Genomic DNA, 288358 nt, shown 5'->3' with positions numbered 1-288358 from the left:
AGGCCAACTTGTCATCAGAGCTCTCATCAGAGCTAGGGGACCGCCGACTGGTGCCAGCGGGGTCCTCCCCTAGACTCTCTTCCGGCGCCCGTCCAGAAGGCCCGGGTTGATATTCTTCATCCGCCTCCCTCAGGATTCCATCACTGGGAGTTCCGCTGGATGTGGGGGAATGGTAATAACTGGGGGTAGGAGGAAGATAGGAGGGGCTGTCAGGGTGTTCCGACAGCTCACTTCGAGGCACTCTTATTGAGTCGTCTGAAAAAACAGTCGACCCATCCGAATGGTAGAAAACTCCATCGGAGCTACACTGCCTTGCTGTTCTTTTGATTCTGGCCATAGTGTCCTGCACAGACACGGAAACGGTCGGATTCGGAGAAGTTCGCAAAGCAGGGTCTTTGGCCAAGCATTCGGCACTGCTAGTTCTAGATTCAACCGTCCCTGGTGACCGGCTGATCACTATCCTACGCCGTGCCGCATGCAATTGGGGAGCCATCTTTTCGAAAACAAAGAAAAAATGAAGAGTAAAAAGAAAATACAGGCGTTACCTTTAGAAGAAGGGAGAAAGACGCCTGGTTGACTAAAGAACGGTCGGACTGTTGGCCGAGTGTCGGATGCTTGAAAAACGCTTAGGGAATTTTGAGATTCCTTAAGTCAAAAGGTCCAAGATTCTCCAGAGATTCGTCAAGGTGTGAATCCAAAGGGGGGGTCAAACCTTACTATTTATAGGGGGTAAAAACCCTAATTTTTCCCTCCAGTAATTTTTGAATCTGACCACTCAGATACTGACACCTGTCACAGGAGTCACGTGCAATGCACGTGTCCCCTGTGAGGGGCAAATGATTTGGGTATTTTTATACCCGGCCAGGTGGCCCAACCAGAAAGCGCCACGTGTCCTCCATATAGGTGCCATTTGGACCTATGGAATGATGACACGTGGAGGGTGGATTCTTCTCCGTCCAACGTGGACTGAAGGTCCAGCAGGGACCATTCAGTCGGCGACACGTGTCACCCAAAAGGTGCTTCAGAATCCTTTTGGGTACAGTGACACGTGTCACTCAGATATTGGCTCTGGGATTGCGTCCTTCTAAGGCCCAAATCCCAAGGCACCGCAAAACGGCGTGACCTAACTCCTAGGTCACCAGATCCTAGGAGGGCACACTTTTCCCTATAAATAGGGAACTTACGTCATTTATGACGACACACACATATACACCCAAAAACACAACGAAAAGACACACGAAAAAAGAGAGAACTTTGGACTCACAATACGAGACAATACGTCACTTACCACAGAGCTGTCGTTTTCAAAGATCACACAGCACTTTACCTGAGCTTGGAAACCAAGCAGATAACTTTACTTCCGCACGTTTTATCTCCGAACATTTACTGACTTAATCTTCGGAGGCGGACCACCGACCATCCGGCGGTCCGTTTGCTTTGCAGGTACAGGCATCCTCAGTTGAATCTAGTTTCAGTGTTGTAATTCTCCCGAGGGACAAAAACCCCCGAAACAGTAAGTATCTGTCTTTGTGCAAATAATCAAGTGCAGCAATCATGTCATAAGTGTAGGGAATTATAGGTACTACGCAGCGGAAATACATGAATCATATTCATACAGTACCTTATCCCAAGATCTAATGCATAACACATAAAGAACATATAATCGTACCTTTGAAGCGTGATTCCACGTGCGATCGAGCAAGAACAATGGGAGATAAAGAACCCCAAGCGTGATTCCTCTACTTAGTCCACGAGCATGGATTAAACCTCCACTAATGCTAGTTAGTTGTGACTGAACACTTCAATCAACCTTCAACGGAGATTTGAGCCACGAACACACCACAACACCACCCACATGCCACCACACGCACCACCCGGGGAGGAGGGCCGTACGGACAGGGAGAAGAGAGAGAGGGCCGAGTAGAGAGAGAGAGAGTTAGGGGTTTTAGGAAAACTGGTTGCTTGTGTGACAATTCACTGTATGTCAATTGTTCTGTCATGCAACCCTAGGCATGGTTTATATTTATAGATCATATCTAGAAATAAAACCATGTCAAGTGCAAAACCTAATACTCTTATGTGTGACCTTGTAGGATCCTTTCTATAAGGCTTTAGGCCATTAAGCTAGCCCAAAGATCAATTGTCATATCTAGCACCAAACATTGACGACCCTATAGAATGAACTTATTATCTCCATAATAGTGATCCTTGATATATCTAGTAATTGCACTTATCGAAGACACAACTCCTTCAATCTCCCACTTGTCTGAGACAAGTGCGCAATATTAAAATTCCTTAAGTCAATGTGTGTCGATTTGATAATATGATTGCATCTCATGTCGTGATCATATTAGTCTACAAATCTTTTCTCGAAATCTGAGTGAGAATTACAAAACAAATGGTTACTATATAATCTCCAGTTACGGCAGACGTTTGAGTGTACCACAGCCATAACATCCATTGAATGAAATCAATGTTCCACTCATGTCAAAGGAATCCACTAATATATCCGGAAGCTCTATACTTGAACTTCAAAGTAGGTCTATAGTTCGATCATGCATATCCATGTGATTGACCAAGCTTCACTGCGCTCCTATAGCCCATGAATTGAAATCATTTATGTCAAGTTTAATGATTCCGAACTAGGAACTTAAATAATATATGAATTTAGTTCACCTGTGGGGTTTCATTCACCAGGTCATCAACCTGATAAGCCCATCAATCCATAATTATTTTGGACATTTTATTTAATCTTGAAACCACGATTAAATAAGATTGAAACATTGTTTCAATTGATAAACATAATTCTGCAAAGGAATGTATTACACATGTAACTTGTTTTTCCTCCAAAAACAAATACAACTTCTAACTACATCATTTGCCTCAATCCAGTTTCATTAGCATGTTTCTCATGCTTTGGAAATGGAAGGGGTTTAGTAAGTAGAGTTCATGAGACATTCTCATAAACATGAATTTTGCAATTTCGAAATTTTATAATCATTTTCATCTCCATACACTAAGAATTTTCCATAGTCCTTTCACAAGGAACTTAGAAATTTCTAATTTGTATTCCAACATTACATTGGATTTCGACTGAAATCTATCATCACTTGTTCTTAAAACATGTGAATCAAATAGACGAGTATAGTCCATGACATGCATGATGCATCCTTTGCAAACTGCATAAGGATCATCACTCAAGACCTTAATTTCATCAAACTTTCTCAAAGTATTGAATCATTAAGCAATGTGCCATGTTACATGGGATTGAAACTCCATCCTTTCAATATAACGTTGAACTTTATACGAATCTTATCAATATAAGTTTCTTAACCAAGCTCAAACATCCATCAAAACCTATCTCTATAGATTTTGAATCCCAAATGTACTCATCATTCTTCTTCAAGATTTTCATACAAAATGCACTACCCACCACTTGACTCTTTAAGCAATGAATAATTTTCTCTTTATACTAGACCAAGAAGACTTCATAGCTCCCACTAAACATCTTGTACACACAAGACATTTTCTTCATTTTACGAGAACATCAAACGATTTGATTTACTCACAGAATTAAGAACATTAATCAACTCCATGATGCTAACTTCAATCCATTAAAGGATCTTTTATGCATCTTTCGGATTATTAGATTTTCAAAATCATTCTGATTGTATCATATACAAATCTTCTTTTATGAACAATTTCAAGAAGGCGTTTTGAAATCCATCTACCAAATCTTATAAGGTAGAAATCACTAAAATATCTTTAATAGATCTTTGCAACGTGACTAATGTAAAGGTTTCATCGTAATCATAGTCATACTATGAATTAGTTGAATCCTTTAATAAGTCTTTGCTTTAGTTAGAAAACATTTTTCATTCTTGTCTGCTTTGCTTATAATGGGTCTCACCCAATTAGGCAAATTATTCAAGTGTCATACACTTGCTTACAGATTTAGAATCTAGTTCAGATTTCCTGGTTTTTAAACCACTTAGAGTCATTACTTGTCAAATCATCTTTGTTACTTGCATAATCATCATGTTCCAAAACGAATGTCTTAGAACTCTTAATCAATATGAAATCATATTTCTTTGACTAAGTTTTACATATGCTAGTCATTGCTGTGGGTTTGATGCAACAATTGAAACTCATACAACAACTTTGTTTAGCTTTCAATGAGAAACGACAATTGAGGATGTGCACTTGGAATGTACTACCTTCGACACATGGTTATTATTCCCATTACACTTAATGAGACCATGCGCTGTCACTTGTAACATGAGGTGAATCATGCTCATATTGTTGCTTTGATTCGATTACTTCTCAAATTTCTTCAAGATTTTCGAAATCACTTTTCTTGAACTTTTTCAAGGCTCTCGAACTTTTCAAGATTCTTATACTCCCACTTGCCTTTTTGAGGAGGCACATTTAGCATAGGGTGGACCAACCATGGTTTGAGCCATGTTTGTTTGTTGCTTTTCTCGAACTCTTTCGAGATTTATACTACTCCCACTTGACCTTTTGGAACAATTTCCATAAGGGCACATACTTGAGCAACAAACATTTTGTGCTAAGTATGATTTGTGTAGTAGTACCCCGTGCTCTGTGTAGGAATTGATCGTGCATTAAACGATTTAATACAATATTTATTCCTTGCTTTGTAGAAAGACTTAATATGAACTTTTCTTATCCATATCACATATGAAGTCTTTGCTACAATTTGATTTGACATATATAGTTTGTTTAGTTTTGTAGCTTATCTTAAAAGTATATCCCCTAAATAATGGTTGGAAGATAGGTAATTTACATCCATTATCAAAATGTATCTCATATAGATTGATAGCTCATTTCATAAACACTTCACAAGGTTTTCATTCGAAGTTTGTCGTGAAACGATTTCACAACTCTTGGATGTTCATCGAGGTCTTGGCTTAAATTCTCATTATTACGATCAAATCGCAATACTTTGAATGTGTTTCCAAGTATATGTCTTGACTTAAATTTTCACAATTACAATCATATTGTAATGTAATAATTATCTTGTCAAGTTGATACTGAACTTCATACTGAACATTTTGAACTTTTAAAAATTTTCACTCTTATGATTCAACTAAGCATATGTGATCATATCACAAATGAAGTTTCATTGTCCATCTCTAGCCTTTGACCCTTTGGTTTTCTTACATCGATATGTATTCGACCTTGAGTTCTCATCATCATTTCTCTAAATGGTGACTTTGTCAATAATTTCAAATTAGAATGATATTTACATATATCAATGGATTCATAATCCAATGATATTGAAAGTCCATCCCTTTGGATCTTTCGCATGCAATGTTCATTTTTCATTCGAATTAATTGACGTTTTAGAGACAATTTATATATATAGAAATGGTTTAATAATTTCTATCATATAGAACCACTAGTAGAAAAAAAGCATTAGGCACCCCCCATATGGCACCGGTTCAGCCTAAACCGGTGCCAAAAACCGGTCTAGAATTGGGCGGCTTTTTACCAAAAGAGAAAAGGCACCGGTTCAGCCTGAACCGGTGCCAAAAATCAAAAGGGCACCGGTTTGAACCGGTGCCAATTGAACCGCTCCTTAATTTAAAGAAAACCGCTTAAACTTAAAAAAAAAAAAAAAAAAAAAAAAAAAAAAATCGGCCATATTAATACTAAACCCTATTATTCTCGCCGCTTCTCCCCTCCTCTTCTTTCCTACTCTTTCTCTCTCCTCTTCTCATCTCCTCCTTCGCCCTTTCTCCTCCTTCGCCCTTTCTCATCAGTCTTTCTCATCTCCTCCTTCGCCCTTTCTCTCCTCCTTCGCCCTCATTAGTCTTTCTCATCTCCTCCTTCGCCCTTTCTCATCTCCTCCTTCCCTTTCTTCATTCTCCCAAAGCTACCACCACGACGAGCACATGCAACACCTCCACGGAGAGCACCAAGAACACGTCTCCTCCTCCCTCAATTTCTGGGTTTTTGTTTTCTGATTTTGATTTTTGATTTTTGAATTTTGAATTTTGTTTTTCGATTTTGATTTTCGATTTTTTCTGGGTTTTTTCGATATCAATTTCAATTTTTTTTTCGTTTTTGTTTTATTTTAATTGATTTCTGGGTTTTTGATTTGTTCGTTTTTGTTTTTATTTTTATGATTTCTAGGTTTTTTTCTGGGTTTTTTTCATTTTTTTTTCTGGGATTTTGTTTTTATTTTTTCGATTTAGTTTTTTTATTTTGATTTTTGTTTTTCTTTTTTTTCGATTTCGATTTTTGTGTTTCAATTTTTACTTTCGTTGTCTTATTTTGATTTTGATTTTCGATTTTTTCTGGGTTTTTTCGATTTCAATTTTTTTTGTTTTTGTTTTTATTTTAATTGATTTCTGGGTTTTTTTATTGTTCGATTTTGTTTTTATTTTTATGATTTCTGGGTTTTTTTTTCATTTTTTCTGGGATTTTGTTTTTATTTTTTCGATTTTGTTTTGATTTTTTGATTTCTGGGTTTTTTTCGATTTTGTTTCTAATTTAATCGATTTTTATTCGATTTTTTTTTCTGGGTTTTTTTATTTTTTTCGCAGCTTGTTTTGATTTTTTGATTTCTGGGTTTTTTTTCGATTTTTTATGTTTTAATTGGCGCAGGTATACATAATCCAAGAATCAAGAATCAAGAATATGGAGATTTTTAGATTGTGATGTTGTAATTTTTTTTTTTTTTGATTTATATTGTATTTTTTTTATTTATTTATATGTTGTAATTTTTTTTGATTTATTAGTAATTTTTTTTATTGATCTATGTTGTAAAATTTTATTGATTATATATTAAACAGAATCGTTTATATTGATTGTGATGTTTGATTTATATTTTGTGTTTTTACTTAATTTAGTTTATTTATTTTTAAAGCAAAAAAAAAAAAAAAAAAAAAAAAATTTGATTTTTGGGGTTTTTGGCACCGGTTAACCGGTGCCAAAAACTTTGAAAAAAATTTTAGTGGCCCTTTTTGGCACCGGTTAACCGGTGCCTATTCCACCCTATGGCACCGGTTTTGAACCGGTGCCAAAAACTTGGTTTTTGGCACCCCTCACATAGGCAGCGGTTCAAACCGGTGCCTTAGACCGGGTTTGAACCGCTGCCAAATGCCTTTTTTCACCTAGTGAACTTTGAACCTATTTAGCAATCTCAAAACACATTATGACTCAATGAAGCATAGAATAACATTTATTCCATGTTTTTGAATCTTCTATGCGTAGTCATTACTAACATTGAATGGTGTTTTGATAATGGCAAGAATGAATAACATTTATTTAATTCTAGCCAATAACAAGGTAAGGTGAAATATAGGTTCTACTTGTAAAGTTGCAACTTTTGCTTCCAGACGCGTAGATTCTACTTGTGAAGTAGCAATGTTTGCTTCTAAACTTGTAGATTTATTTCTCCTTTAGCCATACTTCTTCATTTAGTTTAACCTCATTCTCAATAAGAGAGAACTAAACAAGACATCATATGTCCAAGAAGTAGCAATGTGCTAAATTAATTTCTATAATATACTTCTTAAATTGGAACATTTCCATTCTTTTACCTTCCAACTATATGAGGTAGTTTCTAATCAATTGGAATTGGTCCATTTAATTTGAAACATTTGCTGTTCATAACAACTTTTAGCATGTAAGCGGTTCTAGGTTTGAGAAGTAGCAACTTGTTTGCATTTCTTGGCCTATAACTTCTTAATGCAATCCTCATATATTCCTAAACCTTTACCATTTGAGCCACTTAGAACACTTCTCTTAGGTTCAAAATGATGCTTTTCTTAACTACTTTTAGCACATTTCATGATTTTGCTAAGTCTATTCAATCATCATTCATATTAGAGTTTAATCAACTATTTAACTCTTATATAAAGTGGATGAAGAATAGCGTCATTTGATCAACTTTTGATCATAGAGATTTCCAATCACTTTCTTATATTCAATCATATTGAAGATTAGAGATTTTATTGGACTTTTATACTTGTCTTTTAGAGGGTTTGTACCTCCCATCTCATTGTATCCCTTAAAACATTTTTCAAAATGAAGATGTGTTGGCATTTTACTCAAACATTTTGAATTAAACCAACCTTAGACATGTGACATGGATTTCTAAAACTTGCCTTTTAGAACCATTTTAGCAAAATTGGAATATAGGTTTATGGATTATCTTTTAAACTTTTGAGAACGTTTCTCAACTTTATTTTCAATCGAGGAGATTATATATAATAATAAAATTAGAACGACATGTTATATTTTATAAAATTAATATTTTATAAAACGTAGTGCCAAGCCACCGGTGCTCCTGCCGCAGCCAGGCGCGTAACCAGGCAGAAAAGCCCAGCCACTTGCGTATGTTGGCTGCAGCAGGTGGCAGTGGATTAGTTCCACAACGCTGCTGCAACTAGTCCGCCGCCTGCGCCTTCCTTGCTGCACCCTTTTCGACCACCTGGGCAGCCGCCGCGGCCACTTGACGGTGGTTCATCCACCCAGCCACGGCTGCCCCTTCCCAAAATTAATTTTTTTTTTTAGAGTTTAATTTAATTAAACAACTTTTGCTAAATTAAATTAAATTAGGTCTATTGAATTAAAACATAACATTTATGCCTAATTCAATTTTGAAATCAAATTCACAATTCAATTTCAAATCTAGGGTTCTTCACAAAATTAATTCAATTTTAATCTAACTCTTAAATTAAAATATTGATTATACAAAAAATCATATTTTATGTATCAAATCAATCTAATGAAAATTATGAAGCATAAATTATTCAAAAATCATCAAAATTAAGCACAAAAATCAAAATTTAGGGCTTTATTTCAATTAAAATTTTCGAAAAACTAGGGCTAAAATCAGATTTTGCTAGAACAATTGAGCAATTAAATCATATTTAATCATATCCCAAAAATTAAATCTCCATTTAGTATAAAGATTGAACCATAATTAATTATTCTCCCTCCTAATTGAATTAAAATTGTGGACTATCAAAGAATTATAGTCAATATGCGTAAATGCAATAGGCTAACTGATACCACTGTAGGGAATTATAGGTACTACGCAGCGGAAATACATGAATCATATTCATACAGTACCTTATCCCAAGATCTAATGCATAACACATAACGAACATATAATCGTACCTTTGAAGCGTGATTCCACGTGCGATCGAGCTAGAACAATGGGAGATAAAGAACCCCAAGCGTGATTCCTCTACTTAGTCCACGAGCATGGATTAAACCTCCACTAATGCTAGTTAGTTGTGACTGAACACTTCAATCAACCTTCAACGGAGATTTGAGCCACGAACACACCACAACACCACCCACATGCCACCACACGCGCCACCCGGGGAGGAGGGCCGTACGGACAGGCAAAAGAGAGAGAGGGCCGAGTAGAGAGAGAGAGAGTTAGGGGTTTTAGGAAAACTGGTTACTTGTGTGACAATTCACTGTATGTCAATTGTTCTGTCATGCAACCCTAGGCATGGTTTATATTTATAGATCATATCTAGAAATAAAACCATGTCAAGTCCAAAACCCATCAGACTCTTCTAACTATCCAAGCCCAATTATCAACATGGCATGTCATGAACTCATGAGGCCCAATAATGGGCCTCTAACTTGTTTAACCCAATACTCTTATGTGTGACCTTGTAGGATCCATTCTATAAGGCTTTGGGCCATTAAGCTAGCCCTAAGATCAATTGTCATATCTAGCACCAAACATTGACGACCCTATAGAATGAACTTATTATCTCCATAATACTGATCCTTGATATATCTAGTAATTGCACTTATCGAAGACACAACTCCTTCAATAAGCTCTTCTGAAATTTCAGTTCCGATCAGTTCTGAAATTTCAGTTCTGATCAGTTCCGATCATTTCTGAAATTTCAGTTCCGATCAATTCTGAAATTTCAGTTCCAATCAATTCTGAAATTTCAGTTCCGATCAATTCCGATCAATTCTGAAACTTCAGTTCCGATCAGTTCTAAAATTTCAGTTCTGATCAGTTCTGAAATTTCAGTTCCGATCAGTTCTGAAATTTCAGTTCTGATCACTTCTGAACACTTCTGAAATTTCAGTTCCGATCACTTTCGATCAGTTCTTAAATTTCAGTTCCGATCAGTTCTGAAATTTAAGTTCGGATCAGTTCTGATCACTGAAATTTCATTCCGATCTGTTCTGAAATTTTAGTTCTGATCAGTTCCGATCAGTTTTGTTCACTTCTATGCTATATATGCTGTAGGTTACAAGTCTATTCATGCATATCATTTTTTTTCAATTCAGGTTCTTGTTCTACCATATCTTATATATGTTTTTGTTTTTAATAGTTGGAAAACTTGCAAAAGAATGATGAAGGAAACAATTCAAGTGATGGTATTGGTATAGATGCCCTCGACAAGGCTTTAGGAAAAAGGGATCACCGCGGGCATGTAAAAGCACTAGAAAGGTGTGGGGCTGGAGTTAGTTACACACAAATATTTGGGAAGGGATACAAAAAGGGTAAATCATCCGGCCAAGGTGGATGCTCATTAGAAGAGTTAGAATCAATGAAAGCTACCCTAACTCAAGAATTTGAGGCAGGGCTAGGAGAAAAGGTTGAAGAGAAGCTTCAAGAGAGGGTTGAAGAGAGGATCGAAGAGAGGTTGGAACAACGGGTGGCAATGGAGGTGAAAGCTTATCTCGCCAATTTACTACCACAGATGACCGGTAACGTGGAGGCATTTCAAGGAATGCAAGTGATGACGAACATGGAGGCAACACAAAGCCCTCGTGTAATAGAGGTATATGTCTTTAACTAATACTAAAGATATGAATTTACATGGTTAACATGTATAATATTGATCGAGTTTTTTGTAATATGTAGGTAGCCACTAAATGTCGTCTAGCATTGAAAGATGAGTACAATCAAAATTTAGTGGTTGTGGCAGATGGAACGGTATATCCTGTTACCGGTGAAGTTACTCACAACCTGAAGATGTTACCTGATCATTACAAGGTTAGTGTGGACAACCCTTATCCCGACTGTGCCCTCCTCGATATACCGGTACCGTCTCCCGATGGTGTGACTAAGTTGGGAAAAGCCAAGTTTTCCTTTGTACTATGGCCTATAGACATGGTTTTTTTTTGAAGAAGAGGTATATTCTCCTACTATTAACATTAAATCCCATCATTTTTGTATACTTTATCTAGACTAATATTCACCTATTTGTAAAGGTTTCACCATCGCCCAAAAAGAAGCATAGATCTCGCCAAAGCAAAGAAGGGGACGATAGTTGTGGTGTGAAATCAAGGCAATCTACCATCAAACCCACAAAATTCCTACCACTTGAAGATAAAATTGTCGATACTTTTGGCGAGGGGTGTGAGTTGTTGTATTGGTTAATGAATTTTGATTATGCAAAGTATGATACAACATCGGTACTTTTAAAGGCCTCAATGTTTAATTTTGATAGCGACAAACAGATTTGGGTAACCGCTACCGATGTACGTGAATTTCTAAGAGGTTCGTGGGCTAATGTTTCATTGATTCATGTTTATATCATGTAGGTTACTTAATCTTCCTTTACTTTGGTTCTTATATTCACTATAGTAATATTTTTAATGCTATAATGCTGAATTTTTTGTTTTCTATGTCTTTATCATGTAGGTATTTAGTAGACAACTTCATCGACCTTTTCAACAGGACTGAGATCACATTCTTTTGTCCTCTACTCCTTTCTGAATCTTCAATTGAGAATGATTACCTTGAAACTTATACATATGTGAAGAATACATTTTTTCATGAAGTAAGAATGACGGGTAAACGTTGCAAATTCATCGTGGCTCCATATGTCGCAAGGTTCAAAATATGTTTTTTATATTGCCACTAAACTTAATCATATAAATGATATGTTTTTCACCAATTTTCTAATACTCTAACTTGTGTTTTCCTCTTAAATGATGTAGTGGTCATTGGGTTCTTGTGGTGGTCAATCTACAATTAGGTTTAGCTTATGAGTTTGACTCTATGAAGCTACCTAAAGAAAATCCACGAAAATTGAAAATTGCCGAGATTATGATGACGTGAGCCACAACCTTGAAATTATGCCCTAGTTTCTATATCATTTTTGTATGTGATGTTGTAGATTATTTTGTTCTAAGTGTTAGAATATATATTATTTTTGTAGGGCTTATAAAGTATATCGGGCGAATCTCACAGGGAGTGAATTGAAATCACAAAGGCAAAACTTGAAATTCATACATATGGAGGTAAATACAATACTCACCCCATATTGTTATACATTGTTCACTTTGAAAACAAAATTTTTAACTATTTGTTATATATAGTAGTGTGCTCAACAACAAGGAGGCGTTGAATGTGGGTACTACATTATGAGATACATGTATGAGATTGTTACTTCTCACTTGGAGTGCAAAGGTGTCTTAGAAGAGGTTAGTAGTTTTTTTTTTGCAAATTTTGAAGCCTTTTTAGCTCTATACGCTTCCAAGAGTAAGATAATGGTCAATTGTTATTGATTTCAATTCATAAAAACCAAAATATAAGGTAATTAAGGATGTTTAGTGTTATATTGTGTTAATTTGAACAAATACATGAAAGATGGGAATGGTAGAAGTCCCTTAGGCAATTTTGAAGCGTTTTTGGCTCTATACACTCCCAAGAGTGAGATAACGGTCAATTTTCATTAATTTCAATTCATAGAAACCAAAACATAAGGTAATTAAGGATGTTTAGTGTTATATTGTGTTAATTCACCAATACATGAAAGATGGGAAAGGTAGAAGTCCCTTAGGCAATTTTGAAGCCTTTTTGGCTCTATACGCTCCTAAAAGTAAGTAAATGGTCAATTTTCATAGATTTCAATTCATAGAAACCAAAATATAAGGTAATTACGGATATTATGTGTTATATTGTGTTAATTTGAATAAATACTTGAAAGATAGGAAAGGTAGAAGTCCCTTAGACAATTTCGAAGCGTTTTTGGCTCTATACGCTCCCAAGAGTGAGATAGTGGTCAATTTTCATTGATTTCAATTCATAAAAACCAAAATATAAGGTCATTAAGGATGTTATGTGTTTTATTGTGTTAATTTGAACAAATACTTGAAAGATGGGAGAGGTAGAAGTCCCTTAGGCAATTTTGAAGCGTTTTTGGCTCTATACGCTCCCAAGAGTGAGATAATGGTCAATTTTCATTGATTTCAATTCATAGAAACCAAAATATAAGGTAATTAAGGATGTTTAGTTTTATATTGTGTTAATTCACCAATACATGAAAGATGGGAAAGGTAGAAGTCCATTAGGCAATTTCGAAGCCTTTTTGGCTCTATACGCTCCTAAAAGTGAGTAAATGGTCAATTTTCATTGATTTCAATTCATAGAAAACAAAATAAAAGGTAATTAAGGATGTTTTGTGTTATATTGTGTTAATTTGAACAAATACTTGAAAGATGGGAAAGGTAGAAATCCCTTAGACAATTTTGAAGCGTTTTTGGCTCTATACGCTCCCACGAGTGAGATAGTGGTCAATTTTCATTGATTTCAATTCATAAAAACCAAAATATAAGGTAATTAAGGATGTTATGTGTTTTATTGTGTTAATTTGAACAAATACTTGAAAGATAGGAAAGGTAGAAGTCCTTTAGACAATTTTAAAACGTTTTTGGCTCTATACGCTCCCAAGAGTAAGATAATGGTCAATTTTCATTGATTTAAATTCATAAAAACCAAAATATAAAGTAATTAAGGATGTTTAGTATTATATTGTGTTAATTTGAACCAATACATTAAAGATGGTAAAGGTAGAAGTCCCTTTGGCAATTTTAAAGCCTTTTTGGCTCTGTACGCTCCTAGAAGTGAGTAAATGGTCCTTTTTCATTGATTTCAATTTATAGAAACCAAAATATAAGGTAATTTAGGATGTTTAGTATTATATTGTGTTAATTTGAACAAATACTTGAAACATGGGAAAGGTAGAAGTCCCTTAGGCAATTTTGAAGCGTTTTTGGCTCTATACGCTCCCATGAGTGAGATAGTGGTCAATTTTCATTGATTTCAATACATAGAAACCAAAAAATAAGGTAATTAAGGATGTTATGTGTTACATTGTGTTGATTTGAACCAATACTTGAAAGATTGGAAAAATAGAAGTCCTTTAGCACAATTTTGAAGCCTTTTTGGCTCTATACGCTCCCAAAAGTGAGTAAATGTTAACTTTTTATTAATTTCAACTCATAGAAATCAAAATATAAGTCAATTAAGGATGTTATGTGTTTTGTTTCTATTTTATGAGTTTTATTTCTATAATTTTGTTCATCACATTTATTCTAATGATTGTTTTTATTATGGATTGTTTTTATTTTGTAACCTCTTTCATATGTTTTTTTTTTCAATAGGATTTTTGTCCAAGGACCGCCCCGCATTATGTTGACAAGTTGAATGTGGTTCGAGAACAATGGGCGCAATACTTTAGAAGTAAATATTTATTGAATGCAAAACTATTAGCTTTGGTAGAACAACGTAATATTTTTAGTGTTGTTGTATATGTTGGATAAATTTATACAAGTTTTTATTTGTAATGTGTTACTACTTCAGTTTTTATATTACGTCGTATTAATTTTTATGAAAGGTTGTTCGGTATAATTGCTTATTTACAGGAACATGGATATTATAACAGGTTTTAATTAATATATATTAATTATATATATATACATGCTGTCGAAATTAAATAAAATAAAAATTTAATTTAATAATTATTTGTAACGGGCAGCAGAATTGTCAGTTACAAATAACCAGTTATTCGTAACGGGCATTTTGTTGCCCGTAACAAATAAGTGTTAAATTATATACAATAAAGCTCTATTCGTAACAGACATTTAAGATGTCAGTTACGAATAATCACTTATTCGTAACGGGCGTTTTAGGTGCCCGTTACGAATAAGGACTTATTTTAATACAAAAAAGGATTTATTCATAACTGACATTTCAGATGTCCGTTACGAATAACCCCTTATTCGTAACTAACATTTCAAATGTCCGTTACGAATGAGTTATTCGTAACGGACATTTGAAATGTCCGTTACGAATGAGTTATTCGTAACGGACATTTGAAATGTCCGTTACGAATAACTCATTATTCGTAACGGACAGTGCCCGTTACGAATAACAATAGCCATCCGTAACGGCCGCATACGTAACGGACGCTGCCCGTTACGGATGACCCCTTTTTGCCCGTTACGGATGAGGTTTTTTCCACTAGTGATTCTTCCAGATAAACTTCTTGACCTTAGTCGCTGATATCTTCTATACTTGTTCAGCCTATCAACTTTCTGAAATTGCCTATGCCAACTAGGAGGAATTTTCTCCCCCCTGTTGTTGATAGAAAGGCCCTACCATATCAATTCCCCATTGTGCAAATGGAACTGGATTAAGTATTCGCGTTAAATCATTTGGTGGTAGGGTTATTGCTAGGGTAAACTTTTGGAATTTCTCACACTTTTTCACATATTTAGAGGCATCACCATTCATTTTCGGCTAATAGTACCCCTTCTCATTGCTTCTCTAGATAGAGCCCGGGCACTGAGATGATTCCCACATTCCCCTTTTTTATTTCCTCAATGAGTCTTTTAGATTCATAGTCTGTTAAGAACCTTTGTAACGGCAATGAGAATCCCCTTTTGTATAACAGCCCCTGATACATGATAAACCACATACAATATTTTCTCAATTATTTGGATTCTTCCTTATCAACCGGTAATGCCCCCAATATGAGGTACGCCAATATTTTATCATACCAGTGGCTGCCGTTATCAACACAAAGAACCTGCTCTAAAGTCTCATTTATACTCCTCTGCTTCAAATTCTCTACCATGACCGTTTTTTCCAGATCGTTAAAGCTTGAGCTTGCTAACCTTGCCAGGGGATTAGCTTGCACATTTTGTGCTCTCGGAACCAACTAAACCATAAAATGTTGCAATTGTGACGTTAACTGGTTGATCTTTTCACTATATTTATCATTGTTGATTCTCGTGCCTCACTCTCCATTAAACTTGCTGGAGACTAACTTGAAATCTGTCTTCAGGACCAGGCGCTTAGCGTCCGCCGCTATTGATAACTGGATTCCACCCATCGCCGCCTAATACTCGGCTTCAATGTTGGTGGCCTTGAACTTGAATTTCAGGGCATACACAAAAGTTCCACCATTCGGGACTATTATCACCTTACCTACCCCACATCCAGTTGATATCGCCGAACCATCCACTGATACCTGCCACGTTCCCAACTCTTCCTCTTCATCGTTGTATGAAGTTTCCACAATAAAATCTGATAAAGCTTGTGCTTTAATTAATAACCTCGGTTTATAATGCAACTCATACTCCGACAATTCCACCGCCTATTTCAACAATCGACAAGATGTATCCATCTTTTGCAATGACTTTTCAAGTGGAGGATTGGTTAGTATCTTTATTGGATGAGCATCAAAATAGGGTCATAGCTTTCTTTCCGCAATCACTACAGCCAACGCCATTTTTTCTATCACTAGATATCGTCATTCAGCTGCATTTAAGACATGATTAATGAAATAAATCGGCATTTGCTACTTTTTTCTTTCTACCAGCAACACTGCAGCAACAGTATTTAGCGAAGCCGAGATGTATAATAGCAATTATTTGCCTCGTTCCGGCCTTACCACTGTCGGAAGGGACCTTAAGTGGTTTCTTACAACCTTTAAAGCATCAGCCTGGTCCGTTCCCTATTCAAATGTTTTATTCTGCTGTAAGACCATAAAAAAGGGAGTGCCTTATAAGCCGATTTGCTGATAAATCGAGTTAACCCTGCTATTCTGCCCATAAGCCTTTGTATTTCTTGGATGGTATTTTGTTGCTTCATCTCAAGGATTGCATTTACCTTATCAGGATTTGCATCAATACCTCGCTCATTCACCATAAATCCAAAGAACTTTCTAGAATGAACTCCAAATACACATTTTTCTAGGTTAAGCATTATCTGATATTGTCGTAAAATGGCAAAGGTTTCCTTTAGGTCAGCTATGTGATCCTCTTTCAACCTACTTTTCACAATCGTGTCATCCACATGCACCTTTACATTCCGCCCTTTCTGCTCTTCAAAGATCTTATTAACTAGCTTCCGATAAGTCTCTCATGCGTTCTTTAACCCAAATGGCATAGCCTTATGAAAATACACTCCAGCATCCGTTATAAATGTCGTTTTTGGCCTATCAAACTCATGAAGGCTGACTTAATGATACCCTGAAAATGCATTCAAGAAACTATGCATTGCATGGCCAAAAGTTGAATCCACCAACCTATTTATCCGAGGCAACGGATAACAGTCCTTAGGACAAGATTTTTTCAGATCTATAAAATCTACACACATTCTCCACTTTCTTGGCGGCTTTCTCACCGTTATTACATTAGCCAACAATTTTGGGTAGGTGCATAGCTCTATGAACCCTGCCGTTAAGAGCTTATTGACTTCTGCTTGTATTGCCTTAATCTTCTATGTTGAGAAATTACGTTTCTTTTGCCTTATTGGTCTGAACTTCCTATCAACATTCAGCTTATGCTCTATTACCTCGAAATGTTTCCCAAGCATCTCGTCCGCCGAGAAAAAAATACATCTGCATTCTCTTGCAACAAACTAATCAGGTGACATCTCATGTCAACATCCATGTCGGCCCCAACTTTCACTATCCGACTTAGATTACCTGGTTGAAGCTCAAATTGCACTGTTTCTCCTCCTGGTGACGGCCTTGGTGCTGTTTTTGGCCTTGTATCAAAGGTTCCCATTGAAAAATCTCGTACCGTTGGTTTTCTTTCCCTTTTGTGATTACTTGGTATTGTCCCTTTTTGTACTGGAATTTTCAAAGTTGTCACATAACAAGACTTCGCCATCACCTTCCCACCATGCACCCTTTCAATATTTCCCAAATTTGATACATAAGCAATGGTTAGATGGTAGGTTGTTACCACTGCCTGTATATAATGAATTATCGGCCTACCAAGAATTGCGTTTTACGACGACGGCTCATCTATCACCAAGAACTAACGCCGCTATGACATCCCTTACGGCTACACCATCTCCAAACCTAATCAGAAGTACTGTACTTCCCTCCGGCCTCACTATTGAACCATTAAACCCAATTACCGAATAAGACAACGATTTTGGATCCTGTCTTCCTATCATCATTTCATTAAATAATTGCATAAATAGGACATTAGCCGAGCTACCCCCATCCACCAAGACGCGCTTAATGTCGGCCCAATTAATTGTTGTTATCAGTACCAAGGGATCATCATGTGGGAAGACGATTCCCCTTGCATCCTCTTTTGTGAATACCACATCGGGTATTTCAGTCGGCCGAGGGTGACTATCAGCATCAAGAGGGCATTCACTATGTGTCGGTATTTTGATAGGTGTTTCCGTGCCCCACTTATCGTTCCTCCGTGAACTGGTCTACCATTTATAACGTCAATCTTTTTTCCAATCGACAAGGGTGGTTATCCACCATCCCCTTGCCGACTTATTTTCCTCTACTGCCTTTCTGGCATTCCCTCTATCTGCTGACGCTCCGGCTGCCAAAATGGTGGGGGCTAACTACCCCCTGCATGTGTTTGGTATTGAGCCAAATGACCTTTTTATCAGTTCTTTGATGTTATCTTTCAGTTGCGTGCACTCTTTAGTATAATGCCCGACATCTCGATGAAACATGCAATACTTCTTAGCTTCTCTTCCTTTTGCTCTCATATGTATGGGTCTCACCCATCCTCCTCTATTCTAATTAACAGAATATATTACAGCCTTAGGCGTATTCAATGGTGTATATAAACTGTATCGAATTGGCGCCTTAGCACTTTTAACCTCCTGCCAACTTCCTCCTCCCCTTACTGGGGCTGGATTCCTCGTCTTTCCTCCTCCTAAGGATCCTCTTTTTGACAAGGGTTGCGCCCTATCGACTGAACAAACTCGACTGCTTGTTTTCATTAACTTTCTACTCTTTATATAATCAAGGGCTTTGTTGAAAGTCGCTGTCAGTGTCGGCAAATTCATCCTGGTCAGATTTCGCTTGAACTCTAAGTCATTAAGACCATTCATTAATGCCATAACAGCTATCTCTTTTTCCAATTTTGGAATCGTATTTGCTTCATTATTAAACCTTCTGATATAGTCCCTTAGAGACTCATCTGCCTTCTACCCTATAGCCATTAACTCCCCTGAGGTTCTCAGCCGAACACTGTTGCTAATATACTGCCCCACAAACATCATTGTGAGCTTCTCAAAGCTATCTATTGTTCCATTTTCTAGATTATTAAACTAGTCTGATGCGGCCCCAGTTAGAGTGGTTGGGAAGACTTTGCACCAAACAACATCCTAGTTGATGTAGAAGATCATATGCCCCTCGTACAAAGTTATGAATCTTCTTGGATCCCCCCTTCCATCGGACCTACATGTCGGCATTTTGACTTTTTCCATGGGTTGATCCATGATACTCTACGCAAACGGTGATACCCTTAACTTTACCACTGTCCCTACCACTTAATGACCTACAATATGCGAACTTCCCTTTCGCTGAACTCTTGTACTAACGGCATGGCCAGAGGATTGGGCTTCCAACTCCGACGACTCTTCTTGCCGGCATCTTTGTAAGTTTACAGCCTGGTTGAACTGGTTACCAAGATTTATAATCGACACCCCTCTTCCAGCCTGGGTTGTTTCAGCCTCTTTTCTTTTCTTCCTCATTGCGCTCATCACCCTAGCTGCTATCTCCAAATCCTTCAGTGTGAACTCAGCCAAAGGGTCAGTAACTACCTCTACTTGTCCTTCTTGGGTTAACGGCATATTAAACTGATTACCCTCCAAGGTATGAGTTTCGTCCTCAATCACAATTTCTTAATCTGCTACCCCAGATCTAGCCATTAGCCCCTAGTTAACAACTTTACTAATTACTGGAGTATTTTGATGTTCAGTCATTTTTTTTATGCGAGGTCCTTAGGCGATAAAAGCAATTACTTAGCCCCCTCATTCTAAAGCCAAATTGTTCCTGTCAGGATCTGACAATCCAATTCCGAGATCCAAAGACCGAGCCTGAAACCCGTTAAGCTCCTATCGTCCAGATGAGAGCCTACACATAGAGTAGAGATTAGCTAACCCCGGGGTGGATCCAGGGATAACCACTCCGATGACATAGTCAAAAAGTGTTTAAGAAGATAAGAAGACAGAGAAACTAAGAGAGAAATAAAGAGAGAGAGAGTAATAAATGCTACCTTGATTATAGGATTAAGCTTGATTATTATAGCCCTTCCAGATGACAGGTGGCTTCGTGGCATGCAAACTAGCTTACACCAAGTATAAAATTGCTGCTGCCACGTGCCGATCGCTGACAAGTTGATATGCCTGCCTTTTTCATAACTGCCGATACACCTGATAGTTTCTGTGGATCCGTACCCGAATAGGATATCGGTCTTTCATATATTGTCGACGTATTTTCCATATCTCCCCATACAAAATCCATCTAAGTGTACCTTTAGAGTCACCTAAGAAAATCTCTTGGGATATGTTATTAGCTCTAGATGAATAGAAATAGACCCAACCTATATTAAAGAAATCTTTTCAATGCTGTCGCCTAAGACCGAGAAACAAATTCGAGGATTCATTGGCCACTTTTGGTTGTAGCTTCGGTTCCTCTCCCTTTGTTAGTTAGAGGTTCCGTAGTTGTTGTCTTTGTTTTGCCTTCGGGCTTTGGTTTTGTTGCTTCTTTGGCCCAAAGGGCATGTACTGAACTTTCATTTCTTGTAGTTGCTACTTTTACGGGTAGTAACTCTTTACTTTTGGTAATAAAAATCTTTATTTACCAAAAAAAAAAAAAAAACAAATTCGAGGATTCATTGGCCGGTTACAACACATAGGTAGGTTCATATCAATATTAACCATGATATGTGAACCTATATTCAAGAAACTAAAGAAGAACGTGCTAGTAATATAGGACGATTAGTGTCAAAAGTCCTTTGATAAAATCAAAGCCTATCTCGCTAATCCTCCCGTACTAGAACTTACGCTCCCGGGAATCCCTCTTAGGTTGTATTTAACAGTCACCATAGAGATAATGGGGGCTATGCTCGCAAAAGAAGTAGAAGGAAATGAAAACGCCATATACTACTTAAGCAAAAAGATGCTCGAGTATGAAGTACGCTACACACCACTTGATAAATTGTGTCTTGCATTAGTGTGGGCCACTACTAAGTTAAGGCACTACATGCTCATTCATAAATTCTATGTGGTATCTTGATTGGATCCACTAAAGTATCTCTTCGAGAAATCTACATGGGCGAATATAAAGATGGATAATCAACTTAGTCCAATTGATGTAAGGTTTATTCCTTAAAGGCTTTCAAAGGATTAATGGTCTTGGACTTCTTAATGGATTTTCCAATTGAAGATTCAACACCGATACATGAAAATGAGTTCCCAGATGAAGACCTAATGCTTACAAAATATGATACTTGGACGTTATACTTTGATGGAGAATCAAACAAAAAGGGTAGTGGTGTAGGAGTATAATTTGTATCATCTAAAGAGGAACATGGCCCAATCTCCATAAAGTTAGATTTTGACGTTACCAACAATGTTGCGGAATATGAAGGATGCATGGTAAGGGAAGCGTTCTTGAATAAAGTGAAAAAAATGAAAAAAAATGAAAATTGAGAAAAAGCAAAGCAAATTCAAAAGCTTTAGAAAAAATTGACAAAAAAATATTTTGATGTAAGTTTCTTTCTCCCTATTTTAAGCATTGAGGACAATGCTTTGTTCAAGCTTGGGGGGAAGCATTCTTACACTTTTTGTACATATGTTTGTGATTCTTAGCTTTGAATAAGCTCGGGGGTGTTGTGTTTTTGTTTGGTGTTTACTTGGTTTTGGTATTGAGATTTGGCCAATCTTTGCTTCATGATTTAGGTATACTACCAAATTTCAAATTTTTACCTACCCACACCCTTCTCGCCTTTACATTAAAACCCTTTTCAAGACCTTTTGACCTTTTTAGTTGAGTCACTAATCGGTGGAGGTAGATGTAGGTCAATTTTATAGAGTATCCTGCAATAGTTGAGATGTCGAGAAACCTCAAATCTCTTTTTTTCCCGGTTCCTTTGAGGAACCATAGATATGCTTGCTACCAGTACATTTGAAGCTAATTGGGAGAATGTGCTAAAAATGTTTTGAGATGAAAGTGAATTGAGTCTTGATAGTTCTCTATGCTTAGCATGTCCTATGTTTCAATCAATCTTAGATATCTTCAAACGTGCACTCCCTTACGTGTTTAGGAAGAATTGCACGCATTTATGCTTGTTCATTTGCAAAAGTCCACTCATGAACATTTGTTTTCTTTCCATTTTAATTTTGTTTTTTTCATGCTTTGCCTTGTTTGTTTGGTTTGTTAGAGTTATGAGTTAATCTCTTAGGAAACCTTTACGAGAGCATTACTCGTCCTCTAGAGCGATCTAGGGGTTTAAATGGCTTGTCATGTTTTTCTAAAATTGACCGTGATTCCTACAAAAGTGAGTTACCATTCATTCTCTTATTCTCTAGTTTTCTTGTTTCTTGTTTAGCTTAAATAATCTTATCATCTTTGCTTAAGTTTGGTTTAGTTTTGCTCGAGGACGAGCAAAAGTCTAGTTGGAGGGAATGTGATGAGTGTCATTTAGGACACTATTCGGGTAGGTTTTCTTCGATAATTTATGCTCGTTTTTAGTCTTTTATGTCGTGTTTTTACATAATAATTCTTGTTTTGCGTGTTTATGTGTAAGATTAGAGAAATGTGTGATTTTGATAGTTTTCTTATTATTTTATTAATTTTTCGACTATTTCTTTTGCTTCTTTGTTTCTTTGACTTGTTTTGTAGGTGTGTCGAGTTTCCCGTGGTTTAATTATCCAGAAGAAAGCTCGAACACATTCAAGGAAGTTGATGGCGCTAAGTTCAGGAATCAAAGCATGAAACTCAAGAAACCAAGCTAACTCTGCAAGTACGAGTACCAAGGTAGTAATGAATAGGTCTGGAATGTGCAAGTTCTTGAAGAGCAAAAGGTTTCCCTCCTCGCGGGCATCACCTTGAGTGCACCGATGATGTGGATGCTCGGGAGCGCAAGGATCAACGAGTGATCAAGGGAGGCCATCCTTGAGCACCACAGCAGAGGTGCGCACGCATAGACCCCTTTGTGCGTGCGCAAAGACCCTGCTATGCGCACACAGCTTGTCTGATGCGTGCGCACGGGGGTGTTCGCCTCCCTTCTCTCGATTTATTATAAATAAGCCTTAACTTTTCCTTATTTGGGGTGGACGATTATTCATTCAATTTTTTAGTTTTAGAATAGTCTTTCTCTCTTATAATTAGGATTAGGTTAGATTAGTAATTTCTTTCTCTAGTTTAAGAGTAGTTTTAGAGAGAAAAAGTGATGGATTTCAATGGTGGTTTGAGAGATTGAAGAATCAATGGTGACAATTGTATTGAAGATCTTCTTAATCAATCAATGAGAATTTCTAACTATATCTCATCTTATTGCTTTGTTTAATTTCATGTTTGTTTTGTTAGATTTTAATGTTTGATTCTTGATTAATGAATTTGTTCCTGCTATTTTGTTGATTCTTTATTTCTATAGTGATTGATGATTGATGAGGATTCTTGATTAGTTGGTTGGCTAGGAATTGGGTGAAACTTGTATGATTGATTTATTGTGATTAATTTGGGAATTGTGTTGATTGATTGTTGAGATTAAAGTTATCAGTGAAGGTTTGCATGTGTGTAATTTTATTAGGCGGTCTTGAGAATTATGCTAGATTGCATTGTAATTGCTAATGACACTACCAATTGATTTGTTAATTGCAATTATTGATTGGTTGGGATTGTGATTCTCTTAGTTTGTTAATCATAGTAAACCCTACCTTAATAATTAGGAGATAGCTCTTTGATTCCAATTTATAGCTCTTATCATTAGTCTTCACAACCTTTGATCGGCATGATCTTCCAAGTTGTTTCAATTGACAAGATTACTTGTTGATCCCCATTCCTAGTGTTTCATTTGTTTGGTTGTTAGTTTTGTTAGTTGTTTGTGTTACTGTAGACACCCAAATGTGTCTCCCCGAAACCAAAACTAGTGATGAATACCTTTCATGTCATTTGATTATCGAAGAAAGCGAAAGTGTGAAAAGTCTAGTGATGAGAATGTTTTTATTAAAATATCTCTTCTTTCTGTTTTTGAAAATATTTCTTTTCTTACCCTATTTATGAAAAACGTGCATTCCAGTTTATTTTTATCCGTGATTTGTGTCAATAACAGTGTAGTTGGATGGGGCTTGAAAAAAACTTTCCAACGATATATTAAAAGCCCAATTGCGATGAATAATGAGAAAGTTATGGCACAAATACTAAACTGAGCTCAAATCGAATTTTACGTACGATTCACTGATCATGTGTAAGGTCCAAAGGTTTAATCCTATTCCTAAACTTATTAGTATTTATTAGAAGCTTCTATGAATTTCTAAAAGATCTTAATTATCCTTTTTTAAAAGATAAAATCAAAGAGTTTGAAATTGAATAAAACTTTTCTTTTTTTAATCCTAATTCTATTCGGATTTAAAGATGTTCAAAGACAGCCAAATATTATTTTTGCGCCTCATAACCTTTATCCAAATTTTATTTGGTTGGATAGATCTTGAAATTATCTTTCCAATGATATATTATAATACTAATTCCGAGCTATAATGAAAAAGATATGAATATTATATGAAACTCTATCCAAAACTGACACCTTTCCACTATTTCGTCCATATTTTTTTTATCTACAAAATATTTTAATCTGATTCTAATTGGGTTGGAAAGTAGACTTCAAGATCTTTCAAACAAAATATTATACGCTTTATTAGGACTTTTATATCAAAGATATGATAAAAACAAAATCCGTTAAAACTGCATTGCACCGCCTGACGACAGATTCGTCAACTGGCGACAAGTTCGTCGCCTGGCGACAAGCTCTTTCGTTGGAGACATGACGGAGGGTGTTTTATTCCTTTTCAAATTCTGATTCGGTTTTATCAATTCCGAACTATTTTCTTATAAATAGGGTCCCTAGACCTCCGTTTTCAATCATCAACTCTCAACCAGAATTCTCTAATTCTTCTCTCTCTCTAAGTTAAAGCTTATTCTCTCTCTCCCTCTTTCTAGCCTAGCCTTTTACAAACACAATTACGCACTCATTAGCCCTAGAAACACCTAGCCAAGTTCAAAGTTGCTTTCGCCCTAGACGTGAAAGGTTTGGTATTTCTGAGGGTTTGGTCCCAAATCTGGGTTTTTCTATATAGTAACCCTGTTAATTTCGTATTTCTACGTTGTGTCCCAACATTATATCACTTTCTACACTGTAACCCCAATATACATTTTGTTTCCATACAGTAACCTTGTCGTTATCCCGCCGTCAAAAATTCTTTTAGTGGGGCCCACTCTCAATTTTTTAATATATTCTTAATCAATTTACGAGCTGGAAAATGTTTCGTTAAAGGTTGGGGCTATTTTGGCCATTAAGGGTCCAAATTGAACTCAGATTTCACAAAAAAATAATGTAAATGACTCGTTATAAGTATTAAAACGTGAACACGTAAATCGAGACATTACTTAATAATTAAAACGAGGCATTCAAGTTATTTTTTTGCCAAATCTGAGCTAAATTTGGATCCTTAAGATCCAAAATAGCCTCGAAAACCTTTAACAGAACATTTTCCAATGAGCAAATCGATAAAAAAATATTAAGAAATTAAGAGTGGGCCCTACTAACGGAATTTTTAACGAAGGGATAAAGACAAGGTTACCGTATGGAAACAAAATGTATATTGGGGTTACAGTGTGGAAAATGATATATGTCGGAGCACAACGTAGAAAAGTGAATTTAACAGGGTTATTATATAGAAAAACCCTTAGTTTAATTATTTAATTTAATTGAATTGTTTTATTATTTTCCTTGAAATTACTAACAAGTGTATTTTGTTATTAGAAAGAGATACTAGTCATTCAAGTAAATACTTTAATTATTTTACTGATATTATGATATAGAAATCATGCTAAAATTGTTATTTTGATTTCTATTATCATGTTAAGATGTGTTATTGCTTCCTAGTATCATGTTTAGGGTAATTTCTAAAATCAAATATGATTAAAAGAATGCTTATTTTCTTTACTAATATCATGTTAGTATCACGTTAGGGCTAAATATTTGATATTTAATGTTAAGTGACATAGTAGGGTTTGTTATTAATCTTGTTAGTATCATGCCTAAGATATTGTTAATATTATCATGTTTTGTTGTTTTTATAATTGTTATAATTATTATTATGATGATGATTATTGTTATGTCAAATTATATAATTTAACGTAATTTGTTTATTAGCGAATAGTTTCACGTAATTTGTTAATTTACGAATTCTTTCACATAATTTGTTTATTTACAAATTGTTTCACATAATTTGTTAATTTATGAATTGTTAACATAATTTGTTAATTTACGAATTATTTCATGTTATTTGTTAATTGACAAATAATTTATGATTATTTATTTTTATTGCTTGATCACACCTTTTATGCATGTTTAAAGGGAATTTGTACTTGTAATCACGCTTAATAAGGTAATTAATAATCTTATTTAGGTTAATTTGATTATAATTTAACTGATCGCCAATAATAGATTTATTTGTCCATTAATATTCAACCAATATAGATTAAACAGGTTTAGGGTTAACCTATTGATTGCATGTTCGTTAGAAAGCGCACATGAATACGAGAAGAATAAAGTAGAGGCCTATTTATAGGACGGATTTTTTCTCTTTTAGATTGGATTCTTACCCTCATATCCAAACAGCAGTCATGGTTCCAGACGCATTAGAGTTGACAATCTCATGCATCGTTAAGGGGTGTAACCTTCACCTTGTAAACGGTTTACAAGTTCCTAAAACTTCTTAGAGACTCTTTTGCTCTAGCTTATTCTTTCCCTTTGGATGCCACCGTACTTAAGTGTATGATCACAGTGGAGTTCAAGTTTGGGGTAATACTTGAAATATGCCCTACAGCTTTTTTGGCGACTCCACTAGGGAGGATTTCTATTTTTAATTCCTAAAATATATTTTGGCAATGATTTTGAATGAGTGGATGAGACTCGAAAAGTTCTAAGTATTTCATGTGCGTAATTTTGATTAACATTATTGGACTAAGCATAAAAAAAAGATTCACATTGGAAAGACCATCCATAATGAGTCAAAAACATAGGATTTTTACACGTAGGAAATTTGAGAAATATCTTTCGCAACTAGAATCGAAATAATACTGCGAAAACAGAAAAATTCTAAGAACACAGAAATCTGCTGAGGCATGTAGGAACCAGCGTCTAGAAAACAAAGTGTGTCGCCTGAAAAATGGCCTCGTTGCCTGGAAAAAAAAAATTCGTCTGGCGACGGAGTCATTTTTTGGCGACAGAATTTGTTGTTTAGTGCCAAGTTCTTCCAATACCGAGCCAAAATTCTTCCTTCTTGTTTCGACTTGTTCTAGCACTGCTTGCTCGATTCTACTTCATAATTGAGTTTTTCTCTATTTTCTGAAACCCATATGTGTTCTACATATGGAAATAACCCTCTGGGAATTCTTGCTCCATCTATCCAATCGAACGCTCCTGGCAACGAATGGTACATCCGAGATTTCACCAACCATGGAAGCGAGTTTAACTCGCGGGGTACCATCCACACGCGCCAACCCTTCCAAAGGTAAGGCTTCTGTGCGATGCATCCGGATCATAACCATGGACCCTCTTTAACTAACCCTTATCCTTGAACTTTAGAGAACTAGAGCCATGGTTAGGTTGCAAACTCATTGCATCATGTTGTGACTACTTCACTACTTGTGCATTATTTGTTTGTGCATACTTACATGTGACTAAACTAACCGTTTGGTTTTAATTGTGTTTATAAATATGCTTAAATAAATTAACCAATGACTAAAGAACTTTTCTGAATTAATTAATTAATTAATGGGAACCAATAAATATGCCTTAAATCGAGTCATAGTTCTTTTGAGTCAACCCGAATTTTTATTCTCGTATACTGCACAAGCGCCAACTTCTTTTGGTTGTATTTGGAGTTCTAAGAAGAGTTACGAGTTGTAAAACCTATTGATTTGTAGCCCTGGGTTTTATCTTTAGTTTAGCGTTGGTTTCATCCCAATTAGAGTCACAGATCAAAAGTCATGACTAAAATACCACAGCCTGTCTAATTTAATGCATATACATGAAGGCTTAACTTAGTCTTTGTTCGAGTCTAGTCACATAGTCTAGACACATGGTCATGACACAAGTCTTAAAATGTCACCTACACTCACTAGTAGTAGCACACACTTTAAACATGTCACCATGACCATGTCTTAGGATCATGCATGAGTCATTTTCCGTCATTCGAGTGGGGGAATTCAATCTATTCCCATTCTCTTCCATGTTGAATAGAGCTTGAGTCAAAATAAATAATAATAAAAAAAAGAAAACTTACTCCTAACTTCCTTTTCCTCAGCACTTAATCAAGGAGAGAAGAGCACTTAATCAAGACAACATTTTTTATAAAGCCTCAATTTTTTAAAAGAACAAAAAGGGTTGTAATAATGGCCGGCGAAAAAGAAATTTTCTTAAGTAGTACTAGTGAAAACTCGTCAAGTCTACAAGAGGACGTTCAGGAATTACGAAATACTGTTGTCACGCTTATCTGTGCAATAGAAGGACTAAGAGATTTGATAATGGTTATCGAACAACGTTCTCATTATCAACACTATAGAGGACATGATCACACTATCGAAGGACGTTTCATCCTCAAAGATCGCGTTGAAGACCTCATTGATTCAAGTCTCCTCCAAGCAACAAGAAGGGCAAGATTAGTAATAATAACAACAATGGCTGGAAAGGAAAGAAGAACGACTATCCTTCTTCTTCCACCTACTTTAGTAACAATGTTGGTACTTTCGACCTTAATGAAATCTTATCCATGGATAATCGAGGACTTAGAAAGCAACTAAGAAAGGATTTCACCCCTATTGGAATTAGCTACGATACTGTTTTTGATCAACTCTATGACAATGGGCTCATTACTCCCATTGGACCCATTCAAGATCCCCCACCTGGGAAGAGATTGCCTAGTTGGAACCCAAATGTGCACTGCAAGGACCATCAAGTTAGGGGTCATACTACTGAGAGCAGTTGGAAGCTAAAGGAAGCAATCCAATATTTGATCAACAACAACAGGCTTCTAATACCTCCAGTCAGCAAGAACACCAAGTGATGATAAGGCAAAGGACAAAGTTAGCTTTGACAACAAGATTTCATGACCTTTTTTTCTATTTCTTTTTCAGTCTTTTTTTCCCCAATAAGTCTAGCATAGGCACCTTTTCATTTTCCTTAGATTTACTTTGTTGTTTCTATCTTTTCCTTTAATAAAATGAGCATTTTATTCCTTGCATATGATCATTGCATTGCATAAAAAAAATATAAAATAAAAATAAAAAATAAAAAAAAATCATGTCGAACTAAGTACAAGGTATACTAGTGATTTGAGGCACCCCTTGTAGCCTATCATATCACCTGTACCCTTTCAAATATATCCTTTCTTTATAAACCAGTTTTAGCGTCATCTAACGATAGACCTTTCTTTCTTTAACCTACATCTACCTAACCTTGAGATGGGTAAGTGTGCGGCTCATGCAAGTTCCAAATATGAAATCTTGAGCGATTCAAAAGATTAAAATTGATAAAAATAAGCAAAAATAAAAGTTTAACAAAGGGCAAGTGTTCCAATGTCTTTGATATGAAAATATATTTGATAAGAACACGTCTCGGATTGCGTTTCTTATCGAGTGCTCGATACCGTGCCTTCGAAACATGAATGCCAAGTGAGTGGTAGATCGCATGATCGGGATTGCCCCCACTTATCAAACAAGGTTCAAAATAAATAAAAAAAAAGCAAAAGAACAAAAAAGAGAGAAAAAATAAAAAGAGAAAGAGCTCAAAAATGAGAAAACTGAAGCATAAAAATACAAGGATGCAAATGCAAGGTTGCACACCTTGGGGGCTTATCTAGGGTCTTGAGCCTTTATCCCCTTCTTCTTTAAACCTTTAGCCTAACTACATTATAACCTTTAAAAGACCTCATTGAGGTATAAACACACTTGTGTAAGGTTCGGCTAGAGCTACATTCGGCCTGATTCCTAACGAATACGTAGGCAACCTCATGTCGAGGTGCGGCGGTAATAAAAATGCATTCATATTTATGTCTATAATTGATCATATCTACGAATTTTTAATGCTCATCCCTTTTCATTTAGAGCTAGACTTTGGGGCTTTATCCTTTCATCATTAGCCTACCCAGCCTAAGAGTCACCACCATTTGACTCTTTTTAATATATTTTTCCACGCACTTTGCCCTTGCGGCCTAAATTTAGTGTCACTATCACACACATCACAAATACATGACCAAATATACTTCCCTTAGGAACCCTTTGTCATGAAATCTTAACACAATGCTGAAGCATGCCTTGTTATATCAACATCACTCATAATTGTATCATAAAGTGTGAAGTACTTAGCCTCCGTGCCTAAGTTACCTAAATACTTTCATTATCAAGTCAACTAGGATAGTCTAAGATGTTACAATCCTTGTACTGTGAGAGACAACATTAACGGATTAAGTTCATTCAACATGCACCTTCAAAAACGTCACTTCTTTCTTTTTTCGCGTCTTTCTTTTCGGGAGAAAGTCGGTACCCTCCACAAAAATGACGGAAATTTTTGTTTTTTTTCTGCATTTCAAGTCATGTACATATCGAGCTTCATGAGTCAACCCTATGCACACACGATTCAGATGAAGTGAGTCATCATTAAGTAAAGGTTATACCTTGAGTCATGTCAAGTCAATGAGTCAAGCAACACTAAGTCTGAGGTCAACCCTAAAGAAAGATAAGCAAAGTCATATAGTCCAAAATATAAATGCAGGTACATTTCAATGAGCGAGAACATTCCTGGATTTTTTTTTTCAAAAAGACGCAAATGAAAACCTGACTCTATCGCCAGACGACAAGGATGTCGCCTGGCGACAAAATTTGTCGCCTTGCGACAGAGCGAGAACGCGGCGACAAAGTCTTTCAGTAAGCGCTGGTGCAGCGACGAGATGCGTGGTCCCCTATTGGATTATGCGGACCTCATACAGTAATTTCGGGTTCCTTGGTACGCCATTTAGCATCTATAAGCAAATTGACAAGACTAGTAGTCGACTCGATTATAATCACAGTAAGTGATTGACCTGACGACGATTGTCTCACTTAGCTTAAGCGCCTAAGCATTGGCTCATAACAAGTATCAACGCCTCGGTTCAAAAGCAAGCACTTATACGACAATTTTTCCAAGATTGGATTGTCATCCCCAACAGACAATATTTCCAAATATGGATTGTCGCGCATCTTCTTCAACGACAATTTTTCTAAGATTGGATTGTCATCTCTGGCAAAGTTTCCAAGCGTGGATTGTCGTGCTCCTTCTCTATTTGGCAATTTTTTCTAAGTTCGGATTGTCATCTCTAGCAAGTTTTCCAAGATTGGATTGTCATACACCCAATTCCCAATGGTCAAAATTTCCCAAAGGATTGTCGTAGGTCTCTATTCATCATAAATTTTGGCAAAGGTTCCTCAACGTGGATTGTCATTCATTTCAGTAAGTGGTAAATTTTCCCGAAGTAGATTGTCGATCGACTCTTTTTTGCAAGTGTTCCAAGACGTGAATTGTCAATATTGGCAATATTTTCTTAAAAGGATTGTCTCATAGTGTTGGCAAATTTCCAAGGTTGATTGCTTTCAAGAGTTATATTCCAAGATGTGGATTGTCGATCGTAGCAAAGTTCTTATGACAGATTGTTACGAAGCATTGGCAACTTTTCCTAAAATTGGATTTTGGCAAATTTTTCGAGATATGGATTGTCGCTTCATCGTAGCAACATTTCCAAGGATGGATTGTTACGTAGCATTGATAAATATCACTAAATCTGATAGTCATACATCATACAAGAGTTGTGTTGGCTACTATTCCCAGAAAAAAGAGGATTGTGATCACCCAAAGCATCAATAGCAAAATTCAAGCAGAATTAAGGATCAAAAAGCGTTAATCTTCGGTAATTTTCTTTGGAATATTATCGCAACAACTGATGGTGGCTTCAAGTGGAGTAATCTTCGATCATATTCCCTGGCTTGTGGAAGATGGTCACAAGGCGGTAGAAGATCGTTAAAGCAATCTTAGATAATATTCTCTGGCTGATAAAAGACTATCACAACCAAAATTAGGGGCAGTTACAAGCGCAACAGTCTTCAGGCGGTATCCCCGCGTTTCTTAACTCTCTTATCTATTTTAACTAATGCTAATTTTCAGGTATCGGTGTTGCAAGAATGATTAAGAATCGCAGAACGTTTTGAATCATTCTCAGTTCCTATCGTAACTTTGACTTTTGTTTTCGAACCCTGCGTTTCTCCAAACTCAGTCAAAGTGGGGGCTTCTGTAGACACCTAAATGTTTTTCCCCAAAACCAAACCCAGTGATGAATACCTTTCATGTCATCTGATTATCGAACAAAGCAAAAGTATGAAAAGTCTAGTGATGCTGATGTTTTTATTAAAATATCTCTTCTTTCTGTTTTTAAAAATATTTCTTTTCTTACCCTATTTATAAAAAACGTGCATTCTAGTTTAGTTCGGACTATGATATGGGTCCAATAATAGTTTAGTCTGATGGGGCTTGAAAACACCTTTCTAACGATATATTATAAGCCCAATTTTGGTGAATAATGAGGAAGTTATGGCCAAAATACTAAACTGGGCTCAAACCAGATTTTACATGCGGCACAATGATCATGTGGAGGGTCCAAAGGTTTAATACTATTCCTAATCTAATTAGGATTTATTAGAAGATTCTATGAGTTTTTAAAAGATCTTGATTATTCTTTTTGAAAAGATAAAATCAAAGAGTTTGAAATTGAATAAAACTTTCCTTTTTTTTTAATCCTAATTCTATTCGAATTTAAAGCAGTTCAAAGACAGTTAGATATTATTTTTGTGCCTCATAAAATTTATTAAAATCTTATATGGTTGGATATATCTTGAAATTATCTTTCCAATGATATATTATAATATTAATTCCGAGATATAACGAAAAAGATTTGAATGGAATACGAAACTCTATTCAACAATGACACCCTTCCACTATTTCGACCATATCTTTTTATGTACAAATGTTTTTGATATGATTTTAATTGGGTTGGAAATTAGACTTTAAGAGCTTTCCAACGACATATTATATGACTTATTTGGACTTCTGGATCAAAGATATGAGTGAAACAAAATCCATAAAAACTGTCTTGCACCGCCTGACGACAGATTTGTTGCCTGGCGACCCAGGCGACAGGAGGGTATTTTATTCATTTTCAAAATCTGATTTGTTTTTATCAGTTCTAGACTATTTTCTTATAAATAGGGTTCCTAGACCTCCGTTTTCAATCATCAACTCTCAACCAGAATTTTCTAATTCTTCGATCTCTAAGCTAAAAATTATTCTCTCTCTCCCTCTTTCTAGCCTTGCCTTTTACAAACACACTTCCGCACTCATTAGCATTAGAAACACCTATCCAAGTTTGAAATTGCCTTCTCCCTAGACATGAAAGGTTTGGTATTTCTCAGGGTTTAGTTTCAAATCCCTATTTTAATTATTTAATTTTACTGTATTGTTTTATTATTTTCCTTAAAGTTACTAACGTGTTTATTTTGTTATTAGAAAGAGATACGAGACATCCAAGTAAGTAATTTAATTGTTTTATTGATACTATGATATAGATATCATGTTTAGATCGTTATTTTGATTCCTAGTATCATGTTAAGATGTTTTATTGCTTCCTAGTATCTTGTTCAGGGTAATTTCTAATATCAAGTATTATTAAAAGAATGCTTCCTATTTTCTTTCCTAATATCATGTTAGTATCATGTAAGGAATAAAACTATGATATTTAATATTAAGTGACATAATAGGGTTTGTTATTAATTTTGTTAGTATCATGGCTAGAATCTTGCTAATATTATTGTATTTTATTGCTAACATGTTTATTTTTATAATTGTTATAATTATTTTATGATAATGACTATTGTTGTGTCGAATTATATAATTTAACGTAATTTGTTAATTCTCAAATTATTTCACGTAATTTGTTAATTCACAAATTATTTCACGTAATTTGTTAATTTACAAATTATTTTTCATAATTTGTTAATTTACAAATTATTTATGTAATTTGTTAATTTACTAATTATTTCATGTTATTTGTTAATTTACATATAATTTACATATAATTTATGATTATTTATTGTTATTTCTTGATCACGCCCTTTATGCATGTTTAAATGGAATTTGTACTTGTAATCACGTTTAATAAGATAATTAATAATTTTGTTTAGGTTAATTGATTATAATTCAAGTGATCGCGAATAATATATTTATTCGTGCATTAATATTCAACCCACATAGATTAAACAGGTTTAGGGTTAACCTATTGATTGAATGTTAGTCTGAAAGCGCACATGAATTCGAGTAGAATAAAGTAGAGGCCTATTTATAGGGCGGGTTCTTTCTCTTTAAGATTGGATTCGTACCCTCATCTCCAAACACCAGTCATGGTTCCAGACTTATTGGACTTTAAGATCTCACGGATCGTTAAGGGGTGTAACCTTCACCCTGTGAACATTTTACAAGTTCATAAAATTTGTTGGCGAATCTTTTGCTCTAGCTTTCCCTTTGGACGTCACCATGCTTAAGTGTATGATCACAGTTGGGACTCAAGTTTGGGGTAATGATTGAAATATTCCCTACAGTTACCTTTTACCTTTGACTTTGACCTAGCTTAGACGCATAATTGAGAGTGTTTGAACATTACCGTTCCTTTGAGTTTGACCCATGACTTACCTCTATACTCGTACGTATATAGTTTTATTAAGTGTTTATAAATTTGTTTGGCTCTAGGAAAGATTAGTTAATGACCAACATTTACCCTAGGTTAGCGAGATATGAGGAACTTATTCTACTTGATGAAAAACAACTAGAAGCTCTACATCATACTCTATGTTACCAAACTTGTATGGTAGACACTTTAACAAGAAGGTCTAGACAAGACACATCAAAGTAGGAGACTTGATGTTAAAAGCATTAAGGGAAAATGTTCTAGACTTAAGAGGCAAATTTAGGCCTAATTAGTGTAGACCATGTAGTGTCAAAACTATCCTATGGGGAGGTTCTGCAAAACTAACTGATATGGATTGAAATTAATTCTCAAACATTACATATCTTGACCAACTTATGAAGTACTACCCATAATTACTTGACTAGGATACTCAAGAGAGCTACGTTTGGCCTGATTCCTTAGGAAATGATTCCTCAAGATGCAGCCATTTTAATCTTCACAAAAATCGATGCGTAACAACATAGGAGCCGGCGCGTAAGAATTAAGTCAAGCATTATGTGCTGTTGCTATCGCACAGCGGCAGGAAGCAGCACATCGCGACAATTACATCTTACGGCAACAAGTTCAAATTCGGAGCGCCAGAAGTTCTGCATCAATTTTGGCGAATTTTTTGGAAATTTTCGACTTCCGTACTCGAATAATTCTCGGAAAAATTCAAGATGTTTTCATTGCTTTAATAAAATTTTTAAGGTAAAAGTTAGTTTAATTTAAAAAAGCTTAAAATTACATTATTAAAATAAAGTAAAAATTATATTTTTGATGGAATTTTCAATAAAGCATAAAAATAAAATTGACTTAAAATTAAAACTTTCTAATAAATTGAAAGAAAAGCAATGCTCAAATCTGTCTTCGCTTTTCTAACCCTTTTCCAATTCTTGTCTGCTTCTTCTTCATCATCCATCAGTTTTGCTAGTAAGCATCATTTCGAAGATTTATACTCAATCTTGGTGTTGTTAGTTTCTCTAATAGCCATTACACCGTGCTTCTTTTCAACCCACACTCGTATTTCTGAAGAATCAGCTTTTCTTTTCTCTTTTCCTTTTGTAGCACTTTTCTTCTTAGGCATAACAGGAGTCTGGAATTCAACTCTTTCATCCCAAAAGCTCCTTAGGAGGAATTTTCTTTTCCCCTAGGCGGTCTTTCACATTGATCTTACTCAGCTTCCGAGCTTTATTCTTGTCCTTTTGAGATCTACCAAGTAGCCGATGCTTCACACCCCTAAACAAGAAATGTGGGACCGTTTGGGTAACAACTTCCCAGAAAGGTCTAGCACACCAATAACGGGAAATTTTTAAGGACGACAAATATCACCAGATGGAACAGTTTGAGCAAGACCATATTGTCTTCTTACCCTGGAAGAGTAATAAAAAGTAAACTTTCACAAGCTAGGAAGACGGCAAAAAGGTTGACTATTGACACCAACCATTTTCTCAATTTTCCACCAAGGAACGACCCACTTGATGGCATAGTCGCAAGTTTCAAAGATCCTACTCCATTCCCGGCGGCCCATCTTTATGGAAAAGCGTTTCTTCCGTCTTAAAAAGCAATTTGGTGTACATTTATCAACATGGTCGGGAGGGCTAATTAATTTAAGCCTCTCCATTATTAGCCACATCCGCAAATATTCAATACAAATAATTATTATTACTATACAAAGTTAAATATTATTTATTGTTGTAATTAAAAGTATTTATTTTCTACTTGTAATAATATTGGAGAACCTCGAAGAGATGCTTTTGGATTCTTTTTTAATTCATCTAAACCAAGCATGGTTTCTCCAACAATCAAAGGCGTTAGATTTCTACCTGATTTAATTTTCTCCATAACAGATGCTAAAATAGCTTGACCCTCATAAATATTACCACTAGTGAACAGATATTTGTTTAACATGCAAAAAAGCAAGGCTCTCCTCCTATAAACATGAAAAGACTCGGAGCGTGGTCTGTCAAAATAAAAACCTGCAAATTCCTTCAAATTAACTACATTCCCATGAACTATATCTTTCAAGTCCTTATCCTTAAGGTTAAGGAAACGCTAAAAATCTTTGTAATAATACTCGCTTACTTTAGGAATTACTGCAAGATTCTGGGAAGGGAAACCTAGAATGGCACCAAATTATTCAGGTAAAGGACAAATTTCATCATAACCAAGTCTAAAGCAATAAGTATCTAAATCCAATACTCCAAGGCTGTATGAATAAACTCTATGTTAAGATCTATCCCCTTTATACCATATATACCCCCAAGTTAAAAAGGTCAAGCTATTTTCTCTCCTTAGTGGTCATAGACCGGCACCAATCACGAGTGAAGTCGCTAAAACACTTAAACATGATAAAAGCTAGAATTATTTTTAATTTGTTTGACTATACATAATCGACAGATTTGGGGGCTATTTATGCACAAAATTGGCTCAAACCGAATCCGTATAGGATTCGAAAAATTATCACCAGTGCCATGCGACAGGATTCACACACTACGTAATGCTTGCCGCATCGCGACAGTTAGGTGAGTGTCATGCCAGCCTCGCGCACTATGCTAACCGATTTTTTTCGACTTTGACTCAGTTTTGTACTACGATTTTACGGTTTTTTAGTTGTTTACAAAGCCTCATCCACTCACATTCAACGTTATTGCAAATACTTGTGCCGTATTTTATTATCGAGATTAATTAAATTTAAGCTTATTTTGGTCAAACTCGACTTTTATTTTTCATGTTTTTTCTTTTTGGGGAAGGAAGTCGGATACCCTCCATTGATAATAAAAATGACGGAAATTTTTTGCGTAAACTTTTTTCATAATTTTCACAAACTCACGCTCACATAAAATGAAAAATAAAAAATGCAAAGCTAAAAATAAACATATTAATAATAGATATATATACAAATAGTCTAACACAAGTAATGAGTCAAATGAGCAAAGTCCTACAAAGTCAAAGTATATACAAGTACATCTATGACGGCGGAGGACGCAGATGAAGAGGAACAATGAAAGTATCAAAAAATTGTACAGTCCGTGGAGTATGCTCCTCGCCTACAACCTGATCATTAGGAGCCGGGATCGAGAGCGTAGGGTAAGCCCATCCAGACTCATCCTGCTGCTGGGCTCCCAAGTGCTGAGGCTTTTGTGGCTGCTGCGACAATGAGCCAACCTCATACGTCCCACCACCCGCTAAAGAACTGATATTGTGCCTCCTTGGCTAGTCGGCCTCCCTGATGTACCCTCTGACAAAGAGCTAGAACCCTCTAATCTAGCAGAATGATCTGACTCTGCTCGACCGCCCTGACTCCCAGTTGAGGTACGACGAGTCCTCGAGTAAAACCTCGATCTCTCCCTCCTAGCCTCAAGTCTCGTACAAGTGCCCGTTAGAGGAATAGGCTGAAATAGAAAAAGCATGCTAAGTCAAATACAAAAAGATAACTACAAACAAATATAAAAGGAGGTCAATAGAAATACCTCCATTACGTCTTCACCGCGACCACACATAGCTCGGTGGCTCAACCTCACGAGCTGGTAACGAAAGGTGTCCATGCCTCTCGTCATCCTCGTCAGCACCTCACGAGAAAACTGTCAAAGTCACAAAGTCAAAGGTAAACAAAGTATGTATGCAATTACGATGACAAATAAAGCGATTTACCGAAGTTTAGTGTCGAGGTATCAACTCCTTTATGAAGCGCCCTGGCTTAGGAGCCAGGGTAATCATCTCCTCAACAGGACCAAAAGTGCCCTGGTAGACGATGGGTAGCGCAAAGGCACGAACTCTCTAATCGAAGCCTGTCAAGTTAAATTTAAAAAATTAGAGTTGCTAGGGGGTATCAAATGATTTAATGAAAAATACAAAAGATACCTCTACTGGCTTTGGCAAGAAAGGTGGTGGGGCCAAACGTGGCAAAAGCCTATCCCCATCGCTACAGTTCGGATGAATATGACTATGATAATCTGTACCCGATGGCGTCCTAATCGCCCGAGCCCTCAGCCTCGTCTGATCGAACATATGTCGTGGAGGGCGAGAAGGAACAACAAGGGACTCTGAAAAGTGCTGAAGCGCAACTCTCTCACCCAGGTATACCAAAGCGTCGTATGTCCCCTAAAAATACAGACGATAGGCAATATACTGAACGGCCAATGCAGGAAAAATGAAATCATCCCACGGTCAAAACTAAACATCAGGCTCCTACACAACGAATGTCGATAAGCTTAAATCTTACTAAGGGTAATACAAACAAGAAGTTTTAAGAAAACATGCCGAGAGAATCAACTCTCGAACACGAGAAGTAGTAGTCTGGTTGCTATAACGACCTCCCCAACTGGAAGCAATGGGGAGCCCTCGAGGCGAAGGCCTCGTTAGTGAAAAAGATGGAAAATACTCGTAGAACAAGACCTATAAAAAAAGGAAGCATCAGTGAGTGCTAGCACAAAACCTAATACAAACTTTGTTTAAAATAAATAGAGTATACCTCTATGAGTCTCCAGAAACTAGAAAGTGTGACTTCCTCATCGAATCTTCGATGGCAACAAGAGAGTCGCAAACTAAGTAGGAAGTCATCATAGGCTAAGATGGCCCAGTCATATGATCTGACCATACGCAGGTCGCGAAGAGCAGGCAAATAGTAGAGTAGCACACGCCTACCCCTATCAGGGGAGAAGGTCCCCGACGAAAGAATCAGAACGAAGATGCACACCCGCTGATCCAGAGTAGTCACACCATCCTAAAAGGCCTCTGTTAGCATGGTCCGACGAATGCACCTAGCGCTGATCTGCGTCGGCCGAGCCTCGCTACGAGCTCGAGCAACAATGGGGCCAATCATTTCCTCCCTCTCCGAATAGGAAACAGTAACGTCGCTGCCAAATGGAACCGCAATTGGCTGGAACTCCAGTTGGGTGATGAGAGAGAGTTCTAGGGGAGTGATGGTCATCTCACCCCAAGGAAAGTGAAAGGTGTTGGTGGTGTCCCAAAAAAACTCCACCAAAGCTCAAACTAGAGAACGACTCGACACAAAAGAGTACATGGCCTAAGTAGCCTGATATAGAGGAGTCAGACCACAAGACTCCCATAACTCGCGCAACTCGTTGTTATCGCGAAAATGAATATCGTACAGCGAACCAATGGCCACGTTTCCTTAGCCGTGGCAACGAACCCGATCGCCGTTCATCCCGAGCGGCACCCGCTCTAAGATGTGAAACTTGAGCACAAATTAAAGAGTATGCTTATACCACATGGGGAATTTCCCTAGACTAGTGGAAGGTCCCTCGCCTACGTCAACAAGCTCGTCCTCCTGGTGAACCTCGCGAGAACGAGAACCGAAACAACGACTACGAGACATGAGAAATTATGCAAAACAACAATAAATAAAAGGTTATATAGTATATAAGGTTCTCCTAGTCACATGATACTATGTTTGAACAAAACAGAGTACGAAGTACTAAAATAGAGCATACAGTTGGTTCGAGCAGAAATAACAATTTAAAGCAACCAAACGATTTCTTACAGTACTACAACAAATATTATGACAAATTAAGCTTGAATAGCTAGCAAGAACATCAAGAACTAGCAACATTTTTGTCACGAATTGGAAGGCCCAACAATGGCAGAATATTCATTTCTTCGCCAAATCGAGTCAAACAAGTCTCAAAACATTCCCAAGATAATATACTGATGGGTGTCATAAATAACACCCATTTGATGAGAATTTAGGTTATTTTCACATTCTTTTCATGGATTTCATGCTTAATAAATGCTTAGTTTTATACATTTTGTCTTGGTTTTACCTTTCCTCTCTTATTTTATAGCATTTATGCATTTTGTTGGTTTTTCTACTCCTTTCTCCTTTATTTTCTCTATTTTCGTGGTTGTAGGTATTGTACGAGGTTCGGTTCTTGATTTTGGTGAATTACTAAGGTGGGAGATGCTTTTGGAGCAGGCTCATGGAAATTGGAAAGCTCAAGATGCAAGGAAGTGGATTCTCCAAGTTCTAGCTCTTGCGCTCTCAAGCCATGCTCTCATGAAGATGGGGTGTTGAAACCACAATCAAGGGCTTTTGAGACTGCCTCTCTTAGTGTTCATCATCATCATTTTGTGCGTTCATTCGAAGGCCTTAGCGAACGCCCGAAGTCGCGAGAAGATCCGAAGAAACCTAGAAGAGCGCGGGCGCGCAACCCCCTTGTGCGGGCGCGGAGGCCTGCTGCATGGTCGCGCACTATTGCTGCGCAGGCGCTTCTCTGCGGGTTCCGACTTCGTTCTTCTTCGTTTTGCACCTCTTATAAATACCCTTTTTAACCTAATTTTTGGTAGCAAGCTTCATTTTAGATTTAGATCATATTCTTAGCTTAATTGAGAGCTTCTCTCTCTAGTTCTACGGTTAGTTTAGGAGTAGATTTTAGAGAGAGAAAGTAAGGAATTTCAATGGTGATTGAGAGATTAAAGATTCAATGGTAACAATTGTGTTGAATATCTTCTTAATTATCAATGAGCATTCTTAATTCTATCTCATTTTATTGCTTTGTTTGATTTCATATTTGTTGGTTTGATTTTAATTTTTGATTGTTGGTTAAAGTAGTTAGAGTCTCATTTTATTGAGCATTCTTAATTCTATCTCATTTTTTATTGTTGATTTTAATTTTTGATTGTGGTTTCTAATATTAAGTGACATAATAGGGTTCTTAATTCTATCGACAATTCTATCTCATTTTATTGCTCTTAGTTAGAGTCTCTCATAGTTGGCGCTAGTTTGACCCCTAGAGGATATCTTGTTGACTCTTTTGATTGAGCTTGCCATTAGTCTTCACAACCATTGACTTACATGTATTTCCGAGTTGTTACAATTATCATGATTAATTACTGATCCCCGTTCCTAGTGTTTTATTTGTTTGATTCTTCTTTTTGTTAGTTGGGTAGTGTTTACCTTTAATCCTTAGACTTCGACCTAGCTTAGGCGCATAACTGAGAGCGCTTGAACATTACTGTTCCTTTGGGTTCTACCCTTGACTTTCCTCTATACTAGTATATAGGTTTTTTTAAATGTTTACAAATTTAGTTTGACTTAAGTGGGATTAGTTTCATTGACCTAGTAGCACCCTTCGTCAAAATGGCGCCGTTGCCGGGGAACGGTGTCTTTGTTTAAGTGTTTTTTATTGCTTGAGTCTAGGTCTTTGTATATACTTTTCTTTTATTTGATTTTTGTTTGTTTTGTGAAAAAAAAAAGGCATGTCTATCTTTTCCTCAATATAACAATAAGCCTGTTTGTAAATATTTATATAGACTAGTGGGATTTCATGACTATCATTGTTGTAGTCTTTGGGAGGCTTGTGAGATATGTTATTTTTGTTTGAATAAACAAACTATGAATGAAGTTGAATGCATGCATAATGGTAGATTTAAAGCATTATCAATTGACGATGGGGATTTTTATGTTTGGTTTTCTAGTGACGTTTATATTAGGGGTAATCATACTTCTAATTTTGATGTGCAATGTATTAATTTTCCTAATGCTACCATGATCCCATTAGTGAACCTAGAACAAATGCTTCCATTTGTAGTTCCTCTTTTGTTCATGATAATGAGGTGAATGCTCAAGTTGACAAATCTCATATGTTTGATTATGCCCTCACTCCTCAATGTGATGTATATGCTCATGATTTCAATGTAGATTCTTCCAATCTTGGTTGTACTTCTTCTTCTCTTGTTGACCCTCAATCTTCTACACCTTTTGAATCTCTTATTGCTACTTTGGAAATTCAAATTAGGCATATTGAGCTTAGTGATGATCTTAGGCCTAAAAAGGAGTCGATTCTTAATTCTTTGAGAAGTCAATTGGAGCATCATAAGAAGGGAAGAAAAAGAGGTAAAGAGCTAAAAAGCCAATTTTCATCCTTAATGCTTGATCGTGGAAAATCTCTATCCAATGTGTGTGTTGAGGGTGATGATGATAATTTTGAGAAACCAAGAGAGTGTGGGGATCCCATTGGTGAGGATATGAGTGATGGTGAAGGAGTTGAGAATGAAGAGAGATTTGAATTTGAAAATCCTAACCCTCTTTCCCATCTTGATGAGCCTGAAGTGTATGTTTGTGAGCCTTCAATCTATGAATAGATATACTCTTTTGAAGTAATGTCCCATTTGTTTTGTGAGATTCATATGAAGATTTATATATTCTTGGATGAGTTCATCGAGGAAGCTTATTGGGATTTAGATAAGTTTACGATGACTCTACCTCCACTCATACACGGTTTTGAGGACTTAGTTTTTGAGATAGTTGAAGGAAAGGTTGTTTATTGTGGTGCAAAGGAGGATGAGGTTGATTCCCTTGGAGTTTTTGAGCTTGAGGGAGATGTAGATTGTGAGAGATCTATATTTGACGACTCTATGATTGATTTTCATGTTCTCATTAGAGATGTGAGACCTTGATTTGAGGGAGTAGCTACCCCTTTGCCTATTTCTCATACCCTTTTTTCTCAAAGGTTTGACCACATCCCTTCTTTCCCTATTATTCTTCCTTTCAATCTCAAAGAGCCTATTGGGGACCCCCTTGTCTGTGATGATCATAATGTCCCTCATTCGTCTATTGTTGAGGAAAAGGGTGATGTTGCCACCCAAAAATATTTTAGTGAGGAGGATTTGCCTTTTTCTTTTCCTTTCCATTCTTTTATTCCCCCTTCTTCTTCTTATTTTCTTGTTTTTCCTTTTGATCCCTCTTCTTCTTTCTTTTTGCATCTCCCTTCTCACTTAAGTGCAACAATCTAGTTGCACGTCCTTTTCTCGTCATTTGCCTACATTTTCTCTTACAAAATGTGAAGTAGTGCATTTGACAAGCTCTTACGTGCATTGAATTATTATTTTCTAGAGCGGTCAAGCTTGGACCTTAAGCAAGCCTTTCTCGGGAAGTAACCCGTGTTTTATTACTTTCATTTTGTTTTCTTTTTAGATTATATTTTTTCTCATAAAAATGTTTGTGTGCCTTTTGCTAGGTACATGACTTGATATACTTTGGTGCTTCGATTTGGATCAAGAATCAAGGAAGTTTGACTCCTATTTTTGCTAGCATATTGAAGGCAAGGTTCAATTCTTGAGCAAATTAGCTTTTAAAGGTTTAATTGGGTCATTTGCGGGTAATTACACCCACCTAATATTCGGTAATATCCTTCCTTGCTAATTCTCAAGTGGATGATGACTTGTTGGATATATGTTGGTTTGATCTCCTTGTTTTCCCCTCCCATGGTTTCTATGATTTTTGTTTGAGTGTATTGTCTCATTCAAGCTTGGGGGAGAGTATTTTATCAAGATTGATGGGATGTTGATTCATATATGCTATGCACCTTTGTATATGCTTTTCCATGCATGTTCTACATTTTGAAATACTCCAAAAAGATTTTAGTTTCTATCAAGGCAAATTTGCAATGTATCTTTGTTTTCTTCTTGCTTTTGTCATAATACTTTTGGACTTGTATAGTTGAATGCTTTTATTCTTAAATGGTAACAGTGTGCCGGGTTTGAGAGTATGTTTGTTTGATTCTAGGATAGAGTATGCTAAGGAAGTCGTTTAGGACTTTTGGGACCTTGAAGCCAGACTCTATTGTTTTTGAAAATGCAATTGCTCCCTTTTGGTGAATTTGAAGATTTTGGTGAGTTTTTGCCACAACCTTGTGAGGTTTCATGATTTTTATGCCTTCTACCATTACTGGCATGAGCGGCATGGATCCTTGACAATAGCGAACCTAATCTTGAATCTTGACTCATAATTCTCAAACACGAGACAAAACCATCTAGGGAGGACAAAGTCATCTTTTCGGCGTGGTAATTTTTCTTTTTCTAGGTTTATTCTTCTTTATTTTAGTTCATTGGGTTTACATTTGCCTTCTTGCTTACCATTTGAATCTTTTCCCTTCTTTTCAAGCCACATCATTATAACTTTGAGCCTTTTGTTTCTTTTTGTCCCATTTTTTGTTTTTGTGAAGCAAATGATCATGTTTTTGGAGTTTGTGGTATATAAGGTTGGTTAATGGTTCTTTTTGTAAGCAAGCTTATGTTTTGTGTATTTTTTGTGAATAATGGCAAATGTATGATAGAAATAACCGTCCAAAGTTAAAAAAAGGCAAGGACATAATAAATGCAAAGTTGTAATAGTCGTCCAAAGTTAAAAGAAGCGAGGACAATTGCTTTGAATATATGCATATAAAAATTCAAAAATATTTGATGTGATTCTTTTCCCCTTTTCAAGCATTAAGGACAATGCTTCCTTTAAGCTTAGGGGAGAAGCGTTTACGCTTTTTGTATATATGTTTGTGGGTATAGCTTTGAATAAGCTTGGAAGTTTTAGTTTGTTTTTGTTTGGTGACTACTTGATTGTGATTCTAAGAAAGGGTCTGTTCTTTGCTTCACTATTAGGGATACCACCAATTTTTAAATTTTAGCCTACCCTCAACCTTTTGCCTTTACGTTACAACCATTGGGAAAGACCTTTCGACATAGAGGTTGAGTCACATATCGAGAGAGGGAATTATGTGTTAAAGCCTAAGGAAAGGGGATGCAAAGTCAAGATGTCGAGAAACCTAAAATCTATTTGTTTTTTTGGTTCCTTCGAGGAACTATAGAGACGCTCACTAAACGTAGATTTGAAGCTAATTAGGAGAATATGCAAAAATGTTTTGAGATGAAAGTGAATCGCGTTTCTTTAGTTCTCTATGCTTAGCATGTCCTATGGTTCAATCAACCTTAGATATCTTAAACGTTTACTCCTTTACTTGTTTAGAAAGATTTGCATTCATTTATGCTTGTACATTTGGAAAGTCCTTTCATGAACATTTGTTTGTTGTTCTTGTCTTTTGGTTTCTTTTTCATGCTTTGCCTTGTTTGTATTATTATGAGAGTTATAGGTTAATCTCTTACAAAACCTTTACGAGAGCATCACTCGTCCCCTAGGGCGATCTAGGGGTTTAAGAGGCTTGTCTTTAGTTGCTAAAATTGATCGTGATTCCTGCGAAAGTGAGTTAGTTTATATTCTTGTCTCTTCTCTTCTTTTTGTTTGTTTGAATAAGCTCATCATTTCTCCCTTGGTTTTGTTTTGCACGAGGACGAGCAAAAGGTAAGCTAAGGGGTATTTGATGGGTGTCATAAGTGGCACCCATTTGATGAGCATTTAGGTTGTTTACACCTTCTTTTCATGGCTTTTATGCTTAATAAATGCATATTTTTATGCATTTGGTCTTGGTTTTACCTTTCCCCTCTTATTTTATAGCTTTTATGCATTTTGTTGGTTTTTCTACTCTTTTCTCCTTTATTTGCTCTATTTTCGTGGTTGTAGGTATTGTACGAGGTTTGGTTCTTGATATTGGTGAATTACTGAGGTAGAAGAAGCTTTTAGAGCTAGCTCATGGCAATTGGAAAGCTCAAAATGCAAGGAAGTGGATCCTCCAAGTTCTAGCTCTTGCGCTCTCAAGCCGTGCTCTCATGAAGATGGGTGTTGAACCTACAATCATGTGCTTTTGAAACCGCCTCTCTTAGTGTTCATCATCATCATATTGTGCGTTCATTCGAAGACCTTAGCAAATGCACGAAGCCGCGAGAAGATCTGAAGAAACCCAAAAAAGCGCGGGCGCGCAACCCCCTTTGCGTAGGTGCGGAGGCCTTTTGCGCGGGCGCGCAAAATCGATGTTCGGGCGCTCCTTTGCGGGTTGCGGCTTCGCTCTTCTTCGTTTCGCGCCTCTTATAAATAATCTTTTGAACCCAATTTTTCATGGCTTTCATGCTTAATAAATGCATATTTTTATGCATTTGGTCTTGGTTTTACCTTTCCCCTCTTATTTTATAGCTTTTATGCATTTTGTTGGTTTTTCTACTCTTTTCTCCTTTATTTGCTCTATTTTCGTGGTTGTAGGTATTGTACGAGGTTTGGTTCTTGATATTGGTGAATTACTAAGGTAGAAGATGCTTTTAGAGCTAGCTCATGGCAATTGGAAAGCTCAAAATGCAAGGAAGTGGATCCTGCAAGTTCTAGCTCTTGCGCTCTCAAGTCGTGCTCTCATGAAGATGGGTGTTGAACCCACAATCATGTGCTTTTGAAACCGCCTCTCTTAGTGTTCATCATCATCATATTGTGCGTTCATTCGAAGACCTTAGCAATTGCACGAAGCCGCGAGAAGATCTGAAGAAACCCAAAAAAGCGAGGGCGCGCAACCCCCTTTGCGTAGGTGCGGAGGCCTTTTGCGCGGGCGCGCAAAATTGATGTTCGGGCGCTCCTTTGCGGGTTGCGGCTTCGCTCTTCTTCGTTTTGCGCCTCTTATAAATAATCTTTTGAACCCAATTTTTGGTAGCACGTTTCATTTTAGATTTAGATCATATTCTTAGCTTAATTGAGAGCTTCTCTCTCTCTAGTTCTAGGGTTAGTTTAGGAGTAGATTTTTGAGAGAGAAAGGGAGGAATTTTAATGATGATTGAGAGATTGAAGATTCAATGGTGACAATTATGTTGAAGATCTTCTCTATTACCAATGAGCATTCTTAACTCTATCTCATTTTATTGCTTTGTTTGATTTCATATTTATTGGTTTGATTTTGATTTTTGATTGTTGATTAGTGTAGTTGTTCTTCATATATTATTGATTCTAAATTTCTTTAGTTATTAGTTGATTAGATGATGATGTTAGAGTAGTTGTTTGCTAGGAATAGGGTGAAACTTGTATGATTGATTGATTGTGCTTAATTAGGGGATTCTGTTAATTAATTGGTGAGATTAAAGTGATTAATGGAAGTTTGCATGTGTGTAATTCGATTAGGCCTTGAGAATTATGCTAGATTGCATTGTAGTTTCTAATGATACGGACCATTAATTTAGGAATTTCAATTGTCGATTGAGCTTGATTAGTGACGCTCCTATTTAGAGTCTCTTGTAGTTGGAACTAGTTTGACCTCTAAGAGATAGCTTGTTGACTCTTTTAATTGAGCTTGCCAATAGTCTTTACAACCGTTGACTTGCATGTATTTCCGAGTTGTTACAATTGTCATGATCATTTGTTGATCCCCGTTCCTAGTGTTTTATTTGGTTGATTCTTCGTTTTGTTAGTTGGTTAGTGTTTACTTTTAATCCTTAGACTTCGACCTAGCTTAGGCGCATAATTGAGAGCGCTTGAACATTACTGTTCCTTTGGGTTCTACCCTAAACTTGCCTCTATACTAGTATATAGGTTAGTTAAGTGTTTATAAATTTAGTTTGATTGAGGGAGGATTAGTTTCAACGACCTAGTTCCACCCCTCGTCATATACAAGCATAAGCAAGCAAATTCGTAACATAAGATTTAACAAACGAAGCAATATCAGCATAATTGTGTTCGAATTTTTCGAAAACTCGCGAACAAAACACACAAAAACCAGCAAAAACAAAGGTTAGTTTGAGTAAAACTTACATGGATCAAGAAATTAGAGATGAAGAGCAAATTTCGTTGAGACACGAAGGAGAACGAAGGATTAAAAGTTTTTGCGAAAATTCGAGTAAAATGAAGCAAAATATAAAATGATGAAGGAGAAGAGGTTTTTTTTAGAAAACCTGACTCCAGCGCAAAACGACAGAAATCACGCGATGTGTGGTTCTTGTCGCATTGCGACCGCTCCTACGCCCGGCGACAGCAGGTTGCAGTGTGCGCAGGCTCAGCGACGCAGCCTGTGGCTTATGCGGACCTAGTTAAGCAGTTTAGGTTCCTTGGTACGCCATTTAACCCATATAAGCAAGTCAACATGATTAGTAGTCGGCTCGGATTACAATTGCAGTAAGTGATCGACCTGGCAATGGTCGTCTCACTTAGCTTAAGCTCCTAAGTACTGGCTCATCACAAGAACCAAGGTAATGGTTCACAAGCAATCATAAGCACCAAGGCACCGGCTTGTTTACAAAACGCGCTGAGGTACTGGCACAACAAGAAACTACAGCAACAGATCAACACAACTAGCATGCAAGCAAAGCTTCAGCTGGTAAGGGATCACAAGGCAAAGAGGTCTTCGACGAATTTCACTAGGATTAGAAAGTTGTCAGTTAAATCATCGAGTCAAGGCACAGACAAGATTTTGATGACAGCTACAAGTAGCAGTCTTCGATGACTTTCACTAGGATGAGGAAGATTGTCATACTAAGACTAAAGACAACTAAAAGCAGTGGTCTTCAACTATATTCTATAGGATGAGAAAATTGTCAAAGCTAAAGAGGGCTACCTTCAATGAAGTTCCCTAGGATGAGGAGAGTTGTCACAAACAATCAAGAATAGCTACAAGCAGCGATCATCGACGATTGCATTCAAGAGGCCCTGTGGAGGTTGTCACAAAAATGCAACAACAATATCGGTTACTCTAGAGAGTGTGCTCAACGCTGCAACATACATGTTACTTAAATCTCTTATATGTTTAACTACCACTAGTTTGCAGGTATCGGCGTTACAAAAATGATTTAGCATCGTAGAATGTTCTGAATCATTCTCCGTCCCTATCGCTACTTTGACTTTTGTTATCAAAAATTGTGTTTCTCCGAACTTAGTCAAAGTGTGGGCTTCTGTAAACACCCAAATGTGTCTCCCCAAAAACTAAACCTAAATGTGATGAATACTTTTCACGTTACTTGATTATCGAATGAAGTTAAAGTGTGAATAGTCTTGTGGTGCGGTCGTTTTAATAAAAATCTTTCTTCTCGTTTTCAAAAATCTACTCTATTTTTGAAAATATCCAATCAATTTGGTTTGGTCCATGATAAGGGTCCAATAATAGTGTATTTGGGTCAAGCTTGCAAAAAGCTTTCCAATAATATATTATAAGCCCAATTCCGATGAATAATGAGGAAGTTATGGACAAAATACTATAATTGGTCTAAAATGGTTTTATGACCCAATGATTTAGTAAAGGGCCCATTGATTATTATTCATAAAGTTATTAGAGTTGATTCTGATTTTCTAAAATAGTCTAGAAGGTTATTTTGAGTTCTAATAGAGTTAGGATTGATAATTATCTTTTTAGAAAAATAATGAATTTAATTTAAAATAAAACAAGTGTGTTATTATGATAAATATGATTTAAAATTAATAAACACGGAGTTCATTGGTTTAATTATATTAGAAAAGGATTTCGTACAAAAGCGCTTTTTATCTTTTTGCCAGCGCCAAACGGCAAGTCTGTCGCCAGACGACAAAGCCTATTGCCATGTGTGATTCATGTCGTTTTGCGCTAGGTCTTGTCGTTGGCGACAGGAGCCAGTTTTATTCTGATTCAAACTCTAATTTTTTTCTACCGTTTTTGGAATATTTTCTCTATAAATACGTTCGTATTTCCCCATTCACATTAATCAACAATCATAAATAATTCTCAAGTAATAGCTTATTCTTCTCCCTCTTTCTAAACTTTCCCTTTTACAAAATTCCGCATTCACAAGTTCTAGACACACCTAGCAAAGTTCGAAGTTGCTTTCTCCCTAGACGTGAAAGGTTGATAATTTCTGAGCGTTTGGTCCCAAATCTCTATTTCAATTATTTTAATTGTTTGATTCATTATTTTTCTTGAAGTTACTAACGCGTGTATTTTGTTATTAAAAAGAGATACGAGGCATCAAAGTAAGTTATTAGTTTACTTCCTATTCTTTTGAAAGCATGTTTATATTTTTTTAATTTCTATACTATCATGTTAGGATGCTTTTATTGCTTTCTAGTATCATATTTAGGTTCCTTCCTATTCTTTCTAATATCATATTAGTATCATTCTAGGGATGAATTTTTGATCTAGTATTTAGTGACATGCAAGGATTTGTTATTAATCTTGTTAGTAGCATGCCTAGGATCTTGCTAATATTATTATGCTTTGATGAGAATGTTATTTTGTTGATGATTATTTATTGTTGCTTGATATGTTATTATTTTTACTGCTTGATCGCACTTTTATGTAGGTTTAAAAGGAATTTGTACTTGTAATCACGCTTAATAAGATAATTAATAATCTTGTTTAGGCTAATACGATTATAATTCAACTGATCACCAATATTAGATTTGTTTGTGCACTTAACCCCGTCAACACAAGGAATAAGAGCTTACGATAACACTCGTCGTCAAGCTCTTGGCAAGATTACTATGAATATAACGGCGGGAGCAATAGAACACACTACTACATTCCAAGTAGTAGATATTAAGGCTTCATTCAATTTATTGTTGGGACGCTTTTGGCTTCATGACCTGAAGGTCGTCCTTCATCCCTTCACCAACAGGTAAAGGCCATAGTTAAAGTAATTCCCATTACGATCGATGCTTCACCCATGTGGATTAAATCCATAGAAAATCCAATAATTAATGTGGAGCACGATCAAGATGATGAAGATTTGTGGGGCTTTAATAAAGAGGTTTCCTTAATCGAGGAAGATGAAAGGATGAAAGGACCCCTCTCTTCCAAGACCCCCACTCCAATATGATAGTGAACGCTATTCTGAAGAAACAGTGACATTTTCCTAGGATGACTCTAGGAAAGAAGAAAGGAATAGAAAAATCGCTGGAATTGGCCTCCCCAAATTAGAACTTTTAGACTTTGTTTCGTACCGACTCGGGAAGATCTCAAGCGATCCCAGGAAAAGTCAAAAGCACGTAGGAATGCTAGCATTTAAAATAAAGCAATCCCAATGGATCGATAGCCTCTTACCCTAAATGGACATTTCATAAAAGAAGGAGAGGACTATCCATGCTACAAATTTCCCGAACCTTTTGTCGTAAATGGCCGGGATTCAAAATTTTCCTAGATTGCTATTTTCTAGATGAAATCCCAACTCCTATCCACAAGAAGAAAGCACCCCCATGCTTTGACTTAAATGTCATGGGATTACTATTTGGGCAAGAAAAGATGAGCCGGCGTACATAAAGGATAACTCCTCGCTCATCCTAAACGGTCCTACAAAGCGAAAGCTTTGATCCCTCAAAGCTCATCACTCCAGCGGAAGGATCACTACAAGGGTGGTGCAAGACAGCCAAGGTGACTAGTCCAAGCGGAAGGAAAATCTCCATTACGACGGGGCAAGGACCGATGTTTGAAGAGTCGTCTGAGTCAGAGTCGGAGTCAGAGCCAGAGTCTTTTCTTGTAGATTCATCTAAGTCCTTAGTTGTAGCACCCTCTTCTTCTATCTCTTCCCCTAGGATAGTAAGCGATCAAGTCCCTGAGGACATATCACTCTTCGATGTAATGATTTCTGAATTTAATAATATGTCTTCTTCCTCTTACTCCTCGTGCTTTTCTTTAACCCAAGATGACGAGCATTGCTTAACTAACGATGAAAATGACAAAGAACTTATTAAAGCAATGGAAACACTTGAAAAGAAAACAGCGATAATTGAGGAAACTGAGACGGTTGATATCTTAAATGATTCAACCAATAAAAGAGAAGTTAAAATCGGATTAACACTTAATGAACAAGAAAGAACCAATTTAATTAATCTACTTAAAGAGTTCATCGATGTATTTGCTTGGTCATATGAAGATATGCCAGGACTTAATAGAGAAATAGCTCAACACACCATACCACTAATTCTAGGAATGAAACCTGTAAAACAAAATTTGCGTCGAATGAAACCCGACGTAGCTCTTAAAATAAAAGAAAAAGTTCAAAAACAAATAACTGCAGGTTTTATCAAGGTAACCAAAATATCCCGAATGGGTCGTCCCAGTTCTGAAAAAGGATGGAAGGGTAAGGATGTGTGTTGACTATCGAGATCTAAATAAGGCAAGTCCAAAGGACGACTTCCCTTTAACACACATCGATATTCTGGTAGATAATACAGCAAATCATGCACTTCTCTCGTTCATGGATGGATACACGGGGTACAATCAAATCATCATGGTGGAAGAAGACATGGAGAAAACAACCTTCATAACACCATGGGGTACTTACTGCTACACAGTAATGCCATTCGGGTTGAAAAACGCGGGTGCTACTTACCAACGAGCAGCGACTGCCTTGCTTCATGACATGATGCACAAAGAAGTTGAGGTATATGTAGACGATATGATTGTGAAGTCAAAAGATCGCACAGGCCATCAAATAGCCTTGAGAAAATTCTTCGAATGGCTAAGAAAATACAACATGAGGTTGAATCCATCCAAGTGTGCTTTTGGAGTCACCTCAGGCAAGCTTTTAGGTTATGTCATAAGCTCTAGAGGAATAGAGATAGACCCAACCAAGATCAAGGCAATTCATGTCAATGCCACCACCAAAAACCGAGAAACAAATTCGAGGATTTATTGGCCCGATTGCAATACATAAGCAGGTTCATATCAAAATTGACAACAATATGTGAACCAATATTCAAAAAGCTAAAAAAGAATGTACCATTAATATGGGATGACGAGTGTCAAAAAGCCTTTGAAAAGATCAAAGCCTATCTCGCAAATCCTCTCGTATTGGCACCAACACTTCCAAGAATACCACTTACGTTGTACTTAACAGTCACCGAAGAGACAACGGGAGCCATGCTTGCACAAGAAGTAGAAGGCAAAGAAAATGCAATCTACTATCTAAGCAAAAAGATGCTCGAGTATGAAGTACGCTATACACCACTTGAGAAATTATGCCTCCCATTGGTGTGGACCACAACCAAGTTAAGACATTACATGCTCGTGCATACAGTCTTTGTAGTTTCCCTATTGGATCCACTCAAGTATCTATTCGAGAAGTCTAAACTCAATGGGCGTATATCAAGATGGATAGTCAACTTAGCCTAGTTCGATGTAAGATTTATGACCTAAAAAGCTATCAAAGGATCTGTGGTTTCAGATTTTCTAGCGGACTTCCCAATAGAGGATTCGACGCCAATACACGACAATGAATTTCCAGACGAAGACTTGATGGTCACTGAGGATGAAACTTGGTCCTTATACTTCGATGGAGCCTCAAACCAAAAAGGATGTGGTGTTGGAGTATTACTAGTATCACCTAAAGAAGAGCTTGTTCCAATCTCCATAAAGCTTGATTTTGACGTTACCAACAACGCTGCTGAATACGAAGCATGCGTGGTAGGCCTTGAAACAACTTTGGCATTGGCAGTGAAAAAAGTTATGAATATTCGGAGACTCTTCATCAATCATCAACCAGATCTCTAAGTGATGGAAAGTAAGGAGCAAAAGTCTACCCCCTTACCAAACTTATCTGGAAACTCTCACTAATCAGTTAGAGAAGGTGGAATACACGTATCTACTGAGAAAAGAAAATCAATTTGTTGATGCCTTAGCAAGACTAGCCTCAATAGTTAGGATTCCTATGGAAATCGAGCAAATGCCTCTAACTATAGAAAAAAGGCATAGGCCTATATTCAAGCTATAAAAGATAATGAAGTGATCCAAGATGAAGAAGAAGAAGAAGAAAAACCGTGGTATACGGATATACTTAACTGTGTCACCAAAGGAGAATACCCTCCCCATGCTGACAAAAGAGCAAACCGAGCATTAAGACTCTTGGCCTCCCAATACGTACTCATAGACAACAAGTTACACAAAAGGGTACCTAAGGGTCGAGCTCTCCTGTGTGTAGGAAAAAAGGATGCTCAAAGAGCAATGAGGATAGTCCACGAAGGCATTTGTGGAACTCACGTAGATGGAAAAACTAGTCCAAAAGATAATGCGAGAAGGATACTATTGGACTACCATGAATAGGGACTGTCATCAATACGTAAAAAGATGCCCAAAGTGCCAAATTTACGCCAATCTACAACATATTCCTCCATCTCTACTCTACACCTACACTTCGCCATGGTCATTCCCTACATGGGGAATTGACATTATTGGTAAGATCACTCCCCCAGGAACAGGAGGTCACGAATATATCTTAGTAGCAATTGATTAGTTCACAAAGTAGGTCGAAGCACAATCATACGCTAAACTCACTGCAAAACATGTAGCACTCTTTATCGAAAGAAATATTATTTGTTGATATGGAGTCCCACAAGAAATGATAAGTGACAATGGAACTCACTTTCAAGCTGAGTGTGAAGAATTGCTACAAAAATATGGCATTCAACACCATCATTCTTCTCCTTATAGACCTCAGGCAAACGAAGCAGACGAAGCAGCTAATAAAAATTTAAAGACTATCATCGAGAAAATGACGGAAAATTACAAGGATTGGCCCGACAAACTTCACTTCGCATTGTGGGGTTATCGCACGTCAATTCGCACATCAACTAGAAATACGCCATTTTCCTTGGTTTATGGAATGGATGGAGTACAACCTGTAGAGCTAGAGATACCATCTTTACGCATTACATTAGAAAGTAAACTCGATGAAGTTGAATGGACTAGGGCGAGATATGAGGAGGTAATTCTACTTGATGAAAAACAACTACAAGCTCTACATAATACTCAATGCTACCAAACTCATATGGCTAGGCATTTTAATAAGAAGGTCAAGACAAGAAACATCAAAGTAGGAAACTTGGTGTTAAAAGAATTAAGGAAGAATGTTTTAGATCCAAGGGGAAAATTTAGGCCTAATGATTCTGGACCCTATATTGTCAAAACAATCCTATTAGGAGGTGCAACAAAATTAACTGATATGGATGGAAATGAGTTCTCGAACATGACAAATCTTGACCAACTTAAAAATTACTACCAATAATTACTTGAGTAGGATACTCAAGAGAGCTACGTTTGGCCTGATTCCTTAAGAAAGGATACGTAGGCAACCCTTTACGGGTGCGGCCACTTCACTCTTTGCAAACCTCGCATCCCAGACTTAAAAATAAATTCGACAGAAAATCGACGAAACATCGGCGTCACAAAAAAAATTCCGTCGCCAGCCGATTGACCCTAACGCCAGACGACAACGTCTGTCGCCTAACGCCAGATTGCCGCAGCTGGCGCCAGTCGTGACAGAGCGGCGTCATTTTTCTGCAAAGTACCTGGGAATATTTTGGTGTTTTTCGGAAATTTTTTTACTACCGTACTTGAAAAAATTTCTGGAAAATTAATTTTTCAGTTTTCATTGCTTTAATAAATTAAATTTAAAGAAGATGATTTAATTAAAATAGCTGTAATTTCATTAATAAAATAAAGGTTTTTTCTAAGCTATACCCCTAAGGTATTCGAGTTTCTAAGATATACCCATGCTTTTTTAAGTTTCTAAGCTGTGCCCTTCAACTCCTTATCAATACTAAAATGTACCCTTATTAGTTGTTTAAAATTTATTTGAGAGTGTGATTTCGTGGCTTCAGTTTTCATTATTAGGGTTGCGGTGGCTATGATTTCTTTCTCCTACCATTTCCTCACCTTTTATCATCGTTCTATTAAATTTATAGTTAACTTTAGGTGACGTGAAATTCCCAAGGAGGGTACCATTCATTAATGGTAGTGAGTTGAGGGGAACAACTTAGAAACTTGAAAAAGCATGGGTACACCTTAGAAACTCGAATATCTTAAGGGTATAGCTTAGAAAAACCCTAAACTAAATCATTTTTCTCTTTCTTTGCTCTCTTCCAATTTTTGTCTGTATCCTCTTCATTATCCATAACTTTAGCTAAGCTAGTAGGCATCCTTTAGAGGACCTACATTCAATTTTGGAGTAAATAGTTTCTCCCTTAGCTAGGACCCCATGTTTCTTCTCTACCCAAGCCTTCTTTTCTGAAGTGTCAGCTTTTCTCTTTCCTTTATCCTTCGTAGAGATTTTCTTCCTAGGCATTGTAGGTGTTTTGAACTCAACCTTTTCACCCAAGTGTTCCTTAACGGAAATCATTTTGTCACCTAGACGACTCTTCACATAAGTTTTACTTTAATTTTTCTTCATGTCCTTTGAAGGTTTCTTCAGAAGCCACTTCTTCACATCATTGGGTAGGGAAGGAGGAGCCTTTTGGGTAATCACTTCCCATAAAGGTCTAGCGCTCCAATAAGCATCAAATTTGTCTACTTCTTAGGAGACAGGAAAATCATAGGGACGACGAAGATCCCCAGAAGGAATTGTTTGAAGTAGGTCGTATTGTCTTTTTACCCTGCAGGGATAATAAAAAGTGATCCTAGACAAGCTTGGAAGACGGAAGATCGGTTGCTTGTTGACACCAACCATCTTTTCTATAGTCCACCAAGGGATGACCCACTTGATGTCAAAGTTGCAAGAGGCAAAGACCTTCTCCCATTCATGGCTCCCCATCTTAGAGAAGTGTTTCTTCCTTCTCACAAAGCAGTTTGGAGTGTACTTTTCAATGTTGTCTGGAGGTCTAATTAATTCTAGTCTTTCCATTAGCCACATCTGTAAAAAAAAATTTCAATGCAAATAAATTAATATTACTATACAAAAATATGCTTTTGATTTATGTAATTAAAAATATTATTTTTCTACCTGTAATAAAATTGGAGAGCCCCGAAAAGGTGCTTTTGGATTTCTTTTTAATTCATCAAGACTAAGCATAGTCTCTCCAACAATTAATGGCATTGGATTTCTCCCTGATTCAATCTGCACCAAAACTGTTGATATGATTGCTTGACCCTCATTAGCTCTACCACTAGTGAGAAGATATTGGTTAAACATGCAAAGAAGAAAATCCCTTTTTCTATAAACATGAAAAGACTCAGAATAAGGTCTACCAAAATAATGGCGAGCAAATTCTTTCAAATTAACTACGCTACCATCTACTATATTTGTTAGATCTTTTTCTTTTAAATTAAAGAAGCGCTCAAAATCCTGATAATATTATTCATTTATTCTAGGGATTACTACAATATCTAATGCAGGGAAGCCAAAGATAGCACCGAATTCTTCCGACAAAGGGTTAATTTCATCACACCCTAATCTAAAACAATGAGTATCCATATCCCAATATTATAAGGCGGTATGAATAAAGTCTACATCAAGATCTACCCCCTTGACACCATAAATACCCCCCATATGAAAAAAGTCTAACTCTTTTCTCTCCTTAGCAGTTAGAGACCGACACCATTCGTGAGTGAAGTTGGTAAAACATTTAGAGACTAAAGACGTGATTTTTTTTTTTCCAAAGCTAAGGTTATATTTAATCTGTGAAATTATGAAGAAAATCGGCTGGGTAGGGGGCTATTTATGAACATAATTGGCACAAATTCGACCCGAAAGGATTCGGAGTCAGCGCCTGATGCCAGAGCCTGGCGCCAAACACTAAGAGTTAGCGTCTGGCGCTAACCCAAAACACGTGGCGCCAGATGACGCTGACGTGTCTTATCATACGAGATTTTAGAAAAACCGCGTGTTTTACCTGATTTGAGTCCGACCAATGACTTTACGATCTTTTATTCTTTTTTTAATTATATTTTCCCTTTTTTCTTAATTAATATATCAATCATATTAATTATCTTATTTTTTAGGTTTTATTTAGACCTAATTTTTAAGTTTTTGTAAATCTAATATTATTTTATTTTTTTATTTTTTCTTTTGGAGGAGAAAGTCAGATACCCTCCATCAATATTAAAAATGACGGAATTTTTGCGCATAATTAGTAGTTATCACAATTCTTTGCACACACAAACATGCACATAAAAGTAAAAAATAATAAACAAATGTTAAATAAATAAACTCATAGTAGTATGTATCTACAAATATGTCTAAATAATGAGTCTAATAAAGGATAAGTTCTATACAAAGTCAAAATAAAAAAGCACAGGAAAAAAACTACGGCGCCGGAGGACGTATGCCCATCATGTCATAAAACTACGAAGTACGAGGAGTAACCTCTCCACCAGCTCCAGCTCCAGCTCCAGTCTCCTCGGGAAGTGGAAAACTCAGCACAGGACCCGTCCACCCAAGATCAACCTGAGGCTGAGGCTGCGTAGGCTGCTGCGATGATGAGCCGACCTCGTACATCCCACCACCTCTAAGAGCCGAAGTAGCCTCTCCCTGGCCTACCGGCGCAGCGTGTGCACCCTCAGATGAAGAGCCTAAGCCCTCCACCGCCTCGGTCCGGGCAACCTCAGAACAACCACCCTGACCGGCAGAACCAGTACGGCGACGTATCGATCTAGACCTCACCGGCTCTCTCCGTAGCTCAGGTCTCGCCTGGGTACGAGAAGGAATGGGCTGACCCTGTAAGAAGAAACTAAGTAAAAAACAATCAAAATAGAAGTAGTAATGCAAAAATAAGAAGGGAAACTACCTCTTGAACGGCGTCGTCACGACGACACGTAGCCACATTCCTCATCAGAACGAGCTGGCTCCGGAAGGCATCTATGCAGCGTGCCATCGCCGTGACCACCTCACGCTAGAACTGTCAAAGAAATAAAGTCAGCAATAATGCATAACATATATGGACAAAGATTGCAAATAAATAAAGCTTACCCGAGTCTGGTGGCGAGGGATCGACCGCTCCACGAAGCGCTCACCCTTAGGAACCGGAGGAATCATCTCCTAGATCGGCCCATATGTCCTCTGATAATGGACGGACGTACGAGGTGGCACGAACTCAGTAGGTCCAGCTTGACAAAAGCAAATCAAAGTTAGTAAAACATTACTTGAGGGCTACTTAACGGAAGGTAAAAGATGAAAATCATACCTCCACCTCCTCAGCCATTACAGGGACTGAAACTAAGAACGGCAGTAGCTCTTCCTCAAAGCACCTCCCAGGGATCGTATAAGATCGCCAAGGGGTACCAGCTCTCTCTGACATGCTCACCAACCTCGCACCATTGAACATGTGACGCGGCGGCCTCCCCAAGAGGCACTCACTAGAAACCTGCGCGGCGACGGTCTCGCCGACGCGACTGAGGGAGAGTACTCGTAAAACCAGATCTACAAAAGGCAAAAAGTATCAGTAAAAGCTAACCAAAGCTTAGAGCTAAACTTTATGGGAGATAAAGTATACCTTTACTACTCTTCAGAAGTCGGATTGAGCGACGTTCCCCGTGAAGGACCGGTGTCGACACGAGTCTCGTAACGCTCAAACAAAGTCAGTATAGGCCAAGTTGGCCCAGTCATAAGTCCTGATCTAGTGTAGATCATGGACCGCAGGTAGGTAGTAAAGCAGCACTCTACTACCCTTGTCAGGGGAAAACGTCCCTGAGAACAAGATAAGCACAAAGATGCGCACCCGCTGCTCTCGGGTGGTTGCATCATCCTCAAAAGCCACCGCTAGAGTCGAACGACGAATCCCCTTGACGCTGAACTGAGTGGACTCTACCTTAGCACGAGCCCTAACAACAATCGGACCCAACAGCTCCTCAACCTCAGGAGAAAAGACGCTGATCTCGTTGTCGAACGGAAGCACAACAGAACTAAACTCTACTCTTGTAATAAGACTGATGTCGGTCGGGGTGACCATCATCTCACCCTAGGGAAAGTGGAAGGTAATTGTCCTCAAATAACTCCACCAGGGCACGAGCCACGTGCTGACCCCCGCTAAAGGAAATTATGGCCTCCGAGGTCTCAAACAGCAGTCAACCCGTAAAACTCCCAGAGAAGTCTCACCTCTCCGTCAATGCCGATGTACATCTTGTACAGGTCGCCTAAGGTATCGTAGCCTGAGCCGTAGTAGCGCGTCCTACCAATCGTGATCCCACGTCGCACCCTCTCAGAAATATGGTGGATGGGGGAGAAGTACAGAGTCCACTCACCCCACTCAGGGAGGGGACCGAGAGAAGTGGACGGGTCGGCGTCCTCCTCTACGGGCTCATGCTCCCGTCGCGCGTCTCGGGACCGTGAACCCGAACTTCGCTGTCTAGCCATGCTACATTGTGCAAAATCATCATAAATTAAGGTTCTATAGTATCTAAGGTTCGCCTAGCCGCATGATACAATGTTCGCAAAAAACAGAGTACGTAGTACTAAAACTGAGCACAAATTCAAATTGAGCGTACACAGCATTTTTCAAGCATCCAAACAATTTCTTGCAATACTATTGTAATTATTGTGACAAATTGGACAAGAATTGCTACCAAAAACATCCAGAACAAGCCACATTGTATTCTTGACCTTAAGAGGTCCAACAATGGTGATTTGTTCGTTTTTTCACCAAATTGAGTCAAACAAGTCTCAAATTACTCCCAAGGCAATATATAAACATAATCAAGCAATTTCATGGCATAAAATTTGACTAACAAAGTGAATTAAGCAATTCAAGTTTCGAATTTTCAAGAAATTTGTGAACAAACATGCGCAAAATTCATTAAAACCGGAGTGATTTTGGAGAAAACTTACATAGATCGGCAAAATGGATGAAATAAGCTTTAATTTGCAACAAATTTGAGCAAATTCGGTTGAGAAACGAACAAGAACGAGTGAGTTGAAGTTTGCGGCAATTTCTCGAGCAAAAATGAACAGCAGCAGCGAAAATGAAGAAGAAAGGGGTATATATGGAAATCCTGACTCTAGCAACAAGCGACAGGCCTTGGCGCCAGACGATAATGTTTAGCGCTTGGCGCTAGTGCCAGCACCTGGCGCTAGAGCATTATATGTGGCCCAGCAATATTTCAGCGACGATAGACTGTTGCGCCACTCAAGGCGGATGTTTCGACCTCTTATAATATTTTGGGTTCCTTGGTACACCAGTTATCCCCTCTAAGAAATTTGACATGATTTATTAATCGGCTTTATTACAATTGCATAAAGTGATCGACCCGATGAATGATCGTCTCACTTAGCTTAAAGCGCCTAAGCATTGGCTCACGCACGACACCGACATAATGGTTCAAGATTCAGCAAAGGCACTGACATACTGGTTCAAAATTTAGCAGAGGCACCGACATACAGGTTTAAAAGCATCAAAAGCGCCGACGTACTGGCATAGCGGAAGCAAAGTTCAAGCGAGCTTTTAAAGATCGACAAGCGTGGGTCTTCAGTAATTTTCCTCGGAATATTATCGCAACAAGTGAGAATAACTTCAGGCGAGGATATCTTCGGCAGCGTTCCCTAACTTGCGAAGAGTTGTCACAAACAACTGGAGGTGATTTCAAGCGAAGTTATCTTCGATCGTGTTCCCTGGCTTGCGGAAGATGGTCACAAAGTGCTAGAAGATGGTTTCAAGCGAAGCAATCATCGATGGGGTTCTCTAGCTTACAGAAGTCTATCATGTCAGAATTGGAGGCAGTTACAAGTGTAGCAGTCTCCAGGCGGCATTTTCTTGCTTGCAAGAGGTCGTCAAAAATACAATATAACAACAATACGGCAGCAAATCGATTACCTTCAAAGACGTGTGCTCGACGGTGCAAGATACGCGTTTCTTAACTCTCTTATCTGTTTTTAACTTATGCTAGTTTGCAGGTATTGGCGTTATAAGAATGATTTAGGATCGCAGAACATTCTGAGTCATTCTGTCCCTATCAATACTGTGACTTTTGTTTTTGAAACTTGCGTTTCTCCAAACTCAGTCAAAGTGGGGGCTTCTGTATACACCCATATGTGTCTCCCTAAAACCAAACCCGATGATGAGTACCTTTCGCGTCGAATCATAATTGAATGTAGTGAAAGTGTATAAAGTCTAGTGTTGCGGATAGTTTTAATTTTTTTTTCTCTTCTCTCTGTTTTTTTAAAACCTATTTTAAGAAAACAGCTAATCCAGTTTAGTTTAGTCCATACCAAGGGTCCAATAATGGTATAGTTGGATGGGGTTTGAAAACAGCTTTCCAACGATATATTATAAGCCCAATTCCGATGAATAATGAGGAAGTTATGGCCAAATTACTAAATTAGGCCCGGTTTGATACTTATCTGCGGCCCAATGATCTAGAGGTGGGCCTAGTGTGGATTTATCATTCCTAATGCAATTAGAATTGATTATAGTCTTCTAGATTCTTCTAGAAGGTTCTTTTCATTCCTAATTCAATTAGCATTGATAAGTTGACTTTGGTTGACTTTTTAGAGTTTTAATCAGAATAAAAGAGTGTTTTTAAGGAAAATACGATTTTGCCCTTCTGTACGACTGAATTTTATCTGAATTAAGAAAACGCGTGAAAATAATAATTAGTGCCTGACGACAGACATTAGCGCCTGGCACTAATGCTTGGCGCCTGACGCTAGCCTCTTAAAATAATCTGTTTTATTCTCGTCGCAACTCTGATTTGTTTTTTTATCCGTTTGGCTGATTTTCTCTATAAATAGCCTCATAAAAACCTCCGTTTTTCTCATCAACAATCATCAAATATCAACTCTCTTGTTTTCTAATTCCCTTCTCTCTCTAAGTTAAAGCTTATTTCACTCTTTTCTAAATCAACCCTTTTACATACAAAATTCCGCATTCACAAGATCTAGACACACCTAATGTTGTTTGAAGTTGCCTTCGCCTTAGACGTGAAAGGTTTTAATTTCTGAGGGTTTGGTCACAAATCTCTATTTCAATTATTTAATTTAATTCTTTGATTTTTTATTTTCCTTGAAGTTACTAATGCGTGTATTTTATCATTAGAAAGAGATACGAGGCATCCTAGTAAGTTCTTTAATTGGTTTTATTGATATTATGTTATAGAAATCATGTCTAGGTTGTTATTATGATTCCTAGCGTCATGTTAGGGTGTTTTGATCTTCCTAGTATCATGTTTAGGGTAACAACTAAAAATTCCTAATATCAAGTATGATTAAAAGTATGCTTCCTATATTCTTTCCTAATATTTATGTTAGTATCATGTTAGGGTTAAAGCTTTGATTTTTATGGTTTAGTGACATGCTAGGGTTTGTTATTAATCTTGTTAGTATCATGCCTAGGATCTTGCTATTATGCTTTATTGTTAACATGATTATTATTGTTTTTATGATATTGTTGCTTGATTATATTTTATTGTTATTGCTTGATCTGATCACACCTTTTATGCATGTTTAAAGGGAATTGGTTCTTGTAATCACGCTTAATAAGATATTTAATAATCTTATTTAGGGTTAATTTGATTATAATTCAAGTGATCGCAAATAATAGTTTTATTTGTGCATTAATATTCAACCAACATAGATAAACAGGTTTAGGGTAAACCTATTGATTGCATGTTAGTCAGAAAGCGCACATGAATACGATTAGAATAAAGTACAGGCTTATTATTAAAACAGGTTCAATCTCTTTTAGGTTGGATTTGTACCTTCATCCCCGAACTACCATTCATGGTTCCAGACCTATTGGAGTTGACGATCTCCTGGATCGTTAAGGGATGTAACCTTCACCTCGTGAACGGTTTACAAGTTCCTAAAACTTGTTGGCGGCTCTTTTGCTCTATCTTCTTTCCCTTTGGACGCCACCGTACTTTAGTGTATGATCACAGTGGGGTTCAAGCTAGGGATAATGCTTGAAATATTCCCTACAAACAGGTTTAGCGTTAACCTATTGATTGTATGTTAGTATAAAAGCGAACATGAATATGAGAATAATAAAGTAGAGGCCTATTTTTTGGGCAGGTTCGATCTCTTTTAAGTTGGATTTGTACCTTCATCCCCGAATATCCAGTCATGGTTCCAGAACATTATGGAGTTAGCGATCTCATGGATTGTGAAAGGATGTAACCTTCACCCTGTGAACGGTTTACCAGTTCCTAAAACTTGTTTGCGACTCTTTTACACTAGCTTCCTTCCCTTTGGACGCCACCATGTTTAAGTATATGATCATTGTGGGGCTCAAGTGCGGGATGCTTGAAATATTTCCTACACATACAACCTAAAATTGTATGGTGTAGTTTTTGCGTAAAATTTAACCTCTTCCCAGCAACGTGATCTACCTCCTGTAACGAAAATGTTAGAATTAGGTGTTGCTCAAATGAGTCGAATGGTGATGATTTGGATTTTAACCCCGTTTTTATTAAAGTTTTTAGAAAAACCTCATTTTTTCACGGTGTGTTTGGATTGAAGGAAATGGAGAGATGGAGTATCTTTTATTTGGATAGCAAATGAGGAAGGGAGGGAATTGCAGGAGAGAAAAATGGAATGATTAAATTGTAGGAAATTGATCCCTCCAACAATGGAGTGATTTGGAAGAAAACTCACCATTCTTTCCTCCCTTTCCTTTACCTCCCCTCCTCTTCTCCTCCCTCCCCTTCTTTTCCATCCCCATTTCTTTATCCAAACAAACCGTAAATAAAGATTTAACCTTGAAGGATTTCTGTAAGATTGAAATACAAACGAACCGATATTTCTCCTCACAAGATCACTCCTGAAACTTATGATTTGAATCCCCAAATTAATTAATCCACTCCTGGATGATAATTATTTTGAGATAAAACTCTTAGCCTACTTCTAGACACTAAGAGTTTGATAAGTCTATTTTATATATATTTTTATTCCCCGTCCCACGGTCATATTTGTGCTTATTTGAGCTCTACGGAGCTATTTTTATTACTAATATACGTTTTCTAGTGTTTTTGTAGAGTTGGTATTATTTTGTAGGAATTTGCAAAATTATGATAATTTCCGAGCTAATTGAACCACTACGAAGATATTAGAATCGGAGCGTATTTTATGACCGTATATTTAAAGCCCAAGACTGAGTTAAAGAAATTTAGTTCGGTGATTAAGGGCTCGAAATATAAAGAGGTCCAAGATTTTACAAGATTATACAAGTTATTATTACGGACCAAGCAAGTGAAGAAAAAGGGGCTAATAAACTCTAAAAGCTCAAGTTGAAACATGTTGGGCGTGATAAACGGATGGGCCCAATCGGGCAACAACTGGCTGGGTTAGATGAGGCACGTTTATTTAAGCTGATGGGCTCGAATTCCTTGGGCCTTACTCCAGCTTTCCTTAAGTCGGCTTCTGACTTTAGTGGCCTTGAGATTCACGCAGCTTTTGGGTTATTTTTCCTTATAAAAAGGATAGAGTATTAGGGGGGAGTTATGGAAGATTTCTAAGATATGTTGTCAGACTTTTTAGGTAGAAATCTTAGGATTTGCTTTATGCTTAGTTATCTTTTGTTAGGATTTTATTTTCATAATTTTATCTTAGTTTATAGTAGTTTGAGTCTTAGTGGGAAAGTCTTCCTTATTATAAAAGGGAGATAGTAGTAGTACGTGAGGTTAGGCAAGTTTTTCTTAGTTTTAGTTTTTAGATTAATTTAGTTTCTTTTAGTTTTTCTTTCCATCTCTACTCTCTATCAATTTTATTTATTTATTTTTCTTGTTACTTTAATACTACTATTCTCTTTCTCTTAATTCTTGCTCTTCATCAAGATTTATTTTATTACTTTGATTAGTTTAGTTTTTAATATGTGTGAGTAGTTTAATTTCTAGGGTTTATGGGGATCTAATAAATAATATGAAGGGATAATTTGTTGTTGTTAATTATCAATGCTAGATTAATTTCCTATTGATTGATTTAATGCTCTGTGACTAGATTAGGCCTATCTTTTATGCATAAGTTTGACAATATTGATTCAAGAATCGAGAGATGAGAATTAATGTTTAGGTCTAGTTTCAATAGACAAGTTAATTTATAAATGGTTAAGTCAAGATTCGAGAGATGAGATTTAATACCGGTAAATTAATTGTGTGATTGTAATACGTAGCGAGAGCCCTTTACAATCTGGTTTATTGATGCATTGATGATTGACTATTATTGATTATTGGTATTGCATGATAATTTCTTATTGGATTGTTTTAATGTTTTACAATTGCGGCTTGTAAAAGTATAACAATATTAAATTGATGAATCGAGCAGATGTTAATTTGATATTAAAGGCTATTTTCAATAAGGACTTAGATCTAGTAAATTGCGAGAGCCTGTTAGATCTATGTTGATTAATAAATTGCGAGAGCTTGTTAATCATGTTATTTATGCAATGTCAATGATTGATTACTATGTTTTACCCTGGAGTATTATTTATTGGTGAACCTATGCCCTAGATCATTTCATATATTGTTTTCTTCCTATTCTCAACCTTAGTAGTTAGTTTCTTGCTTAATTATAAATATTGGTTACTTAAATAATTTAGATTATAATAATTAATTAGGAGTAAAAAGACTTGTTTCCCTGTGGAGATCGTCCCTACTTCCCTATCTACCTTAGTTAGTGATTTAGGTAATTATTTTTGATTAGGGAATACGACTTTACCCTGTCAAAAATTTGGCGCCGTTGTCGGGGAAACAGTTTTATTTTTATTTCTAATTATTATTAGAGTCTAGATTATTTTGTTTTATTTTGTTTTATTTTTATTTTATTTTATTTATTTATTTTATTTATTTTTTATTATTTTTTTTATGAGTTGAAAATGCTTATGTCACTACAAGAATTATATAATTTTTATGCAGCACCTAACTACTGTAGTTGTCAACGTCTTTGTCATGAAAATCCTGAATGCCCTTATAGTGAGTTTATTGTGTGTGCTCCGGATGATTTTAGAGTCTTTCCATATACATATGATCATATTCGGAAACGATTAGTTGCTAATGAAAGTTATTGGAAGGCTCTTGATGAAAAAGTCTATGGATACTATAATAATATGAATGTTATTGAGGATGAAGAACCATCGGTTATAGAATTTGTGGTTGAAAAATCATTGGTTGACGAATCGGTGATTGAAAAATCATTAGTTGTAGAAGCGGTGGTTGATAATTCCTTTGTTGATGATGAGGTTATTTGTGAGGGTAAAATTTTAAAGTCATTATTGGATGATAAAGACAATGACTACCTCCATGTTCGTTCTATTAATTCTAAATTTTTAGCGGAGGAAGTAGAAAGTTGTGGTGTATTTTCATCTCCCTCTTTTGATTTTTCTTTCTACCTTCAGTTCTCTTTATGTTCTCCTAACTTTTTCTTTGTAGGGATAAATGTGCTTGCTATTAAGCCCTATATAGTGCTTAATGAAATGTTTGCAGGAGCGTTTGATAAGTTACTCAAGGCATTGAATTCTTTCGATTGAGAGAAGGAGTATGGTCGAGCGGGACCTTGATAAACTAGCGCTTTGCGGGATGCAACCCGTATTTTGTTGCTTTTTATTTATTTATTTATTCATTTGTTTGTGTGTTTTCTTTTTGTTTTGTTTTAGAGAGGTAGAGGAGAGTATATCTTATATTTGTGGGAGTGTGATTTTGTGCACAGATACTAGAAAAGTTGAGAAAAGATCGAAGGTCTAAAGGAATCCCGGGGCAATTAGCAGCAGCAAGCTGCCCCGTCAAATCAGTAGCACGGGCCCGATCGGGCAGAGCTCGCCCGATCGGGCGCGCGTACGCGTCAGCAAACTTAGTCAACTTAGACAGGCCATAACTTTTGCGTTTCTTATCCGATTTTCGCGTGTGACCTGTCGTTGGAAAGCTCTTCAAGTCTAGTTTCTAATTCAATTTAAATCACTGTATTATCATTTATACATCAAAATTTATGATCAGAATAGTGCACCTGACTCAAATTTGAACTTTTTCCCACTAACACTTTGTTTCTTTCTTGCCCAATTTTGTTCCAAAGAGATGCATTGCAATCCTCGAGGCTTTGGTGACATTGATGTGGTGATGATGAAGAGTAGTCACCTTGACTACTAGCTTCCCTTTAAGACAATGAGGACATTGTCTGATTTAGCTTGGGGGGAGGTTCTCGTGTTCGTATGGTACATCTTTCACACTCTCTCTTCTCTTTTTATTTTTATTTTTCTTAGTATAGATTTTATTACTTTCTTAGGTTAGTTTTGTTCCAATGAATTGTAAATCATGCTTCCCTGTGCCCCTTACTTGAGAAAAATTGTTTTGATTCCTGGTATTTGATGATAAGCATTGTGGATTAGTTGATCATGATTTGATGTTTGATTGTCTTGAAACCTTAACATGCGTCAATTTTGTCCAACTATATGTGAATATAGTGCTTGACTAGTTAATTTGGTAAGGAATGTGTGATAGTTCCATAATTTCTGGTATGTCAATGAATTTGAGTATTGGTTTGCTACTATAAGTAATGTTTATATGATTCATTATTATGCACATTGTGGAGCACGAAGGCATTTGTTCATTTAGGTAGCTTTCAGATTTATTTAGATACATTTGTTCCCTTCTTGCTACCCATGTTGTTGCCTTGACTCTTTATTGTTTATAGCCACATTACAAGCCTTAATTGCCTTATTGGTTACTAGTCCCAAGCTTGGCTTGGGGGAGCTATTAGTGAGTGAGGTGAGGGAGTTTGTAGTGTGCACATTATTTGCACAATTTGGGTGGGTTTTGAGAAGTAATTTGTTCTTGATCATATTTTTGTTTTTATGAGTTTAAAAGTTGTATATATTTGAGAAAAATACAAGTGTGATGGAAAAAAAAGAAGTTCAAAAAAAAAAAATGAGAAATTTGAATAAAAGAAAGTGAACTTCTAAGAAAAAAAAAGAAAAAAATGTTTGATGTTCAAATGTTCTAAGTGAAGGTTAATCAAAAGAAAAGAAAGAAAGAAAAAAATTGAGCCTCAATGAAAAAAATTCAAGTTTGGAAAATAAGTTTGTTTATTCACTCTATACTCCATTATTATATCTTATGAGTGAAATTGTAAGTGTTGGGATTATTTATTATGATTGGAGTTTATTTGGTTGATGTTAGAGTTGGTTATGTAGGAGATGTATGATCATTATTTATTTTGATCATGGGTTTTATTAGGATATGGCTCCTTTAAGCATAGCTTCTCTCTCACTTATTCCCAAATTTATCTTACCCTTTACCCTAGCCTTACATTACAAGCTTTAAAGACCTTCCGACCTTTGTGCATAGAATTGTATGAATGTGAAAGTGTTGTTTATCAATACAAGTTATGATTTGGCATATTTCGAGTCGACTAGTAGGATTGAGCGTTCATTTTTTTATACACACGAGAGTGTGAGTTGGGAGGGCATTGTTCACATTAAAGGGGTTGGATGGAGAGCGATCGAGTACATCTTTTACTCGCCACATAAATGAGAGTTGAGTGTGTGAGCACTAGTCTTGAATTCTATATGCTCTTGTGGTTTGCTCTATTTGTCAATTGTTAGGGAAGATTGGTAGTTAGACGGATTTGATTGATTGACTTTGATACTTATTTATCGGATTTACCTTGAATTGTATTTATTGGTTTGAAATGTATTTGGGGTGAAGTTTTGATTTATTTATTCATTGCTTTGCTTAGGGACAAGCAAAGGTTTGGCTTGGGGGAGTTTGATAAGTCTATTTTATATATATTTTTATTCCCCGTCCCACGGTCATATTTGTGCTTATTTGAGCTCTACGGAGCTATTTTTATTACTAATATACGTTTTCTAGTGTTTTTGTAGAGTTGGTATTATTTTGTAGGAATTTGCAAAATTATGATAATTTCCGAGCTAATTGAACCACTACGAAGATATTAGAATCGGAGCGTATTTTATGACCGTATATTTAAAGCCCAAGACCGAGTTAAAGAAATTTAGTTCGGTGATTAAGGGCTCGAAATATGAAGAGGTCCAAGATTTTACAAGATTATACAAGTTATTATTACTGACCAAGCAAGTGAAGAAAAAGGGGCTAATAAACTCTAAAAGCTCAAGTTGAAACCTGTTGGGCGTGATAAACGGATGGGCCCAATCGGGCAACAACTGGCTGGGTTAGATGAGGCACGTTTAATTAAGCTGATGGGCTCGAATTCCTTGGGCCTTATTCCAGCTTTCCTTAAGTCGGCTTCTGACTTTAGTGGCCTTGAGATTCACGCAGCTTTTGGGTTATTTTTCCTTATAAAAAGGATAGAGTATTAGGGGGGAGTTATGGAAGATTTCTAAGATATGTTGTCAGACTTTTTAGGTAGAAATCTTAGGATTTTCTTTATGCTTAGTTATCTTTTGTTAGGATTTTATTTTCATAATTTTATCTTAGTTTATAGTAGTTTGAGTCTTAGTGGGAAAGTCTTCCTTATTATAAAAGGGAGATAGTAGTAGTACGTGAGGTTAGGCAAGTTTTTCTTAGTTTTAGTTTTTGGATTAATTTAGTTTCTTTTAGTTTTTCTTTCCATCTCTACTCTCTACCAATTTTATTTATTTTGTTTTCTTGTTACTTTAATACTACTATTCTATTTCTCTTAATTCTTGCTCTTCATCATGATTTATTTTATTACTTTGATTAGTTTAGTTTTTAATATGTGTGAGTAGTTTAATTTCTAGGGTTTATGGGGATCTAATAAATAATATGAAGGGATAATTTGATGTTGTTAATTATCAATGCTAGATTAATTTCCTATTGATTGATTTAATGCTTTGTGACTAGATTAGGCCTATCTTTTATGCATAAGTTTGACAATATTGATTCAAGAATCGAGAGATGAGAATTAATGTTTAGGTCTAGTTTCAATAGACAAGTTAATTTATAAATGGTTAAGTCAAGATTCGAGAGATGAGATTTAATACCGGTAAATTAATTGTGTGATTGTAATACGTAGCGAGAGCCCTTTACAATCTGGTTTATTGATGCATTGATGATTGACTATTATTGATTATTGGTATTGCATGATAATTTCTTATTGGATTGTTTTAATGTTTTACAATTGCGGCTTGTAAAATTATAGCAATATTAAATTGATGAATCGAGCAGATGTTAATTTGATATTAAAGGCTATTTTCAATAAGGACTTAGATCTAGTAAATTGCGAGAGCCTGTTAGATCTATGTTGATTAATAAATTGCGAGAGCTTGTTAATCATGTTATTTATGAAATGTCAATGATTGATTACTATGTTTTACCCTGGAGTATTATTTATTGGTGAACCTATGCCCTAGATCATTTCATATATTGTTTTCTTCCTATTCTCAACCTTAGTAGTTAGTTTCTTGCTTAATTATAAATATTGGTTACTTAAATAATTTAGATTATAATAATTAATTAGGAGTAAAAAGACTTGTTTCCCTGTGGAGATCGACCCTACTTCCCTATCTACCTTAGTTAGTGATTTAGGTAATTATTTTTTATTAGGGAATACGACTTTACCCTGTCAGTGCTTAATGTTCTAATCTTCAACCAACTCCTTGAATTGAAAACTAGCAAAAACGTTTAAGCAAAAAGCTAAACAATGAATTTTTATTCAACTGAACTTTTGTGTATTTGTTGTGTTCTTATAAAGCTACGAAAATCCCTTTTTTATAGAAAAAAAAACTAATTAATCCTAAGTCTAATTGGACTAGGACAAGCACCTAGCCTTTAGCTCTATGTAACCTGAATAGAATAGGAAACTAGTTCTACTTAGATTAGGAAACTAGTAGTAAGACTAGTTTAACTTAGCCTATAGTTCCTAAAATAAATCTTAAACAACTAAGGAAACTTATTAAACTAGAATAAAAAAATTAAAAGTAATCCTAAGTGCTTAAACCAAGAATAACCCTTTCAAGTGAAAGGTAAAAACTTGTAAGCAAAACTCTGGAAAAAAACTAAGTACAAAAAAACATCCATTTCACATCGCGGCCATAACACCACCACACGCGCCACTCCATGGTGTAGGTGAGTTCAAGGTGGGTCCAGGGAGGTGGTGTGTGGCCCCCATCTTGACGCGCGACCACCGTTATCCTCGTCGGAAGTGAATTGTTGACGTAGGGAAAATGTAGGTTGTTTTCTATCCTCCCCTAGAGCCAAGCAAAATTTATAAGAACTCGACCAACCTAATACGAGTATAAGGTAAGTTAAAGGTCGAACCTAAAGGAATTATTAGGCACAAGCTTAACAAGGGAAAACTATGTTGTTTACTAATCGTCCCTAAATCAAACTAAATATATAAACACTTAACAAACCTAAATACGAGTATAGAGGTAAGTTAAGGGTCAAACCCAAAGGAACAGTAATGATCAAGCACTCTCAATTATGCGCTTAAGCTAGGTCGAAATCGAAGGTAAGAGGTTCCACTAACAACAAAAAAACAAACAACTAAACTAACAAAATTAAACGTTAGTAATGGGGACCAACAAGTAATTATGACAATTGCAACAACTTGAGAAGATCATGCCAATCAAAGGTTGTGAAGACTAATGATAAGAGCTATCAATTGGAATCAAAGAGCTATCTCCTAATTGTTAAGCTAGGGTTCACTATGAATAACAAACTAAGAGAATTACAATCCAAACCAATCAATAATTGCAATTCCTAAATCAATTGGTCGTGTCATTAGCAATTACAATGCAATCTAGCATAATTCTCAAGGCCTAATCGAATTACACATGCAAACCTTCATTAAGCACTTTAATCTCAACAGTCAATAAATACAATTCCAAAATTAATCACAATCAATCAATCATACAAGTATCACCCAATTCCTAGCCAAACAACTACTCAACAATCATCATCTATCAACAATCAACTAAAGAAATCAAGATTCAACAAAATATCAAGAACAATTACACTATCAAAAATCAAACATAAAAATTAAACAAAACAAACATGAAATTAAACTAAGCAATAAAGATGAGATAGAGTGAGAAATGCTCAATGATTGATTAAGAAGATCTTCAATACAATTGTCACCATTGAATCTCTAATCTCTCAAACCACCATTGAAAGCCCTCACTTTCTCTATCTAAAACTGCTCCTAAAATTCCCTAAAACTAGAGAGAGAAGCTCTAAACCTAAGCTAAAAATATAAATTCTAATTCTTATTCTACTTGTTCTCTTTCTAACCCAAAAATGAGTATTTATATTTACAAGGTTAAAAGGAAAAAATAAAAGAAAAAGAAAATTAGAGAGAAAGAGGAGAGATGATTTCACTTTATAAGATAGAGGAGTACCTCCTATTTATTGCCAATTGGTTTTAATATGGAAGCTCCAAAGCCTTGTTTGTGGACCAAACTCTCCTCCTCCTTGTTCGGGTTGCCCATGCCCATTTCATATTGTTTCGAAATTTAACATGGTATCAGAGCCTAGGTTGTGGGTCTCTTCTAAACTGAGTATTTAATTGCTAATGGATAAGGATTTACCTCGACAGGATGTCTAGCCCCTAAGAGGATTATTGATCTGGCCTTATCAAGTTAGCTCTGAAGTTCTAAGGACACTCATAAGTGAGGGGGAGTGTTGAAACCCATTATAGCCCACTTATGAGTGTCCCACATTGGAGAAAGAGGAGAGATGGTTTCACTTTATAAGGTAGAGGAGTACCTCCTATTTATTGCCAACTGGTTTTAGTATGGAAGCTCCAAAGCCTTGTTTGTGGACCAAACTCTCCTCCTCCTTGTTCGGGTTGCCCAGGCCCATTTCATATTGTTTCGAAATTTAACAATGGGTATTTATAAGTTTGAAAGAGAAGGTTAGAGAGAGAAAGTTAGAGAGAGAAGCTCTGGTTTTGTGGTTGATTTGCATGGCAGTTTTGATCTAAAGCTGGTTTCTCACTCAGATCTGATCTCCATGGCTCGAAAAAAGAAACAAGCTACTCCCCTTCCTCGGTCTCCTGCTTTTGGATCTCTGATTCTTGCTGATATTAATCGATTGAAGAATCTGAGTGTGAATCCTAGTGTAATTCCTAAGGTTGAAGATGACCTAGAGTTGGTTTCTCCACCAGCTCATCCTTACATCCATCTGGAGGGAAGATCACTAAGGCTGAATTGAAGATTCTAGAGGAATCCTTTGCTACCTCAAATTTGCAGAAATCCAATGGAACATGATGAGTGTCATTTATGGCACTCATAGGGTAGTCTTTTAGGGTTATTTCTTTCCCTTTTTCATGCTTTCTTCTCTTATTTTTGGTCCTTTTTCCTTAGGTTTCTCTTTCTCCTCTTTTCTTTATGGTTCTCGTGTTTTCCTCGTGTTTTCCTTTTATTTGGCTCTTTTTCCTTTTATTTCCTTTCTTTGTTTTCTTGTGTAGGTATTTGGAGAATCACCTTTGCAAAGGAATCGAGTTGGGGCCTTAATGATCAAGTAAGGAAGAAGCATTTGGCTAGAGAGGGCTTAGAGAGGCCTTGGCGAAGCCTCGGAGAGGTCTCCAAGGTATTTCCAGCAGGCCGCGGGCGCGGGTCAGTGGAGCCGCGGGCGCGGGCTTAAGAAGAGCAAATTGCAAGATTTTGGCAGGAGCTTCCCGCGGTTGCCCCGCGGGCGCGGGAAATCTGGAGAGGGCGCTCCATCTCAGAGAGACCGCGACCCCCTGATTGAGTTTTGGGAGCAGGGGATTGGCCGCGGGCGCGGCATCTTTGGCCGCGGGCGCGGGTCTATCTTGCCGCGGGCGCGGGTGCTGCCCAGAAAGCCCGCGGAGGGTTCCGTACCCATTTCTCCGCGGCCGCGGATTCATCGAGAGAGACCGCGGGATTTGCCGGTTTCTTCTTTACCTATAAATAGAATTGTAATTCCTTTTCAAAAAAAAACTTTTTGATAATATTTCATCAGCTTAGTTTTAGAGAGAGAATTTAGAGAGAGGTTAGAGAGAAGTTCTTGGTTTTGGATTTGTAACTCAACATTTGATCAATCAAGTTTGGATTTCTTCATTTTCAATCATCAATATTAGTGAGAATCTCTTCCTTCTTTCATTCCTTACTTGATATTTGATTTATGCTTGTTGCTTGTTTTTCTTTGGATTTGAATTTGATATTGTTGAATATTTTGATTTCTCTTAGATTTTAATATATAATGAAGATTAATGCAATTTCTAGTTATTTGTTCTTGAATTTCACCATGATTAGTGAGTAGATTAGTTGCTAGGGAAAGGGGGAAGCATGTTTGATTAATGAAATTGCTAGTTGATGCTCTTTGATTGATTGATTTGTTGCAATTAAATTGGTTGACATAGTTTTGCATGTGATTGATTAGACTAGGAGTGATCAACCTATAAGATTAATCTAGATTGCATTGCAACTCTTAATGACATGAACAATTGCATTGAAATTTGCTCTAATTGATTGGGTTTGCTTGTGATTCTTCTTGATTTGCCTTTCATAGTGACACCTAGATTGGCCTATAGGAGATAGCATTTGAACTCTCTTGATTGCTACTATTGTTTGTCCATTGCAATACTTGAATTAATTGATTGAGCTCTAAACTAGCATTATCATTGAGCTTACATGTGGAACCCATATCCCTAGTGTTTAGACCTTTGATTTACTTGATTAGACTTGTTTTAGTTTACCATAGTGCCAACCATATTCTAAACTCCATCTTCGAGGTAGCTTGACTTAGACTCTAGTTTTCATCATTGCATTCCCTAGGGATCGACCCTTAACTTACCCTATATTCATATAAGGTTGGTTAGGTGTTTACAAATTTAGTTTGACTTGGGGGAAGGGTAGATAACGACCTACATTTTTCTCTTGTCAGAACATTAACTAGGGTTTTGCCGGGTACTGTTCCAATACCTGACTCTACGGCTGAGCAACCAAATGATACTGTTTCGGTTGTTTTTGAATCTGCAGATCTCCCTGAACAACCTAGTTCAGCTAAACAAAGTAAGAATTCTGAGAATTAGTCGCCTCTGTTTCGAGGTAAGCTAACTGCTAAAGGGGTTGCTCTGAACTTTGTGGCACCTATCCTAAAGAGTGGCAAACCTGTAGCTCAGATCCAGGCAGCTAAAATTGTAGCAGGTAACTCTAAATGGCGTAATGCAATTATCTTCTATGTTGTTGGATTCTATCCTACAATTGATGTTGTTCATAAATTCATTGCTCAAAATTGGAGTAATTTTGCTAAGCTTGAGATTTTCTAGCATGATGATGGCTATTTCATAATTGACATGTGTTCAAATGATGATAAGAACGTTGTTCTAAGTTCTGGACCTCACATGTTTAATAATAAGCCCGCTATTGTTAAACCATGGAGTGACAAATTCAATTTTTCAAGCTGAGATACTTAGGACTGTTCCTTTGTAGGTTAGATTACCAAATCTACCTTTGAATTGCTGGGTCTCAGATACTTTAAGTAGAATTAGTAGCTTGATTGGTGTTCCTTTGTATGCTGATGAGTGTACCACTAGACAGCTTAGAGTATCTTTTGCTAGAATGCTCATTGAAGTTGATATTACTAAACCCCTCCCTAACTCTGTGACTGTTGAGAGTCCTTTGGGTGAGATTCTTGAGCTTAAGATTCTCTTTGAATGGTCTCCTCCATTATGTAAGAAATGTAACAAAGTGGGACATAATTGTGATGCTCCTAAGCCGTAGGGTTCTCCTAAACCTAAGGCTCATAAGGGTATTAAAGCTTAACTTAAACAACAGAAGGTCTGGGCTCAGAAGCTTTCTGTCCCCCCTGCAGTTGCTACTGTCCCAGCACATGTATCTTTCCCTGATTCTAACCCTGATCTAACACTAGGAAACAATCTGATATTGACCCCCAGCCCTTAATTACTCTTGCTCACACTTCTTTTGCTGGCTACTGTAATGATGATTGGAGGGTGGTGAGTAAAAGATCTAGACCCTTCTTGGCTGTTGTTCATTTAGCTATTCCTAGCAGCTCTAACTCTTATTTTGTGCTCTTAGAAAATGAAATTGCTGAAGTTATTCCTATCGAGGGTGATGGTAATCCCTCTCAAGGGGGATGATTATTCTTTCCTAGAATATAAGGAATCTTAATGACCCTAATAAAGTAACTTTTGTTAAGAAGTTACTTTTTGAGCAGTCTGTCGATGTGATTGGTGATCTTGAAAATAAAGTCAAAGTGGGAAATCGTGTTAAACTGCAGAAAAAGTTTGGTCCTGGTACTACAACTACTCTAGTTCTCACAAGGGTAGAATTTGGATTGGTTGGTTGAATGAAAAAGTTACTTTGGGTATTCTATCCTCTCATGAACAGTTTGTCCATGTTGATATTTGTTCTAAGGATCTGCAGCATCATATTGTGTGTTCCTTTGTTTATGGTTTACACTCTATTCATTATAGAGTTCCTCTTTGGACTGATATTGGCAACTTGACTACTGTGCTGCTCCTTGGCTTCTTGTTGGTGATTTCAACTCTGTTCTTAATTATAGTGATAGGTTTAATGGTAACCCTATCACTGATTATGAGATTAGGAATTTTAAGGATTTTGTTGTGTCTCTTGATCTTTGTGAAATCAAGAGTAATGGTTGTTTCTTTTCTTGGTCCAATAAAGGCCATGGTGATGATAGAACTGCTACTAGGATTGATAGGGGATTGGTGAATCAACCTTGGCTTTCTGCCTATGGCTCTGCTGAAGCTATTTATCTTCCTCCTCTCTTATCTGATCACAGTCCTATTCTTGTTGAAGTCTATAAGCATGCTCCGGGGAGAGGTAGGCCTTTTAGATTTCTGAACTGCTTAGCTTATAACAAAGACTTTTGCTCTACAGTTGAAACTGGTTGGAAGCAGGTTACTATTTCTGCTGTTATGACTAATGTGTGGCAGAATATTAAGACTGTTAAGCAGGGGCTTAAACAACTTAACACCAGGTATTTTGCTAATGTTGCTGAGAAGGTGGATCATGCTAATTCTAATTTAGTCTAAATCTAGGAAAAACTTACTTTGGATATTTCTAATTCTTCTTTGCAACTTCAGAAATCTGATGCTATTGATCAGGTTAAACATTAGATGCACATTCAGGAGAGAATTTATAAACATAAATCAAGGGTTGAATGGATTAAGTTGGGTGATGCTAATTCCCAGTATATCCTTTTTGTTATGAAACAAAGGCAGAGTAGAAATAGGATTGATTCTATTTTCACTTATTTTGATATTCTTTTTAAAGATCCTGTTTTGATTGAGAATGAAATTGTGGGGTTCTATAAGACCCTTTTAGGTACTAAAGCTTCTACTCTCCTTGCTGTTGATATTCATACTTTGAGAGCTGGGAAACAATTGGATAGAAATGCTAGTGAGATTCTTTCTGCTGTTGTTACTCCTGCTGAGATTGATTCTGCTCTAGCTAGTATTGGTAATGACAAGGCCCCTGGCATTGATGGCTTCAATGCTGTCTTTTTCAAGAAAGCTTGGCATCTTATTAAGCATGACATTTATGTTGCTATCACTCAATTCTTCAGTTCTGGTTTTATTGCTAAGTAGTGGAGCTGCACTACTGCCACTTTGGTTCCTAAAGTTCAGCACCCCTCCTATGTTAAGGAGTTTAGGCCCATAGCTTGTTGTACTATGGTCTATAAACTTATATCTAAGGTCCTCACTAACAGAATAGCTCAGGTTATTGGTTCTATTGTTAGTGAGGCTCAAGCTGGCTTTATTTATGGGAAGCATATTGGGGATAATATTCTGCTTGCTACTGAGCTCAATAAGGGGTATTCTCATAAGTTTATCACTCCTAGATTTATGCTTAAGATTGATTTGAGGAAAGCTTATGACTCTGTAGAATGAAGTTTCTTGAAGACTGTTTTGGAAGAAACTGGTTTTCCTAACAAGGTGGTTAACTGGATTATGGCATATGTCTACTCTGTCTTTTATTCTATTTTGGTGAATGGGTTTCCCTGTAAACCTTTCCTTGCTTAGAAAGGTTTGAGGCAAGGTGATCCTATGTCCCATTTCCTCTTTGCTTTGTGTATGGAATACCTTTCTAGATGTTTAGTTGAAATGACTCGTGATCCTAACTTCAACTTTCATCCTAGGTGTGAAAAATTAGGAATCACTCACATGATGTTTGCAGATGATCTGTTATTGTTTGCTAGAGCTAATTCTATTTCTGTCCAGCTTCTCTTGGGTGCTTTTCAGAAATTCTCTAGTGCTTCTGGTCTTTCTGCTAATCTCAGTAAGAGTGAGGTTTATTTCTGTGGCATTGCTGAGAATGAGAAAGATATTTTGCAGAATATTTTGGGTGTGAGCAAAGGTAGTCTCCCTTTTAAATACCTTGGTGTCCCTTTATCTTCTAAGAAACTGACCATTGCTCAATGCAGGCCTTTAATTGAGAAGGTTACTATAAGAACTGATAGTTGGACTGCTAGACATTTGTCTTATTGATGAGTGACATTTATGTCACTCCTAGGATAGTGTTTATGCCTTGTTTTAGCTTGTCTTAGGGTGTTTTGTAGTTGTTTTGTTCAAATAATGCGTGCATACATGTCTCGATGTGATTTTAATGAAATCGCGTATATTCCTTAATGCTTGCCTTCATTGCGTGTTTGCACCGTTCCCTATACCTTGTTGCTTTCCTTGGTGTTTGTGCTTAGGTATTTAAAGTCTTGGATTGCAAAGAAGAAGCCAAGGAAGCATGAGAGAAGAATCGAAGAAAGGCCAGAGTGTGCGGGCGCGCAGCCCTGTGAGAACCCGCGCAAAACTGGCAAAATTGCAGAATCAAGGCAGAAAGTTTTGCGCGGCCTGTGCGCGACATGTGCGCGGGCGCACAACGACACTGCGCGGGCGCGCAGCTACAGTGCGCGGGCGCGCAGCCAGCAACGCGGGCGCACACACCAAAGCACAAGCCGCGCAACCCTCAAATGCGCGGGCGCGCAGCTGCCTTGCGCGGGCGCGCAGCTGCCTTGCGCGGGCGCGCAGCTTCCTCGCGCGGGCGCGCAGTGAGTCCTGTTCAGCGTTTTTGCGCGATTCTTTATATATTGCGGGGCTTGTTTTGCACAAGGGACGTCTTCATTCTTTTAGATCTTTTTCCATAGTTTTAGGAGAGCTTCTCTCTCTAGGTTTAGCTTAGGATTAGTGTAGTTTAGAGAGAGAAAGTGAGGGCTTCACCATTGTTGATTGTAGCTTGGATTTTGAAGAAGAAGATTGATCATCTTGTTTGTAGACTTCGATCTTCAATCAATGAGAATCTCTAACTCTCTCTCCTCTATTTTTATTGCTTTATTTTTATTATTGTTTTAGTTGTTGGTATTGCTTATTAATCATGTTGATTCTTGGTTATTTGTTGATTAATCTTGTTTTTATCATGATTAGTGAGTAATTCCCCCATTAAGGGGATGGTTGTGGTGTAGTTGGATCTTGAGCATGTTCTAGGTTTAGAATTGATTTATTTGTGATTAAAGTCTTTATATGCTTGATATTCTTCAATCTCCTTGCAAAATGCATGTTGTTAGTTGATTGGGAGTGACTCTTTGCTAACATGAAACGGAAGTTGACTTAGTTAAGGTTCATTATTATCGATTGTTATTTGATAGTACCTCCTAGTATATGGTTCTAATGTGGAAGCATAGAGGCTATGTTAGGAGAAGCCAATTGACCCCGGAAGGTGGCTAGATTGGACTTTACTTCGATATTCAAGCATGTTTAGTTCATAATTAATTCAACTTCTATGCTTTTGTTTATGTTCAAGTGAATGCTATACCTAAACCATTTCCCTTAATGTTTTATCTCTAGTTTTAGTTTGTTTAGACCTTTAGTTTACCTTCCCTTATTCCGGACTAGCTTAATTGTTGATAACATTTGGTGGTGTTTAACCGTTCTCTGTGGTTCGACCCCTATGCTTGCCTTGTACTCGTATTAGGTTTGTTTAGGTTGTATAAATTGTATTTGATCTAGGTGTAGTCGTTTGACGACGCGATTATTCCCTTGTCACTTATGCTGGCAGACTTCAACATATTAAGAGTGTCCTCTTTGTTATTCAATCTTATTGGGCTCAGATCTTTATTCTTCCAAAGAAGATTCTTAGAAAAATCGAATCCAGGTTTAGGGTGTTTCTTTGAACTGGTAAAAGTGTTTTCTCTAAGAAAGCTCCTGTTTCTTGGGCTCAAATGGCTCTCCCTAAACCTGTGGTGGCTGGAATATCACCCTTCTTGGTGATTGGAATAAGGCAGCTATTTGTAAGATCCTTTGGGATTTAGCTCATAAATCTTACAACCTGAGGGTTAAATGGGTTCATATCTATTACTTCCATAATAAAGATTTTTGGTCTTCTCTCGTTCCTAGCAAATGCACTTGGGTTTCAAAGATAAATTTAGGTTGCAGGGACATTATTGATAGAATTGGTTATTGGTCTTCTGTTTTGCATGTTGGGAAGGTTTGTATTTCTAAAATTTATGCTCAGATTAGACCTCAGGCTAACAAGGTAAGTTGGAAACGGATCATATGTAATAATTCTACTTCCCCTAAGAGCATTTTTATTACTTGGCTAACTTTGATGAACAGGCTGGTTACTAAGGATAGATTGTTGCAATGGAATGTTAATTGTGATCCTGCCTATTTTTTCTGTCAGAATAACAATGAGAATGTTTCTCACTTGTTCTTTCTTTGCTCATATTCTAGAGATATTTGGGAGCAAGTTCTTTGTTTAATGAAGATTCAGAGATCAGCTCAAGATTTCGAGTATGAGTAGTATTGGCTTCTTAGGAATTCTAGGAGATCTAGCAGCAAGGGCAAAGTTTATTTGATGTGTTTTGCTGAAGCTATCCATAATATCAGGCTTCAAAGGAATAATTAGATGTTCACTGGTACCTGTCTTCCTACTAATATGGTGTTTAGTGATATAGTGTTTAAAGTGGATGTCAGATGCAAGGATACTGATAGAAAACTGCTTTTATTATGATTTGCTAGTTTTTTTTTCCGGTTTTCTTCAGTCTAGAGTCTAGCTTTGTTCTAGTTGCTGTATGTTCTGTAACTTTTGTGTTAATGTTGCCTCTGTTGTGTAGTCTTGCTGTTAATGCAGCCGAGTCTAGGTGAAGGTTTCTGTCTCTGCAGTTTGCAGGCTTTTTGCCTTTGGTTTGGTGGTTGTCTTGCATTTTGCTTTGTTTGGCTTGTCTGGTCCTGGTTCCTAGAACCCTTCTTAAAAGGTGGCTAGGAACATAAGTCCAGTTTGTTCTTGTGGCTCTCTAGTACCCTTCCTAGAAGATGGCTAGGGTAGTTACTGGAACTGCTTTGGGTGGGTGTTTGGCCTGTTCTTTTAGGTCTTGTGGTGTTTGGTGCTTGTTATAACTTAGTTCTTGTAAGTTGTAACTCTCTCTTTTGGTAATAAAATTTCCTATTTACCAAAAAAATAATAATAATAATAAAATATAATAAAATAAAAGAAGAAGAAAATAAAATAAAAATATCAAAACAAAACAAAACAAAGAGAAAGTAAAAATAAAATAGAAAATAAAAAGGAATATTAAAAACAAAATTAAAAGAAAGAATTTGTTACAAAACAAAGTCATTGGTCTTTCGATTTCGGCAGCTCTTATAAGTGGTTTTATCCCATGCTTCGCATCACCTAGTCACCCACAAATCAAACACTATCACAGCCCTTTGATCATGAAGCTCCATCAAACTCAATGGCTCAAATTAAACCCATTGATGGGGGCGCACAATTGGGTTTTCACATAGGCACCATATTTATGGTTGCTAACTCTAGCTGCGGGGTGTTGTGGTGCGAACGTTGTTTAGGCAAATCTCAGCTAGGACAGCTAAGAATTTGCTAGGTTTTGAAGGGTAATAACAATCATTCCACAAATAATATATAAAGCAATTAAGAACGATAATAAAGCATTAAATAACTAGTAAGCAAGCAATAAGTACTCAATAAAATCAAAGAGATAAGTTTAGAGATACAATACTGAGTAAGGACAAGCCTTCTTGTTCAGTAGGGACACAGATCCGTAGACAAAAGTAGAGCAACAACTTTTATTGAATTATGTGCGAGTGTACATGAGTGTTATAATGTCTAACTCTTCCTATTTATTCCTAGGGATTCCTAGGGTTACATAGATATTCAGAATATATTCAAAATGTAGACGATCTTCTTGATGTATTCCGTTCCCTGTTCTTTAGGCGTATTCTTGGCAAGTTCCTCTTGATTGATATTCTTGATCTAGCTTTCCTTGTTTATTCAAATCAAGTGGCTTTGTTTATTTTGTTGAACTCCTTGAACTTGGATTGGTGCCCTAAGTATACTGGGTCGTATATTAATACGGGCCCAACAATTGCCCCTAATTTTAATTTTCAAGTATTGAAGTTGAAAGTTACCTAAAGAAGCCGTTGAGGGATTTTCGAATTTTTGAAATTTTTTCAATGGTTAACAAAAACAAGGGACGTGGTGGCAGCTTTAAGGCAATTTCCTCGATAATCGTGAAGAGCGGTTTACTTCTCTCTTCGGTATTTATTGGGTGTGCAGGCTTACGTCTAATTTCTTTACTCTTTGCCCCAATTTTGAATTTCATCAGGTATTTTCTCTTTCTTCTTTGTTCTTCTCTGTTTCTTCGCTTCTTTGCTTTTCTTGCGTTTTTATGATGGATGGTACTGTAAGAGTAGTGTTTGCTGGGGTGGATGAACGTGTGAAGAAGCCGACTTTGGTTGCGCAAAATGTTTTCCCTACTAAGGATGTTTATCCCTCTACTGTGACAAAGGAGGAGGTTCAAAAGATTGTTGCAATTGCGCGATATTCTGATAGAGTGGTGGTGAAAATTCCATCTTCTAGGGAAAGAGCTGACTAGACTGCCCCTGGTTGGGTGTGCTTTTTTGAGTATCCCTTTGTGATTGGGCATACCTTCCCTTTCTCTCCCCTTGTTGGTCAATTTCTGTCTAGGGTTAGGGTCTCGCCTTGTCAGTTATTGGCCCAAACTTGGAGGGTTTTGAGAATTCTTGACTTGCTGAGTGAGAAATTGGGTATAAAACTTGATGTGAGGGATTTATGCTATCCTTTTACTATCAGGACTAGTGGTAAGGGTCGGGTTGGTCTCCGTTTGAAGGATGGTGCTGGCCCTTTGGTGACTGACTTAGAGAAGGTGTTTGACAAGAAGTGGTATCACAAGTTTTTCTTTACGAGGATTGATTCGTTGGGTGATGATTGTGATTTTTTTATTGACACTGTTGAGGCTGAAGGTATTCTATTTTCTTGTTTTTCTGTGTCTTGCTTTCCTTTTTTGTTGATTTGTGCTTATTTGCTTGATGGTTGCAGTGAGTGAGTTGAAGCAGCGCTCTCAATCTCCATCTTTGGTTGATAAGTTGTACGAGTTGAGTGCGGACGAGAGATCTTTCATCAAATTGACGCAGCCTGAGGCAGTTATCCAGATAAAGTCCCTGGACGATTCTGATTCTGAACTGAAGGTTGTTCTTGCTATGTTTCAAGGTTTGTTTTCCTTTTTGCTATCCCAACACATTGCTGTTATGCTGCTCTTGTTTGCAAATCTTCTTGTGGTATATCGATTACGTTCTTTATGTTGTTGTTGGGAATTTTATCGTCCCCTTATTTTGCTTTTCCCTTTAGGGTTGATCTGTATGCACTGTTAAGTTTGTTGTATCGGTGTTTCTTATGCTTCTTATAAAATCTATTATTGTTCCTTATAGATTTTGTACTTTTTTGCTGTATTCCCTTTTGAATTTGTCATGTTTCTTGTAGACACTTCCTGGTCGTTGAGGTCTCATGAACTGCTTAGTTCTTCCTCTATCTTGTGTCGCATTAGGTCGCGGGCCTCTTCTAAGGGTTCAGAGGATGTCCCTGCTTTAGCTAATATGAAGCCTCTAAGGAGTGCTACTCCTCCAACTCCTCCTCGTACCAATCTTAAGAGGAAGCTTGAGATCCCTGCTGACGTTGATGCTGCTGACTTCTCTTATGACTCTTTGGCTCCCCATGTGGGTAACTTGCTCTTCCCAGCCTTCAAGGAGCGCCAGTCCTCACAGACTTTTGCTGTCCACTCTCAGGAGGCTCCCGCGCAGTCTTTCCAGGTATAGTATACTGCCTTAAAAAAATCGAGAAATCAATTAGGGTGCCCCTTTACGTTTCCTGACCTTGTTGTGATATTCTGCAAAGTTTTTAGTCGTGCCTTGTTGTATTGAGCAAGGTGTCAAAGTTCACTCAGGCTTATGATGTTATGAAGACGGAACGTGATGCCCTTGTTGATAAGTATAAGAATGCCACTGATGCTTTGAAAGCTAAAAGGACCAAGTACAAGAAGTGCCTTGCAGATCGAGATGGGTCGAAGGGTACCCTGAAGGAGGATGTAAACGACTCTCTTGATGCGGCTAGTTATTATTTTGGAAAGGCGCGCTTGGAGATGATGGAGGATTACCAATAGGGGAAGCATGGGGAATGGGACTATGATGCTGAGAAGTCTACCTTTAAGAAAACTTTCCCTGCAGGCACTGCTGCTCCTAGTACCTTGCTGCTAGCCTATGCTGATGAAGAGGTTGATTCTCCCATGAACGAGGATGTCAAGGTTGGTCCTGAGGATTCCAAGTCTGTTGCTGAAGAGAAGGTCCCTGCTGATAACACTAGGGAGAATTAGTTTCCATGGTGCTGTGTCACCTGTTAGTTGTGAACAATATTTAAGTTTCTTTGAAGAATGTTTGTTTTTACTGCCCTAGTGCAGTTGGATAATTTGTTTTGTTTTTGTGCTGCCTTGTTGCAGCTGGATGATTTGCTAAGTATTTTTACCTCTTTTGCTATGTTGTGCCTGTATCTCTTATTGCATAACAGTTGTATTGCAGTTGTAGTACGTACGTAACTTTGCTTACATGTTTGTGTTGCTAGTGCTTTGTTGGCGCTCCTTGCAGGGATAGATAGTCGTCGCCTTCTTGTGTTTTGTTTGGTAGCGTAGCTTGTTTGTCCTTGCAAAACAGAATTAGGTGAGGGGTAGCCGTGGGTTTCCCTAACAGCCCTCCGATGCCAAAGTCAGTACTCGTAGTGAACGTAAATTGAATTGACAAAGTTTAGGTGAAGAAGAGTACCTGTCGTGCCGCCATTGGCTGTTAGAGATTTTTTTTTTGTGTTTTTCTTTTTTTTTTGTTTTTGTTGTTTTTGTTGCTTTTTTGTTTTTTTTTTGTATTTTGTATTTTGTATTTTTGTAAAAAGCAAAGGAAATTGAATAGATAACTACGTACCTTTGCTCTTCAGAAATGATAGAGTTTCAGATGTGCTGCGTTCCAACTTCTTTGTACCTCTTTTCTTTCTGCCCTCTTGAGTCTGTAGGCTCCGTTGCCTACTACCTTAATGATTTCGTATGGTCCTTCCCAGTTGGGTGCTAGTTTTCTTGCGTTTACTTCTCTGGTATTTTCATACACCTTTTTGATGACCCAATCTCCCAATTTGAAGACTCTTGCCCTGACGTTCTTTTTGAAGGACCTTGCTACCTCTTGCTGGTATGCCGTCATTCTCATTTTTGCGCCTTCTGTTAATTCTTCCACTGTGTCCAGGTTGTGCATTAGTTCTTCTTGGTTCCTTTATTCTGTCATCAACCCGTACCTTGCTGTAGGGACTTCTACTTCTGTTGGGATTACTGCCTCGCATCCGTACACCAATGAAACTGGGGTATGACCTGTGGTTAGCCCATAGTATGTTGGGTAGCTCATTTGCCCACTTCCCTTTTGCTTCTTCTAGCCTTTTCTTCATGTTGCATATAAGGACCTTGTTACTTGACTATGCCTGCCCGTTTGCTTGTGGGTATCTTGGTGTAGACATGATGAGGGAGATGTTCCACTCTTTACAAAACTTCGCAGTTTTGTTGCTGATGAACTGAGACCCATTGTCTGTAATGATCTCTGCTGGCACTCCAAATCTACTTAGGATGTTCCTTTTAATAAATGAGATGACATGCTTATTCTTGATTTCCTTGAACGCTTCTGCTTCGATCCATTTTGAAAAGTAGTCTGTCATTGCTAAGAAGTACACTCTCTGCCCTGATGATGGGGGCAGTTTCACTATGTCTATTCCCCACTTCATGAATGGTCAGGGTGTCAATGTTGGATGTAACTCTTCTGATGGTTTGTGTGTCAAAGGAGCGTGTTTTTTGCATGCTATGCATTTCTTGGCAAACTCTGCAGCGTCCTTTCTCATGCTAGGCCAGTAATATCCCATTCTAAGTGCTTTGATGGCTAATTTCCTTTCTCCTGAATGATTTCCACATTCACCGCTGTGTAGGGACTGTAGGACCTGTTGTGTTTCTTCTTTTTCTAAGCATCGTAAGAAGGGACCTGCTACAGACTTCTTGAAGAGTACGTTGCTGATTAGGCAATACTTTGAAGCTTTTAGAGCGAGTACTTGAGCTGCCACTTTCCCTGTTGGCACCGTTTTGTCCAAGAGGTACTCTATTAGTGGTTTTGTCCAGCTACCTTCCTCCTTCCTTGTAGAGTCTGATTGAACTTCGTAGACGTTCATAGTTGATTCTTTCTCTATGGCTGGAGAGAGTACGTGTACTAGGAAATAGCTCCTAATTTTTCTGGGTTAATATTTGATCCCAAGTTTGCCAGGGCATCTGCTTAAGTGTTCAAGTTTTTGGGTACCTGGTCTATCTTGAATTTCTTAAACTCCTTAAGGAGCTTCTTTGTGACTTCTAGGTAGGCTGGCATCCTGGCGTCCTTTGTTGCGTATTCCCCATTGGTTTGATTTACCATGAGCAAAGAGTCTGAGATTACCTCGAGGTGATGTATCTTCATATCTCTTGCGATAGTTAACCCTGTGATTAGTGCTTCGTATTCGGCTTCATTGTTGGTGGCCTTGAAATTGCACCTTAGTGCTTGTGCTATTTTGTCTCCTTGTGGTGATTTCAGTACCACTCCTAGGCCTACACCGCGTATGTTTGTTGTGCCATCTGTATGGAGTGTCCACTTCTGCATAGCCTTTGGTTCTTGTAATGCCAATACTTCCTTATGTGCTTCTTCCTCAAGGGCTGGGCTGAAGTCTGCTACAAAGTCTGCCAAGGCTTGTGATTTGATTGCAGTTTTGGGCTCGTATTGTATATCGTACCTGCTAAGGTGTAGGGCCCATTTTGTTTTGGGTGTTTTTGTCCCTCGGGAGAGTTACGTCACGAAGACTGATCCGGCTTGAGCTGCACCTGCAAAATAACGGAGACTCCGGGTGGTTGGAGCTCCGCCTCCGACGGTCAAGTTAGTAACTTGAAAAGGAATAAAGAGTACGGAAATTTAGGTGGGTATCTGCTCGGATTCCAAGCTTAGGTGTTTCTCTGATGTAACAGAATGCAGGTATATTAAATGGTAAAAAACGTGTCCTCAAAATGAGGGACATCTCCCTATTTATAGGATCTTTGGGAATCGTGCCCCTGATTAGGTCACTGAACCCTAATCATTGGTGGGCTGCGCCGTTTTGCGGCGTTCTCAAGATTTGGGCTTGAAGGCCGCCTTTTCCCTTGATTTCTGGAATGACACGTGTCGAGCAGGGATTGGTCCATTTTGGACTTATCTAGAGCTGACACGTGTCACCTTCTGATTGGGCCACGTGGCAGGGTAAAATTACCCTAAACATTTCCCCCTCACAGATGTGACGTGGCACGCCACGTGGCATCTGTGACACATGTCACGCTCCGGTTGGCGGTAATTTTACCATTACAGAGTAAGCGTTCACCTTCCGGGTAAATTACGGAAATGCCCCCATATTTACCCTCTATATATAGCCGTTTTACCCTCATAATTTTGTACGTATACAAAAATTTTCTGGAGAGAAAAGCTTTGAGAGAGAAGAAGTCATCCGTTTGAGTCAGACGCGAGCAAGAAAGTTTGTTCTTCAGCGACTCAGCCGGTCCCGCCTACTTTCAGATACCAAATCAAAAGGTATCGTCTCTGTCTCTCTCAGCTCTTTTCTTTTTTCACCGCTTGTACATATTTCTTGCAATAAATGGATGCATCACCAACACACACGGCACAACCTAGGTTAGAGTCCAGCCGGTCACCAGGGACGGCTGAGTTTAGGACTGGCAGTGCCGGCTCGGGGTGTTGGGACCACCCTTTGCCATGGATTCCGACCAGTTATGTGTCTGTGCAGGACACCATGGCTCGGACAATGTAGACGGCCACTGATCCAAATTACAGAAGCGAAGGCTTAGGCGGCCAAACGCCTGAGGGAGAAACGTCTGGTCAGGGAGACCAGACGGCTCTGGAGAGATCCCCTCCGCGCGCCCCTTCAACCCCTGCTGACTCTTTCTTAGAAGAGTGTGACCAAGGCGGCGACGAGGCCTCCTCTGCCCCCATGGACCAAAGTGAGGGGGAGACGGAGAGCGACAGCTCCGCCTCTACCTCTTAGAGCAGCGATGACTTGCCCCCTCTTCCGGATAGCGAGGAGGAAGAAAGGAAAAAGTGGAGTGAGAAGGACGATCCCTTCAGCATCCACGTCTCCTCCAAGGATCGGATCCAAATGGGGGAGAACTTAGAGAATCTTAAGAAAATGCACCCGCTAGGAGACGGGTATAAGATCCGGGTGCCGCCTGAGCTGGGCACCATCGCCTCGGGGAATGATCAACAGAACGCCAACAGCTATTTTGGCTGTTATGAGGCGGCGTTCAAAGCCGGCCTTCGCTTCCCCCTTCACCAGGCGGTGAAGGCAATTTTGAGAGGCTACGGCCTTGGGGTCTGGCACAGGTTCTACCTGATGTCAGCCCCAACCAGACGGGAAAATTATGAATTCCGTCTGTACAATAAGAATCCCGACTTGTTGGGCAGGAAGTGCGCTCTTCCCCGGATCCCAGAGGAAGACTTTGACAAAATAATCGAGGCAGAATTTTTCGGCCTCACAGACGCAACTCTGTCAACCGGGGAAACAATAAAAGTCCCTAAGAATTGGATTCCCAAGAGCGCCTGGTTCAGGGATGAATGTTTCCTAGCCGCCTGCGGGCTTAGGCACATGTTTAATAAACGTATGCGCCTGAGTTCACACCGTCTGTAGTATTTTTCTATCGGAATTGATTTATGATTTTGACCAATTTCTTTCTTTTTGCAGAAGAAGCACTAAACATGTTGCAGTAGGAAAAAACTCCCAAGCGGTCTTCTGCGACCATCCGCAAATATCTTGCGAAGAAAGCTGCGGCCGAGCTCAGGGCCAAGGTATTGAGTGCCTGACCCTTTCTTAAGTTTATTTTAAAAACTGTCTTGCCCGGATACTAACCTTGACTTGTTTATTTTCGCAGGGGGGAGAAGTTGGGAAATCGTTTGAGAAGAATCTCAAACGGGCTAGAGAGGAGGCCCCAGCTGTTCTTAACAAGATAAAAAAGTCCGCCTCTGCGTCAACTCCTGGCGACTCGAGAAGGTAGGCGGCAGCATGTGCCTTGATCTTGTCAACCCCTTATCAGCAGCCGCGGGGTTCACCACGCCTGCAAGCGGTTCCCGCTTGGCCGGCTCTGAAGGTAAGAACCCTTTTGAATCCCCGCTTGAGCTGGGGTGGCCTTTACGGGTGAAATCCCACTCCCAACAGACGTCATCCTCAGACGGTCGGCAACAAATAGGTGCTGCCTTAGTTTCGCACTCATCACGTATTGATTGTGGTGCAAATCAATCTCCCCGCTGGCCAGACGTCTAGAAGCATGCCAAGGCCATGTTGGAGGCCGTTGGGAAGATAGATAAGGACAATATCCCTGGGATAGAGACGTTCAACCTTGAACGCATTCTATCCCTTCTGGCTGAGGTAAGAAACTTGTCAATTCAATTTTATTTTTTCCGAGTGTTTTATCCCGCCTGCAATTCTTATACCGCCTGCTTTTTGCAGGCCATGCTGCAGGTGGACAGGCTCAAACGTCCTTATTCCCGAAAACGGGAAGAGGTAAAAAGGGCCAAGAAGTCCGCCATAGACGCTGATAATATTGCTTTAACCTCGACTATCGTAAATGAACTTGAAACTAAAGTAATAATTATGACACAGGCGTCTAAAATCCAGCAGCTGGAGCTAGATCTGAAGGCAGCCGACCAGCGGGCAACGGATGCTGAGACGGCCAAGAAGGGGGCGGAGGAGGCCCAGAAGAAGGCAGACGAGAGTGCCAAACAGGCTGATGAGGCGCTCAAGAAGGCCCAGGCGGACCTTGGCAAACTGAAGACCAAGGTTGAGAGGCTGGAGAAGGATGCTGCTCAAGCTCAGAAAAACTTTGCAGCAACCCTGGAGGCGGAGCAAAACCGCCTTGTTGCTGAGAGTGATGCTGACAACGACGCCCGTATGAAGATTGCTTGGGCTGCCTTGTACCCAGACGCGGATTATAGCATCTGGGCAATGGCGCACAGCTATGCCAAGTACGTGGTGTACTTGAGAGAGCAAGGCGAGCCAGAGCTTGCCTCCTTTGAAGCCTGGCTCAACAACAATGAGCCGACCGCGCCTGAGCTTCCTGGTCCTGGTGAAGGGCACCAAATTCTCTCAGATGATGAGGAGAAGGGGGAGGACCAGGAGGCTCCGTCTGCAGGCCAGGAGTGACCCCTCAACGGCAGTATGCCAATCTTTGCTTTCTTTTAATTCTTTTTATTCAGCGGCTATATGCCAAAACTTGCTTTTTCCGGCCTGCGTGCCGAGTATCTGTGTATTTACCGGCTGTGGAGCCGGGTTAATTAACAATTTCTTTCTCTCCCGGACGGGGTCCGGTTAACATTTTAATCCACTACAACCGTTTGGTTAGGTGGACTTTAAGAATTGCACCGACTAAGTCGGTTTTGATCATTTTGCATTTGAATTTCTGTTTTTTGCAAATGTTTATTTTTGCCTAACTTGTCAAGAGCATGCGGCGATTTCTTGCCTTACTAGTCAATAGTCTGGCTGTCCTTTCCCCTGGACGGCTGTGTGATTGGTTTCAAGTGGAGCTGGTTGATTGACTTGAAAACGTCTGATGCTGCAAAGAGCATGATATGTTTGTAAGTCAATCAATCACAGTAGTGATTGCCCCAAACCAAGTGCACAGCCGTACACCAACAGGCGTTTCGGTCACTACACAGACAGCGTATGCCCATCTTGGTAGAGAATTCATAGCCATTGAACTCTTTTGCCACAATTGGGGTGAGAGGTGCAATTTTTGGAATAAATAACCTAAGTGAGTACTTCAGCCGGTGACCGACTGATGCCTATGGGCATCCGGTATCTGAGAACTTATTCGTTCTTCATAGGCTATTTTGGTCAGACGGCTATGAGTTGACCAATTTGGTCGTTCAATTTTTGCCGTCTGCTTGGATACATAGAACCGACAAATAGTATGTTCTCTGCGACGATTGCACCCGGAGGGGTGTCGCCGGACGCCTTTGTCCATGTTGGGAAAGGCGATTTTATAAAATGAGCAATCATCCGACCATTTTAGCCTCTGGTCTTGTTTGAGACCGGTTGTGTAGCCACTAAACGTTTTTGTGCTTAGTTTCTAGTCAGTATTGAATTTACACTAAGTATCGAACTTAGTTTTTTAGAGAAACGGATCAGTTTGGGTATTACCCCGGCTGATAATCAGGCGGTTGAATAAACAAAGTATTAAACCTAAATTAACAAAGGGATCAGAGTATTACCCAGGCGGTCCAACAAATGTAACCTTTACTAAGTGTCAAACCTAGTCGGGTAAAGGAGAACCCGCCTGGGTATTACCCGGATGGAGAATCAAAAAATAACACAATTTGCAAACAAAGTTTGATTTCATTGATTAGTTCATTTGTTTACAAAATTTTACATTCTCAGAAGTAGTACTTTTTCAGATTGTCTACATTCCAAGTTCTAGGCAGGCGCCTGCCGTCTGGGGTTTCCAGGCGGTAGGTGTCGTCCCTTACTTCTTCATAGATCCGGTAGGGGCCTTCCCAATTTGTTGTTATCTTTCCCAACTCATTGGCCCTACTGGTTGCCTCCATTTTTCGTAACACTAAGTCGTCAACTTTCAAAGGACGCTTGTGTACTTTTTTGTTGTAGGCTCTAGTCATTCTCAGACGGTGAATCTCATGACGCAAGGCGGCATTGCCCCGACGTTCTGGGAGTGAATCCAATGCTAGACGCATTGCTTCCCAGTTTGCCTCTTCATCATACAGCATGACTCTGAGAGTCGGCTCGTAATGTTCGATGGGCAAGACGGCTTCAGCACCGTAAACCATGAGAAATGGGGTTTCACCGGTTGCCCCTTTCGCTGTTGTCCGGATGGCCCATAGGACATGGATTAATTCTTCTTCCCATAAGCCACCGGCTCTTTCTATTTTCTTTTTAATGCCGTCTGAGATGAGTTTGTTGAAAGCTTCAACTTGGCCGTTTGCTTGGGGCTGGCCAACAGATGCAAAATAGCTTGAGATCCCCTGATCTCCCAACCAAGTTTTTAGCTGAGGCGTCTCAAACTGAGGACCATTATCAAACACCATAGACATGGGTACCCCGTACCGGGTGATAACATTCTTCCAGAAGAAGGAAATTACGTCTGAGGTCTTGATGTTTTTAACCGCCTCAGCCTCAACCCACTTGGTGAAATAATCCACAGCCACTAAGATATAGCGCTTCCCGCCTGGAGCAGGCGTGTAAGGACCTAGAATGTCTATGCCCCATTTTGCAAACGGGATTGGGTTGTGGATGGCCGTCAGATCAGTAGCCGGACGATGAATAAGTTTTCCAAACCTTTGGCACTTGTCACATTTTTTCACCAATTCCTTGGCGTCTGCCTCAAGAGTGGGCCAAAAGTAATGTCGTCTGGCTTTGACGGCTAGGGACCTGCCGCCTATGTGAGAGGCGCAGAATCTCGAGTGCAAGTCTTCGAGAACTTCCCTCCCCTTTTTTGGGGTGACACTTCAACATGGTTTAAGAAACCCCGCCTTGAAGAGTTCTCCATTTCTCAACTCGAAGCTCGCAGCTCGCTTCTTCTGGGCGGCTGCCTCCTGTGGCGAATCAGGAAGGGTGTCGTCTGAAAGATAAGCCCGGATGCCATCCATCCAGGTAGAGCTTCGGTCTAGGACTCCAATGGGATCTTCATAGATGCTTCTCTTTTCCAGGACTTCCCAAAAGACAGACCGAGGCGTGTCATGGTAGGCGGAAGATGCCAGTTTTGACAATGCATCCGCCTGATTGTTTTCAGACCTAGGCACCTGATTCAGTTGGAATTCCTCAAGTGCCCCGGCCTCTTCTTTGACTACCTGAAGATATTTGATCATAGCCGGATGGGTAGCCTCTTAACTTACCTCATACTGGCTAACGACCAATTGAGAATCAGAGTAGGCGTCAATTTTCATGGCCAATGCCGCCTTACACATGCGTTTGCCGGCTAGCAGGGCTTCATATTCCGCCTCATTGTTAGAGGTTTGAAACTTGAAGCGTAGTGCATATTCAAATCTGTCTCCTTCAGGAGACTCATAGATTACGCCTGCACCACAGCCGTTCTTTGTAGAGCTCCCGTCTACGTACACTTTCCAAACCTGATCAAGATTATCCGGAGCCACCGGACGAGTCATTTCAACAATGAAGTCGGCGAACGCCTGACCTTTCACTGCCTTTCTTGGTTCGTAAGTGATTTCAAGGCTCTGCATTTCAATAGCCCAATTCAACATTCTCCCGGATGAGTCCAAGGTAGACATTGGCCGCTTGAGTGGTTGGTCCGTGTAGATCACCACCGGATGTGCCAAAAAGTAAGGCTTCAATTTTTTGAATGCCATATACAAAGCAAGGCCAAATTGGAAAACCACCTTTTTTTTTAGCAGGGTAAAAATATTGTTAGTTTGTTAATTTTGCAAGGAGCAAGGATTGAGGTAAGAATTATGTGTTAAAAGCTTTTATTAACATGTTGGTGAGCTTGGGTAGGAAAAGAAAGGGCATATAGGCTAGAATTTAATTTCTTCCCTGTGTGCATAATTTTATTTTGAGCGTTCAAGCATGTTGTATGACTAGATGTTTGTTGATGAAAGCATGCAATATGTGTATTATTTTAAGTGATCCTTCAAAATTGTATGAATGAACACCGAACTTAATTTCCTACAAGACTGTATTATTTATTTTATTTTCTTTGGGAAGGGAATTCTTTTCTAAACCTTTTCCTCTACAGGAAGCCAATTTTTCCTAGCAAATATACACAAATGGGATCACTTATAAAGAAATATAATGAACACCCCTACGACTTTATAGAAAAGATCAGATACTTTTGTTCCTACATGAGCAATGTCTTACGAGACAGGGTTTATGACATCCCTGATCGTATTTCAGCTATGATTGTCCATTGTCTTCCAGAGGATCCTCCTTACATTGATGTCAAATAGAGATTTTCTGATTTTTACCTTCCAAGAGACATCCCATTTTACCATAAATACAAAGACTATTATGGCCAGTGGTATCCAGATTATGATTTCTTGACTAAACATCTTGTAAGAGTGGAAAAAGCTCATTGTCAGCACTTAAATCTTCCCTACCCTGACTACTACTACGATAATCCAGTAGGGAACAATCCTCCTCCTAATCAACAACAAGGAAATTCTTCTTCTTCTTCTTCTTCGTCAGGGGGTAGTTAGGCAGAAAATGGAGAACAACAAGTGGGAGATAGTTCACTTATGGAGATTTCTAATCCTAATCCACCTCCAACTCTAATAATAATTGACATTTCATCGAATGAGGAGGAAGAAGGGGAGTCTGTACAAGTAGAACCCGAACCTGAGTCACCTGAACCAATGGAGGAGTAAAATGATTCTGATTTCGATCTTTCAAGCTACAAACAATCCACTGACAAAAGGGACAACGTTCGAAAGGATTAGATTTTATAACTTTCCTCGTCATGAATTCACAGTCTTTATTTCAGTTATTATTATTTTATTTTTAAATTAATAAGTGGCATGACCACATAAGTTTCTAGAAAACAATTTTTATTTTAGTAATTTCAGTCTATTTTAATTAATAAGATCTGATTTATTTCTTTGTCAAAGTTTTTATATTATTAATAAATAAATTCATTTATTTTCCAAATCTTCCATTTCACATCACTATTCCAATAGCCAAAATTCAAAGCAAATTAATTCCAATAAATATTTCTAAGCTATGGGAATCTATGGGAATTAATTTTTTTTTTTTTTATCTATGTGATGCTTTATTAAATGTATGGTTGGTTAGCAATCAATAATTGATTGACAAAGCTACAAATTTAGGGAATTCTTAGCTTTCGCTATCCCAATTTGTTAGCTTCAAATTTTACTGTGAATGTTTAAATGGTGCTAGGTAATAGATGGGTGTATGTCTTGAGAACTAACCATAGCCATTTATAATATAGACCCTTGTCCTTAATTCAGGAGAAGCAAAAGGGCAGGGGGAAGAAATTCTGGTAATGGTGGAAACGATTTGAATGAAGTAGTGAGGCAATTGGCAGCAGTTGCCCAACAATTGGCAAGAAACTCAACAGGTAATGGGGATGCTCAGGGGGAGCTCTTTAAAAAGGTAGCACAAAGTAAGCCACAAACTTATTAAGGGGAGTCTGATCCTACCATATTGGAAAACTGGTCGAGGGAATTTGAGAAACTATTTGGAGCTGTGGGAAGCCCTGAAAACTCAAAAGTGAGTTGTGCTACTTACTATTTGAGGGGTAAAGCTGACCTTTGGTGGCAACAAAATGAGACTACCATTAGAGCGCTACCTGGGTTCAATAGGGCTAAGTTCATAGAGAAAGTGAGAGAAAAGTTTTATCCTAGTTTTTTGAAGAAGCAGAAAGCTGAGGAATTCTCAAACCTTAAGATGGAAAGGATGTCAGTTACGGAATACTACACTAAGTTTATTAAGTTGTCTCATTTTGCTGAAGAGTCTGTTGCTATGGAGAAAGCAAAGGCTAGAAAGTTTAAGAGTGGTTTAACTACTGATTTGCAGTTAAAGCTGTGCGGGCAAGTATTTGAGACCCTGGATGAAGTATATGGAAGGGCCGCACACCGTTATGCATTGGAGGAGAAGAAGAAGAAGGAGTTAGCTGAGATTGAAGGAAGAGAAGAAGAAGAAGGAGTTAGCTGAGATTGAAGGAGGAAACTAGAGGAATTTCCAAGGGAGCAACAACAACTTTATTGGGAATAAGGGAGTGCAACAGAATGGAGTGAAGAACAGTAACACCACCAGTGGGAACATCCAACAGAAGGGTGGAATTGCAGGGAAACTGAATGTTTTGAGTAGGCATGAGGCGGATGCTACGAAAGATGTTATCACTGGTACTTTTTCTACTAACTCTATTCCTGTTAAAGTAATGTTTGATTCTGGTGCAAAATTTTCTTTTGTTTCAAAGGGTATTGTTTCAAAACTTAAAGACTGTTTAAAGACAGTAGAAGTAGTAGATTTACCTATAACCATTCCGGCAGGTGGGGTAGTGAAATGTACCAAAATCTTTAGAAATGTGCCTTTAGAAATAGAAGGAAAGATATTCCCTTCTGACCTTATTGAGTTTGGGCTGAGTGACTTTGATCTTATTTTGGGACTGGACTGGTTGAGTAAGTATAATGCTGAGATTAGTTGTAGATCACTGAAAGTGAAGATGGTCACAAGCGGAAATGAATCAGTGACTTACTGGATGAATGGTAAAACTAAGTGCCCAAGGTTAATATCAGTGCTAAAATTAGCAAAATACATGAAGAAGGGACATCCAGTATATTTTTGTAGTGTTAGGAATATGGACCATGAACATGTGACAAATCCAGAAGATATAGAAGTTGTCAATGAATTCCTGGATGTATTTCCAAAGGAGATTCCTAGAATGCCACCTAAGAGGGCAATCGACTTAACCATAGATTTAGTTCCCTGAACAGCCCTAATATCCAAGGCACCATATCTAATGGCACCTGCAGAAATGAGTGAGTTAAAGGAGCAATTGCAAGATTTATTGAAAAAGGGATACATTAGGCCAAGTTCTTCTCCTTGGGGAGCGCCAATTCTATTTGTGAAAAAGAAGGATGGAAGGATGAGGTTGTGTATTGCCACAGTGATTTCAAAGATTTACTTGAGATCTGGGTATCACCAATTGAGGATTGCCGACGAAGACATTACTAAAACATCATTTAGGACAAGATATGGACACTACGAGTTTACAGTTATGCCTTTTGGATTGACAAATGCTCTAGCAATCTTTATGGATTTGATGAATAGGGTGTTTCATCAATTTATGGATAAGTTTGTAGTAGTGTTCATAGATGATATATTGGTGTACTCAAAGAGCAAGGAAGAGCATGCAGAACACCTAAGGGCAATTCTGCAAACACTAAGAGAAAACCACCTTTATGCAAAATTCTCTAAGTGTGAGTTTTGGTTGGAAAAGGTAGCCTTCTTAGGACATTTCGTGTCCAAGGACGGAGTAGAGGTACACCCAGCCAAAATAGAAACTGTTAAGAGTTAGCCTACACCAAAGATAGTATCTGATGTGCGAAGTTTCTTAGGTTTAGTAGGGTATTATAGGCGTTTTGTCAAGGATTTTTCCAAGATTGCTAAACCAATGACTACCTTGATGAAGAAGGACAAGAAATTTGAGTGGGACGATAAGTGTGAAGAGGCGTTCCAACTCTTGAAACACAAACTAATTCCAGCACTAGTGCTTACACTTCCGGATGATAGTGGACTGTATGATGTGTATAGCGATGCATCAAAGAATGGTTTAGGGTGCGTGCTTATGCAAAATGGAAAGGTGATTGCATATGCATCGAGGTAGTTAAAGACCCACGTAGTAAAATACCCAACCCATGATTTGGAATGAGCTGTAATCATTTTCGCACTAAAAATTTGGTGCCATTATTTGTATGGAGTGAAATGTAGAATTTACATAGACCATAAGAGCTTAAATTACATTTTCACCCAAAAGAACTTGAACTCTCGTCAAAGGAGATGGTTAGAGTGTACGACGGATTATGATTTAGACATACAATACCATGAAGGGAATGCGAATGTGGTTGTGGATACTCTAAGTCGTAAAACTAGTCATGGATTAAACTCATTAGTAGTAGCTAATGAGTTATGTAGGGAAATGATGAAATTGAATTTAGAAGTTGTAGAATGGGGAGTACCAGCGGGTATTCTTGCGAGTCTAAGCATCCAATCAACAATATCCAACCAAGAGGAAGATGTAAAGTTGGATAGGATTCGCGAGATAATTACGTAGGGAAAAACTACATACTTCAAGATTCACAAAGATGGGAGTTGGAGGTACAAAGATCGATGATGCATACCATAGAAATGTGAGGAAGTGAAGAGAAAGTTGATGGAAGAAGGCCACAATACACCTTACTCAGTACACCCGGGAGGAGACAAGCTATATAAGGATTTGAAGAAGATTTTTTGGTGGCCTAAAATGAAAAATGAGGTTGCTTAGTTTGTGGCAAAGTGTTTAACATGTCAAAAGGTGAAGATAGAGCACAGGAGGCCTCAAGGAACTATGCAGTCATTAGAAATTCCAGGATGGAAGTGGGATTGCATTTCAATGGGTTTTGTGACTTGCCTTCCTAAGTCAAAGAGTGGAAATGATATCATTTGGGTAAAGGTTGATAGACTTACAAAATCAGCAGTGTTTATACCAATGAAGGAAACTTGGAAGATGGAGCAACTTGCGAAAGCTTACATCAAACATGTTGTGAGGTTACATGGGGTTCCAAAGGATATTGTATCTTACAGAGATTCCAAGTTTCTCTCAAAATTCTGGAAAAGTGTACAAGAAAATTTTGGTACAACACATAAGATGAGTACGGTATTTCACCCTGCCACAGATGGGAAAACTAAAAGAACCATTCAAACCTTGGAGGACATGTTGAGAGCTTGTGTTATAGACTTCCAGGGAGGATGGGAAGATAGCTTGGATTTAATTGAATTTTCCTACAATAATAGTTACCATGCTAGCATAGGAATGGCAGCATTTGATGCTTTGTATGGGAGGAAATGTCGTAGTCAAATTTGTTGGAACGACATTAGTGAAACTATGATCCTAAGGCCTCAAATGATTGAAGATACAGTTAAGCAAGTAAGGGAAATTCAAGCTAAAATTCAAGCAGCTGAAGATTGCAAAAAGAGCTATGCAGACTTAAAGCGAAGGGAAGAAGAGTTCGAAATTGGTGATAAGGTGTTGTTAAAGGTGTCACCAATGAAAGGAGTGATGAGATTTGGAAAGAAAGGAAAGCTCAGTCCAAAATACATTGGTCCATATGAAATACTGCAAAGAATAGGGAAAGTAAATTATAGGTTAGCCTTACCTATGGAGCTTAGTAAAGTACATTATGTATTTCATGTGTCCCAATTGAGAAGGTACATTCCTGATAAATCACATGTGCTACAACCCGAAACCATTGAGTTAGATCCAAGCTTAACATATGAGGAGAGACCTGTCAAGATTCTTGACAGTAAAGTGCGTAGTACACGCAATAAGAGCGTTAAGATAGTGAAAGTACTTTGGTCTAACCAAGAATATAAAAAAGCCACTTGGGAAGAAGAAGATGAAATGAAAAAGAAATACCCAGAGTTGTTTCAGGTATGTTGAGTTACGAGGGCGTAACTCATTTTTTTTAAGGGGGGTAGAATGCGGTAGAATTTCGCGCTTTTTCCCTATATTTTACTTATTTTTGTGCTTTTTGCACAAATTTTATTAAGTATTTTGAGTTTTTGTGCTCTCTAAGAGACAAAAAGGAGTAAAGGAATGACAAAAAGTACAGCAATACTATACATTAAAAGGAAAGAGGTTTGAATTTCGTTCCCCAAGTTTCGGGACGAAACTTTTTTTAAGGGGGGTACACTGTAGTACCCCGTATTTTTATACGTATTTTATTTAAAATATGTATTTTATAAAGTATTTAAATAATTTTAATATTTTAATTATGGCATTTTAACTAATAATTTTATTTTTTTTTTAAAAAGGAAAGTTTATTTAATTTCTTTATTTATAAAAGTTGGGGTTTTATTTTAAGAAAGTTTAATTTAAACAAGTTTTATTAGGGAAGGGATTAGGAAAACCTAAAAGAGGAAAGTTTAGGGAAAAAGGGATTGGTTGAGAAGGGGTATAAATATCCCACTTATGAGGCAAATCAACTTTGCCCAGAGTGGAGAAAACCCAAGGTAAACTTCTCTCTCTCTCTCCTCCTTATTTTTCCTTCTTTTTCTTTCCCCCTTCTTCTTTCTTTTTTTCGGCTGCTCTTTGCTTCCCCTACCGTTGCCAGCCACCGGCAGCCGGTGGCTGGCTTCTTTTTCCCCTTTTTTTCGAGTGTATAAAAAAAAACTTAGCATTATTATTTTAATTTAATCTATGCTTAAATCTAAGTGTAAATTATGAGTTTTGGGATTTTATTTTTGATGTTTGATTATAATTATTATGTCAATTAATTTTCAGATTTGATTCTAATTAAAAAAAAAGCCCCAATTTTTGAAACCCTAGGTTCTTAATTAAGGTATTATTGAAGGGTTATGATGTATATTGGTTTAGATTTTTTTTTAAAGTGTTTTAAGGCTTAATTACAGCAAGTTTTAATTAAAATAAAGTGCAGGAGTTTTATGTAGAACACTTAATATTATGTTTCTTGAAGGAATTTTAATTACCCATTAATTGGGACTTAATTATGGTGTTTTAAACATAATTTCAGCTTACTTTAATTAAATTATGAGGGTTTTTAAAATAGTATATATTGCTGGAAATTTGTTTAGAGTGGATTTTAATACTCTATTATAATTTTAATGTGTAGGAGACTTCGAAGTAAGCAATTTCTACTAGTCGTGGCAATTTTAAGATCGTACTCAAGGTACGTTCGCGTACTTAGCATCTTTTGATGATGTAGAATCATGCTAGGCTTGATTTCAATCAATTACAAGTAGTATCATGCTAAGGTTTTTGTATGGAATTGTGAATTAATGGTGTTGGTGATTGAATTGTGAAGCATGAATTATTTGTGATGGTTTATGGATTGGAAAATTATATTTTGGGCATGTTGGGTTTGAACCACACGTTTATTTATGGCATGTTAGAATGCATGATTAATTAAAACACATGTTTAATTATGTTTGGAATATTGAAAAGGAATTTTAATATGGTTCAAATAATTTTTATTGATGCTTTAAGCATGAGGAAGGAGCTATATTAGTGTTTATGTACACAAGAGATAAATTGTATGTTGGTGCCTTTGTGCACTTAAGGTGTTTTTAACACCGAGGGATAGGATTTTTGGCGCTTTATGCGTTTAAGGTGTCTTTGACATTGAGGTTGAATTAAAAAGGGTTCAACATTAAATAATATGTGGTCACTAATTATTCAAGAATTAAGTTGGTATTTTTGGTTGATTGAATAATTATTGTTGATTGATTTATTATCCTTTGAGAGTATTCACCAAGTCCAATAACATGTAAATAACGTAAAGTGAAAGAGATTACGCACCAAAACTCTTAGAACGTATATACCTTAAGTATGAACAATGAGGGGAGTTATGGGGTTTTATATTTAACCATAACTTCTAATGGAGTACATGACGCTGTACATTCCTTTTTATTTATTATTATGCGCAGGAATTCCGCCACCTTTGAGTGGGTTATTCGCTGGCACGGTTAGCTCTCTTGTCAGTTAACCTCAATTTATTTGGGGGAGGTATAGTTGGAAACCCGTTCGATGCGTAATCAACGCTAAATGAATTATTTAGTGTCTAGTTAAAGTGTCTTGTTGATTTTTGTGTGTGGTTGTAAACAGGTGCATTGAGGTAAGTGTGTGTTGATAGGTGAAAGCATGTTAGTGTATTTAATTACACTTATGTACTCAACTTTGCTGATTGTGTGTGTTTGTGTGTTTGGCCATGTCTTTATCTTGGCCCTATGATGACCTATTTTTAATGGAGAGTAGTGGGGACAAGTAGAGATAAGCTTTTCAGGTATTAAAGCATATTCATGACAGGGCATGAGTGAAGAGTGAATCATGCTAGTTTCCATTAGTTTACGATGTGTTTTATGCTTTAATTATTTATGACATATTCTGTGTGGACTAACGCAAAGGTTTGATTTTTGAACGGTTTTGAATAAGCGCCTTTAACGGTTCCAAGTTGTAGTTTGATTTTATTTGACTTTGTTTGTTTTGGTTTTAAACTTTACTTTCGTTTGGTTGACTTTTGAGTTGACTTGTTTAAACGGTTTTTAATTTTAAGTATTCCGCTGTGTATCTTTGATAGTTGCGTTAGCCGTTTTCACGGTGGCGGTAATGTCTTAGATATTCCTAAATCGTATTTTAAAGAGTAAAGTGGGTATTTTAAGGAAAGAAATTTCTAGGGTGTTACAGGCAGCCTATAATGAAGCTATTTGGACCTTCTAAAAGTGTCTTGGGCTTTTCAATAGAATTAACCTCTTGATTCACATCAGGGGCACCAAACCAATCGAGAATAGACACTTCTTTATTGGAAGAAAATACGGTAGTTTGTGAGCTTATTGGCCTACCAAACAATTAGGGTGCCCGTCCACCCCCTGTATAAAGAGCGACATGCGAAGTCACACCTGTTTAGGCACGTGCCTCCAATCCTGAGACGCGTGTTTTCATTTTATGGACAAAACTGCTGAGAGAGTTGCCGATTTTATTCTCTCTCACTTGATTTGGATATATGCCTCCAATCCTGAGACATGTATTTCAATCTTGTGGACCCCGAATACCGCGTTTTTGCAAGCGAGTGTCAAAACCTCTATTCACGTGTTAGGCTACGAATGCCAAAACACCTCTTCTTTTATCATCTTTTAAACTTGTTAAAATCATAGACTAAAGTTTCAATGACATATTGAGGGACTTTAGATCAATGATGCTAGAATTGACAGGATTTCATCCTCTTTACTCTTTTTAAACCCATATCTTCTCAAGACATGACATCACCCAGGACAGCTTTTACTTGTAAAAGCGTTCTACACTTAGCGAATAGCTACTTGTCTTAAACACTTTTTCTAGCCTTAATATAGATTCTTTAGCATGTTATGACTAGAAATACTTTTTCTAGCCTTAATAGCTACTTGTCTTAAACACTTAGCGAATCAAGGATCGTTTGGACATCCTTAATGTTTTGGGTAAAAATACCCTATTCGTGTAGACCAATCAATAAGGGCCACGTGTCCAGCCTAGACAGGTCCATTTCGGCCAATAGCCAGCTTACACGTGTCAGCCTCATATACCTTATAGAATTGCGGCCTTCAAGGCCCAATTCCTAAGAACGCCGCAAAACGTCGCAACCCACCAAATCTAGGTCAAATGACCTAGGAGAGGGAACCTTTCCCAATGACCCTATAAATAAGGGGATATCCTCTATTTTTGGGACACATTAAATCTTTTATTACACCTAATCTACATTCTCTTACATTAGAGAAAACACTTGATATCGGAATCTGAAAAGATCCTCTTTACTTTCCGCACCTTTTCCATTCTTCTACGTATTCTAACTTGATCGTTGAAGGTGGAGCACTTACCACCCGGAGTCTCCGTGGTTTTGCTGGTACATGCGTAGTTGGATCAGTCTCTAAGATGTAACTCTCCCGAGGGACAAAAACAACCAAAACATTAAGAGTCGTTTGTGGGGAGAGTACCCCAAACATGGTTCAAGAGTCTTTACCGCCTCAAGACCCCAAAGCTCATCAGCCGGAGGTCTTTACAGACTAGGACGATGATGATCCCTATGTCGAAATATATATGGCCAAATATGGCTTATTTATTTCTAGGCGCATCCGTCCTAGAGATACTCTAGAACGAGGTGATAGCTAGGCGGGTACCAGCAGGCCCCCTAGTCAGCAAGAAGAGGAAACCCCTTCGGCAAGAGGTCAGACTCCAGTCACCAGAGACGAGCTCACGAAATTCATGATAAGTTTCAAGGGTGAGATTAATGATATAATTGAAAATAAAACTGTTGGATATAGCAAGGGTCAGCCTACCAAAAAGTCTCCTCGAACTACGAGGAAAAAGTCAGTCAAGGACAAACAGCCTACTCTACATCTCAAGGAGAAGACATCACCTGCCATTAACTGGACAAAGATCCTTCTACTCTAGACGGGCACAAGGAAGGTCATCCGTGCTATTGAGATGGATGGCAGTAAGAAGACTTACACTGACGCTCACACATGTCATCGAGCAAAATCAGAGCCAACAGCTGTCTAAGTCAGCCTCTACCTCGATCTTTGTAGACAACTTTAGAAATACATCTGTAAGGAATACTCAATCCTTTCATGAGAGCCATACAAGTTGTAATACCGTCAACTCTGGCCCCCAAATGATTAGAAACGCACCGTACGTACCCCCTATGGTCTACGGTTTGTATTCTCCTCATTTCACGCATCCGACCCTCTTTGGGGGTCAGGCGGCATACAATGTATAACCTTTGGACTAGTAGCTCTTTCTGCTCAAACTTGGTGAACAAACTTCTGCGTTCACCAAGGAGATAACCTAAGAGGCACAACCGGCCAAGGTTAAGTATGTGTTTGTAGGTGCCTATTACAGTACGACCAACCCAGAGGACCGCCTTACAACCTATTCCAACCTTATGCACATGCGGGGGGTTGGAGGATGCTATGTTGTGTCGATGCTTCCCGGCTACATTGAAGGGAATAGTCTAACAATGGATTGGCAATCTGCTAGCCGGATGCATAGACAGCTTTAGGAAGCTCGCCTTCTTGTTTACCTCCAACTTCTCAATGAACATCCCTGCCAAGAAAACAATTTTTGACTTGAGCACCATCCGACAGGGAGAGAGAGAAAGACTTTGCTCCTATGTCATGCGGTTCAACCTGGTGAGAATCTAGATCCAAGCGCTGTCTGACGAGGTATCCTATACAAACTTCTTCAAGGGTCTGAAGGATAGGTCGACCTGAAAGTTTTACCTTGTCCGAAAAAGGGTTTTCACCCATAAAGAGGCGTTGATATAGGCGAAGAGCTTTATTCAGGCTACTGACCTCTACTAGTCCAGCCATCAGTAAGACTCCAAGACGTCTGACAAGAAAAAAGAGAGTCGGTCAGCTGGCGTAAAAAGCTGAAGAAAACAAAAAGAGAAAAGATGTTTGGGAAGTTGATGAGCCTGATCAGCCGACCAACAAGAAAAAGAAAGAATTCAAACCGTATGACTCACGGTATCAATTCAATAAAGGTTGGTACACCATTTTCAAAGAGGTATCTTCACAAAGGTGAATTATTGGATGACCATTGAGAATCCGAATCCTTTGAAAAGTTTCGTTCAGTCGCGGAACAAGAATAAATTTTGTAACTGACAAGGCCACAACACCAACGACTGATATAGCCTCAAGCGGACGTTGGACCGTCTAGCTAACAAGGGCTTGCTGAACTCCTGTGTTGTGAAGTCCAAAGCGGCTTCCAAGACGAATCTTGGACATTCTACTAAGACTGCCTAGCCTACTTGTAGCTTGGAAAATGATAAGGATCCGGTCTACACTATAGCAAGTGGATTTGCATGCGGTGGGAAAATTATACGGGGCACCAATGATAATTTGAAGAAGATGATCCATTCAGTTGATGATGGACAGGCGCCTTCCAGCGGAACATTTCAAGAAGTCCTCATCACTGAGAAGGATCGGGGCAAAGTCCGCCGACCGCATAAAGAACTAGTCATCATCGAATGTAAGGTCGCTAACTGTGGGGAATATTTCAAGCATTATCCCTAGCTTGAACCCCACTGTGATCATACACTAAAGTACGGTGGTGTCCAAAGGGAAAGAAAATAGAGCAAAATAGTCGCCAACAAGTTTTAGGAACTTGTAAACCGTTCGGGAGGGGAAGGTTACACCCCTTAACGATCCTGGAGATCGTCAAATCCAATAGGTCTGGAACCAAGACTGGTAGTTCAGGGATGAAGGTACAAATCCAACCTAAAAGAGATTGAACCTTCCCTAATAATAGGCCTCTACTTTACTCTGATCGTATTCATGTGCGCTTTCTGACTAACATGCAATCAATAGGTTAATCCTAAACCTGTTTATCTATGTTGGTTGAATATTAATGCACAAATAAACCTATTATTGGCGATCACTTGAATTATAATCATATTAACCCTAAACAAGATTATTAATTATCTTATTAAGCGTGATTATAAGTACCAATTCCCTTTAAACATGCATAAAAGGCGTGATCAACCAATAACATTAAATAAGCATCATAACAATAATCGTAACAATTATAATAATCATAATAATCATAATTAAAATAATCATAATCATGTTAAAGAATAATAATAGCATGATCCTAGGCATGATACTAAAAAGATTAATAACAAACCCTAGCATGTCACTAAGCAATAAAAATCAAAGCTTTAACCCTAACATGATACTAACATGAATATTAGGAAGAGAATAGGAAGCATCACAGGAATCATAATGGTCATATATGATATTAGAAATTATAGCTGTTACCCTAAACATGATACTAGGAACTTATTATTGCTGAGTTGCGCTAGTATGTCACGCGCAACAAATTCAGTTGCGTGCAACATTTATGTCAGCAAAATGAAATCGTTGAGCGCGATTTTCATTCCGCACTCTCTTTCTTCTTCCTTCGCCATTTTCACCCCTTTCTCTCTCTAGGATGCTCGAATTTTCTTGTTTTTCAAAGTTAAAGGAAGTAGATCTCGTCCCTTATTCATATTTTCCATCTTCTAATGTAAGTTTTTTGTTAAATTTTATTTGAATTTGGCTTAATTGGGACGATTTTCGAACCGTTAAACCCTAAATTTTGAATTTAGGGGTTTTCGATTCGATCCATTACTCTTGAAATTATTTGTTTCATGTTGTTATTTTATGTTTAAGGAGTGTTTTGCAATAAATTTCATAAAAAATGGTTATGTATTGAACCTTATATGAGCATTTCTTTGTTCAAGATTATTTGTGCTCTTTTTCTTTGAATTTTGCTTGATTTTATTTCTTTTTCTTGCTCATTATGGTTACATTTTCTGATTATGAATTAGATTATAGTGATGGAACAAATATTAATTTCATAATTCAGTTTTTACGAATTTTGAATTGTTAAAAAATGGCGCAAAGCATACTCTTAGCTTATTTTTGCCATGTTTAAACCTCAAAATTTTTTGGTAGACGATAATCATGTTTATATTATTGTTCTTTGTCTAGGGGTAGTTGATTCTTTGAGAATTTGAAATACAATACCTTGAATGCTTAGTTGAAACTGGTATAGGATGGCTTTTGTGGGTGTTAGAAGCCCCCATTTATTGAGTTTAACTGCAGGTATCGTAGCCCCCAAGTATGGGTGGCATTTAAATGGGTCTAGAATACATATATTAGCTTAGTTTAGGAAAGAAATTAAAATAATAAAGAAACTTTATCCACCATAGCATGGACTCACCTCCATTCGTCGATGATGAGGATATTCTAGAGGGTCCTGACGAGGCGGTTCGAGAGCGACGTGTCGCAGCCGATCGACGTCGCCAGGAGTATGTGGTTTGGGAGGTTCCTCCCGATTGGGACCCTAGGGTCGTTAAGTGGGACCCAGACCATCATTTCTCGATCAGAGGGTGGCGCGACATAGTGAGTTCTTTACACCTTCGTTTTTTTCTTTTCTTTTGTTTTTTCTCCTTTTTAAACCATACTCATTTTATTATTATCATTTTTTTTTATTTCCTTTAGAGTGTGCCTAGAATGCGTTTATACGGCTCTGGTTACTTGCGAGCTCGTTTTACGAGTTTGCCTGAGGTGGCAAAGGAGATTGTGGAGCTTTCGGGGATAAGCTCCCAGCTGGCGGCTCTTTAAGTTTTATCGAGTCAGCCCGCGTCGTCAGCTTTCCTCCATAGATTGCAGGATTTTTGGTGGGATTCCACCAACACATTCCACTTTCCATGAGGAGAGATGATAGTTACCCCATTCGATTTCTCTATGATTATGGGTTTTCCTTTTGAAGGCGAGCACGTAGCCATAGAGTTCGTTAAGGGGTCAGACGAGTGACTACGCGACCTTGTGGGGGACCATCTTCGGTCGGCCCTTCACGTGTACACAGTCTTGTTCGTACTTGGTTCTTGCCAATGAGTTGTCGGCTGACGAGCTTGATCGGCAAGTGTACTCCTGAGCAGCTGGCTAGGATATACATTGCTCACGTTCTTTCCGACACTATCTTGAGTGATCGAAGAGAACGTTTTGCGATTGGGTAACTTATTTGCCAAAGTAATTTAGGGCAAGTAGGTAACCTGAGTTGGGCAGAGGTGTCGTATGCTCGTATGCTTACAGCTATGAGCAAGGCGACTCGGGTGATGGATTCCGCGGAAGCTACTGAGGTGCCTCGGATCTCCTTTATGTGGCACGGTCGTATCCTTGAGGTACGTACTTTAAGCCTTTTCAATTATTATTTTTTCTTTTTTTTCTTGTTTAAGCTTATCATTTTTCGGTTTTTTGGCATGGGGATACTCTTACCTGCCTTTCTTTGCCCCCATGAATCTTAGGGCCGCTTGTTTTCTTATCGGTCATCGGTTGCTCACGATTAAGAAGAGACGAGCCACTTCAGCCGGCGACTTTCGCTTGAGGATCCTTTTGGCGACTCGTGTGTCCGTTAGTATTCCAACTACATGTGCATCTTTTGATTTTTTTTATTTATTTTCTAATAATTTTTCATGTGGTTGTGTTTATAGATCGATCTCTGTCCTTAGAGTTTGATCGTTGGAGTCTATAAGGTTGTCCGGTCTGGCATAATTCGTTTCCGTTTCCAGACTCTTTATCAGGGACTTCCAGTCTTTCAAAGGACAGACGCTTGGTTTTTAGGCGAGCGTGTTCTCTGGCAGTCTGCATTCGAGGAGCCTAGGGTTCTTGTGGATCCTCCGGTTCGGATGTTACGTCCGGATTTGCTGTCTACCGAGGATCGAGCTCAGGCGATCCTTAGTTATCTGACTTTTATTACATCTAGGCTGACTCGTTTCCCAGGTTTTGTTCCGGTTTTTACTTTAACTCTCTGTTGTTATTTATATTTATTTTTTTGGAACTTTGACCCTTTTATTTTATTTATTGAACACTTCGTCGCCCCTCGTGACAACATGACTTAACAACACTTTAAAATTCGTGCTTTACGTTATTGTCTTGTTGTTAATTGTTTACTTAGCACAGGCAAAGAGTATGGAGATTATTCCATGGTGTCCATAGTGGAGAAAATAGAGGGACGTCATTCATCTACTCCTTTGGCTTTAGCGGAAACCGTTCTATGCTTGAATCGCCTTAGCGGAGACCCTAATGAAAACGGTTTCACGAGAAGTCCACTCCTATTACACGTAGGTTTTTTTTGTCGTATTCCAGCGCAAGTCATGGAGTTGCGCTGGAATGACCAGCGCAATCTTTTGCGATGCACGCAGTTGGCGCGTGCAACTAGTTATGATGCACACGCCACCTGCTTGTATAAAATAACAAACTAATTTTTTTTCTTTTATTTAGATTTGTCTCATGAAGCATTTGCGAATTGTTGATCAACCACAAAATCTTGAGGCTAACTGAGTAAGGACATTCCCGGGACGTCGAATTCTTTACAAGCATAAGAATGAAGAAGAATTGACGTCGTTTTTCTGTCACATGGTTCCCAACATACGCTTTTTGATTCCTTTGTGGGACATAAGTAGTATGGTGGGAAATAGCTTTAATTGCCCTTATATTAGGCTTCTAGGCATATCTAATACTACTTATATTTTTCCTTCTTGTAGGGTAATGAGATAATACGGGATAAAGCAAATTATTCCTCCACAAGATTGTGATGCCCCTAAGGGGAAAGCTCCAAGGCTTCTGAAAATACTGGGATGGAAACTACACCTCCATCACCCGTGACAATCGAGGACATAGTAATACCTTAGAGTGTTACATAATTTTATCATTAGTTTAATTCAAATAAAGTGTAATCACTACTATTTTTTTTTTGTCGTTTACTATCTAATTCAATAATGTCTCTCTTTTGGATTTTGAATAAAATAAAAATGAGCTTTATTTTTTTTTTGTTTTTGATATGGCCGAATCATAAAGATTGCCTACGTATTCGTAATAAGAAATCAGGTCTTTGCATAGTTCTTTTTTTTTATTTATCGTATATAATTATTTTTATATATATGTTTTTTTTCTTTAATCTCTTGAATAGAAATTAAATGAAAAATTAATCAAACTTTGTTTAAAAAGACAACATTCAAATGAAAGTATAATTTTTTTATTTTTTTATTTTTCGAGTATATGTTATATTTAAGAAATGCCCTCTTTTTGTCGCAAGTAAAAGACGAAACTGTTTTCAAGCATAAAAAATTCGGGTTCGTAGTTCATCGTCTGGTGGCGTGCGCAACATCCGGGGTTGCTCGAGCCTATCGCGAGCAACAAAATTTATTGTGCGTGACATCCGAGCGCAACTATTCCAGTTGCGCGTGATACTTGTGCTACAATTGTTAATTTTTTTTATTTTTTTTTTTTTGCATTATTACTCCACCTCAGGTGTGAAGAGTTTTTCGTGATGTTCGAAAAATCTGAACACTTAGAATGACCTTATTATTTTACATTACCCCCCAAGTGTTATGTGCTTTGCCGTGTTTTTCGGTAAAGTGCATAACACTTAGAATCTTTCGATTTAATGCTAAAAATTATTTATTTAATGAATGAACAAGTTTATCCGGGTTTCATATGTAATATTTTTTAAGTCGATCAATGTTTATTAATTGTCGAATTTCATCTCCTCCAATATCCATTAATCTGACGGCTCCTCCTGATAGAATTTCAATTACGCGGTAGGGACCTATCCAATTAGGTTTGAATTTCCCTCTTGGATGGGTTGGTGGACCCCTAACCTCCTTTAGTACAAAGTCACCTTTTTTTATAGTTATGGGTTTTATCCTTTTATTAAAATGACGGGCAGTGCACCGTTGGTAGATTTATATATGAGGCAAAGCTCTTAATCGTCGTTCATCGAGGAATAAAAGCTCTTTGATGTTCGTATGGATGTTTTATAACCCCATGACAAGGGAATAAACGCGTCGTCAATTGTCTATCCCTAGATCAAATACAATTTATACAACCTAAACAAACCTAATACGAGTATAAGGCAAGCATAGGGGTCGAACCACAGAGAACGGATAAACACCACCAAATGTTATCGACAATTAAGCTAGTCCGAAATAGGGGATTAATAAACTAAAGTCTAAAGATGCTAAAACAAGAAATAAAACATTAAGGAAAATGGTTTAGGTATAGCATTCACTTGAACATAAACAAAGGCAAAGAAATTGAATTAATTATGAACTAAACATGCTCGAATATCGAAATAAAGGATCCAATCTAGCCGCCTTCCGGGGTTAATTGGCTTCTCCTAACATAGCCTCTATGTTTCCACATTAGAACCATATACTAGGAGGTACTATTAAATAATAATCGATAGTAATGAACCTTAACTAAGTCAACTTCCGTTTCTTGTTAGAAAAGATTCACCTTTAATCAACCAATAATGTGCACTTGCAAGAAGATTAAAGAATATCAAGCATATAAAGACTTTAATCACAAATAAATCAATTCTAAACCCTAGAACATGCTCAAGGTCCAACTACACCACAACCATTCCCTTAATGGGGAAATTACTCACTAATCATGCTAATAACAAGATTAATTAATAAACAATCAAGAATAAACATGATTAACAAGCAATACCAACAACTAAAATAATAATCAAAATAAAACAAATAAAAATAGAGGAGAGAGAGTAAGAGATTGCTCATTAATTGAAGATGAAAGTCTACAAAGGATTGAACAAGCTCCTTCTTCAAAATCCAAGTTCATTAATGAAGAAAACCACACTTTCTCTCTCTACCAATGAAGACTAATCCTAACCTAACCTAAAACTAATTAGAGAGTAGAATAGATAGTTATTGAATATATCTCCCCTAAATTACCCCAAAAATGGGTATTTATACTAACTTAAAAAACTAGGAAAAATAGAAAAAAAAAATAAGGAAAATAAATAAAGAAAATAAAGGAAAATAAAAAGAAAATAAAAGAGAAAAGAAAAAGGAAATAAAAATAAAAATAAAAGAAAAATGAAAATAAACCCACCATTCCCCACCAAAAACAATCAGCTCCGCTTTCCTCCCTTCTTCGAAATTGGCTGCTCTAAAAATAGGAGCTGATCACCTACTTTGCGCCTAACCAAAATCCATCATCATGCTTCCATATGAAATCGCCACCGTTCATCTTCAACAACACTCATCGAGCATCAATTCAAGCCGTTGATCTTCCTTAATAACCACGTGTGAACCTCGTGGATTGGTTCGATCGAACCGATGGTTGGTTCGACCGAACTACGGGGTTGGTTCGGTCAAACCATGGGTATGTTCAACCACTCCTCTTCAAATAACAAAACCCCCAAAGTCTCTGACTCGACGTTTGGCCGAACTCTTATTGGTTTGCTCGAACATGATTAATTTGTGATTTGCTCTGATTTTTGGGTCGATTGGGGGGGCGAATCGCTTAATTGTTGCTGGTTGTTGACGGTAGTGTTGCTGTGACGGAGAGTTGGTGAGGGGCTGCTGTGGTCAGGTGGTGTGAGTGGAAGAAGGAGGTTAATTGGTGGCAGAAATTGAGTGGCTGTTGTGGTTGATTGTGGTGGCGGAGCAGGGGAAATGGAGGTGAGTGGCTGCGCGGATTGGTGGTTGAAGAGTGGTTTGGTTGCTGTTGTTGGTGGTTGTGGGGTTGCGCGTTGGTGTGAGATGGATGAAATTGGTGGGTGATGGTGGTGCTGCAGGTTTGCGTGGTGAAGGGGTTGATTGTTGCGTGAGGGAGGCAGCAGGGGTTGTTGCTCTGAGTTGTTGTGGTCAGGTGGTTGTTGGCTGGTGGTTGAAATTGATGGTGGGTTGCTTAGGCTGGTGCGTGGATTAGGTGGCAGCAGGGGAGTTGCGTGGCTGCTGCAATTGGTGGTCAGGTGGTTGTTGGCTGGTGTGTGTGGTGTTTGCGGGATGGCTGTAAATTAGCCATTGAAGGTTGGACTGGTGGTGAGTGGTGTGAGGGTGGCAGCAGGTGAGTGAATTGGTGCTGGTGTGTGTGGTGTTTGCGGGGTTGTAGGCTGGTTTGGGCTGTGGTGGTGTAGCAGGGAGCAGGGGAGTGAGGTGCTGTTGTGGTGGAGGATAAGATATGGTGGGGTGGAGGATAGGAAGGGCAAGGTGCAGCAAGATGAGCAGCAATTACGTGGAGTGAGAGGCATTGCTCATTTGACTCGAACCTTGGACCTCCGAACACGATCCTACAAAACAAAATATACACAAGGGAGAATCGGGAAAAATATAAAATAAAATGAAATGAAAATAAACAAAGGACGAAATAAAACAAAACCACGACAAATAAAATAAAATAAATAAAATAAAATAGAAAATAAGAGACATAAAACTTAACTAATAAAAATAAAACAAAAACTATACAAGCAAATAAAGTTAAATAAAATAGACTCAAAACTAATTAAAATAAATAAAAGTAAATTAGAATACTTTCAAGGAAAAATAAAGAACGAAATATAACAAATCAAAAGCAAATAAAATACGAAAATAAACTAATTCTAATAAAAACTACGAAAAGAACTAAAACACGACAAAATTACCAAATAAACAAGAAATGTTATTAAGAGAAAACAAGAGAAAGAAAGGGAAAATAAGATAAAATAAACGCGAAAATGACTCTAAAAATACTTCCTAAGAGTGACATAAATGTCACTCATCACCCCACTTTGCGAAGTGTAGTTCATTCGGCCAGTCTTTATAATTTTCTGCCATTTTCTTAATGATGACTGTTATGTTTTTGTTTGCCGATTCTACAGCTCCATTCATTTCAGGTCTGTATGGAGATGAGTGATGATGTTTTTCTTTATAACGAGTTAAGAAGGTCTCCACTTTAGCTTTGAATTAAGATCCCTGATCAATAATTAGTTCATATGGAACTCAATATCTACAAAATATGTTTCGTTCGAGAAACTTTGCGACATGTTTAGAAGTGATATTCACGTAAGAAGAAGCCTTAATCCACTTGGTAAAGTAATCGATGGCTACTAATACATACTCGTGCCCTCCTACACCTATTGGAGAAATTTTACCAATTATGTCAATTCCCCAAGTTGAAAAAGGCCAAGGAGAAGTGAGGTTGTATAGTTCGGATGGTGGAAGGTGTTGTAAATTAGCGAACATTTGGCACTCTGGACATTTTTTAACATATTGTATGCAATCATGTTCCATAGTGGACCAATAGTACCCTTGTTGTAAAATTATCTTTGCAAGCATTTTACCATTCATGTGAGGTCCACAAACACCGTTGTGAGTATCTTCCATAAGGCGTGTGGATTCGGGGTTGTCTATACATGATAAGCTTTGACCATTAGGTCCTTTTTTGCATAGTTGACCGTTTACTAGACCGTATTATGCCGCAAGTGTTCTTAAGGCTCTTTGGTCTTTCGATGAAGTATTTTCAGGGTTTGTGTCACGGGTAATATAAGGATATGATCATACCAAGGATTATCTCCTTCAATGTCATTTATTTCCTCTATGGCGTTGCAATATGTTGGTTTTTCTCTTCTATCAACGCATAATGGCATCATATTTAAGTGATCTGGAATGTTGATCATTGAGGCTAATTTTACTAGCTAAGCAAGTTCATTATCATCCCTTGGGAGATATTAAAAATCAATATGTTCAAAATGCTCGATGAGTTGATCTAGGTGTGCTTGGTATAGTATCATTGTGGAGTTCTTTATTTCCATTTTTTCAGTATATGATTTATAATCAAACTAGAATCTCCATATACCTCTAATTTTTGCACACATGTGCTAGCGACTGCTTCTAATCCAATAATTCAAGCTTCACATTCCGCGGCATTATTATTAACCTCAAAATCTAATTTGACAGAGATTGGAGTATGTGCTCCCTCTGGACTTATGAGTAACACCCCTACGCCACATCCTTTTTTATTGTATGCACCGTCAAAGTACATTACCCATTTGTCATCTTGTTTCATGAGAATCTCTTCATCTGGAAGATAAATAGTTTCTGCATGACTTGTTTGAAATGGATGTTGGGCTAGAAAATCAGAAATCAATTTTCCTTTCATTGACTTTTTAGGCATATATTTAGCTCGAATTTGTCCAACATCACCAACCACATGGATATCCTTCCTTGTATAGGTGGTTTTTCATATAAATACTTTATTGGATTTTGTTGAGAAATTACATGAGTGGTGTGTGGTAGCATATAAAGTCGTAATTTTTTAGTTGCCCACACTAATGCTAGACTCGTTTTTTCCAAGGTGCTATATTTTGTTTCATATTGAATGAACTTTTTACTTATGTAATATATTGCACGTTCAACTTTTTCTACCTCTTGTGCTAACATGGCGCATGTGGTCGTGTCTGTAACTTTGATGTATAGCCTAAGAGGTAGTTTGGGTACTTGTGGTGCTAAAATTAGTGGACTTTTGGGATAATCTTTGATTTTCTCAAAGGCCTTTTCACATTGATCGTCTCATTTATGTTTTTCCTCTTTTTTTAGTTTTTTAATTATTGGCTCACAAGTCATAATCAATTTGTTGATGAATCGACTAATGTACTGTAATTTGCCAAAGAACCCCCTAATTTCTTTTTTTGTTTGAGGGGGAGGCATGTCAACAAATGCCTTTAGTTTAGAGGGATCGATCTCAATACCACGTGTGCTTACTACGTATCCGAGTAACTTGCCAAAAGTTACTCCGAAGGCGCATTTTTATGGATTCAATCGCATTTTGTATTCTTTTAAGCGAGCGAAAAATTTGCGTAAAACTTTTATATGTCCCAATCTATCTTTGGACTTTACGATCGTATCATCCACATAGACTTCTATTTCTTTATGCATCATATCGTGCAATAGAGTTGTAGCCGTTCTTTGGTATGTGCCTCCTGCATTATTTAAACCAAATGACATGACCGTATAGCAATATGTACCCCAAGGGGTAATAAGGAATGTCTTTTCTGTGTCTTCTTTTGCCATTAAAATTTTATTGTAACCTGCGTATCCATCTATAAAGGACAACATCGCATGTTCAGCCGTGTTTTCTACCAATATATCAATATGTGTTAGAGCAAAGTCGTCCTTAAGGCTAGCCTTATTAAGGTCCCTAAAATCGACACACATGCGAACTCGTCCATCCTTTTTTGGGAATGGGTCGATGCTCGCCACCCATTCTAGGTAATTACATAAGCGAATGAAACATGCGTCCAATTGTTTCTGTACTTCTTTTATTTTAATGCGACATCAGGTTTCATTCGTCGAAGTTCTTGTTTTACTAGTTTTAAGGTATGGTTTAAGGGAATAGTATGTTACGCGATTTATCTATCTATTCCAAGCATGTCCTTGTATGACCAAGCGAACACGTCTTCTAATTATTTGAGCGTCGATATGAGGGTCGATCGCTCTTCCGGATTTAGAGTTAAGCCAATTTTGACTTCCTTTTGTTTTCATTGGTTCCTATATTGACTATTTCAGTTTCTTCAATGATAGGGTTCTTTTTTTCACGTCCATTAATTAGATCAACTAATTTATTAATGTCATCATCTTTATTAGATTGATTGTTATAGTATTCGAAAGATTTAAGAGAAGGCATATACTCGGAAATAAAACTCATATTATTAAATTCAAAAGAGAGTACATAAAGAGAAAATTCCTTTTTGGGATCCTTGTCCTTAGAATTAGAAAATAAAGATTCAGTAATGGAAACAAGGCCTAAATTTTCAGCTTCTCTGATCTATGCTAGATTCATCGTATGATTCTTCAAACATCTTCCCTTCGCCTATCATGATCTCTAGTTTATCGCCTTTGTGATTGGTCCATTTGAAAGATTTCCTCAATCCATGCTCAAAGGTTTCATTAGAAGGGGTGATCAACGAAGTTGGATCAAAAGCTTAATATTGAATGGCATTCTGATTGGTCATTATAGCGACATGATTTTGCTCTAGTTTAAATAGCAAGTTAAACGCTTGCCCATCATAGCACCCTAGAGTTGGGCGTTTTTATTTTACGATTTAAGATAGTCATTCATGAAGTAGCAATCGTGTAATATTTCGAATCCAGGCTTCTTGATTCCTTCAAAAACTAATGGTTCTTGAAAGTTGTAGCATGGGTAATCTTCACCCTCCTTAATGAATTGTCTATTAAGGGTTCGTTGGTAGGATGGGAGTAAAGTGATTATCCCTTTCTTGTTGTTGTCTCTACATGTATTATTTTTTGCATTGTGAGACTCTAATTCTTCTTTGGTTGTTTTATATCCCATTCCCAAGGAGAAGCTTTTCTTTGGGATAGGAAGTAAGAGGGATTTCTTCATTCCTATTCCAAAGGCATCCCAAGAAAGTAACTACTTTTGAATAAGATGGTAATTACTACCTTGGTGGAATATGTATCAAGCTTGAATGATTCTTCAAGGATTTCTTCCATTTCAATTGTGTAGATTGGCTCTGCAGCAAATCCCCACATGTCCTCTTCATCATTATCATGGTTTATTTCCAAAAGTGATTGGTCATTTATGGCAATTTTGAGTGCAGAAGCATGTATGGTCATAGGAAGCCCTTGATAGTTCAAACTAATCATTTGATGAAGTGAGGATGGTATTGCACCAAGCTCATGTATCCAAGGACATCCAAGTAGAAGGTTGAATGTAGGTTTAATATCCATAACATGGAATTCAACCATCTTTTGAATTGGGCCTGTGGTAATTGGTAGCTTAACAGTTTCACACACCAATCTTCTGGAGTTGTCTTAGGCCCTAATACTTTGTGTTGTTGATTGAAAGTCTTTTTCTTGATTAAGGCCTAGGTAGTTTGCAGTTCGCAATGGGCATACGTTTACAGTTGACCCATTATCTACCAAAGTAATAGGGATATTGTATCCCTTGCACCCCACAGTTAGGCATAATGCATTGTTGTTGGTTTTGCCTCCATTTCAAAATGTTCCATGAGTTGTGTTTGATGCCATTGTTCATCCAAGGAGAGATTTGATAGGTCTTGTGACTTCCCCAAGAAATGACACTAGTAGAAAAAACATTATGGAAAGCGGTTCAAACCCCCTAATGGGAAGCGGTTCTGAACCACATGGGTTTAGGGGGCTTGCCAATTGCCATGTAAATGGCAAGCGGTTCAGAACCGATTCCCATTAGGGGGGAAAGGCAAGCGGTATGGCGCCAAAACCGCTTGCCATTTGTATATATATATATATTTTTTTGTATATATATTAATTAATAATAATAATAATAATAATAATACTGACCTGTTTTGATATGCACATTAATATGTAAGTTTAAAAATTATTATTATTATTAATATTATTATTAATTAATATTAATAATTAATAATAATTAATTTAAAATATTACAAATTTAAGAATAATAATTCAATAACAATAAAATGCATAATAATAATAAAATATATAAAACTCATAAATAATATATAGTACTAATTACAAATAAGTAATATAATGTACATATATATATAAAAAAAAATATAAAAGATAGTAACTAAATATTAATTATTCATAATAATAAAAAAAAAAACTCAATCTCATTCATTATCTAACTAACACATATATATTATATATTCTACCTAGATGACATTAAATGTCACAAAAAAAGCCCACATGTCGCGAATTTCATGAATTTCTTCCCTTGTCAAAGGGCCTTCCCTTTGAATCTTACAAACCTTTGGAAAGAAAAAAATACCAGACATTAAACGTCATTAATATATTATTACATAAAATTGAAACTAATAATTAAATAATAATAATGTATGTATATGTTAAATATTTCAAACATCATTCTAACTTGCCCGATTTAGCATTCTACTAAGTTTTAGGACGGATTTTACCAAAAATCGCCTAATTGACTTTTAACTTGCCCGATTTCTACATTTCTTATCTAATGAAATATTTCTTTATCATAACATTTCAATTATAACTAGTCTTAGGTGTCTAATATTTGAAATCATAGCAAATTAGCATTCTACTAAGTTTTAGGACGGCTTTTACCCAAAATCGCCCATTTGACTTCTAACTTGCCCGATTTCTACATTTATTATCTAATGAACTATTTCTTCATCATAACATGTCAATTATAACTAGTCTTAGGTGTCTAATGTTTGAAACCATAGCAAATTAGCATTCTACTAAGTTTTAGGACGGATTTTACCAAAAATCGCCTATTTGACTTTTAACTTGCCCGTTTTCTACATTTCTTATCTAATGAACTATTTCTTTATCATAACATGTCAATTATAACTATTCTTATGTGTCTTATGTTTGAAATAATAGCAAATTAGCATTCTACTAAGTTTTTGGACAGCTTTTACCCAAAATCACCTATTTGACTTCTAACTTGCCCGATTTCAACATTTCTTATCTAATGAACTTTTTCTTTATTATAACATATAAATTATAACTAGTCTTAGGTGTCTAATTTTTGAAACCATAGCAAATTAGCATTCTACTAAGTTTTAGGACGACTTTTACCAAAAATCGCTTATTTGACTTCTAACTTGCCCGATTTCTACATTTCTTACCGAATGAACTATTTCTTTATCATAACATGTCAATTATAACTAGTCTTAGGTGTCTAATGTTTGAGCTATACGCAGTTTCAGCATACGCTCATATTCATCAAGCTTTCGTTGGAACTCGTCGTAAGCTTGCTCTTCCGGTACCCCCATATCTGTCTCCTTATTAACATCATACAACTCGTCATCATCTTCATCATCCATATCCTCATCAGAATGTTTGTTCTCATTAGGATCCATGATATGTGCACACCTACAGTAAACAAGCAAAGCATGTTGTTAATCAAATCTGAGGCACGAAATAAGAGAAACACTTACCCAACTTCTTTGGTTGCATAACTAATTCACATATAATCCTCTTAAAAGTTAATATATTTAGTGTATATTACATGCTTATATGTTGAAAATGCAATAAAAATAAAACACTTCCTAAAATAAACATGTTTGTCGGAGCATAATATATTTAGTAAATAAAACATGCATCAATAAAAGTACCTCATTCATGTATTCCCTCATTGTGGTCATATCGAATATACGTAGCATCATCATCTACATTGGTTGCTACATCAAGTGTAAAAGCAGTGAAAGGGGGAGAATCATCAAATGCATCATAATCTTCCTCGTCCTCAACCTCTCCAACCCCTAAAATTCTCCTTTTTTCCAGCAAGGACGATGGACCATTTTGGATCGGACGGGTCAGTTACATAGAACACTTGCTTAGCTTGAGATGCAAGTATGAATGGTTCAAGACTATCCCGCAAGTGGCCAAGATCTACAAGAGTGAAGTCATCATTTCTCACTTTGCGCATATTATTATCGACCCATTTACACTTGAATAGACCAACCTTGAAGTCACGGTAATCTAGTTCCCATATTTCATGAATTCGTCCATAGTATGATAATAGTGCGTTAACTAGTGATGTATCCTTTGCACTTGCAAACTCTCTTGATGAAGCCACAAGAGTGACACCACTATTTTGAGTTGATGAGGATTTCTGATCCCGACTTTCAGTACAAAATGTGTACCCATTGATGTCATATCCCTCAAATGAATGAACATCTTCCTTTAGACCATAAGCTAGCCAGTTTATTGTATCAGACACAGTCTCATCCAATTGACGCATCACACGATCATGGAACCACTTCACAAACATATTATTATGCAACTGCATTAGTGTTGTTTCCCCTTTTGATGGATATTCAATACGCAAACTATCCATGTGCTCTTCTAAATATGGGTGAACCTCCGCAATATGCACTAGGTGAAAAAAGGCCTTTGGCAGCGGTTTAAACCCGGTCTAAGGCACCGGTTTGAACCGCTGCCTATGTGAGGGGTGCCAAAAACCATCTTTTTAGCACCGGTTCAAAACCGGTGCCATAGGGTCAAATAGGCACCGGTTAACCGGTGCCTTTAACTGCTCTCCCGCCATTTTTTTTTGTGGTAACGCTATTTTAGGCACCGGTTGATGCCTAACCGGTGCCTATTCAACAATTTTTTTTTTTTTTTTTTCCAATTTTCGTGCAATAATGTTCTAAAAAAAAACCTGTTTCCCGCAATAATAATAACCTGTTATTCCAGCAATTATATTAAATATAATAATTAATAATATTATTATTATAATAACTAATAATAATAATATTATTAATTATTACAATAAGATACAAAAATAATATTAAAAACAAGAATTCAATTTTATATATATAGATATAAATATTCCCAAACGCAATACGAAAAAAAAAAAGTTGCTTACATATACAAAAAATAGTAAGTAAATATATAATGAATAATAAGTTATATAGTTCAAAAGTTAACATAAATAATTTACAATTACAATGTCATTTACATGTTGAAGGTGATAAAAGACGCCAACATGTCACGAACTTCATTAAGCTCCTTGATTATCAACGGACCATCCTTCTGGACCTTGCAAAACATGAAATACAAAAACATTATGTTAAAATAAATTAATTAGGCAAAACAACATGTATTTTATCAAATATTACCTATATGACTTCTATGTAGCCCATTTCCTACATTACTTATAAAATGAACTATTTCTTTCTCATAACATGTCAATGTTGGGTATTTGTATGTGTGTAAGCCCTAAAATTGTATAGGAGAGCATTTTATTAAGGTTTCTGACGCTTTTTACTCAAAATGGCCCGAATATAGCCTATATGGCTTTACTTTGCCCATTTCCTACATTTCTTATAAAATGAACTTTATTTATATCATAACATGTCAATATTATCTAGTTATAGGTGTATAAGGAAAGAAATCACATCAAAAGAGCATATTAACACAAAATTGCCCTAATATGGCCCATATGACTTCTATTCAGCCCATTTTCTACCTTTCTTGTCAAATGGCCTTTTTGTTTCTCATAACATGTCATTCTTGGGTAATATTAGGTGTCTAAGGCTATAAATCACATCAATATAGCATTTCAATAAGTTTAACAACGTATTTTACTCAACCTGGCCCAAATAGGGCCTATATGACTTCTATGTAGCCCATTTCCTACATTACTTATCAAATGAACTATTTCTTTTTCATAAAATGTCAATGTTGGGAAGTTTTATTTTTCTAAGCCCTAAAATTTAATCAAAATAGCATTTTATTAAGGTTTATGACGCTTTTTACTCAAAATGGCCCGAATATGGCCTATATGACTTTACTTTGCCCATTTCCTACATTTCTTATTAAATGAAATTTATTTAGCTCATAAAATGTCAATATTATCTAGTTATAGGTGTATAAGTAAATAAATCACATCAAAAGAGCATATTAACACAAAATGGCCCAAATATGGCCCATATGACTTCTATACAGCCCATTTTCTACCTTTCTTGTCAAATGGCCTTTTTGTTTCTCATAACATGTCATTGTTTGGTAATATTAGGTGTCTAAGGCTAGAAATCACATCAATATAGCATTTCATTAAGTTTTAGGACTTACCTCATCAAGTTGTTGAGTGTCCGTACAATGAGTCACAATGTCAAGCATGAATCTCATCACATACAAAGCACAATCAAGTCCATTCTCTTGTTGTGCGCACTAACAAATCACATTAGTGAAACATGAAAAGGAAATGAGAAAATATTTACTAACATAGATTTTCAAGATAATCACAATATCATGTAAATTACCAACGGTGACTTCCATGTTGGACCCTTTGGAGCACGACAATGTAGCCTCTTCATAACACTGTAGTAAAAAAAAATTACATTCAAATTTGATTAGTCGTATGATTATTAAATTAGTTATTATTAGCAAAAATCATCACTAGGTTGCTATATATATTTACTTTTGCAATAAAGACTTCACGAGCTACTTCTCCGATGATCGAGCTGAATCAAGGTGATAAATTGTGTTAGTAGAATTACAAATCACCGTGAGGCTCCAATGCTCCCTACATAAGTTCAAAATAGACAAGCAAATTAAATTAATATTTAGGAGTCAACATATAATGAGGCCAAATCGATTGAATTTGACATGGTTAGACTTACTCTCTGTAACATGGGGCGAATATGAACTTGACTCCCGCACGCTCTGATTCCCTGATATTCTGTTCAACATAGTACAACACATCATGAGGATTGCCTATGATTCTAGTAGTGGATAACTGCTCGGGGCATAACCACCCAACTTTACAAGGAGAATCAGTGTCAGTTAAGTTCTCCTGTAGTGCTCTGCGTGCATGAACATTGAATAATTAATGAGATGTAGGATAATCACCATCAATTTGAATAACTTGAAAAAAGTATAGATTATGTGGGCATTGAAGTACCTCATGAATGTTTGAATGAGGGAAATGTTAAGCTTTGCACCACGTAGAAATTCCTTCACATCTTCTTTGCTGATCCATGCAACAGCATCCTCATCATAGTGGAACATTGCCTTAGGAAGTGCAACTTCCATGGGATCGACCAAATGACAAGCACGGTTGTGAAGAAAGGTCATGTCAGCAGAGAGTGATTGAAGAACAATGTCTTCAACAAGTGGAGAAGGTGGCATGGGTGAACCTTTCGAAGAGTGCAACTTCGACGCTTGTTCACTCTTGGAACGTTGTTCACTTAGCTTTTTCTTAGGTTGATCAATTCTTTTAGGCTTCTCCACCCTCTTTCTCTTTCAAGTTTTGCTACCATGCGAAATCTGAAATAGTTTGAGAAAGAATAAGTTTATAAGTTGAGAAATGAAGAAAATGGCTTTATTTTGATGAAATGGGCCCAAAAACTTTAGAACTTTGCTTATTTTATGCAATTTCAACTCACAATCACTTATACATATGTAATTATGATATGGTTTGAGAATGTATATGTTTATTAGTTGAGAAATGAAGAAAATAGGCAAGTGAGTAGCCATTTCGGCCCAAATGACCTTGATTTTTATGAATTAGACCTAAAACCATAAAACTTGGCGATTTTTATGTAATTTCAAATGACAACCACTTATAAATATGTCATTATGAGTTGTTTTGAGAAACAAGGAGTTTATAAGGTGAGAAATGAAGGAAATAGGCAAGTGAGTAGCCATTTCGGCTCAAAATGGCTTTATTTTGATGAAATGCGCCAAAAAACATAGAACTTTGCTTCTTTTATGCAATTTTCACTCACAATAACTTATACATATGTAATTATGATATATTTTGAGAATGTAAAAGTATATTAGTTGAGAAATGAAGAAAATAGGCAAGTGAGTAGCCATTTTGGGTCAAATGACCTTGATTTTGATGAATTGGACCCAAAACCTTAGAACTTGGAAACTTTTATGTAATTTGAAATGAAAACCACTTATAAATATGTCATTATGAGTTCTTATGAGATACAAGGAGCTTATAAGTTGAGAAATGAAGAAAATAGGCAAGTGAGTAGCCATTTCGGCTCAAAATGGCATTATTTTGATGAAATGGGCCCAAAAACTTTAAAACTTTGCTTATTTTATGCAATTTTAACTCACAAACACTTATAAATATGTAATTATGATATGTTTTGAGAATGTATAAGTTTATTAGTTGAGAAATGAAGAAAATAGGCAAGTGAGTAGCCATTTTGGGTCAAATGACCTTGATTTTGATGAATTGTACCCAAAAACCTTAGAACTAGGCAATTTTTTTGTAATTTTAAATAACAACCGCTTTTAAATATAACATTATGAGTTCTTTTGAGATACAAGGAGCTTATAAGTTGATAAATGAAGAAAATAGGCAAGTGAGTAGCCATTTCAGCTCAAAATGGCTTTATTTTGATGAAATGGGCCCAAAAACTTAGAACTTTGCTTCTTTTATGCAATTCCAACTCACAATCACTTATACATATGTAATTATGATATGGTTTGAGAATTTATAAGTTTATTAGTTGAGAAATGAAGAAAATAGGGAAGTGAGTAGCTATTTCGGGTCAATTGACCTTGATTTTGATGAATTGTACCCATAAACCTTAGAACTTTGCAATTTTTATGTAATTTGAAATGAAAACCACTTATAAATATGTCATTATGAGTTGTTTTGAGATACAAAGAGCTTATAAGTTGAGAATTGAAGAAAATAGGCAAGTGAGTAGCCATTTCTGCTCAAAATGGCTTTATTTTGATGAAATGAGCCAAAAAACTTAGAACTTTGCTTCTTTATGAAATTTCAACTCACAATCACTTATACATATGTAATTATGATATGGTTTTACAATTTATATGTTTATTAGTTAAGAAATGAAGAAAATAGGCAAGTGAGTAGCCATTTCGGCCCAAATGACCTTGATTTTGATGAATTAGACCCAAAACCTTAGAACTTAGATATTTTTATGTAATTTGAAAAGAAAACCACTTATAAGTATGTCATTATTAGTGTTTTTGAGATAAAATGATCTTATAAGTTGAGAAATGAAGAAAATAGGCAAGTGAGTAGCCATTAAGGCTCAAAATGGCTTTATTTTGATGAAATGCGCCAAAAAACTTAGAACTTTGCTTTTTTTATGCAATTTCAACTTACAATCACTTATAAATATGTAATTATGATATGGTTTAAGAATGTATATGTTTATTAGTTGAGAAATGAAGAAAATAGGCAAGTGAGTAGCCATTTCGGCGCAAATGACCTTGATTTTGACGAATTAGACCCTAAACCTTAGAACTTGGCGAGTTTTATGTAATTTCAATTGACAACCACTTATAAATATGTCATTATGAGTTGTTTTGAGATAAAAGGAGTTTATAAGTTGAGAAATGAAAAAAATAGGCAAGTGAGTAGCCATTTCGGCTCAAAATGGCTTTATTTTGATGAAATGCGCCAAAAAACATAGAACTTTGCTTCTTTTATGCAATTTCAACTCACAATCACTTATAAATATTAAATTATGATATGGTTTAAGAATGTATAAGTTTATTAGTTGAGAAATGAAGAAAATAGGCAAGTGAGTAGCGATTTCGGGTCAAATGACCTTGATTTTGATGAATTGGACCCAAAAGCTTAGAACTTGGCAATTTTTATGTAATTTGAAATGACAACCACTTATAAATATGTCATTATGAGTTCTTTTCAGATAAAAGGAGCTTATAAGTTTAAAAATGAAGAAAATAGGCAAGTGAGTAGCCATTTCGGCTCAAAATGGCTTTATTTTGGTGAAATGCGCCACAAAACTTAGAACTTTGCTTCTTTTATGCAATTTCAACTCACAATCACTTATACATATGTAATTATGATATGGTTTGAGAATGTATAAGTTTATTAGTTGAGAAATGAAGAAAATAGGCAAGTGAGTAGCCATTTCGGCTCAAATGACCTTGATTTTGATGAATTGTACCCAAAAACCTTAGAACTTGGCAATTTTTATGTAATTTGAAATGACAACAACTTATATTTGGCGGACCTTGCATATTGTAAATAAAAAAAAAAAAATATTTGGCGGTTTTATTTTAAGAGTGCCTAACGGTTTAACACTTACAAAAATTGAGAACTAAATAATTTACCTCCTTATTAATCAACTTTACCCATGCACGTGGCCAATCAACAAAGCTACCTACAGCTTGCCAAAGCGTTGTTATCTAAACCTCCTCTATCGGTACGGGTAGTGGGATGTCTTCGAACCCCGCAATCACTGAATCGATCCCAACCGAGTAATGATGTGGCCCCGCCGTAGCACCCGTCTTCGGTTGGGCACAACCATACGCCACCCAACTCAACGCCGTACTATTTGCATGCCCCGGGGCTAGAAGTGCACACCGGGTGTCTTTCTACACAAGTATATATAAAAAAAGAAGATAGTTAGATAGGACTTTTCAACAGCATAGATAATATAACAAAATTCATTAAGGTGGAGGGTTACAAATCACCTGTAACTCTGGAAATTCATGCGGTGTTGGATTTTCAAGCTCCCTCGAGTCCGCATGTGTAGGTGTAGGAACCTGCAACAGTACATCAATCATTGCACCTCAAATCTCAATTAACTAAGTATTTTAAAACTTTTAATAACACAATTGATTTTACCTCAGGTGGCATATCTTCACCACGTATCTCATCTCCTCCATGTCTTACACCTTCTCCTTGTCCTTTTGGTTAAGAACATGAGTCGACCGGGGTACTCGTGAGGAACGGCAAAGTCGGTAAGTTTATCAGCTTTGCCCAAGCATTCAATTCACTAACTAACTCGTTGCGCACTTGTTCCTTAATTGATGCCACCTTGGCATCCAACTCCCCCGGTGAGTTAACACTGGCTCGAGATATACCCGATTTTGTGTATTCGAGACCCATCACCTTATTCCATCCAAGCAATGACCCTCCCGAACCTACTACTCGTCCTGGATGGTATAAATTTGATCGGAATTAGATAGGTCGTTGGGACTACTAACCCTAACCAAATTAACAATTAATAATACCTAAACTTACACTAACCTAGTTAGTGGCAAGTAAAGGGTTGAACCCAAAAGGACTAAGTGTATCAATTTGTGCTAATTAGACTACTAGGAAAGCTTGTGAGATAGAGAGAGGTTCAACTAAACACAACTACGAACAAATAACTAAAACTAGAGAAAGTGGAATCCAATTACATCAATACAATCAATAACATCATACAATTAGATGAAAATGACCTTGATTAGGAACAATCAACACATTTAACTCACTCTCGCACAATTAAGCATGTTAATTATCCTACTAAACTAATTCACTCTCGTGCAACTAGCCTAGCAAAGGTATGGAAGAAATTAGGGCTCTCAACCAACTCACTCTCGCACAATCGATTGATGGCACAATTAAGAACATAGAATCAATTAGCTAGAAAGATTATAATACATAAAAGCATCATCCATACATAATAATCAAGAAACAATTCCATACTAATCACAATCAATCATTCAATTTATTAACCTAACCTTCATCCATTTCCCTAGAACAAAATCTAAGCTAACATAATGAAGAAAGACATGGAAAACAAGGTAAAATAAGAATAAAAAAAAAGATTAAACAAATAAACTAATTAATCTACTCAAATCAATAAACAAAAAGCAAAAAACTAAGAATTAAGCAAGAAATAAAGATGAGAGAAAGTTAGAAAATGCTCATTGAATAGATGAGAAGAAGTTCAACAAAGTTGCTTCTTCAACCTCTCAAAAACTCCATAGAAATCCAAGCTTTCTCTCTACACTACTCCTAAACTAACCCTAAGAGAGAGAAAGTAAAGGCTAAACTAATCTAATCTAAAATACAAATGTTGATTGATAGTCTTTAGAAAATAACCCAAAGAGGGTATTTATAATACAAGCTAAAATAAAATTAAAATAAAGGAAATAAAAACTAAACAAAAACAATTAAAATAACTAAACTTAAAAACCAAAAAAAAAAAAAACTAAAAATAAAATAAAATAAAAAGGAAAATGAAAAGGAAAAAGAAAAAAAACAAAACCCACTAATTTCCCCCAAAACCCACGAAACAAAAGACTACCCCCAAAACTCCTTTTCGAATTCAAATTCCCCTGCTCCAATTCAAGCTTTCATCACCATCATCCCCAAACAACCATCATCACCGTTCATCAGCATCATCGTCATCTAGCATCCAAAATTGTGGCCGTCCAATTCTCATTAAAAATCACGTGAAAAGCTCGTGATTGACCCACAATTGCGCGCCCGCACAGAGGTTGCACAGCTAGTCGCGCAAAGATTCTACCTCAACTCGATTTTGGACTCGATTTTGTGCGCTTTCTGACAGGGTTGTGCACCCGCATTTGAGGCTTGAGATGGTATGAGTTGCGCGGCTATGAGGTAAGTAATTTGGTGGTGATTTGGATGGTTGATTGTGGGTGAAGGGCTGGTGGTTTAATTGGTGTTGCGGGGGTCGAATTGAGGTGATAATTGCTGGCGGTTTGGTGGCGAAATGGGAGGTGACGGTGGTGTTGGTTGTTTAATTGGTGCGAATTGGTGAAGGAGGCATGTTGGGGTTTGCGTGGTGGTGGTAGTGGCTGCTGTAACAGTTGGTGAATTGTGGTGGCTGTGAGTGGTTTCGATGTTGCGTGAATTGCGGTTATTGGTGGGTGGTGATTGGAGGTGTTTTTGTGGTTCTTGATTTGAGGTGAGCAGGGGCGTTGTGGGTGGTGATTTTGGTGGTTTTGCGTGGCTGTGGATTGGAGTTGAGGTGCTGGGTTGGTTGTGAATGGGGTGAGGTGGCTGGTGGCTGCGTGGCGTTGAATTGGGGTAATTGGTGGCAGCGGTGGTGTGATGTGAGGATGCGGTGGCTGGTGGTGTCGGATTGTTGGGTGGTTGTTGATGGTGAGTGTGATTTGGAGCAGGGGAGCAGTAACGTAGAGGGAGCAGGGGATTTTGGTGTTTTGGTGCGGTGGAGGTTAAGGTGAGGTGTGGTGAAGGGTAAGAGGGCAGCTTAAAGGGGCAACAGGTTGTTTGTGCAAGGAGTATTGTGCAATTGCCTCAAATTGAACACGAATATGACTTTGAAACCCGGAACACCTACAACCAAAAACAACACGAGGGTATTACGACGAAAGAAAATAAAATAAAGATAAAATAAAATAAAATAAAACTAAGATAAGATAAATAAAATAAAATAAGATAAGACAAATAAAGTAAAATTAAAAGCTAAAACTAAATAAATAATAAAATAAAATGAAATAAAATAAAATAAAATAAAACAAACTAAAAACTAAAAGAAAATAAATAAAATGAGAGAAGCGGGAAATTATTAACTAAAACTACAAAAATAAACTACAAACTAATAAAAATGCAAAAATACTCAAAATAAAGGTAAAAGGCGAGAATAAGCGAATAATAGAAATAAAGGATAAATAGGGTTAAATTATTGGAAAATAAGCCGGAAAACGACTCAATAAACACCTTAAAAGTGACATAAAAGTCACTTATCAAACTCCCCCAAGCTAAACTTTTGCTCGTCCTCGAGCAAATTAACATGAAACACGAGAGAAGGAGAATGATTTATTCAAGCAAATCTAAGACACTAAAGGAGACAAGAATGTACACTAACTCACTTTCGTAGGAATCACGGTCAATTTTAGCGACAAATGACAAGCCCTTTAAACCCCTAGATCGCCCTAGAGGACGAGTGTGCTCTCGTGAGGGTGTCCTAAGAGTTTAACCCACAACTCTAAACAAAAACCAAGGCAAGGCAATAAAAAGAAAAGAAAAAGAAACATAAAAAGAGAAAGAAAATACAAATTCATATTTGGGCAAGAGATAGGAACAAACACCAATGAATGCAAATCTTTCTAAGTAGACAAATGTATGCACGTTCCAAGATGTCAATGGTTGATTGAAACATAACATATGATAAGCATAGAGAACTAATGAGGACTCAATCCACCCTAGCCCCAACCAATCGGGCTGCGTTCTCTCCACTAGCTTCAAATCAACCCTCAAGCTAGCTTCTCATGATTCCACGAAGGAATCGGAAAAAGATAAAGAAATGAAAAACTTTGAGAAGGTAATCCCGACATCTCAACTATGCATACTCTCTCCATAGGTTTGAAGTCTATCTCCCTCCACCGTTCTTTGACCCAACCCAACTAAAGTCTAAGGGTCTTTTATTGGGTTAGTAACGTAAGGCTAAGGGGGGTAAAAATTTGAAAATTTTGGTGATATTTCCTAAGTGAAGCAAAAGAGTGGCCTACTCTCAAAAACAAACTCAAGAAATCACAAAATATCAAACAAAAATACCAAAAATGTCATCTCCCCCAAGCTTATTCAACACTAACACAATATATACAAAAACCGAAGTAACGCTCCCCCCCAAGCTTGAACGAAGCATTGTCCTCAATGCTTAAACTAGGGAAGAAAATGAAACCGAACTAAAATATTTTTGTGATTTTTGTTTCTTTTTCAATTTTTTTTTTCAAGCTCATATTTGGTGTCCTTGCCTTTTTTTTCAACTATGGACGGCCTTTTCCTGAAACTTCATTTGATTTTCTTAAATTGCATCTTTCTTCTCAAACTTTTTTGCATTTTCTTTTCAAGCTCAATTTTCAATACCTTAATTAAACCAATGCACAAAATGTCTTGTTCAAATTCAACACTCTCAAAACTCAAACCTCACATGCCAATGCTTCACTAACTAAAAGGGTTGGTAAACATAGGCCATTAGGTTTGTAACGCGGTTTAAACAAGAGCGGGAAACATTAGGCTCAAATTGGTTAATAAGTAGGTTGATGCAAAATAGAAAGCCAAATTTGTAACAAAATAAAAAGAAGATAAAGAAAAATCAGAAAAGGTGCCCTTTTCCTCCCTTAGAGTGGCCCGGTCACGATCTTGGGAGCTAGAGGTCAAAACAAGGATTAAGACATGCATAGTTAAGGATCCTAAATAGCCGCTCAACAAGGTGATGAAGGCTAGAACAAATGAAGCTCACAAGGGATTATAACCAAACAAATACCAACCAAGGGTTTCAAATCCACTATAGAGGGCAACTCCATCTTACCACATTCTCGTGAACTAAGGCTTCATGGACCCCTAAAAGTTCTTAACCCGACTACCTTAGCATAAGTATCCTAGAGTCAACCAATAACACTCTCAAACTGTGCATACATTTACCACTTAGGAAGAAAAACATTCAAGGATTCAAGTCCCAAAACAAAATGTCCAAAATAAGAACAAACAAAACACATTTTGCCAAAATTACCTTGAAAGTAAACAAAAATCTTTTTGGACTTTTCAAAATAAAAGAAAAGACATGGAAATGCATATACTCAAGTGCATGGCATAAATGAATCAACATCCCACCAAACATGATAGGATACCCTCCCCCAAGCTTGAATGAGACAATATACTCAAACATAAACCAAATAATCTATGGGAGGGGAAAAGAAAGAAATCAATCCAACAAACCAACACAAGTCCAACGAGTCACCAATCATTAGAGAAAGAGCTAAGAAAGATATTACCGGATATAGGTGGGTGTAAATACCCGCAAATGACCCAATTTAACCTTTCAAAGCCGACTTCCTCTTGAGTTGAATCTTGATTTCCATTTGCTAGCAAAAATAGGCATCAAACTTCCTTGATTCTTGATCCAAACCAATGCATAAGTGTATATCAAGTTATGTACCTAGAAAAGGGCACACAAACATTTCAATGAGAGAAAATCTAATCTAAAAAGAAAAGAAAATGAAAGCAATAAAAACCTCGGGTTACTTCCCGAGAAAGGCTTGTTTAACGTCCAAGCGAGACCGCTTTAGTAAATAATATTGCAACGAACGCAAGAGCTTATCAAATGCAGTACTACACATTTCATATGATAACAAGTAGGCAAATGAAGGGAGGAGGACATGCAACAAGATTATTGCACGTAAGTGAGGAGGAAGATGCCAAAAGAAAGAAGAAAAATCAAAAGAAAAATCAAGAAAACAAGAAAAAGAAAGAAGAAGAAAAATAAGGAAAAGAATAAAAAGGCAAAACCTCCTCAAAATATTTTTGGGTGGCACAATCACCCATTTCCTCAATAATAGGAGGATGAAAAGAAAAAGTCTCATCAAACAAGAGAGGGTCCTCAGTAGGCTCTTTGACAAAAGAAGGGAGGAACATGGGATAGTAGGAGATGTGGTCAAATTTCCTTGAGAAATGGACATGAGGAAGGGGAGGAGAAACAATGGTCTCACAAAGCCTCACATCACCAATGAGGGCATGAAAATCAATCATAGAATCCCAAAAGAACACTCATGACTCACATCTCCCTCAAACAAAAACTCTCCAATAGAAACAACCTCATCCTCCTCTCTATCACAACAATGAACAACAACTCCCTCAAGATCCTCAAAGCCTAGAGTCTCTAAACCATGCATGAAAGGATAAAGGTTTCTCTCAAACTCATCCCTTTCCCATGAAGCATTGCCAATGAACTCTCTCAAAAGGCTATGATGTTTTGTTACACCTTCAATGAACATACTATCCATAACCTCAAATGAGTCCAAAGACTCATGGATAGAAGGGTCACCAACATGCAAGGTAGACTCATCAAGATGGGGAAGAGGGTTGGAAACCTCAAAATCGACATTTTCTTCATTTACAACTCCTCCACCATCACTCAAGGGACTCTCAATCTCTCTTGATTTCTCAAACTCACCATTATCATCCTCATGAACTCCCTCATTCAAACATGAAGATGGCCCACTCACATCCTCACCAAGAGAAGCTCTCAAAGGGGGTGAATAAGGGGAAGGGTGGCATTCAAGCTCAAATGGGGAATGAAAAGGATCAAAATCCTCAAAAATCCTCTCATCACAAGAAAATCTCCCCTCAACTTCACACCCTTGGCCCACATCATTCTAAAAAACACTCTCACACTCCAAATGAGGTGCCTCACATCCATTTATATCAACTAAAGCACTCATCACTTGGGCAAGCCTGACTTCTCTCAATTTTTGTTCCTCTTGAAGCTCTTGGAGTTGTTGGGTGAGATATTGCATTTGAGAAATTTGGGCATTAATGTTATTGGGTTGAGGTTCATGATCAAAGTCAAATTGCACATCATCAAAATTAGCACAAACCTCATCAAAATGAGCATAAGGGGGAAAGGTGTCAATTTGCATACTTGGATTATCACAAGGCACATAAGAAGTATCAAGAGAATTCATGCAAAAATTAAAAGAATCTTGGCATTGAGAGTCAAAGCAAGAAACATGCGATTGTCTATCTAAAGAGTCCCTAGCAAGCCATGTGAAGAAATCCCACGCATCATGCATAGACAAATGACAAAATCTACCATTATTCAAGTCCTCAACCATTCCCCTAGTATACTCATTCATGCCCCAATAAGCTATACCACAAGCATCATTAAGAGAACACCCATGATAACTAAAAAAACCTTCTAGTCTTTCAAAGTAAGCATAGAAGTGTTCACCATCAAATTGAGGAAAAGATAAGCATGCCATTTTTATACAAAGAACAAAGAAAAGCAAACAAAAATCAAATTATATACAAGAACCTAGCTAATCTAATCAACACAACCTAATGAACGCCTTAGTCCCCGGCAACGGCGCCAAAAGTTGATCAGAATTAAATAGGTCGTTGGGACTACTAACCCAAACCAAATTAACAATTTATAATACCTAAACTTACACTAAACTAGTTAGTGGCAAGTAAAGGGTCGAACCCAAAAGGACTAAGTGTATCAATTTGTGCTAATTAGACTACTAGGAAAGCTTGTAAGATAGAGAGAGGTTCAACTAAACGCAACTAAGAACAAATAACTAAAACTAGGGAAAGTGGAATCCAATTACATCAATACATTCAATAACATCATACAATTAGATGAAAATGACCTTGATTAGGAACAATCAACACATTTAACTCACTCTCGCACAATTATGCATGTTAATTATCCTACTAAACTAATTCACTCTCGTGCAACTAGCCTAGCAAAGGTATGGAAGAAATTAGGGCTCTCAACCAACTCACTCTCGCACAATCGATTGATGGCACAATTAAGAACATAGAATCAATTAGCTAGAAAGATTCTAATACATAAAAGCATCATCCATACACAATAATCAAGAAACAATTCCATACTAATCACAATCAATCATTCAATTTATTAACATAACCTTCATCCATTTCCCTAGAACAAAATCTAAGCTAACATAATGAAGAAAGACATGGAAAACAAGGTAAAATAAGAATAAAAACAAGATTAAACAAATAAACTAATTAATCTACTCAAATCAATAAACAAAAAGCAAAAAACTAAGAATTAAGCAAGAAATAAAGATGAGAGAAAGTTAGAAAATGCTCATTGAATAAATGAGAAGAAGTTCCACAAAGTTGCTTCTTCAACCTCTCAAAAACTCCATAGAAATCCAAGCTTTCTCTCTCTACATTACTCCTAAACTAACCCTAAGAGAGAGAAAGTAAAGGCTAAATTAATCTAATCTAAAATAAAAATGTTGATTGATAGTCTTTAGAAAATAACCCAAAGAGGGTATTTATAATACAAGCTAAAATAAAATTAAAATAAAAGAAAGAAACTAAAAAGAAATAAAAACTAAACTAAAACAATTAAAATAACTAAACTTAAAAACAAAAAAAAACAAAACTAAAAATAATATAAAATAAAAAGAAAAATGAAAAGGAAAAAAAAAAAAAACAAAACCCACTAATTTCCCCCAAAACCCACGAAACAAAAGACTACCCCCCAAACTCCTTTTCGAATTCGAATTCCCCTGCTCCAGTTAAAGCTTTCATCACCATCATCCCCAAACAACCATCATCACCGTTCATCAGCATCGTCGTCATCTAGCATCCAAAATCGTGGCCGTCCAATTCTCATTAAAAATCACGTGAAAAGCTCGTGATTGACCCACAATTGCGCGCCCGCACAGAGGTCGCACAGCTAGTCGTGCAAAGCTTCTGCCTCAACTCGATCTTGAGATGGTATGAGTTGCGCGGCTATGAGGTAAGTAATTTGGTGGTGATTTGGATGGTTGATTGTGGGTGAAGGGCTGGTGGTTTAATTGGTGTTGCGGGGGTCGAATTGAGGTGGTAATTGCTGGCGGTTTGGTGGCGAAATGGGAGGTGACGGTGGTGTTGGTGGTTTAATTGGTGCGAATTGGTGAAGGAGGCATGTTGGGGTTTGCGTGGTGGTGGTAGTGGCTGCTGTTACAGTTGGTGAATTGTGGTGGCTGTGAGTGGTTTCGGTGTTGCGTGAATTGCGGTTATTGGTGGGTGGTGATTGCAGGTGTTTTTGTGGTTCTTGGTGTGAGGTGAGCAGGGGCGCTGTGGGTGGTGATTTTGGTGGTTTTCCGTGGTTGTGGATTGGAGTTGAGGTGCTGGGTTTGTTGTGAATAGGGTGAGGTGGCTGGTGGCTGCGTGCCGCTGAATTGGGGTAATTGGTGGCAGCGGTGGTGTGCTGTGAGGATGCGGTGGCTGGTGGTGTCGGATTGCTGGGTGGTTGTTGATGGTGAGTGTAATTTGGAGCAGGGGAGCAGTAACGTAGAGGGAGCAGGGGATTTTGGTGTTTTGGTGCGGTGGAGGTTAAGGTGAGGTGTGGTGAAGGGTAAGAGGGCAGCTTAAAGGGGCAGCAGGTTGTTTGTGCAAGGAGTATTGTGCAATTGCCTCAAATTGAACACGAATATGACTTTGAAACCCGGAACACCTACAACCAAAAACAACACGAGGGTATTACCACGAAATAAAATAAAATAAAGATAAAATAAAATAAAATAAAAATAAAATAAGATAAATAAAATAAGATAAGATAAGACAAATAAAGTAAAATTAAAAGCTAAAACTAAATAAATAATAAAATAAAATGAAATAAAATAAAATAAAATAAAATAAAACAAACTAAAAACTAAAAGAAAGTAAATAAAATGAGAGAAGCGGGAAATAATTAACTAAAACTACAAAAATAAACTAAAAACTAATAAAAATGCAAAAATACTCAAAATAAAGGTAAAAGGCGAAAATAAGCGAATAATAGAAATAAAGGATAAATAGGGTTAAATTATTGGAAAATAAGCCGGAAAACGACTCAATAAACACCCTAAAAGTGACATAAAAGTCACTTATCAGATGGTATGGCCTTCCCAAAGCCATGGTGAAAGGGTCATTCTCCACACTTGGTTCAAATTTGCCCTCCACCATCTTTTGAGTGTGCTCAAGCTATAGCATAAGGAAAAATTTGGTTAATAAAATAGTTAATGGTTTGTACAGTGATTTAGATGCAAAAGTGACTTAATTTCAACAATTCATAGGTAACTTACAAGCTTATCCGCCAGTTTTTTGGCTTCCGGACCCTTGATGACCCATTTTCCGGTTTCCTTATCAAACGTATGGAGAGAACACAAGAAATCACCGGCACGACTCACCAATGTAGTGATCTTGGAACTAGAGGGTTCCTTCGATGCCACTAGAAGCGATTTAGGGTATAAACCTGAATCGACCCACTCAGGTCTCTTTTCACCAAAAGTCTTAGGACCCATACGATGGACGTATTCCATCTTTTCTGCATTTGCTTTATTTTGCTCTCGAAGTTCCTACAAAACAAAAAATGTTAGTCTCATTGCTACAAAAAGTGTCAAGCTATTATTCAATTGAGATCAGATTTACACAAACTTACAATGGCTTTCTTTTGAGTCTTCATTATAACGAACTCTTCCCAATCATCTTTTGACACGGTCGGCCATATTTGCCACGGGAGACGGTCATCCTCATCAGCATTGTTCTTCTATGTTTTCTTCTTCTTCTTGCAGATCCACCGATTAGTCAACTTGGTCTTAAAGCCTGTGAATCTTTCCGCTAATAAAGATTCAAACACCCTTCTCTTCTCGGGATCATTAGGAATAGAAAACAGCCTCTACAATCACAAATTAAAACCGATTATTAGTTTCTATTTAGTAACAACCATAAGGTTAAGGTATCTTAAATTGTCTAAATGTGCCAAAAACACACTTACCCTTGTATCATCCCAAAATGCTTGAATCAAACCCGGAGGTACTTGCCGCATTACAAGTGTAATGGGGATTTTCCATGCACATATGCCAACTTGATTAGCATATTGTCGACGCCATTTAGGCCCGGGTTGGCCTTTGTTGTCATACTCCAAGACCATGGGACCGTTCGGTTTCTTAAAGCTTCTCGTCGGACCCCTTCTTTTTCTTTGATCCGGTGACTTTTCCCACCTCCACCACCTGTGTTGTTTTCATCTTGTCCTTGGCCTTGACTTTCAAGAGTCGGGTCCTCACCAACAATCTCACGTGCTGTATTTACAATAGGCGGTGCACGTTCAGCTGAAATTTCAAAATCATCAAGCCTACGCTCGAACTCATCTTGAGCCCGATCCTCTGGCTCACCCAAGTCATCCTCCTTATTCACATCATAAGTCTCATCATCATCGTCCTCGTCCTCATCCTCATACTCGTCATCGTCAATGTCCTCTCCCAATTGAGGATCATGATCGTCCGCCATGAGATATAAGCACCTGTCAAAGCAATCATAAAACAATATTAGTGTATATTAAAGTATATGCATGATATTTATTATGGTTAAGTAGTAGCTATTTAAGCCATTATCACCTACTTATTATGGTCCTATAACCTTGTATGTGCAAGATAATGAGTACAAAATGGCAATTTCAATTTACAAACATGTTAAATAATGAAAAGAGGTTGTTAGAATGAATAAATGTTAGTTCATACACAAAACAAAGTAGTTGGGTTAAGTAGAAGCTATTTAAGCCATTTTCACCTACTTATGGTCCTATAACCTTGTATATGCATGATAATGAGTACACTTAGGCAATTTCAAACTACAAACATGTTAAATATATTGAATATAGGTTGTTAGAATGAATAAATGTTAGTTCATACACAAAACAAAAGAATTGGGTTAAGTAGAAGCTATTTAAGCCATTTTCACCTACTTATGGTCCTATAACCCTGTATATGCATGATAATGAGTACACTTAGGCAATTTCAAACTACAAATATGTCATTTTCGCCAACTTATGCTCCTATATACATGATAACTAAACTATATTTGCAATGAAACCATTACTAACTTTTAATCAAACTACCTCATTCTGAAATTCCTTCGTTGTGGTCTGATCGCATATAACCTGCTTCGTTGTCTATGTCATTTAGTACAACAGGTCTAGGAACAGTAAAAGGTGCAGAATCATCAAATGCATCATATTCTTCCTCATCCTCAACATCTCCAATGCCTAGGATTCTTCTTTTGCCAGCTAGCACTATAGACCATTTTGAATCCATTGGGTCAGTTACGTAGAACACTTGCTTAGCTTGAGATGCAAGGATAAATGGTTCCGCACTATCATTCAAGTGGCCAAGATCTACAAGAGTAAAGTCCTCATATTTGACGTTACGCCTGATATTATCAACCCACTTACACTTGAAAAGAGCAATCGTGAAGTCAGAATAATCAAGCTCCCATATTTCTTGAATTCGACCATAGTATGACAACTTTACATCGACAGGTGACTTATCCTTTGAACTTGCAAACTCCCTTGACGATGCCACAAGAGTTACACCACTGTTTTGGGTGGAGGAAGATTTCAAATCACGACCCTCGGTCCAAAAAGTGTACCCATTGATGTCATATCCCTCAAATGAACGGACATCATCCCTAGGACCGTACGCAAGCCACCGTACTGTATCGGTCACATTAGTATCATTCAATCTACTCATTACTCGATCAGGAAACCAATCAACAAACCTCTTATTATGCAACAGCATAAGTGCCCTTTCACCTTTGGATGGAAATTCATCACGCAAACTATCCATGTGCTCGTCTAAATTTGGGTGCACATCTGAAACATGGTGCAACACATAAAGGTGTGCTTGTAAGAACTGATCTCGGTCTGGTGACATTCGTTTCGACCCAATTGTGCCATGACCATCAAGTCTACCTTCATGTCGAGAAGTAGGAAGACCAATAGGTTGAGCAGGGCTATGTAGTCCGCTACAAAGTTACTTATCTCCTCACCCACGGTCCCTTGCATCATACTTCCTTCTGGGTGAGCCCGGTTCCGTACTTTATCTTGTAATGTACCCATGTGTCTTTCAAAAGGGTAGCACCACCTCATGAAACTTGGACCTCACAACTTAATCTCACGCACCAAATGAAGAACCAGATGAACCATTATGTCAAAAAATGAGGGTGGGAAATACATCTCAAATTTGCACAAAGTCACAACCACATATGCTTGCAAAGCATCTAGTTTACAAGGATCAAGAACTTTGCTACAAATTGTATTGAAAAACAAACAAAGGCTTGTAATCGCTTCCCTTACGTGTTTTGGTAGAATACCACGGATTGCAATCGGTAGGAATACTTGCATCATAATGTGACAATCATGGGATTTTATACTTGTCAGCTTCAATTCTCCATTTAAGGTTACAAATCTTTTCATGTTAGATGAGTACCCTGATGGAACCTTAATGTCGTACAGACATGCACAAAACATACGTTTCTCTACCCTTGACAATGTATAGCAAGCCGGGGGTAAATAATCCTTTTCATCCTTCACTTTACCCTTATCTTTCTTCTTTGACACATCTTTGGCCTTTCCCTTTCCCTTGCTCTTCTCCTTCCCTTTTTTCGAAACATTTTCATCTTCTATTCTCGGCTCCTTCCCCTTTCTAACCTTTTCTTGAGGGCACAATTCTAGACGAATCCCCATCTCTTTCAAATCTAACCGTGCACCCTTTCTGTCCTTTGTTTTTCATGGGATATTCATAAGCGTCCCCAAAAGAGCATCACACACATTCTTCTCTGTATGCATCACATCAAGACAATGCCTAACGTCATGTTCTCTCAAGTACGGAAGCTTCCAAAAGATGAATTCTTTCTTAAACAGAGCAGCTGAGACCACAGTTTTTTCTGATTTTCCAAACACCGCTCGTATCCTTTTCACCCGAGCACTAATCTCAACACTAGTCAATGGTCTAGGCGCAGTATCCTCTTCCACGGTTCCATCGAAAGCCTTTTTCTGCCTACGGTACGGGTGATCACGCCTAAGGAACCTTCGAGTCCGTAGGTAGACATCTTTGTGAGAATGAGTCAGGTAAACGCTTGATGTGTCATCATTACATATGGGGCATGCTTTTTCCCCTTTGACCTTGTACCCACACAAGTTGCCATATGCAGGGAAGTCATTCATGGTCCACATAAGGGCTGCACGCAATGTGAACATCTCGTTTTAATGAGAATTGAAAACGGAAACCCCTTCGTCCCACATCTTTCTCAAGTCGTCAATAAGCGGCGCAAGGTAAACATCTATGTCGTTTCCAGGTTGCTTAGGACTCGTTATTAGCAATGAAATCATTACATACTTACGTTTCATGCATAGCCAAGGAGGCAAATTATAAATCACTAAAAGTACCGGTCATGTGCTGTGTTAGGTACTAAGTGTGCCAAATGGATTCATCCCGTCCGTGCACAACCCAATCCTTAAATTTCTAACTTCATTACCAAATTCCTCAAACTTCAAATCAATGTTCTTCCACTGTGGAGAGTCACCTGGATGCTTCAGCATTCTGTTTTTCTTTCTTCCCTTTGCATGCCACCTCAAGTTTTTAGCGTCTTTTGGTATTGAGAACAGACGCTTAAACCTTGAAATAATGGGAAGATACCACAACACCTTAGCAGGAGGTCCCTCCGTGCCAAGATTGCAACTCATGCACTTGTACCGCGACCGCTTGCATCGTGGGCACTCCTTCAGTTGTTCATACTCATTTCGATACAAAATACAGTCATTAGGACATGCATGTGTCTTCTTATACTCCAAACCAAAGGGACACATGAGTTTCTTTGCGTAATAGTAAGACTTAGGAATTTCATTCCCATCAGGCAACATATCACTTAATGCGGTCAACAAAGAAGTAAAACTGATGTCCGTCCACCCATTCTTCGACTTAATGTTGAAAAGTGTTAGCACGACCGATAGTTTGGAGTATTTTTTGCACCCGGGATACAAAGGCTTTTTAGAAGCCTCCGATAATAACTCAAACACTTCACCTTCAACACCATGCAACATCTCATCCACTTGTTCATCCTCAACCTCATCCGCCACATCATCATCAGCTCCATCCTCACCATTATCAACAATATAGTCATCATTCTCGTATTCCTCGTCCACATGAATCTCATTGCTTCTAATACGCACATCATTCCGATCAAGATCCCCACTGTACTCTCCACTTTCTCCGTGGCAAATCCACACATGGTATAATTGCCTAAACCCACGACATAATACATGATCTCTAATGATTTCAACACTATCGACCACATTCACATTGTTACAATCAACACAAGGACAATAAACGCCTTAGCCACCTAGTTTGCGTTGATAAGCTAAAGCCCTCTCGCAAAACTCTTGAACGGCATTCCAAAATTCCAATGTATCGCGTCTACCATACATCCAACCATGATCCTTCTCCATTTAGTAAATTGTCTCTAAACATATATAGCACCATATAATTTATAATGTGTAAGTGCTACATATTTTATGCAAATCAAATTCAAGTACAAAACGTGAATTTACCATTCATATAGTGAAAAAATGCATGTTTCCAAAGGGTCCTTATCACTCCAACCTAACCCATCCTTGAATGTCTACTCTCACTAGTGAATGTTATGTAAACTTTCCAATTTAAAGGAAAATCCGGCAGCATTTCCCCCTAGTTCTCCAAGTACACGATGTAGATAAATAATTACCCACATATGTACCCAGAGAACCTAGTGAGGAAATGGTAAGCCAAGATTTTCCTTAAAATCGAAAAGAAAATATACATTCACCACCTAAGTGAGAGTACACATTCAAGAACAGTCCCAACCGGGGACTATTCAAGACTTTCTCCTAATGAGAAAGCCTTAAACGGGTATCTAGGCATATGATGATGCAAGTATTCTATATATTGTTGTATTTATTTGCAATTTAACAATACACAAGTTGCAATTTCAAAAATAAACTTTTATTAAATGGATAAATAGAAAGAAATATAGCTAAGTAAAGTTTATAAGTCATACCAATATAGCAACTACCCACTTGAGCTCAATATGTAGTCCTCAAGCTAAAAAAACTCGTGCTTCAATTCACAAATCTATTAAAAAAAATATTAAACAAAAATTAGGTTAACTATTAGGTATGTACTATTTCTTTCTCATAACATGTCAATTCACTAATTTATTTATAAGCTAAAACACATCATTCATCGAACTAACAATTGCTAAACAATGTATTCACTACTTTTATTCATCTAATTTATTCAAAATTAACTAACAAGGTTACTAATCTCTAATTTTTTCAAAATTACCCATCAAAACAACATAAAAGTAACCATTCACCCATTCAAAAATTCATCTACTTTAGTAACAAGCAAGGTTACTAATCTCAAATTTATTCAAATATACCGACCAAAACAACTAAATATTAACCATTTCAACATTCCAAAATTCAACTAATTTAATAACAAAATTCACTAATCTCTAACTTATTCAAAATAATCCATCAAAACAACTTCAAATTAACCATTAAAAGTAACATACCAAATTTCACCTATTTAAGTACCAAGGTTAATATATATTCTATAATTATTTCAAAATTATCCACCAAAACACATTAAATTAACTATTAAAACATAATAAAATCCAACTAATTGAGTTTCAAACTTGACTAATTTGTAATAATTTCACAATTTGCCAATAAAAAAACCAAAAATTGCTAAAAATTGAAGTAAAATTATATTTAAACCTAAATTTTGATTTGCTTAACAATTCTTCAACAAGCAAAAGAAATTAATAAAAGTACATAATTGATAAAATAATTGTGAATAAAGAAAAAAAATTAAACCTAGAACAGCCGTGGAAGGTGGTGCGGTGGAAGGTGGCGTGGCGGCGACGTTCAGGGCTGCGGCGCGGCGTCTTCGAACAGCCCCAGAGGACACGAGCAAAGAAGAGAAGAGGAGAAGAGAAGAGGAGAACAGCAGAGCGAGGACGGAGGCTAGGTCGGGAAGCGCGGCTTCTTCAATTCGAACAACATAGATGGAGGGAAAAGGAGGGGACGGAGGCTAGGTTCGGGTTTTGTGGTGGTGTTCAAGGTGGCAGCAGTGGTGGAGGGAAAAGGAGGGGACGGAGGCTAGGTTTGGGTTTTTCTGGTTTTGAGTCGAATTGAATGAAACAGTAAAAGAAATGTTAAGGAAAGTAGGAAGAAAGAAGGGGGAAGAAAGGAGAGAAAAGGGTCGTGTTTTTTTTTATTATAAAAAAACCACCGGTTCAAACCGATGCATTTTATTATTTTTGGAACCGGTTTGAGTTGAACCGGTGCCTTTTATCAATGTATAAATCCCGCCCAATTTTAGGCCGGTTTTTGGCACCGGTTAGGCTTGACTCGGTGCCATTAGGGGGTTGCCTTTTTGTATTTTTCTACTAGTGATGATGAAACACAAATAGGTGTGCTTGCATGATTTGATCTCGAGCAGCCCAAATCCTTTTTGACCCGATTGTTCCATGACCATCAAGTCTCCCTTCATGTCAGGAAGTGGGAAGCCCAATAGGTTCGGAAACTGCAACATACTCTGCCACAAATTCCTAATCTCCTCGAACACAATTCCTTGTATCATACTGCCTTCCGGATGGGCTGGGTTTCTTACTTTATCTTGCAGTGTACCCATGTGTCGTTCAAAAGGGTAGCACCACCTCATAAATACTAGACCGCACAACTTAATCTCACAAACAAAATGCAGAATCAAATGCACTATTATGTCAAAAACTAACGGCGGGGAAAACATCTCAAATTTGCACAAAGTTACCACAACATTCGCCTGGAGAGCATCAAGTGTAAAGGGATCAAGAACTTTTCTGCAAATAGTATTGAAAAACCCACAAAGGCTTGTAATAACTTCTCTCACGTGCTTTGGTAAAATACCACGAATTTCAATCGGTAGGAATACTTGCATCATCATGTTACAATCATGGGATTTCATACTTGTCAACTTCAATTCTCCATTTAAGGAAACAAACCTTTGCATGTTTGACGAGAACCCAAATGGAAGCTTAATGTCATACAAACAAGCAAAAAATTCCTTTTTATTCCTTTGATAATGTGTAGCAAGCTGGAGGTAAATACACCTTTTGGTTCTTTCCTTTTCCATCACCTTTCTTCATTGCTATACCTGTGGCCTTTTCCTTGCGCTTCCCCTTACGGTTTTGACCACCATCTTTGTTTCTCTTTTCCTTAACCTTCGCCATCCGTACCTTAGCTTGAACCCACAACTCCGGACGAAAACCCCACGCTTGCAAATCTAACCGCGCACTCTTTCCATCCTTCGTTTTTCCAGGAATGTTCATAATTGTCCCAATAATTGCATCACAAACATTCTTCTCTATATGCATCACATCGAGACAATGTCTAACATCATGTTCTTTCCAGTACTCAAGCTTCCAAAAGATTGATTCCTTTTTAAAGAGAGCATGTGGGTCAATTGGTTTCGTTGTTTTACCAAAAACACATGGAATACCCTTCACTCTTGCATAAACCTCCTTTCCACTCAATAGTCTAGGCGCAACCCCCTCCTCAACTTTCCCATCGAAGGTCTTTTTCTGCTTATGATACGGGTGATCTCGCCTAAGAAATCTTCGGGTCCTCACGTACACATCTTTGCCATAGTGCTCTAGGTACACGTTCGGTGTGTCATCAATACAAATGGGACATGCTTTATGCCCTTTGTTCTTGTACCCGGACAGATTGCCATATGCGGGAAAATCATTCCTGGTCCACATAAGGGCAGCACGTAAAAGAAACATCTCGTTCTTATGGGCATCATAAACGGTAACACCTTTGTCCCACATCTTTCTCAAATCATCATTAAGGGGCTCAAGGTAAACATCAATGTCGTTTCCAGGTTACCTTGCCCCGTTATCAAAAGTGAAAGCATTATATATTTCCGTTACATACACAACCACGAAGGCAAGTTGTAAATCACTAAAAGTACCGGCCATGTGCTATGTTTAGTACTAAGAGTGCCAAATGGATTCATACCGTCCGTGCACAACCTAAGCCTTAAATTTCTGACTTCACCACCAAATGACCTAAACTTCATATCGATGTTCTTCCATTGTGGGAGTCAGCAGGATGCTTCAAAAAACCATTTTTCTTTCTTCCCTCAGTATGCCATCTCAGGTTCTTTGCGTCTTTTGGTATTGAAAATAGACGCTTTAACCTTGGAATAATAGGAATATACCACAACACCTTGGAAGGAGGTCCTTTAATACCAGCATTGCAGCTTGCTCGCTTGTAATGCGGCTTACCGCAATGTGGACACTCCTCTAACTCTTCATATTCATTTCGATACAGGACACAATCATTCGAACATGCATGTATCTTCTTATACTCCAAACCAAATGGACACATTAGTTTCTTTGCATAATAATAGGAATTAGGAAGTTCATTCCCATCTGGCAACATATCGCATAACATAGTCAACAAAGAAGTGAAACTAGTGTCACTCCAGTAATGCTTAGATTTAATGTTAAATAGTGTAAGCACGGCTGACAGTTTTGTGTATTTTTTGGACCCGGGATACAATGGCTTTTTGGCAGCCTCAGATAATGACTCAAATACATCAGGTCGGTCACCAAATTCACCTTCAACATCACGCATCATCTCATCCAAGTGATCATCACAACCACCATCCTCGGTGTCATCCCCTTCACCACCATCATCACTCCCAATTTCTTCTTCAACATGAATCTCGGCACTTTCAACATGCGTCTCATTGCCAATAACATTCTCCCTATACGACCCCTTCTCACCATGTCAAACCTAAACATGGTATTGAGGCCTAAACCCATGACATTGTACATGAGCCATGATGTACCAACACTATTGACCCTAGTGATATTATTACAATTGACACAAGGACAATAAAGGTAATTAACACCCGTTCTAAGCTGATACTGTGAAGCACTCTTACAAAACTCTTGAACCCCATTAAAAAATTCCAATGTATCACGTCTACCATACATCCAACCGCGATCCATTGACGCTTTAAAGTGCCTTTAAACATACCACCACATTTCAAACAATGATAAATGTAACATATATTATTATGTCAATCAAAGTACATATCATATATATCATCCATATATCATAAAAATGAATGCTCCCAAAAGGTCCTTATCACTCCAACCTAACCCATCCTTGAACGTCTAATCTCACTAGTGAATGTATGTTAACTTTTCAATTTTAAGGAAAATCCGGCAGCATTTCCCCCCAGTTCTCCAAGTACACGATGTAAGTAATAACTTACCTTCATATTTACCCCGAGAACATGGTGAGAAAATGAGAAGCCCGGATATTCCTTAAAAAAAAAAAGAGACATACATTCACTACCTAAGTGAGATTAAACGTCCAAGAACAGTCCCAACTGGGGACTATTCAAGAACTTCTCCTATTGAGAAAGACTCGAACAGGTATCTAGGCAAATGATGATGCAAGCATTCAATTATTTGCATTTATTTGACATTCAACAATAAACAAGTTCATTCATTTAAATAGTGCTAATAATTAAATTAATGTACTTACACTAGGCGAAAATATGAATTGGCCACCGGTTCAAACCCCCCCATTGCCACCGGTTTTGAACCAGTGGGTATTTGGGGGGTGGCAATAAAGCCAAGCAAGGCCACCGGTTCAAAATCGGTGGTAATAATAACTATGGCCACCGGTTAACCGGTGGTAATAATAATTATGGCCACCGGTTAACCGGTGGCAATTTACTTGCGTGGTTTTTTTTTGGTGGAAAAGTGACTTTTGCCACCGATTAACCGGTGGCAATAATAGGGATATATATTTTTCTTTTTTTTTTGTTTTGCCTGCAATTATTCCTGCAACTAATCCTGCTATAATATTCTGCCATATTATTGCTATAAATTCTGACATAATATAATAATTATTAATAATCATTAAAAGAATTATAAATATATATTTAGACATTAATAATTAAAAACCAAATGCAATACAACCAATAAAAATGTGATATACATAAATACAAATAATACTAACTAGTCAATATTGTAGTCTAAAAGTTAATTAACAAAGTATTAATTCTAAATGATGTGACATTTACAAATTGAAGGTGATGAAAGATGCCAACATGTCTCGAACTTCATTAAGGTCCTTGCTTGTTAACGGATCTTCCTTTTGCACCATGAAAAACTTGGAATATATATAAATCATGTTAGAAATAATTAAATTAGTTAAGTTAAGCATGTGTAAATAAATATGTAAAAAATTAAATACTTAGGTAAAAACAGTCTAAAAGAAGGCCTAAAAGACATCTACTTTGCCCATTTTCCACATTTTTTAACTAATGGCTATGTTCTTTCTCATAACATGTCAATTATACTTAGTTATAGGTGGCTAAGCCTTGAAATCACGTAAAAAGAGCAACTTACTAAGTTTAAGGACGCATTTTCAGCCTAAATGGCCTAAATAAGTCCTAAATTACTACTACTTTGCCCATTTTTTACATTTTTTACATTTTTTAACTAATAACCATGTTCTTTCTCATAACATGTCAATTAAACTTAGTTATAGGTGGCTAAGCCTTGAAATCACGTAAAAAAAGCATTTTACTAAGTTTAAGGACGTATTTTCATCCTTAATAGCCTAAATAAGGCCTAAATGACTTCTACTTTGCCCATTTTCTACATTTTTTAACTAATGGCCATGTTATTTCTCATAAAATGTCATTTATACTTATTTATAGGTGGCTAAGCCTTGAAATCACGTAAAAAGAGCAACTTACTAAGTTTAAGGACTCATTTTCACCCTAAATGGCCTAAATAAGTCCTAAATTACTTCTACTTTGCCCATTTTCTACATTTTTTAACTAATGGCCATGTTCTTTCTCATAACATGTCAATTATACTTAGTTATAGGTGGATAAGCCTTGAAATCATGTAAAAAGAGCAACTTACTAAGTTTAAGGACTCATTTTCACCCTAAATGGCCTAAATAAGCCCTAAATTACTTCTACTTTGCCCATTTTCTACATTTTTTAACTAATGACCATGTTTTGTCTCATAACATGTCAATTATACTTATTTATAGGTGGCTAAGCCTTTAAATCACGTAAAAAGAGCAACTTACTAAGTTTAAGGACGCATTTTCACCCTAAATGGCCTAAATAAGTTCGAAATTACTTCTACTTTGCCCATTTTCTACATTTTTTAACTAATGGCCATGTTCTTTCTCATAACATGTCAATTATACTAAGTTATAGGTGGCTAAGCCTTGAAATCACGTAAAAAGAGCATTTTACTAAGTTTAATGATGCATTTTCATCCTAAATGGCCTAAATGACTTTGACTTTTCCCATTTTCTACATTTTTTAACTAATGACAATGTTATTTCTCATAACATGTCAATTATACTTAGTTATAGGTGGCTAAGCCTTGAAATCACAAAAAAAGAGCATTTTACTAAGTGTAAGCCTTGATATCAAGATGTATGGTGTTGGTACAATGAGTCGCTATGTCAAGCATGAATCTCATCACGTATAATCCACAATAAACTCCATTATCTTGTTGTGGGAACTAGAATAGGAACAAATCAAATGAATCAAACCTCACATAAAATCCACAATTATTTTAGCAATGTTTTTTAAGATAATCACAATATGATGTGGCATTACCATAGGTGATTTCCATGTAGGACCCCGTGGAGCATGACCATGTATCTTCTTCATAATACGATAGGAAAGTAAATTCAAATTTGATTATTTTGATTACTAAATGAGTTAGGTTAAGATAATCAACACTAGGTAGCTATATTTACTTTTGTAGAACAGACATCATGAGGTACTTCTTTGTTGATCGAGCTGAGTTAAGGTGAAAGATTGTGTTATTAGCAGGACAAATCACCTTGAGGAACCAATGAAACCTACATAATTTCACAATACACAAACAAATCAATAATTAGGGTACAACATATAATTCAAATGTAGAAAGAATTGAATTACACATGGTTAAACGTACTCCTTATAACATGGGGCGAATATGAACTTGTCTCCCGCACGAATTGATTCCCTAATACTATGATAAACATAATACATCACCTTGGGGGAGTTGTGTAAGATTCTAGTCTCGGATGTCTGTTCGGGGCATAACCACCCAACTTTACTAGGGGAATTAGTGTAACATAAGTGCTCCGGTAGTGCTCTGCGTGCATGGACAATGAAAAATTAATTGACATATGAAGGATAAACAACACTAATATGAATAACATAATTAATTTAAGTGGCATGTGCCCGTATCTCATGAATATTTGAATGAGAGAAATGTTAAGCATTGAACCTCTTAAAAATTCCTTCACATCTTGTTTGTTTAACCATGCACTTGCATCCTCTTCATAGTGGAACATTGCCAGGAAGTGCAATTTCAATGGGATCGTCACTAGGAAAATGACTAAAACGATTGTGTAGAAAATTTAAATCCTTAGTGAGCGATTGAAGGACATTGTCTCCAACAAGTGGAGTAGGTTGCATGGCTGAACCTTTCGAAGAATTCTTTTTCGACACTTGTTCACTCTTCGACCCTTGTTCACTCATCTGCTTTGTAGGTTGATCAACGCTTTTAGGCTTCTCCACCTTCCTTCTCTTTGATGTTTGGCTTTTTTTCGAAATCTGATCAAACAAAGATAATTAGAGTTCAAAAATTTTTGGTCGGGGGTTAAGCTAGTAAGTACGCATGCAGATTTGTTATTTTGCACAACATGAAAAAAAATATTACCTCATTGATCAACCTTACCCAAGCACGTGGCCATTGCACATAGCTACCTTTTGCTTCCCAAAGAAGAGTAATCCCATCATCCACTATAGGCACCGGTAGTGGGAAGTTTTCGAACGCAGCAATGTAAGAATTGATCCCGACCGAGTAATGTTGTGGCCTAAGCGATCTGAAATGGACCGTATCACCGGTTGTCGCTTGTGCACTACCATACGCCACCAACTGCAACTCTCCTCCATTTGATAGCTTTGGGGCTAGAAGTGTACACTCGGTCTCTACCTACACCAATAACAAAATTCACTTGTAAAAATAGAAATTATCAAAAGGGGTGTTTTCCTACACAATTGATCACGTAACGAAATTCACTATGTTAAAACCAAACACGCTCCCTCGAATCCTAAATTCACCTCTAAATCTGGAAATTCATGGGGTGTTTGATTATCAACCTCCCTCGAGTCCGCATGTGTGGGAGTAACAACCTGCAATAATTAATCAATAATGCCACATTAGATCTCACGTAACTCACTAGGCTAAAACTAATAGATTGAAAATTACCTCATGTATCTCCTCTTCTCCATGTCTCTCATCTTCTCCTTGTCCTTTTGGGTGACTACTTGAGTCGACCGGTGTAGTCAAGAGGAATGGCAAGGGTAAGTTCATTTGCGCTCAAGCATTGAATTCACCTATTAACTCATTGTGTACTTGTTCCTTGATGGATGCCACCTTGGCATCCAATTCTTTCGGTGAGTTAAGACTTGCTCGAGATCTTCCCATTTTTGTGTATTCTAAACCCATCACCTTTTCCCATCCTAGCAACTTCCCTCCCATACCTACTACCCGGCCTGGATGGTAGGGCTTTCCCAAAGCCAAGGTGAAAGCGTCTTTCTCTATAGTCGGGACCAGCTTGCCTTCAACAACTTTTGTAGTGTACTCAAGCTATAGCATAAGAAATAATGTTAACATGAATACATATAATGTTTTTGTATGGTAAAGTTATGCAAAAGTTTCAATTAGCTTACAAGTTTATCAGCCACTTTTTTTTCCGGTTCCTTGATGACCCATTTTCCGGTGTCCTTATCAAAGGAATGTAGAGAACAAATGAAATCGCCAGCACGACTAACCAACGTAGTGATCGTGGTGTTGGAGGGTTCTTCGGATGACCCTTGAATCAAAGTGGGGTATATACCCTCCTTCTTCCAAGTTTGCCTCCATTCACCAAATGTATTGGCCCCCATACGACGGCGGTACTCCTTCTGCAATTCATTTGCCTTGTTTTGCTCTCGAAGTTCCTACATAAATAGAAATGTTAGCATCATTACTACAAAAAGAGTCAATATATTATACAATTCTCATTAGATTTAGTAGTTCTTACAATTGCTTTGGGTTGAGTTTTTTTAATAACAAAGTATTTCCACTCGTCCTCTGCCACGCTTGGCCATATTTTCCACGGTGGGTCTTGTTCCTCAACCTCTTCCTCATTTCCACCTTCACCATCATTACCCTTAGAAGCCTTCTTCTTGTGTTTGTTCTTCTTATAGATCCATCCACTGGTCAAGTGGGTCTTGAAGCCTCTAAATCTCTCCGCAAGTAAGGAATCAAACACCCTTCTCTTCTCGGGATCATTAGGAATATTAAACAGCTTCTGCAATCACAAATACAAGCAATTATTATTTTCCATTTACAAACAACCATTAGCTGAAATTATTTGTAATTGTGTAAATGTGCATTTAAACAAAACACTTGCCCTGGTATCATCCCAAAATGTTTGAATCAAGCCTGGAGGTACTTGCCGTCAGCTAAGTGTAATGGGGATTTTGCGCGAACATATGTGATGAGTGACATTTATGTCACTCCTAGGATAGTGTTTATGCCTTGTTTTAGCTTGTCTTAGGGTGTTTTGTAGTTGTTTTGTTCAAATAATGCGTGCATGCATGTCTCGATGTGTTTTTAATGAAATCGCGTATATTCCTTAATGCTTGCTTTCATTGCGTGTTTGCACCGTTCCCTTTACCTTGTTGCTTTCCTTGGTGTTTGTGCTTAGGTATTTAAAGTCTTGGATTGCAAAGAAGAAGCCAAGGAAGCATGAGAGAAGAATCGAAGAAAGGCCAGAGTGTGCGGGCGCGCAGCCCTGTGAGAACCCGCGCAAAACTGGCAAAATTGCAGAATCAAGGCAGAAAGTTTTGCGCGGCCTGTGCGCGACATGTGCGCGGGCGCACAACGACACTGCGCGGGCGCGCAGCTACAGTGCGCGGGCGCGCAGCCAGCAACGCGGGCGCACACACCAAAGCACAAGCCGCGCAACCCTCAAATGCGCGGGCGCGCAGCTGCCTTGCGCGGGCGCGCAGCGAGTCCTGTTCAGCGTTTTTGCGCGATTCTTTATATATTGCGGGGCTTGTTTTGCACAAAAGACGTCTTCATTTCTTTTAGATCTTTTTCCCTAGTTTTAGGAGAGCTTCTCTCTCTAGGTTTAGCTTAGGATTAGTGTAGTTTAGAGAGAGAAAGTGAGGGCTTCACCATTGTTGATTGTAGCTTGGATTTTGAAGAAGAAGATTGATCATCTTGTTTGTAGACTTCCATCTTCAATCAATGAGAATCTCTAACTCTCTCTCCTCTATTTTTATTGCTTTATTTTTATTATTGTTTTAGTTGTTGGTATTGCTTATTAATCATGTTGATTCTTGGTTATTTGTTGATTAATCTTGTTTTTATCATGATTAGTGAGTAATTCCCCCATTAAGGGGATGGTTGTGGTGTAGTTGGATCTTGAGCATGTTCTAGGTTTAGAATTGATTTATTTGTGATTAAAGTCTTTATATGCTTGATATTCTTCAATCTCCTTGCAAAATGCATGTTGTTAGTTGATTGGGAGTGACTCTTTGCTAACATGAAACGGAAGTTGACTTAGTTAAGGTTCATTATTATCGATTGTTATTTGATAGTACCTCCTAGTATATGGTTCTAATGTGGAAGCATAGAGGCTATGTTAGGAGAAGCCAATTGACCCCGGAAGGTGGCTAGATTGGACTTTACTTCGATATTCAAGCATGTTTAGTTCATAATTAATTCAACTCCTATGCCTTTGTTTATGTTCAAGTGAATGCTACTCCTAGACTATTTCCCTTAATGTTTTATCTCTAGTTTTAGTTTGTTTAGACCTTTAGTTTACCTTCCCTTATTCCGGACTAGCTTAATTGTTGATAACATTTGGTGGTGTTTAACCGTTCTCTGTGGTTCGACCCCTATGCTTGCCTTATACTCGTATTAGGTTTGTTTAGGTTGTATAAATTGTATTTGATCTAGGGATAGACAATTGACGACGCGTTTATTCCCTTGTCAAAATTGGCGCCGTTGCCGGGGAACGACTTCCATTACCGTTGTGTTATCTTATTGAGACTAGTCCATTGTATATATTTTTCCTTTGATTTATTTATGTTCTCTTTGTTTTGTTTTTGTTGATGAAAAATGGCACGTTTTTCTTTTCCTCAATATGATGGTGAGCCTTTTTATGTCTATTTCCATAGACTTGTAGAGTTTTTGAACTATAATGGTTGTATTCCTTGTGAAGCTTGTGAGATTTGTTATTGTGGCATGAATGAACAAACGAGATATGAAGTTGAAAGTAGGTTTAATGGTGAATTTCAAGCATTAACGGTTCATAGTGCTTGGAGCTTTTTTGTACGGTTAGCTAAGGATGTACGCAATAGGGCATGTAATGTTGCTAATTTTGTTTCTCAATGTGATAATAGTTTTATTGGTGGCATGAATCCCCATGATTTGTCTTGTGATCCTATATGTGAACCTAGTACAAGTGATTTCAACTCTTTTTCTCGTAATGTTGATAATGAATCTCATTTGCTTGATTATGCCCCCTTTCCCCAATATGATGATGCTCATGTATATAATGTGAATGATCCTCCCTCCTCATCTTCTTGTTCTTACATAGCTCCAATTGATTTCCCTTATGCTTCTAATGAATCCTTTTATGAGGGCAATTCTATGGAAAATTTGAAGGAAGAGAAGATAATGAAGATAATGGAGATGATGGAGAGGTATAACGAGATGAGGGAAGTTGAGAATAGGGAGGTGGAAGCTAGAATGAAGATGCTTGAGAGCCAAATTCTCCAATTAGCCAACTCTCAAGAAAATGCCCTTCCTTCTTCTCCTCTTCCCCATATGAGTGAGGATCCCATTAGAGAGCATTCGAGTGATGGTGAAGGAGTAGAGAATGAAGAGAGTGTTGATTTTGAAAATCCTAATCCTCTTTCCCATCTTGATGAACCTCAAGTGTATGAATGTGACTCTCCTATCCATGAGTGTTTGGACTTGTTTGAGGTTATGTCCAATGTGTTTATTGAGAGTCAAATGAAAACTCATAGCCTTCTAAGTGAGTTCATTGATGATGCTTCACGGGAGAGAGATGATTTTGAGTTATTTTTGCATCCATTCATGCACGGTTTTGAGGACTTGGGTTTTGAGTTTGTGGAAGGAAAAGTTGTTTATAGTGGTGCAAAGAAGGATGAGGTTGATTCCTTTGGAGTTTTTGAGCTTGAGGGAGATGTCGATTGTGAGAGGACTTCAATTGAGGACTCTATGATTGATTTTCATGCCCTCATTGGCAATGTGAGACCTTGTGTTGAGGGAGTCGCGAACCCTTTAACTAATTCTCATACCCCTTTTTCTCAAAGGTTTGACCACATCCCCTATTGCCCTATTTTTCTCCCTTCCTTTGTTGATAAACCTATTGGGGACTCCCTTGTCTATGATGATCTTAATTCCCCTCATTCGTCTATTGTTGAAGAAAAGGGTGATGTTGCCACCCAAAAATATTTTAGTGAGGAGGTTTTGCCTTTTTCTTTTTCTTTCCTTTTCTTTACTCCTCCTTATTCTTCTTCTTCTTCTTCTTCTTCTTCTTCTTCTTCTTCTTATTTTCTTGTTTTTCCTTTTGATCCCTCTTCTTCTTTCTTTTGGCATCTCCCTTCTCACTTGCGTGCAACGATCTTATTGCACGTTCTTATCCCGTCATTTGCCTACCTTCTATCATATGAAATGTGTAGTAGTGCATTTGACAAGCTCTTGCGTGCGTTGAATTATTATTTCCTAGAGCGGTCTCGCTTAGACGTTAAACAAGCCTTTGCGGGAAGTAACCCGTGTTTTATTGCTTTCATTTTCTTTTGTTTTTAGATTAGATTTTCTCTCATGGACGTGTTTGTGTTCCTTGCTAGGTACACAACTTGATATACTCTTGCGCATTGGTGATGATCAAGAATCAAGGAAATGTGCCTCAACTTACCTATCATGTGGAATTCAAGCCTTGTTTGTAGAGATTGTGGCTCACATGAGGTTATTTCGGGTTTTTTGTGTGATTTTGCATTTATCCCATATCCGGTAATATCCTTCTTTTCCCTCTCTCTCTTACTTATTGTGACTTGAAGATCATGTGTTGGTAATGTTGGATTAATTTTTCCTTGTTTTCCCCTCCTTGGTTTCATCGTTTATGATTTGAGAGCTTGGTTTCATTCAAGCTTGGGGGAGGGTATTCTACCATGTTTGGTGGGATGTTGATTCATATTTGTCATGCACTTGAGTATATGCATTTCCATGTTTTTCATTCTTTTGGAAAATCCAAAAAGATTTTTGTTTACTTTGAGGCAAGTTTAGCAATTGTGTTTTGTTTGTACTTATTTTGGACATTATATCTTTTGGATTTGTTTACTCTTGAATGCCTTTCTTCCTAAGTGGTTAATGTGTGCACGGCTTGAGAGTGTCATTGGTTGACTCTAGGATATTACATGCTAAGGTAGCCGGGTTAAGAACTTTTAGGGCACCATGAAGCCCTAGTTCACGGGTATGTGGTAAGATGGTGTTGCTCTCTATAGTGGATTTGGCACCCTTAGTTGGTATTTGCTTAGTTATAATCCCGTGTGAGGTAACATTGTTCTAGCCTTCATCACTTTGTTGTGTGGCACATTTGGATCCTTAGCTATGCATGTCTTGATCCTTGTTTTGACTTATAGCTCCCAAGATCGTGACCGAAGCACTCTAGGGGAGGAAAAGGGCACTTCTTTCTCATTTTTCTTTATCTTCTTTTTATTTTGTTACAAATTTGATTTTCTATTTTGCATAAACCTACTTGCTAACCAATTTGAGCCTTATGTTTCCCGCTCTTGTTTAAACCATATTACAAACCTAATGGCCTATGTTTACCAACCTTTTAGTTAGTGAAGCATTGGCATGTGAGGTTTGAGTTTTGAGTTGTTGATCATAGACAAGATGCATTTTGAGATTTGGTTAGAGTTGAGCTTGTAAAGTAATATGCAAATTTATGGAAATCAAATGAAGTTTCAAGAAAAAGCCGTCCAAAGTTAAAAAGGCAAGGACATTGAATAAAGTTAAAAAAAAAAAAAAAGAAAAAAAAAAAGTGAAAAAAAAAACAAAAACAACAAAAATATTTTAGTTGGTTTCATTTTCTTCCTTAGTTTAAGCATTGAGGACAATGCTTTGTTCAAGCTTGGGGGGAATTTTGTGTGTTTGTGTTGAATAAGCTTGGGGGAATGGCATTAGTGGTATTTTTGCTTGATATTTAGTGAATTCTTGAGTTATTTTTGAGTGTCGGCCGCACTTTTTGCTTCACTTAGGAAATATCACCAAATTTTAAATTTTAAATTTTTACCCCGCCTTAACCCTTAGCCTTACGTTATAACCAATAAAAAGACCCTTAGACTCTAGTGGGTTAGGTCAAAAGAACGGTGGAGGGAGATAGATTTCAAACCTATGGAAAGAGTATGCGTAGTTGAGACGTCGGGATTACCTTCTCAAAGTTTTTCATTTCTTTATCTTTTTCCGGTTCCTTCGTGGAATCTTGAGAAGCTAGCTTAAGGGTTGATTTGAAGCTAGTAGAGAGAACGTGGCCCGATTGGTTGGGGCTAGGGTGGATTGAGTCCTAAGTAGTTCTCTATGCTTAGCATGTGTTATGTTTCAATCAACCATTGACATCTTGGAACGTGCATACATTTGTCCATTTAGAAAGGTTTGCATTCATTAGTACTTGTCCTTATCTCTTGTCCATATATGAGCTTGTGTTTTGCTTTTTCTTTCCGTGTTTCTTTTTCTTTACCTTTGGTTTTGTTGCCTTGCCTTGGTTTTTGTCGAGAGTTGTGGGGTAAGCTCTTAGGAAACCCTCACGAGACCTCACTCGTCCTCATAGGCGACTTTGGGGTTTTAAGGGCTTGTTGTAGCTAAAAACAACCGTGATTCCTACGACAGTGAGTTAGTGTACATTCTTTCTCCTTGTTTCTATTTTGTTTCTTTTGCTTTCAATAATTTCCTCTTGTTCTCTTTTGTCTTAGCTTTGCTCGAGGACGAGCAAAGGTTTAGCTTGGGGGAATTTGATGAGTGACATTTATGTCACTCCTAGGATAGTGTTTATGCCTTGTTTTAGCTTGTCTTAGGGTGTTTTGTAGTTGTTTTGTTCAAATAATGCGTGCATGCATGTCTCGATGTGTTTTTAATGAAATCGCGTATATTCCTTAATGCTTGCTTTCATTGCGTGTTTGCACCGTTCCCTTTACCTTGTTGCTTTCCTTGGTGTTTGTGCTTAGGTATTTAAAGTCTTGGATTGCAAAGAAGAAGCCAAGGAAGCATGAGAGAAGAATCGAAGAAAGGCCAGAGTGTGCGGGCGCGCAGCCCTGTGAGAACCCGCGCAAAACTGGCAAAATTGCAGAATCAAGGCAGAAAGTTTTGCGCGGCCTGTGCGCGACATGTGCGCGGGCGCACAACGACACTGCGCGGGCGCGCAGCTACAGTGCGCGGGCGCGCAGCCAGCAACGCGGGCGCACACACCAAAGCACAAGCCGCGCAACCCTCAAATGCGCGGGCGCGCAGCTGCCTTGCGCGGGCGCGCAGCGAGTCCTGTTCAGCGTTTTTGCGCGATTCTTTATATATTGCGGGGCTTGTTTTGCACAAAAGACGTCTTCATTTCTTTTAGATCTTTTTCCCTAGTTTTAGGAGAGCTTCTCTCTCTAGGTTTAGCTTAGGATTAGTGTAGTTTAGAGAGAGAAAGTGAGGGCTTCACCATTGTTGATTGTAGCTTGGATTTTGAAGAAGAAGATTGATCATCTTGTTTGTAGACTTCCATCTTCAATCAATGAGAATCTCTAACTCTCTCTCCTCTATTTTTATTGCTTTATTTTTATTATTGTTTTAGTTGTTGGTATTGCTTATTAATCATGTTGATTCTTGGTTATTTGTTGATTAATCTTGTTTTTATCATGATTAGTGAGTAATTCCCCCATTAAGGGGATGGTTGTGGTGTAGTTGGATCTTGAGCATGTTCTAGGTTTAGAATTGATTTATTTGTGATTAAAGTCTTTATATGCTTGATATTCTTCAATCTCCTTGCAAAATGCATGTTGTTAGTTGATTGGGAGTGACTCTTTGCTAACATGAAACGGAAGTTGACTTAGTTAAGGTTCATTATTATCGATTGTTATTTGATAGTACCTCCTAGTATATGGTTCTAATGTGGAAGCATAGAGGCTATGTTAGGAGAAGCCAATTGACCCCGGAAGGTGGCTAGATTGGACTTTACTTCGATATTCAAGCATGTTTAGTTCATAATTAATTCAACTCCTATGCCTTTGTTTATGTTCAAGTGAATGCTACTCCTAGACTATTTCCCTTAATGTTTTATCTCTAGTTTTAGTTTGTTTAGACCTTTAGTTTACCTTCCCTTATTCCGGACTAGCTTAATTGTTGATAACATTTGGTGGTGTTTAACCGTTCTCTGTGGTTCGACCCCTATGCTTGCCTTATACTCGTATTAGGTTTGTTTAGGTTGTATAAATTGTATTTGATCTAGGGATAGACAATTGACGACGCGTTTATTCCCTTGTCAATATGCCAACTTGGTTTGCATATTTCCGAATCCATTGGCCAGTAGGTTGGCCTCTTTTGTCATACTCCAGCACCATGGGACCAGTTGGCTTCTTAAAACTTGTTGTCGGGCCCTTACCCTTTCTCTTAGCTGGTGCCTTTACCCCCACTCCACCACTTGTGTTCAATTGTTCCTGTCCTTGGCTTTGAGTTTGAGGAATAGTGTTCTCACAAACAATCTCAACAATTGTAGAATCAATAGGAGGCGCACATTCAGCTGAAATTTCAAATTCATCAAGCCTACGCTCATAACCATGTTGACATCATATGGCTCGTCCCAAATCAGACTCCGTGTTGACATCATATGGCTCGTCCTTGTCCTCATCCTCACCCTCATAACCATCATCATCATCCTCCTAATCCTCTACTAGTGGGTCATAATTGTCCTCCATGAGTTATAAACACCTGTCATTACAAACATAACATGATATTAGGTCCATAAGAGATAAAAATGTTGACATATAGGTCATAATACATGTTAGCATATAAAATATTAAATTCTATCATATTTGACGCATTCTAACGTAACTTGTTATTTTCTAGTACCGTTAACACTAAAAAAAAAAAAATTAAATTCTATCATATTTGACGCATTTTGAGATATAATTCTTTCATTAACAAGAATATGTGAAAATTTAGCAACTAAGATAACAATATCATTCATTTTCCCCAAAACTATTCATAAAATTACATAAATTCTGATTAAATTTAATAATACTTTTAATTGCTTACAATCTCAAATTAACTGTTATAGTACCTCATTCTAATATTCCTTCGTTGTGGTCTGACCGCATATAACATGTCTGGTCGTCTATGTCATCTGATGCAATAGGTCTAGGAACAGTGAAAGGTGCTGAATCATCAAACGCATCGTATTCTTCCTAATCTTCAACATCTCCAATGCCTAGGATTTTTGTTTTCCCAGCTAGCACAATGGACCATTTTGAATCGATTGGGTCAGTTACATAGAACACTTGCTTAGCTTGAGATTCTAGGATGAACGGTTCCGCACTATCATTAAAGTGGCCAAGATCTACAAGAGTAAAGTCATCATACTTGACATTACGCCTGATATTATCAACCCACTTACACTTGAAAAGAGCAACCGTGATCTGAAGTTACAATAATCACGCTCCCATATTTCTTGAATTCTACCGTAGTATGACAATTTTGCATCGACAGGTGATTTATCCTTAGCACTTGCAAACTCCCTTGACGATGCCACAAGCGTTACTCCACTGTTTTGGGTCGACGAAGATTCCAAATCCCGAGCCTCTGTCCAAAAAGTGTACCCATTGATGTCATATCCCTCAAATGAGCGAACATCATCCCTAGGACCATAAGCAAGCCACCTTACTGTATCGGTGACACTATTATCCAAGCGACTCATCACTCGATCACTAAACCAACTCACAAACCTCTTATTATTCAACTGCATTAGTGCCCTTTCACCTTTTGATGGAAATTCATCACGCAAACTAGCCATGTGCTCATCTAAATATGGGTGAACATCTGCAACATGGTGCAACACATAAAGGTGTGCATGTAAGAACTGATCTCGATCCTGTGACATTCGTTTTGACCCAATTGTGCCATGACCATCCAGTCTCCCTTCATGTCGAGAAGCAGAAAGACCAATAGGTTCAAAAACGGCTAAATAGTCAGCCACAAAATTACCAATCTCCTCACTCACGGTCCCTTGAATCATGCTTCCTTCCGGATGAGCCGGATTCCTTACTTTATCTTGCAATGTGCCCATGTGTCTTTCAAAAGGATAGAACCACCTGAGGAAAACTGGACCGCACAACTTAATCTCACGCACCAAATGAAGAATGAGATGCACCATTATGTCAAAAAATGAGGGTGGGAAATACATCTCAAATTTGCACAAAGTCACAACCACATCCGTTTGCAAAGCATCAAGTGTACAAAGATCAAGCACTTTGCTGCATATTGTATTGAAAAACGAACATAGGCTTGTAATAGCTTCTCTCACGTGCTTTGGTAAAATACCACGTATTGCAATCGGTAGAAATACTTGCATCAACATGTGACAATCATGGGATTTCATACTTATCAGCTTCAGTTCTCCACTTAAGGATACAAATATTTTCATGTTAGATGCATACCCAGATAGAATCTTAATGCCATAAAGACATGCACAAAACATCTGCTTTTCTACCCTTGACAATGTGTAGCAAGCCGGTGGTAAATACTTCTTCTCAACCTTGCCTTTACCCTCATCTCTGCTCGTTGAAGCATCCGCGGCCTTATCCTTTCCCTTGCTCTTCCCCTTTCCTTTTTTCGAAACATTTACAGTTTCTTGTTCCGGTTCCTTTCCCTTTCTATCCTTCCCCTTTGTAACCTTGTCTTGAGGCCACAATTCCGGACGAATCCTGATCTCTTGCAAATCTAATCGTACACCCTTTCCATCCTTTGTTTTGCCTGAAATATAAAAAACTGTTCCCACAAGAGCATCACACATATTCTTTTATGTATGCATCACATCAAGACAGTACCTAACATCATGTTCTTTCCAGTACAGAAGCTTCCAAAAAATTGATTCTTTTTTAAAAGAACTGTTGAGACCGGAGCTTTTTCAAATTTTCCAAACACTGTTCGTATACCCTTAACTCAAGCATAAACCTCAACACTGGTCAATGGCCTAGGCGCAGCCTCCTCTTTCACTGTCCCATCAAAAGCCTTTTTTGCCTACGGTACGGGTGATCACGCCAAAGGAACCTTCGAGTCCTTAGGTACACATATTTGTGAGAATTCTTAAGGTATATGCTTGATGTTTCATCAATACATATGGGGCATGATTTTTTCCCTTTAACCTTGTACCCACATAGGTTGCCATATGCAGGGAAGTCATTCATGGTCCACATAAGGGCTGCACGCAATGTGAACACCTCGTTCTTATGAGCATCAAAACAAGAAACCCCTTCATCCCACATCTTTCTCAAATCGTCAATTAGTGGCGCAAGGTACACATCTAAGTCATTTTCCAGGTTGCCTAGGCCTCGTTATTAGCAATGAAAGCATTATATACTTTCGTTTCATACATAACCAAGGAGGAAAATTGTAGATCACTAAAAGAATCGGCCAAGTGTTGTGTTGGGTACTAAGAGTGCCAAATGGATTCATCCCGTCTGTGCACAATCCAAGCCTTAAATTTCTGACTTCATAACCAAACTCCAGAAAATTCAAATCAATGTTCTTCCATTGCGGAGAGTCAGCCGGATGCTTCAGCATTCTGTTTTTCTTCCTTCCCTCCGCATGCCACCTCAAGTTTTTAGCGTCTTTTGGTGTTGAGAATAGACGCTTAAAACTTGGAATAATAGGAAGATACCACAACACCTTAGCAAGAGGTACCTTCCTACCAGGATTGCAACTCATGCGCTTGTAGCGTGATTGCTTGCATCGTGGACACTCCTCCAATTGTTCGTACTCATTACGATACAAAATACAATCATTAGGACAAGCATGTATCTTCTTATACTCTAAACCAAATGGACACATAAGCTTTTGTGCATGATAGTAAGACTTAGGAATTTCATTCCCATCAGGAAACATCCCACTTAATGCGGTCAACAAAGAAGTAAAACTAACGTCCGTCCACCCATGCTTTGACTTAATGTTAAAAAGTGTTAGCATGGCAGAAAGTCTGGAGTATTTTTTGCACCCACGGTACAAAGGCTTTTTGGAAGCCTCTGATAGTAATTCAAACACATCACCTTTGACATTATGCAACATCTCATCCACGTCCTTATCTTCGACCTCATCCACTGGATGATCCTCAGCTCCATGCTCACCACTATCAATAACATATTCATCATTCTCGCATTCCTCATCCACATGAACCTCATTGCTTCTATTATGCACATAATTCCCATCAAGATCCCCACTATACTCTCCACTTTCACCATGCCAAATCCACACATGGTATTTAAGTCTAAACCTACGACAAAGTACATGATCTCTAATGATTTCAACACTATTGACCACCTTCACATTATAACAATCAACACAAGGACAGTATAGGCCTTCCTCACCAATTTTGCGCTGATAAGATAAAGTCGTCTCGCAAAACTCTTGAACCCCATTCCAAAAATCCATTATATCACGTCTACCATACATCCAACCACGATCCTTCCCCATTTAGTAAAGTGTATCTAAACATATATAGCAACATATTATCAATAATGTACAATTGCTACATATCTTATGTAAATCAACTTCAAGTACACACCGTGAATATACAATTCATTAGTGAAAAAATTGCATGTTTCCAAAGTGTCCTTATCACTCCAACCTAACCCATCCTTGAATGTCTACCTCACTAGTGAATGTATGTCAACTTTCCAATTTCAAGAAAAATCCGGCAGCACTTCCCCCAGTTCTCCAAGTACAAGATGTAGATAATTACTTACCCACATATGTACCCAGAGAACATGGAGAAGAAATGGAAAGCCAAGATTTTCCTTAAAATTGAAAAAAATACATAAATTGACCACCTAAGTGAGAGTAAACATTCAAGAACAGTCCCAACCGGGGACTATTCAAGACTTTCTCCTAATGAGAAAGCCTTGAACGGGTATCTAGGCCTATGATGATGCAAACATTCAACATATTATTGTAATTATTTATAATTAAACAAGACAAAACTTGTAATATCATGAACAAACTTTTATCAAATGGATTGATAGAAAGAAATATAGCTCCATAAAGTTTATAGTTTATACCAATATAGCAAGTATAATGGATGTAATGTCTCGAACTTCCCACTTGAATAGCTAATAAACTTGTGCTTCACTACATAATATGAATCTACAAAAATAAAAAATAAAACAAAAAATAAAAGTTAGTAATTTTGTCAAGAACTATAAAACAACCTAAAATTACACATTAAAACATACTACAAAATTCAACTAATTAAGTAACAAGGTTACTAATAATCTATAATTTATTCAAAATTTCCTAATAAATCCTAACAATCAATTTAACACCATTCCAACATATCAAATTATACTCCATAATCCATATATTTCCTAAAAGCATTAGGAAGACCATTCTGTAATGTAATCTAAAACGGATTACTCCTCCATCTAACTCCAAAATAATTCAATTCATACTATAATTAACCAAAAATTAAGCAACAACAACAAATTAATAATAATAATAATAATATAAAAGAAATTAAAACAACTATATACTACCAAATTCAACTAATTAAGTAACAAGGTTACTAATAATCTCTAATTTATTCAAAATTTCCTAATAAAACCTAACAATCAATTTAACACCACTCCAACATATCAATTATACTTCATAATCTATATATTTCCTAAACGCATTAGGAAAATCATTATGTAATGTAATCTTAAACCGATTACTCCTCAATCTAACTCCAAAATAATTCAATTCATACTATAATTAACCAAAAATTAAGCAACAACAATAAATTGATATTAATAATAATACATTGAAAGAAATTAAAAAATTATTCAAAATATATTTTCCATTATACTGTTAATCAATTTCTTGCATTCTAAAGATACACACAATTAATAAATTTCTTGCATTCTAAAGATGCATTCTCTCAAATTTTAACCTTACCAACAACAAAAAAAAAAAACCCAGAAAATTCAGAAAAAATAACCAAAAAATAACCGAAAATTCGTAAATTAGGGATTAACACCGAAATCTCACCGAATGAGGGAGTGCGGTGGCTGTGGGATGGTGGTGCGGTGGCTGTGGCGTCAGTGGTGATAGGTGGTGGAGGGACCACACACCTGGTCAGTGGTGGAGGAGGTTCGGAGGTGTGCGCATGTGGTGGAGGGAGTGCAGAGGTGGTGGATGGTGGTGCGGTGGCTGTGGCATCACTGGTGGAGTGTGTGGTGGTTGGGTTTGAAGGCGAGAGTCGTTCGTTGCTGCTCGTGGCTTTTTGGTCGAAATAATGAAAAGTGTTAAGTATAGAGAATGGGGAAAGAGAAGAAGGAAGGCCGCGCTTTTTTTTTAAATTCAAATATTGCCACCGGTTCAAAACCGGTGGCCTTAAGCATTTTTTCCACTGGTTCGGTTTGAACCGGTGGCAATAATATTTGCCTTATGCCCGCCCATTTTTTATACCACCGGTTTACAAAAACCGGTGGCCTTAAAGCGGTGGAATTTTCAATTTTTCTACTAGTGATACAATCAAACTAAGTTTACTTATATATATATATAGCAATCCATTATATTCATACATTTCCATTTACTAACCACATTTAACAAACTAAAATGTTAACCAATATATATTCTATTCATAAATTTCATTTAAAGCTACTTAAATTTAAACAATATATATATATATATATATATATATATATATATATATATATATATATAACATTTAAACAATTAAAGTAACAATTAACATTATTGAATATACAAACAAGTAATAAAACAATTAAAAGAAAATTGTGTTAACTACTTGAAACCCTAACTTGAAATTTTGGAATAACGAACAATTAATACTAATTAATACATATGAAACTAAAATTTATCAAGAACTCACCCTAATTTGAGAGTGAGAAAGAGAAAGATTGAGGGATGACGATGACAATTGCAGGGAGAGAGAGAGACAGCAGAGAGAAGGTTGTGTGTTGTGCTTGGGCTCGGTTCAACCCACCCACGAACACCACCAGTAACAACCAACAGCCTCGAGCAACCACAAGCAACGTCGACCAACCACCAGTAGCCTCGAGCTACCTCGACCCACGACCCACTAAATGCAGCTTTGAAACAGTCACCAAAAAAAAATTTACAAACTATATGAATGGAGTGGTGGAGGTGGTGGCCGGAATCTGAAGAAGTGAGAAGAGAGGTGAGGACGAGGGAGACAGAGAGGAGGAGTAAAGGCGGGTGACTTGAAATTTTTGAAGTGTATTGGTGAAAATTCAGGGAGGAGAATGAAGAGGAGGGTATAACCCTTTTTTTTTTTAAATGGTAAGCGGTTCGGGGTTGAACCGCTTGCCAATTTAACTAATGGTAAGCGGTTCAAACCCAAACCGCTGGCCATTAGTTAAAAGGCAAGCAGTTCGTGCCAAAACCGCTTGCCAATTCACTTCTCTTTGTTTTTTTTTGTTAATTAAATAGGAAGCGGATTTTGTAAACCGCTTGCCTATTATGGCTTCCCTTCACATTTATTCTACTAGTGTGATCCCAATCAAGCACTCCATTTGTCTCATTTTGTAAACAAGATGGAGGTGGGACGGCGGCATACTTAGAGACATATAAGTCTTGAAAGTCATCGCCCCATAATCTACATACTTCATTAGTTGCCCCTTTGAGTATTGTGGATAGAGGTTTTTCTATAGGTGTTATATAGTCCAAAGGATTAAACGTACCACTTCCCATATGATCCTCATTAATATAAAAAACCCTTAATGGGGATGCATTAATGTTAGGTTTAAACGTGGGAATTCTCCCATCGTCTACTAAATCTTGTATTTTGTGTTTTAAGAAGTAGAATCGTTCAGTATCGTGCCCAACGCCTCTATTATAAGCACAATAAGAATTACCATCCCATTGAGGAAACCTTCTTTCTTGTGGAGTGGGTGGTGTTGGTCCCATTAGCGCAAGTAGGCCTTTTTCGCTTAATTTTTCTAATAACTCATTATAGCTTATAGGAAACGGTGTAAATTTTATTTCTTTTGTCCACCTCCGATCCTTTTAGGATCATTATTGCTGTATTGATTTGTATTATTGTATTGCATGGTAGTCGCAAATACATCAATAGAGGATGATGTATTATCATTCCCCTTTTTTAGTTATTCTTAAGTTGATGATGATAATGGGGTTTATTTGCTTTTTCTTTAGCAAGATCATCTTCAATCCTAGTAGCCACATAATAAATCTTTTGAAAAGTGTCTAGACCAAGGTAGCGTAGATGTTTTTTGTACTTTTCATGACAGTTGTCGATGAATTTTTGTACCAACTCGAGTTCAGGTGGCCTTTGGGCAAGGTGGGCCGCCTTTTCTCGCCATCTACCATAGAAAGCAATGAAACCTTCATCGTCGCCTTGGTTAAGAATTTCAAGCTCACGTAGAGTCGATTTGAACACTATGTTACTCTCATATTTGGTAATGAAAGCCGAAACTACATCTTCCCATGTTGTTTTAAATTTTGGATCCAACTTATAATACCATTCTCTCGCGGTTGGGTCTAAAGATTAAGGGAAACTCAAAGAATAAAGCTTAAGGTCAACTCCCTTTAATGCCATGGTGCTAGTAAAAAACACATTAAGTTGTTTTATGGATTATTGGTCACCTTAAATATTGGTAACTCCGTAGCTACGAACTTTTCTGGCAAAGCAAGTCCTAAGGGAGGAGCAAACTTTTCTGCGTCGAAGTACTTGTTCCCCATGGTGGAACAAAGAACAAGCTTCTCTATCGACTTTTCTATGACGGATAATTGTTTCATCTTTTGTTGCAAGGCTAGAGCCTCGGCATTTTTTTTAGCTTTTTCAAGTTTCTTAATTCTTGTTTCCTCGGCCTCTTGAGCATTTTCTTCTCTTAATCGAGTAATCTCTTCTTGGAGTTGTTTGATTGTTGACATTGTTGTTGGACTAGGACTAGTTGTCGAAGGAAGGTGGTTTGAAAGAGGTGGATTACTTTGTGATAAACGTATAATACGAGCGCCCAGGATTCTTTGTTCCCAAGCTTGGGAACCGGCCCTAAAGGAAGTACGAAAGGTTAAGTAAATCGATACGCTTTTTAAAAAGGGAAAAAAAAGACGCAAGATATATTTGAACGAATAACATCACCCTTAAAAAATTCTCCGATGAAGGTATTGTTTGAATGAGTCTACTTGGTTTTTGAGAAATCAAATTGACTCGTAAAGTGGGCGCGCGCGCAAGAGATTGAACTGCGTCTGGATGTCGCATACAACCAAATCTCTTGCGCTGGGTGGGGACGCGCAACTTATCAAGTTGCGCGTACCACTTATCAAGTTGCGCGCGCCACCTGCTCGTTAATTTTTTTTATTCGAGCGCTTTTTTTTTGTTTTGTCATCGTTTTTATTTTATGTTACCCTTCAAATATGACTCAAAATTATGAAGAAACTACTTCGTAATTGGGAACCTAGACCGAACAAAAATAAGAAAAAGAAGAAGACTATCTGAATACGTTGCACATAGTCTCATAAGCACATAAAGCATATTATAAGCTAAGATTCAGGCAATGCCATTCTAAGGTCAAAGAGGCTTGGGTGTCCAAAGGTACCATATCTTAAGAAACGACGCACAAATCAATCACTCAACGTGTTGACTCATGACATATTCCTCTTAACATTTTGTTGCTGATATGGGTGGGATGATTGTTATTGATTTCGGGATAGAAGCCTAGTGTTGGCGACCCCTAATCAATGAGCTAATCCCTAATGGTTAAAGTGTGCTATACTTATGCATGATGCAATGTTGCTTGTTTGGTTTTTACTTTTGCGCAAAAGGAAGATATTATGCCTTCGAGTCTCGCTTTCTAACTAGAGATTATCCAAGTTAATTCTCGTTACAACACATAGGCAACCTAGTGTTGGAAACCTTTGACCATAACTAAGAACTATACATGTAACCTCTAAGTTCGCAGTGGAGTCGCCACTGTAAGGAGGGTGATCCCATCGTAGGGGGTCCTTCCTTAGATGCCAATGGCCACTTAAAAGCTTAGGACTTTACACTTGTTAGGGTGTATTAGGATTTGAATTCCTGACTATTTGGGAGACCTTGAATTAGAAATGATACTCTCATCACGCTTTTTTGTAAGAAACAAGTAGTAGTCGCCAATGAGTTTTAGGAAAAATCATAAACCTCGTTCATGCCTTTCTTCCATGTAGAGTTCATGGAATAATTAGCACGAATCATAAGTTTACCCATTCCCAAATTGGTCTACATAAACCAGAAGTGAGTGAGGGAGCGAGGGTACTAAAATAACGTTTCTTTTAAGGAGGAATCACTATTCTAGCCCTAATACGACCTCTACTAGCTCTTCCCTTTTTGCAATTTCATTACCAAACAATATTTGCAACGCGATACCTAAAAATAATTTAGTTTATTTTATATACACATGTTAATTCAAGTAGGAATTACATTGTAACATCGTTATTCTTTATTTAATCAATTTCATGAAAAGAACAAGAAAATAAACAATGTTCGCCATGGCTCTAGTGATCAAACAACAATTAATTATCCAATTCTAATCATCATTTAACACAAGATACTATGTGAAAATAATTAATTAGTCCTTTTAAGATGATCAAACAACACTAATTAATTAATTAAGTAAACAAGAAAATAAATTTGATTTATCGAATTGCTCGGGAATTTACCGCTTCTCTTTGCTAGATCTCCGTTTAGAACCCTTATGTTTATTGGGGAACCTCCACCGTAGTAACAAAAGATCAAAGGGTGAGTGTTTATGACTAGAGGGTTTAGGTAGCAGAAGTTCATAAGTATTCCGCCACAGTTTTAGGTTATTTTTTTTTAGTTTAAGCCTCGAATAAAGCCTTTATTTATAGGGAATGTGTAGGATTAGGGTTTTGAACATTCTACCGCAACAGGTGTCGCGCGCAACATGATGAGTTGCGCGCGGCATCCCAGCGCAAGTGATTTGGTTGCGCTGCTATGTGCAGCGTAACAAAGTGTCTTGCGCGCCGCATTATAGTAAGATTCGATTATGTATTTTCATAAAATTCTGAATCTTTCGCGAGCGCATCTCTAGAGGTTGCACTAAGTGTCGCGCGCGCCTGCTTAACACAACTAATTGAGATGCGCGCGGATTTTCTTGCGGCAACATTAAAATTTAATCTAGGCGCTCCCAAATCCATCATTATTGGGTTTTAACCACGATCTTAAGCCTAAGATTAATCGGATTTAGTTAATTGGATCTTGTTTTAGCTTTGTTTTTTTAGTTTGGGCTAGTTCTTGTGTTTTATGACTTAACCGGTTATCCATAAGCATTCTCCACTTCAATCTAAAACGAAGATTGTTTTATTTATTTTCATTGCACTTCCTGTCTGGACAAGAGGTCAAAAGTAGATGTCTATAGTATGCACAATGAATAATGCAGCACAAGTAGTCATATAGTCACGATAACATGCAATGACTTTACAACCTAACCATGGCTCTAGTTCTCTAAAGTACAGGATATGGGTAGGTCAAAGAGGGTCCATGGTTAAGAGTCCGGATGCACCGCACGGAAGCCTTACCTTTGGAAGTGTTGGTGCGTGTGGATGGGACCTCGCAAGTTAAACTCGCTTCCATGGTTTGATTAATTCAACATTCTCGGAGGTACCCTTCGTTGCCAGGAGCGTTCGATTGGGTAGATGGAGCATGGATTCCCTTAGGGTTATGTCCATATGTAGAACACATATGGGTTTCAGAAAATAAGGAAAAAACTCAATTAGGAAGTAAATTCGAGCAAATAGTACTAGAAAACTAGTCGAAACATGAAGGTAGATTTCTAGCTCGGTAGTGGAAGAAACTTTGGCACTGTCGCCAGACGACAAGCTTGTCGCCTGGCGACAACGCCAACGTTAGGCGCCGACGTTGTTTTCTTAGCGCTAATTCCCACATGCCTCAGTAGCTTTTTGTTCTTGAATTTTCCAATTTTTTCATAGCATTATTTCGATTCTAGTTGTGAAAGATATTTCCCTAGATTCCCTCGTGTAAAAATCCTATGTTTTTTACACATTACGGATGGTCTTTCCAATGAGAACATTTTTTATGCTTATGTCAATGTAGACACCCAAATATGTCTCCCCAAAACCAAACCCAGTGATGAATACCTTTCACGTCATTTGATTATCGAACAAAGCGCAAGTGTGAAAAAAGTCTAGTGATGAGAATGTTTTTATTAAAATATATCTTCTCTCCGTTTTTGAAAATATTTCTTTTCTTACCTTCTTTATGAAAAACGTGCATTCCAGTTTAGTTTGGTCCATGAAAAGGGTTCAATAATGGTGTAGTTGGGAGGGGCTTGAAAAGACCTTTCCAACGATATATTATAAGCCCAATTCCGATAAATAATGAGGAAGTTATGGCCAAAATACTAAACTGGGCTCAAACCAGATTTTACCTACGGCCCAATAATCTAGAGGAGGGCCTATTATTAATCATCATTCCTAAAGCTATTAGGATTGATTATAGTCTTCTAGAATATTCTAGAAAATTCTCTTACATCCTAATTGAGTTAGGATTGATAATTATGTTTCAAAGAGTTTGAAATTGAATAAAACTACTCCTTTTAATAATCCTTGTTTTATAAGAAGTGGAATATATTCAGATTTTATTTTTGTCCCTCATAATATTTATACAAATCTTATATGGTTAGATAGATCTTGAAATTATCTTTCCAATGATATATTATAATATTAAATCCGAGCAATAACGAAAAAGATATGAATGGAATATGAAACTCTATCCAAAACTGACACCGTTTCAATATTTCGGACATATCTTTTTAACTGCCAAAGAATTTAATCTGATTCTAATTGGGTTGGAAAGTAGACTTCAAGATCTTTCCAACGACATATTATATGACGTTTTTGAACTTTTGGATCAAAAGATATGATAAAAACAAAATCCGCCAAAATTGTCTTGCAGCGCCGGACGACAGGACTGGCGCCTGGCGACAGGCGCGTATTTGGCGACAGCGTCCTGTTTAATTCTTTTCGAAAATCTGATTCTTTTTTATCATATTCGACTGATTTTCTTTATAAATAGCGTACTTAGACCTCCGTTTTTTATCATCATCAATTCTTCTTATCAACTCTCATCAAGAATCTCTTGGTTACTCTCTCTCTCTCTCTCTCTCTCTTTTATCTAAACTAGACTTTTGCACACAAAATTCCGCATTCACACGATCTAGAAACACCTAGCCAAGGTCAAAGTTGTCTTCGCTCTAGACGTGAAAGGTTTTAATTTCTGAGGGTTTTGTCCCAAATCTCTATTTCAATATTTTTTTTTAATTGTTTGTTTTATTATTTTCCTTAAAGTTACTAACGCATGTATTTTGTTATTAAAAAGAGATACGAGACATCCAAGTAAGTGCTTTAATTGATTTATTGATGTTATGATGTAGAAATCATGTATGGGTTGTTATTATGATTGCTAGTTCATGTTTAGGGTAACAACTAAAATTTCTAATATCAAATATGACAATTGTGATTCCTACGATGTTTCCCATTCTCTTCCTAATAACAAGTTAGTCTCTTGTAAGGGTTAAAGCTTTGATTTTTAATTTTAATGACATGGTAGAGTTTGTTATTAATCTAGTTAGTATCATGCCTAGGATCTTGCTATTATTATGCTTTAACATGATTATTTTTATTATTATTATTGTTCTTTAAATAATGATTATAATTGTTATTATTATTATTATAATTATTATGTAGCTTGATGCTTATTGTTGTTATTGCTTGATCAGACCTTTTATGCATGTTTAAAGGGAATTGGTGCTTGTAATCACCCTTAATAAAATAATTAATAATCTTATATAGGACTAATATGATTATAATTCAAGTGATCGCCAATAATAGATTTATTTCTGCATTAATATTCAACCAACATAGATTGAACAGGTTTAGGGTAAACCTATTGATTACATGTTAGTCAGAAAGCTCTTATGAATATGATCAGAATAAAGTAGAGGCCTATTATAAGGGAAGGTTCAATCACTTTTAGGTTGGATTTGTACCTTCATTCCCGAACTTCTAGTCATGGTTCCTAACCTATTGGAGTTGACGATCTCCTGGATCGCTAAGGGGTGTAACCTTCACCTCATTAAAGACTTACAAGTTCCTAAAACTTGTTGGCAACACTTTTGCTCTAGCTTCCTTCCCTTTGGACGCCACCGTACTTTAATGTATGATCACAGTGGGGTTCAAGTTTGGGGTAATGCTTGAAATATTTCCTACAGTTTTTTGGCGACTCTACTGGGGAGGATTTCTGTTTTAATTCGGAAAATTTATTTTGGAAATTATTTAGAATGAGAGAATCATTTTTAGTGTATTTCATATGCGTAATTTTAATTAACATTATTGTCATATGCATAAAAAAGATCTCATTGGAAAGACCATCCGTAATGAGTTAGTTAAAACATTGGATTTTTACACGTTAGAAATTTGAGGAATATCTTTCACAACTAGGATCGAAATAATGCTGCGCGAAACTGGAAAATTTTATCGAGCACAAAAAGCTGCTGAGGCATGTAGGAACTGGCGTCTAATAAACAGATTCTGTCGCCAACGATTTGACTCTGTCCCCAGGCAACAAAACCAAATTGCGGCGATGGCATCTGTTCGTTGGCGCCAAGTTCTTCCAATACCGAGCCAGAAATATGCGTTCTGATTTTGACCAGTTTTTAGCACTGTTTGCTTGATCCTACTTCCTGATTGAATTTTTCTCACTTTTTTGAAACCCATATCTGTTCTACATATGGACATAATCCTCTGGGAATTCATGCTCCATCTACCTAATTGAACGCTCTGTGCAACAAAGGGTACATCCGAGAATGTTGAATACACCAAACCATAAAAGCGAGTTTTAACTCGTGGTGTCCCATCCACTTGCGCTAACCCTTCAAAATGTAAGGCTTCCGCGCGGTGCATCCGTACAATTAACCAAAGACCCTCTTTGACTAACCCATATCCCGAAGTTTAGAGAACTAGAGCCATGGTTAGGTTGCAAACTCATTGCATCATGTTGTGACAACTTGACTACTTGTGCATCTCTTACTTGTGCATACTTATTATGTGACTAAACTAACCGTTTGGTTTGACTTGTGTTTGTAAATAAGTCTTAATAAACTAATTAATGGCTAAAGGGCTTTGCTTAATTAATTAATTTATTAATTTGAGATAATAAATATGTCTAAAATCGAGTCATAGTCCCTTTAAGTCAATCCGGATTTTTATTCTCGTATACTGCACAAGCGTCAACTTGGTTTTGCCATAGCAAGAGTTCTATGATGAACTACGAGTCGTACAGACTATGGATCTGCAGCCCCGAGTTTTTTCTTTAATTTAGAGTTGGTTTCATCCCAATCAGAGTCGCAGATGAAAAGTTATGACTAAAATACCACAGCCTGTCCAGTTTAATTTATTTACATGAAGTCTTAACTTAGTCTTTGCTTGGGTCTAGTCACATAATCTAGCCACATGGTCATGACACAAGTCTTAAAATGTTACCTACACTCACTAGTCGTAGCACACACTTTGTATATATGACACCATGACCATGTCTTATGTTCATTCATAAGTTGGTTTTTCCGTTATTTGAGTTGGGGTAATGAAGACACCCATTTTTGTCTCCCCAAAACCAAACCCGGTGATGAGTACCTTTCACGCCGAATCATAATCGAATGAAGTGAAAGTGTAGTGTTGCGGATATTATTATTTTTTTCTTTTCTCTCTATTTTTGAAAACATATTTTAAGTAAACAGTCAATCCAGTTTGGTTGGTTCATTGCAAGGGTATAATAATAGTGTATTTGGAAGGGGTTGAAAAAGAGCTTTCTAACGATATATTATAAGCCCAATTCCGATGAATAATGAGGAAGTTATGGCCAAATTACTAAACTAGGCCCTGTTTGAGCCTTTTATGTGGCCCAATGATCTAGAGGAGGGCCTAGTATGGATTTATCATTCCTAATGCAATTAGGAATGATTTTAGTCTTCTAGATTCCTTAAGAAGGTTCTTTTCATTCCTAATTCAATTACCATTGATAAATTGACTTTTGTTGACTTTTTGAAATTTTTATCAGAATAAAAGAGTGTTTTTGAGGAAAATACGATTTTATCCTCCTGTACGGTTAAATTTTATCTGAATTTAGAAAACACGTTAAGAAAGTTATTAGCGCCTAACGCCAGCATTAGCGCCTGGCGCCAGTGTTAGCAGCTTGCGCTAACTTCGTTTTTTCACGTCAGAATTATGGTTTATTTTTCTATGTTTTTGGCTGATTTTTTCTATAAATAGCCTCCTAAAAATTCCGTTTTCAATCATCTACAACCTACAATCATCATCTCTCTAATTCTCTTCTCTAAGGATTTTTCTTTCTCTCTTTTCTAAATCAACCTTCATACAAAATTCCGCATTCACAAGACCTAGACACACCTAGCATAATTCGAAGTTGCCTTTTCCCTAGAAGTGAAAGGTTTTAATTTCTGAGGTTGGTCCCTAATCTCTCTTTCGATTATTTAATTTAAGTGTTGTTTAATATTTTCCTTGAAGTTACTAACGCGTGTATTTTGTTATTAGAAAGAGGTACGAGGCATCCAAGTAAGTGCTTTAATTGATTTATTGATATTATGATATAGAAATCATGTCTAGGTTGTTATTATAAATTTTTAGTATCATGTTAGGATGCTTTTCTTAATTTGATGTTTAGGGTGACAACAATAAATTCCTAGTATCATGTTTAGGGTAAATAATATAATGATTTCTATGATGCCTTTTATTGTCTTTCCTAATAGTATCATGTTAGGGCTAAAGCTATGATTTTTAATGTTTAGTGACATGCTAGGGTTTATTATAAATCTTGTTAGTATCATGCCTAGGATCTTGCTATTATTATGCTTTAACATGAACTTGATTATTTTAATTATGATTATTTTTATAGTTGTTATGAGTATTATTATGTTGCTTGATACTTATTTATTGTTATTGCTTGATCACGCCTTTTATGCATGTTTAAATGACATTAGTACTTGTAATCATGCTTAATAAGATAATTTATTAATCTTGTTTAGGGTTAATATGATTATAATTCAAGTGATCACCAATAATAGTTTTATTTGTGCTTTAATATTCAACCAACATAGATTAAACATATTTAGGGTTAATCCTATTGATTGCATGTTAGTCAAAAAGCGCACATGAATACGATCAGAATAATGTAGAGGGCTATTATTCGGGCAGGTTCAATCTCTTTTAGGTTGGATTTGTACCTTCATTCCAGAACTTCTAGTCTTGGTTCCAGACCCATTGGAGTTAACGATCTCCTGGATCGTTAAGGGGTGTAACCTTCGCCTTGTAAACGGTTTACAAGTTCCTAAAACTTCTTGGCGACTCTTTTCCTCTAGCTTCCTTCCCTTTGGACACCACCATACTTTGGTGTATGATCACAGTGGGGTTCAAGTTTAGGGAAATGCTTGAAATATTCCCTACAATTTTTGGCGACTCCGCTAGGAAAGATTTCTATTTTAATTTCTAAAATTTATTTCGGAAATAATTTAGAATGAGTGGATGAGACTCATAAACTTCTAAGTATTTCATGTGCGTAATTTTGATTAACATTATTGTCGTACGCATAAAAAAGATTTCATTGGAAAGACCATCCGTATTGAGTTAAAACATAGGATTTTTACACGTAGGAAATTTGAGGAATATCTTTCACAACTAGAATCGATATAATGCTGCGCGAAACTGGAAAATTTTATCGAGCACAGAAAGGTGTTGAGGCATGTAGGAACTAGCGTCAGCGAATAAAGTTTAGCGCCAACAATTTGACGTTAGCGCTAGGCGACAGCTTCTGTCACTAGGCGCTAAAGCCAAATTGTGGCGCTGGCCTCTGTTTGCTGGCGCCAAGTTCTTCCAATACCGAGCAAGAAATATGCCTTCTAATTTCGACCAGTTTTTAGCACTGTTTGCTCGATCCTACTTCCTGATTGAGTTTTTTCTCACTTTTCTGAAACCCATATGTGTTCTACATATGGACAAAAACCTATGGGAATTCATGCTCCATCTACGTGATTGAACGCTCTGTGCAACAAAGGGTACATCCGAGAATGTTGAATTCACCAAACCAGGAAGCGAGTTTTTAACTCGCGGTGTCCCATCCACTCGCGCCAACCCTTTTTTAACTCGCGGTGTCCCATCCACTCGCGCCAACCCTTCATGCTTAGGCTTCCGCACGGTGCATCCAGACAATTAACCATGGACCCTCTTTGAAAAACCCATATCCCGAACTTTAGAGAACTAGAGCCATGGTTAGGTTGCAAACTCATTGCATCATGTTGTGACTACTTGACTACTTGTGCGTCTCTTACTTGTGCATACTTATTATGTGACTAAACTAACCGTTTGGTTTGACTTGTGATTAAGTCTTTATAAACTAATTAATGACTAAAGACTTTTCTTAATTAATTAATTAATTTGAGCTAATAATATGTCTACAATCGAGTCATAGTTCCTTTAAGTCAACCCGAATTTTTATTCTCGTATACTGCACAAGCGTCAACTTGTTTTGGTCATAGCCATAATTCTAGGTAGAACTACGAGTCGTACAACTATGGATCTGTAGCCCCGAGTTTTATCTTTAATTTGGAGTTGGTTTTATCCCAATAAGAGTCACAGATCAAAAGTTATGACTAAAATACCACAACCTGTTCAGTTTAATGCATATACGTGAGGTCTTATCTTAGTCTTTGTTCGATTCTAGTCACATAGTCTAGCCACATGGTCATGACATGGTCTTAGCATGTCACACACACTCACTAGTTTAAGCACACTTCATACGTGAGTCCACACCATGACCATGTCTTAGGTTCATGCATGAGTCGGTGTTTTTCCGTCATTTGAGTTGGGGGTACAATCTATTCCTAATTTTTTTTTCATATCTCTCCATCTACATCATCTTTTCATTCTCTACATGCTTTATCCATATCATAACCTTCATTCTTCCTATATTCTTCCATCCTTGCATGTTGAATAGAGTTTGAGTCAAATAATTAACAATGAATATCCCTAATTTCCCTTTCCAGAGTACTTGGTCAAGAAAAGAAGGGAGATTAATCAAGGACAACACCTTTTTTCAAGTCTTACTTTTTGATAAACCAATTCGTCAAAAGAGGAAATCTAAGAAGATAATGGCAACTCAAGAAGAAGTCAACGAACTTAGGAATCAATTGACTACCGTGAATGAAGCATTGAAGGCTTTAACCCTCAAAATTGATGACTATGTGAAGCAACAACAAATGAACCTTATGCAAGAAAGCTTGAGCAAGCTATTTAGTGACTATAAATTTCATGGAATTAGTTCACAAGGGGTCTTGCTGGACAAGGAACTTCTTCCGCATAAGTTCAATGCCAACGACATCCCAAAATTCAAGGCAACAGATAACCCTTACTTTCATGTAAGAGATTTTGAAACTATAATGAACATTAAGGGGATTGATAAGAAAGTCTTTCATTCCTTGTTTTCTTTATCTTTTGAGACCGTTTGTCAACAATGGTTCTTTTCCCTTCACAAAGAGAAAACCTCTTCTTGGGGTTCCATAACAAAAACTTTCATAAATAGATATAAATGCAATATTCAAGATGAAACAGACCACAAACAACTTGAGATGTTAAAACAAAATGAATTTGAAGGGTTCACTTCTTTCTTCAACAAATGGAGGGAAACTTCTGCTAATATGGTTAAGGTTCCTACTGAAAAAGATTCTGTGAGGATGTTCATAAAAAACCTTCAAGAAAAATATGCAAAGAGCTTAAAATATCAACACAACTTGAATACTTTCAAGGATGTGTATAATATAGGCATGACATTGAAGATGACCTTCTGAAAGATAATAGTGCGAGAGGAAAGAAGAACGACCATTCTTCTTCTTCCTCTCTTATTAATGAAGTACATGCTACGAACGCCTCTAAACCACGAAACCAAAGGTCGAAAAGAGTGTTCACTCCACTTGGCATAAGTTATGAAGCAGCTTTCGAACAGATACACCATAAAGGATTAGTCATGCCCATAGGGCCTATCAAAGATCCAGTTCCAAAAGCCAGGCCACCCAAGTGGGATTCTTATAAGCACTACAAATATCACCAAGGAAAGGGTCACGACACTGAGGAGTGTTGAAAACTTAAAAAAGCTATTCAAGATCTAATTAATGACAATAAAACTTCCGAGATTCTAGCCATCGTAGAAGATCAAACATCCTTTGATCCTTCACTCCTTATCACACCTGTAGGTGAGCCCATGATCGAGATAGCTTATATAACCTCTCTTGATGAAGTGGCCATGATTGAGGAGGATGAAAGTATTCTCTTAGATAATACCACGGAAGACTCGTCAAGTTTAAAAGAGGACGTTCGAAAACTGCAAGATGTCGTTGCCATGCTCTTGAATGTGGTAGAAGGAATAAAAATCGGGTGATGGTTATTGAACAAAATTATCACCAAGGATTTAATGAAGAACTCAATGCTCCTAAGCCATGGGCAACATGGACCATTGAAGAATACACACTAATAAGAATGACTTACAATGAAGCTTTTGACTGTATTCTCGATCAAGGTCTCATTCACCCCATTTGTCCAAGTCAAGACCGTCCGCCTGAAAAACGGTATCCCAATTGGGACCCAAATTCTTATTGATGATACCATAGAGGTCGTGGTCACACCACCGAAGTATGTCTCGCCCTAAAAGATCGTGTTCAAGACCTCATTAATTCAAATCTCCTTCATGTTCCTCCGCGCGACAAGAAGGCCAAGATTAGTAATGATAACAATAGTGGCGGTAAAGGAAAGAAGAACGACTATCCTTCTTCTTCCAAAAACACCTACTCTAGTAACAATGTTGGTACTTTTGACCTTAATATAATCTTAGCCATGCATAATCAAGGATTTAGAAAGCAACTAAGAAAGGATTTCACCCCTATTGGAATTAGCTACGATGATGCTTTTGATCAACTCCATGCAAAGAGACTCATTACTCTTATTGGACCCATTTAAGATCCCCCACTTGAGAAGAGATTTCCTATTTGGAACCCAAATGTACGCTGCAAGTACCATCAAGGTAGGGGTCATACTACTGAGAGCTGTTGGAAGCTAAAGGAAGCAATCCAATATTTGATCGACAATAACGGGCTTCCAATACCTCCAATCGGCAAGAAGACCAAGTTATGATAAGGCAAGGGACAAGAGGCAAGCTCCAACGACAAGATTTTATGATATTTTTTCGATTTTTTTTTTCTTTCCCTAATAAGTCTAGCATAGGCACATTTTCTTTCCTTAGATTTATATTGTAGGATCAATATTTCTTTTCCTTTAATAAAATGAGCATTTTATTTCCTTGCATATGATCATTGCATTAAAAAAAATATAAAATTTATGTCAAACTAAGCACAAGGTATACAAATAATTTGAGGCACCCCTTGTAGCCACATCATATCACCTTTCACCTTTCAAATTTGCAATCCTTTGTTGGCAAACCATTTTAAGCCTCATCTAACGATAGATCTTTCATTTTTCAACCCATATCTACCTAACCTTGGGATGGGATGGTGTGCAACTTATGCAATTTTCAATTTCATAAAAAGCTTGAGTGACTTCAAATGATTAAAATAGCAAAAAAATAAAAAAAAATAAATAAAAGTGTACAAAAGGGCAAGTGTTCCAATGGCTTTGATATAAAAATATCTTTGATATGAACACGTCTCAGATTGCGTCTCTTATCGAGTGCTTGGTACCGTGCCTGAGAAACATGAATTCCAAGTTAGTGATAGACCGCATGATCGGGATTTCCCACACTTATAAAAATAAAATAAATAAAGCAGAAAAAAAAAAGAGCAAAACCTCAAGCATGAAAATACAAATATTTCAAAAGCAAAGTTGCACACATTGGGGGCTTATCTAGGGTCTTAAGCCTTTTATCCCCTTCTTCTTCAACCTTTTTCCTAACCACGTTACAACCCTTAAAAAGACCTTTTTAAGGTATACTCACACTTGTGCGAGGTTCGGCTAGAGCTACGTTAGGCCTGATTCCTAATGGATACGTAGGGAACCTCACATCAAGGTGCGGCCGTAAAAATCATGCATTCATATTCACATTCACATTCACTTATCATGATCATATCGAGGGATCCCGTATGTTCATTCCTATTTACTTAGAGCTAGACTTGGAGGCTTGATCCTTATATCATTAGCTTACCCAGCCTAAGAGTCACCATTATTTTAGTGTTACTTTCACACACCGCACAGATACATGACCAAATATACTTCCCTTAGGAATCCTTTGTCATGAAATCTTAACATAACGCTGAAGCATGCCTAGTCATGTAAAAATCACTCATCAATCATATTCATCATTGCATCAAAGTACGAAGTGCTTAGCCTCTGTGCCTAAGTTACCCAAATACTTTCATCATGAAGTCATCAAATTAGATAGTCTAGGATGAATTAATCCTTGCACAACATTTGACTAAGCTCATTCATTATGCACCTTCAAAAAACTTCACTTCGATTCTTTTTCGCGTCTTTCTTTTTCGAGAGAAAGTCAGTACCAAAAAAACGACGGAAAATTTTTGCTTTTTTGCATTTTCGAGTTGCACGATCACAATACAATGCACACACGGGTCATGAGTCACACGTGTCATTTCACTTCGAGTAAAGTCAACCTCGAGTCAATCACAGCGAGTCAAGTTTATTCCTTGAGTCGTGTCAAGTCAATGAGTTAAGTGACATTAAACCTTAGGTCAACCCTAAAATAATTAAAGAAATTGGCAAAGTCTTATAGTCAAAGATAAATACAGGTGCAGCATAATAGGGAAGACCCTACTCCAGCACCAGACGAAAACATCTAGCGTCTGGAAACAGATTTCAGCGCCTGGCACTAGATCCCAGGGTCTGGCGGCAGAGCCAAATCGCGGCGCCAGAGGCATTGCAGCGGCGACAGAACGCTCAGCCACTAAGAGCAGTTATTTTAACCTCTTTGAGCAATTTCGGGTTCCTTGGTGCGCTAGTTAGCCCCTATAAGCAATTTAACATGATTAAGTAGCCGGCTTGATTACAATCGCAATAAGTGATCGACCTGACAAAAGATCGTTTCACTTAGCTTAAGGCACCTAAACATTGGCTCATCGCAAGAAACCGACGTACTGGTTCATAAACAGCAGAGACACCGAATCATAAACTGCAAAGGCACCGACATAATTATCGCAACAGACATAGTGGAAGCAAAGTTCAAGCGAGCTTTAAAGATCGACAAGCGTTGGTCTTTAGAAGTTTTCTTCGGAATATTATTGCAAAAACATTCAAGTATAAAAAGCTCTATTGTTCAGAGACGCGTGGACATATCAAAAAGCTCTTTTTCTTAGAGACGCGTGGGCACATTATTCAAAGCTCTTTGTTTAGAGACGCGTGGACATATCAAAAATCTTTTTCGTTCAGATATGCGTGAACACATCATCAAAAGCTCTTTTGTTTAGAGACGCGTGGACAATCATTTCAAGCTCGTTTTTTCAGAGACGCATGGACAATCTTTTCAAGCTCATTTGTTTAGAGACGCGTGGACATGAATTTTGAAGCTCTTTTGTTCAAAGACGCGTGGACATTTCTTTCAAGCTCTTTTGCTCAGAGACGCGTGGGCATCCTATTAAAGATCTTTTGTTTAGAGACAAGTGAACAACAGTCACGAAAGCTCCATTGTTAAGAGACACTTGAACATATCCAAAAAGCTCTATTGTTTAGAGACGAGTGAACATCAAAACAGCAAGATGGTGTTCCCTAGATTGTGGAAAGTTGTCACAAATACAACAAAAAATACAACAATGCAGCAACAAATCGGTTACTATCAGAGGCGTGAGCTCGAAAGTGTAAGATACGGGTTTCCTAACTCTCTTACAAGAATGGTTTAGGATCGCAGAACGTTCTGAATCATTCTCCGTCCCTATCGATACTTTGACTTTTGTTTTCGAAACTTGCGTTTCTCCAAACTAAGTCAAAGTGGGGGCTTCTGTAGACACCCATTTGTGTTTCCCCAAAACAAAACCCGGTGATGAGTACCTTTCACGCCGAATCATAATCGAATGAAGTTAAAGTGTGGAAAGTTTAGTGTTGTGCATATTTTTAATTTTTTTTCTTTTTTCTCTGTTTTTGAAAACCTATTTTAAGAAAAAAGCCAATCCAGTTTGGATGGTTCATAGAAAGGATCCAATAATAGTGTAGTTGGATGGGGCTTGAAAAGAGCTTTCCAACGATATATTATAAGCCCAATTCCGATGAATAATGAAGAAGTTATGGCAAAATTACTAAAATTGGGCCCGGTTTGAGCCTTATATGCGGCCCAATGATCTAGAGGAGGGCCTAGTATGGATTTAACTTTCCTAATACAATTAGGAATGATTTTAGTCTTCTAGATTCTTCAAGAAGGTTCTTTTCATTCCTAATTCTATTAGCATTGATAAATTGACTTTTGTTGACTTTTTGGAATTTTTATCAGAATAAAAGAGTGTTTTTGAGTAAAATACGATTTTATCCTCCTGTACGGTTAAATTTTATCTGAATTTAGAAAACGCGTAAAAAAATTGATTAGCGCCTAATGTCAGCATTTGGCGCTAATGTCAGCGTCTGGCGCTAACTTCGTTTTTTCATGTCAGAACTCTTGTTTATTTTCTATCTTTTTGGCTGATTTTCTCTATAAATAGCCTCCTAAAAACTCCGTTTTCAATCATCTACAATCTACAATCATCAACTCTCTAATTATCTTCTCTAAGGCTTATTGATTCTCTCTTTTCTAAACCAACATTCATAGAAAATTCCGCATTCACAAGACCTAGAAAAACCTAGCATAATTCGAAGTTGCCTTCGCCCTAGACGTGAAAGGTTTTAATTTCTGAGAGTTTGGTCCCTAATCTCTCTTTCAATTATTTAATTTAAGTGTTGTTTAATATTTTCCTTGAATTTACTAATGCGTGTATTTTGTTATTAGAAAGAGGGACGAGGCATCCAAGTAAGTGCTTTAATTGATTTATTGATATTATGATATAGAAATCATATCTAGGTTGTTATTATAAATTCCTAGTATCATGTTAGTATGCTTTTCTTAATTTGATGTTTAGGGTGAAAACAATAAATTCCTAGTATCATATTTAGGGTAAAGAATATTATGATTTCTATGATGCCTTTTATTGTCTTTACTAATAGTATCATGTAAGGGCTAATGCTATAATTTTTAATGTTTAGTGACATGCTAGGTTTTGTTATTAAGTTTGTTAGTATCATGCCTAGGATCTTGCTATTATTATGCTTTAACATGAACATGATTATTTTTATAATTGTTATGATTATTATTGTGTTTCTTGATACTTATTTATTGTTATTGCTTGAGCACGCCTTTTATGCATGTTTAAAGGGAATTGGTACTTGTAATCACGCTTAATAAGATAATTTATTGATCTTGTTTAGGGTTAATATGATTATAATTCAAGTGATAACCAATAATATTTTTATTTGTGCATTAATATTCAACCAACATAGATTAAACATGTTTAGGGTTAATCCTATTGATTGTATGTTAGTCAGAATGCGCACATGAATACGAACAGAATAAAATAGAGGCCTATTATTAGGGCAGGTTCAATCTCTTTTAGGTTGGAATTGTACTTTCATCCCCGAACTCCTAGTCTTGGTTCCAGACCTATTGGAGTTAACGATCTCCTGGATCGTTAAGCGGTGTAACCTGATCACCCCGTTAACGGTTTACAAGTTCCTAAAACTTGTTGGCGACTCTTTTGCTCTAGTTTCCTTCCCTTTAGACGCCACCGTGCTTTATTGTATGATCACAGTGGGGTTCAAGTTTAGGGTAATGCTTGAAATATTCCCTACAGGTACATTCTATTCCTAATTTTTCCATATCTCTCCATCTACATCATCTTTCCATTCTGTACCTGCTTTCTCCATATCACAATCTTCATTCTTCCTACCTTCCTCCATCCATGCACGTTGAATCGAGTTTGAGTCATGTGATTCACAAACAAAAAAAATGAGGGTAATGATGAAACAAATGCACAGGGCAAGCTTCTCACCAAGATTTCATGCTTTCTTCTTCTTTTTTTCAAACCCTTTCCCCAATAAGTCTAGCATAAGCACCCTTCATACTTCCTGAATTTATTTCTTAGAGTTTGATTTTTACCCTTCACTTTTTCCTTATAATAAAATGAACATTTGTTTCCTTGCACATGATCATTGCATTGCATTACATCAAAAAAAAAAAACCCCGTGTCAAACTAAGAACAAGGTGTACAAAAGGGCAAGTGTTATAATGTCTTTGATATGAAAATGCCTTTGATATGAACACATCTCAGATTGCGTTTCTTTTCGAGTGCTCGGTACCGTGCTTGAGAAACATGAATGCCAAGTGAGTGATAGACCGCATGATCGGGATTGCCTACACTTATAAAAAAAATAAATGCAAAAGCAAAAAAGAGAGCTAAAAAAAAGTTAAAAGCCTCAAGCATAAAAATATAAAGATTCAAAAGCAAGGTTTCACACCTTGGGGGCTTGTCTAGGGTCTTGAGCCTTTATCCTCTTCTTCTTCAAACCATTATCCTAACCACGTTACAACCCTTCAAAAGACCTTTTGTGGTATACACACACTTGTGCGAGGTTCGACTAGAGCTACGTTCGGCCTGATTCCTAACGGATACGTAGGCAACCTCACAAAGAGGTGCGACCATAATTAAAATGCATTCACATTCACATTCACACATCATGATTATATCAAGGGATATCCTATTCTCATCCCTATCTACTTAGACCGAAACTTGGGGGCTTGATCACTACATCATTAGCCTACCCAGAGTCACCACCATTTGACTCTTCACAATATTTCTTTCCATACACTTAGCCCTTGCGGCCTAACCTTAGTGTCACTTTCACACACTGCGCAGATACATGACCAAATATACTTCCCTTAGGAACCCTTTGTCATTAAATCTTAACACAACATTGAAGTATGCCTTATCATATCAACATCACTCATCAATCACAATCATCATTGCATCACAAAGTATGAAGTACTTAGCCTCCGCGCCTAAGTTACCTAAATACTTTCATTACCGAGTCAACAGGGATAGTCTAAGATGTTACAATCCTTGTACTATGAGAGACAACGTTAAAAGATTAAGCTCATTCAACATGCACCTTCAAAAACTTCGGTTCTTTCTTTTTCTCGTCTTTCTTTTTCGGGAGAAAGTTGGCACACTCCACAAAAATGACGAAAATTTTTGTTGTTCTACATTTTGAGTCATGTACATATCGAGCTTCATGAGTCAACACTATGCACACACAAATCATGTACACATTGAGTCATGTCATGTTATCACATTAAGTCAACACTATGGACACACGAGTCACACGAAGTGAGCCATCAGTGAGTCAAGTTTATACCTTGAGTCGTGTTAAGTCAATGAGTCAAGTAACACTAAGTCTTAGGTCAACCCTAAAGAAAGATGAGCAAAATCCTATAGTCTAAAATATAAGTGCAGGTATATTCCAAAGAGCAAGCGAGTATGAATATTCTCAGATTTTTTTGAAAATTCACGAATATGACCACATGAGATTCCTCCGAGATGAGAGGAGTTTAAGCAAAATTACATGGATCAGTAAATTAGAGATGAAGAGCTTTAATTTACAAAAGATTTGAGTGGATTTGGTTGAAAGCAAACGTCCAAGTTCAAAGTTCGGAGCGAAACCGAGCAACAGCAGCAAAAAGAGCAAAATAGGGAAGACCGAACTCCAACGCCAGATGACAAGGTTGTCGCCTGGCGCCAACATCTGTTGCCTGGCTATAGAAGCAAATTGCAGCGCCACAGTCTTTCAGCAGGTGTCGGTGCAACGACACAATGCATGGCCCCCATATTGGATTATGTGGACCTCAAACAGCAATTTCCGGGTTCCTTGGTACGCTAGTTAGCGTTTATAAGCAATTTGACACGATTAAGTAGTCGGCTTGATTACAATTGCAATAAGTGATTGACCTGACAAAAGATCATCTCACTTAGCTTCAGAGCGCCTAAACATTGGCTCATCGCAAAAGCACCAACACAATGGTTCATAAACAGAAAGCATCGACGTACTGGTTCACAAGCAGAAAAAGTACCGACGCACTTGCTAAAGCAAAATTCAAGCAGCATTAAGGATAGACAAGCGTTGGTCTTCGGTAGTTTTCTTCAGAATATTATCGCAACAACTGAGGATGACTTTAAGAGAGGTTATCTTCGACGATATTCTCTAAGATTGTGGAGGTTGTCACCAAGATTTGAGAAGATAGCACAATATGGGCGGTCTTAGACGACATTCTCTAATATTGTGGAGGTTGTCACCAAGATTTGAGAGGATATCACAAGATGGGCGGTCTTTGACGGCATTCGCTAAGATTGTTGAGGTTGTCACCAAGATTTGAGAAGATAGCACGAGATGGGAGGTCTTTGACGGCATTCACTAAGATTGTGGATGTTTTCACCAAGATTTGAGAAGATAGCACGAGATGGGTGCTCTTCAACGGCATTCGCTAAGATTGTGGAGGTTATCACCGAGATTTGAGAAGAACGGTTCGTGATGACGCGGTCTTCGACGACTTTTGCTATTATTGAGAAGGTTGTCACTATGATTCAAGAAAAAATCTCTTTTGCTTAGAGACGCGTGGATATAATAAACAAAAAGCTCCATTGTTCAGAGACGAGTGAACATCAAAATAGCAAGATGGTGTTCCCTAGCTTGTGGAAGTTGTCACAATAGCAACAACAACAAATCGGTTACCCCAGACACGTGTGCTCGACGGTGCAAGATACACTTTTCTTTAAATCTCTTATCTATTTTAACTAATGCTAGTTTGCAGGTATCAAAGTTACAAGAATGATTTAGGATCGCAAAACTTTCTGAATCATTCTCCGTCCCTATCGATACTTTGGCTTTTGTTTTCGAAACCTGCGTTTCTCCAAACTCAGTCAAAGTGGGGGCTTCTGTGGACACCCAAATGTGTCTCCCCAAAACCAAACCCAGTGATGTATACCTTTCACGTCATTTGATTATCGAACAAAGCGAAAGTAGGAAACGTTTAGTGATGAGGATGTTTTTATTAAAATATCTCTTCTTTTTGTTTTTGAAAATATTTCTTTTCATACCTTATTTGTGATAAACGTGCATTTAAGTTTAGTTTTGTCTATGAAAAGGGTCCAATAATGGTGTATTTGGAAGGGGCTTTAAAATACCTTTCCAACGATATATTATAAGCCCAATTCCGATGAATAATGAGGAAGTTATGGCCAAAATACTAAACTTGGCTCAAACCGGATTTTACCTACGGCCCAATGATCTAGAGGAGGGCCTATTATTAATTATAATTCCTAAAGCTATTAGGATTGATTATAGTCTTCTAGAATATTCTAGAAGTTTCTCTTAAATCCTAATAGAGTTAGGATTGATAATTATGTTTCAAAGAGTTTGAAATTGAATAAAACTACTCATTTTAAGAATCCTTATTTTGTACGAATTGGAATATATTTTAAAAAAATTTCGTACCTCATAGTCTTTATCCAAATCTCATATAGATTGGATAGATCTTAAAATTATCTTTCCAATGATATATTATAATATTAAATCTGAGTTATAACGAAAAAGAAATGAATGAAATATGAAACTCATTCCAAAACTGACACCTGTAGGGAATAATTTCAAGCCTTTAAAATCCCACTAGCTTGAACCCCACTGTGATCATACACTAAAGTACGGTGGCGTCCAAAAGGGAAGAAGATAGAGAAAAAGAGTCGCCAACAAGTTTTTTTAGGAACTTGTAAACCGTTTATGAACCAAATAAGGGTTCAGGGATCGTCAACTCCAAGAGATCCAAGAGATCGTCAACTCCATAAGGTTATGAACCAAATAAGGGTTCAGGGATGATGGTACAAATCCAACCTAAAAGAGATTGAACCTGCCCTAATAATAGGCCTCTACTTTATTCTGCTCGTATTCATGTGCGCTTTCTGATTAACATGCAATCAATAGGTTAACCCTAAACCTGTTTAATCTATGTTGGTTGAATATTAATGCACAAATAAACTGTTATTGGTGATCACTTGAATTATAATCACATTAACCCTAACAAGATTATTAATTATCTTATTAAGCGTGATTACTAGTACCAATTCCCTTTAAACATGCAATAAAAGGTGTGATCAAGCAATAAAAATAAAATAATGTACCAAGCAACATAATAATAAATATCATCATCATAAAAATAAATTATAATTGAAATAATCATGATAATAATCATAAAAGAAAATAATCATCATATTAATAATATTCATAATCATTATAACAATTATAATCATAATCATATTCATGTTAATATTAAAGCATAATAAAAATAGCAAGATCCTAGGCATGATACTAACAAGATTAATAACAAACCCTAGCATGTCACTAAGCATTAAAAATCAAATCTTTAACCCTAACATGATACTAACATGAATAAATATTAGGAAGAATATAGGAAGCATCGTACTTTTAATCATACTTGATATTAAATTTACCCTAGACATGATACTAGGAATCAAAATAACAATCTAAGCATGATTTCTACATCATAATATCAATTAAACCATTAAAGTACTTACTTGGATGCCTCGTACCTCTTTCTTTCACGTCTAGGGCGAAGGCAACTTCGAATATGGCTAGGTGTTTCTAGATCTTGTGAATGCTGAATTTTGTATGTGAAAACAAAGTTTAGAAAAGAGAGAGAGAATAATCAAGAAAATCTTGATGAGAGTTGGTGATTGAAAAAGGGGAGATATGACCTCTATTTATAGGAAAAAAAGAGGGTCGAAGAATTAAGAAAAGAATCCAAATTCGAATCGTAATAAAACTCGTAGACAGCAGTTTTTGCGGATTTTGTTTTTATCATATCTTTTGATCCTGGAATTGGAATAAGATGTCGTTGGAAAGATCTTAAAGTCTACTTTCTAACCCAATTAGAATCAGATTAAAATATGTTGTAGAATAAAAGATATGAACGAAATAGTGAGACGGTGTCAGTTTTGGATAGAGTTTGATATCTTATTCATATCTTTTTCGTTATAGCTTGGATTTAATATTATAATATATCATTGGAAAGATAATTTCAAGATCTATCCAACCATATAAAATTTGGATAAAAAATATGAGGCACGAAAATAATATCTGACTGTCTTTGAACATGTTTAAATCCAAATAGAATTAGTACTTTAAAAAAAGGAAAGTTTTATAAAAAAGGAAAGTTTATATTTAAATCAAATTCCCTAATCTTATCTTTTCCAAAAAAGGATAATTAAGATATTTTAGAAACTTATAGAAGATTCTAATCAATCCTTATTAGTTTAGGAATAGGATTAAACCTTTGGACCCTCCTCATGATCATTGGGTCGTAGGTAAAATCCGGTTTAGGCCCAGTTTAGTATTTTGGCCATAATTTCCTCATTATCCATCGGAATTGGGCTTATAATATATGTTGGAAAGGTCTTTTCAAGCCCCATCCAAATACACCATTATTGGACCCTTATCATGGACCAAACTAAACTGGAATGGACGTTTTCATAAAATAGAGTGGGTTTTCGAAAACAGAAAGAAAGAATTTTAACAAAAACTAACCGCAACACTAGACTTTTCACACTTTCATCTCATTTGATTATGGTTCGACGTGAAAGGTATTCATCACTGGGTTTGGTTTTGGGGAGACACAAATGGGTGTGTACAACACCGTTCCACTATTTCGTTTTATCTACAAGAGATTTTAATCTGATTCTAATCGGGTTGGAAAGTAGACTTCAAGAGATTTCCAACGACATATTATATGACTTTTTTGGACTTCGGAATCAAAAGCCACGATAAAAACAAAATCCGAAAAAACTGTATTGCAGCGCCGGACGACAGGATTGTTGCCCGGCCACAGACCCTGGCGCCTGGCAACAGCTCTATCGTCTTGTGACAGGCGCGTATTTGGCGACAACGTCGTGTTTTATTCTGTTCGAAACTATGATTATTTTTTATCATATCCGGCTGATTTTCTTTATAAATAGCGTCCTTAGACCTCCATTTTTATTCATCAATTCTTCTCATCAACTCTAATCCAGAATCTCTTGATTACTCTCTCTCCCTCTTGGTCGCGGGTAAAAGTAGGTCGTTGGGACTACTAACCCTAACCAAGTTAGAAATTTATAATACCCAAACTTACACTAAACTAGTTAGTGGCAAGTAAAGGGTCGAACCCAAAAGGACTAAGTGTATTAATTTGTGCCAACTAGACTACTAGTAAAGGTCGTGAGATAGAGAGAGGTTAAACTAAACACGAATAAGAACAAACAACTAAAACTAGGGAAAGTGGAATCCAATCACATCAATGTATTAAACAACATCATACAAATAGATGAAAATGACCTCGATTAGGAACACCAACACATTTAACTCACTCTCGCTCAATTAAGCATGTTAATTATCCTACTAAACTAATTCACTCTCGCACAATTGATTGAAAGCACAATTAAGAGCATAGAATTGATTAGCTAGAAAGATTCTAATCCATAAAAGCATCACCCATACACAATAATAAAGAAACAATTTCATACTAATCACAATCAATCATTTAATTCATTAATATAACCTTCATCCAATTCCCTAGAACAAGACCTAAGCTAACATAATGAAGAAAGACATGGAAAACAAGGTAAAATAAGAATAAAAACAAGATTAAACAAATAAAATAATTAATCTACTCAAATCAACAAACAAAAAGCAAAAACTAAGAATTAAACAAAGAAATAAAGATGAGAGAAAGTCATAAAATGCTCATTGAAAAGATGAGAAGAAGTTCCACAAAGTTGCTTCTTCAACCTCTCAAAAACTCCATGGAAATCCAAGCTTTCGCTCTCTACAGCTACTCCTAAACTAGAGAGAGAAAATCCTAATCTAACCCTAAGAGAGAGAAAATATAGGCTAAACTAATATAATCTATCTAAAATAAAATGTTGATTTAAAGTTGTTAGAAAATAACCCCAAAGGGGGTATTTAAAATACAAGTTAAATAAAAATAAAATAAAATAAATAAAACTTATTAAAACTAAATTCAAAAACAAAACTAAAACTAAAAAAAAAATAAAAATAAAAGAAAATATAAAGGAAAAAGAAACCCCAAAAACCCCCCAAAATTGCCAGACCCACAAAATCCCACCACTATCTCCCTTCACTTCCTGCTTTCATTTCACCATTATCAATCAGCGAACAATCATCATAATCACTACCATAAATCAACATCATCATCATTTAGCATCACCAGATTTTCGGCCTTTGGATTAATTGAAGGAATCGTGGCCGTCCAATTCTCATAAAAATCATGTGTGATGCTCGTGAAATGGTTCGATCAAACCTCGGGTAGGTTCGATCGAACTACGGGGTTGGTTCGGTCGAACCATGGGTGTGTTCGACCACACCTCTTCAATTTACAGAACTTTGGAAGTCTCTGACTCGTACTTCGACCGAACTCTCAACGGTTTGCTCGAACCAAATTGGAATTGCATTTTGCTCGTGCGAATTGGTGATTGGATTAATATTGCAGGTTATTGCTGGTTGTTGACGGTGGTGCAGGGGTTGATGTTGGTTCAGTTGTATGGCTGAAAGTGGTTGGTAACTGGGTTGGAGTTTGGGGGTTGATTGTGGGTGGTGAGAGTGGAACAGGGGAATTGCGTTGTTCAGGTGGTGGTTCGCAAGTGGTTGCGTGAGGTGGTTGGTTGATTGGTGTTGGTTTTGGTGGTGTAGGGGGGCATTGTTGTGGCTGTGATAGGTGGTGAGTGGTGGCTACTATTTTGTGTGGTGACGGGGGCAGCAGTGGTGGAGCTGATGGTTGTTGCTGGTGGATTCGTGGATGGAGGTGGTTCTTGGTGAGAGGTGAGTTGAGTTGTTGTTGTTGTTATTGAGTGAATGGTGGTCGAAAGGGGTTGTGGGCTGTTGTGCGTGGTGTTTTCTTGAATTGAGGGAGTAGCTAGGAGGATGAAAAACGCTTGGGAAATTGGCTTGGACCTCGAACTCGAACCTACACATAAACAAACCCGAGGATGAAACCGAGACAAATAAAAGAAAATAAATAATAAAAAGAAACTAAATAAACTAAAATAAAATTAAGACAAAAGAATAAAACTATAGACTAAAAAAATAAATAAAGATAAACAATAAAATCAAATAAAATAAAAATAAGAAAATAAACTAAAACTAATAAAATAAAGATACTATACACAAAAACACTAAAAATTACCAAAACACTCAAATAAAAGACAAAAGACAAGAATAAAAAATAATAGAAATAAAGGATAAAACGAGTTAAATTATTGGAAAATAAGCCGGAAAGCGAATCAATAAACACCCTAAAAGTGACATAAAAGTCACTTATCAAACTCCCCTAAGCTAACCTTTTGCTCGTCATAGAGCAAATTAACATGAAACACGGGAGAATGAGAGTGAATTATTCACGCAAGAAAAGCTAAAAAGAGAAAGAATATACACTTACTCACTTTCGTAGGAATCACGGTCAATTTTAGCAACTAAAGACAAGCCCTTTAAACCCCTAGATCGCCCTAGAGGACCAGTGTGCTCTCGTGAGGGTGTCCTAAGAGTTTAATCTATAATTCTAAACAAAAACCAAGGCAAGACAATAAAAAGAAAAGAAAAAGAAACATAAAAAAGAGAAAGAAAACACAAATTCATGTTTGGACAAGAGATAGGAACAAGCACCAATGAATGCAAACCTTTTTAAATAGACAAATGTATGCACGTTCCAAGATGTCAATGGTTGATAGAAACATAACATATGCTAAGCATATAGAACTAATGGGGACACAATCCACCCTAGCCCCAATCAATCGGGCCGCGTTCTCTCCACTAGGTTGAAATCAACCCTTAAGCTAGCTTCTCATGATTCCACGAAGGAACCGGAAAAAGATAAAGAAATGAAAAACTTTGAGAAGGTAATCCCGACATCTCAACTATGCATACTCTCTCCATAGGTTTGAAGTCTATCTCCCTCCACCGTTCTTTGACCTAACCCCACTGAAGTCTAAGGGTCTTTTATTGGGTTGTAACGTAAGGCTAAGGGTTAAGGCAGGGTAAAAATTTGAAAATTTTGGTGATATTTTCTAAGTGAAGCAAAAGAGTGGCCTACTCTCAAAAACAAACTCAAGAAGTCACAAAATATCAAACAAAAATAACAATAATGCCATATCCCCCAAGCTTATTCAACACTAACACAATATATACCAAAAACGAAGTAACGCTCCCCCTAAGCTTGAACGAAGCATTGTCCTCAACGCTTAAACTAGGGAAGAAAACGAAACCAAACTATTTTTTTTTCCTTGCCTTTTTTTTTAACTATGGACGGCTTTTTCTTGAAAGTTCATTTAATTTTCTTTAATTGCATCTTTCTTCTCAAACTTTTTTTTTTTTTTTTGCATTTTCTTTTCAAGGTCAACATCCAATACCGTACTTAAACCAATTCACAAAACTTCTTGTTCATTTTCAACATTCTCAAAACTTAAACCTCACATGCCAATGCTTCACTAACTAAAAGGGTTGGTAAACAAAGACCATTAGGTTTGTAACGCGGTTTAAACAAGAGTAGGAAACATTAGGCTCAAATTGGTTAATAAGTAGGTCGATGCAAAAAAGAAAACCAAATTTGTAACAAAATAAAAAGAAGATAAAGAAAAATGAGAAAAGGTGCCCTTTTCCTCCCCTAGAGTGGCTCGGTCACGATCGTGGGAACTAGAGGTCAAAACAAGGATTAAGACATGCATAGTCAAGGATCCTAAACTGCCGCTCAACAAGGTGATGAAGGCTAGAACAAATGAAGCTCACAAGGGATTATAACCAAACAAATACCAACAAAGGGTTTCAAATCCACTATAGAGAGAAACTCCATCTTATCACATTCTCGTGAACTAAGGCTTCATGGACCCCTAGAAGTTCTTAACCCGACTACCTTAGCATATAGTATCCTAAGTCAACCAATGATACTCTCAAACCGTGCATACATTTACCACTTAGGAAGAAAAACATTCAAGGATTCAAGTTCCAAAACAAAATGTCCAAAATAAGAACAAACAAAACACATTTTGCCAAAATTACCTTAAAAGTAAACAAAAAGCTTTTTGGATTTTTAAAAACAAAAGAAAAGACATGGAAATGTATATACTCAAGTGCATGACATAAATGAATCAACATCCCACCAAACATGATAGAATACCCTCCCCCCAAGCTTGAGTGAGACAATATACTCAAATATAAACAAAATAATCCATGGGAGGGGAAAAAAAAAGAACTCAATCTAACAAACCAACACAAGTCCAACGAGTCACCAACCATTAGAGAAAGAGCTAGGAAAGATATTATCGGATATTGGTGGGTGTAATTACCCGCAAATGAACCAATTTAACCTTTCAAAGCCGATTTCCTCTTGAATTGAATCTCGATTTCCATATGCTACCAAAAATAGGCATTAAAATTCCTTAATTCTTGATCCAAACCAATGCATAAGTGTATATCAAGTTATGTACCTAGCAAAAGGCACACAAACATTTCCATAGAGAAAATCTAATCTAAAAAGAAAAGAAAATGAAAGCAATAAAAACCTCGGGTTACTCCCTGGGAAAGGCTTGTTTAACGTCCAAGCGAGACCGCTCTAGTAAATAATATTGCAATGAACGAAAGAGCTTATCAAATGCACTACCACACATTTCATAGGATAACAAGTAGGCAAATGAAGGAAGGAGGACGTGCAACAAGATTATTGCACATAAGTGAGGAGGAAGATGCTAAAAGAAAGAAGAAAAATCAAAAGAAAAATCAAGAAAATAAGAAGAGAAAGAAGAAGAAAAATAAGGAAAAGAATAAAATGGCAAAACCTCCTTTAAATCTTTTTGGGTGGCACAATCACCCATTTCCTCAATAATAGGAGAATAAAAAGGAAGAGTCTCATCAAACAAGAGAAGGTCCTCAATAGGCTCTTTGACAAAAGTAGGAAGGAACATGGGATAGTAGGAGATGTGGTCACATTTCCTTGAGAAAGGGACATGAGGAAGGGGAGGAGAAACAATGGTCTCACAAAGCCTCACATCATCAACGAGGGCATGAAAATCAATCATAGAATCCTCAAAAGAACACCCATGACTCAAATCTCCCCCAAACAAAAACTTTCCAATAGAAATAACCTCATCTTCCTCTCTATCACAACGATGAACAACAACTCCCTCAAGATCCTCAAAGCCTAGAGTCTCTAAACCATGCATAAAAGGATAAAGGTTTCTCTCAAACTCATCCCTTTTCCATGAAGCATTGCCAATGAACTCTCCCAAAAGGCTATAATGTTTTGTTACACCTTCAATGAACATAGTAGCCATAACCTCAAATGAGTCCAAAGACTCATGGATAGAAGGGTCACAAAAATGCAAGGTAGACTCATCATGATGGGGAAGGGGGTTGAAATCCACAAAATCGATATTTTCTTCATTCACAACTCTTCCACCTTCACTCAAGGGACTCTCAATCTCTCTTGATTTCTCAAACTCACCATCATAATCCTCATGAACTCCCTCATTCAATCATGAAGATGGCTCACTCACATCCTCACCAAGGGAAGCTCTCAATAGGAGTGAATAAGGGGAAGGATGGCAATCAAGCTCAAATGGGGAATGAAAAGGATCAAAATCCTAAAAAATCCTCTTATGACAAGAAAATCTCCCCTCACCTTCACACCCTTGCCGTACATCATCCTCAACAACACTCTCAAACTCCAAGTGAGGTGCCTCTTGTCCATCTAAATCAAACATAGCACTCATCACTTGGGCAAGCCTCACTTCTCTCAATTTTTGTTCCTCTTAAAGCTCTTGGAGTTGTTGGGTGAGATATTGCATTTGAGAGAGAATTTGGGCATCGATGTTTTTGGGTTGAGGTTCATGATCAAAATCAAATTGCATATCATCAAAATTAGCACAAACCTCATCACAATGAGCATAAGAGGGAAAGGGGTCAATTTGCATACTTGGATCATCACAAGGCACATAAGAAGTATCAAGAGAATTCATGCAAAAATTAAAAGAATCTTGGCATTGAGAATCAAAACAAGAAACACAAGATTCTCTATCTAAAGAATCCCTAGCAAGCCATGTGAAGAAATACCAAGCATCATGCATAGACAAATGACAAAATCTACTATTATTCATGTCCTCAACAATTCCTCTAGTATACTCATTCATGCCCCAATAAGCTATACCACAAGCATCAATAAGAGAACACTCATGGTAACTAAGGAAACCATCTAGTCTTTCAAAGTAATCATTGTAGGGTTCACCATCAAATTGAGGAAAAGATAAGCATGCCATTTACAAAGAACAAAGAAAAGCAAACAAAAATAAAATAATATACAAGAACCTAGCTAATCTAATCAACACAAACTAATGAACGCCATATTCCCCGGCAACGGCGCCAAAATTTGGTCGCGGGTAAAAGTAGGTCGTTGGGACTATTAACCCAAACCAAATTAGAAATTTATAATACCTAAACTTACACTAAACTAGTTAGTGGCAAGTAAAGGGTCAAACCAAAAAGGACTAAGTGTAATAATTTGTGCCAACTAGACTACTAGGAAAGGTCGTGAGATAGAGAGAGGTTAAACTAAACACGACTAAGAACAAACAACTAAACCTAAGGAAAGTGGAATCCAATCACATCAATGTATTAAATAACATCATACAAATAGATGGAAATGATCTCGATTAGGAACATCAACACATTTAACTCACTCTCGCACAATTAAGCATGTTAATTATCCTACTAAACTAATTCACTCTCGTGCAACTAGCCTAGAAAAGGTATGGAAGAATTTAGGGCTCTTCACCAACTCACTCTCGCATAATTGATTGAAAGCACAATTAAGAGCATAGAATCGATTAGCTAGAAATATTCTAATCCATAAAAGCATAACCCATACACAATAATCAAAAAACAATTGTATACTAATCACAATCAATCATTTAATTCATTAATATAACCTTCATCCAATTCCCAAGAACAAGACCTAAGTTAACATAATGAAGAAAGACATGGAAAACAAGGTAAAATAAGAATAAAAACAAGATTAAACAAATAAACTAATTAATCTACTCAAATCAACAAACAAAAAGCGAAAACTAAGAATTAAGCAAAGAAATAAAGATGAGAGAAAGTTAGAAAATGCTCATTGAATAGATAAGAAGAAGTTCCACAAAGTTGCTTCTTCAACCTCTCAAAAAATCCATGGAAATCCAAGCTTTCTCTCTCTACAATTACTCCTAAACTAGAGAGAGAAAATCCTAATCTAACCCTAAGAGAGAGAAAATATAGGCTAAACTAATCTAATCTATCTAAATAAAATGTTTATTTAAAGTTGTTAGATGATAACCCCAAAGGGGGTATTTATAATACAAGTTAAATAAAAATAAAATAAATAAATAAAACTAATTAAAACTAAATTCAAAAACAAAACTAAAATAAAATAAAATAAAAATAAAAGAAAATAAAAAGGAAAAAGAAACCCCAAAAACCCCCCAAAACCGCCAGACCCACGAAATCCCACCACTATCTCCCTTCACTTCTTGCTTTCATTTCACCATTATCAATCAGCGAACAATCATCATAATCACCACCGTAAATCAACATCATCATTATCTAGCATCATCAGGTTCTCGGCCTTTAAATTAATTGAAGTAATCGTGGTCGTCCAATTCTCATAAAAATCACGTGTGATGCTCGTGAAATGGTTCGATCAAACCTCGGGTAGGTTCGACCGAACTACGGGGTTGGATCGGTTGAACCATGGGTGTGTTCGACCACAAGTCTTCAATTTACATAACTTTGAAAGTCTCTAACTCGTACTTCGACCGAACTCTCAACGATTTGCTCGAACCAAATTGGAATTGCATTTTTCTCGTGCGAATAGGTGTTTGGATTAATATTGAAGGTTGTTGCTGGTTATTAACGGTCGTGCAGGGGTTGGTGTTGGTTCAGTTGCGTGGCTGAAAGTGATTGGTAATTGGGTTGGAGTTCGGTGGTTGATTGTGGGTGGTGAGAGTGGAACAGGGGAATTGCGTGGTTCAGGTGGTGGTTCTCAAGTGGTTGCGTGAGGTGGTTGGTTGATTGGTGTGGGTTTTGGTGGACGGTGGTGCAGGGGTTGTTGTGGGCCTTGTTGTGGTTGTGATAGGTGGTGAGTGGTGGCTGCTGTTTTGTTTGGTGAAGGGGGCAGCAGTGGTGGAGCTGGTGGTTGTTGCTGGCAGATTGGTGGCTGGAGGTGGTTCTTGGTGTGAGGTGAATTAAGTTGAGTTGTTGTTGTTGTTATTGAGTTAATGGTGGTCTAAGGGGGCTGTGGGCTGGTGTGCGTGGTGTTTTGGTGAATTGAGGGAGCAACTAGGAGGATGAAAAAGGCTTGGGATATTGGCTTGGACCTTGAACTCGAACCTACACATAAACAAACCCGAGGATGAAACTGAGACAAATAAAAGAAAATAAATAATAAAATGAAACTAAATAAACTAAAATAAAATTACGACAAAAGAATAAACTAAAAACCAAAAAACAAAAATTAAGATAAACAATAAAATCAAATAAAATAAATATAAGAAAATAAACTAAAACTAATCAAATAAAGATACTAAACACTAAAACACTAAAAAATACCAACACACTCAAATAAAAGACCAAAGACAAGAATATGGAAATAATAGAAATAAAGGATAAAAAGAGTTAAATTATTGGAAAATAAGCCGGAAAGCGACTCAATAAACACCTTAAAAGTGACATAAAAGTCACTTATCATCTCTCTCTTTTGTAAACTAGCCTTTTGCACACAAAATTCTGCATTCACAAGATCTAGAAACACCTAGCCAAGTTCGAAGTTGCCTTTACCCTAGAAGTGAAAGGTTTTAATTATTTCTGAGGGTTTTGTCCCAAATCTCTATTTAAATTATTTAATTTAATTGTTTGTTTAATTATTTTCCTTGAAGTTACTAATGCGTGTATTTTGTTATTAGAAAGAGATACGAGGCATCCAAGTAAGTGCTTTAACTGATTTATTGATATTATGATATAGAAATCATGTCTAGGTTGTTATTATGGTTCCTATTATCATGTTTAGGGTAACAACTAAAATTTCTAATAATAAATATGACAATTGTGATTCCTGCGATGCTTCCCATTCTCTTCCTAATAACATGTTAATATCATGTTAGGGTTAAAGCTTAGATTTTTAATGTTTAGTGACATGCTAGAGTTTGTTATTGATCTTGTTATTATCATGCCTAGGATCTTTCTATTAGTATGCTTTAACATGAGTATTTTAATTATTATGATTGTTATTTCAATAATGATTATAATTGTTATTATTATTGTTATAATTATTATGTTGTTGGATGCTTATTATTGTTATTACTTGATCACGCCTTTTATGCATGTTTAAAGGGAAATGGTGCTTGTAATCACCCTTAATAAGATAGTTAATAATCTTATTTAGGGCTAATATGATTATAAGTCAAGTGATCGCCAATAATAGGTTTATTTGTGCATTAATATTCAACGAACATAGATTAAACAGGTTTAGGGTAAACCTATTGTTATTGCTTGATCACGCCTTTAAAGTTCTCGTATTCATGTGCGCTTTCTGACTAACATGCAATCATTAGATTAACCCTAAACCTGTTTAATCTATGTTGGTTGAATATTAATGCACAAACAAAACTATTATTGGTGATCACTTGAATTATAATCATATTCACCCTAAACAAGATTATTAATTATTTTATTAAGCGTGATTACAAGTACAAATTCCCTTTAAACATGCATAAAAGGTGTGATCAAGCAATAACAATAATGAACATCAAGCAACATGATAACAATAATTAAAATATTCTTGTTAAAGCATAACAATATGAGCAAGATCCTAGGCATGATACTAACAAGATTAATAACAAACCCTAGCATGTCACTAAACATCAAAGATCAAAGCTTAAGACCTAACATGATACTAACATGATATTAGGAAAGAAATAGGAAGCATCAAAATAATCATAATTTATATTATAAACTTAATTATTACCCTAAACATGATATTAGGAAGCAACAAAACATCCTAACATGATATTAGGAATCAATAAAATAATCTAAGCATGATTTCTATATCAAAAGATCAATAAAGCAATAAAATTACTTACTTTGATGCCTTGTATTTCTTTCTACTAACAAAATATACGCGATAGTAACTTCAAGGAAAATATTAAACAAACAAAACAAGTAAATTAAATAATTGAAATAGGGATTTTGGACCAAACCCTCAGAATTATCAAACCTTTCACGTCTAGGGCGAAGACAACTTCGAACTTGGCTAGGTGTTTCTAAAGCTAATGTATGAGGAATTTTGTGAGAGGGAAGGTTTAGAAAAAGAAGAGAGAGAAAGAAAGCTTATAGCGTTTAGAGAGAGAGAGGATGTAGATTGTAGATGTAGATAATTTGAAAACAAGGAGATACGATCCCTATTTATAAGAAAAATAGCACGGGATCAAAGAAAATCATATTTGGAATAAAAATCCTCATGTCGCAAACGACAAGAGCCAGTGCCAAACGACGAGCTCATCACTTATTTCGTGTCCCTTAAAATAAATCATTTCGTTTCCTTTTTGTAAAAACGTTAAGTATAGTTAACTTTGATCACTAATATATGTCCAATTATGTAATAGTTAGATAGGTCTTGAAATTATCTTTCCAACGATATATTATAAGTCCAAATCCGAGTTATAACGAATAAGTTATGGCCAAAATACTTAATTGAGCTCAAATCAAACCTAAACCCACTTTACCTACGACCCAATGATCATGTGGAGGGTCCAAAAGCTTTAATCCCATCCTTAAACAAATTAAGATAAATTGGAAGCTTCTATAAGTTTCTAAAAGATCTTAATTATCCTTTATGAAAAGAAAAGTTTAAAGAGTTTGCAATTGAATACAACTTTTCTTTTTGAAAGTCCTAATTCTATTCAAGTTCAAAGACGTTCAAAGATAGACAGATATAATTTTTGTGCCTCATATATTTTATCCAAATCATATATGGTTGGATAGCCCATGAAATTATCTTTTCAATGATAAATTATAATATCAATTCCGAGCTATAACGGAAAAGATATGAATGAAATGCCAAACTCTATCCAAAACTCACACTGTCCCACTATTTGGGCCGTATCTTTTATTATACAAAAGGATTTTGATCTGATTTTATTGGGTCAGAAAGTAGAATTCAACAGCTTTCCAACAACATATTATTTTTCTTATTCCGATTTCTAGATCAAAAGATATGATTAAAACAATAACCGCAAAAATTGATGTCCATCGCAAGAGTATTATTCCAATTCGAATTCTTATCTTTTCTTATTCTTTGACCCTTATTTTTTATTATAAATAGAGGTCATATGACCCCTTTTTTAATCATCAACAAGCTTGATCAACAAATCATTCTCTTCTCCCCCTTTATCCTAAACACTAGCCACCTTATTTTTCCATAATACTTCCCGTAAACATTTTAAGGAGTCTATACTATACCCAAAGTTCTATACTTAAACCAAGGCATAACAAGTATAATTAACTAAGGGTTTGGACTAAATAAACTCTACTTTTTATTTAATTTAATTGGTTCAATTTTATTAATATTTTAATTGAAGTTACTAACAGTTTACTTACGATGTAGCAATTCAAGGAAACGCAAAAATTGAGTAATTAATAACTTAATAACTCTTATTTTTATTTTTGTTGCTAGTATTGTGATTAGGTTTATTATTTATAATTGATTTGACTAATAATTTATTGTTAAATTGCTTCAGATATTAATGTATATACTATTGTTATTTTTGATCACCATATTGCATGTTAAAGGGAATATGTAATGGAAATATCACGCCTAATAAGATAATTTGGACAATCGGTTTTGATTCCTTTTTAATCTTGTTGAGAATTCAAGTGATCACGGTATTTTAGAATTATGTGTTGCATTAATATTCAACCAATTTAACATAATAATAGTTTGGAGCGAATTGAATATTTGTTTGTATGCCTTTGAGATCGCAAGAATCACTTTTCACTATAAGAATCGAGTAGAGGTCAATATACGAGATAATGTGACTCCATGACTCACTTCGTACCATTATCCCCGATCCTCCTTTCGTGGTTCCAAACCATATGGAGTTAGTAATCTCATGAATTATGAATGGGGTGTAAGCTTCACGGTTCAATCGTTGTTGCCTATCATTGTCCCTTTCTCTTGGTTCCTTATAATGATCCGTGAATAGTTTACAAGTTCCTTAAAAACTTGTTGGTGGCACCCTTCTTTCCTTGTCCCTACTCGTTCTCCCTAATTGTATACGTTAATTCCCACTTCCCATGAGTGCCAAGTGATTTGGGTATTTTTATACCCGGCTAAGTGGCCCAATCGGAAGCCGCCACGTGTCATTGGTAGAGGTGCCACCTGGACCATTGAGATGGTGACACGTGGTAGGCAGACATTCCTCTGATCTGGGATGATTGATGATCCAACATGGACCATTAAGAGGGAGACATGTGTCACCCTAAGAGATGCCTAAAAGCCTTTTAGGCTCAATGACACGTGTCACTCAGACATTGCTTCTGGAATGGCGACCTTCAAGGGCCCAAACCTTGAGGCGCAGTTTTGCGGCCTGACCTAATCCCTAGGTAACCAGATCCTAGGGAGGGCACACTTTTCCAAAAGACCCTATAAATAGGGACAGTTCTTTCATTTATGACAGGGAGACACGGAATACGAGACAACACGTCACTTCCACATTTATTACAGAGCTTTCGTTTTCAAGGAACAGACATCACCTTACCTGAGCTTGGAATCCGAGCAGATAACTTTATTTCCGCATGTTTTACTCCGAATACTTACTAACTTAATCTTCGGTGGCGGACCACCGACCATCCGGTGGTCCGTTTGCTTTGTAGGTACAGGCGCCCTTTGCTGAATCTAGTCTTAGTGTTGTAACTCTCCAGAGGGACAAAAACCCCCGAAACATTTGGCGCCGTCTGTGGGTAGAGTACCTCTGAGATGGCTTCACAAGTCCCTGTACCGAATCCTGAGACCAATCAGCCTCCAGAAAACATAGTGGTCCAGATGGACCATGACTTAGGGGATGACGCTGACATTAAAACCTATGTGGATCCTAACGGGTCCCTCATCTCTAGACGCATCCGCAGTAAGGAAAAGCGGGAGCGTCACACTGATCAGGCGGAGCCAAGCAAAACTGCTGGTCAGCCACAGAAGCCCTCGGTGCGGACGGGTGATCCTTCCCAGGAAGCAGGATCAACTACCGTCACTCGAGATGAACTCATAAAACTCCTGAGCAGTCTCAGGGGTAAAATCAAACAACTTGCCTCCAAGAAGTCGCCTACTCCTAGAAAGGACCAGTCGGCCAAGAAGCCAGCTCAAGATGGCAAACAGAAGTAGGTCAGGGACCGCCAGCCAACTCCTCATCCTAGTCCTACAGAGAAGGCTTGGCACAAGAAAAGCCATCCGACACATACAGCCGGATGGTAGCAAGAAAACATTCTCTGAGCTCGACATTACATTAAGCAATAGAAAACCCAGCTATCAGAGTAGGCTTCAACGTCGACCTACCATGATAGCTTTCGGAATACCTCTGCGAGGTATTCCCAGTCTGTACATGAGACTCCAGCAAGCAGCCCACGGGTTCAGCCTGGCCCTCATGTGATTCAGTCGGCCTAGTACATGGCTCCGCCATTGTACCAGTCGCCTGCTTTACCTTACATGCAGCCTTCCCTCTTTAAAGGCCAGGCGGCATACGGCTATTAGCCGATGGACTGGCAGCTTAGGCTACAACACCTTGGAGATCAATCCTCTGCCTTCTCCAGGGAAATAACCAAAGCCGAACAGCCGGCCAAGATTAAAAATGTTCTGGTTGGAACCTATGATGGGACCTCCAACCCAGAAGACCACCTGCTAGCATACACCCACCTCATGTATTTACAAGGGTTGGATAATGCCGCATGGTGTCTTTGTTTTCCAGCCACCCTAAAGGGCATAGCCCAACAGTGGTTCAGCAATCTGTCTGCTGGTTGTATCAATAGCTTCAGGACGCTTGCGTTCTTGTTCGCTTCAAACTTCTCTATGAACATCCCTGCCAAAAAGAAAAGCCTTGATTTGGCCAATGTACAACAGGGAGATAGAGAAGGCCTGCGTTCCTATGTCACGCGGTTGAATCTGGTACGAATCTAGATTCATGGCTTGCCTGATGAGGTCGCCTTCACAGACTTCTGTAAGGGTCTGAAGGACGGGTCTACTTTGAAGTATGAACTCGTTCGCAAACAAATTTTCACTTTACAGGAAGCCTTACGAGAGGCGGAAGCCTATATACAGGTGTAGACAACCATTTGTGTCTCCCCAAAACCAAGCCCAGTGATGAGTACCTTTCACGTCGAATCATAATCGAATGAAGCGAAAGTGTGGCAAGTCTAGTGTTGCGGAAAGTTTTAATTCTTTTCTCTTCTCTCTGTTTTTGAAAACTTATTTTAAGAAAACATCCAATCAAGTTTGGTTGGCCCATGACATGCGTCCAATAATGGTGTAGTTGGATGGGGCTTGACAAGAGCTTTCCAACGATATATTATAAGCCAAATTTCGATGAATATTGAGGAAGTTATGGCCAATTTATTAAACAGGGCCCGTTTTGAGCCTTATATGCGGCCCAATGATCTAGGGGAGGGCCTATTAGGATTTATCATTCCTAATGCAATTAGGAATGGTTTTAGTCTTCTAGATTTTTCTAGAAGGTTATTTTTCATTCCTAATTCAATTAGCATTGATAAATTGACTTTTGTTGACTTTTCGGAGTTTTAATTAAAATCAAATAACATTTTCGAGGAAATTATATGATTTTATCCTCCAGTACGGCAAACTTATTTGATTTTCGAAAACGCGTTAAAACCAGGCTTGGCGCCTGACTCCAGGCCTAGCGCCTAGCACTAGCCGTTGGCGCTAGTGTTAGTGCCTAGCGCCAGTTAGCCAGGGTATGCGCCAACTCAGTTTTTTGTGCATCAGACTCTGTTTTGTTAATTTTATCTTTTTGGCTGATTTTCTCTATAAATAGCGTATTAAAAACTCCGTTTTCATTCACCAATTCTCATCATTCACGAGTTCTCATCTACAATCAGTTTTAATTAGCATTCGCCTACAATCATTCATCTTTCATTCTTTCTTTCTTTCTCTAAACCTTGTTTTCGCATACAAAATTCCGCATTCGCAAGATCTAGAAACACCTAGCCATATTCGTAGTTGCCTTCGCCCTAGACGTGAAAGTTTTAATTTCTGAGGGTTTGGTCCCAAATCTCTCTTTCAATTATTTAATTTAATTGTTTGTTTTATTATTTTCCTTGACATTACTAAAGTGTGTATTTTGTTATTAGAAAGAGATACGAAGCATCAAAGTAAGTGTTTTAATTGATTTATTGATATATTGATGTAGAAATCATGTTTATATTGTTATTATGATATTCCTAGTATCATGTCTAGGGTAACTTAATACTAAATATGATTGTTACGATGCTTCCTATATTCTTCCTAATATTTATGATTGTTAGTATCATGTTAGGGCTAAAGATTTGATTTTTATTTCTTAGTGACATGCTAGGGTTTGTTATTAATCTTGTTAGTATCATGCTTAGGATCTTGCTATTTTTATTATGCTTTAATATTAACATGAACATGATAATTATTATAATTGTTATAATTTATGATGATTGGGAATATTATTGTTATTATTATTTCGATGATGATTATTTTATTAATCATTATTCTTATTATTATTATTATTATTATTATTATTATTATTATTATTATTATTATTATTATTATTATTATTATTATTATTATTATTATTATTATTATTATGAATCATGATATTGATTATTATTATGTTGCTTGATTATTTTTATTGCTTGATCACGCCTTTTATGCATGTTTAAAGGGAATTTGTACTTGTAATCATGCTTAATAAGATATTTACAAATCTTGTTAGGGTTAATTGTGATTATAATTCAAGTAATCACCAATAATAGTTTTATTTGTGCATTAAATTCAACCAACATAGATAAACAGGTTTAGGGTTAATCCTAATGATTGCATGTTAATTAAAAAGCGCACATGAATACGATCAGAATAAATTAGAGGCCTATTGTTAGGGCAGGTTCAATCTCTTTTAGGTTTGATTTGTACCTTCATCCCCGAACCCTTATTTGGTTCTAGACCTTATGGAGTTGACGATCTCTTGGATCGTTAAGGGGTGTAACCTTCACCTCGTGAACGGTTTACAAGTTTCTAAAACTTGTTGGCGACTCTTTTGCTCTATCTTCTCTTCCCTTTTGGACGCCACCGTACTTTAGTGTATGATCACAGTGGGGTTCAAGCTAGTGGTTTAACGCTTGAAAATATTCCCTACAGTTTTTGGAGACTCCACTGGGGACGATTTCTATTTTAATTCCTGAATTTGTTTCGGAAATGATTTAGAATGAGTGGATGAGACTCGAAACGTTCTAAGTATTTCATGTGCGTAGTTTTGATTAACATTATTGTCATATGCATAAAAAAGATCTCATTAGAAAGACCATCCATAATGAGTTAAAAACATAGGATTTTACACGTAGGAAATTTGAGGAATATCTTTCACAACTAGGACTGAAATAACACCGCGCGAAACTGGAAAATTTTATCGAGCACAGAAAGCTGCTGAGGCATGTGGGAAGTAGCGTCAGGGGCCAAAGCTTGGCGCCAGCATTTTAGTTGTAGCGCCAGACGCCAGTATTGGTGCCAGGCGCTACAGTTAAAAGCTGGCGCCAGTCTCTGTTTGCTGGCGCCAATTTCCCCCAATTCTGAGCCAGAAATATGCGCTCTAATTTCGACCAGTTTTTCGTATTGTTTGCTCGATCCTACTTCCTGATTGAATTTTTCTCACTTTTCTAAAACCCATATGTGTTCTACATATGGACATAACCCTCTAGGAATTCATTCTCCATCTATCCGATTGAACGCTCGGTGAAACAAAGGGTACATCCGAGAATGTTGAATTCAACAAACCATGGAAGTGAGTTTTTTTCTAAAACTCACGGTGTCCCATCCACTCGGGCCAACCCTTCACGAAAAGGCTTCCGCGCGGTGCATCTGGACAATTAACCATGGACCCTCTATTGACTAAACCATATCCCGAACTTTAGAGAACTAGAGTCATGGTTAGGTTGCAAACTCATTGCATCATGTTGTGACTACTTGACTACTTGTGCATCTCCTACTTGTGCATACTTATTATGTGACTAAATTAATCGTTTGGTTTGACTTGTGTTTGTAAATAAGTCTTAATAAACTAATTAATGACTAAAGGACTTTGTTTAATTAATTAATTAATTTGAGCTAAAAAAAATAAACTTAAAATCGATTCATAGTCCCTTTTAGTCAACCCGGATTTTTATTCCCGTATACTGCACAAGCGTCAACTTATTTTGGTCATAGCCGGAGTTCTAGGAAGAGTTACGAGTCGTACAAGCAATGGATCTGTAGCCCCGAGTTTGTTCTTTAATTTGGCGTTGGTTTCATCCCAATCAAAGTCGCAGATAAAAATTTATGAATAAAATACCATAGTCTATCCAGTTTAATGCGTATACGTGAAGTCTTAACTTAGTCTTTGCTTGAGTCTAGTCACATAGTCTAGCCGCATGGTCATGACACGAGTCTTAACATGTCACCTACACTCACTAGTCCTAGCACACACTTTGAGTATATGTCACCATGACCATGTCTTAGGTTCATGCATGAGTGGGTCTTTTTCGTCATTTAATTTGGGGGGTATATTCTATTCCTAATTCTTCATATCCCTCCACCTCCATCATCTTTTTCTTTTTTCACTTTCTATTCCATCTTTCTTCACTCCCTCCATCCATTGCATGTTGAATAAAGTTTGAGTCAAATAATTAACAATGAATATCCCCAAATTCCTTTTTCACAGCACTTGGTCGAGGAGAGAAGGGCGATTAATCAAGGACAACACCTTTGTTCAAGTCTTACTTTTTGATAAACCGATTCGTCAAAAGAGTAAGGCTAAAAAGATAATGGAAACTCAAGAGGAAGTTAATGAACTTAGGAGTCAATTGACTAACGTGACTGAGACATTAAAGGCTTTAACCCTCAAGATCGATGATCCCGTAAAGCAACAACAAATGAACCTCATGCAAGAAAGTTTTAGGAAGCTATCTAGTGACTATAAATTTCAGGGCATGAGTTCACAAGGGGTCTCGCTGGACAAGGAAATTCTTCCGCATAAGTTCAACGCCACTGACATCCCTAAATTAAAGGCAATAGATAACCCTTACTTTCATCTAAGAGCTTTTGAAACCATAATGAACATTAAGGGTATTGATAAGAAGGTTGTCCCCTCTTTTTTCCCACTATCTCTCGAAACCGTTTGCCAACAATGGTTCTTCTCCCTTGACAAGGAGAAAACCTCTACCTGAGAATCGATAGTAAACGCTTTCGTTGATAGGTACAAGTGCAATATCCAAGTTGAAACTGACCATAGACAACTTGAGATGCTAAGACAAAAAGAGAATGAAGGCTTTACTTCTTTCTTTAATAAATGGAGGGAAACTTCCGCCAAGATGATTGAGGTCCCGACCGAAAAGGAGTATGTGAGGATGTTTATCAAGAATCTCGAAGAAAATTATTCAAAGCACTTAAAATATCAACATAACTTGAATAATTTCAAGTCCGTTTATGACATCGGAATTGAAATCGAAGACGACCTCGCAATGTAAAAAGCTACTAACAATAGTAACCACGGTGGCTGGAAAGGAAAGAAGAACGACAATCCTTCTTCTTCCGACAACGCCCACTCTAGTAATAATGTTAGTACCTTTGACCATAATGGTTTCTTAGCCATGGACAATCAAGGATCTAAAAGGAAACCCAGGCGAGAGTTCACACCCATTGGAATGACCTACGATGCTGCTTTCGATCGTCTCTATGATCGAGGATTAATCAAACCTATTGGCCCTACCGAGGATCCAACACCAGAAAATCGATCTTCGAGATGGAATCCAAACTCCTATTGCAAGTACCATCGAGGGCGCGGTCATACTACTGATGAATGCTACAGGTTTCAAAACCTCATTCAAGATCTCATAGAGGCAAATAAGATCCCATTGCCTCTAGCTAACGAGAAGACTGGATGATGTCAGAACAAACCACACAAGACAAGAGGCAAGCTTCAACGACAAGATTTCGTGACCTCTTTGTTCTATTTCTTTTTCATTTACCCTTTCCCCAATAAGTCTAGCATAGGCACCTTTTTATTCTCCTTAGATTTATTTTGAAGGATCATTATTTATTTTTCTTTTAATAAAATGAGCATTTATTTCCATATATATGATCACTTCATTACATTGCATTTAAAAAAAAAAAAATCCATGTAGAGCTAAGCACAAGGTATACCAATGATTTGAGGCACCCCTTTTAGCCACGTCATATCTCCTTTAACCTTTCAATTATACAATCCTTTCTTCATAAACCACTTTGAGCCTCGTCTAATGATAGACCTTTCTTTCTTCAACCTACATCTACCTAACCTTGGGATGGGATGGTGTGTAACTTATGCAATTCTAAAAAAGAGCTTGAGTAATTCAAAACATTAAAATAGCAAAAATAACAAAAAATATAATAAAAGTGTACAAAAGGTTAAGTGTTCCAATGTCTTCGATATGAAAATATCTTCGATAAGAACACGTCTCAGATTGCGTCTCTTATCGAGTGCTCGGTACCGTGCCTGAGAAACATGAATGCCAAGTGAGTAATAGACCGCATGATCGGGATTGCCCACACTTAATAAAAATAAAATAAATTCTAAAGCAAAAAGAGCTAAAAAAGAGTAGAAACTTAAGCATAAAAATAAAGATTTCAAAAGCAAGGTTGCACACCTTGGGGGCTTATCTAGGGTCTTGGGCCTTTATCCCCTTCTTCTTCAAGCCTTTAGCCTAACCACGTTAAAACCCTTAAAAAGACCTTTTTATGGTATACATACACTTGTGCGAGGTTCGGCTAGAGCTACGTTCGGCCTGATTCCTAACGGATACGTAGGCAACCTCACATCGAGGTGCGACCTTAATAAAAATGCATTCATATTCAAATTCACACACTTAAACCATGATCATATAAAGGGATCTCCTATTCTCATCCCTTTTTCACTTAGAGCTAGACTTGAGGGCTTGATCCCTACATCATTAGCTTACCTAACCTAAGAGTCACCGTCATTTGACTCTTCTAAATATAATATTTTCCCACACACTTAGTTCTTGCGGCCTAGCTTTAGTGTCACTATCACACACCGCACAGACACATGACCAAATATAATTTCCCTTAGGAACCCTTTGTCATGAAATCTTAACATAACGCTGAAGCATGCCTTGTCTTATCAATCATAATCATCATTGTATATCGAAGTATAAAGTGCTTAGCCTCCATGCCTAAGTTACCCAACTACTTTCATCATTGAGTCAACCATTGAGATAGCCTAGGAGGGATTAATCCTTGCACCTTAAGAGATTGTATCAAACAACATTTGACTAAGCTCATTCAACATGCACCTTCAAAACTTTGATTCTTTTTTGCGTTTTTCTTTTTCGGGAGAAAGTCGGTACCCTCCACAAAAATGACGGAGAATTTTTGCTTTTTTTCCATTTTCGAGTCGCACAATCATAATACAATGCACACACGGGTCCTGAGTCACACGTGTCATTTCACTTCGAGTCGAGTCAACCTCGAGTCAGTCAAACATATCGAGTCAAGTTTATACCTTGAGTCGTGTTAAGTCGATGAGTCAAGCGACATTAAATCTTAGGTCAACCCTAAGATAATTAAAATTTTTTGGCAAAGTTCTATAGTCAAAATAAATACAGGTGCAGCAGGATAGGGAAGACCCTATCACAACGGTCGACGACAGAGTCAATACTTGGCGCCAGAGATATTTCGGCAGCGATAGAGTTTGAAGCCTCTCAGAAAGGTGATTTCGACCTCATACAACAATTTTGGGTTCCTTGGTACGCCAGTTAGCCCCTATAAGCACTTTGACATGATTAGTAGTCAGCTCGATTACAATCATAGTAATTGATTGACCTGACAAAAAATCGTCTCACTTAGCTTAAGCGCCTAAAACACTAGCTCATTACAATCGGTTTAAAAGCAAGCACTAAAACGACAATATTTCCAAAAATGGATTGTCGTGCATCTTCTTCAAACGAAAATTTTTCCAAGATTGGATTGTCATCTCTAGCAACGTTTCAAAGCGTGGATTGTCGTGCTCCTTCTTTGTTGGCAAGTTTTTCCAAGTTTGGATTGTCATACATTCATCGGCTCGTTGGCAAGTTTTCTGAGATTGGATTGTCATACACCCAGTTCCCTATGGCAAAATTTCCCAAAGGATTGTTGTAGGTTTTTATTAATCATAAATATCGACAAAAGTTCCTCAAACGTTGATTGTTATTCCTTTCAGCAAGTGGAAAATTTTCCCGAAGTGGATTGTCAGTCGACTCTTTTTTGCAAATGTTCCAAGACGCGGATTGTCAATAGTGGCAATATTTTCCCAAAAGGATTGTCGCATAGCGTTGGCAAATTTCCAAGGTGGGTTGCTTTCAAGAGTTATATTCCAAGATGTGGATTGTCAATTGTAGCAAAATTTTTATGGCAGATTGTTAGGAAGCATTGGCAACTTTTTCCCAAATAATAGATTTTGGCAAATTTTCTGAGATATGGATTGTCGCTTCATCGTGGCAACATTTCCAAGGATGGATTGTTACGAAGCATTGACAACTTTCCCTAAATCGGATTGTTATACATCATACAGGAGTTGTGTTGGCAACTATTCCCAAAGAAAAGAGGATGGTCATCACAGCAAAAGCACCGACATACTGGTTCACAAGCAGCAAAGCGCCGACGTACTGGCATAGCAGCATTAAGGATTAAAAGGCAGTGATCTTTTCGAAGACTATCACAGTGGAAATTGGAGTCATATCAAAAGAAGCTCTTTTGTTAAGAGACGCGTGAACATATAAAAAAGAAGCTCTTTATTCAGAGACGAGTGAACATCGAAACAGCAAGGTGGCGTTGCCTGGATTATGGAGAGTTGTCACAAATAACTGAGGATTGTTTCAAGAAAAGCAATCTTCGATGGTATTCCCTTGGACGTGGAATATTATCAAAGCGCAGGAGGATCGTTTCAGGCGAAGCAATCTTCAAATTTGGAAGCAGTTACGGGCGTAGCGGTTTTCAAGCGGGATTGCATTCTCTAGCTTGCAGGAAGTCATCACAACAGTAAAGCGGCAGCAAATCGGTTACTTTCAGAGACGTGTGCTCGACGGTCCAAGATACTCGTTTCTTAACTCTTTTATCTGTTTAACTAACGCTAGTTTTGCAGATATCGACGTTACAAGAGTGATTTAGGTTCGCCGAAAGTTCTGAATCATTCTCCGTCCCTAACGATACTTTGACTTTTGTTTTCGAAACTTGCGTTTCTCCAAACTCGGTCAAAGTGGGGGCTTCTATAGACACCCATTTGTGTCTCCCCAAAACCAATCCCAGTGATGAGTACCTTTCACGTCGAATCATAATCGAATGAAGCAAAAGTGTGGAAAGTCTAATGTTGCGTAATGTTTTAATTCTTTTCTCTTCTCTCTGTTTTTGAAAACTTATTTTAAGCAAACAACCAATCCAATTTGGTTGGTCCATGACATGGGTCAAAAAATGGTGTAGTTGGATGGGGCTTGAAAAGAGCTTTCCAACGATATATTATAAGCCCATTTTCAATGAATATTGAGGAAATTATGGCCAATTTACTAAACTGGGCCCGTTTTGAGCCTTATATGCGACCCAATGATCTAGGGGAGGGCCTCGTATGATTTATCATTCCTAATGCAATTAGGAATGGCTTTAGTCTTCCAGATTCTTCTAGAAGGTTCTTTTTCATTCCTAATTCAATAAGCATTGATAAATTGACTTTTATTGACTTTTTAAAGTTTTAATTAAAATCAAATAGCATTTTCGAGGAAATTATATGAATTTATATTCCAGTACGGCAAACTTATCTGATTTTCGAAAACGCGTTAAAACCAGGCTTGGCGCCTGACTCCAGGCAATGGCGCCTGGAACCAGGCCTGGCGCCTGGCGCTAGCCATTGGCGCCTGGCGCCAGTTAGCCAGGGTTTGCGCCAACTCTATTTTTTCTGCGTTAGACTCTGTTTTGTAAATTTTATCTTTTTGGCTGATTTTCTCTATAAATAGCGTATCAAAAACTCCGTTTTCATTCACCAATTCTCATCATTCACGAGTTCTCATATACATTCAGTTTTAATTAGCATTCGCCTACAATCATTCATCTTTCTTTCTTTCTTTCTTTCTTTCTCTAAACCTTGTTTTCGCATACAAAATTCCGCATTCGCAAGATTTAGAAACACCTAGCCATATTCGAAGTTGCCTTCGCCCTAGACGTGAAAGGTTTAATTTCTGAGGGTTTGGTCCCAAATCTCTCTTTCAATTTTTTAATTTAATTGTTTGTTTTATTATTTTCCTTGAAGTTACTAACGTGTGTATTTTGTTATTAGAAAGAGATACGAAGCATCAAAGTAAGTGCTTTAATTGATTTATTGATGTAGAAATCATGTTTATATTGTTATTATGATATTCCTAGTATCATGTCTAGGGTAACTTAATATTAAATATGATTGTTACGATGCTTCCTATGTTCTTCCTAATATTTATGATTGTTAGTATCATGTTAGGGCTAAAGATTTGATTTTTATTTCTTAGTGACATGCTAGGATTTATTGATGTAGAAATCATGTTTATATTTTTATTATGCTTTAATATTAACATGAACATGATAATTATTATAATTGTTATAATTTATGATGATTGTGAATACTATTGTTATTATTATTTTTATTATGATTATTTTATTCATGATTATTATTACTATTATAATTATTATTCATGATATTGATTATTATTATGTTGCTTGATTATTTTTAATGCTTGATCACGCCTTTTATGCATGTTTAAAGGGAATTTGTACTTGTAATCACGCTTAATAAGATATTTAATAATCTTGTTAGGGTTAATTGTGATTATAATTCAAGTGATCACCAATAATAGTTTTATTTGTGCATTAAATTCAACCAACATAGATAAACAGGTTTAGGGTTAATCCTAATGATTGCATGTTAATTAAAAAGCGCACATGAATACGATCAGAATAAATTAGAGGCCTATTGTTAGGGCAGGTTCAATCTCTTTTAGGTTTGATTTGTACCTTCATCCCCGAACCCTTATTTGGTTCTAGACCTTATGGAGTTGACGATCTCTTGGATCGTTAAGGGGTGTAACCTTCACCTCGTGAACGGTTTACAAGTTCCTAAAACTTGTTGGCGACTCTTTTGCTCTATCTTCTTCCCTTTTGGACGCCACCGTACTTTAGTGTATGATCACAGTGGGGTTCAAGCTATGGGTTTAACGCTTGAAAATATTCCCTACAACAGGTGACTGAACTCTGCTCCTCCAATAAGTAGTTGGACCCTAAGAAGTCCGGCCGGCAGAAGGAGACTCGGCTTGCTCAGCCGGCTGCTAAGCCAGAAGAGAGCAAAAAGAAAAAAACAAATCTGGGCCATTGATAACCCTAATCAACCGGCCAAGGAGAAGAAAAAAGAGTGGAAACCGTACGTTCCAAGGTACGAGTTCCACAAGGACTGCTGCCCCATCCTCTTAGAAATCAAGGATCGGCTGACTCTTGAGAAGCGACCCCTATGAAAGGTTCCGCTGAAAATCGGAACAAAAACAAGCATTGTCATTTCCATGAGGATGTCGGCCAGGACACGAACGACAGCTTCAGTCTCAAGCGGGAGCTTGATCGTCTGGCCGACAAGGGACAGCTGAAGTCCTATGTGAAGTCAAAAGTGACTTCCAAGGCAAATCCAGGGCAGTCCAAGAAGAAGACTCCCCATCCTGCTGTGAGTGCCGAAATTAATGAAGATTTGGTATACATAATAGCAGGCAGATTTTCCGGGGGTGGCCCAACCATTCGGGGCACCAAGGACCATCTAAGAAAGATGGTCAACAATCCGATACGGCAGGCACATCCGCCTTCCTTAAAGTTGTCATCACCGAGCAGGATAGAGGCAAAGTCCGTCGGCCGCATGATGATCCTGTGGTCATTGAATGCAAGGTGGCTAACAAACTGGTTGGTCGAATTTTGATCAACATAGGAAGCTCCTCGGACCTCATCAGCCTCAAATGCTTATCCAATCTCAAATACAAACCAGATAGCATGATTGAGGTCTCTCACACCCTTGTTGGGTTTTGGGGAGGACTTGTGCACCCAGTCGGACGAATTAACTTACCCGTCCGCCTGGGGAACAGGGGAGACGATCGACACATGACCATCCTTTTCCTAGTGGTTGAAGAGCTCATAGCTTTCAACCTCATCTTTGGCCGACCCACTCTAAATGAGTATAAGGCCGTCATCATCCCTTCTCTCATGCTACTCAATGGGGACCAAAAGATGGCTCGAGAGTGTTATCTCTCGGACGTCAAGCCTGCGGTCACAACATCCGGCCGGGGCAAGCAGACAATCAAGCTCGACGATGTCGAGGAAGAATAGTCGGCCCTACAAGCCAGAAAGAAAAGAAAGACTGATTAGCTGGTGGTGGTTAAAAAAAAAACAATAGCAATCACTGACCGGGGAACGGTCGGATGATCTCCGTCCCCAGCCTGCTGGCGAACACATTGATATCCCTCTGGACGACAGTCGGCCAGAGAGGATGGTTAAGGTGGGTATGGTTGCATTTGTTAAGCTGGGTGAGACCCTGCACCAGCTGTTGAGAGAATTCAAAGACATCTTTGCCTTTGAAGTGGAAGAGATTCCAGACATCAGCCCGGATCTCGCTGTCCACAAACTAACCGTGGATCCTAAAAAGAAGCCCATCCGGCAAAAGAAAAGAAACCATGGCGAGGAAAGAAGTCAGGCGACAGTCGCCAAAGTTAAAAACCTGCTGGACGCCAAGTTCATTCGGCCGTGCAATTTCCCTGAGTGGGTAGCTAACGTTGTGTTAGTAAAAAATCCTAATGGAACTTGGCGCATGTGTGTTGATTACACCGACCTCAACAAGGCATGTGCAAAGGATAGCTATCCACTGCCTAAAATTGACAGTCTGGTCGATTCAACAGCCGGACATGCCCGGATGAGTTTTATGGATGCCTATTCAGGTTTCCAACAGATACCCCTGTGGAAAAAAGATCAAGAAAAGACGGCATTCGTCATTGATCAAGGGTTATTCTGTTTTATGGTGATGCCGTTTCGTTTGAAGAATGCGCCTACTACTTTCCAACGAATGATTAATACGGTCTTCATTAATCAAATCGGAAGGAATGTAGAGGCATACATAAATGACATGACAGTGAAATCCAAACAACAGGCGGATCATCTTGCGGATCACAAGGTCATGCTAAACCCAAAAAAGTGTGTCTTTGGTTTTGTGTCTGGGAAGTATCTCAGATTTTTTATTAACCAAAGGGGAATAGAGGCCAACCCTGAAACTTTACAGGCGGTAATCGACATGCAGTCGCCCCGTACTGTGAAGGAAGTGCAAAAGTTAACAGGTTGCCTGATGGCCTTGGGGAGATTCCTCAGTCGGTCAGATGACAAGTGTCTCTACTTCTTCCAGGAAATAAAAAAGAAGACCAACTTTGAATGGGGGAAAGATGCAGAGGCGGCCTTTCAAAAGTTGAAAACTCATCTGCACTCTTTGCCGAGGCTTGTTAGCCCTTTGCCCAAAGAGAAGCTCTATATGTATTTACCGTCTCTGTACATGCCCTCAGTGCCGTTCTCTTAGCTGAAAGAGACGACATCCAGCTCCCGGTGTATTTCATTAGCCATGTTCTTAGGAATGCAGAGCTTCGGTACCCCATGGTTGAAAAATTTGTCCTTGCCCTTTACATGGCCATAAAGAAGCTAAAACCCTACTTCTTGGCGCATGTGGTGGAGGTCTATACTGACCAACCGAACAAGCGGCCCCTCACAACCTTGGAGTCTTCTGAACGAATGCTCAAATGGGCGATTGAAATGCAAGGATTAGAAATCACTTACGAACCAAGGAAGGAAATAAAGGGGCAAGCATTCGCCGACTTTATTGTTGAAATGACAAGGCCGGTTGCACCGGATAATACTGACCAGGTTTGGAAAGTGTATGTGGACGGGAGCTCCACTATGAACGGCTGCGGTGCAGGGATTATCTGTCAATCTCCTGAGGGAGATAAGTACGAATATGCATTGCGGTTCAAGATCCAAGTCTCTAACAATGAGGCCAAATGTGATGCCCTGCTAGCCGGCATTCGGTATTGCAAGGCAGCGGGGGCAAAGAAAATTGACGCCTGCTCTGATTCTCAACTGGTTGTAATCCAGGTCAATGGAACGTACGAGGCCACTCATCCGGCCATGATAAAATATTTGTAGGCGGTCAAAATTGAAGTCGGGACAGTTGAGCAGTTTCATCTAACTCAAGTGCCCAGATCTTCAAATAATCAGGCGGATGCTCTGTCAAAACTGGCATCATCCGCCTCCTATGAAATGCCTCGGTCGGTTTTCTAGAAGGTCATGGAAAAGACAAGTATATCTAATGAAGACCCCATTGGAATTCTTGACCGAAGCTCAACCTGGATGGACAACATCCGGGCCTATCTTGCAGACGGCACGCTCCCTGATTCACCTCAGGAGGCGGCTATTCTGAAGAAGAAAGCGCAAACTTCGAGCTGAGACAAGGAGAACACTTCAAGACTGGTTTCTTGAAACCTCTTCTGAAGTGTGTTACCCCAGAGACGGGTAAAGAAGTCCTCGAAGATTTGCATGTGGGTTTCTGCGCCTCCCATATAGGCGGCAGGTCCCTAGCTGCCAAGGCCTGGCGGGTCTATTTCTGGCCTACTTTGTAGTTGGATGCCATGGAAATGGTAAAAAAAATATGACAAGTGCCAAAATTTTGGCAAGCTCATCCATCGTCCGTCCACAGACCTGACGGCCATCCATAGCCTAATACCCTTTGCCAAATGGGGCATGGACATACTTGGGCCTTACACAGCAGCACCAGGCGACAAGCGCTACATATTGGTAGCTGTGGATTACTTTACCAAGTGGGTAGAGGCAGAGGCGGTCAAAAACATCAAGACTAAAGATGTCATCTCCTTCATATGGAGGAATGTTATCACTCGTTTCGGGGTGCCTATGTCTATGGTTTTTGACAACGGACCTCAGTTTGAGACGCCTGAGCTCAAGACTTGGCAGGGTGACCAAGGGGTCTCAAGTTTCTTTGCATCAGTCGGCCGACCCCAAGCAAATTGCCAGGTCGAAGACTTCAACAAGTTAATCTCATACGGAATCAAGAAGAAAATAGAAAGAGCTATTGGCCTTTGGGCGGATGAATTACCACACGTCCTCTGGGCCATCATAACAACCGCCAAAGGGCAACTAGAGAAACCCCATTCCACATGGTGTATGGTGCAGAAGCTGTCCTGCCCATCGAACACTATGAGCCGACTCTTCGAGTCATGTTATATGACAAAGAGGTAAACTGGGAGGCCATGCGGCTGGCATTGGACTCACTTCCAGAGCGCAGAGGCAATGCTGCCTTGCGCCATGAGATCTACCGTCTGAGAATGACTCGGGCCTACAACAAAAGAGTACACAAGCGTCCTCTCAAAGTGGGGGACTTTGTGCTACGGAAAATGGAGGCAGTCGGTAGGGCGAATGAGCAAGGAAAACTAACCTAAAATTAGGAAGGCACCTACCAAATCTATGATGAAGTAAAAGACGGCACCTACCGACTTGAAGAACCAGACGGTAGGAGGCTGCCTATAACTTGGAATGTAGACAACTTAAAAAAGTACTACTTCTAAGATTTTTTGTAATTACTTCAAAGTTCTGATTAATGAGAAAATGCCTTCATTTCCCAAACTTGTTTTCTTGCTAAAATTTTGTAAACTATGCTAGCGTCACCTGTAAAAAGTACAGACGACCACCCTATTTTTTAGCGTCTGTCCCAACAGCAGATGCCCCATTTTGTCTGAAGGAGCTGACTACACCAAAGCAGTCGACCCTACTGATTTATTTTCAAGTTAAGTCCAACACTTAACACCTATTTACTATTTTTATAGAGGCCAATGGCCGGATATTAATAAAACAATATAGGCCGACGGCCACAGTCTGCTCCAACAAGAGTATGACCGTCTACTCCAACATGAGTCAGATAACCGACAACGTCCATTTGGGCGTATTCGTCGAGGAGAAGCATCTCCCATTTAGGTGGCACATTGCTCTACTAATAAATCAAACGGCCCTACCGAATGCTAAAAACGCATTCGCAATTGTTTGAATATATCGAAAGTGAAATCTAAAAGGCCGAAAGTTTTTTGAATTGTTCTAGTACAATTGAAAAGAGGTCACTTTTTCATGATTAGAGGCTATCGAGGCATAAGGCCAGATGCGCCTGTTTTTGCTCTGGGGAAAGGAAGGCGGAGAACTCTTTCTCAATCAAAAAAGCTAAGTCCAAAAACTTAGCATTATGCGTATAGGAGGCATAAGGCCGGATGCGCTTGTTTTTGCTCTGAGGCAAGGCAGGTGAAGAACTCTTTCTCAATAAAAAAAATCTAAGTCCAAAAACTTAGCATTATGCGTATACAAGGCTTATGGCCAAATGCGCCTATTCTGCTATTGGGGCAAACCAAGCGGAATACTTTCTCTAAACAAAAAGCTAAGTTAAAACTTAGCATTTAATTTAAACGAGGCCTATGGCCGAAAGAAATTAAAGAATCGACTGCTCTGTATGGTCCTCTGTCTCTTGGTTTGGGGCAATCACCATAGTGATTGATTGACTTAGAAACCATGCATACTCTTCTAAGTATCAATAATTTCTAAGTCAATCAATCCAATCAACCGAAACCTATCAACATCCGCCAAGGGGCAAGAACATTCGCATACCATACGGGATAAAATACTTAGCTAAAATTCCATGCATAAAAATAAGCTTTGAAAACTTTTTAAAGCATGCATAAACACTAATATAAATAAAACCGATCGAATGACAGGATGCTTCATAAAAATAAAACAATCGTCAAAATTAACGACTGGAAAGAGTTAACTGGCAAACCAAGGAATATTGTTAAATAACCCGACCCCTCGGTCGGTAAAGATACATTTTTACTCGGCACGCAGGCCGGAAGATTAGATAAATGGCCATTCGGCCGCAGAAAGAAATTATTAAAAGCTTAAGGGGCAGGGGAGTTATCAACATTGGCAGCCGCATCATCACCCGCCAGCTGCTCTGCATTTTCATCATCCTCCTCGTCCCCCTGCTAGTCCCCAGAAGAGCCTGATGAGGAGCCGGACTCTTTGCCCTCAGCAACAGCCTTGTTCGCCTCCTTCTGAAATTGGCGAAGAAGTTCAGCATTGAAATCCTTGTTAGCTTGATCAAACCTGGATTTCCAGGTGCTATAGTCAGCAACCGACTGTACTACCTCCCATGCCATTCGCATGATGGCCTTGTAGTCCTCCATCATTTGTTTGACAAGGGCCTCCTTCTCCTTTTCAGCTCGGGACTTGAACTTGGCCTTTAGCTGTTTCTCTTAGTTCGCCAGGCGCACCTCCAGGCGGCCAACCCGCCCTTTGGCCCTCTCGGCCTCTTTCTTCGCCTCTAGAAGAGGCTTAAGTTTTTCCTTAAGACCTTTAAAGTCGGCCTTAAGGTCAATGATTTTGGAGCGAGCCGAATCCAGGACCTTCTTTACCTGCAGGTTGGCATCCACCTGGGAATACATCATATCAAGGGTCAGTAGCTCATTCTGAGCAATTTAAAATTGAGCTCGGTCAAAGGCGGACTCGGCTCGAGCTTTGGCGGCTGTTACCTCTTTGGACTTTTCCTGGATTGGCCTCCTTAGCCCATGGATGCGCAGCACAGCCTAAAGATGAGAAAAGAGCCGAATGGTAAAGACCAGTCGGATATGTGCTTAAACAATAAGAAAATTAAGCTAACTCTTTGCCTTACAGAGGTTCCCCAAGATGGCATCCAAGTTAAGGGTGCCGACTCCTCTCACGGACGCCTTGTCCTCTGGATCAAGCGCCCTCAGCATCTCCTTGGCCATCTGGACGATTGTCGGCATTTGCACAGGAGCTGCAACATTAAGTTAGTCAAGAAAATTCTAAGAAACTTTCTTTATGTTGAAATTCAATGAAGATATGGTTTATACCGTCCGGCTGAACCTCCTCCTCCTTCCCATGACGCCTCTTCTCTCATGCTGAGCCAATAGCATTAGTGGGTTGCTTAAATCCACCCTTTGATGCCTGAGTAGCATTCGATTTGCTGACCTCCCTGTCAGCTTTGAGAGTAGAGCCGTCTCCTTTTTTTGGCTAGTGAGAAATGTGCTTCCGGTTCTTGTTGGATGCACTCACATCACAAGTCCCAGTCTTCTGGATTTTGGATTGGGATCGCTTGGAGGGAGAGGGCCTGGTGGAGCCACTCTACATTAGCAAAAAGAAAGGCGTCAGAAAAACAGGCGGGCAAAAATTAACCTCTGCTGAAAAATATACCAAGTGTTATAAACAACTACCTTGGGAGTCCCGACTGTTTTCTGCTCGTCACTCGCTAGATTAAGGACGTTCGAGCGATATTTTGCTGTAGAGACAGCAGCCGGATTCCTTGTTGTTGAGATCTTTTCCATAGATTTGTCAGCACCAAAAGCTGGAGTTAGACTTTATAAACAACCATTGAAAAGCAATTTAAAGGTTGTATAAAATCAGACGGCCGACTACCTCTTAGCATCTCAAAGCTTAGCCCACAAGCGGCCACGAACACCCCATCTTCTAGCCACTTGTAAAGAGGAATGTAGCTCTGGGGGACGACTATTTTCTCCCCCTGCTCATTTGTCTGAACGGACACTTTAAACAAAACCGGTCAAAAATTTCCTCCTAGGCCCGCCTAGGGAGAGGGGGCAAGGCACTCTTGCCAGCCAGGGGGGGCGGATCCTTGTTCCACCTATTGTATTTCTGGTTCAGTCGGCTATCAGAGGAATGGACTATATAGAACTTTGTTCTCTAGTCCTTCCACTTGTTCTCCATGCCGACTGCCATCATGTACCCCTTGCAGGTGGACAAGGTGTACCAGCCTTCGCCGCCCTTGGCAGGCGCTCAGCTGAGATAATGCATGTGGGCAAATGCCTCAAAGCTGGGATCCACCTGCAGCATTTCACATGCGGCAACATACCCGATGATATTAATCCATGAATTCGGGACAAGTTGCCAGATACCCAGTTGGTATCCGTCCAGTATTCTCTCCACGGCCGGATGGAGAGGGAAGCGTAGACCAGCCTAGAGGACCGCCTCGTAGCAACCGAATGCTTGGTCCTTTTAGCTGGCCAAGGTCGGCCAGGTTATCGTATCATCCTTGTTGGCAACGGACAAGGAAAAACCATGACCCATTACGGTCTTGCGCTTGAAATTGGCAAGACCGGATGTCATAGAAGTCCGCTTACTTTGTGGGACATGGTGATAGTAGGGGGCGCGTTCCAAGCCCCTAGAAGCACTCGGCTCCGTCCAGCCTTCTCCCTTTTCCACTGACAAGGATTCCCTTGCAGTGCTTATCTTTGCTCTGGCCTCCTTAGTAGTAACGGAGGAATTATCAGAAGATGACGAGGCCAAATCGTGATCAAAGATCTCCCTAGAGCTAGGGGACTGCCGGCTGGGGCAGCAGGGTCCTCCCCTAGACTCTCCTCCGACGCCTGTTCTTAAGACTCGGCCTGGTATTGAGTGTCGGCTTCCCGCAGTATGGTATCACTGGGGGTGCCGCTTAAAGAAGGGGAAGAGTAATAAGTTTGAGTTTGGGGAAGGTGAGAAGAAGGGTTTGGGGGGTACTCATAAAACTCACTAGCAGGAACCCTAATGGAGCCATCAGAGTTGACAGTCTCGCTATTCGAATGGTAAAAGGAACCATCTACCCTATATCTCCTCGTTGTCTGCTTTTTCTGGCCATCGTTTCCTGCAGATGCACAGACAGTGTCGGATTCGGAGATGTACTTAAAGCAAAGTTCTCGAACGAGCATTCGGCACTCCCATTTCAAGATTTAGCCGTCCCTGGTGACCGGCTAATCGCTAACCTAGGTCATGCCGGGTGCGTTTGGGAAACCATTTGATAAAGAAAAAATGTAAGAAAAAATAAGTAAAAGAAGAGAGCAGGCGGTTACCTTAGAAGAAGGTACTATGAGACGCCTGGTTTGCTGAAACAGACGGACAGAAAGCTGAGCATCGGATGATTGATGAGTTTAAGTCTTTGAGAGTCTTTGAAAGTCAAAAATCAAGAGATTCTCCAAGATTCGCGAAGGTGTGAAAGCAAAAGGGGGGTCAAACCCTTCTATTTATAGAAAGGGTAAACCCTAATTTTTCCCTCCAAAATATAATTTGATATCCAGCTAGCCGGATGTTGACACCTGTCACAGGTGTCATGTGCAATGCACGTGACCCCTATGAGGGGCAAATTATTTAGGTATTTTTATCCCCGACCAAGTGGCCCAATCGGAAGCCGCCACGTGTCATTGGTAGAGGTGCCACCTGGACCTTTGAGATGGTGACACGTGGTAGGCAGACATTCCTCCGTTCTGGGGTGGTTGACGATCCAGCATGGACCATTAAGAGGGCGACACGTGTCACCCTAAGAAATGCCCAAAAGCCTTTTGGGCTCAGTGACACGTGTCACTCAGACATTGCTTTTGGAATGGCCACCTTCAAGGGCCCAAACCTTGAGGCGCCGTTTTGCGGCGTGACCTAATCCCTAGGTCACCAAATCCTAGGGAGGGCATACTTTTCCAAAAGACCCTATAAATAGGGACAGTTCCTTCATTTATGACAAGGAGACACAGAATACGAGACATCACGTCACTTCCACATTTATTACAGATCTGTCGTTTTCAAGGAACAAACAGCACCTTAACTGAGCTTGGAATCCGAGCAGATAACTTTATTTCCGCTCGTTTTACTCCGAATACTTACTAACTTAATCTTCGGAGGCGGACCACCGACCATCCGGCGGTCTGTTTGCTTTGCTGGTACAGGCGCCCTATGCTGAATCCTGTCTTAGTGTTGTAACTCTCCAGAGAGACAAAAACCCCCGAAACACCAAGCAGATTCACAACAAGCTAACGTTGGCGCACTTCAATCAACGTCTACAATCGCCTTTACCCTGTATTAAATTATTTGCAACTAGTTATAAATTTTGACTTCCTTTATTCCGTTATTTATCATTGGGATTTGAATCACCATCTTTTCCTCTTTAAAGGGGATAAAATTGTCCCATTACTTGGAAGTTTGAGGCCATACTAGGTTTCCCTATAAATACTCTTCCCGTGACATATGCCCCTAATTTTTCGGATTCCAAACAAATATTTCAGTGATTTTTTAGTTTGAATGACAATGATATGGCTAATATGGGAAGTGAAGAAGGCGTGAATTTAGTTCAATTTATTGAACACTTTGTCACCCCTCGTGACAACTTGACTAAACAACGTTTTAAAATTCGTGCTTTATATTTTATCTTGTTGTCAATTGTTTTCTTAGAAAATGTAAAGTGTATGGAGATTATTCCATGGTGTCCATAGTGGAGTAAATAGAGGGGTGTCACTCACCAGCCCCTTTAGCTCTAGCGGAAACCGTTCTTTGCTTGAATCACCTTAATGGAGACCCTAACGGGAACGATTTCACGGGAAGTCCACTCCTATTACACTACGGTTTTTTTTGTCATGTTTTCAGCGCAAGTAAAAAAGTTGCGCTGGTAATACCAGCACAATCTTCAGGGATGCTAGCGAGTGACGCGCACAGCTGGATGTGATGCGAGCGCCACCTGCTTATGTAACGTCGCAATAATTTTTTTTCCTTTTTTTCAGATTTCGCACATGGAGCATCTTGAGGCTAACGGAGTGAGAACATTCCCCAAACGTCGAATTCTCCACAAGCATAAGAATGATGAAGAATGAACATCATTTTTCTGTAATGGGGTTCCCAACATACGCTTTGTGATTCCTTGGTGGAACATAAGTGGTATGATTGGGAATAGTTTCAATTGTCCCTATATTAGGCTATTAGGCCTTTATAGTACTACTTACATCTTTCCTTGTAGGGTGATGAGACAATATGGAATGAAACAAATTATTCCCCCACAAAATTGTGATGCCCCTAAGGATGTGATCTTTAAACCCAAACAAATTCCCCGTTGGATGGAATATTGGTCAAGTCTTCCTAGGTCCCATAGCGAGCATTGTACTATTTTCTTTTTACAAATCTTGGATTAATGCGGCGGACAAGGGAGAGCTAAATAAGAACTGATCACAAAATCAAGCTGCTTTGTATCACAATCAACCTAAGCCTTTGATGCATTCGTCTATTACTACTCCTTTGAATGGCCGAAACAAAGGAGTGATAAGAAAGTTAGACTTCTCCTCATCAGCTAAGGCTCGTTCAAGAGAACCAAAAAGAAAGGCTCCTCCTAAGCCATCGCAAAAGGGGATGAAGATTAAGGAACCTTCACCAAATCCTCGCAAAAAGGCTCCAACGAATGACAAAGGAAAAGGGAAAAGAATTAAAAAAGCTCCTATTCCAAATTTGAAGAAGAATGTTTGGGTCAAGAAGAAGAGCGAAGGGGAAAGCTCTAAGGTTGCTGAAAGCACTGCAATGGAAACTAGTCCTCCGTATACTGTGACAATTGAGGTTATAGTAAAACCTTAAAGTGTTACACAATTATCAATAGTTTAAATTCAAATAAAGTTTAATCACTACTTTTTTTTTAATAATTATTATCAAGTTCAATGATGCTTTTTGTTTTTAAATTTTAAACGGAATCAAATGAGCTATTTTTTATATGACCAAATCATAAAGACTGCCTACGTATTCGTATCACAAAATTATGTTTTTGCGTAGTTCTTGCAAAGTTATTAAATTTTTTTATTAAAAATTTTTCTTTAATTTCTTTTATAGAACTTAAATAAAAAATTAATCAAACTTTGTTCAATAATTTAAATCAACTAGGGAAGCCAATGCGCGCGGGGTGGCTAGCCCTTTCGGCTTAATTTTTGTTTGCTTATGTTTTAATTTCACATGGAGTTAATTACACATGATTTAACAATGATCAAAAGTTAACAAACAATTAGAAAATGAACCCTAACTAAATGCTTCTAAGAATTTAACTTTACTAGCTCCACTTGTACCCTCTTTGTCCACCCTTGATTATTCCCTCGAATCCCTTCGCGCTTTCTTCCCCTTTTCACCATATTCATTTTGTTTTCCTTTCTTTCTAGTACATATACTTCATCATAATCATAGATTAATTTTATTAGTCTTAATATCCTTTAGACATAATTATGGGTAACTCGTTAATTTTGACCTTCACAAATTAAAGAAGAAAAAAATGCCCACATGAAGCAACAACCTTTCACTTTCCAGTGACTAATGTTGTCATGTAAAATCACAATGGACTGCCATTAAATATAAAAATTTTTAAAGGATATTTCTATACGGTGCCCATAAGGTATTAACTTTTCCAAGTTGTGCCCACCCATTTTCAAAATTCCACGTTGTACCCCCAAGGTACGTTAAGTGTCTACGATGTAACCCTACCGTTAAATTGTCGTTAACTATTGCCGTTAATTTATATGTTTCACCACCAAAACTCATCCCTCACGACCCACCACCCACCAACACACCCCAGCCACCTGCGAGCCGAACACTACCAGCGCGCCAAACCGAATCAGCGATCCCTACCATCACCCATCACAGTCCCACCACCAGAGGCCCACCACCACCAAGTGCACCACAAAAGAAAGTGTCAGAATGCAATGGAGGAATTTAATTCGAATTCGAATTGAAATTTCGACAAATTGGTTTAGGGCTTTTGTTTCATTGGATTCAAATTGCAAAGTTAAGTTGTTAATTGTTGTTTTCGTTTTAAAATCAAAAAATTATTGTTAAAATAATAGAAAACCCTAATTTTTCCCCAATTTGATTGTAATTGTTAAATCATCGATTTTGGTTCATTTAGATTTAGATTAAATACACAAAACTTGTTTTAATTGATTTTTCTTATGAAAATCTGCACATATATGGTTTAATTGGTCAAAAATCTGGTATGAAGAACGAAAATCTTGGCATGAAGCTAAGAACGACGGTGAAGATTAGGGTCGAGGAGTTGAGAGTGAAGGAGAGAGGAGGGTGACACTCGTGGTGGTGGGTTGAGGAGAGAGGAGCGCGACTCGGTTGTGTGGATGAGGGTGAGGCAATGGTGCGATTGGAGGTGCAACGGAAAAATGTGGCTGGAGGTGTAGTGGTAGGTAGTTAAGAGGGAGGAGAGAGAGGTGTTTGAGTTTTTTTTGTTTTTTTTTTTAATTTATTTATTTTGAAGTTAACAAAAAGTGAACTTTTATTAAAAGAGGGATTAGGCTAGGATTACATCGTAGACACTAAAGGTACCTTGGGGATACAATGTGGAATTTTGATAATGGGTGCGCACAGCTTGGAAAAGTCAATATTGTTGGGGTTTTGTGAGTCCAACTCACCGCGGAAACAAATCCAAAAAATAAGACCGCACTCGCAATAAATAAAACCATAAACATCATTAAATTAATCACAAGATTAAGATAAAATGATTACCTTTGGAGCGTGCTTCCCCCAACCAGAAGGGGCTCTTACTTCAAAAGCAAGCCTCGAAATTACGACAGCCTCCAACGATAGTCAACCAACAACTCAACCACCGAAAACGGTCCAATGCCTTGGGGTTAGAAAGGCCCGACCAAAACCCGAGTAATTAATGAGTTCCAAGGTTTTCACAATGGTGATTCCTTTTTCAACTCTTACTCAAGTGCTCTTTTCAATGCCCCAAGGTGGGTATTTATAGGGAAGAGCTAGAGAGTGAAAACCTCTCCCATCAATGTTGGAGAATTTGATTTTCCCTTTTATTTTAAAGCTAAAATAAAATTAACAATCAAACTAGTAATAAATCAACAAGCGGCAAGCTCATGTGAGAGGTTAGGTGAGGACCATTTGGAGGAGGGGATGACCAAACTTGCTCCCCACTCCCTCTCCTAAAACCGCCCAACACAACACTTCACACACCTCTCACCATGCTTCACATTGCACCCACCCTTTGGCATCAAGGCACCCAAGGTGGGCTGCCTTATTTGTGGCTACCTCGCCCAGCAGGCCCAACACAAGCGTGCGGGCTGCTAGCGCTACCAGCCAGCAAGCCCAGCATGTTTGTGTGGGCTGCTTGCACTCTCAGCTAGTGAGCCACGCACCAAGGATGCGGGCTACTACTTGCCTTGCACCTTGGCCCAACATTTCTAGGCAGCACGCATTGGCCTAGCCATGTTACTGCTAGCTGTTGCGATTGTCTAGGCTAGCCCTGCAATGCTAGCATTAGCACGCACCAACTATCCTATACTCGGCTTGGTGCACATGCTAGCCACCATGCTTGTTCATATGCCCCTAGCACTCGGTTTGCTCGGGGCATTCCGATGCTAGGGGTATTTTGGTCTTTGTTGATTTATTATTATTTTCATGTCTCGTCTTTTACTATTTTGCGACTCGACTTCCGACTTTCGGTTTTGACGTTCTAAGCTCTAACTCCCGACGTCTAAATATTAATTACTTGGTTTACTTAATAATTCCTTCCGGATTAATTCCCCGCTTCGATTCGTTAGTTGCTTTGGTGTGACCCGAAGGGTTCAGTCAAGATTAAGTTGTAATATTAATTATGCATTAATATTACTGATCGGAAGCGGCCTCCACACAGGCATTTCGATCACTTGACCTTCCTGAATATATTAGCTTTCTAATAATTCTGAACCCACTAACGGAATATTACACTTGTTCGAAGGACACCATTCCTTTCAATCTCCCACTTGTCCTTCTGGACAAGTGCGCATTCAGTGTACAACCTTTTTCCTATGTCGCTTATTGTCCCTTCATGAACTATAAGGTAAGATTATTTCGTCATCCTTATTACGTCCAGTAGTGTTTCTCGATTCCGAGTCCAACTGTTAATAAACAGATGATTTCTAAAGTCTATCCGAGCACGGCCATGCATTTTCACAGTCTCGCTCTACGAGATGCCTTGTATACAACAAAGACATCTTCCCTATTTTTGTATGGGGACATTCCCAGTCTTGTAATTTATTTCCTCATACTGGGAGGACCTAGCCGCCCGAGTGTTCTCGTTATAATCCCCTATTACGGCAGATGTTTGACGACATCAAAGAGATCTTGTACTCAAACAAGAGAACTCACAAAACTCATGGTCAAGGAAATAGGTTCCGATAGCCATAATGAGAAGTATACTTATGACGATTTTTAATTTCTTAAAGTATTCTCATAGGTGGATCCAGTATGGTTCTAAACCAATACCTGTGCAAATGATTTATGACAATCATGTCCTCGTAGCACAAGAAACAATGTTATAAATCAGACTACACACTAATATCATTTGGTCATTAATCGTCCACCGTTTAAATGACCTTGATTAGCGATAATTTTCGATTATAATATTCAATGTTAACTTAATAGGTGTTTCCTTACCAAGACTGGTCTTGATACCCTATTTTGAATATTCTCGTAATAAAATGGACTCATTATTTAATCCTGAACCACAATTAAATAGCAAACGGAGTGATAAAGTATTGCATGAAAGTTATATTACTCCTAAACATGAATGGTTCATCTTATGATAAGTGGTTTTTCCGAATGTTTTAAGAGTATCACTCTTTATAAAACATATATAGAAATCACACCCATATCTAATATGCTTGATTTCTTTCATGCAATTGTGAATGTTGTCGTTCACTTATAGCATAGGTTTAGTTATAACTACTTTGCTAATCTTAGCATCTTCATTACTGATCACTTTCATAATAAGATGATCAAATTTGAGAGTGTCATGGATTATATGTGATTTAGGATTTAATGTCAAAGTGATGGCTCCCACTCATTTTCATGATTGAGACTTTCAACTTGACAACCTACAATCATTAATGTTCAATAACGAACTTTCCATAGAATATCTTCTTTATTGCCGCCATTAAGGCAACAATGTTCTCAACATATATTTTAGTAGACTTCCTAATGATGCTTTTCTTGGGTTTCACTCCAAACGGCTAACAATGATTTGGGATACAATAATCACTTGTGATCATGGAAATTTTCCATAAATTCCTGCACATTACACATGGATGCACGTCCATGTTACCATTCTCAAGCCACGACTTATTATTAGCTCGTGCTTATAAACGACTTCCTTGTTAAGGATCTAATACTTGTTAAGGTTTGTGCTTGCAATATCAATTCTCAAATTGTATTTGTTTCCACAAGTCAAGAATTCATCCTGTTACTTATCTATGTACTTTGGATGTTCTTGGCCATAATCTAACGATCTATTATATAGATTCAGGTTGATTGGTACTACATACATAATTCACATGCTCTAAGCAAGTAAGTCGTGCGGCGATTCCATATCACAGCGTACATGATGGATTAAATTGCAGAGTAATTCTCAATCTTATTCCATCAATTTGTCATTTTAGCTCATTCAGTTTCACTGAGTCTTTGCTAAACAGTTTGCTGTGTGATATGGTTGCAAGTCTCTATTAGAGTCTTTCATATTTGACTTAGTATTTAGCCTAGCTTATACTTAGTTCAAACATTTACTTAGTTTTATACATACGGGTCGAAAGTCTTTCAAAGTCCTTCAATTCATGTTTAACACGGTAAAGTCCTTTACACGTTCAAACATTTTATTAAGTCTATGCAATAGATCTTAATACCAATATGTACTAAGTATCTTCTTTTCCTTGGTCCATTGTCAAAAATCCTTTGAAATCTATGCATTTAGCATTTGATAGTTATTTAACAATAGAGTTCATAAACTTTTTGTTGGACCTTTATATAATTTACTTTTGCTCCCACTAAACTTCTTATACATAAGATTTTTTATGTTTCTCCTTAAGTCAATCATCTTATTAACTTCATGAGAAAACATGTTCCAATTCCTATATGCAATGCTTCCATTAATCCATTCATTGATTCCCTGAGCTTGCTTTTAAATCTAGCATTTATTTAGATTTTTAAAACCCTTAGACTATTTTCATAGTCACTTTCAAAATCCTATTTTAGGAAGGCGGTTATGGTATCTTTTTTGCCATATTTCATATCAGCAATTTTTCTATAACAATCACGAAAGACTTTAGCTTTCCGATTGGTGAATAGGTTTTTGTTAAAATCAACTCCGTGAATTTAATTGTATCTTTTTCATCCAATCTAGCTATATAAGCATATACATTTCCACATTTGTTAGTTTCAAACATGATTATCAAACATGGAGTCTATCTCGGATTTTTATGTCCTCTAACCATTATTCGAAATTTGGTTTTGTCGTATCTATCTTACAAGACATTATTCCTTTACTATCTAATAGTAAATAGTATGCTTGTAAGTCTTAGGTTTATTTCTAACTTAATAGAAATTTATAGGATTCAATCCAAGCCTTTGGTGAATCTATTCCTATACGGGGCAATTGCATCAACCACTGAGTTTCAAGGCGCTTTCAAAGCCCTTTTATTATGTCGATCTTACTCCAACATTTCTGATGTTTTGTGAGTAATGAATTCTCTTTTAAGGCACTTGTAAAGTTCTTTTGAGTATTCTTGATCAAGCATTCTCACGAAGTCCTTTTAAGGTTTTATGAGATTCTTAGTTCTAGTTTGTAGCTAAGCTCGATGGTCATCGAGTTCATTTTCCTCCCACTTGTCGTTTTGGAAACGTCTTACTTACTAGAAAGACACCACTTAGAGCAACAAACACTATGTTCTCAATTAGGTTGTGGAGGTAATGCCCATGGTCTCACTTGAATGCTTACAAAGAGACATGTATATTGTCTTTGGGTAAAAGTTCATTGTAAAACAAACAGTTATTTCCCACTTGAGATATCTTAGCCATTAATGAGCCATTAAGCTCCCACTCAACCACCTAGCTCTTGCCAAGCCAGTGAGCTCCCACTGAGTCACTTAGCTCCCACTGAGCCAGTGAACTCCCACTGTGGCTTTGAGTTTTAGACATATACTTGAAAAGACATTTAGAAGATAATTTTATCCATAATTGAATATGGCGTCCTTTCCTAGCTTTGACATTTTGTTTAGTGTAACATTAGTCTTTCGTGCAAATCTTAAGAGCTTTATAGGAAGGGATGTGATCCATCATTGTTCGAGTCATTTTTAAATGGCATCGAGGTCTCCGTGAAGTCACACTATGTTCTTTGTGGAGTTATTTAGGAAAATTTAATTTCATAACTTTGTGATGGTCACACTTGGATGAAGCAAACATCGCTCGATCTAATCTAGACGTTTTGATATCTTGCCAAGACAATTTTGTACATCACTGAGCTCTTAAACTATTCAAGGCCAAGTTTGTTCACATTTGATTAATATAGCCATATTCTTTAAAATTCTTTGTGAAACGTTGAAGTAAATGAATCATCTTTAGTTTTCGGAGTAAATTGTCTATACCAAGAACAATAGATCTTTACTTTGTTGGTTTCAACAAGTAAGACTTGCTTGTCTTAGAACGATTTTGAATCAATCAACTATCAAAAGCCTATCTATTAGAGACTTGAGTACGTTCTTGTCAATGTGACATTGCTAAAGATGTTTGGAACCACAAATCATGCCTATGACTTTGAGCTTTTGCCAGTTTATCATGTTAAGAAAATGTTTGTTTATAATCAAGCATTCTTGACTCATGGTTTAGACAACCATGCCATACAAATAAATTTTCAACTATTGCTCATTGCTTTGAATGTGAGTCTTTCCGTGTGTAAACGGATCAATTGCTGATTATGGAACACAATTACCATTTATTTGTTCCAGCCTTAGCTTAAAGGTCTTTAAACAAAGCATACGACCTTACAACTGATATAGCACCACTTGCTTCATTCTAATCTTGTAAGTCGATAACTTAGCTTATCTTCAATAGTTTGAGGTCACTTTCAAAGTGGAACACTCAAGCAGTATTCGATAATTGTGAAGATAACAAATTCCTAAGTTAACTATAATAACATGAACTCATGAATTGAAATGGAATCTTATTCCTTTTCATCGTTACTCGTTTCTTATATTTCTTATCATACTATATCTCATAATCTTTAAAAACCATTTCTTTAAGAGTCTTTGACTTTTATACTTTGTTAGGCATAATTAAGCATCTAATGCGTCGTAAAACAAAGTTCCATCTTTTCCTTTAATTCACACTTGAATTACTACATCAATGAGTACTACTCATCTATGTATTAAGAGAAAAGATATGTTGGTTGTCAATATTGACAATTTGAGTTTGCAACTCAATACTTCATGTTTTATCAAAACTACCTAGTATTTTGAATACATGATGTGCAACCGTCCTTTCGGACTTTGTTATATAAGTCATTTATGAGAATTATATTTTAGAAATGCCTTACTTTTCTTTGAGAACCATTCTCAAAGATTTCCTTTACCAATCATGGAAAACAATACAGTTTGATTTGGAATTCTACAAATATAAGTGCAAAGTATAACCATTTATCAAGTAAATAACATAATGAGTTTGAAAATTAAAAGGTATTCATGCAAATTTTCAATCTTATTAAACGTCTTATCCACGCATTAAATTTGTCCCCATTTGGAGAGAATAAGTCGATTCCAAGATCTTAGGAAACAAAGAGTGGCTAAGCATGATTTGGCTTGTCTTAACACTCCATCTCCCAAGGTAAGCAACGCTTTGCAAATGGCTCTAAGCCACTCGTGGTTGAATAAATCGTCACATTTAATGCTCTCTCAACAATTTACCCACTTTTCCACGACATGTTAGGACTCCATCACTCATATCGTTGAGTACAACAAAAACCAACTTGCATACCCGGTTTGGCGTAGCCCACCACTACCCTTGTTCGGTTGGTAAGTGTTGTTTTGGAATGGCAAGTTTTACTCAATATTTAGGGACCTAGGGTTTCTATGTTGGTTAATTTAAGTGAACTTAATTAACCATCACAACATTCGAAATCCTGAACATGCATCTAACATATAATTCATATACATAAACATATATATATATATATCGAAAAGCATAAATAGAGATGCATTTGGCAACTAGCATGACCCCTTGAGATCTTCAAATATTCAAAAGGTCTTCATTTGCAACTTCATGGCTTCGTCTTCCAAGACATGACCAAAATAAATGCAACTACTAGTATCTATAATTAGGAATAATCTAAATATTAAGGTAGAAAAATACTCAACGGTTCGCAGACCATATTTAGAATTACAAAAATACATCACGGATCACAGTCCGTATTTTCTATCCTAATCGGGCCCTGCTAGTTGCCATTTCATAAAACCTGTGAGAGAATATACATTCCATTAATCCATTCACTATCTGTGAATGGCCCATGCATTTTACAACGATATATAAGTAGCAATGCTTAAACGCGTGAGAAATATTAACTAATCTAGGTGGTTAATCCAATTAACACGCCTAATTAAAACTAGTCAAAGTTGTTTTAACCGGTTATGAAAATAATAAATGAAGCTCCAACTAAATTCCGCATCCAACTTAATTAATCCAATTAATTAAGCTGGTAGAACCCAAATATTTGCCAAAATTAAATTTTGCAAATGTCTCTTAAAAACCGAGGGCTAGCCTCAAAAATTTTAATTAAATAAACAAAATAATTAAAATAACTAAAACGACAATTTAAGCAAAAAATTACGTAGTCCAAAATGTCTAAGTGCCTAGCACTAAGACATGGAGTGCTAACCCCCGCACAACCCTTTGATGCTCAATGAACGTGGGAGTGGGCCCGATGTCGCTAGGCGTTACACTGCCCACATCAGCGAACTTTCACGCATCAATAACGTGGCCCTTGATGGCCATGTTGTACGAACTCATTACACTAAATTGATACGCAAGCAACGTGTACGCATATTACCCTTATTGATGTACCAAGCTATGCACAAAAACACGATGCACGTGCACCATCACCCGCACCACAACAACCCTCACATCACGCACGCACCAAGCCATGGCAGCTTGTTGTTGCTGCTGTGACGCTGCTGTTGTGCTGCTGCTTGCGGCTGTGCGCACAAGCCACGGCAGTGGCTGCACGTAACACCATGGCAGCCCCTTAGCAACCACATGCGGGCTGCTATGCAGCCCGGCTAGCCAAGGTTGCTTCTGCCTTGGTTTTGCGTGCCATAGCCTCGGGATTTGATCCTGAATTTTGCGTGATTGTATAATTAATTTTATAACTAATTCAATGAGCAAAATTGAAAATTTAAACAAGTCTTACTGAAAAAAAAAATTCAAAGTGCATCTAACCAAAATAATTCCCAAGAACCATTCTTCAATTAAATTGGTTTAACTTTGTGCAACAAAATAAATAAGGCATTTTCTCATTATTAATTTAATCAACTTAAATTAATCTTCAGATTTTTGACAAAAATAAGAGGGATTAGGAAAAATATGAACTTTAATGTTGAAATGAAAAATCCAACTACTAACATTTGTGAATTCTTGAAAAATTGTATCTTCTAATATGAAGATAAACAAATTTCTGCCACAAAGTTTGAAACTTTACGTTTCCAATCAACCAAAAATGATTAAAACAACAAAGTTCAACATAAAATTCATGGAATTTAGTAGCTTTTAAAGTTTCAATCACTTAACATAATTAAATATTGAATCTTTAGCACTTTAAAAGCCTAAAAAAAAAAAAAACAAAGTTCTCACACTTAATGCAATTAATTTGCAATTATGTGAAAAATAAAACCAAGCTTTCAAACACAAATTACCACCAAGTAATCTTGCCTAAAGAGCTTTAAAATTGCATATAAAATATGTATCGAACCAATTACATAACCACCATAAATATGCAATTAATTTTCATGGTTAGAAAGACTTAAAATTTTTCGTCAAAATTAAAAATCCCTCGAAAAGTGCATTTCTGGTAGTTTTCTGGCAACGTGTGGCAATGGAGGTTGGAACAACGTGTGGCAATAGATGTGAAAACTTATCTCGCAAATTTACTACCACGGATGACCGGTGACGTGGAAGCATTTCAGGGAATTCAAGTGATGACGAACATCGAGGCAACACAAATCCCTCGTGTAATAGAGGTATATGTCTTTAACTAATACTAAATATATGACTTTACATGGTTAACATGTATAATATTGATCGAATTTTTTGTAATATGTAGGTAGCAACTAAATGTCGCCTAGCATTGAAAGATGAGTACAATCAAAATGTAGTGGTTGTGGAAGATGGAACGGTATATCCTGTTACCGGTGAAGTTACTCACAACCTGAAGATGTTACCTGATCATTACAGGGTTAGTTTGGATAACCCTTATCCCGACTGTGCCATCCTCGATATACCGGTACCGTCTCCCGATGGTGTGACTAAGTTTGGAAAAGCCAAGTGTTCCTTGGTACTATGGCCTATAGACATGGTTTTTTTTTAAGAAGAGGTATATTCTCCTACAATTAACATTAAATCCCATCATTTTTGTATACTTTATCTAGACTAATATTCACCTATTTGTAAAGGTTTCACCATCACCCAAAAAGATGCATAGATCTCGCCAAAGCAAAGAAGGGGACGATAGTTGTGGTGTGAAATCAGGGACATCTACCATCAAACCCACAAAATTCCTACCACTTGAAGATAAAATTGTTGATACTTTTGGCGATGGGTGTGAGTTGTTGTATTGGTTAATGAATTCTGATGATGCACAATATGATACAACATAGGTACTTTTAAAGGCCTCAATGTTTAATTTTGATAGCGACAAACAGATTTGGGTAACTGCTACCGATGTACGTCAATTTCTAAAAGGATCGTGGGCTAATGTTTCATTGATACATGTTTACATCATGTAGGTTACTTAATCTTCCTTTACTTTGGTTCTTATATTCACTATAGTAATATTTTTATTACTATAATGCTGAATTTTTGTTTTCTATGTCTTTATCATGTAGGTATTTAGTAGAAAACTTCATCGACCTTTTCAACAGGACTGAGATCCTATTCTTTTGTCCTCAACTCATTTCTAATCTTCAATTGAGAATGATTATCTTGAAACTTATACATATGTGAAGAATACATTTTTGCATGAAGTAAGAAAGACGGGTAAACGTTGCAAATTCATCGTGGCTTCATATGTCGCAAGGTTCGAAATATGTTTTTTATACTGCCACTAAACTTAATCATATAAATGATATGTTTTTCATCAATTTTCCAATACTCTAACTTGTGTTTTCCTCTTAAATGATGTAGTGGTCATTGGGTTCTTGTGGTGTTCTATCTACAATTAGGTTTAGCTTATGAGTTTGACTCTTTGAAGCTACCTAAAGAAAAACCACGACAATTGAAAATTGCCGAAATTATGATGACGTGAGCCACAATCTTGAAATTATGCCCTAGTTTCTATATCATTTTTGTATGTGGTGTTGTAGATTATTTTGTTCTAAGTGTTAGAATATATATTAATTTTGTAGGGCTTATAAAGTATATCGGGCAAATCTCACAAGGAGTGAATTGAAATCACATAGGCAAAAATTGAAATTCATACAAATGGAGGTAAATACACTACTCACCCCATATTGTTATACATTGTTCACTTTGAAAACAAAATTTTTAACTATTTGTTATATATACTAGTGTGCTCAACAACAAGGAGGCGTTGAATGTGGCTACTACATTATGAGATACATGTATGAGATTGTTACTTCTAACTTGGAGTGCAAAGGTGTCTTAGAGGAGGTTAGTAGTTTTTTTTACAAATTTTGAAGCCTTTTTAGCTTTATACGCTCCCAAGAGTAAGATAATGGTCAATTTTTAATGATTTCAGTTCATAAAAACCAAAATATAAGGTAATTAAGGATGTTTAGTGTTATATTGTGTTAATATGAACAAATACTTGAAAGATGGGAAAGGTAGAAGTCCCTTAGGCAATTTTGAAGTGATTTTGGCTCTATACGCTCCCAAGAGTGAGATAATGGTCAATTTTTATTGATTTCAATTCATAAAAACCAAAATATAAAGTAATTAAGGATGTTTAGTGTTATATTGTGTTAATTTGAACCAATACATGAAAGATGGGAAATGTAGAAGTCCCTTAGGCAATTTTGAAGCCTTTTTGGCTCTATACGCTCCTAAGAGTGAATAAATGGTCAATTTTCATTGATTTCAATTCATAGAAACCAAAATATAAGGTAATTAAGGATGTTTAGTATTATATTGTGTTAATTTGAACCAATATATGAAAGATGGGAAAGGTAGAAGTCCCTTAGGCAATTTTGAACCCTTTTTTGCTCTATACGCTCCTAAAAGTGATTAAATGGTCAATTTTAATTGATTTCAATTCATAAAAACAAAAATATAAGGTAATTAAGGATGTTATGTGTTATATTGTGTAAATTTGAACAAATACTTGAAACATGAGAAAGGTAGAAGTCCCTCAGGAATTTTGAAGCCTTTTTGGCCTTATACGCTCCTAAAATTGAGTAAATGGTCACTTTTCATTAATTTCAATTCATAGAAACCAAAATATAAGGTAACTAAGGATGTTATGTGTTATAAAGTGTTAATTTGAAAAAATACTTGAAAGATGGGAAAGGTAGAAGTCCCTAAGACAATTTTGAAGCGTTTTTGGTTCTATATGCTCCCAAGAGTGAGATAATGGTCAATTTTCATTGATTTCAATTCATAGAAACCAAAGTATAAGGTAATTAAGGATGTTTATTATTATATTGTCTTAATTTGAACCAATACATGAAAGAGGGGAAAGGTCGAAGTCCCTTAGGCAATTTTAAAGCCTTTTTGGCTCTATACGCTCCTAAAAGTGATTAAATGGTCAATTTTCATTGATTTCAATTCATAGAAACCAAAATATAAGGTAATTAAGGATGTTACGTGTTATATTGTGTTAATATAAACCAATTCTTGAAAGATGGGAAAGATAGAAGTCCCTTAGTGCAATTTTGAAGCCTTTTTGGCTCTATACGCTCCCAAAAGTGAGTAAATGTTCACTTTTTATTGATTTCAACTCATAGAAATCAAAATATAAGTCAATTAAGGATGTTATGTGTTTTATTTCTATATTATGAGTTTTATTTCTAAAATTTGGTTCATCACATTTATTCTAATGATTGTTTTTATTATGGATTGTTTTTATTTTGTAACCTCTTTCATATGTTTTTTTTTCAATAGGATTTTTGTCCAAGGACAGCCTCGTATGATATTGACGAGTTGAATGTCGTTCGAGAACAGTGGGCGCAATACTTTAGAAGTAAATATTTATTGAATGCATAACTATTAGCTTAGGTAGAACAACGTAATATTTTTAGTGTTGTTGTATATGTTGGATAAATTTATACAAGTTTTTATTTGTAATGTGTTACTACTTCAGTTTTTATATTTCGTCGTATTAATTTTTACAAAAGATTGTTCGGTATAATTGCTTATTTACAGGAACATGTTTATCATAACAGGTTATAATTAATATATATTAATTATATATAAATACATGCTGTCAAAATTAAATAAAGTGAAAATTTAATTTAATAATTATTTGTAACGGGCAGCAGATTTGTCAGTTACAAATAAACAGTTATTCGTAACAGGCATATTTGTTGCATGTTACAAATAAGTGTTAAATTATATACAATAAAACTTATATTCATAACGAATATTTAAGATGTCAGTTACGAATAATCTCTTATTCGTAACGGGCGTTTTAGGTGTCCGTTTACGAAAAAGGACTTATTTTAATACAAAAAAGGATTTATTCGTAACTGACATTTCAGATTTTCGTTACGAATAACCCATTATTCGTAAATGACATTTTAAATGTTAGTTACGAATAATGGGTTATTCGTAATGGACATTTGACATGTCAGTTACGAATAACTCATTATTCGTAACGTACAGTGCCCGTAACGAATAACAACGGCCATACGTAACGGACGCTGCCCGTTACGGATGGGCCCTTTTTGCCTGTTACAGATGACGTTTTTTCCACTAGTGAAACCGAGTCCTAAAAGGGTAAAACCATTTCCAAACTCCCTTTCCACCCAAAATTCACTATTTTTGGGTCGAAATCTGGGTTCGGGAGCTGAAGACAGCTCTTATACGAGGTTAAAAAATATAAAACGAGCTACTAATCTAATTAGCAACTTAATACAAGAAAAATTAAGCCATAAAAACACCTTAAAAAATATTATGATTGGAAAAATAAACGAGCGAGGCTCCGATACCGCTGTTGGGATTTAGTGAGTCCAACACACTGCGAAAAAAAACCCAAAAAACAAGACCGCACTCGCAATAAATAAAACGATAAACATAATTAAATTAATCACAAGATTAAGATAAAACGATTACCTTTGGAGCTTGCTTCCCCCAACCGGAAGGGGCTCTTACTTCAAAAGCAAGCCTCGAAATTATGACGGCCTCCAACGATAGTCCACCCACAACTCGACAACCGAAAACGGTCCAATGCCTTGGGGTTAGCAAGGCCTGACCAAAACCCGAGTAATTAATGAGTTCAAAGCTTTTCACAATGGTGATGCCTTTTTCAACTCTTACTCAAGTGCTCTTCCTAATGCCCCAAGTTGGGTATTTATAGGGAAGAGCTAGAGAGTGAACAGCTCTCCCATCAATGTGGGAGAGTTTAATTTTCCCAGTTTATTGTAAAGCTAAAATAAAATTAATAATCAAACTAGTAATAAATCAACAAGTGGCAAGCTCATGTGAGAGGTTAGGTGAGGACCATTTGGAGGAGGGGGGACTAAACTTGCTCCCCACTCCCTCTCCCAAAATCGGCAAACACAACACTTCACACACCTCTCACCATGCGCCACATGGCACCCACCCTTGGGCATCAAGGCACCCAAGGTAGGCTGCCTTGTCCGTGGCTGCCTTGCCCAGCAGGCCCAGCACAAGTGTGCAGGCTGCTAGCGCTGCCAGCCAACAAGCCTAGCATGCTTGTGCGGGCTGCTTGCGCTCTTAGCCAGCGAGCCACACACCAAGGATGCGGGCTGCTGCTGAGAGCTTCTGTTGGCCTTGTGCCTTGGGCCAGCATGGCTAGGCAGCACGCATTTGCCCAACCATGCTGCTGCTAGCTGCTGCGGTTGGCGCGGCTAGCCTTGCGATGCTAGCATTGGCGCGCTAGCACACCCCATCCAGCCTAGGCTCGGCATGGTGCTCGTGCTAGCCATCAAGCTTGGTCATATGCCCCTAGCACTCAATTTGCTTGGGGAATTCCGATGCTACGGGTATTTTGGGTTTTGTTGATTTATTATTATTTTCATGTCTCGTATTTTACTGTTTTTTTACTCGACTTTCGATTTTTAGTTTCGACACTCTAAGCTCGAATTCGCGACGTCTAAATATTAATTACTCGGTTGACTTATTAATTCATTTTGGATTAATTCGTCGCTTCGGTTCGTTAGTTGCTTGGGTGTGACCCAAAGGGTTCAGTCAATATTACTGATCGGAAGCGGCCTTTACCCAGGCATTCCGATCACTTGACCTTACTGAATATAATAGCTTTCTAATAATTCAGAACCCACTAACGGAATAGTACACTTGTTCGAAGGACACCATTCCTTTCAAATACCTTAGGAGCACTGTATAGAAAAACCCATTTTTAAACTTTATTATTCCAATCTCCATTTTATTTCTACTAATTGATGGGTCTTTCAAATTCATCCATCTAATGGAGTCACCAAGCTAAGATAGAATAGCTAGGAAGATTGTGAAATAAAACAAGAAAAGGCAAATAACCAAATTCATCATTCTTCTTATTATCATTCAATATTCAACTTTCACGCGATTAATCTCATTTTCATGTACCCACATCCGATTAACACTCCACGTCCTTGCGAAAGCCCCTCATTTACCTCCTCTTAAAATACTACAATACAATTGCAAATGAGCTAACAGTACCACTTAAATTTGGTAATACATATTATAATTTGAAATTAATAGCAAATGGAAACTTGAAGATGATAAGCAACTCAATCTTCACATTGAAAATGTGAAAGCTCTTAAAATTATACAAATTCGTACTACAATATATAGCAAGAGTGAAACTTTAAGAAGCATATTAAATTTATAAATATATGACTAATTGGAAACTTATTTAACAAATAATCAACTAAACAAATGAGATAAGCAATGACAACAAAATTATAAAGCTAAACCATAGATTCAAAGATTATACGAAGTGATATGAAGAATATACGAAGTACAGGTAATTAACAATATATTATTTAATACTACTTTCATTTCCATATAAGTATAACAAAAAAGAAAAACAGAATCAATGGATAAGAGAAAATTACATAATCAAACTAATCGATCTCTAATAAATTGGGTAAAAATCGACCGCGAAGAGGTCCTTCTATGCCATCTCTTCATTTTTCCGCTATTCTTAGATTATTTCTTGGTATAGTTAGTTTTACTTGGCCCCAATTTGATTTTTATTGTTATTGATTCCCAATTTGATTTTTATTGTTATTGATTCCCCATTTGATTGTAATTGTTATTATGTAATTTTGAGATTGTGGAATTAAGTATTTTAATGGAGATATGAACAGAGATGGAGAAGAAATAGAAAGTAAAATGTTCAAGAGTAATAAGTTTTTCAAGGAAGGTGAAAAGAAAAAGGAGAAAGAAAGCTCAAAACTCATAAATGGTTAAGAAAATGTACGTATAATTTCCCAAAGAAAAATTGTAGGGAAAATTACAAAGATATATATGGGGGTAAGAAGGTAAACAAACATTTTGAGGGGTATAATTGTCCGTGCACTATTCATAAGAGTAAACTCTTACTTTTTATAAGGTAAGGAAGTTTAATTTTTGTTTTCTAAGAATACGATGTTTGAGAAACGCACTTTTTTTATCGCTTGTAAAAATCGAAATTTTATTCAAGCGTAAAATTCTGGGTTCGCAGTTCGTCATCAGGTGGTGCGTGCAACATCCAAGGTTGTGTGTGCCTGACGTGCGCAACAGATTTAGTTGTGCGTGACATCCGCGTGCAATTGTTTATGTTACGCGCGACACCTGTGCTACGAGTGCTTAAAAAAAATTTAATCGTATAATTATTACCCCCCCTCTCCCAAGTGTGAAGAGTTTTTTCGTGATGTTTGAAAAAATCTAAACACTTTGAATGGTATATTTTTTTTTTAAATACCCTCCAAGTGTTACAAACTTTACCGTGTTATTCAGTAAAGTGTATAACACTTAGAATCTTTATTTGAATGCTAATAAATAATTTTTTAATGAATGAAAGAGTTTATCCGGATTTCATATGTAATAGTTTTTAAGTCGATCAATGTTTATTAATTGGCGAATTTCATCACCCCCAATATCCATTAATCTGACAACTCCTCCTGATAGAATTTCAATTACGCAGTAAGGTCCTATCCAATTAGGTTTGAATTTCCCTCTTGGATTGGTTGGTAACCTCTTTAAGTACAAAGTCACCTTCTTTAAGATTTCGGGGTCGTACCTTTTTGTTAAAATATCATACAATGCGTCGTTGGTAGAGTTTTACATGAAGAAAAGCTCTTAATCGTCGTTCGTCGAGAAATAAAAGCTCTTCATACCTCGCTTTTACCCAATTAGCTTCCACTAGCTTACTTTCGAGTACGATGCGTAGGGATGGTATTTCTAGTTCGATTGGTTGAATTGTGTCCAATCCGAAAACTAGGGACTATGGAGTTACCCCTATTGAGGTTCGTATGGATGTTTTATAACCCCATAATGAGAAGTGTAGTTTATTCGGCCAGTCTTTATAATTTCTGCCATTTTCTTTATGATGACAATTATATTTTTATTTGTTGATTCTACAGCTCCATTCATTTGAGGTCTTTATGGATATTAGAGATGATGTTTTACTTTATAACGATCTAAAAGGGTCTCGACTTCTGCTTTGAATTGAGATCCCTGATCACTAGTTAGTTCGTGTGATATTTACTAAAGAAGCAGCCTCAATCCACTTATTAAAGTAATCTATGACTACTAGTACGTACTCGTGTCCTCCTGTTCCCGTTGGAGAAATTTTACCAATTTTGTCAATTGCCCAAGTCGAAAAAGGCCAAAGGGAAGTAAGGTTGTAAAGTTCGGATGGTGGGAGATGTTGTGAGTTAGCGAACATTTGGCACTCTAGACATTGCTTGACATATTGTATGCAATCATGTTCCATAGTGGACCAATAGTACCCTTGTTGTGAGATTATTTTAGCAAGCATTTTTATGTTCATGTAAGGTCTAGAAACACCTTTGTGAGTGTCTTCCATAAGGCGTGTGGATTCAGGTTGGTCTATACACAATAAGCTTTGACCTTTAGGCCTCTTTTTTCATAATTGACCATTTAATAGACCGTTTTAGGCTGCGAGTGTTCTTAAGGCTCGTAGGTCTTTTGATAAAGTGTTTTCAGGATATGTGCCCATAAGTAATATATTAAAGGATATGATCATACTAAGGATTGTCTCATTCGATGTCATTTGCTTCCTCTATTGTGTTGCAATACGCTGGTCCTTCTCTTATATCAATGCATAATTGCATTATATTTAAGTGATCTGGAATGTTTATCATTAAGGCTAATTTTGCTAGTACATCGGCAAATTGATTATCATCCCTTGGGAGATATTTGAAGTCAATATGTTCAAAAATCTCGATGAGTTGCTCTATGTGTGAATGGTATAATATCATAGTGGAATTCTTTATTTTCCATTTTTTTAGTATGTGATTTATTATCAAACTAGAAACTCCATATACCTCTAATTTTTGCACACCTATGCTAGTTGTTGCTTCTAGTCCAATAATGCACGCTTCACATTCCGAAGCATTATTAGTAACCTCAAAGTCTAGTTTAACAAGGATTGGAGTATGTGCTCCCTCTAGACTTATGAGTAACACTCCCTCAGCACATCCTTTTTGATTGGATGCACGTCGAAGTACATTACCCATTTGTCATCTTGTGTCATGAACATCTCTTCATCTGGAAGATGAGTAGATTTTGCATGACTTGTTTGAATAGGATGTTGGGCTATAAAATCGGATATGACTTTCCCTTTTATTGATTTTTCAGGGATATATTTTAGTTCGAACTAGGCCAGCTAACATTACCAACCACTTGGATATTTTTCCTTGTATGGGTGGTTGTTCTAACAAATACTTTATCGGATTTTGTTGTGAAATCACATGAGTAGTGTGTTGTCACATTTAATGTCGTAATTTTATAGTGGCCCACACTAATGCTAAACTTGTTTTTTCCAAGATGCTATATTTTGTTTCATATTGAATGAATTTTTTACTTTATGTATTATATTGCACGCTTGACTTTTCTACCTCTTGTGCTAACATGGCCCCTGTGGTTGTGTATGTTACTGTGATGTATAGCCTAAGAGGTAGTTTGGGTACTGGTGGTCCTAAAACTAGTGGAATTTTGAGATAATATTTGATTTTCTCAAAGGCCTTTTGGCATTGATCGTCACATTCATGATTTTCCTCTTTTTTAATTTTTTAAATATTTACTCACAAGTCATATTCAATTTGTTGATAAATCAACTTATGCACTCTAGTTTACCAAGGGACCCCACAATTTCTTTTTCTGTTTGAGGGGGAGGCATATGAACAATTGCCTTTATTTTAGAGGGATCAATTTCAATAACACGTTTTCTTACTACGTATCCGAGTAACTTACCAAAAGTTACTCCGAAGGCGCATTTTTGTTGATTCAATCGCATTTTATATTCTTTTATGCGAGTGAAGAATTTGCGTAAAGCTTTTATGTGTCTCATTCTATCTTTGGACATTACAATAATATCATCCACATACACTTCTATTTCTTTATGCATCATATCATGCAAGAGAGTCGTAGTCGTTCTTTGTTACATAGCTCATTCATATTTTAAACCAAATGACATGACTGTATAGTAGTATGTACCCCAAATGTCGTTTATTTGTCTTCTTTTGCTATTAGAATTTTGTTGTAACCTGCGTATCCATCCATAAAGGATAACATCGCATGTTCAGCCATGTTATCTACCAATATGTAAATATGAGGTAGAGGAAAATCATCTTTAGGGCTAGCCTTGTTAAGGTCCCTAAAGTCGACACACATGTGAACTCGTCCATCCTTTTTAGGCACTAGGACGATGTTCTCTACCCTTTCTGTGTAATTACATACACGAATGAAACCTACGTCTAATTGCTTTTATACCTCTACTTTAATTTTCAAGGCGACATCAGGTTTTATTCGTCGAAGTTTTTGCTTTACTGGTTTGAAAGTAGGGTTCAAGGGAATGGTATGTTTCGCAATTTCCCTATCTATTCCAGGCATGTCCTTGTATGACCAAGAGAACACGTCTTCGAATTCTTTGAGCGTCGATATGAGGATTGATCGCTCTTTCGGATTTAAATTTAAGCCAATTTTGACCTACCTTTTGTTCTCATTAGTTCCTATATTAATTCTTTTAGTTTCATCAGTTATATGGTTCTTTTGTTCTCGTTCATTCATTAATTCAAACAATTTGTCAATATTAAAATCTTGATTATATTGATTATTATAGCATTCAAAAGATTCAAGAGAAGGCATATACTCGTAAATAGTGCTCATATCATTAAAAGGAAAATTTGTCAAAAATAACACCAACTTTAAGCGGTCTTCCCTAAATAACACCACCTTTTGATTATTCCACAATAACACCACCTTTTGATTATTCCACAATAACACCACCTTTGATACACATCTGCCAAAAATAAAACATGACCGATTAGTAACCTATTTAAAAGGTTACCTGTGACATGTGTCACACTATCAATGGTCAATTTTTTTAACAAAAATTTATTTTTTAAAAAAAAACCTTAAAATAAAAAAATAAAAAGAAAATTCCTCCCACCACCGCAACTTGTCAGGCTGCCACCACCGTCGGCGCCTTAAACCCCTCCCCTGTGCCGGCTTAACCATTTCGCCGGTCGTCTCACCCCTTCCCCCCCTTAACCCACCACCAAAAGGTCGATAACTCTATGACCCTAAAACCACTTGATTTTGGGGTTTTAAGTTTTTTGGATGGTGGTTCAGAGGGGAAAGGAGGTAGAGACGACCGGTAAGGGGGAAAATTGGTTTTGCTGGCACAGGGAAGGGGGTTTGGCTGGCGGCCGGTGAGGGGAGGGGGGTTTTTGAGGGGAGGGGGGTTTTCGAGGGGAGGGAGAAAGGTTTTAGGGTGGAGGAAGGTGGTTAAGGGGAAGAGGAGGGGTTGGGTGGTCGGGCACTCAGGCTGGGGGGTCACGCTGGTATCGCCGGTAATGATCTCAGGTCGTCGGCGGTGGTAGCAGCCCTGGCAGGTGGTTGTTGGGTTGCTACCGTAAAGGGGAGAAGTTTTTCTTTTTTCAGTTTTTTTTTTTCTTTTTTAATCAATTTTAGATTTCTTTAAGTTTTTTAATTTAAGTTTTAAAAAAAAATTAACCAATCACGTGGGACATGTGTCAATTGTAACCTGTAAAACAGCTTACAGGTTTTTTGTTCTATTTTTGGAAGATGTGTATCAAAGGTTGTTCTATTTTGGAATAATCAAAAGGTCGTTCTATTCTCGGAAGATCGATGAAAGGTGGTGTTATTTTTGACAAATTTTCCTTATTAAAATCAAAAGAAAGTACATCAAGAGAAGAATCCTTTTTGGGGTCTTCGTCCTTAAAACTAGAAAATAAAGACTGAGTAATGGCCACAAGGCCTAAATTTTCAGCTTCTTTAAAATCTAAAGTGGACACATTGTTAGATTCTTCAAACATCTTCCCTTCTCCAATGATGATTTCAAATTTATCACCTTTATGATTGGTCCATTTGAAAGATTTCCTCCATCCTTGCTCAAAGGTCTCATTAGAAGGGGTGGGTGATCAACGAGGTTGGGTCAAAGGCTTCATTTTGGATGACGTTCGGATTAGTAATTGTAGCAACATGGTTTTTCCCTAGTCCAAATAGCAAGTTGAATGCTTGCTTATCATAGCACCCTAGAGTTGGGTGTTTTGATTGAACGATTTCGAAATCATCATTTAAGAAGTAGAAATAGTGGTATATTTCGAATCCAGGCTTCTTGATACCATCTGTTTCGGGGGTTTTTGTCCCTTAGGAGAGTTACAACACTGAGACTGGATTCAGCAAAGGACGCCTGTACCTGCAAAGCAAACGGACCGCCGGATGGTCGATGGTCCGCCTCCGAAGATTAAGTTAGTAAGCGTTCGGTAATAAAACGTGCGGAAGTAAAGTTATCTGCTTGGATTCCAAGGTCGAGTAAAGTGTTGTCTGTTCTTTGAAAACGACAACTCTGTAATAAATGAGTAAGTGACGTGTTGTCTCGTATTGCGTGTATATGTCTTGTCATAAATGTAAGAACTGTCCCTATTTATAGGTTCCTTTTGGAAAGTCTGCCCTCCCTAGGATCTGGTGACCTAGGGATTAAGTCACGCTGCAAAACGGCGCCTCAAGGTTTGGGCCCTAGAAGGCCGCCATTCCAGAGGCAATTTATGAGTGACACATGTCACTAAGCCCAAAAGGCCTTTGGGCATCTTTTAGGATGACACTCATCGCCCTCTGAATGGTCCATGCCGGATCATCAATCTTTTTAGGATAGAAGAATGTCCGCCCACCACGTGTCATCATCTCATAGGTCCATATGGCACCTTTACTAATGACACATGGCAATTTCTGATTGGGCCACTTGGCCGGGTAAAAATACCCAAATCATTTGCCCCTCACAGGGGTCACGTGCATTGCACATGGCTGATAAGTGACATTTATGTCACTCCTAGGGGTAGTGTTTAGGTTATTTTCGTGTTTATTTTCCCTTATTTTTCCTTTTATTCTCTTGTTTTCTCTTTAATAAAGTTTCTAGTATTTTGGTAATTTTGGAGTGTTTTGGTTTATTTTCTTTATTTTATTAGTTTTAGTCTATTTTCGTATTTTATTTTATTTTATTTGCTTGCGTAGTTTTAATTATTTTTAGTTTAGTTTTATGTCTCTTATTTTCTATTTTACTTTATTTATTTCTATTTTATTTGTCCTGGTTTTGTTTTATTTCGTCCTTTATTTATTTTCATTTTATTTTATTCTTATTCTTTTTCCTAATTCCTTCCTTTGGTTTTGTGTGTAGGGGTTCGGGTTTTATGTCAAGTGGGTTCGGGTTCCAAGTTGAGTCATACGCCAAACAAACCTGCTGCCCCTTATCCATCACCGCACCCTTCATTATCCTACACCACCCCAAGCAACAACATCTCACTCCCCTGCTCCCTCTCCTTCACTCACGCATCACACCCACTGCTCTCACCTTACCACCACCTCACAACACCAACAACCCACTGCACCAGCCACCTAGCAGCGCAACCAACACCACAAATCCACCAGCCAACTCCCCTGTGATGAGTGACATTTATGTCACTCTTAGGGAGTAGTTTTAGAGTCATTTTCGTGTTTATTTTATCTTTTTTTCCCTTTCTTTCTCTTGTTTTCTTTTTAATAAAGTTTCTTGTTTATTCGGTAATTTTGGAGCGTTTTAGTTTATTTTCTTTATTTTATTAGCTTTAGTTTATTTTCGTATTTTATTTTATTTTATTTTCTTGTATAGTTTTTGTTTATTTTTATTAGTTTAGTTTTATGTCTCTTATTTTCTATTTTATTTTATTTATTTCTATTTTATTTATTTAATTTTATTTGTCGTGGTTTTGTTTTATTTCGTCCTTTGTTTATTTTCATTTTATTTTATTTTATTCTTTGTCCCAATTCTCTCCTCAATCTTGCTCGTGTTTGTTGGTGTGTTCGGGTTGACGCTCGATTTCCATGTTCAAATCAAGTTCGAAGTCCGAGGTTCGAGGCACAAATTTTGAGCCAAGCAAACTGTGTTGTGCTACCTTGTTGCTGCCCCTTAACCTTCACCCCACCTCCCTTATCCTCCACCACATCAACCACAGCAGCCCCTCACCGCACATCCCCTGCTTCACCCCGCAAACATCACACACACCTGCTCAACCAACACCAACAACAACACAAGCATTTCGCTGCCCCTGCCTCACTCCCAGCCACCTAGCACCGCACATCCCCTGCTTCACCCCGCATCACCACCACAACACAAACCATCCCTTGCTCAACCAAATGCGCAGCCACATCAACCAATACACCACCAATTTCACACCTGACCCGCAACTACTCAAACCAACCATTTGACCACCAACTGCAACCCCGCAACAGCCACGCAATCCCCAACACCAACGCAACCCAGCCACCGCAATCAACCTCCCTCAAGCTTTTACAGCAGCCCGCAATTCACCTCACAACAGCCTGCTTTACACCCGCAATCAGCCACACCTAAACCAGCAAAAATTAAGCAACCCATTCGCACAAGCAATTCGGCCCTCAATTAAGCAAATCAGAACAAATTGCAAATTAATCAAGTTCGAGCAAACCCATTAAGAAGTTCGGTCGAACGTCGAGTCAGAGACTTTGGGGGCTTTGTTATTCAAAGGGGAGTGGTCGAACATACCCTTGGTTTGACCGAACCAACCCCGTAGTTCGGTCGAACCCACCACCGGTTCGATCGAACCATTCCACGAGCTTCGCACGCGATTGTTAATGAAGACCAACGGCCTTGATTGATGCTCATAATAGGCGTTGATGATGCGATTGGTGGTGATAGCCGTTCATTTGGTGCTTGAATGAAATCGGAGGGTGGTGATGCAATGAAGATAATTGATGGTGGAGCTTGGTGAAGTATGGTGCAGGGGATTATTTCCCATTAAAGAGCAGCCATGAATTGGGAAGAAGGGGAAATCGGGGGTAGCTGATAGAATTGATGGGTTTTGGTTTCCTTTTTCTTTTTCTTTTATTTTTACTTTCTTTTTCTTTTCCTTTTCTTATTTCTTTTCTCTTTTGTTTTATTTTCTATTTTTATTTCCTTTTTATTTTCCTTTTCTTTCATTATTTTATTTTCCTTCTTTTATCTTTCTATTTTTCCTAGTTTTATTAGCTTAGTATAAATACCCAATTTTGGGGTAATTAGAAAGGGGGGAATAACTATCTATTCATCTCTCTAATTAGTTTTAGGTTAGGTTAGGATTAGTCTTCTTTAATGAACTTGGATTTTCTTCATTAATGAACTTGGATTTTGAAGAAGGAGCTTGTTCAATCCTTTGTAGACCTTCATCTTCATTTAATGAGAAATTTCTTACTCTATCTCCTCTATTTTTTTTTTGTTTATTTTGATTATTATTTTAGTTGTTGGTATTTCCTGTTGATCATGTTGATTCTTGATTATTTGTTGATTAATCTTGTTATTATCATGATTAGTGAGAAATTTCCCCATTAAGGGGATGGTTGTGGTGTAGTTGGACCTTGAGCATGTTCTAGGGTTTAGAATTGATTTATTTGTGATTAAAATCTTTATATGCTTGATATTATTTAATCTTCTTGCAAGTGCACATTGTTGGTTGATTAAAGGTGAATCTTTGCTAACAAGAAACGGAAGTTGACTTAGTTAAGGTTCATTACTATCGATTGTTATTTAATAGTACCTCCTAGTATATGGTTCTAATGTGGAAACATAGAGGCTATGTTAGGAGAAGCCAATTGACCCCGGAAGGCGGCTAGATTGGATTCTTAATTTCGATATTCGAGCATGTTTAGTTCATAATTAATTCAATTTCTATGCCTTTGTTTATGTTCAAGTGAATTCTATACCTAAACCATTTCCCTTAATGTTTTATTTCTTGTTTTAGCATTTTTAGACTTTAGTTTATTTATCCCCTATTCCAGACTAGCTTAATTGTTGATAACATTTGGTGGTGTTTACCGTTCTCTGTGGTTCGACCCCTATGCTTGCCTTATACTCGTATTAGGTTTGTTTAGGTTGTATAAATTGTATTTGATATAGGGATAGACAATTGACGACGCGTTTATTCCCTTGTCAATGGCACCTGTGACTGGTGTCATCATTCGACTGGACGGAATTTCAAATTGCGTTTTGGGGGGAAAAATTAGGGTTTCCGCTTTCTATAAATAGGAGGGTTTGACTTCATTTTTGTTTTCAGACCTTTGCGAATCTTGAAAAATCTCTGGACTTTTGACTTTCAAAGACTCTCAAAGACCTAAACTTTGTCAAGCATCCGACGCTCAGCTTTCTGTCCGTCTGCTTCAGCCAACCAGGCATCACGTAATACCTTCTTTTAAGGTAACCACCTGCTCTTTTCTATTATTCTTTCTTGCATTTTTCATTTATCAAATGGTTTCCCAAACGTACATGGCACGGCCTAGGCTAGCGATCAGCCGGTCACCAGGGACGGCTGAATCTAGAACTAGGAATGCCGAATTCTCGTTCGAGAACTTTCCTTCAATTACATCTCCAAATCCGACATTGTCTGTGCATCTGTAAGACACGATGGCTCGAACAAAGCAGAAAACGAGGAGATATAGGCCAGATGGTTCCTTTTACCATTCGGACAGTGACACTTTAAATTCTGACGGCTCCATTAGGGTGCCTACCAGCGAAGTTTCTGAGCACCCCCCAAACCCTTCTTCTGACCTTCCCCTAACTCCAACTTATGACTCTTTCCCTTCTTCAAGCGGCACCCCAAGTGATACTATACTGCGGGAAGCCGACAGTCAGTACGAGGCCGAGCCTTCAGAACAGGCGTCGGAGGAGAGTCTTGGGGAGGACCCTGCTAGCCCTAGCCGGCAGTCCCCTAGCTCTGGGGAGAGTTCTGATGACGATTCGGCCTCGTCATCTTCTGATAGTGCCTCTGTTACCTAAGAGGAGGCCCGAGCAAAAATAGACACTACAAGGGAATCCTTGTCAGTGGAAAAGGGGGAAGGCTGGGCGGAGCTGAGTGCTTCTATGCGCTTGGAACGCGCCCCCTACTATCACCATGTTCCGCAAAGCATGCGGACCACCATGACATCCGGTCTTGCTAATTTCAAGCGCAAGACCGTAATGGGTCATGGCTTTTCCTTGTCCGTTCCCAACAAGGATGACACAATTAACTGGCTGACCCTAGCCTGTAATAAGGACCAAGCCTTCGGCTGCTACGAGGCGGTCCTTCGGGCTGGTCTACGCTTCCCTCTCCATCCGGCCGTGGAGAGAATATTGGACGGATACCAACTGGGTATCTGGCAACTTGTCCCTAATTCATGGATCAATATTATCGGGTACGTTGCCGCATGTGAAATGCTGGAGGTGGATCCCAGCTTTGAGGCATTCGCCCAGATGCATTATCTCAGCCGAGCGCCTGCCAAGGGTGGCCAAGGCTGGTACACCTTGTCCACCTGCAAGGGGTACACGATGGAAGTCGGCAAGGAGAACAAATGGAAGGACTGGAGAACAAAGTTCTACATTGTCCATTCCTCTGATAGCCGACTGAACCAAAATTATAATAGGTGGAACAAGGATCCGCCCCTCCTGGCTGGCAAGAGCGCCTTGCCCCCTCTCCCTAGGCGGGCCTAAGAGGAAATTTTTGACCAGGGTTTTTTCAAAGTGTTCGTTCGGACAAATGAGCAGGGGGAGAAAATAGTCGTCCCCCAGAGCTACATTCCCCTTTACAAGTGGCTGGAAGATGGGGTGTTCTTGGCCGCTTGTGAGCTAAGCTCTGAGATGCCGAGAGGTAGTCGGCCATCTGTTTTTATGCAACCTTTAAATTATTTTTCAATGTATGTTTATAAAGTCTAACTCCTGCTTTTGGTGCAGATAAAGCTGTGGAAAAGGTCTCGGCAATAAGGAAGCCAGATGCCGTCTCTATAGAAAAATACCGCTCAAACGTCCTTAATCGGGCGAGTGACGAGCAGAAAATAGCTGGGACTCCCAAGGTAGCTATTTATGACACTTGGTATATTTTTCAACAAAGGATAAATTTTGCCCGCCTGTTTTTCTGATGCCTTTCTTTTTGCTCATGAAGAGTGGTTACACCAGGCCCTCTCCCTCCAAGCAATCCCAACCCAAAATTCAAAAAACTGGGGCTGGTGATGTGAGTGCATCCGGCAAGAGCCGGAAGCACATTGCTCACAAGCCCAAGAGAGGGGACGACTCTACTCTCGAAGCTGACAGGGGGGTCAGCAAACCGGATGCTACTCAGGCATCGAAGGGTGGCTTTAAGCAATCCAGCACTGCTGTCGGCTCAGCAAGAGAGAAGAGGCGTCACGGAAAGGAGGAGAAGGCTCAGCAAGACGGTATAAACCGCGCCTTTATTGAATTTCTATATCAAGATAGTTTCTTAGAACTTTCTTGACTAACTTTTAATTTTTCAACTCCTTTGCAAAGGCCGACTGTCGTCCAAATGGCCAAGGATATGCTGAGGGCGCTTGACCCAGAGGACAAGGCGTCCGTAAGAGAAGTCGACACCCTCAACTTGGATGCCATCTTGGGGAACGTTTATGAGGTAAAAAGTTAGCTTAATTTTCTTAGTATTTAAGCACATATCCGACTGGTCTTGACCATTAGGCTCTTTTCTCATTTCCAGGCTATGCTGCGCGTCCAGGGGCTAAGAAGGCCAATCCAGGAGAAGTCTAAAGAGGTAACAGCCGCTAAAGCTCGAGCCGAGTCCGCCTTAGGCCGAGCTCAATTTGAAATTGCTCAGAATGAGCTTCTGACCCTTGATATCATGTATTCCCAGGCGGACGCCAACCTGCAGGATAAGAAAGACTTGGATTCGGCTCGCTCCAAAATCAATGACCTTAAGGCCGAAGTTAAAGGCCTCAAGGAAAAGCTTGAGCCTCTTCAAGAGGCCGAGAGGGCCAAGGAGCGGGTTGGCCGCTTGGAGGTGCGCCTGACCAACCAAGAGACGCAGCTGAAGGCCAAGTTCCAGTCCCGAGCTGAGGAGGAGAAGCAGGCCCTTGTCAAACAAAAGATGGAAGACTATGAGGCCATCATGCGGAAGGCATGGGAGGCGGTACAGCCGGGTGCTGATTTTGGCATCTGGAAATCCAAGTTTGATCAAGAAAACGAGGATTTAAATGTTGAACTCCTTCGCCAAGCTGAAGAGGAGGCGAACAAGGCTGAAGCTGAGGGCGAAGAGGCCAACTCCCCTTCAGGATCTTCTGGGGACGAGGAGGGGGACGAGGAGAATGATGAAAATGAAGAGCAGCCGGCAGGTGATGGTGTGGCTGCCAATGTTGATAACTCCCCCGCCCCTTAAGCTTTTTATAAGTTATTTCTGCGGCCGAATGGCCATTTATCTCATCTTTCGGCCTGCGTGCCGAGTATTTTTGTATATTTACCGACCAAGGGGTCGGGTAAATTAACAATTTCTCTGGCTTTGCCACCAAATAGTCTTACCCAGTCGTCTGGTGGCGATTGGACTTTTTAATTTAAAATCATTCGGCCGTTTGGTTGAAGTTATTCATATTATTGTTCTTTAAATTTTTTCATTGCATGTTTTTTGGCTAAGTATTATAACCTGTATACCATGCGAATGTTCTTGCCCCTGGACGAATGTTGAGTGGTTTCGGTTGAGTGGATTGATTGACTTAGAAATTATTGATACTTAGAAGAGTATACATGGTTTCTAAGTTAATCAATCACTATGGTGATTGCCCCAAACCACGCGACAGACGGCCATCCGGATCTAATGAATAATTGTTTTCATTCGGCCATTGGCTCAAACGAAATACAAAATTCTTGACTTAGCAAATTTGCTAAAAAGAAATCCTTCGCCTGTTTTGCCTAAGAGCTAAAAGCAGGCGCATCCGGCCAAAGGCCTCGTCGAGATAAGATGCTAAGTTTTAACTTAGTCTTAATTTTACTTAAGATTAATCCGCCTGTCTTGCCCCAATGGCAAAGAACAGGCACATCCGACCCACAGGTCTCTATTTTTTAATCTGCTAAGTATTTTAGCTCGTTTTCTTCGTAAGTAATAGTCCGTCTGTCCTGCGTTTGGGCAGAAACAGGCGTATCTGGCTAAAGGCCTCATAAGTTAACTTGACTTGTAGATCAGTAACAATTTTCCGCCTGTCTTGCCCCAGAGAAAAAACAGGCGCATCCGGCCTAATGCCTCAATAGCCTCTACTTATGAAACAGTGACCCTCTTCCGACTGTGATACAAAAGGTAGAAAATTCTGGCCTTTTAGATTTCACTTTCGATTAAATCAATGGACTACGAATGCGGCCTTAGCATTCGGTAGAGCTGCTTGGTGTATTTGTAGAGCAATGTGCCACCCAAATTGGAGATGCTTCTCCTCGACGAATTCGCCCGAATGGACGTCGCCGTTTATCTGACTCATGTTAGAGCAGACGGTCATACTCATGTTGGAGCAGACTGTGACCATTCAGCCTCTATTTGTTTTTAACATCCGGCCATTGTCCTCAAAATGATATATTTGGCCTTAGGCCTTCTAAAGAATTAAGCAAATATTCGTTAAGTTTTAGCATAAACTTGAAGAATTTCGTAGAAACGACTGCTTTAAAGCAGTCGGCTCCTTCAGAGGGATTGGGGCGTCTGTTGTTGGGACAGACGCTATCCAAATACATTGGCCGTCTGTATTTTGTACAGGCGACACTAATAATTAAAAAGACAAGTTGGAAATGAAGGCATATTCTCATTAGACAAATTTGGAATGATAAAATTTGAGGTATTTACATTCGTACTTAGAAATAGTACTTTTTCAAGTTGTCTACATTCCAAGTTCTAGGCAGCTTCTTGCCGTCTGGTTCTTCCAGGCGGTAGGTGCCGTATCTTAATTCCTCATATATTCGGTAGGGGCCTTCCCAATTTAGGGTCAGCTTTCCCTGTTCATTCGCCCTACCGACTACCTCCATTTTCCGTAGCACAAAGTCCCCCACTTTGAGAGGACGCTTGTGTACTCTTTTGTTGTAAGCCCGTGTCATTCTCAGACGGTAAATCTCATGGCACAAGGCATCATTGCCCCTGCGCTCTGGAAGTGAGTCCAATGCCAGCCGCATGGCCTCCTAGTTAACTTCTTCGTCATATAACATGACTCGAAGAGTCGGCTCATAGTGTTCAATGGGCAGGACAGCTTCTGCACCATACACCATGAGGAACGGGGTTTCTCCAGTTGCCCCTTTAGTAGTCGTTCTGATGGACTAGAGGACGTGTGGTAATTCATCCGCCCAAAGACCACCAGCCCATTCAATTTTCTTTTTAATCCCGTCTGAGATTAGCTTGTTGAAGGCTTCGACCTGGCCGTTTGCTTGAGTCCGACCGACTGATGCAAAGAAGCTTGAGACCTCTTGTACTCCCAGCCAAGTCTTGAGTTCGGGCGTCTCAAATTGAGGACCATTGCCAAAAACCATAGACATGGGCACCCCGAAGCGAGTGATAATATTCCTCCAAATGAAGGAAATGACATCTTTTGTCTTAATGTTTTTGACTGCCTCCGTCTCTACCCACTTGGTAAAGTAATTCACAGCTACCAATATGTAGCGCTTGCCGACTGGTGTCGTGGTGTAAGGCCCAAGTATGTCCATGCCCCATTTAGCAAAGAGTATTGGGCTGTGGATGGCCGTCAGGTCTGTGGCCGGACGATGGATGAGCTTGCCAAATTTTTGGCACTTGTCACATTTTTTTACCATCTCCATGGCATCCGATTCCAGAGTAGGCCAGAAATAGAGCCGCTTGGCCTTGGCAGCTAAGGACCTGCCCCCTATATGGGAGGCGCAGAAACCCGCATGCAAATCTTCAAGGACCTCTTTACCCTTCTCTAGGGTAACATACTTCAACAGGGGTTTCAAGAAACAACTTTTGAAGAGTTCTCCTTGCCTCAGCTCGAAGTTTGCCCCTTTTTTCTTTAGAGAAGCCGCCTCCTTGGGTGAATTAGGGAGCGTGCCGTCTGCAAGATAAGCCCGGATGCTATCCATCCATGTGGAGCTTCGGTCGAGAATTCCAATGGCGTCTTTGTTAGATATACTTCTCTTTTCCATGACCTCCCAGAAGACCGAACGAGGCGTTTCACAGGAGGCGGATGATGCTAGTTTTGACAGAGCATCCGCCTGATTATTTGAAGATCTGGGCACCTGAGTTAGATGAAACTCCTTAAGTGTCCCAACTTCACTTTTGACCGCCTGCAAATATTTTATCATGGCCGGATGAGTGGCCTCGTACATTCCATTGACCTGGATTACAACTAGTTGAGAATCAGAGCAGGCGTCAATCTTCTTTTCCCCTGCCGCCTTGCAATACCAAATGCCGACCAGCAGCGCCTCATACTCGGCCTCATTGTTAGAGACCTGGAACTTGAACCGTAGTGCATATTTGTACTTATCTCCCTCATGAGATTGACAGATAATCCCTACACCACAGCCGTTCACAGTGGAGCTCCCATCCACATACACTTTCCAAACCTGGTCAGTATTGTCCGGTGCAACCGGCCTTGTCATTTCGACAATAAAGTCGGCGAATGCTTGCCCCTTTATTGCCTTCCTTGGTTCGTAAGTGATTTCTAATCCTTGCATTTCAATCGCCCATTTAAGCATTCGTCCAGAAGACTCCAAGGTTGTGAGTGGCCGCTTGATCGGTTGGTCAGTATAGACCTCTACCGCATGCGCCAAGAAGTAGGGTTTTAGCTTCTTGATGGCCATGTAAAGGGCAAGGCCAAATTTCTCAACCATGGGGTACCGAAGCTCTACGTTCCTCAGAACATGGTTAATGAAATACAAAAGGAGCTGGATGCCGTCTCTTTCAACTAAGAGAACGGCACTGAGGGCATGATCAGAGACGGCTAAGTACATGAAGAGCTTCTCTTTGGGCAAAGGGCTAACAAGCCTTGGCAGAGAGTGCAGATGAGTTTTCAGCTTTTGAAAGGACGCCTCTGCATCATTCCCCCATTCAAAGTTGGTCTTCTTTTTTATTGCCTGGAAGAAGTAGAGGCACTTGTTGCCTGACCGACTGAGGAATCTCCCCAAGGCCGCCAGGCAACCTGTTAACTTTTGCACATGCTTCACAGTACGGGGCGACTGCATGTCGATTACCGCCTGTATTTTCTCAGGGTTGGCCTCTATTCCCCTTTGGTCAATAAAAAATCCGAGAAACTTCTCAGACTCAACGCCAAAGACACACTTTTTTGGGTTTAGCATGACCTTGTGCCGCCTGAGTGTGGCGAATGTTTTTCGGAGATCAGCAAGATGATCCGCCTGTTGTTTGGATTTGACTATCATGTCATCAATGTACGCCTCTACATTCCTTCCAATTTGATTAATGAAGACCGTATTAATCATTCGTTAGAAAGTAGAAGGCGCATTCTTTAAACCAAACGGCATCAACGTATAACAGAACAACCCCTGATCAGTGACGAATGCCGTCTTTTCTTGATCTTTTTTCCAAAGGGGGATCTGATGGAAACCTGAATAGGCGTCCATAAAACTCATCAGGGCATGTCCGGCTGTTGAATTGACCAGATTGTCGATCTTAGGTAGTGGATTGCTATCCTTTGGACATGCCTTGTTGAGGTCTGTGTAGTCAACACACATCCGCCAAGTTCCATTCGGCTTTTTTACTAACACAACGTTAGCTACCCACTCAGGGAAATTGCACGGCCGAATGAACTTGGCGTCTAGCAGCTTTTTAACTTTGGCGGCTGCCGCCTGACTTCTATCCTCGCCATGGTTTCTTTTCTTTTGCCGGATGGGCTTCTTTTTAGGATCCACGGCGAGTTTGTGGACAGCGAGATCCGGGTTGATTCCTGACATCTCTTCTAATTCAAAGGCAAAGATGTCTTTGAAATCTCTCAGCAACTGGTGAAGGCTTTCACCCAGGTTTGCAAATGCAACCATCCCCGACATCTCGAGAAATCTTTTGGTCCCCATTGAGGGAACCGACTATTCCATCGTCCTTCTCATACTTGAGCAGCATGAGAGCAGGGATGATGACGGCCTTACACTCATTTAGAGTGGGGCGACCAAAGATGAGGTTGTAAGCTGTGAGCTCTTCAACCACTAGGAAATGGATGGTCATGTGCCGACCGTCTCCCCTGCTTCCCAGGCGAACAGGTAAGTCAATGCATCCGACTGGGTGCACAAGTCCTCCCCCAAACCCAACAAGGGTGTGGGAGACCTCCATCATGCTATCCGGTTTGTACTTGAGATTGGATAAGCATTTGCGGCTGATGAGGTCCGAGGAGCTTCCTGTGTCAATCAGAATTCGACCAACCAGCTAGTTGGCCACCTTGCATTCAATGACCACAGGGTCATCATGCGGCCGACGGACTTAGCCTCTGTCCTGCTCGTTGATGACAACTTTAGAGAAGGCGCATGTGCCTTCCACCTCTCCTTCAACACAGTTGACCATCTTTCGCAGATGGTCCTTGGTGCCCCGAATGGTCAGGCCACCACCGGAAAATCCGCCTGCTATGGTGTATACCGGATCTTCATCAGTTTCGGCACTCACATCAGGCTGGGGAGTCTTTTCCTTGGACTGCCCCGGATTTGCCTTTGAAGTCACTTTGGACTACACATAGGACTTCAACTGTCCTTTGTTGGCCAGACGGTCGAGCTCCCGCTTGAGACTGAAGTAGTCGTTCGTGTCATGGCCGACATCCTCATGGAAATGGCAATGGTTGTTCATGTTCCGATTTTAAGCGGAACCTTTCATAGGAGTCGGCTTCTCAAGAGTCAGCCGATCCTTTATTTCCAATATGATGGAGCAGAAGTCCTTGTGGAACTCATACCATGGGACGTACGGTTTCCACTCTTTTTTCTTCTTCTGGGCCGGTTGATCTGAGTTATCAATGGCCCAGACTTGTTTTTTCTTTTTGCTCTCTTCTGGCTTAGGAGCCGGCTGAGCAGGCCGACTCTCCTTCTGCTGGTCGGACTTCTTATGGTCCGACTGCTTATTGGAGAAGCAGAGTTCGGTCGCCTGTATATAGGCTTCTGCCTCTCGCAAGGCTCCTTGCAGAGTAAAGATTTGTTTGCGGACGAGTTCGTACTTAAAAGTAGACACGTCCTTCAGACCCTTAAAGAAGTCTCTGAAGGCGACCTTATTAGACAGCCCGTGAATCTGGATTCATACCAGATTGAACTGCCTGACATAGGAACGCAAGCCTTCTCTATCTCCCTGTTGTACATTGCCCAAGTCAAGGCTTGCCTTTTTGGCAGGGATGTTCATAGAGAAGTTTAATGCGAACAAGAACGCAATCGTCTTGAAGGTATTAATGCAACCAGCTAGCAGATTGCCAAACCACTGTTGGGCTATGCCCTTCAGGGTGGCTGGAAAGCAACGACACCACGCGGCATCATCCAACCCCTGTAAATATATGAGGTGGGTGTATGCTAGCAGGTGGTCTTCTGGGTTGGAGGTCCCGTCATAGGCTCCAACCAGAACATTTTTAACTTTAGCCGGCTGTTCTGCTTCAGTTATTTCCCTAAAGAAGGTAAAGGGTTGATCTCCAAGGTGTTGCAGCCTAAGCTGCCAGTCCATCGGCTGATAGCCGTATACGCCTGTCCTCTAAAGAGGGTCGGCTGCATGTAAGGTAAAATCGGCGCCTGGTACAATGGTTGAGGCATGTACTGGACCGACTGGATCATATGAGGGCCAGACTGAACCTATGGGCTGCTTGCTGCGGTCTCATGTACAAACTGGGAACACCTCACAGAGGTATTCCGAAAGCTATCATGATAATTCGACGTTGAAGCCGACTCTGATAGCTGGGTCTTCTTCTACTCAATGTATTGTCGAGCATCAGAGAATGTTTTCTTGCTACCATCCGGCTGTATGTGGTAGACGGCTTTTCTTGTGCCCGTTTTTGGGAAACGGAGCCTGGTAAGGTCAAATTGGGGTCGAGCCTTCTCCGTAGGGGCAGGATGAGGAGTCGGCTGACGGTCCTTGACCGACTTCTGTTTGCCAGCTTGGGCTGGCTTCTTGGCCGACTGCTCCTTTTTGGGAGTAGGCGACTTCTTGGAGAAGAGTTGTTTGATTTCACCATTAGACTGCTCAGGAGACTCATGAGTTCATATCGAGTGACGGGAGTCGATCTTGCCGCCTGGGACGGATCACTCATCCGTACCGAGGTCTTTTTTGGCTGACCAGCAGTTTTGCTTGGCCCCGCCTGATCAGTGTTACGCTCCCGCTTTTCCTTACCCCGGATGCGTTTTGAGATGAGGGACCCGTTAGGATCTACATAGGTTTCGACGTCAGCGTCGTCCCCTGAGTCATGGTCCGTCTAGACCACTATGTCTTCTTGAGGCCGATTGGCCTCTGGCTTCGGTACAGGGACTTGTGAAGCCATTTCAGAGGTACTCTCCCCATAGACGGCGCCAAATGTTTCGGGGGTTTTTGTCCCTTGGGAGAGTTACAACACTGAGATTGGATTCAGCAAAGAACGCCTGTACCTGCAAAGCAAACGGACCGTGGAATGGTCGGTGGTCCGCCTCCGAAGATTTAGTTAGTAAGCGTTCGGTAATAAAACGTGCGGAAGTAAAGTTATCTGCTCGAATTCCAAGCTCAGGTAAAGTGCTTTCTGTTCTTTGAAAACGACAGCTCTGTAATAAATGAGTAAGTGACGTGTTGTCTCGTATTACGTGTATATGTCCTGTCTCAAAATGTAAGAACTGTCCCCTTTTGGAAAGTGTGCCCTCCCTAGGATCTAGTGACCTAGGGATTAGGTCACGCCGCAAAACGGCGCCTCAAGAGTTAGGCCCTTGAAGGCCGCCATTCTAGAGGCAATGTCTTAGTGACACGTGTCACTGAGCCCAAAAGGCCTTTGGGCATCTTTTAGGGTGACACGCGTCGCCCTCTGAATGGTCCATGCCGGATCATTAATCTTTTTAGGACAGAAGAATGTCCGTCCACCACGTGTCATCATCTCATAGGTCCAGATGGCACCTTTACTAATGACACATGGCAATTTCTGATTGGGCCACCTGGCCGGGTAAAAATACCCAAATCACCTTCTAGAACTAGTGGTTCTTGAAAGTAATAGCATGGGTAATCCTCTCTCTCCCTAATGAATTTTCCATTAAAGGTTTGATTGTAGGATGCGAGTAAAGTGATTATCCCATTCTTATTGTTGTCTCTACGTTCTTTGATTTTAGCATCGTGAGATCTTAGTTCTTCTTTGGTTGGTTTGTATTAGAATTAAATATTTTTATTTAACGCAAGATAATATGTGGAATCGATTAATTAGAAATATGTTTAAAGTGATCAAACAACACTAATTAATTAATTAAAGTTGTTTTAAAAAATAAAAATAAAGGTGATTGATCTAAGTGCTCGGCAATTTACCACTTCTCTTTGCTAGATCTTCGTTTAGAACACTTATGGACTCCTTCATGTTCGGAAACCTCCACCGTAGTAACAAATATTAAAGGGGTTGAGTGTTTAGGACAAGAGGGTTTTGTAGCAAAAAAGTTCACAAAGTTTCTGCCAGAGTTTTAGGTTCATTTATGTCTGTTTGAGCCTTGTATTATGCCTCTATTTATAAGGAATGGGTAAGATTAGGGTTTTGAATATCCTGCCACTGCAGGTGTCACGCGCATCTGAATGGGTTGCGCGCGATGGACAAGCGCAAGTAGATTAGTTGCGCTGCTATAGGCAGTGCAGCCGATTGTCTAGCGCACGATATTATGGTAAGATTCAATTTTATATTTTTGTGAAATTCTAAATCTTCCACAAGCTCATCACTAGTAGTTGCGTAGGGTGTTGCGCACAACCTTTTGAGTTGCGCGCGCTAGACCAGCACGAGTCATTGAGATACGCGCGAATTTATTTTAGGCAGCATTAATTTTAATCTAGGCGCCTCTAAATCCGTCATTTTTAGGGTTTAAGCTTGAGCTTAAACCTAATTATGATCGGTCTTAGTTTATTAGACCTTAATACTTTTGTTTTTGGGTTAGGCTAGCTTGTTTTTATGTTCTTGTGATTCAATAAGTGTTCTTCATGTTAATCCAACACGAAGATGGTTTTATTAATTGTCATTGCACTTCCTGTTGGGACAGGATGCCAAAAGTAGATGTCTAAAGTTAGCCATTAGGCCACTTTGATCGAGTCTAGAATAGACGAGGATCAAAGTTGTCAAGGAAATAGATCCGAAACTTTTTCTGCAAAGTCCTCAAAGAATAAAGAATCTTTCAGAATTGTTTAAGGATGTCGAAACAGTTCTTGATTCGCTAAGTGCTTGGGACAAATAGCTATTAAGGTCAGAGAAAAGTATTTTCTAGCCTTAACACGCTAAAGAATGTAGATTGATCCTTTGCAATTGTAGAACACTTTTGCATGTAAAGGTAATCTGGGTGATGTCACGTAATGAGAAGAAATCGGTTTAAAAAAAATATTAAAGGGGATGATATCCTCTGAGTCATGTCATCGTTTGTCTAAAGTCCGTCAATATGTCATTGAAACTTTAGCCAGATTTTAACAAGTTGTAAAGATGATAAAAAAGAGTGTTTCAACTTTCGCAGCCTAACATGTGAATAAAGTTCTTGACAATTCGCTTGTTAAAACGCAATACTCGGGGCCCACAAGATAGAAATACATGTCTTAGGACTGGAGGCATATATCCAAATCTAGTGAGAGAGAAGAAAATCGACAACTATCTCAGCAGTTTGTCCACAAGATGAGAACACGTGACTCCGGAATTGGGGCACGTGCCGACATAGATGCCACATCGCACGTTGCTCTTTTTATAGGGGGTGGACGACACCCTAAATGTCCAGTACACCAGTAAGCTCAGTAACTACCGTATTAGCTTCCAATCAAGAAGTGTGTGTTCTCGAATGGTTTAGCGCGCCTGTCGACTCGTTAGCTAATGCCTAAAGTAAATAAATTCTACCTTTTAACTACAAGAGGTAGATCTCGTTAAGATGGGAAGAGGTGAAATTTAACGCAACACCTACGCCATACATTTTTACGCTGTATGATAACGCCTTACAATTTTACGCTGAATGATCACGCCAGCCTTTTTGTTGTGGACGCCAAAAAGAAAGAAAAGAACGTGACATTTCTAAAGTCAGTACAGTAAAACGACAAACCTGTCTATGGAAGCTTTTACATAAAGCACCACTACGGAACGTCTTAAGACACTCTTACGAAAAACGTCCAAAACGTATGCTTAGGGAAGGCACAAAGTACGGTGTGCAGATAGGATGATGCAAACAACTATCAAAGAAGAAAACAAACTACAAAATGCAAATCAATTAAAACAAATCTCGATAATTTATGTGCCATTACGTCTAACAACGAGCACAAACCGTGAAAAGTTAATCAAACGGATTGAAATTCAAAAATTGGTCTTTTAAGTGACTAGTATCCACACGCAACTCATTAAGTCGCGTTGGCCAGGCATGCGCATTGTTCTGAGTTGCGTTGGTTTGTCACGCGTAACTTATCAAGTTGCGCGCGGCATTTTAATCAGCAAAAGAGAAATCGCAGAGCGCAATTTTCATTTTCACTCTCTCCCTCCTTCCTTTGCTATATTCGACCCTTTATCTCTCTAGAAAGCTTAGATTTTCTTGTTTTTCAAAGCTAAAGAAGTAGATGTCGTCCTCTATTCACATTTGCAATAATTCAATGTAAGTTTTTGCTAAAAATTGTTTGTTTTTAGCTTAATTCGAACGATTTTCGAACCGCAAAACCTAACATTCAAATTTGGGGATTTTTTATTTTGTCCACTTTTCATGAATTTTTTTTCCATGTTATTATGCTACTTTTTAAGTAATTTTTTCAAAAAATTTTATGAAAAATTGATAAGTATTGAACCTTGATGATCGTTTCTTCTTTCAAGTGTGTTCTTACAATCTTCCTTCGATTTTAGTTGGCTCAAGTGTTTTCTGTTTATTGAGAGCTATTGCTGTTTTCTGTTTGATTTTGTTTAAATTTCTATAATCTTTTTTATTGATGGAGGACTAAAAGCTACTAATGAAGTTCTGGTAACCGAAATGAGAACATCTTTTGCGAAATTGTTGTACTTTGCAGTGACTAGGAGTAGCGGTTTGCGGCTTTTTTTTTAAAAAAAAGCTTTTGTAATATTATCTCTGTTTCATAATATACGCTACAAAATAAAAAAAAAGCTCACGCACCTCTCAATCTCAAATACCACAACCTCAAATCTAATCACATATTTGTGTGTCTTGCTCTACAAGAGAAGAGTGCAGCAATATATATGTAGACCAAAAAGTGTGTTTAACACACAATACAAGTTAAACAAAAATAAGTACTACGCAGTAAGTTTTGGTGTGTCCAAATGCAATAGGGGAGGCCAGATAGTGGAGTGGAAATGCACTAAACCCACACAGCCACACTCACTCTCTCTATCTCCTCTGCAATGAAACAATGGCGACGACGGAATTCACACTAGACGACGACAATTTCGACGACGCTTTCTTCGAAGAAGTCGACAAACTCCTACTGAAAGAACCCCTACTATCCATACAACCCATATTGAAAGAACCCCCTACTATCCATACAACCCCTACTAAAAGAACCCCTACTACTATAAACCCCCAATATTCCAACCCCTACTAACAAAAATAACCCCTACTATTGAAAGAACCCCTACTACTAATATTAACCCCTACTACTTAAAGAACCCTTACTATCCATAAAACCCCTGCTAAAACCAACCCCTACTGAAAGAACCCCTACTATCCATAAAACCCCTACTTATATAAACCCTACTATTCCAACCCATACTGAAAGAACCCCTACTATCCATACTGAAAGAACCCCTACTATACCAACCCCTACTAAAAGAACCATACAACTGAAAGAACCCCTACTACTGAAAGAACCCCTACTATCCATACAACCCCTACTGAAAGAACCCCTACTATACCAACCTGGCTAAGCTAACTGTGGTTAAGATAATTTTCTTCATAGCCTCAATAATGTTCTGACAATTCAACTTCGGGTCACAATGGATAAGAATTTAATTTTGGATTACTTTTCTTTTTTTTTTTTTTTTAAGTTTGTTAAATTTTATAGTAGTACTGTAGTTAGGGGTGGGCAAAAAAACCTGGCCCAACTAACCCGGCCCAAAAACCCGCTGACCCGCAGAAAACGAGTAATCACCCCTAATAGTGAATATAACTGGATGGTTTAAGCCTAATAAAATGGTTTTACATGGTTTTCCAGGCGTTTTAGGTGCATGCCAGCAAACAACTCTGATAATTAGCGAAGTCGGAATAATGAAAAGAGTTTCAAAAGAGTTTCATCTAAGCCCTAGAATAATTACAAGATGAATTGATAAAGGCTTCCTTCCCGTTCTTCTTGCTACTAAGTCAGCCACAACATTAAAAATCTAATCCAATTGCAATTTTTTTACGAGACATTGAATCACATCTAAAGATATGTTTAGTGATTCAATTAATGTCTCTTGGCTAGCACTCCCAGAGCTAGAAGGCTGGCTCTCGTGGCTGAGAGTGGCGGACTGGCTCGCTTGGCTGGGTGTGGGTGTCACTTGGCTGGGTGGTGTTGCAGGCTGGCTCGGTGTGGCACCTTGCCTAGTAACTGGCATCCTAAATCCATAAGCATTGTTACCCTGCAAGGCAAAAGACATTTGCTTAAAGTCAAAAAAAACAAATATATTACTATTAGAAACAAATTTATGCTCAAATGTAAAGTCGCACCTTCAATGGGCAACACCAGTATTTCACATTCCCTTTTGACTTAGTTTTTACCCAAGTGTTGCGACAAAAGCCATTGCAACACTGGCACATTCTTAGTTCATCTACGAAAGAGTAAAAGCCACAAGAAATATCAGGACATGAAATGTATTTCCTCCCCTGGTTCACCCCTTCTTTCCTTGTAGTTCTTATACTTAGCATACGCTGTCCGCAGGGGCATGGATATTGTACCGAGTCCATGACAAGGAAACCTAAAAATAATACAAGCAGAGCAAGTTCAGTTCAGTGACAGGAAAATACAATTAAGATATAGCACTTGAGCCAACATACAAATCATAGGGTATTTGAGATTGAGAGGTGCATGAGCTTTTTTTTGATTTTGTAGCGTATATTATGAAACAGAGATAATATTACAAAAGCTTTTTTTTTTAAAAAAAGCTGCAAACCGCTACTCCTAGCCTCGGGATTTGATCCTGAATTTTGCGTGATTGTATAATTAATTTTATAACTAATTCAATGAGCAAAATTGAAAATTTAAACAAGTCTTACTGAAAAAAAAAATTCAAAGTGCATCTAACCAAAATAATTCCCAAGAACCATTCTTCAATTAAATTGGTTTAACTTTGTGCAACAAAATAAATAAGGCATTTTCTCATTATTAATTTAATCAACTTAAATTAATCTTCAGATTTTTGACAAAAATAAGAGGGAGTAGGAAAAATATGAACTTTAATGTTCAAATGAAAAATCCAACTACTAACATTTGTGAATTCTTGAAAAATTGTATCTTCTAATATGAAGATAAACAAATTTCTGCCCCAAAGTTTGAAACTTTACGTTTCCAATCAACCAAAAATGATTAAAACAACAAAGTTCAACATAAAATTCATGGAATTTAGTAGCTTTTAAAGTTTCAATCACTTAACATAATTAAATATTGAATCTTTAGCACTTTAAAAGCCTAAAAAAAAAACAAAGTTCTCACACTTAATGCAATTAATTTGCAATTATGTGAAAAATAAAACCAAGCTTTCAAACACAAATTACCACCAAGTAATCTTGCCTAAAGTGCTTTAAAATTGCATATAAAATATGTATCGAACCAATTACATAACCACCATAAATATGCAATTAATTTTCATGGTTAGAAAGACTTAAAATTTTTCGTCAAAATTAAAAATCCCTCGAAAAGTGCATTTCTGGTAGTTTTCTGGCAACGTGTGGCAATGGAGGTTGGAACAACGTGTGGCAATAGATGTGAAAACTTATCTCGCAAATTTACTACCACGGATGACCGGTGACGTGGAGGCATTTCAAGGAATTCAAGTGATGACGAACATGGAGGCAACACAAATCCCTCGTGTAATAGAGGTATATGTCTTTAACTAATACTAAATATATGACTTTACATGGTTAACATGTATAATATTGATCGAATTTTTTGTAATATGTAGGTAGCCACTAAATGTCGCCTAGCATTGAAAGATGAGTACAATCAAAATGTAGTGGTTGTGGCAGATGGAACGGTATATCCTGTTACCGGTGAAGTTACTCACAACCTGAAGATGTTACCTGATCATTACAGGGTTAGTGTGGATAACCCTTATCCCGACTGTGCCATCCTCGATATACCGGTACCGTCTCCCGATGGTGTGACTAAGTTTAGAAAAGCCAAGTCTTCCTTTGTACTATGGCCTATAGACATAATTTTTTTTTAAGAAGAGGTATATTCTCCTACAATTAACATTAAATCCCATCATTTTTGTATACTTTATCTAGACTAATATTCACCTATTTGTAAAGGTTTCACCATCACCCAAAAAGATGCATAGATCTCGCCAAAGCAAAGAAGGGGACGATAGTTGTGGTGTGAAATCAGGGAAATCTACCATCAAACCCACAAAATTCCTACCACTTGAAGATAAAATTGTTGATACTTTTGGCGATGGGTGTGAGTTGTTTTATTGGTTAATGAATTCTGATGATGCACAATATGATACAACATAGGTACTTTTAAAGGCCTCAATGTTTAATTTTGATAGCGACAAACAGATTTGGGTAACTGCTACCGATGTACGTGAATTTCTAAAAGGATCGTTGGCTAATGTTTCATTGATACATGTTTACATCATGTAGGTTACTTAATCTTCCTTTACTTTGGTTCTTATATTCACTATAGTAATATTTTTATTGCTATAATGCTGAATTTTTGTTTTCTATGTCTTTATCATGTAGGTATTTAGTAGAAAACTTCATCGACCTTTTCAATAGGACTGAGATCCTATTCTTTTGTCCTCAACTCATTTCTAATCTTCAATTGAGAATGATTATCTTGAAACTTATACATATGTGAAGAATACATTTTTGCATGAAGTAAGAAAGACGGGTAAACGTTGCAAATTCATCTTGGCTTCATATGTCGCAAGGTTCGAAATATGTTTTTTATACTGCCACTAAACTTAATCATATAAATGATATGTTTTTCACCAATTTTCCAATACTCTAACTTGTGTTTTCCTCTTAAATGATGTAGTGGTCATTGGGTTCTTGTGGTGTTCTATCTACAATTAGGTTTAGCTTATGAGTTTGACTCTGTGAAGCTACCTAAAGAAAAACCACGACAATTGAAAATTGCCGAAATTATGATGACGTGAGCCACAATCTTGAAATTATGCCCTAGTTTCTATATCATTTTTGTATGTGGTGTTGTAGATTATTTTGTTCTAAGTGTTAGAATATATATTATTTTTGTAGGGCTTATAAAGTATATCAGGCAAATCTCACAAGGAGTGAATTGAAATCACATAGGCAAAAATTGAAATTCATACAAATGGAGGTAAATACACTACTCACCCCATATTGTTATACATTGTTCACTTTGAAAACAAAATTTTTAACTATTTGTTATATATACTAGTGTGCTCAACAACAAGGAGGCGTTGAATGTGGCTACTACATTATGAGATACATGTATGAGATTGTTACTTCTAACTTGGAGTGCAAAAGTGTCTTAGAGGAGGTTAGTAGTTTTTTTTACAAATTTTGAAGCCTTTTTAGCTTTATACGCTCCCAAGAGTAAGATAATGGTCAATTTTTAATGATTTCAGTTCATAAAAACCAAAATATAAGGTAATTAAGGATGTTTAGTGTTATATTGTTTTAATATGAACAAATACTTGAAAGATGGGAAAGGTAGAAGTCCCTTAGGCAATTTTGAAGTGATTTTGGCTCTATACGCTCCCAAGAGTGAGATAATGGTCAATTTTTATTGATTTCAATTCATAAAAACCAAAATATAAAGTAATTAAGGATGTTTAGTGTTATATTGTGTTAATTTGAACCAATACATGAAAGATGGGAAATGTAGAAGTCCCTTAGGCAATTTTGAAGCCTTTTTGGCTCTATACGCTCCTAAGAGTGAATAAATGGTCAATTTTCATTGATTTCAATTCATAGAAACTGAAATATAAGGTAATTAAGGATGTTTAGTATTATATTGTGTTAATTTGAACCAATATATGAAAGATGGGAAAGGTAGAAGTCCCTTAGGCAATTTTGAACCCTTTTTTGCTCTATACGCTCCTAAAAGTGATTAAATGGTCAATTTTAATTGATTTCAATTCATAGAAACAAAAATATAAGGTAATTAAGGATGTTACGTGTTATATTGTGTTAATATAAACCAATTCTTGAAAGATGGGAAAGATAGAAGTCCCTTAGCGCAATTTTGAAGCCTTTTTGGCTCTATACGCTCCCAAAAGTGAGTAAATGTTCACTTTTTATTGATTTCAACTCATAGAAATCAAAATATAAGTCAATTAAGGATGTTATGTGTTTTATTTCTATATTATGAGTTTTATTTCTAAAATTTGGTTCATCACATTTATTCTAATGATTGTTTTTATTATGGATTGTTTTTATTTTTTAACCTCTTTCATATGTTTTTTTTTCAATAGGATTTTTGTCCAAGGACAGCCTCGTATGATATTGACGAGTTGAATATCGTTCGAGAACAGTGGGCGCAATACTTTAGAAGTAAATATTTATTGAATGCATAACTATTAGCTTAGGTAGAACAACGTAATATTTTTAGTGTTGTTGTATATGTTGGATAAATTTATACAAGTTTTTATTTGTAATGTGTCACTACTTCAGTTTTTATATTTTGTCGTATTAATTTTTACAAAAGATTGTTCCGTATAATTGCTTATTTACAGGAACATGTTTATTATAACAGGTTATAATTAATATATATTAATTATATATAAATACATGCTGTCAAAATTAAATAAAGTGAAAATTTAATTTAATAATTATTTGTAACGGGCAGCAGAATTGTCAGTTACAAATAAACAGTTATTCGTAACAGGCATATTTGTTGCATGTTGCAAATAAGTGTTAAATTATATACAATAAAACTTATATTCATAACGAATATTTAAGATGTCAGTTACGAATAATCTCTTATTCGTAACGGGCGTTTTAGGTGTCCGTTTACGAAAAAGGACTTATTTTAATACAAAAAAGGATTTATTCGTAACTGACATTTCAGATGTTCGTTACGAATAACCCATTATTCGTAAATGACATTTTAAATGTTAGTTACGAATAATGGGTTATTCGTAATGGACATTTGACATGTCAGTTACGAATAACTCATTATTCGTAACGGACAGTGCCCGTAACGAATAACAACGGCCATACGTAACGGACGCTGCCCGTTACGGATGGGCCCTTTTTGCCTGTTACAGATGACGTTTTTTCCACTAGTGAAACCGAGTCCTAAAAGGGTAAAACCATTTCCAAACTCCCTTTCCACCCAAAATTCACTATTTTTGGGTCGAAATCTGGGTTCGGGAGCTGAAGACAGCTCTTATACGAGGTTAAAAAATATAAAACGAGCTACTAATCTAATTAGCAACTTAATACAAGAAAAATTAAGCCATAAAAACACCATAAAAAATATTATGATTGGAAAAATAAACGAGCGAGGCTCCGATACCGCTGTTGGGATTTAGTGAGTCCAACACACTGCGAAAAAAAACCCAAAAAACAAGACCGCACTCGCAATAAATAAAACGATAAACATAATTAAATTAATCACAAGATTAAGATAAAACGATTACCTTTGGAGCTTTCTTCCCCCAACCGGAAGGGGCTCTTACTTCAAAAGCAAGCCTCGAAATTATGACGGCCTCCAACGATAGTCCACCCACAACTCGACAACCGAAAACGGTCCAATGCCTTGGGGTTAGCAAGGCCTGACCAAAACCCGAGTAATTAATGAGTTCAAAGCTTTTCACAATGGTGATGCCTTTTTCAACTCTTACTCAAGTGCTCTTCCTAATGCCCCAAGTTGGGTATTTATAGGGAAGAGCTAGAGAGTGAAAAGCTCTCCCATCAATGTGGGAGAGTTTAATTTTCCCAGTTTATTGTAAAGCTAAAATAAAATTAATAATCAAACTAGTAATAAATCAACAAGTGGCAAGCTCATGTGAGAGTTTAGGTGAGGACCATTTAGAGGAGGGGGGACCAAACTTGCTCCCCACTCCCTCTCCCAAAACCGGCAAACACAACACTTCACACACCTCTCACCATGCGCCACATGGCACCCACCCTTGTGCATCAAGGCACCCAAGGTAGGCTGCCTTGTCCGTGGCTGCCTTGCCCAGCAGGCCCAGCACAAGTGTGCAGGCTGCTAGCGCTGCCAGCCAACAAGCCTAGCATGCTTGTGCGGGCTGCTTGCGCTCTTAGCCAGCGAGCCACACACCAAGGATGCGGGCTGCTGCTGAGAGCTGTTGCTGGCCTTGTGCCTTGGGCCAGCATGGCTAGGCAGCACGCATTTGCCCAGCCATGCTGCTGCTAGCTGCTGCGGTTGGCGCGGCTAGCCTTGCGATGCTAGCATTGGCACGCTAGCACACCCCATCCAGCCTAGGCTCGGCATGGTGCTCGTGCTAGCCATCAAGCTTGGTCATATGCCCCTAGCACTCAATTTGCTTGGGGAATTCCGATGCTACGGGTATTTTGGGTTTTGTTGATTTATTATTATTTTCATGTCTCGTATTTTACTGTTTTTTACTCGAATTTCGATTTTTAGTTTCGACACTCTAAGCTCGAATTCGCGACGTCTAAATATTAATTACTCGGTTGACTTATTAATTCATTTCGGATTAATTCGTCGCATCGGTTCGTTAGTTGCTTGGGTGTGACCCAAAGGGTTCAGTCAATATTACTGAATATAATAGCTTTCTAATAATTCAGAACCCACTAACGGAATAGTACACTTGTTCGAAGGACACCATTCCTTTCAAATACCTTAGGAGCACTGTATAGAAAAACCCATTTTTAAACTTTATTATTCCATTCTCCATTTTATTTCTACTAATTGATGGGTCTTTCAAATTCATCCATCTAATGGAGTCACCAAGCTAAGATAGAATAGCTAGGAAGATTGTGAAATAAAACAAGAAAAGGCAAATAACCAAATTCATCATTCTTCTTATTATCATTCAATATTCAACTTTCACGCGATTAATCTCATTTTCATGTACCCACATCCGATTAACACTCCACGTCCTTGCGAAAGCCCCTCATTTACCTCCTCTTAAAATACTACAATACAATTGCAAATGAGCTAACAGTACCACTTAAATTTGGTAATACGTATTATAATTTGAAATTAATAGCAAATGGAAACTTGAAGATGATAAGCAACTCAATCTTCACATTGAAAATGTGAAAGCTCTTAAAATTATACAAATTCGTACTACAATATATAGCAAGAGTGAAACTTTAAGAAGCATATTAAATTTATAAATATATGACTAATTGGAAACTTATTTAACAAATAATCAACTAAACAAATGAGATAAGCAATGACAACAAAATTATAAAGCTAAACCATAGATTCAAAGATTATACGAAGTGATATGAAGAATATACGAAGTACAGGTAATTAACAATATATTATTTAATACTACTTTCATTTCCATATAAGTATAACAAAAAAGAAAAACAGAATCAATGGATAAGAGAAAATTACATAATCAAACTAATCGATCTCTAATAAATTGGGTAAGAATCGACCGCGAAGAGGTCCTTCTATGCCATCTCTTCATTTTTCCGCTATTCTTAGATTATTTCTTGGTATAGTTAGTTTTACTTGGCCCCAATTTGATTTTTATTGTTATTGATTCCCAATTTTATTTTTATTGTTATTGATTCCCCATTTGATTTTAATTGTTATTATGTAATTTTGAGATTGTGGAATTAAGTATTTTAATGGAGATATGAACAGAGATGGAGAAGAAATAGAAAGTAAAATGTTCAAGAGTAATCAGTTTTTCAAGGAAGGTGAAAAGAAAAAGGAGAAAGAAAGCTCAAAACTCATAAATGGTTAAGAAAATGTACGTATAATTTCCCAAAGAAAAATTGTAGGGAAAATTACAAAGATATATATGGGGGTAATAAGGTAAACAAACATTTTGAGGGGTATAATTGTCCGTGCACTATTCATAAGAGTAATCTCTTACTTTTTATAAGGTAAGGAAGTTTAATTTTTGTTTTCTAAGAATACGATGTTTGAGAAACACACTTTTTTTATCGCTTGTAAAAATCGAAATTTTATTCAAGCGTAAAATTCTGGGTTCACAGTTCGTCATCAGGTGGTGCGTGCAACATCCAAGGTTGCGTGTGCCTGACGTGCGCAATAGATTTAGTTGTGCGTGACATCCGCGTGCAATTTTTTATATTACGCGCGACACCTGTGCTACGAGTGCTTAAAAAAAATTTAATCGTATAATTATTACCCCCCCTCTCCCAAGTGTGAAGAGTTTTTTCGTGATGTTCGAAAAAATCTAAACACTTTGAATGGTATATTTTTTTTTAAATACCCTCCAAGTGTTACAAACTTTACCGTGTTATTCAGTAAAGTGTATAACACTTAGAATCTTTATTTGAATGCTAAAAAATAATTTTATAATGAATGAAAGAGTTTATCCGGATTTCATATGTAATAGTTTTTAAGTCGATCAATGTTTATTAATTGGCGAATTTCATCACCCCCAATATCCATTAATCTGACAACTCCTCCTGATAGAATTTCAATTACGCAGTAAGGTCCTATCCAATTAGGTTTGAATTTCCCTCTTGGATTGGTTGGTAACCTCTTTAAGTACAAAGTCACCTTCTTTAAGATTTCGGGGTCGTACCTTTTTGTTAAAATGTCATACAATGCGTCGTTGGTAGAGTTTTACATGAAGAAAAGCTCTTAATCGTCGTTCGTCGAGAAATAAAAGCTCTTCATACCTCGCTTTTACCCAATTAGCTTCCACTAGCTTACTTTCGAGTACGATGCGTAGGGATGGTATTTCTAGTTCGATTGGTTGAATTGTGTCCAATCCGAAAACTAGGGACTATGGAGTTACCCCTATTGAGGTTCGTATGGATGTTTTATAACCCCATAATGAGATGTGTAGTTTATTCGGCCAGTCTTTATAATTTCTGCCATTTTCTTTATGATGACAATTATATTTTTATTTGTTGATTCTACAGCTCCATTCATTTGAGGTCTTTATGGATATTAGAGATGATGTTTTACTTTATAACGATCTAAAAGGGTCTCGACTTCTGCTTTGAATTGAGATCCCTGATCACTAGTTAGTTCGTGTGATATTTACTAAAGAAGCAGCCTCAATCCACTTATTAAAGTAATCTATGACTACTAGTACGTACTCGTGTCCTCCTGCTCCCGTTGGAGAAATTTTACCAATTTTGTCAATTGCCCAAGTCGAAAAAGGCCAAAGGGAAGTAAGGTTGTAAAGTTCGGATGGTGGGAGATGTTGTGAGTTAGCGAACATTTGGCACTCTGGACATTGCTTGACATATTGTATGCAATCATGTTCCATAGTGGACCAATAGTACCCTTGTTGTGAGATTATTTTAGCAAGCATTTTTATGTTCATGTAAGGTCTAGAAACACCTTTGTGAGTGTCTTCCATAAGGCGTGTGGATTCAGGTTGGTCTATACACAATAAGCTTTGACCTTTAGGCCTCTTTTTGCATAATTGACCATTTAATAGACCATTTTAGGCTGCGAGTGTTCTTAAGGCTCGTAGGTCTTTTGATGAAGTGTTTTCAGGATATATGCCCATAAGTAATATATTAAAGGATATGATCATACTAAGGATTGTCTCATTCGATGTCATTTGCTTCCTCTATTGTGTTGCAATACGCTGGTCCTTCTCTTATATCAATGCATAATTGCATTATATTTAAGTGATCTGGAATGTTGATCATTAAGGCTAATTTTGCTAGTACATCGGCAAATTGATTATCATCCCTTGGGAGATATTTGAAGTCAATATGTTCAAAAATCTCGATGAGTTGCTCTATGTGTGAATGGTATAATGTCATAGTGGAATTCTTTATTTTCCATTTTTTTTGTATGTGATTAATTATCAAACTAGAAATTCCATATACCTCTAATTTTTGCACACCTATGCTAGTTGTTGCTTCTAGTCCAATAATGCACGCTTCACATTCCGAGGCATTATTAGTCACCTCAAAGTCTAGTTTAACAAGGATTGGAGTATGTGCTCCCTCTGGACTTATGAGTAACACTCCCTCAGCACATCCTTTTTGTTTGGATGCACGTCGAAGTACATTACCCATTTGTCATCTTGTGTCATGAGCATCTCTTCATCTGGAAGATGAGTAGATTTTGCATGACTTGTTTGAATAGGATGTTGGGCTATAAAATCGGATATGACTTTCCCTTTTATTGATTTTTCAGGGATATATTTTAGTTCGAACTAGGCCAGCTAACATTACCAACCACTTGGATATTTTTCCTTGTATGGGTGGTTGTTCTAACAAATACTTTATCGGATTTTGTTGTGAAATCACATGAGTAGTGTGTTGTCACATTTAATGTCGTAATTTTATAGTGGCCCACACTAATGCTAAACTTGTTTTTTCCAAGATGCTATATTTTGTTTCATATTGAATGAATTTTTTACTTTATGTATTATATTGCACGCTTGACTTTTCTACCTCTTGTGCTAACATGGCCCCTGTGGTTGTGTATGTGACTGTGATGTATAGCCTAAGAGGTAGTTTGGGTACTGGTGGTCCTAAAACTAGTGGAATTTTGAGATAATATTTGATTTTCTCAAAGGCCTTTTGGCATTGATCGTCACATTCATGATTTTCCTCTTTTTTAATTTTTTAAATATTTACTCACAAGTCATATTCAATTTGTTGATAAATCAACTTATGCACTCTAGTTTACCAAGGGACCCCCCAATTTCTTTTTCTGTTTGAGGGGGAGGCATATGAACAATTGCCTTTATTTTAGAGGGATCAATTTCAATACCACGTTTGCTTACTACGTATCCGAGTAACTTACCAAAAGTTACTCCGAAGGCGCATTTTTGTTGATTCAATCGCATTTTATATTCTTTTATGCGAGTGAAGAATTTGCGTAAAGCTTTTATGTGTCTCATTCTATCTTTGGACATTACAATAATATCATCCACATACACTTCTATTTCTTTATGCATCATATCATGCAAGAGAGTCGTAGTCGTTCTTTGTTACATAGCTCATTCATATTTTAAACCAAATGACATGACTGTATAGTAGTATGTACCCCAAGGGGTGATAAAGCATGTCGTTTATTTGTCTTCTTTTGCCATTAGAATTTTGTTGTAACCTGCGTATCCATCCATAAAGGATAACATCGCATGTTCAGCCATGTTATCTACTAATATGTAAATATGAGGTAGAGGAAAATCATCTTTAGGGCTAGCCTTGTTAAGGTCCCTAAAGTCGACACACATGTGAACTCGTCCATCCTTTTTAGGCACTAGGACGATGTTCTCTACCCTTTCTGTGTAATTACATACACGAATGAAACCTACGTCTAATTGCTTTTATACCTCTACTTTAATTTTCAAGGCGACATCAGGTTTTATTCGTCGAAGTTTTTGCTTTACTGGTTTGAAAGTAGGGTTCAAGGGAATGGTATGTTTCGCAATTTCCCTATCTATTCCAGGCATGTCCTTGTATGACCAAGAGAACACGTCTTCGAATTCTTTGAGCGTCGATATGAGGATTGATCGCTCTTTCGGATTTAAATTTAAGCCAATTTTGACCTACCTTTTGTTCTCATTAGTTCCTATATTAATTCTTTCAGTTTCATCAGTTATATGGTTCTTTTGTTCTCGTTCATTCATTAATTCAAACAATTTGTCAATATTAAAATCTTGATTATATTGATTATTATAGCATTCAAAAGATTCAAGAGAAGGCATATACTCGTAAATAGTGCTCATATCATTAAAAGGAAAATTTGACAAAAATAACACCAACTTTAAGCGGTCTTCCCTAAATAACACCACTTTTTGATTATTCCACAATAACACCACCTTTTGATTATTCCACAATAACACCACCTTTGATACACATCTGCCAAAAATAAAACATGACCGATTAGTAACCTATTTAAAAGGTTACCTGTGACATGTGTCACACTATCAATGGTCAAATTTTTTAACAAAAATTTATTTTTTTAAAAAAAACCTTAAAATAAAAAAATAAAAAGAAAATTCCTCCCACCACCGCAACCTGTCAGGCTGCCACCACCGTCGGCGCCTTAAACCCCTCCCCTGTGCCGGCTTAACCATTTCGCCGGTCGTCTCACCCCTTCCCCCCCTTAACCCACCACCAAAAGGTCGATAACTCTATGACCCTAAAACCACTTGATTTTGGGGTTTTAAGTTTTTTGGATGGTGGTTCAGAGGGGAAAGGAGGTAGAGACGACCGGTAAGGGGGAAAATTGGTTTTGCTGGCACAGGGAAGGGGGTTTGGCTGGCGGCCGGTGAGGGGAGGGGGGTTTTCGAGGGGAGGGAGAAAGGTTTTAGGGTGGAGGAAGGTGGTTAAGGGGAAGAGGAGGGGTTGGGTGGTCGGGCACTCAGGCTGGGGGGTCACGCTGGTATCGCCGGTAATGATCTCTGGTCGTCGGCGGTGGTAGCAGCCCTGGCAGGTGGTTGTTGGGTTGCTACTGTAAAGGGGAGATGTTTTTCTTTTTTCAGTTTTTTTTTTCTTTTTTAATCAATTTTAGATTTCTTTAAGTTTTTTAATTTAAGTTTTTTAAAAAAAATTAACCAATCACGTGGGACATGTGTCAATTGTAACTTGTAAAACAGCTTACAGGTTTTTTGTTCTATTTTTGGAAGATGTGTATCAAAGGTTGTTCTATTTTGGAATAATCAAAAGGTCGTTCTATTCTCGGAAGATCGATGAAAGGTGGTGTTATTTTTGACAAATTTTCCTTATTAAAATCAAAAGAAAGTACATCAAGAGAAGAATCCTTTTTGGGGTCTTCGTCCTTAAAACTAGAAAATAAAGACTTAGTAATGGCCACAAGGCCTAAATTTTCAGCTTCTTTAAAATCTAAAGTGGACACATTGTTAGATTCTTCAAACATCTTCCCTTCTCCAATGATGATTTCAAATTTATCACCTTTATGATTAGTCTATTTGAAAGATTTCCTCCATCCTTGCTCAAAGGTCTCATTAGAAGGGGCGGGTGATCAACGAGGTTGGGTCAAAGGCTTCATTTTGGATGACGTTCGGATTAGTAATTGTAGCAACATGGTTTTTCCCTAGTCCAAATAGCAAGTTGAATGCTTGCTTATCATAGCACCCTAGAGTTGGGTGTTTTGATTGAACGATGTCGAAATCATCATTCAAGAAGTAGAAATAGTGGTATATTTCGAATCCAGGCTTCTTGATACCATATGTTTCGGGGGTTTTTGTCCCTTGGGAGAGTTACAACACTGAGACTGGATTCAGCAAAGGACGCCTGTACCTGCAAAGCAAACGGACCGCCGGATGGTCGATGGTCCGCCTCCGAAGATTAAGTTAGTAAGCGTTCGGTAATAAAACGTGCGGAAGTAAAGTTATCTGCTTGGATTCCAAGGTCGAGTAAAGTGTTGTCTGTTCTTTGAAAACGACAACTCTGTAATAAATGAGTAAGTGACGTGTTGTCTCGTATTGCGTGTATATGTCCTGTCATAAATGTAAGAACTGTCCCTATTAGTTTAGTTTTATGTCTCTTATTTTCTATTTTATTTTATTTATTTCTATTTTATTTATTCTATTTTATTTGTCGTGGTTTTGTTTTATTTCGTCCTTTGTTTATTTTCATTTTATTTTATTTTATTCTTTGTCCCAATTCTCTCCTCAATCTTGCTCGTGTTTGTAGGTGTGTTCGGGTTGACGCTCGATTTCCATGTTCAAATCAAGTTCGAAGTCCGAGGTTCGAGGCACAAATTTTAAGCCAAGCAAACTGTGTTGTGCTACCTTGTTGCTGCCCCTTAACCTTTACCCCACCTCCCTTATCCTTCACCACATCAACCACAGCAGCCCCTCACCGCACATCCCCTGCTTCACCCCGCAAACACCACACACACCTGCTCAACCAACACCAACAACAACACAAGCATTTCGCTGCCCCTGCCTCACTCCCAGCCACCTAGCACCGCACATCCCCTGCTTCACCCCGCATCACCACCACAACACAAACCATCCCCTGCTCAACCAAATGCGCAGCCACATCAACCAATACACCACCAATTTCACACCTGACCCGCAACTACTCAAACCAACCATCTGACCACCAACTGCAACCCCGCAGCAGCCACGCAATCCCCAACACCAACGCAACCCAGCCACCGCAATCAACCTCCCTCAAGCTTTTACAGCAGCCCGCAATTCACCTCACAACAGCCTGCTTTACACCCGCAATCAGCCGCACCTAAACCAGCAAAAATTAAGCAACCAATTCGCACAAGCAATTCGGCCCTCAATTAATCAAATCAGAACAAATTGCAAATTAATCAAGTTCGAGCAAACCCATTAAGAAGTTCGGCCGAACGTCGAGTCAGAGACTTTGGGGGCTTTGTTATTCGAAGGGGAGTGGTCGAACATACCCTTGGTTTGACCGAACCAACCCCGTAGTTCGGTCGAACCCACCACCGGTTCGATCGAACCATTCCACGAGCTTCGCACGCGATTGTTAATGAAGACCAACGGCCTTGATTGATGCTCATAATAGGCGTTGATGATGCGATTGGTGGTGATAGCCGTTCATTTGGTGCTTGAGTGAAATCGGAGGGTGGTGATGCAATGAAGATAATTGATGGTGGAGCTTGGTGAAGTATGGTGCAAGGGATTATTCCCATTAGAGAGCAGCCATGAATTGGGAAGAAGGGGAAATCGGGGGTAGCTGATAGAATTGATGGGTTTTGGTTTCCTTTTTCTTTTTCTTTTATTTTTACTTTCTTTTTCTTTTCCTTTTCTTATTTCTTTTCTCTTTTGTTTTCTTTTCTATTTTTATTTCCTTTTTATTTTCCTTTTCTTTCATTATTTTATTTTCCTTCTTTTATCTTTCTATTTTTCCTAGTTTTATTAGCTTAGTATAAATACCCAATTTTGGGGTAATTAGAAAGGGGGGAATAACTATCTATTCATCTCTCTAATTAGTTTTAGGTTAGTTTAGGATTAGTCTTCTTTGGTAGAGAGAGAAAGTGAGGTTTTCTTCATTAATGAACTTGGATTTTGAAGAAGGAGCTTGTTCAATCCTTTGTAGACCTTCATCTTTATTTAATGAGCAATTTCTTACTCTCTCTCCTCTATTTTTATTTGTTTATTTTGATTATTATTTTAGTTGTTGGTATTGCCTGTTGATCATGTTGATTCTTGATTATTTGTTGATTAATCTTGTTATTATCATGATTAGTGAGAAATTTCCCCATTAAGGGGATGGTTGTGGTGTAGTTGGATCTTGAGCATGTTCTAGGGTTTAGAATTGATTTATTTGTGATTAAAATCTTTATATGCTTGATATTCTTTAATCTTCTTGCAAGTGCACATTGTTGGTTGATTAAAGGTGAATCTTTGCTAACAAGAAACGGAAGTTGACTTAGTTAAGGTTCATTACTATCGATTGTTATTTAATAGTACCTCCTAGTATATGGTTCTAATGTGGAAACATAGAGGCTATGTTAGGAGAAGCCAATTGACCCCGGAAGGCGGCTAGATTGGATTCTTAATTTCAATATTCGAGCATGTTTAGTTCATAATTAATTCAATTTCTATGCCTTTGTTTATGTTCAAGTGAATGCTATACCTAAACCATTTCCCTTAATGTTTTATTTCTTGTTTTCGCATTTTTAGACTTTAGTTTATTTATCCCCTATTCCGGACTAGCTTAATTGTTGATAACATTTGGTGGTGTTTACCGTTCTCTGTGGTTCGACCCCTATGCTTGCCTTATACTCGTATTAGGTTTGTTTAGGTTGTATAAATTGTATTTGATCTAGGGATAGACAATTGACGACGCGTTTATTTCCTTGTCACCCTGCTCCCTGACGCACACAGCAGCCCACCAAACTAATCAATAGCTGCAACCAACTCCATCAGCCACCGTTCCCACAAACCAGCAACAATTTGCCACCACCAGCTGCCGCAAACAGAGCAGCCACGCATCTACTAACCTCAACAACTACAGCAGCCACGCACCACCAGCTCCACCGCTTTTAACCAACCAAATCAGCCACCAATTAACCTCTTCCTTCCACTCACACCACCTGACCACAGCAGCCCCGCACCAGCCACACAACACCACTCACACACCAGCACCAACCACCACCTTCACGCGCAGCCGCAATTGCCCAAACCAGCCACGCATTCCTATCCCCTGCTCCAATTCACCTCACAACAACAACAACCGCAATTGCCCAAACCAGCCACGCATTCCTATCCCCTGCTCCAATTCACCTCACAACAACAACAATCAGCGCACCTGCACCACCGTCAACAACCACCACCAATTAAGCAACCAATCGACCCAAAAATAGAACAATTAGCAAATTAATCAAGTTCGAGCAAATCAATGAGTGTTCGGCCGAACTTCGAGTCAGAGACTTTGGGGGTTTTGTTATTCAAAGAGGAGTGGTCGAACATACCCTTGGTTCGACCGAACCTACCCCGTAGTTCGGTCGAACCAGCCACCGGTTCGATCGAACCATTTCACGAGCTTCTCACGCGAGTTTTAATGAAAATTGAACGGCCTTGATTGATTGTTGGTTGATGAAGATGTCGGTGATGATTTTGAGCCATTGATGATGGTTGTTTGATGATGAATATTGAAGCTGCCATGAATTTCGAAAGGGAAAATGGGGTCTGATGGTTTTTGGGGGGATTGGTGGGTTTTGTTTTTCTTTTATTTTTATTTCTTTTTCTTTTCCCTTTTTATTTTTTTCTTTCTTTTATTTTTATTTTTATTTTAGTTTCTGATTTTTTTTTACTTTTCCTTTTTAATTTATTTTATTTTATTTTCCTTTTCTATTTTTCCTAGTTTTATTAAGTTAGTATAAATACCCATTTTTGGGGTAATTTGGGATATTCAATTATCATTTATTCTACTCTCTAATTAGTTTTAGGTTAGGTTAGGATTAGTCTTCATTGGTAGAGAGAGAAAGTGAGGTTTTCTTCATTAATGAACTTGGATTTTGAAGAAGGAGCTTGTTCAATCCTTTGTAGACCTTCATCTTCAATTAATGAGCAATCTCTTACTCTCTCTCCTCTATTTTTATTTGTTTTATTTTGATTATTATTTTAATTGTTGGTATTGCTTGTTAATCATGTTTATCCTTGATTGTTTGTTAATTAATCTTGTTATTAACATGATTAGTGAGTAATTTCCCCATTAAGGGGATGGTTGTGGTGTAGTTGGACCTTGAGCATGTTCTAGGGTTTAGAATTGATTTATTTGTGATTAAAGTCTTTATATGCTTGATATTCTTTAATCTTCTTGCAAGTGCACATTGTTGGTTGATTAAAGGTGAATCTTGGCTAACAAGAAACGAAAGTTGACTTAGTTAAGGTTCATTACTATCGATTGTTATTTAATAGTACCTCCTAGTATATGGTTGTAATGTGGAAACATAGAGGCTATGTTAGGAGAAGCCAATTGACCCCGGAAGGCGGCTAGATTGGATCCTTTATTTCGATATTCGAGCATGTTTAATTCATAATTAATTCAATTTCTATGCCTTTGTTTATGTTCAAGTGAATGCTATACCTAAACCATTTTCCTTAATGTTTTATTTCTTGTTTTAGCATCTTTAGACTTTAGTTTATTTATCCCCTATTCCAGACTAGCTTAATTGTCGATAACATTTGGTGGTGTTTATCCGTTCTCTGTGATTCGACCCCTATGCTTGCCTTATACTCGTATTAGGTTTGTTTAGGTTTTATAAATTGTATTTGATATAGGGATAGACAATTGACGACGCGTTTATTCCCTTGTCAATGGCACCTGTGACTGGTGTCATCATTCGACTGGACGGAATTTCAAATTGCGTTTTGGGGGGAAAAATTAGGGTTTCCGCTTTCTATAAATAGGAGGGTTTGACTTCATTTTTGTTTTCAGACCTTTGCGAATCTTGAAAAATCTCTGGACTTTTGACTTTCAAAGACTCTCAAAGACCTAAACTTTGTCAAGCATCCGACGCTCGACTTTCTGTCCGTCTGCTTCAGCCAACCAGGCATCACGTAATACCTTCTTTTAAGGTAACCACCTGCTCTTTTCTATTATTCTTTCTTGCATTTTTCATTTATCAAATGGTTTCCCAAACGTACATGGCACGGCCTAGGCTAGCGATCAGCCGGTCACCAGGGACGGCTGAATCTAGAACTAGGAGTGCCGAATTCTCGTTCGAGAACTTTCCTTCAATTACATCTCCAAATCCGACATTGTCTGTGCATCTGTAAGACACGATGGCTCGAACAAAGCAGAAAACGAGGAGATATAGGCCAGATGGTTCCTTTTACCATTCGGATAGTGACACTTTAAATTCTGACGGCTCCATTAGGGTGCCTACCAGCGAAGTTTCTGAGCACCCCCCAAACCCTTCTTCTGACCTTCCCCTAACTCCAACTTATGACTCTTTCCCTTCTTCAAGCGGCACCCCAAGTGATACTATACTGCGGGAAGCCGACAGTCAGTACCAGGCCGAGCCTTCAGAACAGGCGTCGGAGGAGAGTCTTGGGGAGGACCCTGCTAGCCCTAGCCGGCAGTCCCCTAGCTCTGGGGAGAGTTCTGATGACGATT

This window comes from Chenopodium album, chromosome 5 (genome assembly GCF_948465745.1).
Source record: "Chenopodium album chromosome 5, dcCheAlbu1.1, whole genome shotgun sequence".
NCBI classification, from domain to species: Eukaryota; Viridiplantae; Streptophyta; class Magnoliopsida; order Caryophyllales; family Amaranthaceae; genus Chenopodium; species Chenopodium album.
Note: the sequence above shows the minus strand (reverse complement) of the source record.